The sequence below is a fragment of the Myodes glareolus genome, chromosome 7 (assembly GCF_982192425.1).
Source record: "Myodes glareolus chromosome 7, mMyoGla1.1, whole genome shotgun sequence".
Lineage (NCBI taxonomy): Eukaryota > Metazoa > Chordata > Mammalia > Rodentia > Cricetidae > Myodes > Myodes glareolus.
Window position 1 is genome coordinate 95,635,897 of NC_142032.1, and position 233,589 is coordinate 95,869,485.

The following is a 233,589-nucleotide window of genomic DNA, read 5'->3' on the forward strand; positions in this document are numbered from 1 at the left end:
CAAGGCCCTTTCCTCAAAAACCATCACGAAGAGAAGAGTCAGGAGCCAGCCCATGGAAATGTTGTAACTCATTGTGCTCAGAACAGAGGCTGCAGCAAGAAGGCTGCATGGAGGGGACCAGCATTCTAGGAGAAGAAAGTTTCTGAGGTCTCAAACATGGGTGGGTGAGCATGAGGCAGCAGGCAGAGACACAGAGATGGGAGAGAGTGGGGCCCATAGCTTGGCATGCTTGCAACCCAGAGGCCCTGAAAGTGACCTGCAAAGCTGATAGTAGGGCTCTCATTTCAGGCTAGAGAAACCCTTCACCCACAAGGCCACAGGGAAATGGCAAAGCTTTTTTAATGGAACAAGGAAATGATTGGCTCTGTACTCTTTGAGAGATCATTCATGGATGACATCAAGAGCCACTCAGAGGGAATCAAGGGTGGGGACAGAATAGACAGCAGCCTTGGAGACACCACTACTATCATCCAGGTAAGGAGTTTACATTGCATTATTTGCTCTTCATGAGCCCTTGATGAACATTTTTGTGTTTTGTTTTTCAAAAATAAAATTTTAGGTAAGGGTTCTTCTTATAATTTAGGCAAGTCCAGCCTATAATTTAGGCTAAGTATTCTAGCCAGGCCTTGAACTTGCAACCCCCTGCCTTGGTTTCTTTTTGGAAGGAAGGGGTAATTGAGACCAAGTCCCTTGTAGCCCAGACTGGCCTTAAACTAGTTATTTTGCCAAGCATGCCCTTGAACTCCTGGTTCTCTTGCTTCCACCTCTTAAGTACTTGGATTCTATTAATCTACCCCCATGGTCACCCTGGCTACTTTTTGTCTATATCCATCAAAACTCCTACTTCAACCCTCTTGGGGGTGTCAGAGGGCAGGCGTTCCCATTCAACCAGTGTTCCATAAGTCTATTTTTCTCTGTTTAGAAGTCCAGATTAACTACCAGGGATTTCAACCATTCTTCACTCCTCAGACACCTCCCACCCCAGAGAATAAAATTGGGAAAGTTGTTCATATTGGACAGATGACTTTTACCAAATTGTATGAGCCATGGCTCTCTTTTAAGTCCTCTAGCAGGGCATTTGGGGCTTGGTGGGAAATGAGTTGAGAGTAATGTCAGTTTTCCCAAATGTCAAAATAATGGGGCATCTTCTGTGAGAAAAAGGCCAGCAATTTTGAGAGTTTGCAAAGGGGATTTTGGGGGGCCTTCTTTTATAAATAGAAAATCTGAATACTGGGGGATGTAAATGTTTTAGAGGGGAATGGACCTCTTGCCAAGAACCATATTGCTGACCCAGGCTGCTTTCCCAGAATGTGGGTATAAACTGTCGGTGGCCATGGGTTCCTTCTGCTCTCCTGGATAGATCACCTCAGGCCTCTGGGAAGGTCCAGAGCAGCAAAGACGCCACCCAAGGTCCAACCTCGTCAAAGGTCCAGAGCAATAAAATTGCCACCTGAGGTTCATCTGCTGGAAAGGTCCAGGCCAGCAAAGACACTACACGGGGTCCCTCCACTGCATCGGAACTGCAGCTCCTTGTTAGAATGCAGCCATGGCCCAGGGTTTTCCACCAAGAAGCAGAGTAGCCTAAGGCAGGGGCTCCAGCACCCAGCAGGCTCTGGAGTGGCTGCTACGGCTTTCCATTGCTTACTTCAAGAGAGTGTCCCTACCTCACAGAGACAGTAAGAAGACTAAGGGAGGTGACAGATCAAAAGTGCCTAATGCAATGTGTGGCATATGATAGACCCAAAGTTAGCACTATCCTACGTAGTTATTGCTATTTTATTATTAGCAGAATGACATCACAAGGAGACCAGGGATTAGAGAAAGGACCATGCAAGCTTTGTATAAGGGTCTTCAAGATACTTGTTGGGGAGCATCTCATTCCTTAAGGTGTCTAAGTAGAGACTGGATGGCCCCGGCCTCTATCTCCAAGGGCCACCGCTCATTCCGAGCGACATATTTGAGCTACAACTTTAAAAATAATAGACTAACAGATAAAATGGTAGTTTTGTTCCATGCACAACACAGTTTTTGAAGTACTCACATATTGTGAAAGAGAGAAATATAGCTAATTAACAAAGGTATTATCCTTCCTGGTCCCTTCTATATCTTTTGCTCCTGGAGGGGGGTATCCATGACAGTTTGTTGGTCTATTTGTGGTATAGGAAAGGTGGAGTTGAGGGGGTCCCAGCTGATGTCTTTAATAGAGAACCCAACTCATGTCTCCATGCAGAAAAGCAACCCCCACCCCGAATTTCTTTTTCTGAGCACAGACAGCAGGAGAGGGACCAAAATGGGGCCAGGAAGAGGTGGCTTAATAAAAAATCCCAATAAAGCTTTGCAGCCCCTGGTGGCCAGGGGCAGAGCCTGGGCACACGCCTTCCATAGACCCTCCCACCAGGGGGCCCTAACTAATATTCCTGGAGCCTCTGCCTGCCCCTGGCTTCATTACCCATTCAGAAGGGAGCAAGAGGTCCAACAGGGCTCCCCAACGCTGCCTGACAATATTTCCAAGCTGCCCACCCGAGCCCCACCCCAGCATACTCCTCCCACTCCAGACCCTCTGATGAGGGATGGGATCCATGCAATCAACCATTTGCCTATGGGACCAACTGGGTCAACTTATTGTGGTCAAATGCCAGCTCCAGGGAGTCAGGCAACCCTGGTGTGGAATTTGGAGCAAAGACTTATTAAAGCACAACAGAGAGGCATGGGGTTCTTGGCCCCTCCCCAGAGCAGAGAGAACCAAGACTGGTTCCAGTAGTGAAGGTTTAGATAGATAGGGCCAGACTCCCAGACTGGGCCCTGCAAGAGTTGCTTGCTAACAGAGTGTCTCTTCTGGCAATTCAGAACTGGCCAGCCCCTTTGAGGGCTCTAGGTGGGGCCAGTTCCTGCCTTGTTCCCCCTCTCATAGAAAACACAATGCTTTTGAGGAGTTTAGGCTGAGCAAAGCTAAGTCCGGCCAGTTTCAAGACAGCTAGACAAAGGGCTGCTACAAGATTGCCCGGAGTGCCTCAGCCCTCAGCTGCCTACAAAAGGCAGGAAAAAGGAGGAGTAGCGACTCTGCAGTTGAGCTTAAAAAACAAACCTGTGAAACAGAGAGTGGTCCCCAGCTCCCCTCCTCCAGCAGGAGCAGGAGGGGCAGAAAACATTTGTTCTGAGAGGGTGTGGGGGGGGGGGGAGAAAACCCTAAGTGCTTCTTTTTTTTTTTTTTTGCCAAATCATGCAGAAGATGCTGGCAGCTGCAAAGATTCAATTATGCACAATGCGAAAAATCATTTACAAAAATAATGGCACTTGAAAAAAAATGGCCTCTCCAGAAATGGCGTGGAACAATAAATCCGTTAATTAGCTAATTAATATTCAATTGGGGTCAGTGGGCTTAATAGAACCTTTCTTGGAGACCCAAGAAATTCTAAACTGCCGTGAGGCGTCTGCCCACTGCCATTATCTCGGGCTAGCAGGCCCTTATCGGACTGCCAGCTGTCCCCAAACAATGCGGGCCCTTATCAGCTGGGGCAGCAGCCCTGGCCGCTCACTCCAACTGCCTCCACCCAGAGGAGCATGCAGCCTCTTGGTAATTGATATACGGCTCAGCTTTGTCTGAGTCTGTTTGCTCTGCTGGTATTTAAGGCAGCGCGGGACCCCCCTGATTGATTGCCATTGGCCAAGTTTCTGCTGTCAATGACAACCTGTCAATGGGGGACCAGCCAATGACAGTGGCTAACATTCTTTATGTCCCAACCATCTGGGCCAGGCCAGAGGCCCGACATGCAGCTTCATGGCCTGCTGGGTTTGGCCTGACTTTTATTTTCCTTCCAAAGTGACTTGGGTAGGTAGATGTTTGGGTAGAAGCCCACCTTGCTTTGCTTTGTAATCTTTTCTGTCTTTCTCTCGGGAAATGGAGGGGTTGGACCATACCCTTACTACTCCAAGTATGACCCATGAACTTTCAGCCACCATTGCCTGAAAGGTCCAGAGAAACTTCAGCAGCTGGAATTGAAGCCTGGGGAGTAAAAGCCTGAGAGTCTGTATTTATCTAGCTCGCTGGAAAATTCTCAGGCTGGAGTTTGGGAGGTAGTTGAAAGGATCACAGTTCAAATCTCTGACAATGTCTCAGGATCATTTGGGTGTGAGGGGATTAGATGCACTCCTTCCTGCTGCGTGAGGGTCTCTCCCTCCAATCCTGAGAGAATTAGGGTGGCTAGCAAAGAGGCATCAATCACTGTCATGGCCGTACCTGTGGGAATCCTGTTCACTGTGAGAGGAGGCTGCAAGTGACCGAGGGCGTTGACAAGCTATGGACATATAGGACTCCAGGAATCCACTGAGAGTTAGAATGCAATTCCATAGAATGTGTTTCCTATGGGAAGGGGTTCCAAGGTTAGCCCCAGATGCTTTGAGCAGGCTGGATCTCAGGACCTCTCCTTCATGGGATGGATCATGTGATGCGATCAGAAAGAGAGGAGAAGGAAGTAGAGGAAGGCAGTGACAAAGAGGGATCTTACGTCTTACCAGGACTCAAAGCACAGCGTCAGTGTGCCAGGTATTTTTCTTGTTGCTGTGAACAAACACTAGGCAAGAAGTAACTTAAGGAAGGGCACGCTCTGACTCACACTTGATGGCATAGTCCACCATCAAAGGGAAGGCAAGACCTCAGCAGTGTGGTGCATTTGGTCGCATGGGGTCTACACCAGAAAATAGAGATGAAAGAAGGTTTTCAGCTGACTTTCTCCAGTTGATTCAGCTGGGGATCCCGCCCATGGGATAATGCACCTCCATTTAGGGTGCGTCTCCTCACCTCTGTTAACCCAACTAAAGCTCTTATAGACACGTTCAGAGGTTGATCTCCTGGGTTGATTCCCGCTCTTGTCAAGTTGACGACCAAAGCTGCCCATCATAGTTAGGCTTCAGCTACTTTATTTTCTAAGTGGGCAAGGTTTCTGCAGTGCTCCACATTCCCACTGCACCCCATCTCTCCCTTCACCCTGCTTTTACCTTCAGGCCTGAGAGGGCTTGGGGTCCCACACCTCTCCCTTCTCCTTGTCCTCCTCTCCCTGAAATCCACATGTCTGGAGCCGCCTGTACTAGGGGACCAGCTTGTTCCTGTCTCCGCATATCAATAAGAAAGCCTAATAACTTGACGGTAGCCTAAGATGAGGTAGGTAGGAGAGCCCACTCTGACCGCACCCCACCTTCTTCCAGACGCTGTGTGGGAGCCACTCAAGCAACAGGGACAAGAAGATAATGAAGTGAAGAACAAACACCAGGCAAAACTAGCCCAGCTCACCCTCAAGGATCCTAATCTCTGTCCAAAAAGGATCCTGCAGACCTCGATGAAAGTATAGTCCTCCTAGAGCCATGGCCAAGTGCAAGGGAGTCTGGGCATCAACAGGTGGCAGGACCCAGCCTTCGGAGCTCTGGGAAGTTAGTGGGGCGAAGCCAGCGCAAGTAAAGCACAACTTTGTTTAAGAAAATGGTATGTTGAGCACGAGACCTGGCAGGGCCTTGAATTTCAAAACAATCAAAACTGTGGGTCCTGGGGTTCAGCAGCTATGACACTAGGTAAAACCAGAATGTGAGGGTCGGGCTACTGAAGCTCTTTTCCATCTACAAGCACATTCAACATGTGCCTGGCAATCTGACTAGCCCCTTGTCCAATGTGAAGCCATGGCATAGGCTCAATGGGCTCCTCTAAGAACAGATGTCACCACCTCCTGCTGTGTGGGAGTTCTAAAAGGAACTTCCAGAGCTTCCCAGAGCCTTGCTCAGATGGGTGTGGGGTCAGAATCACCAGCAAAGATCTTAGGGAGGAATAACTGGTGTTCTGGAGCCAGCAAATGCTCCTAAGACTGTGCTATCCCTGGACTCTGGGTTGATCCACAGGCTGATAAAGAATAACAAAAGCCATATCTGTCAGTCATTGCTCTTCTAGATTCAATGACTGCCATTTGACTATGATGAATTCTAGGGAGAAGCGTAGCTTTCTGCTAAGTAGTAAGTCATTTACGTAAGAAGCCATGGGTTAGCCAAGCCTGGATCCCAGCCAATGAGCACTTAGCACTCAAGCTGCTAAGGCTACCCAAGTATTTCCTCCTTCCTCTCCCACCTGCTCACACCTGAGACCAGCTCCTCCTTCCTCTCTTACCTACTCACATCTGAGACCAGCTCTGCTTCCTCTCCCACCTGCTCACACCTGAGACTAGCTCTGCTTCCTCCCCCACCTGCTCACACCTGAGGCTAGCTCTGCTTCCTCCCCTACCTGCTCACACCTGAGACTAGCTCTTCTCTCCTCTCCTACCTGCTCACACCTGAGACCAGCTTCTCCTTCCTCTCTTACCTACTCACATCTGAGACCAGCTCTGCTTCCTCTCCCACCTGCTCACACCTGAGACTAGCTCTGCTTTCTCTCCCACCTGCTCACACCTGAGACTAGCTCTGCTTCCTCCCCTACCTGCTCACACCTGAGACTAGCTCTTCTCTCCTCTCCTACCTGCTCACACCTGAGACCAGCTTCTCCTTCCTCTCCTACCTACTCACATCTGAGACCAGCTCTGCTTCCTCTCCCACCTGCTCACACCTGAGACTAGCTCTGCTTCCTCCCCCACCTGCTCACACCTGAGACTAGCTCTGTTTCCTCCCCTACCTGCTCACACCTGAGACTAGCTCCTCTCTCCTCTCCTACCTGCTCACACCTGAGACCAGCTTCTCCTTCCTCTCTTACCTACTCACATCTGAGACCAGCTCTGCTTCCTCTCCCACCTGCTCACACCTGAGACTAGCTCTGCTTCCTCTCCCACCTGCTCACACCTGAGACTAGCTCTGCTTCCTCTCCCACCTGCTCACACCTGAGACTAGCTCTGTTTCCTCCCCTACCTGCTCACACCTGAGACTTGCTCCTCTCTCCTCTCCTACCTGCTCACACCTGAGACCAGCTTCTCCTTCCTCTCCTACCTACTCACATCTGAGACCAGCTCTGCTTCCTCTCCCACCTGCTCACACCTGAGACTAGCTCTGCTTCCTCTCCCACCTGCTCACACCTGAGACTAGCTCTGCTTCTTTGAGCAAGTCCACTCCTTGAACAATTTGGATTTAGCTCATCTCACTGGGCATGGACCTGGGTATCAACATTGTTCCCACGTGGATTTGGGTTGTGATTATATTCTCTTTCCAGGGGGAATGGATGATCCTAGGCTGTGGTACTGTCCTGACAAGCTGGTACAGGCTTAAGATATCCCAAGACTCTTTTGCTCAGGTCCGATCTGTCTTGGTTCTATTTTAGGAGGCTCATGGGCCAAGTGTAGGTGGGAGAACTAGTGATAGAGCCCCATAGCAATGATACATTGAGACCCAAGAGAGGCAGAGGGCACACTCAAGCACTGGCTGACTTGAATGAGCGAGGGTGAGGGATTGTTGTTGGGATGGGGAGGGCACTCTTGACTAACACAGGCTTCCTAAGCTGATGGTAGCAGTTATCAGTGTGAAAATGGTGGTTGACAGTTGGTGTAGGAGGTCCTTCTGTATTTGTATTGCTTTCATTGGTTGTTAAAGAAACTGCCTTGGCCTATTGATAGGGTGGAACTCAGGTAGGTGGAGTAGACAGAACAGAATGCCGGAAAGAAGGGCAGTGTGGCAGATGCCATAAATCTCCGGCCTGAGATGGACGTAGGTTAGAATCTTGCCGGTAAGCCACAGTCACGTGGTGATACACAGATTTATTAGAAATGGGTTAAATCAAGATGTGAGAGTTGGCCAAGAAGAGGCTAGATATAATGGGCCAGGCAGTAATATAATGAATACCATTTCTGTGTAATTACTTTGGGGCTAAGCTAGCCAGGCAGCGAGACACAGCCTGCTGCTCTTCCTACAACAGACAATAGACTGTAGGCTTTCAAAATTCCTACCCTGACCTTGAGTCTCTGGTTTCCCATATGCCCCAAGTGGCTTCTTCCTTGAGCAGGGTGAGGGCTGAGATTGCTCTTTTGGGGTACTTCAGACCATTCCACTTTATTTTTATGGTGAAGAATACCAAGGCTTAGAGCACAACAGTGTGTGTGTGTGTGTGTGTGTGTGTGTGTGTGTGTGTGTGTGTGTAAGCCAAGAGACAGCTTTGGTGACATCATCAGGTACAATACACCTTTTTGTCTGTTTTAGACAGGGCCTGGAACTTGCAAAATAGGCTAAGCTGCCTGGCTGGTCAGCCAGCCCCAGGAGCCCACCAGTCTCCTCGGTCCCCAAACAGGCACTGTGGTGTGCTATTCCTCCATACCTGTCTGCTTTGTTGTTTGTGTTTAACTACAGGTTCTGGGTATCAGATTCAGATCCTCATGTTTGCAAGGCAAGCACTTTCCTGACTGAACAACCTCCCAAGCCTGCTTTCCTAGAATGTACTCTCCACATTGGGTCAGAGAGAGGATGAACCCAGGGACTGCCCTCTCTCTTCTACAGCCAGCTCTGTGTCTGACACTTCCTTCCACAGATACACCCCCTTCCTGGACGGACTCCATTGTGGGAGCGTCCAAGTCCTATCACCAGGGGAAAGAAAGTTTCTGTTAACCTGAAAACAAGGCTTAGGAGCAGGAGGCCCTGAGTGTGCCTGCGGAGTTTGGAGCTCCTTCAACTTCAGGACTAATTGCAGAGAGGCGGTGGGCGGGCTCTTGGCAAGCGATTAGCTGTCCCACTGCATGAATAATTTGCATAGAAAATGCTTTATTTTGGCAATCTATTAAAGGGCCCACAGTACTGTGGCTTATCTCGGTCTCACAGCAAGGCAAAGGCTTGGCTATCTCGTTAAGTTCTGTTGATGCATAACAATTTGAAATGGGCACAAGCTAGTATGACATTTAAAGATGCCTTCACTTAATTATATTACACAAACATGGGGTTGTTTATCCTTGGGAATAAAGTCTTTTTGAAGTCAAAGTTGGCATGTGCATAAAGGAGGGCATTTTAACTGATTTTTCAAGAGGGGGCCTCCTCACTTCAAACTTTGGGGAGGGTGGCGCTGGATTTCCTCGGGGCCTTGTAACACAGAGGGTTCTATGGCTGAGATTCAGGCTTTGAGATTGGTTCTTTAGTTTTCCTTCTTTCAGGGTGGCCTATAGTTTGGCACTGAGTACAGTATTGTGGAGAGAAAAGCTTATTAGAGCGAGGAAAAGAGACTGGCTATATGACCTTGGGTGAGCGCCTTCCCTTCTCTGAGCCTCCATTGCTTCCCATGTAACACGTGATGTGGCCTTTTCTGTTTGAGGGCAGTGGCTGGCAAACTACAGCTTATTTTTGCTTTCTCTTTGCTACTCTGCACACTGAGTACAAAAGCAGCCCTGGCCAACCACAGGGCCTAGCATGCACAGATGGGTTCAGTCCCCAGCACTGTATAAGCAGACATGGTGGTGCATGTCTGTAATTCTAGTCCTTGGGCAGGAGGGTCAGGGGTTCAAGGTTGATCTCAGCCACACAGAGAGTTCAAAGCCAGCCTGGCACACAGGAGCCATTGTCTTAAAAACAAAACAACAAAATACAGCTTTCCATTGAGAGGCATAGGGAATGCAGGGAGTCCATTGTGCTTCCTGAGGACTGGGCTTGTGCAGGATGAGGGAATACAGGAAGGGCACGCTGCTGTAGCGGGCACTGGCATGCTTTTGCTCTGCCAAGTCAGAAGGCCCAGGAGACTGCAGAAAACCCAACCTTGCCTCACTCCCTTTAGCACTAGAATTAAGTCCTGATTGGAGGACGCACAAGGAGAGCTCTGGGGCATTTAGAGAGCCGTGAAGCTCTGCGAAGCCTACCTGCCGTCTGAGAGCGAGCTAGGTCTTTACCACTGGGCACTGGAGCAGTTGCCAGTTCTGCCATGGAGGAGTTCTGGACCCAGGGTTCATTGGGCTGGCTTCCAGAAGAGCAGAGCCTTTGATGTTTCCAGTGACAGGGTTGCCTGTGGGTTCTTAAGAAAACACACAACAAGAAGGGCTTTACCTGGGTCCTGGATTCCTGACTCCATGGTCTGAATTCCAGTTTTCTAGAAAATGGATTTTCATCCTATTTCCCATTCCCTTCCTATCCCTCTAGAACCAAGGACTACACACTCTTCCACTTAGAAACACATGTTCATGCTTCTGCCTCTTTCGAACACTCGTATGTGGGTTCAAAAATGTGTTCATGAACATGTGTGTGCATATGTGTGTGAATGTGTATGTTTACATATAAATGTGTCATGTACACACATGTTCATATGTATAGGTTCACAAATTCACATATGTATGTGGGAATATAAATAGATGTGCAGATGTGTGTTTGAGTGTGCCTCTGTGTGCACATGTAGTCATGCATATGAAGAATTGTGGATGTGTGTTCATATGTGTGCAAATGTGAATGCTTGTGTTTGTACAAGTGTTTATATTAATTAGTGAATCTACCCAAGTATGTTTGTATGTGTTCATGTATACATATACTCACACATGTAAGTGCATGCATGCATGTGTGCTTATATGTGTATTAGTGTGTGTGTGTGTGTGTGTGTGTGTTTATGCCTCAAAAGTTAGGTGTGTATATGTGTTTGTGTGATCACATGTGCTGTTGTTCTGGTGATTGTGTCCACTGTGTGTATTGTATATTTGTGAATAAATGTGTGAGTGTGTGTTTTCATGTGGGTATGAATGTGTTTGCATATGTATGTACATTAATGTATGTATGTGTATGTTTGTAGTGCATGTAGGTGTGTGCTTGTCCATTTATATGTGCGTGTGTATGTGTTTTAAGGAGTGTAAACATGTGTTTAAATATTTATGTATGTGTTTACATATATTTGCCAGTGTATATCCATTTTCATGAATGTATGTATACGTGCTGTGCTTGTGTATATGTATGTATATGCATACATATTTGCTTGAATGTATTCATGTGTATACTTGTGTGTACATCTATTTGTGTGCACACATGGTCTTGTGTGCATACCTGTGCATGTTTGCATGTGCATCTATGTATATCTATCTGCGCTTTGTATTTCCACGTGTATGTATGTACACTTGTGTGTGGATTCATATGTGTATGTGCATGTATGTGTATGATTTATGTATTTGTTCATGTATGAGTGTGTTTATGTGCTCATGCTTATGTGTGCAATGATATATTTGTGCATGTTAGTGTTTGTGTGCTCAGGTATACGTTTGTGTATGTGTATGCTTCTTAATGTGTGTATGAACTTCAGAACTGTTCCCTGCACTCAAATCTGTCCCCTCAGCCACCTAAAAACCACAGTGTCTCCTCTTTGCCTTGATGTTGTCCCAGCAGTACTCTGAGTAGAGACATCATGTGTGGCCCACAGTGCAAGGGGGAAAAGATACATGGAATAATACTCCAGAAGGGCACCTGTTATGGTCAGTCTTCATTGTCAACGCGACTGGATTTAGAATCACCTAGGAGACATAGCTCTAGCCTTGAATATGAAGGTGTTTCCAGAGAGTTCAAAGTGAGGGGAGACTACACTCACCCTGAGTGCAGGTGGCACTACTTCACGGGCGGGGTCCTGAGTTAGGTAAAAAGGAAAAAAAAAGAAAAAAGGAGAAAGAGAATTGAAAGAAAGTTGGACAACCTCCTCACATTTCTGCTGCCATGCTTTCCCTGTTGCCATGCGGTGGATCCCTTCAAACCATGAGCCAAGCAAACTCTTCCTTCTTTAAGTTGTTTTATTTTTGTCGTATCATGAGAACATTGCCAATATAATAGTTTATGGTACAAATCAAGGAGATAGACAGTAATTATCTATCTTTGGTGAAATGTAACTAAAAAATTTAACTCTATAAAATGATGCACCATAAGCATAGCCACTCTGTTGAATAAAGTCCAATAACAAGAAGGTGATGTAGTTAGCGTAAGTGTTGCTTTCAGTCTTGGATCAAGTAGTGTTTCAAAAAGGGACCAGCAAAGGCTAGTGCTGGGCATTTGCCTCCCTTGGGCGGCTAAGCCCCTACCCATGGCAATTATAATAGTGGTCTACTTTGAGGGGAGTATACACAAAGCATTTAGTCAATTTGGAGACTTCCGGTCACAGGGTGACTCTGAAGTTTGAGGGGTGGATGAGTGTATACAAAAGGAAGAACAGCTGGTCCCTAGGGAACAGCAGGAGATGAAGCACTGACTATACAAAGGGAGTTACTATATTGGCTTACACAGTAGGGCTGAGTAGTTCAATGAATGCCTGCATGCTGGAGAAGCTGAGAACTCCCCCGTAGCTAGGTGCTTTGGAAGACCTGGGGGATTCTTGGAGAGCCACACAGGCTGAGTTCTGATGGCAGGAAGGGATGAGGATTGCAGTAGCAGCAACAGGACAGACACACCTGCCTGCAAGAAGTGAAGGTGAGCTGGAGGGCTCTTCCTCCAGAGAGCCCAAGTTCACTTCCCAGCACCACATCAGGTGGCTCAGAATTGCCTGTAACTCCAGTTCCAGGCTATAGACGCAGATATACGCCTACACATAATACAAGTATTAAAAAAATATATCTTTTTTAAAAAAGAGAAGTGAGCCAAGTAAGCATTTCTTCTTTTCATGGGGACCTCTTTATGTCTGAACCACTGCCAGCAGATACTGTCCATTGTGAAGGACACTCTTTTCTATTCAGTTAATCCTTCCTGGAAATGCTCACACAGACTCGTTCAAAGGTGTGTCTCTTAAATGATTTCAGATCTAATCACCTTAACAGCCAAGATGGCCTATCAAGGGGCTGAAGAGATGGCTAAGTGGTGCTCTTGCAGAGAACCCAATTTTAGTTCCCAGCACCCACATCGTGGATCACAGCTTCCTGTGGTTCAGGGGATCTGATACTCTTTTCTTGCCTCTTAGGCATGCGTGTGATATACAGATGTAAGCGCAAATGAAACACCTATATGCATAAAAACATCTTTTATTGATTACCTGTCATAACCACTGTGACTGGAGAGATGGTCCGGTGGGAAGAAAAAACATTTGCTGTGCAAGCACAAGGACCTGAGTTTGAGTCCCCATCACCCATTTAAAACATGGCTGTGACAGTTTGCACGGTATAGCCCTGGTACTGGGTGGGAGACATAGATAGGATTGGGGAGTCTTGCTGTATGCCAGCCTAGCTCCAGGTTTAGTGAGAGACCCTTTTACAAGAGAATAAAGCAGAAATTGTTAGAGAAGAAAGACCCCCAACATCTTCCTCTGACCTCTGTATACACACATGCACACGCACACACACACACAGGGGGGGTTACCCCTCCACCAAATAGCACCCCATACTCCTAGCCCAAATAAATTAAAATAAAAGATTAACCATCACTTCTAGAAAAGTCCTATCCTCATGCAACGTATAGGAACTGTATGACCTGCAAAGCTCTTTTGATTTATTAGCTCATTTAATCTTGCAATAACTTCATTAAAAAAGATAATTACAACTCTAGTTTGGATGCTGACTATCCCCTAAAGGTCTACATGTTAAAGGCTTGGTTCTAAGAGTGTTGTTATTAGGAGATGTTGTGTCTCTTTAGGAGAAGGGGCATTATGAGAGGTCCTTAGGTCACTTGGGGTACACCAGTGGTTTGGGGAAATTGTTAGTGATCTCTGCCTCTTCTTTTCTGCCTGCTTCCTGGCTTATGATGTATGTGATTTTGTATATCACATACTTTAGGCCATTGTCTTTTGGCACCGTAATAAAAGGCCTGAAGCTATGGGATCACTCAATCAAGAAAAGGAATCTCCAAAAGTGAGAAGTAAATAAACCTTGCCTTTTATAAGTTAATAATCTCAGGTCTTTCATTAAAGTAACAGAAGTATGGTTTATACAACTATCCAGTGAGGTAACCGGAGCCTCTTGGGTAGATGATCCTCCCAATTTTACTCAATGAGTCAATGATACTGAAGGGACCAGAACATCCTTGCTTAATTCTTAGTCCAGAATTCTTCCTATCAAAGCCTACCATCCAATAGCATGGGATGGGATGGGGTGGCAGGACAGGAGATCTATGATTCTGACGTGATGGATGTGGTGTGGTGAGATTTCTCATCTGGCTTTAGCATCTGCTCAAAGAGCCAGGTTCCAAGATGGTCTTCCCCTGAGCGGAAAAAAGGAGCAAGTGGATAAACTGCGATCCAGACAATCCTAAAGTGTTGACTGACATCCTACTGTGTGCTAAAACTTGCTCTGGGTGAAGCCCATCACAGCACCCGGTTCAGTCCTCTTCTCCCCCATTTCTCACAATCAGAACGGGACTGTGGAATCTTGGTGCCTCAGACAGCTCAGTGCAGGGCATCGAGGAGAACATTAACCTGCACAGAAGATGGAAACTGGGGGCCTTTCTACCACCCCTACAACACACACACACACTTTTTCTGTAGAACAACTTCATTCAGGAAAACCTGGACTCTCCCATAAAGGAGGTTTACGGCCTCCATCCTTCACACGTTGAAGGCAGTCTGTAGCTATATTCTTTGGGCATAAGTCATTCAAAAGTCAGGCGGGATTATCTGCATGTTCCAAGGCTACTTACAGAAATCATCTAGATTCATTTTTCCTTGTTCCTTTTTCCTCCTCACTTCCTTGACACCATTTCCTGTGACCCAGCTCTAGCCTGACAACCCCAACTCTGATCCCACCACTGACCGTTCTTTCAGACTCTGAAAACTTGTCCTGTGACTTTGATTTTTCCTAAGCTCTGATTTAACTTGCCCTTGTCTTGCCTTGATCGGAGCCCTGGATATGGCACCCAGACCTCCATGTACCCCAGGCAGCAGCTACATTTTCCTCTAGGCTGAACTTCGACAGATAGTTGGTGTGGGTAGAACTTTGAAGTGACTCACCTAGGAGAGAAAGAAAAAGCTGCAATTTGAGAACTATTTGGTGTCAGAATCACAGCCAGGGAGAGGCTGCGATGTGCTACCGATAGGGCATGAAACGACTTCCCGCAGAAAGGCTTCCATTTCTTAGGTTTCTTTTTAATAATGAGTAGAGTAGCGGCTGATGCTGCGGGAGACGAGAAGAAGGGGTGCATTCTGAAATAGTCTCTGTGAAAAGCAGGAGACAGAGATGCTGGGGATCAAGAGAGGGACGAGTGAACAGCGTCAAGGGCCTGACAGAAAAGGTGCCAAAAATTGTAGGATTCTGGTTCTTGTGCCTGGGCACTTGTTCTTAGTAGCGCTTAGCTCCCTGTATGCAGAGAGAAAAAAGGTGACTTCAGGAAGTTTGTTAATAGTAGAATGGAAAATGGAGGTCAGTGGGATTGAGTGCTTTGGCCAAATAGTAGTAAATATAGCAGATTAGTGGAGGGAAAAGGAAAACTAATGCTAGGAGAAAGCTGAAAAACTTCAGAGAAAGGGGGACACGAGAAACTGTCAGGTACAATTAGGGCAAAAAGAAAAAAACAATACATATTGTCAGGAGGACATAAGCATGGACATCCTCAGAGCAAGGGCCTTTGGCCATCTCAGGAAATAATAGAAAATAAGGATTCATGGGTAGCACAACTTGGATAAAGGTCATTGCCAAGGTTGTTTTTATGAGCAAGGGCTGCCAGGTAGCTGGAGGATTGTACTGGATAGCTTTGGTCAACTTGACACAGGCTAGCATCTTCTGGAAAGAGGGAATTTCAGCTGACGGATTGTCTCCATCAGATGGATTTTTCTGTCCCACCTGCCAGCTCCCAAATCATGACATGAAGACTTATTGTTAATTATGAAAGCTCGGCCCATAGCCTAGGCCTATTTCTTACGTTTGGAAACGATAAAATGAATTTTGTAGCGGGACTCGATGGTTATAAGATGCCTCTACAAAGGTCTTACAGGAAAGATCTGAGTTGGAGTCCTGAAGGGCCATGGCTGGGTGTGGCAAGCTGACACTGGGAAGCTGTGATCAATAATAACTAGCAGAGGAAGAGCGGACACAGGAGCTGTGGATCCACTGGGTTAAGGACAGGACAACAAGGACTGTGAGTAGCTGCTTCAGGTCCCTCAGCCACCAGGATCAGAAACCAGTTTTCACCCAGGCTAGTATCCTGTCCTCGGGTTTCTGAATACTCAGACCTCCTGTTTATTCACTTTCCATGCTTGGGTTGATTCAAAGAGTGCTGCTTCCTGCATGATAAAGCAGTAACACGGAACCATATCTCCTCCGAGATCCAAAGGCAGATAAACCCCAACACTGCCCATCCGGGAAGCTTCTTATGTCCCTAGCTCCTCCTAAGTCTTGGTGGAACCGACCAGCAGCAAAGACTTCCAGGGATTTCAGGAAGCAGCTAAAATCTTCAGACCTTACAGTCTCTCCCGAGCCTGCCCGCTACGCCTCTCTCCCTCCCACTGGGAAAGACTCTTGTGACCCCTGTTGTCAGTTCACACCAGGAGAAGCTGTCACCACTTACAGAGACCTCCATTCTGTGCCAGGAAGGATGCTGGATCTCATCCTTCTCCTAACGTCGCCTGTTAGGATCCAGCGGAGCCTATAAAGTTCACTCAGTCACATTTCTGAAGGAGAAAACAGTATCTCACAAAGGGGAGTACCCCAGGTCACCAGTGCTGGACAGAGGAAGGAAGACATGTCAAAACTGGAGCCCTTGTCTCTGCCTCCTTCCCATTTCAAAAGATTTTCAACCAGTGGACAGGCCTATGAGGCAGTTACAGCTACTAAAGCAAAGTGTGCATTCATACACCGTTGTTGACCATTCGTTATCTTTCAAGCCTTACCTCAATCACAATTCCTTTAAGTAGTATAATCTTCAACATTCCCGGTGGACCAACTCAACCCAGAGTGTATCTCGGGGCCAATGGCAGAACCAGAACCCAGACAACTAGAATGCCAGTTCTCAGAGGTCCATAGAGGGTGACAAAGGGATGACTGCCAAGATCGACCTTCTGTTTCCATGCTAGTAGTGCTGGTGGGATACGACCCCAGAGTCCTGGCCTCTGCTTTTCTGAAATAAGAAGCCTGAGACAGGCTGACCCTAGGAATTTGCCCTTCCTCCTTCATTTATCAGTCATTGTGAGTCAACATTCACCAAGAGTAGAGCAGCTTCCCTCTGCAGAGACCCATCCAATGCATTGCAGCTTTTGTGGTATATGCTTCTAAGAGTCCCATGCTGTAGACGAGGAAGCTGAGGCTCACAGATGGTATTATTTAGGCCACACCGAGGTCAGTGAGTATGGTGGAGAGGAGATGCTGTCCGACTCCACAGCTCTAGCTACCTCTATGATGTGCTACAATGGACCTCTGAAAATTGAGAAGGAGCAGTGCTTGGTGGCAATGGTGACAACAGGTCACAAGTTAGAGTATCCATCTCTTTTTAGTCCAGGCTAGCTGAAGATCTGGGCTCCAACTGTCTGCTTCCTCCCGGGTTAAGCAGAATTGTTGATACCGTCTGAGCACGGCATCCTGAATCTTACTTGGATGGGGCTGTATTAGTCACTTTTCTCTCACTGCTGTGCAAACACATGAAGAAACAACTTAAGGAAGTTCTCCCTTCCCCTCTCTTCCTCCCTGGATTATGATTTAGGGGGTACAGTCATCTGTGGAGGACAAAATATGGTGTTGCAAGTGTGAGTTGGTTGGTTGCATTGCGTCCCAACTCAGGAAGCAGGAGAGATGGATGCTGGTGTTCAGTTAGCTATCTCCTCTGTGCTCCCGTGGGATGGTGCAGTCTACAGTCAAGGTGGGTCTTCCCTCCCCAGTTAAACTTGTCCGGAAGTGTTCTCACAGACACAGCCAGAGGTGTGCCTCACAGGTGAGTCTAAATCAGCCCAGTTGACCATGAAAGCTAGCCATCCTGGGACATTCTGCCTTTGTGGGAGCTCATATTTCAGACTCTAGGGGTGAGAGGCTCTGGGACTCGGGATGTGGGTGGACAAGAGCAGCCTTTCTCGACACTGTTCTTCAGGGTACAGTTGTGGGCATGGGCAGTGTTCCAGCTTCATTTTGCTGTAATTAAAAACACCCTGACAAAAGCAACTTTAAGGGGAGAGGGGATTGTTCAGCTTCCAATTTCAGGTTGTAGTCTGTCACTTGAGGAAGTCATGGCAGGGTCTTGAAGCAAATAGTCACATCCAGTCGAGAGCAGAGAGAAATGAATGAGCACATGCTTCCTAGTCAGCCCATCATCTCTACTCTTACATAGCCAAGGGTCCAAGCTCAGGGTCCACTTTTAGGCTGGGTTTTCCCATGGTCATAATGTAATCAAGGCAGATCAACTTGATCTAGGAAAGCCATCATTGAGACTCTCTTTTCAGATGCTTTAAGAGCATGACAAGTTGACAATTGAACTAACCAGTGCAGGCAGTTTTACTGTTACTGCAGGGTAATGGCACGGAGTTGAATGTACTGAGGACAGCTACCACAAAACCACAGTGGAGCCACTGTTCCAGCAGCGGAGTTGGCTGGGTAGCAGCAGGTGGGCTTCCCTGGTTTGCAGGTGCCACAAGGACTTAGGGTCAAGACTGTTCCCCATCCAGGCCCTCATTAACCTGAGTACAGGGCAGGGCGTAGTGACTTGGACCATCTGGAGAGAGGGAAGGGGCTAGCCATGTTGGCCACAGAGCTCCTGGCCGCAGAGCGTGCACACAGTGGGTGATTCTATAGGAGGCCAAACAACCCCTGTATGACTACTGACTGGCAAGATGAGCAATGATTCCTTCTCTTCCTGTAGCCTGCAAAATTCTCATCCAAAGATCCCAAGCTGTTGCCATATACACACTGCCATCTGCTGGGGGCAAGGAGGAGTAATCCCAAAACTACAATGTTTGGGCCCATGGCAGAATTTATATCTCACTAGAGGCCTTGCCTGCCTGCCCTTTCTGGCCTCCCAAGAACTCTCTCACACCTCCTGGGAGGAACCAGTCCCTTCACCTCTTGGGTTCTGCTCCTGACTCCCCACTTTAGGTAGTTACTTTTAAGGACAGACCATCACAGAGGTACAGGCACAAAGGCAGGGGCTCACCACTGGATTGCTGAGGGCTACTGGAGGGAGACTTTGGAGTATACGTGTCTTATACTCTGTCATGCATGAAGCATGGGAGAGGGGCTGGAGGTCAGGAGTGGAAATTACATGTATGTACTGCCTCTAGTTTACTCAAAGGTTGCAGTCCCAGAGGACTAGGCCGCCCTGAAGCAAAAAAGGGGTGGGGTTGGGGTTCTGTGTATCTGCTTATAAACTTAGGGAACTAATTAGAGAAGTCAAAGCCACCTAGTGGAGAGGCTGGGGAGATGACTCAGTCAGTAAAGTGGTTCCTGCACAATCACAAGGACCTGAGTTCAAACTCCCAACACCCATGTAAAAAAGACAGGTGAAGTGGCATGTAGTTCCATGACTGTAATTCCAACACTGGAGGAGGGCAGATCCAGGAGGACCCCTGAAGCTCACTGGCTAGCCAACCCAGCTGAAAGAGAAAGAGACCTTGTCTCAAAATATAATAATAGAATAATAATATTATATATTGTCATATAATAATATAGTATATTATTATGTGGAGACTGGCTGAGGAAGCTACTGCTATTGATTTCTAACTTCAACACGTACAGGCATGCATGCTTGTGCACTTTCATGCACACGTGCTCACACATGAACATGTAAAGACAGATATATACCTCACATCAACACAACACACACACACATGCCAACACAGAAACGCCTAGTGGGATAGTGGAGGAGGACAGCAGTCTGAAACTCCCCATCAGAACTGCACATTTCATGCATGAGAAAACTAAGAAACCAGAAATGTACTTTGTGCTGACCTCTTGATAAGAGAGACCATGGAAGTTCTATGAAAGGACTTGAGAACATCTTGTCTAATCTCTTCACTTGTACGTGGGGAAACTGAACTTCAAGGTTGGCAGCAGAGAGAAAAGCTGGCACACTGGCAATATCTGTCCTGCTTTTCTTAGGCACTAGACTGTTCCAGCATGAAGGGATCCACACCCTAACATAGGGTCTGCTGAAGACAGTGGGCTCTGGGGAAAGGGACTGATGGGTGGGAGGCTATCCCGGCTTCTGAGGAACACTGCAGCAGCAGCCACGGTGTCCTGTCCTGTGGGTATGCGTCTACCACCTGCCTCATTGCTTAGAGCAGGGCCAAGATGGGAGGCTTATTTATTCTCATGCTTTTCTTTACTCACCTTTCATTCATTCACATCCTGACACTGTATATTATTTACCTTATAAATCATGTATTCCCACACTCACTCTTTAGGAAAAAGCCCAAGAATCCAGATCATTCTGGAGCTGTGAGAACAGTGGTGATGGTGCTGGCGGATCCAGATTGTTCTGGAGCTGTGGAGATGCTGGTGTTGGTACTGGCAGCCTTCTTCCCTCAGACCTCCCAGCAGGCTTCAGACATTCCTATGCCAAGATGAGGACTGAGACCAACTTGACACCTCATCCTCAAGCCTAATATGTGCATCTGACCTACATTTCTTCAGAGGGACACAGAAAAAAAAAGAGCAGAAAATAGCTCAGTTGGTAAAGTGCTCTCCATGCACACATGAAGTCCTGAGTTCAATTCCCAGAATCTGGCCTGGTTTTGTTTTTTTCTGGTGTGGTAACACTAGCTTGTCATCCCAGTACAGGAGAGACAGTTAAGGTCTACTTGGCAAGCTCCAGGCCAATGAAAGGATCTGTCTCAATTTAAAAAAAAAAGTGGCCAGTGCCTTAAGAACAACACCCGAGATTGTACTCTGGCCCCGACATGTACACATGTACATAAACACATGCACATAATGAACATGCACACACACATACACACACTCAAAAAGGAGAAGTGAGAGAGGGTGGAATCTGCTGGGAAACTGCAGGATGGTGTGCTCCCTATCCTTGTCCTGAGCTGACCATGGAGGCTTAGATTGTAGCAGCAGCTGCTTTGGACTATCTGAGCTGAATTCAAGCTAATTTGAAGGAAAGCCTCAAGAAAGCCACCAGAGAGATGGGCTACAGAGGCAGAGACTGCAGTTTACATGTAAAGGAGCAGTGGAAATAAGAGATAACCTGATGGAGGGAGCTTTGTTAACCAGTCATCTTTTAGAAGTGGAACTTATTAAGGCATGGCTTCCTGGAGACCAGGAGAAAAACTGGGATGGACCAGGTGCTCAGTTCCTCTGGGTGATTCCTACAAGATACAGCGGAACTTGGACTTTCCATTCTTGTGGCGTGAGTTTCCCCTTATAATAAGTAAAAATATAATTGTTTATCTTTAAGCTAGCCTGGTTATTTCCCTAATTGAGCTAACTTCTACAGTTGGCGCCCAGCGTGGGGCTCTGGCCAGCCACGTTCATTTGGACATAGAAGTTCCCACACAGTGGCCCTAATTAGCCCTACCAGCTGACTTCTGAATCCAGTTTTTTTCTGTGCTCATAGAAGCTCAAGCAGTGTGGGCAGAGAGACGCAGGAGACTGGGGCAGAAAATGGTGAGGCGCTCGCACCCAGCCCAGCTCCACCACCCCGGCCACGGGCAACATGCCCTCTATCCTGAGCAGGAGGTGCCCGCCTCCCTCTGCCGACTGTCTCATGCAGCTGTTGAACAACCAGGGACCTTCATGGAGCACACAGTCTGTAATTTATACTAAATAACTTTTTAATCTAAGCATATCTTTCAGCATTTAACTCTAAAATCAGATTTAAACCAAGCCCGTGGTTCCAAGTGCACCACGACACCTACTGGCAGGTCACAGTTATTGCACCTACTCCAGCTAATTAAACCACAGGTGAGATTTATTATCCTAAATATAATTCATAAGTTGCTGATTCAAAAGGGTGATCAGATGATTACTACATATACATTTAAATATGTATTTATGAATAGTAGAGATGGCTTTGGGGTTGGACAATGGCTCTGTACTTCTCTAAATCCAAGCATGTTGTTAAAAGGAACATTCAGAGTTTTGGTCTCATATAGGGAGCCATCTGGTATGGGAAAGGAAAAAAAGTAGAAAAAAATTCCTTTCTCTGTATCTATTTTGTCTATATCGTATTCTTTGTTGAATGTATATCTCTATTAATAATGTTTAAGCTTCCCATGATGATCAATGGACTTTCTTACATATTCTTTTCCTGCAGTAATCTTTGAAGTTTCCAGGAAGAAGATGGGGCTCCACAGCAACAATCCCACCTGGTTGAGATGACATCGTGATACTGATAGCACTACTATAAGGCCAGTTTTTGGCTACCAGCTGCTGACATGGTGCATCTTCTCATGACATTCTGGCCAATACTCAAAACAAGAACTTTGGGGAAAACCCTATTGACTGCTCGAAAATCGTTTGCAACTATGCTAGACAGTAATCTTGAAACTTAACCATCACTTTACTTTTGCAGGACCCCATAAAGAGAACATCGCCCCCATGTCAGCAGGAAGCAATTTTAGAGGACAACGTTCCTTCCCAAAAAAGTTGGTCTATAGGGTTGGGAACACTGCTTAGAGGTTGCTGATTATTCCTTATATTAGACAGAGGGTTGGGATGAAAACTATGTTTGTTTAAAGAGGGGATAGTAATAGTGGGTAATAGAGTGAATACTTGTGAGCTATTATTCATGGATAATTTACCCTGGTATAGTTTTTGTATATTGATACAAGTTCAAATTATATTTGTTATTTTTGTTTATATTATTTGTATACCTATGCAAAGTTATTCTGTCAGATTGTATATATGTATGTTATTATCTCTGTTTAGAGCATTTTGTATATTGATATAATTTTTAGGATATATGTTCATATTGCATTATATATTACTCCTACCTCTCATCAACATATTTATAGATTGCTTACATTTTGAGGTTATTGTCCTCATTTTGTTGCACATTTGTTTACAGATTATTTAATATTCTGACATGAAGTTTTAGTCTTTAAGTTTACAGATATTAATTATTATAGGTCAATAGTTATTCATGTTTGTTGTATATACAGTCAGATCAATTAGGTTCTTTAAATACATAGAGATTATATTCTGTCTAGATAGGTAATCTTCAACCACTTCAAGGATCTGTGGAACACGGCATTTAAATAACTTAGGGTTCTGTTGACATGAGACATGAATGCTCCTGACAGCACCAATCTATTCCCGAGAGAATGTTGAGCACCAAAAACACTCCACTTGGAGTGTGTTTTCTTCTTGGCAAAGCTGGCCATTGGGCGAGGAACTGCCCATACCTCAACCACTGACAAAGTACATGGTATCTGGAATGGATAAGCAGGACACAAGAAAAAAGACTGTCAAATCTTGCCAAGACAGGGTAAAACAGTTTAAAATTTTTCCTACCTCTAAAAATGGTCTGTCAGCTATGTTAGGCCTTAGCCAAAGTTGGTTGCTTCAACATTGCAAATGAGACTTTGGGTAATTGCTCAGGTAGCCAATTGTCTCTGTCATATATTGCTTTCTTTGGAAGCTGCCTGATTGCACTTCTTGCCTGCTCAAGTAATATTATTTCCCTTCTCAGGTCTTCGATGAGGTTGAAGATTAGATAGTCATAGTTACCTTCCTCATAATTTAACCAGGCTTATTTCCCCTGCAAGATTTAGACTCCTTGAAATAGAGTGTTTATTAAAACATTTGTCATATGTTCCTTGCTTAATATTGCTTATGTTCTTTGTAATCTTATACTTGATATCTGTTCCTATCGTATATAGTTGTATTGGGTTTGGATCAATCTTGTTTAGACAAAAGGGGGAGGTGATGGGGGAAGCTTTGTTAACCAATCATCTTTAAGAAGTGGAACCTAGTTAAGGCGTGGCTTCCTGGAGCCCAGGAGGAAAAGCCCAGTGATGGACCAGGTGCTCGCTCGCTCTGGGTGATTCCCACAGATACAGCAGAACTTGGACTTTCCATTCTTGTGGTGTAAGTTTCCCCTTATAATAAGTAAAAATATAATGGTTTTTCTTTAAGCTAGCCTGGTTATTTCCCGAATCGAGCTGACTTCTACAGTAACCCTGTGGGACGGGACGTGTGAACCAAAGCAAGTCGGGAATGAATGCCACAAGTCATAGTGGGGCCCAGCTTGTGGGCACTGCTTATAGCTATAGGTTTGCAACTGAGTGTACATGGAAGGCCTGGAGTTCTGACAAGATCCTAGTTTAAAAAACTCGGCTGAGCAGATGTGCCTAGCAGTTGTGAGAACAAGCAATGGGAAACTGATACCTACATGTTCAAGGAGAGCAAAGGCACAGAACATCATTTTATTTGGTGTGTATGTGTGTGTGCACAAATACTCAAGTATGCGTGACTGCACATCTGAATACAGTTGCACAGACTCGTGTGTGAACACACATGTGTGGAGATCAGAGAGCAACCTTGGCAACCTTAGGTTCCATGCCTCGGACTTTGTTTGTTTAGAGACAGATTCAGTCTGTACTTGAATTCACCAAGTAGGCTAGGGGAGCTAGCCAGCAAGGCCTAGGGATCTGCCTGTCTCTGCTTCCACAGTACCATACCCAGCCAGCCTGATCTATGTAGTGAGTTCTAGGCCAGGCAAAATACGAAGTGTGATCCTGTCTCAAAACAGAAAAGAAGAAGAACAGGAAGAAGAAGAGAGGAAGTAGAAAACCGGTTGGCTTTTATTTGTTTACATTTTTACCGCAAAGCTTCACTCTCCTGATCTAACTCTTGCATTCCTTACCACAAATAAATGCGACGGACAAGGAGTGCCACCTCACAACAGCCCTTTACGAGCATATTCTAAGAAACCCAAATATATTCATGGAAAGGCAAAATAATCTTTATTCCCAAGCTCTGCTTCTTTGAAAGTGAGTTAACCCGACAGTACTAGATACCAGGAGTTGCTAATATATTCAGATTTAATATATCCTATATCTAGATATATGTTTCATTCTCAAAACGTTTGAAAAAAATATATTTGAAGATAAAATTAAGGACAGATATTGAGGGAAGGCCTGTACTTCCCATGTTGCTAAGAAACACCATTTAAACAGCCAGCTACATATAGCTTCATAAATACTGTCTCCGACCAACATGGGAGCATGGGTGATCCATCACTCACTGCAAACCTGTTCCCACTTCATTTACCCAACTGTGGTTCTCAGTTGCTGTGTAATGTACATCTAAACTTGTTTCCAACAGATGTGTTTTCAAAGCACTTCATCTATAGAGTCTAGATTCTGTCATCTCCACTCATGCATGTGACAAATATTTATTGGAGCTATGTGCCAGGAAGTGTTGTAGCTGTCGGGGAAGCACAAGTAATCAAAAGAGACAAGATCTCTTGTTCTTGTGAAGCTTACACTTTGGAGAGGGTGAGGTAAACCATTAAACCACTTTGTATTGGAGGGTGAGAAGGGCAATGAAGGAAGACAAAGCAGGGCAGGAAGGTGAGTACTGCGTTTGCGGGAGTCGAGTGGGTGCATGTATACCTGTCTGGACACGTGTGTGGAGGTCAGAGAACAACCTCAAAGTGTCACTCCTTAGGTGCCTCCCACTTTTTGTTTGAGACAGGGTCTTTTACTGGCCTGTAACTTTGTCAAGTCGGCTAAGTGGCTCTCAGCAAGCTTCCAGGTATCCGCTTGTCCCTGCCTCCCTCCTCTCCATCACTCCCTGCCTCCTCCATTATAGAGGCCAAGATTTGTACACGGATTCTGGGGATGCAAACTCAGATCCTCATGTTTGCAAGGGAACACCTTGCCCTGGCTGATTTCTTGGTTAGTCAGTGAAGGCCTCACTAAGGAAAGCACTGTTAGAATAAATCCTTGGAGTGAAGAGATTGAGCAGTGTAGATATTTTGGGACAGAGCATTCCAGGAAGAAGGCACAGTGTAGGCTCAGGGTGAGTGCTTTCCAGGCATGTTTTGAGTGAGGTAGAGGGTGGAGCTGGAAGCAGAGACTGAAAACTCAGAGAGGCGAAGATGTCCACGGACAGTGCTTAACTCCAGCAGTGGGATCCAATTCCTCTCTTTCCATTCAAGACCTTGGCGGTCCAAGGGGCTAAGCGGCACGTGACAGCCCACGGAGGGTGAGGGACAGACACCCCATGTAGACAGACCTTTTGTGGGAGTTTTGAGGTAAAGGGGGTGGGGGAGGGAAGAGAGAAAGAGAAATACAGAGAGAAAGAGGAAGAAGAGGCAAGGAGCTCCCTGACTCGTATATATATAAAATTATATATATTATATATATATTATATATATATATATTTTATATATATATATATATATATATATATAAAACCATAGCTATACTATCTCCTTGTTGCAATTAAATACCACTCTAGTTTACTTATGGGAACTTAGTGCAATTAGGTCCCAAGGATCTGAGAGCCAAACCACCCAGCATGTGTGACCCAGTCAGGTTCAGTTTCTGGAAGATTCTGCCTGGCTCCAGGGATTTATTTGGGATGGCCTCTTAGACACCTTTATACTCACCCCATTAAAAAACATTTTAAATTTTCTTTCTTTTCCTTTTCCTTTGTCTTTCTTTTTTCTTTTTTTGAAACAGGGTCTTACTATGTAGTCCTGACTGTATTGGAACTCACTCTGTAGACCAGGCTGCCTGAAACTCACAGAGATCTGCCTGCCTCTTCCTCCCAAGCACTGGGATTAAAGGTGTTCACCACTGTGCCTGTTTTTAAACTACTTTTTATGCCTGCATTTATATATTTATGCCTTATATAAAGACAAACACATTAATATTTATGCAGCAACATAATCTTTGACCTAGAAATTCATTTTCCTTCTGATTTAAAAAGAAACGAATGCAGTTTAGGGTCCAGCATGCATCATAGTTTGAGATGCCCTGCCTGGTTGACTGTGCAGCCAATGCTTGGCTACAGCTTCTACCCCAGAGAATCCAGTGTGCACTGAAGTAATATGTCTCCCAGTTAGTGTTTTCCACAGCACACTATAGGTGTGTGTGTGTATATGTGTGTGTTATACACCTACATCGTATGGTGTTTGTGTCTGTGCATATGCATGTGTGAGTGGAGGCCAGATATCTGTCAGGTGTCTTCCTCTATCACTCTCTATCTCATTCTGTGAGGCAGCGTCTTTCTCTGTGCTTTCACTGATTTGGTTTAGGGGTAGACCTCACAGAAAGTTGGACTGGACTAGGTTTTAGCAAGTTGATATCCAGGCTTGTTTTCTGCATGTTTTCCTCAAGCCTACAGAAACACCTATGGTAGTGGCAACGGTCCTAGGAAGAAGGGACAGATTTGTTCCCTAACTCCTGCCCCTGTATAAGAAAGTGTGATGGGTAACCATTGCCAATTCATCTGGGTTTAGACTCACCTATAAAACATATCTCTGATCTTAATATATGTGAGGGAATTTCCAAAGAGATTTAACTGAGAAGGGAAAAGACACCCTGAATGTGGGTGGCACCCTTCCATGGACTGGGATCCTGGACCAAATAAAAAGGAGGAAGTGAGCTGAGCACCAGCATACACTTCTTCCTGCTTCCTGACTGTGGGAGCAATGTGACCAGACACCTCAAGTTTCTGGCGCCATGCCTCCCCTGCCATGGTTGTATCCCCTTTTAAGCAAAGTTAAAATAAACTATTTCTTTGTCAAGTTTCTTGTTCAGGCATTTTGTCACAGCGACCATACAGAAGGCAACTCCAGCAACGATGGCATCGAATGACTGACTGTCTTACCCTAATCTGGACTGACAAGGTGACTAGATTGCAAGCGAAGGGCTGAGGCAAGCAGAGGAGCAGTGTCCACACAGATGTACAATGCCCTTGAGACATAGGTTGTTTGTCCCTCGGGAAACTGGCAGGCCATGGTTGTTAGGATTGCCCTGTCACCTGGCAAGATACACCCAGGCGGTACCCTGGCCAGCCCGGGGTCCTATGGCTGCTAGTCACTAGTCAGCAGTCACTATGTATACATGCACGTGTAAAGAGTCCCTTTAAGAGACAAGTTCCACCCACTGCCACTCTCTCTTTTCTCTCTCTGTGTGTGTATATATGTATGTATATATATATGTATATATGTGTGTATATATAGTTATATAAATATCTTTAACTGAGAGGGTAATTAAGCTGACTTTTTATACTTTATTTTTATTTTATGTGCATTGGCGTTTTGCCTGCATATATGTCTGTGTAAGGGTGTCAGATCTTGGAGTTATAGACAGCTGTTAGCTACCATGTGGGTGCTGAGACTTGAACCTGGGTCCCCCCGCAAGAGCAGTTGGTGCTCTTTACTGCTGAGCCATCTCTCCAGCCCTTAAACTGACTTTTTGTGATTCTTTCCAGGCTTTATTTAAGTCCTTGATTCATAGACCGTTCTGAAAACAAGTCAGACATTAAACAAAGATGAGAACCGTGTGAGAACCCCAGCAGCATCTAATGGAGACAGGCTCTATTCATGTTCAACATCGCGTTGTGTGAAAACTCACTCATCTCTGCACAAACCTTTGAGCTGCTTGAGATGAAGATGAAACTGAACCAAGTTTAGCAATGACCCCAGAAGGGGAGGACTGTGTTGACTGAGCGGAGGAGGGAGGCAGCAGTCCTAAGAGAGGTGCTGGGAGCCTAGGTGGACTTCAGCACCTGGGTACTCGGTTCCTGCTCCTGCTCCTCTGTGCAAAAGCCTTCAGGCTCCCTCCTCCAGGCAGGGCTACTCCTCTTGGTCGGGACAAAAGTTGTCCGGTAAGCTCATTATGTGTCTCCTTGTGTGGGTTCCACAAAGCCTTCTCCAAGGCAAGAATTCAAGTGAGCTGCTCTTTTTGGAGGGTGGTCTCAAAAAGGGTAATGAGGTAGGAGGACGGTGAGTCAAGGTGGATGTGGATGGAGGGGCGTCACGAAGGGGTAGTGGGAGGGTGTGTTAGGGAGGTGGCTATAGCAGGAGCAGTTAGATCTCAGTCTTACCAGGATGCTCCAGAAAGACTGTGTGGAATAGCCCTCAAACTTCTCCTACGGACTATACTCTCTTCTTCATTGAGAGTTAGTCTAAAGGTAATGAACTAGCTTGCTTTCCAGGCCAGAGAAAGGGCTTATGTTGAAAAGCCCAAGAATCTCCTACCCCATAATCCGAAACTGTGTGTAGATGACTTCAAGGATAGACCACACCCACAATGACTACAATTCCTTCCAACCCTAGTTCCCAAAGGGGCGTGGCGCTGTTTCTCCAGCTCCTACCCCAGAGAGCAAGCCACTTGCAAAGAGCGGGCTAAGGTCATATGACCACCATGGACCAATCACAGGTCTGGAGGAGCTGGCGGCTGCTCCATAGGAAGGGGGACAGCTCATCTGTTGAAATAGAAAAGTCAGTTTCCTTTACTCTTCTCCCTCATCCTTTTCTGTAGCTACAGCCACATTCGCCCCTCAGGTGCTGAGTTGTGAGAAGGGCTGGCTTTGCTCTGTCCAGCAGCCAGGGCTCTGGCAGATGCCAACTTGCCTGCTTCTCCAGTTTTCAGCAACTTGATCCCTTTGCAGAAAGAAAACAGTCATTATCAAAAAGCCAGTTGTCGTTATGCCTCCTTAGAAAAATTTCCATTAAAGATAAAGCAAATTTTAATTAGATTAAGTATCCAATTACTGTAATTACATTTTTTAAAAATTCACATCAGGAAGACGACCCTTTTTAAAAGGGTTACAGGAATAATTAGCGTATTCATATTAACCAAAATGTATTGGGTAATATTTATACCCAGAAGACAAAGTACATTCTACACATTTCACCTTTGGGGAAGGCTTGCAAATGTTTTGGCAGTGGCATGAATATTTATAGGCAAGAGTGTGCTTCAGCGAGATTATGTGAGGAAGCATTTAAATACCCATTTTTACTCAGGGGTAAAGTATACAGAAAATGTACTTCGGAGATTATGGATATGCAAAGTGTGAGTTAAGCAGGGAATTCCTATTAGTTTGCTTAATTAATTGGCGCCAAAGACTATTTCTCTTTATTCAAGGTAGAAAGAAAGTATCTGGCTGTGACTTCTCTTTGGAAGCAGAGAGGTCATTGTCCCCTTGCCCACTGGCCACCAGAAAGCGTCTGTCTTCATATTCCTTACCTTTGCCTACCCTGCCCCATTGAGGAAGGAATCTGGGCCTTCTAGCTGCTTTCTTCTCAAAGCTTTTCTTCTCGTTCCGACCTTCTTCCTTTAGGCCTGCCTTTCAGCTGGGGCTACAGTTGCTGGTTCTGCTACGCATGCACAGATTCCTCACTCCTAGTGGGAGGGAAGCCCACAGTTTCCATTGTACAGCTGAGAAGCTCAGTGGTTCCCTAGCGCTTGGATGGCCTCCTGGTGCTCCACTACAGAACTGGTTTCCTGGGAAATTCCGCTGAACCCAGACTTGTGCGGGTCAGGAAGCGCTCCCTGAACCCTGGTGAGGCAGACCGGACTGGAGTCTGTGAACAGAGAGTCTATGTAAAGATACCTGCTCTCTTCTTTTTCGACTCTTCCCAGGTTTTCTTCTTGCTGAGTTCTCTCATATCTTATTTTTACATTGCAATCGAAACCCCTCCTCCTCGTCCAGACTTCCCACGAGAGTTCTCTGGCCTCTTCAGTCCTATGTGCACCTGCTTTCCAGGGAGGCCTCACATTTAGGAAACAAAGAAATAGCTGTCACTTTAATCCAATCACTTCACCGTTACTTATGAGTAAATACCCTGGAATTAGATTTCCCACTGCCTTTCTGTCTGTAAAAACTCCGCAAGCATCCTTACGTTTAACATAACATTTTAACTTCAGGATTGATTTCAGGGACCTACGCAGCTGCGGATCACCAAGGTCACCCCTTTTTGAGGCCCTCATGACCAGGGTCACCAACAGGAAATGCCCATCTCCCACTGAGGACTTCAGTTGTTCCTTTGGTGTAATAATGGAAGGTTTCTTAGCTCCCCCCCCCACCCGCCCACCTCTAGAATGGGTCTCTTGGAAGCTTCCAGGCTCAAGGGATGCTGTGGGGAAGCCAAAGCCAGCCTAGAATGTGCCAGTAGAAAGACGCTGTTTGTTTCCAGGGCGAGAACAAGCAATCCATAATTATCTGTGGTCCCGGGTTGTTGAGATGCCATTTTGCCAAGCTGGAACGATTCCCCCCACTCTAAAATCCTTTCCAGAAGCTTTTCCTCAGTTAATGGCCTGAATATATCCTTTTTGCCAGGAGTTCTGCCGCACTGGGAACACACTCCCTTGATCTGCTGTCCCTACACCATGCCTTTAATGTGTGCCGGAATTCACTCCTGCTTCTTTCTTGTACATTGTTCACTCCTGCTTCTTTCTTGTACATTGACTCCACCGCTGAGTACTCGGTGTGTGGTCCTCGTGTCTGCTCCAGGCCTGGCCTTTGCTCTAATATTGATCCCTCTTGCTTCTAGATTTTCCACCATCTTTTTCTGACATTTCCCGATAAACAAATGTTTATTTCTTCCCTTAAAAACAAACAAAAACAAACAAACAAAACAAAACAAAACAAAAAAGTCCTAGCCAGATTTGGCGGCACATACCTGTAATCCAGCACTTAGGAGATAGAAAGAGGAGGATTTAAAGTTCAAGGACAGCCTCAACAAGTTCTAGGCTAGCTTGGGCTATGTAAGACCCTGTCTTTGAAAAACAAAGAATGAATACAGGGCTTCCTCAGCCTTCAGACATCCCAAATCACCACTGTATGCGCTTCACCTCTTTCCATGCACATGGTGCACAGGACGGACTTGGCTCGCCAGCCCTATTTCCCTGTCATTTACTTTGTATTTCGCTCATAGCCTTCAGACTTGTGATCTTCGGTCTCTAATACTGTATTGAAAAACCTAAGCACTTGCTTTGAGATAAGACCTGCATTTTTTTTTCTAGAGGATTTTTAATATAGTATTCTTCTGAATCCAAGATGGCCCCTAGGCAGGCACCTGTTGCTTCTAGGACCTCACTTCTTCCGGCTGCAATACTGAATGTGGACCCAATTAGGTGTTGTGGACTATAACGTGGTGTCTTTACTTTTCACTAGGCGACTTCCCTCGTCTAATGTGGCATGGTCTCTGTCCATTCACAGTGACTGCTGGCTGAAATTCAAGCCACCAGTTCATTTGTCTTTACATGGTCCTCCATCCTCTCACTACTATAACATTTCATCTCTCATCCTCCCCTGGAACGAGTCTTTCTTCATCCCGCCAGCTCCCAAATAGTAACATGAAAACTTATTAATTATGAAAGCTCAGCCTATAAGCTTAGACTTATTCCTAACTAGCTCTTGTAAGGTAAATTGATCCATTTATTTTAATCTACATTCTGCTGCATGGCTCATTACCTCATCTCTCTGTACTGCTAATGCTGCTTCCTCTGAGTCTGTCAGCTCCATCCTCTTCCTAGAGTTCTCTCTCTACCCTGAAGCTCCACCTATACCTCCTGCCTAGCTATTAGCCATTCAGCTTTTAATTACACCAATCACAGCAATACATTTTCACACAGTGTACAAATATCCCATAACCCCCACCCCTGTGCCTCCTCTCCTTCTTTCTGTACTTCTCTTAACTTTCTTGTTCTAGGGGATACTTGATTATTTCCTCTGGGCTGTTTCCTTTGCACTTTTTTTCCTAAAGAAGATATATTTGTCTTCCCATGGCTCAAAGCCTAGGAATGGAATAGGTATACAACTCAGCCCTTCTCAATGCTTTCATATACCTGCTTCTTTATAAACAAACAAACAAACCATTGCCACTGATACTAACAATAACAAAAATATAGTGCCAGGGGCGGGAGAGCCTACTAAGAGAACAAAGGGCTTTGTCTCACAAATGTGAAAAAACTATGTTCATTTCCAGAACCAGATAAAACCAAAAACAAACAAATAAACAAACAGGTGCAGTGGCATATGCCTTTCGACCCAGTGCTGGTGGGTGGAAATAGGTGCATCTCTAGGGCTTGCTGTCTAGCTCGCCTACCTGGACTAATTTACTTAGTGACCTCCAGTGGGAGGCCACCGGGAGACTGTACCTTAAAATAAAATGGATGGGGTTCCTGTGACACTTGCAATATCCTGAGGTTGTCTTCTTGATCGCCACATAAATTTGATTATATACACATACATCTATGCACACCTGTACACACACACACACACACACACACACACACACACACACACATTCTTAAAAGAACTTAATCAAGTTCTTTGTTCTTCATACTTGTTTGCTTTATCTCTATACGTATTACTTTCCAATCTTCTAACTCTCACTCAAGACTTTAACAACTGGGTCACTATCTTCATCTGCCCATTTCAGTCCACACATGGGAACTTCAACATAGCATTGTTAATTAGAGTTCCGTTGTTACCCTTTACTTTCCATGAACACTCTTGCTAATGTCTTCTCCCAGACTTAATTTACTACTGATTATATTACCAATTGACTTCAACCTACACATTTCTTCAAAGGTGAGCATATGTTCTAGATATTTCTATGTGGGTATTTCATGGAACATCAACATCAAAACATGAATTCATGATCTTCTTACCAACTTCATTGTGTTCCTGTTATAATTTTTTTTTGTCATATAGAATCAAAGCCGACCCAGTCATACAAACCAAAGTTTGGGGGATTATTCCAGATTTTCTCTTGGTGGTCACATTCCCTCAGTACTAGCTTCCTAGCCTACACCTGTTGTCCATGAGTTCAGAGGTTCTGTGGTCTGTAGAGAGTCCAGTAGTACTAGGGAAAGTATTCCCGGGTTGAAATCACAGATTCCAATCCATAGCAGGTAGCTGTCTGTAAGTTTCTTAAGTTTGTTGTGCCTTGTCTTTCTCATCTCTCAAATGTCATATAATATAGCCACTAGGACAATCAACTGAGTTATGTTTGTTGGTTAGATTTTGTCAACTTGACCCCAAGTAGAGTCACCTGGGAGGAAGGAACCTCACTCAGTTAAGGAACTGCCTCCATCAAATTCTCTTGTGGATACGTCTGTGAGAGCATGTTCTTGATGGCTGGCTGATGTAAGAGGGCCCAGCCCACTGTGGGTGGTGCCATCTCTGGGCAATTATTTCAGAACAGTAGCTGAGTAAGTCGGAGGAACAAGCCAGCACTCCTATGGTCTCTGCTCCAGCTCCTGCCTTGGCTTCCCTTGATAATGGACTAAACTGTAACCCAAATAAGCTGAATCCTAGTCCAGACTGGTTCTAGTCATGGGGTTTACCACAGCAACAGAAAAGTAACTAGGCAATATGTGTGACCCCGAGAACATGGTAAGTACTCCACAGCTTGTAGTGGTTTGGATGACCTACATAAGGGTGCCAGCAGGGACAAACATCTGTAGGAAAGAAATCTGAAGAATAGCTACTTTTTGTTTATTTTGTTTTGAGACAGGGTCTCTCTATTATATAGCTCTGGCTATCCTAGAACTCACTGTATAGACCAGGTTGGCCGTGGCTCACAGAGATCCACTGAGCTCTACCTCCCAAGTGCTAGGATTAAAGGTGTGTGCTACCATGCCTGGTTTGGACATCTGCTTCTTAACTAAACCCTCAACCAATCCTTTTTTATTCAGCTGCACACCACACCCTGACCTTTGAAAATAACCCGTGCTTCTAATTACTAGAATTTATAGGTTCTTGGGAGCAAATTAGTTTGCTTCATATAGGCTTTGCTTTTGTAGCCACTTAACTTTTTGTGCTGTACACCTTTACTATCCAATTGGTAGGTGGCTAGTGGATTCCTAAAATGTGACTTGCTAGTGCTACTCAATTTGAAATAATATTTTGGGTATATTCATTTAAATAAGACTTACTTTAAATTAATTTCACATATTTATTTTAAGTCATTTAATATGGCTAATAGGAATTCTTAATTGTGTTTCAACTGGATGGTGTTGTTGTGTCCTTACACAGTTTGACCCTTCTCATCTTGTTTTCTAGCATTCTCTTTAGTCTTGAAGGCTTATACCCTTTTTCATTTTGGGACATATCTAGGGAAAAACAAAGATAAATGCATGTGTTACACCCTTCATGTTTAACTGGAAGTTCCCCCTGTACTTTCCAGGGCGTATTTCTGAGATCTACAGTCTCACCACTTTATGACTGGTCACCAACCGCACATCCAGCTAAAATAAGCTACTGGTAGTTCTCTGAACACGGCCGGAAGCTTGAGGCAGGCGCTTCCTGCCTAAATTTTCTTTGCTTGCTTTTCATGGAATGCACCCCTAATCCCTCTCAACTGTCTGCCTATTAAATAAAGAGTTCAAATTTGACCCCAGCAGAGCCTTTCCTGGCTCCTCTTTGCAGCTGAGCGGAGTATGGAGTTCATAATTTTGCTTAGATGCCTACCTGTTTCTCAGTGGAACCCATTTGATTGATTACGCCCTGTGATGCTAACTTCAGAGTTTAATATGTACTTTAAAACTAAAAGAACATTTGCTAAAGGAATAGAGAGAGACAAGTGACATAAAGCCAAGGTTTGTGACATGAAGAGGCTGGCTAAGTTTCATAAGGACAGTTGTTCTAAGCTGTTTTTTCTGATGAGTTTTTGACAGGTGAGGATGACATCAGGTATCTTCCAGGAATAGGAAACAGGATGAACAAAAGTCCCCTCGAAACAAGAAAATTGGTAGCAAATGTGTCATCTAATTTCCAAAGAGTGTTGGTAAGACTAGATCGTGCAGGCCCATACAGTCAGATAAAGAAGTATGACGTCGTTCTGAAGATCATAGTAGGTTCTGTAAGGTTTTGAGGTATGGTGAGAGCTCAATAGTCCGTTTTTGTTTTATCGTCTTTGGTTGTAGATGAGCTGTGGAAGCGATGTGCATGAATGGAAGCTGGGAAAGAGAGTTCCTCCTGCAAATGAGGCAAGGGTTTAGAGGTGAACAGGGATAGAAAGGAACGCAAAATCGTTAGAGGTCTAGACTCTAGGATGGCCGTGCCTGGGTGACAGGTGGATGCGGAGCGAACTGAAGGACGTTAGGGTAGCTTACGGTTGCCACACACCACACCGCCCTAGGGTACACGGCGTAGCGGAGGGTCTTGTCCCTCGCGCGCCGCCGTCTGCGCAGTCTGCGGGTCGATCGTGAACCGGCTTGCGCGCCGCGGTTCCGGTTCCGGTTTTAACTCCTGGGCTCCGCGATACACAGCCATGGCGTATTCCACGGTGCAGAGAGTGGCGCTGGCCTCGGGTCTCGTCCTAGCCGTTTCGCTGCTGCTGCCCAAGGCCTTCTTGTCCCGCGGGAAGCGCCCGGAGCCGCCGGCGGACCCCGAAGGTGAGCGCCGGGGATGCTCGCGGGCGGTCTCGGCAGCCCAGGCCCAAACCAGTCTCCTCACTGGCTGGCAGTCATCTCGTCACCCGTGCCTGAACAGAGTCAGTAGGAATCTTAGTCGGTAGTGGAGTTTCACCTTTGTTTTGGGTGCTCACTGGTTCAGCCGTTTGTTGCCTCTCATAGTACGACCTGATCTGGTGTTGGGGGTCCGCACCTGTGATACTGCCAATCCAGAGTCAGGAAAGTAAGTTCAAGGCCAGCCTGGCCTGCTTAATGAATTTCAGGCCAGCAGGGCTACATAGTAAGACCCCGTCTCAAAATAACAAAGACATCAAAAATTTTGTTCAATAATTTAAACCATGCTTTGTTCCTGAGGTAGAGATAAGCAAGTTACTGTACTCCTTATGTCTGTTAGTTCTTGTTTTTTGGGCATGAGTGTGACGCTTCAAAATCAGCCCCCTTGACTACTACATTCTGGAAGTTTTACAGACTCTGTAAATGCATGACCCTGAATGCTGGGAGAAGAGACTGGAGCAATTCGCTATTGTTGGCCAAGTTCTGCTGGTAACTTTGTCTTGTGAATAATCCTGTACCGCCATCCTTGAACCATGTGAACTGTCTGAACAGTCCCTCTGATTTCAGCTCGTTGAATGCTGGACAGCTCCCTTTGAACTGTAATCCTCTTTGACTTTGTGCATATTAGCTGTCCTTCCATCCTCGGAGCATTAGAGATTAAAAATACTATAAATGCAAAGCGCCATGCTCCAGGGGCTGAAGGCAGGTTGAGCACGTTATTCTGCCTGCAGAATGTGTTTGATGAGCTGTGCTTGTAAAGCTGCCGTTGCCCCTCCTTTTCTGTCATTACAAAATTCAAAACGTTTTTTTCCCTTATCAGTGTTTTTTGTCTTGAAGAGTGACAATCTTCAAGACCATCTTCAAACTCTGTGATAATCCTGAACCGTGGAGAGTTGTAAAACCCCCTTTCCCTGGCTGAACTAGCTTAAAGAAGTACTATGGAATGTGAGTGGAAGACACTTCTGCTTCTCAGTGTTGCTGGGTATAGAGTTTATTGTAGTTGTGACTGCCTTCCCTTAAAAACCCAGGTACTGAGATCAGTGTTCCCATCTTGACATTTTTGCCCTTTCTATTTTCTTCATTCCTGAAATGCTCTTCTCTTGCTTTCTTCTCATCATTTAAGTGTCTGCTGAGATGTATCCTCTGTAGACTTTGCCTGATGACCCCAGTTAAAGTAAAGCTTCCCTGAGGACCGCTTTAAAGGCAGTCTTGACTGACAGTTTTGATACATCCTATCATATGTCATACACACAATGTGCGGATGCTCACTGCATTCCAAGGAACACGAGTTAAGTCCCTGCTCAGGGTTTTATAGAGGTTTTCCTTTCTCCCCACCTCAAGATCTAATACATGTACCATGCAATTTGTCTTTTCAAGTGCATGAGTCAATTTTTTTGCATATTTACGGTTGTGTAGCCATCACCCCAATGAGTTTTAGAACATTTCATTGCCCCCACCAAGGCAATCTGTTTTAGCTGTCATTCTCTCCTCATTTTCTCATCTGTAGTCAAGTGCAGCAGTCATCTCTTTCTGCCTCTCTAGAATTACCTGTGCTCTTCCTAAATGTCTTTTCTGGTTTGGTTTTTTGGGACAGAGTTTCGCTGTGTAGCCTTGGCTGTCCTGGAACATGCTCTGTAGACCAGGCTGGCCTCACTCACAGAGATCCGCCTGCCTCTGCCTCTGAGTGCTGGAATTAAAGGTGTGCACCACCATCATTTGGCCTGACTGGCTTTTTAAAACTAGCATAATGTTTCAAGGTTCATTTATCTTCTAGTATGTGCTTCGTTTCTTTTAAAGGCTGAATGCTAGTCTATTGTGTTGATAGGTCACATTTTACTGATCTCTTTGTTAGTTAAGGGCATTTAAGGTTTTTGGCTTTTTGTTTGTTGCCTTTCAGCTCTTAGGAATAATGCTACCGTTTGTTTAAAGATTTCTGTGTGGATTGATGGTGATTGGAATTAAGAGTGTGACTTCCTAGTCTTACAGTTATATTTTACTTTTCGAGATTCTGCCACTTTACAGGCCTACTAGCAGCATACGATGGTTCTGATCCCACTGCATCTTGCAAACCATAGGGACAAGTTGAAATGACTGTAGCCATCTTGGGTTGTGACTACCATGGTTGCCCTTGAGGAATCCCAGTGAACTTCCTTTAGAGTGGCGTGTCGGACTGTATGAGCAGAGCCTAGTGCTGTGATGTGCCTGCCATCTTTGGCATTAGCTTAAGACAAACATGGAGTGTTCTTAGGTTTGGAGAAACCATTATATCCTGCTGGTGACAAAAGCATCCTTCTTCTGATCCAGACAATGGAAAATCACCGGTCTTTTTTGGGGATGTACTTTTGGGGTCATAGTTCTGTCAGTAAGTCCCAGATAAATGACACTGCAGTACTGGGTCTGTCTACCTTTTTTGGTCTCATGGCACCTTGCAGCTGGTGTCACATTGATTGCATGCCCTTCTGATTACAGCTGCCCTAGTGAGTCGGAAGTAGCATCTCCTTGTGGTTGTATTTGTATCTCTCTGTCTGTCTGGTGGTTGATGGCACTGAGGAACTTTGTGTGTGTGTTTGCTTTTTGCATATCTTCTGTAAAGAAATAGCTACCCAAGTCTTTTATCTTTTAAGAGCCAGGGAGCCTGTCATTCTGTTGTTGAGTTGTATGTATTTCTCTATACTCCATTTACTAGTCCATTATCTTCTCCTATCCAGTGTGTTGTGCTCACTTTATTCAAAAAAGGAAAGTTTTAAATTTTGATGAATCTCATGGTTGGTTTTTTTTTTTGGTTGCTTTTAGTGTCAGATATGTTTAAGACAAATAAATAATTTTCTTATCTGACAATTTATTCCTATGTTTGCAAGTTCTATTATTTATGCCCCTGCATTTACATCTTTGTGCCTTTGATTTTTTTTTTTTTTTTTTTGGTGTATGATAGGAGGCAAGAATTCAACTCCATATAGGGTGTATAGTTGTTCCAGCACTGTTTATTGAAAAGACTGTTCTTTCTCGTTGAATTGTTTTTGGCACCTGTAAAACTCAGTCAGCTATAAACACAAGTTCATACCTACATTTTAATTTGATAGGCTATACATTGCCCTTTTGAAACTATGAAGTTACAGTCCCCTAGGCTTTTCTTTTGCAAGATTAAAGTATAAGATTTTCTGGGTCCTGTGACCAGCATTTCAGTGTTAATTTTATGACCCTTTCATTAATTCCTGAAAGAAAACAACAACAAAGAGCCACAAAGTAGCTGGGACTGGAACTTGAGGGCCGGCTTGTCGGTGCTCCACAGCTGGCAAGACCCAAGGAAAATCACACAGAGGACTCCATAAGATTATAAACTGATTGGCCCATTAGCTCAGGCTACTTATTAGCTCTTATAACTTATGTTAGTCCATTATTTTTATCTATGTTAGCCACATGGCTCAGTACCTTTCTCAGCTGTGGCAGCTCACATGTTGCTTCTTCAGTCGTCTGGGCAGGACTAGGAGGAATCAGCTTCCTCCTTCCCAGAATTCTCCTGTTCTCATTGCATCACCCCTACTTCCTGTCTGGTTTTCCCACCTATACTTCCTGCCTGGCCAATCAGCATTTATTTAAAACATGATTGACAGAATACAGACAATTCTCCCGCGCCACGGGACTTTGCTAGATTGTATGGAATCAGTTTTCAGAATATTGCTATCTCCCCAATGCTAAACTTTACATCTGTGAACACAAGATTTCTATATATTTAAATCTTTTTCCTTCAAAGAACTTTTTTTTCAGTATTAAACCTTTATTTTGTTTAATGTACCCCTATTTTCTTTTAAGTGCTATATTGTGAATATTTTGAGATTGTTCCTTGTTAGATGATAGATACATGATGCTTATGTACCAAGCCTGCGTTTTGCCACTTGCTGAACTTGTTTCTTAACTTTTTGAACATAATCATGTTGCTTTCAAATGAAAGGGTTTTACTTTTTATTCCGATCTTATATCCCCTTTGTTTCCTTTTCTTGCTTAACTAGACTAGTTGGAGTCCCTAGTACTGTGTAGAATAGATGTGATAAAAGTCAATATTCTATCTTGTTTCTGGATCTCAAGAAGAAATTTCTTGTACCATTAAATATAGTGTGGGTAGGAGTGATATAGTTGTCCTTTATCAGACTGGGGAATTTCCTTCTGTTCATAGTTTGTTGAATGCTTTTGATCATGGGTTGGATATTAGATTTTACCAAGTGCTTTTTTTCTGTCAGGATGATTATGTGGTTTGCTTTTAATTTCATTAATATGGTATTTACATTAATTGGCTTTCAGATATTAAACCAGTCTGGCATTCTTTGCCTGAAATGAAGAGGCAACTCTAAAGTGTGTGTGTGTGTGTGTGTGTGTGTGTGTATGTGTGTGTGTGTGTGTGTGTGTGTGTGTGTGTTTCCTTTAAGAAAAACTGTTGTGGTCTAGGACCCAACTTGAGAGTCCCCTGAGGCCCTGATGTATAGAGAAAACTATAGCTCCTTTTCGAAACCAGGAATATGCTTGGTAGAACCAGTAAATACATGGGGCAGGGCCTTGGGTGAGCTGTGGTTTAGGATCCTGAGAACCCAACTTGTCTACCCTAAGGGGCTATGGTTATCTGTCCCAAGGCCCTTAGCTCCCTCACCCACTCTCCATATAATGTAGTTGGAAATGGCTGAACACAGGCTACATTAGAAGAGGCTTCTAGAATTGCAAATAGCAGCAGGTATAACGCAGTCTGCTCCTGAGACAATCATATGCTTTTATTCCTTTTTAAAAATTATGAACTGAGTTTGCTGTGAGTTTTTGGCAGTCTCTCTGCTGACCTTGCTGCAGTGTATGAAGCTCCAGGCTGTTTTACTTCCTTTAACAGTTATCTTGATTTGTCCATTTTGTACTGTTCACATGGCATTTTGGAACCAAATATGGGACTTTGTAGTTTTCTCTGTTGCATTTTTCCGGTCTGAATTTGTCCTGGCACTTCAGCTTCTTGGAATTCTTTTTTTTTAAAAAAATATTTTTATTTATTTATTATGTATACAATATTCTGTCTGTGTATATGTCTGTAGGCCAGAAGAGGGCACCAGACCTCATTACAGATGGTTGTGAGCCACCATGTGGTTGCTGGGAATTGAACTCAGGACCTTTGGAAGAGCAGGCAGTGCTCTTAACCACTGAGCCATCTCTCCAGCCCCTGGAATTCTTTACAGGGAATTAATTGTGGAATTCTTGTCTTTATCATTAATCTCATTATATTGATTTAAAAAAAAACTTTGTTAAAAGTGTTTAAAGCACAACAAGGGAAAGTAGAGTATGCAGTGTCTATTCCCTCCCACCACCACCCCTGCTTCAGTCCTGACTCTGGTCAGTGTGCCTTGTGCTGGAGCCTTTAGATTATTTTAAAAATGTATCACTTTTTAGCAATTACTTTTAAGATCAAGAAACATTTTTGTATAAAGGATTTCATGTATTTGTTAGTCTTTGGATTGCTTTGGTTCATCCTCCTCTGCCTGCTTGCTCCCTCTCCCTTCAGTCTGTTCTCTATGCAGAAACTATAATGATCTTGTTCAAGCCAGTCTTAGTGTTTCTAATGCTGAGAAGAGATACCATGACCACGGCAATTCTTATAAAGGAAAATATTTAATTGGGGTGGTTCACTTACAGTTTCAGAAGTTCAGTCTATTATCATGGCAGGGAGCATGTCCTTAACTCCAAAGCCTGAACCACATGGCTGAAGCTGCCAAGTTTTGCTGCTTGCTGGAGCATGGCTCCCTCATTCAGTTTCATCTCCAGCAGCTCTCTGTCTCTCACTGCTTAAGCTCGTCTGTCCTTGAACTTGCTCTATACACCAGGTTGCCCTCAAACTCCAAGATCCATCAGCTGCTGCCTTCTGAGTGCTTGGATTAAAGGTATGCCTGCCCCACCATTTCCGGCTCTAAGGTTTTTTTAGTTACTTTTCCCTGAGTTGGAAATTTAGCTGCGTCAAATCTTGCCCTGAGGTCACCACTCCTTTTATTTCATTTCTTAATCTGTTTATCTTCTTTAACGTATGACTTAGCTCCATTCCACTTAACTCTATTCCTTTTCTCCTTTTCATTATAAATCTTCATTAAGAGTTATCACTAATAACCACTAATACTACATGACAGAGTCTATACTAGGTTGTTTTGTGATTTCCTTTGCCAATAAAATTAATCTAAAACTTTTCACTTTAGCCTCAGGCAGACTTTTTGGACAAGAGCATCCACTTTCTGCAACAAAATATAACAAGAATGATCTCTAGCCAACATACTAAAATTCTCCTCTGAAACCTCTTGAGCAAGCCCCCACAGTTCATCAAATCAGACCCAGCACCACTGTCTTCCATTCTCCTACTAGTGTGGCCCATTAAGCAGCACTTAGCCTAAGTTGACACACAGCTCTCTTTTCCTCAGAACCCTCCAATAGCTTCCACACTCACTGGGATAAAGGGGCAACATCTTCTTATGGCCCAAAGCCCTTTATAAGTCTTGTCCCTAGTCCCCTCTGCTTCTCCTCTCCCGTATTGTTTTGGTCACATTGGCCATCTCCGGGCTGTTTCTTGAACATTCAGGACATGGTTTCACTCAAGGTTCTTTTATGTGTTTCCCTCTGCCTGAAGGGCTCTTCTTTGGTCCACCCATATTTTTTCCCCTCCTCTTCATGACTTCACTGAAATGACATCTGATATCTTCTCTGAAGGTATTCTGAGTAAAGTGTGGCTGTAGACCTCTGGCTATTTCAGTTCAAGTCTCGGCTTCCCAAATCACTATTTATATTCTTCCTGCTTTATTTTTCCTCTTAGTATTTACTATTATCTTTATTGTCTCTCTTCCCACTTAGAAAGGAAGCCCCATCAGGGCAGTGGCTTAACGTTTGTCTCCTCATGGCTGTATGTCCAGCTGTAGATCAAGGGTACATAATATAGATAGTATTTACTGTACACATGGAAGAATGAGTGAATTAGTACATGCTGCTTCCTAGGTATAAAGATTTTCCACAGTTAAAGTTTGTGAGCTATAATCATTGCCATTAATTCTGTCATTTTTTATGGTTACATAACTGGTCTTGCCTCCATGTGTTAAACTACTATGGATTTTGTAAATTATATTCTCAAAGAGCTTTAAGTGAAATGAGAATGTTGTATGATTCTCATTTGTACATGTAATGTTGTACAAACAATAAAAATATGTGTTCATTAGAGATATATCCACATTTTAACAGTTATGATCTCTGGACTGTAGGATTATGGGTGACTTTTATTCTTTACATGTTTCTGTGCTTTTCTTATATGGGTGTACAGTTCTTTTATGAATAGAAAAGAATATATAATGGCTCTTTCCTCCCATATCCCTAGCCCCCCAATTGGAAGAATTCTTTTCGGAACCTATTGGAGAACTACAGCATGCCTGCTTCTCTATAGTGGTAGAGTTCACCAGCTACTCTATGTTCTGCAAAATGGAGCACTAATTATCTTGACTTTTATCAGACTTTATCTTTACTTGTATGTTGTCTGAGGTTTCTGTCCTGCCCGGTTCCTGCAGTCGTTAAGTCCCAAAAAAAATCACACAGAGGTCTACATTAATCATAAACTGATTGGCCCATTATCTCAGGCTTCTTATTAACTCTTATAACTTACATTAGCCCATTATTCTTATCTGTGTTAGCCACATGGCTCAGTACCCTTTTCAGCAGCATAGTCACATCTTGCTTCTTTTGTGTCTGGACAGGACTGCAGAGGGAGCTTCCCTCTTCCCAGAATTCTCCTGTTCTCATTGACCTGCTTCTACTTCCTGTCTGGTTGTCCCGCCTATACTTCCTGCCTGGCTACTGGCCAATCAGCATTTATTTAAAACATAATTAACAGAATATAGACAATTGCCCTGCACTACTTGTATAATTCATAAAATTTTCTTTAATTCAATGACTTTATTTCTCAGTTCTATTGGTAGAAATTATTTGATGAATAGACTTGATCATACCTTTCTCGAAGCTTTTCCCCCTTAGTATTGTTAATTATCCATTTAATCTGAAGGTTGCCTCTGTTGATAGAATGCATAGAAACTAAAAGCCAAGAGGTTCTGCTTTCTCTGCATCACTCTTATCACCAGGCACGTTCCCTTTTTGCTCTAACCTCACTAAGAGCACCATTTATTTTGCTGGCATTTTTATAGATCTTAACTTGTTTTGGACCATAGCCTCCTTGCCTAGCTTTGGAAGTCTGAGTCATTCATGCTGATTGCTTCTGTGTTTGTTCATCTTCCTGACCTTTTACAAGGACTTATCTCTTGATTTCGTTTTATATTTGTATTTACTTTTCCATTTTTTCCCCTACTTGTTGAGATTTTTTGAAATGCCCAGCCACAAATGTACATAAAGAGCTTTCCTCTTAAGATCTCATGCCATGGAATTGAGTCTCTCTGTTTTAAAAACTTCTTAACCCTGTCATCCCAAGCTTGAACCGTATAGCTGCTGCTTCTGTTGCTGTAGCCACTTAGAGGGCATTCATTCTTCTTAGTGATGGTAGTGATCCCTCTGCTTACTGTACATACCTTTTGTGGAATATAAACATCAGCACAATGGGCCAAGCTAATACTCTGTCCAGAGTTAGCTGAATCAGACTTTGAATGACTTCAGGATAGTTGAGTGCTCCAAGATGCTAGAACTGGCATCAGCAGAGTTTTGTCCACTACCTGCACTGGCCAGGAGCCTTTGCTGCTCCTCCCAGTCACATATCTGAACATGCCTGCCATACTATCCTATAAGATCTTCACTTTCATACTTAAAAAGGGTGGTTCCTTACTAGCCACTTCCCAGGAAACTTATTCCCTAGAATAGTAGTTCAGTCTCTTTTGCCACTGTGTACTTCAGTGGTGTAGGGCTCATTGAATCTTGGTTTCTCTGAGCTATAGAAATGCATATATATGCATATATTCCACATATATCTGATTACTTTGTTACTTTAATCAGTAACTTTGTATGTACGTAAGTAACCAAGGACAGATGTCTTATCATGTCTGTTACCATTATGAAACATCAGACACATGCTCTGAAGGAGTATTCAAAGAATATGAGATGGGAGCCTTGCAGGAGACAGGTGAGGAAGAAGCCAGAGCTGTTCCAGCTCTGATGTTAAGGCATGTTGTGTTAAGTATTGCCGCTACAACGTCAATGTTCAGGGAGAAGCTTCTGCATCTTAAAGACCTGGCCATTAAGACTGTTCTTGAATTGTGGTTAGCAGAGATACAAACACATCCAGTTCTTTATTGATTTATTTGCCCCATTAAGACCTTTCATGAACTGCTCTAATGAGAAATATAAACACATCCAGTTCTTTATTGATTTATTCGCTCAGGAATGAAATGCTACAGATGGTTAATGCTACTTTCAGAAAGCTCTTTTGTTAATCGTGTGAGAGTGTTGGTGTTTGTCTCATGAGCAATAGGGTGTTTTTAACAAGCAACAGTAAACTCAGCTCTGGAATGCCATTAAGCTTTTAGCCAAATCTAAATGATATACTAAAGAAAAACTTAATGATCAAATAAACCTAAAAACGAGAAAGCTTTCAATATACTGTTTGGATTGAGTCAAGTTACATTTTATTGAATATTTAAGTACTTTTAGAGGTTGTTACACAGCTACTTTCAATGTTAGAAAAACTGTAAATTTTAACAGCTTTAGTATTTGTATTTTGATTTTTCCATCTGCTTCTTTAAAATGTTTTATGGCATCTATTTATTTATTTATGTATTTAGTGGGGTGGGTAAGAAGGAGCCACAAGACAGGAGTCAGTACTCTCCTTTCATTATGTAGATCTTGAGGATCAAACTCAAGTCATCAGGCCTGGCAGCAAGTCCCTTTGCCCACTGAGCCACTGCTGGCCGTCATCCATTTCTTTATTTGTGTATGATGCGTGTGTGTAGCATATGTGTATGCAAACACACAGACACACATATACACACTCATGCATGTGTGCCACGTGTGGAGGTCAGAGGACCTCAGATGTCAGTCCTTTTTTTCTACCTTGCTTGAGACATGGGCTCTTCGTTTGCAGCTGGGTACACCAGGCTAGCTGGTCTGCCAGCTTCTGAAGAGTTTTTGTCTCCACTTCCCATCTCATCAAGGGAGTGTTGGTATTATAATCTCAGGCTATTCGGTGTAGGTGGGTTCTAGGGATCCAAGCTTAGGTCCTCACTCTTTTATGGTAAGTGGTTTTACTGCTGAGCCATCCCCAAGCTCCATTAAAACAAATTTTTAAAACTTTTACAAATCCTATTCATGACATAAAACTTTTTAATACTAAAAGATTGGAAATAATCTAGATGTTCTTTATGTGGGAAATGGGTAAATAAACTGGAGGTTTATTTAAAATGCTGGTCAGTAATACTGGCGAACTGAGCTATACATAGCATGGCTACATTTCTGGGCCAAAATATTGTATTAATCATTCCCAAATAAAAAGGCAAAAAAAAAGGAGTTGGGGAGTTGGGTAGTATGAATATCATATATCATGATGTCAGGGTTTTTTTTTTTTTTTTTTAAAATTGTGATACAAAATGTCTGAGACAGTCAACTTATAAAGAGAAAGATTTATTTTTAGCTCTTGGTTTTGGAGATTCTGTATGGGTTTGGTCTGCTATTTGGGGCTATGGTGAGGCAGTGCATCATGGCACAAACATATAAAGGGCAAAACCTCTTACATAAGGATCAGTAAAGCCAAAGAATAAGGAGGGTTTCTGGATTCCCACAATCACCCGTAAGGGCACACCTCCAGTGACCTAAAGACCTGCTACCAGGCCCCCACCTCTTAAAGGTCCCATAATTTCCCAATAGCACAATCATGGACACCAAAGTTTTAACATACTGGCCTTTGGGAGACATTTAGGACCCAGAATACAGTAGTGATCTTCAGTGACCAAGCCTCCGAGCTTTGATCTCTAGCCCTCAGTAAGTGTACCAACTCTGTTGCTTTCCAAAAGCCTTGGTAGCTTAATACAGGGAAAGGCCAGAGGTCTCAATGCCAGACAATTTCCTCTCCAGCAGCAAGCACTTGATCAAGTACCAAATGTTAAAATATTTCAGGCAAGATGAAGACTGAAACCAAAGCAAGAACTGAGAAGAGAGGAAGAAGCCGTCTCAGAAACAGCCAGTTAGTGCCAGACTGAACCAGAGCATTTGCTGCTCTAGTCTGACAGTAATGTTTGTACTGTGAAACATGTAAGGTATTTAAGGCAAGAAGACATAAAATTTATGGCAACCAGTTAAGGTTATACATATATTTAGGGCAAAATAATAAAATATTAAAATGAAAGACATAAATCTTTCGGTTGAAAAATAATGTGATAGACTATATGTGTTCAACAAAACTTAAAATTTAAATTTAGGTAGCAGTTCAGTGTCCTTAAGTACATGTTGTACAACTCTCGCCTCCATTCATAATATAAAGTTTCAAAACATCCCAGTCATATTATGTATATATTATGACTTATTTTGTGTATATGAGTGTAGGCAGTGCTTGTGGAAACCAGAAGAGGGTGCTGGGTCCCCTAGAATTGGAGTTATAGATTTGTAAGCTGCCATGTGAGTGCTGGGAACCAATCTCGAGTCCTCTGCAAGAACAGCCAAGGCTTTTAACTGCTGAGCCATCTCTCTAGTCCCCGTATTACATGTTTTATGATTACTTAATCATTACAAGTCACTATTACTTCAGTGAAATGTAAAAGCCCACACTCTAATGCAGTTCTGTACGTTGGTATTGTACACTGAGTATATGAGACAGGCTCTGTGCTAAGCAACTTGGACACATAATAATTTGTTAGGTGAATTACTTATGCAGATGTTAATAAAAGATGGGGGGAAAGACATGGCTGAATAGCAGAAAACATTAAAATAATGGACAGCAAATGAGTTAGATGGAAGGAAACGTGAGAAATTGGGCCACTGGGCAATACATAAAGCCCATATAGACAGTATGTTTCCAGTATGTCAAATATGTAAGTGGCTCTCACCCTTCCTAATGCTGTGACTCGTTAATAATACTGTTTCTCATGTGCTGACCCCAACCATAGAATTATTGTCGTTGCTACTTCATAACTGTAATTTTCTACTGTTATGAATCATAATATAAATATTTATCCTTTCTGATGGTTGTTTGGGGGTCGTGGTCTGCAGTTTGAGAACCACTGCCTAATGAAGGCGTTGTCATCTTAGTTTTTGTGAGTATACGTTGGTGTGCACTCTGCAGAGCTGCTGACACTGCAGTGTCAGAGTGTGTTCCCATCGTTGAGTGAAATGATTGTAATGCATGCCTAACTTGGAGAGTGAGGGCAGGAGCCCTGGGAGCTAGGTGTGAAAGTGTGCGATGTGGTTTCCACATGCCTTATTGTCGACTTTGAAAACATTTGAGATTACTCTGTTGTAAGAAACTTGGCTCACCAAGCTCTGAGAGGCGAGGCTTCCCTATGGAGGCTGTTTTTCTGTATAAAGAGAAGAATCCCTTCATCTTTGATGTTCTGACTACAGCCTACTGGTTCAGGTATATCCTTGGTTATAGAGATTTTTAAGTCAAAGTCAAAGTTTGAGAGAATGAATCTGTAAAAGCAGAGTTTAGAGGTGAAAATGAGTTTCATTTTCAGGTTTGAGGTGATAAACATACAAAAAAAAGACGTAAGCTAACTGGTGTTGGAGATACAGGAACTTAGGGGGAAAGTCAGAATTATGGCTATACATTTTGGAAATTATAATGAATTCCTTAAGAATGAACATATTTGCCGAAGGGAAGGAGAGAGTCAGAATCTTGGAGGAATTAAAGAACCGCTCAAGAGACTGAGAAGGGCTAAGTTGAATAACTAGGCCGCTTGAGAGAGTGGTATCCCATACAGATCAAGGCAGGAAAGTCTGACAGCTGTTTCTTCAGGTTACTCTTTACTGTGACTAATGTGTCACAGTTGATAGCCACTGACTTGGTTGAGGCTGCGGGAACAGGTGCTGCAATACCCTCTCATCTGCAAACCCCCCGGGGCTGGGGCTCATGCCATTTTAGTGACTGACTGACTGACACAGCACCAGACATGTTGTAAAGTGGCCGGAGGTGAATATTTGAATTGTTAGAGTGAGGAATTCCTTCTAGGTTATAAAAGTTATTTTTACTGTCTAGCCTATATGTTCCATTTCTCTCCAAATTATTTTTCCACTTGTCAACAGCTCTGTGATACCATGAGTAACCTTTTTCATTATAAAGTAGGTTTTGTCGCTAACCTCTTGGGGTTCTAAAGGATGTGTATTCAGTTCCTGCCTCATCAGGATTTATTCAGTGTTGGTTTTGAAACTCTTATTCTTTTCTTATTCCCATGAGTCACTCACTCCTCAACTCCTTGTACAGAAGTTCTGGGGGACTGGGGCAATTTTTGTACATTTTTATAGAGACATCTCCATTCAGACCTTTTGCCCATTTTGAATTGGGTTGTCTTTTCCTATTGAATTGTTTTAATTTTATTTTTTAAAACAATCTTTTTTATTTTGCATACCAATCCCAGTTCCCTCTCCCTCCCTTCCTCATGCTCTCCCCTCCTTCCCCTCACCCACCGTCCATTCATTCTTCAGAGAGGGTAGGGCTTCTCATGGAGAATCAACAAAGTCTGTCATGTCTCTTGAGGCAGGACCAAGTCCCTCCCTCCTGTATCTAGGCTGAGCAAGATATCCTTTCATAGGTTCCAAAAAGCCAGTTCATGCACTAGGGATAAATACTGGTTCCCCTGCCAGTGGCCCCACAAACTGCCCAAGCCAAACAACTGTCACCCACATTCATAGGGCCTAGTTCAGTCCTGTGCAGATCCCCCCAGCTGTCAGTCCAGAGTCAGTGAGCTCCCACTAGCTCAGGCCAGCTGTCTCTGTGGATTTCTCCATCAGGGTCTTGACTCCTTTGCTCATATAATCCCTCCTCCTGCTCTATGACTGGACTCCAGGAGCTCGGCCCAGTGCTTAGCTATGGCTCTGCATCTGCTTCCATCAGTTGCTGGATGAAGGTTCTCTGATGACAATTAAGGTACTCATCAATCTGATTACAGGGGAAGGCCAGTTAAGGCCCTCTCCACTATTGCTTAGATTCTTAGCTGGGGTCGTCCTTGTGGATTCCTGGGAATTTTCCTAGAGCCAGGTTTCTTGCTAACTCTATAATGGCTCCCTCTATCAAGATATCTCTTTCCTTGCTCTCCCTCTCAGACCTTCCCTCAACTCAACCTTCCTGACCCCTCATGTTCTACTCCCTGCTTCCCTTCTCCCCTCCCCAATCTCCTTTCACCCTCCCCCCTCCCCTAATGCTTCCAATTTATTCAGGAGATCTTGTCTATTTCCCCTTCTCAGGGGGATCCATGTATGTCTCTCCTAGGGTCTTCCTTGTTTCCTGGTTTCTCTGTGGTCATGGACTATAGACTGGTTATTCTTGGCTTTATTTATATCCACTTATGGGTGAGTACATACCGTGTTTGTCTTTCTGGTTCTGGGTTACCTCATTCAGGATATTTTTTTTCTAGTTCCATCTATTTGCCTGCAAATTTCAAGATGTCATTGTTTGTTTGTTTTTTTTAACACATCAGAAAGTCTAATAATCCAATTAAAAAATGGGGTACATATCTAAACAAAATTCTCAACAGAGGAATCTCAAATGACTGAAAGGCACTTAAATAAAAATAATTGCTCATCATCCTTAGCCATCAGGGAAATGCAAATCAAAACAACTCTGAGATACCATTTTATACCTGTCAGAATGGCTAAGATCAAAAACACTAATGACAGTTAATGCTGGAGAAGATGTGGAGTAAGGGAAACACTCCTCCATCGCTGATAGGAGTGCAAACTTGTACAACAACTGGAAGTCAGTATAGCGGTTTCATAGAAAATTGGGAATCAGTCTACCTCAAGACCCAGCAATACCACTCTTGGGCGTATACCCAAAGGATGCACTACAAGGACATTTGCTCAACTATGTTCATAGCAGCATTATTTGTAATAGCCAGAACCTGAAAACAACCTAGATGTCCCTCAACTGAAGAATGGATAAAGAAAATGTCATACATTTATACAATGGAGAATTACTGTTGAATGTTAAAAAGTTAATAATAATTTGGATACCGCCCTCGTCAGAAAAATGATTTTTAAGTCTTTCTCCCATTCAGTGGGTTGTATTCATTTCCTTGATGCTGTCTTTTACAGGAAGGAAGTTTTAAATTTTAATTATATCAAATTTGTTTTTCTTTTCTTTTTTTTATTTATTTTGAGACAGGGTTTCTCTGTGTTGCTTTGGAGCCAGTCCTGGAACTAGCTCTTGTAGACAAGGTTGGCCTTGAACTCACAGAGATCTGCCTCCCTCTGCTTCCTGAGTGCTGGGATTAAAGGCGTGCGCCACCACCACCCGGCTTGTTTTCTTCTTGTTTGTTACTTTGTATTATATTTGAGAAACCACTACCTAATCTAGGATCATGAAGACTTACATCTATTGTTTTCTCTTTAAAATTTTTACCTGTTATACTTAAGGCTTCCATCTATGTCATGTTTATTTTTAGTATAGTGTGAATATAAATCCATTTTCTTATTTTTACACATTATGGGATATGGTGTGGCTGTCCTTATACATTTGTTGAAAGGCTAGATCCTGCTCTCTCGCCCATATGTTTATGTATGTATGTGTGTATATTGTCCCTGCACATATGTAGCTGTGAGGAAATTTAATTTATAAATTAGGGATAGTAATACATACCACTAATAATAAAATAGAACAGTTGAAACAATATGCTACAATGGTACCTTTGTTACTCTTCAGTTTTGTGGCCATTACTAAGTAAAATCAGGTCACCTGAGCAGTGCTGCCATCGTCAACCCTGAGAACTGAAGGAGAACTACATGATTAGCAAGCAGACAGCCTATGTCGCATAAATACTGTGGATTTAGGGATGGTTTATGTCCCAGGCAGGATGGAGTGAGGTGGTATGGCTTTATCATACTACTCAGAATGGTGTGCATTTTATAACTTTATTTCTGGAATTTTCTACTTAACATTTTTAGATCATAGCTGCCTGTGGGTAACTGGACTTACAGAAAGTGTGACCATGTGTAAAGGAAGTAGACTACTATACTTTGGTTTCTGTCACTGTCTAAAACAACCAGCAGTCAGACCATCATGTGATGTTCCATCTGTCACTAAGAATATCTTGTATCACCAAGCACTGGTGGCACACACCTTTAATCCCATCACTTAGGAGGCAGAGGCAGGTAAATCAGTGGATCTCTTAAGTTTGAGGCCAGCTTGGTCTACAGAGTGAGTTCCAAGACAGTAAGGCTACACAGAGAAACCCTGTCTCGAAAAACTTTAAAAAAAAAAAAGTTCTCTGTAAACAAACCTGCTATTAGTCTTTAATCAGGTGATTTTTTGAGACAGTCTCAAAAAATCTGCACAGCCCGAGGTAGCAGGACAGCCAGAGACGCTTGATCCTCCTGCCTCTATGTCATGGGTGCTGAGATTATAGGTATATCCACACCCAGCTTTCATTCAGTTCACCTTTCTAGTCTTTTCAGTGGGTTTTTCTTTCCTCTGACTTTTAAGATATTAGTTTGCTTTTGTCTTTGATCATTCATTCCCCTCCCCCTCTTGTGCATGAGTCGGTCTGTTTCTTCAGGCTTTTTGGTGTGGGGAAGAGTTGATCCAGCTTTCCAGCTTTGCCGCATAGGTTGAACAGGGTTGCTGCTCAAGCTGACTGCAGTCAAATAACATTTCTTGCAGTGTTCCACCGATGCCTTGGATTTAAGTGTGTTCAGCTTTACCCTAACCACAGGCCTCTCAATCCCTTCATTATCTTCTAGTAAACTAAATCTTGGAGTAATTTGACTGTCTCCTAGCCCTCTGCTAGTTTGACATTAAATGCTTCTGTTAACTACATGGTGATAGCCTTGGACCTATCCTTTCTTCCTTTTTTTTTATTATTTTTTTTCTTTTTTTATCGGCTCTAGCCTTCACCTCAGGCACTTGAACCTCACAGCTAACTTACTGTAATAGCTTTCTGCTATTTTTTTTCCAGACTCTACTCTCTTTCTTATTAGGCCCTGTACTCAACTGCTAGATTAATCCCCCTCAAGCACCTTTCTCATTAAGTTGGTTTCCTGATCCAAGATCCAGGTATCGGATTCATGCACTGCACAGTAGTGTGCGAACTCCTGTTACTTCCTTAATGGTGCCAGCCTCACCTGGCAATGTTTCCTTGTTCTCAGTCTCGCGTTTCCTTCAGCAGTTGACCCCATTTGATTGCCTTCTTTTCTTTTTAAAATGTTTGCATTCTCTTAGTGTGTAAAAGTGGAGTCTGTGTAGAAAAGAAAACCTTGGTGATAACCTCGCTTGTTGTCTGTCTTTGTTGTGGACATGCTCCCCTTTATCAACATTGCTCCATGAAAGAACTTCATTTCCATTTTATTTATAATTCTTTTCCTTTCTACCTTGGCAGAATCTTGAACAAAGTACATGTCTAATAAATTTTCATGGCCAAGAGATCGTAACAGCATCATCAGTCTGTCAGTGTAGTTTTCTGTATGGACCACCCACCATTCGGGTCTATCCTGCCAGCTGCTCCCCAAAGAACAACCCTGAGACTTAATATTAATTTTAAATGCTCAGCTGACAGCTTAGGCTTGTTTTAGCTAGTTCTTATGACTTAAACTAACCCATTTCTATTAATCTGTGAGCTGCCCCAGGCTCGTTTACCTCATATAAGTACCTCCCATCCTTCCCATCCTGCTCTGTCTGTGTCTCAGGGCGTCTCCTCTAACTCCACCCTTCTTCTCCCCAGCATTCTCTGTCCTGAAAATCCTGCTTAGCCATCGACCAATCAGCTTTTTATTAACAATGAGAGCAACACATCTTCAAAATATGCAGACGTATTAGCCCATAGCATCAGTATACAGTTTAAAATGATGTAAAACATCTTTTATCTCATTATCTGATTTTAATTTTTATGTCACTTTTAAAGGCCCATTAGAACAGTAAAAGAGTTTGGCAGCAGGGTTGCTGCAAACATTAAATTAGATTACTAAACTATAGCCATATGATATATCAAATTGTGTCGAGAGAAAGACTGCTCTTTTATATATTGACTAGGCTTTTTTTATTGTATAATTTTGAGAAGAGGGATTTTTTAACTAAATAAAAACCATTATAGACATTATAGGGAATTAAAATCATCATAGTAATTTTCTTAACTTTAAATAACTAGTAGACCATATATATCTATATACTATAATATAATAATAAACAGTATATATAACAATATTACCATTTGTAGTCAGCAGAAAAAATGTTTTAAGGTGCTTTTCCATGGCATAGTTTACTTCTATAAATCTGAGAGAAAACCTCAATCCATTTGAAAAGTAAATGTTTACAAATCCTATTTTGTATTGAATTAGCACAGGAAAAATTTGAAACAACAATAAAAAGATTAATAACCTCTAAGGTAAATGTGGTAGTTTGAATGTAATTGGCCCCATAAGATCATAGGGCGTGACACTATTAGGGGTGTGGTTTTGTTGGAGTGGGTGTGGCCTTGTGTGGGAGGTGCACTTTGAGGTTTCCTATGCTCAAGTTCCTGCCCAGTGTCACAGACCATTTTCTCTTACTTCTGAACAAGATGTAGCCAGCGCCTTATCCGCCTGCACACCACCATGCTCCCTGCCATGCTGAAAATGGACTGACCCTCTGAACTGTAAGCCACCACCTCAGTTAAATATTTTCCTTTATAAGAGTGGCTGTGATCATGGTGTCTCTTCACAGCAATAGAAACCCTAACTAAAACAGCAACAGAAAAAAAAAAGTTCTTTAGAAATGAAAGCTGATCTGCTTAAATATTACAGAGATTGAACTATAAGTTAAAATATTGATTATTTATCAAGGTCAACCAGGATGTAAGAAAATGTATATGGATACATACTGCTGTGTGTGAACCCATATAGTTTTTCATGGAGTGCAATTTGAAAATACATCTTAAATTTAAACATATGTGTACCCCTTAGCCCAGGAAAACCACTCCCTGGAATCTCTCGTAGATCCACATAAGCAACGATGTGAGCATAAAAAGGACGTTTGCAGCCTTCAAAAAATGTAATGTGTATTGATGGATGTAAAAATATTTGAAAGAATGGGCTGTTCTAATATTGTAGAATTGGCTAGAAATATGATTGATAAGAGATTACATATGCCTATATTGCTTGAAATTTTATAATGAATAAAAAACAATAAAATAATATATTCAAATTTAGAGTATCTAAGAAACAAAACTTCATTTTGGTAAATAGCCAAAGATCTATTAACACAACAGTTCAAATCCTTGACTGTTATGCTGTACTAGAATGAGTAAAAATAAGCAAATAAAATACTCATTGATAGAAATTATATACACACTAGTTCTAAGAAAGGCAAAAATACTGGAAATTAAAAATAAGAGTTAGTGATTTAGTAGATTTATACAAGAGCCCTGGGAAAGCTAGAAACAATATAAATATCCAAAATTAGTAATGAAATAATTTGATCGCTATACAGTGGTGGCACACACCTTTAATTCCAGTATTCGAGAGGATGAGACATGTGGATCTCAGTGAGTTTGAGATCAGCCTGGCCTACAGGGCAAGTGCCAGGAAAGGCTCCAAAGCTACACAGAGAAACCCTGTCTCGAAAAACCAAAAGAAAAAAAAAAGAATTTGAAAATATAAAGAAAAATTGCATATACCTTTGCGCTACTTTATATGTTTTGATGAGATGTATATAATGTTCTAAGGAAGAATACATTTATAAAACTGATGTATCTTTATATTATTAAATTATAAAAAAATTAAAATTAGCCAAAATCTATAATTTAATTAAAAGTGTTAGGACCTAAAGAAACAAAATATTTTTCGAACCTTTAAGGACCAGACACAGTTCACAAAATTATTGGAATAACAAACAAATGGAAACATTTAAGATCATTTTTTTATTTGGTATCATTTTAAATTTAAATTTAAATTTAGAGGTGTGTGTGTGTGTGTGTGAGAGAGAGAGAGAGAGGAGAGAGAGAGAGAGAGAGAGGTGTGTGTGTGTGTGTGTGTGAGAGAGAGAGAGAGAGAGAGAGGTGTGTGTGTGTGTGTATGTGAGAGAGAGAGAGAGAGAGAGAGAGAGAGAGAACAGAGAGAGAGAGAGAGAGAGAACACAAGTGAGTGAGCTGTGGGGGTGGTTCCCATGCCATAGCGTGTGTGAAAGGCCTGAGGAAAAGTGTATGGGGTCAGTAATCTCCATTACATCTTTATGTGGGTTCTAGGGATTAATCTCAGTGGTTACACTTTTTAAAAAATTGCATGGTTGGGCGGTGGTGGTGCACGCCTTTAATCCCAGCACTCTGGAGGCAGAGGCAGGCAGATCTCTGAGTTCAAGGCCACCCTGGTCTACAGTGAGTTCCAAAACATCCAGGATTACACCTTGTCTTGGAAAAAAAAGTTGCATAATAATCTTAAAGTCAGCATTCATCACTGAGTATGATTCTTGACAATTTAAAAGAGACATAGTCACTAGCACCCAGAACAAAGTGGTGACTTGGTGGTTTCTTTGCCCCAGCTTGTGTTTCTCTTGTTTACTGTCTTAGTCACTTGACACCGTGACCATGGCAATGCAAGGCTTATAAAATAAGGCATTTAACTGGGGCTCCTTACAATTTCAGATGTTTAGTTCATTATCATCTTGACAGAGAGAGAACATGGTGGCATGCTAGCAGACATGTGCTGGGAAATAGCTGAGGTTCTTCAGCCAGACCTGCAGATAGCAGAAAGTGAGACTGGGTCTGGCAGGGGCTTTTAAAGCCCATCCCTGGTGACCCACTTCCTTCAGCCAGGTCACACCTCCTAATCCCTCTAATCGTATCAGAGAGTTCCATTCCCTGGTGACTAAGTATTCATTTATATGAGCTCATGGGAGTGGCGGGCATTCTTACTCAAACTACTACTCGACCCACTCTTATTTTTATCTTTGTATTTTTTTTTCCAATTGTTTTGAGACAGCCTCACTTTATAGCTCAGGTTGGCCTGGAGCTCACTCTGGTATCCAGGCTACCCTCAAACATACGGCAATTTTTCTGCCTTGGCCTCCTCATTGTTAGGATTATAGGTGTGAGGCACCATTCTTGGGTTGGCCCATTCTGAAACAAAGGGTTTCCTCCATAGCTTCCATGGCATCCAAAGCCAGTACTGAGAGGGAAAGGAAAATTACTGGAGGGGAGCATGGGTAAGAAACGATATAAAGCAAAACACAGCTTCCATGCCCGGTAGCTAATGATTTAACCTCCTTGCCGCCCTTCTTCCTACCTAAGGGCAGAGTTCACTTAAAGGTAGATAGCTCTCTTCACAGAACTTCGAAATCTGTTTTACAAGTACAAAAGTTCTTTTCTCTTTAGGTCCATTTATGTGTTTGAGTGTGAATACACATGTATGTAGATATATTTGGAGGCCATTGGAAAACTCAGGTATTTTTTCTTGGGCTGTCTGTCTGTCTATCTCTGTCTATCTGATACAGGGTACTTTACTGGCCTAGAACATGCCAAGTAGGCTTAGCTGGCTGGCCATGAAGTCCCAGGGATCCTCCTGTCTCCACTTCCACATCACTAGGATTAAAAATGCACAGCACCATGCTTGGCTTTTAAATGTAGGTGCTGGGACTCAAACTCCAGTCCTCGTATTTGCAAAGCAGGCACTTTACCTGCCGGGTCCCAAGCCAGGTCATGTATCTTTTCTAATGTCTTTATTTTAAGCCTTTATACATTCGTGTTTGTGTTTGCTTAAAAAGGAATACAAAGAAATTACTTGTTCAACTTACACGGTGTCATTCACAGCAAGAAATGCAGCGCAGCATTGCTGTGTTGTTGTTTAGCCTGACACGCTCCTAAGAGAGACTGCCACATTGGGTGCATCCAGAGTTCTACTTATGCCTCAAGAAAGAATTCAGGAGTTGTTATAAAGCAAAATTGAGTTTACTAAGAAAAGGATACTATAAACCCAGTGTGTAGGTGTGGGCTTCTTAAGAGAGTCATATTTCAGTACCTTAGCACTCTCTCTCTCTCTCTCTCTCTCTCTCTCTCTCTCTCTCTCTCTCTCCCTCTCTCTCTCTGTCTCTGTCTCTCTTTCTCTGGTGATTTTGTGGCTTTTGAAGTTATATTGTTCAAATAATATCATTGATATCTAAGTTTAAAAGGTTAAGTGCAAATATTTTGGTATACTTTTGGGGGGAAAGTGCTGGGGATTTACCTTGGAGCCTTGCACATGCTAGGCAGCTGCTTTGCCAAATGAACCACATCCCTAGCCTTGACTTTTTGTTTAAAGGATTTTTATGCAAAGGTGTCTTCTGAGGTAAGTGGTACATATTTAAAGATAAGAACGGACTGCTGTTCAGATAAAGGCAGAAGTCAAAAGAAGTCAAAGTAGCTCTTACTGTGCAGTAAGAGGTAGGTCCAGGCGTGGGTTTGGATTGTAAGTGTGGCTCACAAACCACACTTGTAAGACTTTCTCAGAAAAATACAGTTCCAAGATGAGAAATGACTGGTGATTAAAATTAAACTTAATTTGGGGCCTAAGCATGGTCATTAGTTTATCTATCATCCATCTCTGTGTCCCTACCCCGACCCCAATATGTTTTTGAGACAGTTTACCCAAGGATGGTTTTGATTTTCTGATCCCTTGCCTCCACTTCCCCTGGAATTACAGGGATATGTGACCATGTCTGACTCATTAGCTGATTTAACACTCTTATTTAAAAAAAATCTCAGGAGAGGCCATCTTCATAGTGGTTTTGCTAGTGCAGTCAAAATTCTTGACTCTCAGTCAGCAAGAAAGGCAAAGCAGACTGGGAGGTGGTGAGGCATCCTTTGCCTTTCTGTCTTTTTACTTTGCTCTTTCTATCCTGCCTTTGTTTGCTTGTTTCAGTGCTGGGGATTCAGTTTAGAGCTTTGGGTATGGCAGGCCAGCTGTGTACCTATGAGCTATTGCACATCCTCAGTTCCCTTTCCTACTTTTGAGACAGGATTTTGCTATGTTGCCCAGGCCAGTTTTACCCACAGTTCTCCTGCCTCATATTCCAAGTTCATAGGTGTGTGTCACTATGTCTTCTATAGACACTTATAATTAGTTTCAAAAGACATAAAATTCTGTTATTTGTGTCAATTCCGTTTCAGTTTTTTATTTCCAGTTATGAAGGTTAGTTACTTGAAGCTCCTTGATACATGGTCATAGTGAGCTTTCCATCACAGATCTGTAGGGAGTAATTCAGCCCACCTATCCATAACTGTATTTGATCACTTCTCCCAGATTTACCCACCAGGGAGGGACCACTAGATTATCCAGCCTATATATAGTATCACAAAGCACAGGTACCAGTCAGCAGGGTGACTGTGTGTGTGCACTCTTACCTCAGTGCACAATTCTTGCCTTCCCATATCTTGGCCTCCTTTTGCTACTTTCCACCATCCTGCTTGGTAGAAAGCCCTTTCTCAGTAACTATGCCCTTTGGTCACATACCCTGTTAGTATTGATTACTCAGCACTGACCAACCACTGTCATACTTTAAGTTTCATTATTTGTGTGTTGGCAGCCACTTAGGTAAGTTTTTGTAAGTTTCTTATTCATATCTTTGGTTTCTTTTGCTGTGAATTTCTTGTGATGTCATTAAGTGACAGGCTCTTCTTCTATATTATAGATATCTAGTCCTTTTCCATTTTAAATGTTAGACTTTTTTATGATTTCATTCCTCCTAATTCTGTTCATGGTCTTCTGTATTGTACAGAGATCCTTAATTTTGTTGAAGCCAAATATAGTAAATTTGTTTAAGAGTTTCTTGGAGGTTCTTCTGTTCTCTAGTGTTCTGTACTTTAGAATGTTATCCCAACACTGGTTTTCAGACACTTGTACTTGTGGCTTTTTGAAGACTTACTGTTTCCTTTCTTTGTCCCCAATTGGGCTTGTGGTGTTATCTTTTGGCTGCTCTTAATGGAGTTTTAAAAAATGAAAGAAAAAGGATTATAAACCTTCCCTTCTCTAAGCTCTTCCAGGATTGGGCCTTTGACCCTGTTTTTCCTGTTTGAATCCTGTCTGCTCAGCTCTAGCCGATCCAAAGTGGTGCTTGCCTCCCTAAGCTGTGCACTCACTCAGCCTTCCTCCAAGGAATTTGGAATTAGGGCCCATCTTAACTAGTTTCTTGAAGGAGTTGCAAATTAAGAGGTTTGGAATGACTGTCTTCTACTGTGGGCACAAAGAACTAGAGGGATTATCTGAAGAAAGAGACTGAAGTTGTGAGCAAAGAAACAAAGGGAAAAGGCTGTGGTCCCATAGAGAGGAGCGAGTTGGAGCTGAAATGTGAAAGTAGCCGGCCTGGATCCTCCTGATGGCTTTCCAGTTTCTGGCTCTGTTCTCTCCTGAGAATACATTACATTTCCTTTTGCATTAGATAGAGGTGGCTAACCACTGTAACAGACAGACTCCAAAGTCTATAATGGCCCTCGCACAATAAATGCTCGCTTCTCACTTACACAAACAGGACCGGATGACTCTAAGTTAGCAGGGTGACAAGTAGAGGCCTGTGCCCCAATTATTTAGGAATCAAGGTTGGTGGAGGCGCTGCCATTTGCTACATATGACTGTCAAGGTCTCCCTGGTCTTTAGTGTCCTCCTACAGAAGGAAATGGTCATGTAATTGAACCTATGGGAAGCTTTATTGACCAAGTTCCTTCGCCTAGAACTCTGTCACATTTAACTCTACAGGAGGAGGAAATGTAATTTAGCTGTGAACCAAGAAGGAAGAGAAAATGTGTTTAGTGAATAAGTTGAGATTACTACAACATGTTTGTATCTGTATGATACTTGCTATCTTTCTAATCAAATTTCTATTTTTTCTTAAACATGTTTGAGATGCTTCTGTTATTTTAACTTCAATGCGTAAGATGTTTTTGCCATATCCATATTTAAAATAGAAGAGATAAAGCTGAGTAATTACTTTTCTCAGGAAAATTGGGCCGATTTCCACCTATGATGCATCACCACTCAGCGCCCTCAGATGGTCAGATGCCTGGAGCTCGTTTCCAGAGGCCCCACCTTGCAGAAGCCTTCGCAAAGGCCAAAGGAGCAGGTGGAGGTGCTGGAGGAGGGGGTAGTGGAAGAGGACTGATGGGCCAGATCATTCCAATCTATGGCTTTGGAATTTTTTTGTACATACTGTACATTCTGTTTAAGGTAAGTGGGATTATCTTAGACATATGTCAGTGAAAATTTAATGTCGTTATAATAAAAATCATCTCCAGTAAAACCCTATAAAGGTCACACAGCCCTTTCAAATCCATCATCTCCTTAAAAAAAATACCTCATCTCTTTGAACAGTTAGGCTAGCTATCATCTCAGTTTCACAGCTGAGAAATCTTAGCATAGATTTACAACTAAAATGTAAGGCCAGGGTTTAAACCTGGATCTTCTAGTTCATTATGATCTTCATAATCCAATCAGCACTATAATTCAAAGGAAAACAACAAAAAACTAGGCATTTTTGCAAGGTGATAGACCATAAAGATGCTCTAGTTAAAGGCTTGCTCATAGGATGAAAGCCAGGCTTCCCAGTAGCCACTGTAAGGTTCATTTAATGGTGCCAGTGTTTAAGATGCTGTGTCTCGTGTCATCCCTGTAATTCCCCAGCAAACTGTCGTATCTCCATACTCAGCCCAATATTTCCTGGTTCTGGGTGTCCTGCTGGGTCTTTTAAGGCAGACCCCCAATTTAGTTCTATTTTCAAGTAGGTTTTTATAGGCTACAGATTTGTTCCCTGTGAAGAGGTGTAGAACCTTCGCCTTACGCTCATGCTTAGAATGAGGAGATTTTAGTTTCTTCTCACCCAGGAATTCTGCAGGCAGCCTGAGCTGAGCATGAGAATGTCCCCAGGGTGGTACTTTACATCACCTATCCTTCGATAAGCATGGGTACGGCAGAAAACGATAAGATTTTGTTTCCTTTGTGCTTTGAGTTTTGCTTTGATCATTTTTGCCTTCTTGACTCTTTAAAAAAGACATTTCTCTAATGCTGATATTTGGTTTGATTTCTGACTTAATTTTTGTCTCCCAGCCTTTTTTTTTTTTTTTTTTTTTTTTTGTTCTTTCCATTTAACATGCGGTGTTCCGTACCTTTGAGGCTCTGAGCTGCTGTTGATGTGCTGTACCTCCTTCATCCTCAGCTTTCAAAGGGGAAAACTGCGGAAAATCGGAACTGCTCCACTGCCCCACCTGGGAACGCCCATAGAAAGATCAGTAAGTGCTCCTTCCCACGTATTAAGTTTTACTGCGCTGGAGTGGAATACAGCCAGGGGGACAGACATTTCTCAAGAGTGTATGGATATTGGGTCTTAAAGGGCTAATGCTGCAAAAGGCACAAGGCTGCCAGATCTTTGGTATACATTAGCAAATTAACAGTCAACATTTGACTTAGTTACTTTTCACCTATAGTCTTCAGGATATTTGTAGCAAATGTGTTTATTTCTCAGAGGAAACCCGAGGGAGAAATTGCATCACTGTTACAGGCCATAATTAGCTCTTGACACTTTGGAATCTTGAAATGTGCTATCAGATAGTTCCCAACTGATAAAATGTATATACTACAGTCCTTTTCTCTAAGAATCTGTAGGTTAGAATGATTCCAGGAAATAGGATCTGTGGGCTAAAGCCCTTGCTGCACAGGCGGGAACGGAGATGGAATCTCCAGCACCTGTGTAAAAAGCCAGGCGTGGCTGTGCATGCCTGTAACTCCAAACCTGGGGAGCCTTAGGTTTCCCTGGCCAGCCAGCCTAGCCAGCACAATGAGCTCCTGCTTTATTGTGAGACCCTACTGCAAAGGAATAAGGGAGAGAGTGACAGAGGAGGACACTGCGTGCCATCATCTCCTACACCTGCACACTGACTTGCATGGGTCTCACTCACACGGATGCTTCACACAGAGGGAAACATAACTTGTGAGGGGCATTACCTAGAAAAAAAAGGACTTGTCAAAGGCACTATGGAATTATGTCTGGATGTCTTGAGTAAAACTTATGCAAACATGAACTCTTGAGTTTGCTGAGGGCTGGATGGTGTTCATGGGCAGCAGCTGTGGGAAGGGTCTTAACTGTGGACCCAGACTCACAGAGGTCTTCCTACCTCTGCCGCCTGAGTGCTAGGATTAAAGATCTGTTCCATTTCAACCATTAAAAGTTTTCTTGTTTGCTTTTACATTTATTTTTAAGGTTTTCAAATTGAAAGACTTTTTTTTCATCAAAAGTTTTTGAAAGAGAAACATCAGCAGAATGAAGTGGGGATGAGCCACAGAAGCATCTGGCCTAGGCCGTAGCTCCTTTTGGAATTGTTTCTGGATTTTCTGTCATGTCAAATTATCAATCATGGTCTCCATCCTTTTTGAAAATCCTAAATAGTTAAGAATTTAATGAAAGGCGCTATGTCTCATCATGAGATAATAATAATAATAATAATAGCAGTAATTAAAAGAAATTGTAGTCAACTGGAAGTTTTGAAACTGATGAGGATTCAGTGGGTGAAAGAGCATACTGAGTTTGATCTCTAGAACCCATGTAAAAAGGCAAGATGTTGTGGTGTGCTTCTGTAATTCCAGCATTCCTTTGCTGACATGGGAGGCAGAGGCAGGAGTATCATCCAGAAGCTTGTAGGTCAGCTAGCCTAGAGTATGAAGTACATCAGAAACAAGAGATACCCTGCCTTTACAGTGTGGAAAGCCAGAACCACACACACACACACACACACACACACACACACACACACACACACACACTCACACACTCAGTGCATACACAAAGCACAAAAGTAGTAAAAACCAAAACAAAATACACACTCTACTAATGAATAAAATAAAAAACAGACTGTTGAGACCATCTTTTGTCAGAGACAGAAAGAAAACATTAAATGGTAAAATGAACTCCCAAGACTGCTTTTTGTAACAATGGCAATAGCGGTGAGTCAGCTTTATCTTTTAATTCAGAATCATGCAAAACTAACAATAACTTCAGTACCAAATAGTGCAGTTTGCACCCACTTCCCAGGAATTAACTGCCTTAAAAGACTTTTTAGAGTCGGGTGGTAGTGGGGCACGCACTCGGGAGGCAGAGGCAGGTGGATCACTGTAAGTTTGAGGCCAGCGTGGTCTACAAGAGCTAGTTCCAGGACAGCCAGGGCTACACAGAGACCCTGTCTCAAGAAAAAAAAAAAAAAGGAAAGAAAAAAAGAAAAGGCCTTAAGGTCTTTTAGAATCAGGCAGTGGTGGTGGACACCTTTAATCCTACTTTAATCCTAGCACTCAAGAGACAGAGGAAGCCGGTTCTGAGTTCGAAGCCAGGCTGCTCTATAGAATAAGTTTGAAGCCAGCAGGTCTACACAAGAGAAGTATGAAATAGAAGTCTAGGTGTTCATATGTGGAGGGGCATTAGTTTTCTTACTGCCTGAAAGTGCACTTCAGGGTTTTGAGGGGTTTTTTTTTTGTTTGTTTTTTGTTTTGCTGTTGTGCTGTTGCTCGCTCTCTCTCTCTCTCTCTCTCTCTCTCTCTCTCTCTCTCTCTCTCTCTCTCTCTCTCTCTCTCTCTGCTGTGTGTGTGTGTGTCTACAGTCTACTGACCCTGTCTGAGAAAACTGTAACTATGGATACCCTAGCATGGTCTATTTTTATTCTAGACAACTAGGGTCAGAAAACTTTGGGCAAAGAGGTCTCAACCGTAATTCAGGATTTCCTACTGAAGAAATATAACAGTGAAACTATTAATTCCAAACCATAAATACAGGCAAACAGGGCTCACCTCAGAGTCCTGACCCTTTGTTCTAGTACTCCCTGGGCTTGGTACCTTACCCAGGGGCTCTGTCATCTATCTACCTTCTGCATTTACGCTGGGGCAACTTCGCAGTGTGTGTTTTCAGTGTTAGATGTTTCTTTAGTTGGTTCTGTTGGATTACTGTGTGGAAGAAGGAGTGATTTATTTATCATTTCCTAAGTGAGTATGTATCCTGTTGATCCTCGTGGCCAGACCTCCACGCCTTTTCTGTGCTGGTTGTATTAGATAGAGAAGCTCATGTCTGTTCTCCCGAGTCTCTGAAGAAGCCTGGGTTATCGCAGATCATGTCAGTCAGCCGTTTCTTGAAAGGGTTTAGGGAATAGCATATGATGGTTCTTAGATTGATGCTTGTTTTTCAGCCAATTATGAGCTTGTTCAACTGCAAGAAAAACTAAAAGAGACGGAAGAAGCCATGGAAAAATTAATCAATAGAGTGGGACCTAATGGTGAGAGGTAAGTTTTCTTTTTTGTTTGTTTGCTTGCTCACTTTTGAGACAGGATTTCTTTGTGTAGCCTTGGCTGTCCTAGGACTAGACTAGGCTGGCCTCAAATTCAATGCCTTTACCTCCTGAGCAAAAGAAATGGGGCAGTGTGATGGCTCATCAGGTAAAGGTTCTCTTTTTCTTTGTTTGTTTTTGGTTTTTAAGACCGTGTTTCTCTGTGTAGCCCTGGCTGTACTGGAACTCGCTCTGCAGACCAGGCTGGCCTCGAACTCAGAGATCCTCCTGCTTCTGCCTCCCAGGTGCTGTAATTAAAGGCATGTGATTTCACATCCAAAACTTTTTGTGTTTTGTGTTTTTTTTTTTTTTTTTTTGAGACAGGGTCTCACTGTGTACTTTTGACTGTCCTGGAACTCGCTCTGTAGACCAGGCTGGCCTCAAACTTGCAGAAATCTGTCTACTTCTGCTTTCCAAGTGCTGGGATTAAAGGCATACGCCACCATCCCTGGCTCAAGAGGTAATTTTTCATCAAATAGGACTCAGACGATTTCATGTTTAGAGTATCTTTTTGCTTTTGAGACATGTAAGTCTTACATGTTTTTTCTTATGTAATTGTCAGGTTAGGTGTAATATATGTATTCTTTCTCAGTTGACATCCAGTTTCATATTATTGAGAAATCTATTTTCAAGCATTAAATGTGGTATGAATTATTGTGAAAATTTGAAATTTGTAAATCATGTAGGATCAAATAACCTAGTTTTAAGAAGTATCTTTCCCTGGTTGTCTAATATAAAATATTAAGTAAAATCTGGTTATATTTTATATTTATATTATATGTTATATTTTCTGAGACCAAATTGAAAAACGAGAAACAAACCAACAAGGGGCTGGAGAGATGGCTCAGTGGTTAAGAGCACTGACTGTTCTTCCAGAGACCCTGGGTTCAATTCCCAGCACCCACATGGCAGCTCACACTGTCTGTAGCTCCAGGTCCAGAGGAGGGGATCCATTGCTCTCCTCTTGCCTCCCTGGACACTGCACACATGTAGTGCACAGACATATATTCAGGCAAACACTTAGGAAGGAACATTTATGCTCTGCCACACTGGCCAAGGATCTGAAAAAGAAGGTGCAGGAGGTTTATGAAAATGGGAACAACTTTAAAAAACAAAACCCAGGAAGGAAAAGCCAGAATGTGATACTGTGGATACTGTGTACCAAGACAGAGAGTCTCAGCTGAACTTTCTAACAGGAAAGGAGGGAGAACTTCACGGTGGGCCATAACAATCTCATGCAGGATAGTGAACAGTCTCTCCCACACCTTCATGGACAGTTGTCCACAGTTGTGGAGTCTTTGATGCAAGGAACAGGCATTGACCTCTTATATTTGCCATCTTTCAAGTACTTGTGCTCTGTGTCTTCTCCTCTGCTCCCTGACATCTAATTTGCCCATCCCTGGTTGCATATTAGAAGAGTAGACAACTGAGCGGTGGCAGGCAGGGGCAGGTGGGTCTCTGAGTTCAAGGCCAGCCTGGTCTACAAGTTCCAGGGCTAACAAGTGAAATTCTGTCGAAAGAAAGAAAGGAAGGGAAGGAGAGAAGAGAAGGGGAGGGGAGGGGAGGGGAGGGGAGGGGAGAAGGGAGGGGAGAGGGGAGGGGAGGGGAGGGGAGAGGAGAGGAGGGGAGGGGAGGGGAGGGGAGAGGAGAGGAGAGGAGAGGAGAGGAGAGGAGAGGAGAGGAAAGAAAGAAAAGCAAGAAGAGTAGGCACCCTCACACTTGCAGTTTCATGGCCTGACATTTCCTTATATTATCTCATGTGCTATTGAAATGCTATTCATGAGGATGAACACTGAAACATTGCCTGTCTATGTCAGGAACTTTGACCTCTTCGCAGTTCAGAAAGTAGGCTTATAACCTAAAATGTGTTCTGAAGTCACATATATACATGACTGTACCTGTGTGTGTATATAAAGGTTCACTAAACTTGCTAAAGACTGTTCTGAGCTAACTACTTTTGTAGACATTATCTAATGTACAAACGTATGTGACTTTCCTGTCTGGGTTGAGAACTACCCCTACTTTTATAGGCCCTTATGCCTCAGATTAATATCTGTACCTTAGTCTGGGCTGTTGACTGTCCCAAGCAAGTCTAAGAGTCATGAACTCCATAGATGAATATCTATAGTTAGAGTCCCTTACTTGGGAGATCTAACCCCAGGGTTAAAAGAACCATGTGAAGATATTCATTATTACCCACCATTACTCAGACTCAAATTAGATGATCCGTCACCTGTCCAACATGTACCATCTCTCTATTGGCCTCGCAGGAATTCAGTACTGTAGCTCCTAACTACCTTCTGTCTTCTTTGTGCTATATGTGCAGAGCCAGAGGAAGTTGTCCCTGCACTGCAGCTAGAGTTGCGTCATCTCCTTGTTCCTGGGGAACCTCTATAATGTCTTATTCTTTACAAGAGGCTGAGGTATAGACTGCTTGAGGACATATCAATTCCAGCCTGCAAAGCAGCAAATATGTAAAGTGTTACCTGTAGTACTGGAAGGCAACTCTGCTTCCATGAAAGCACATTCCCTGGTGGCTAAGGATGCTAAGCACTTTTAAAAGCACTTATTGGCATCTGTGTTTCTTCTTTTGAGAACTGTATGTTCAGTTCAGTAGGCTTTTTATTGATTGTATGATTAGATTTTGTTGTTTAAATTTCTGTTCTTTATCTATTCTATGATCTTAGTCCCCTGTCTGATGTGTAGCCAGTAGGATCCTGTACCATTTCTGCAGGCATCCTTCACTCTGGTGATTGTTCCCTTTGCAGTACAGTAGCTTTTTAATTTCACATAGTCCTATTTCAGTTCTTAGGGAGTTTCCTATGCTATTTGGATCCCTGAAATAAAAATCCTGTGCCTAGATCTTGAAGTGTTTCACTTGCTTTCCTCTAGCAAGCTAAGAGCTGCAGAACTTAGCATGACCTAGTCCTGGGTGGGTGGACTCTATTTCCATCCTCTCCTTTGATCCATTTGAATAGGTTCCTGTGTCGGGTGAGATGTGCACCAGGTTTCCTTCTGTGCCTGCCTCTGTAGTTCTAGCATTCATGATTATCAGAACTGTGGATGCTCCAGTGTAGTCTGTTAGATGATTTTGATGACATCTTGACTTCTGGGGCAAGGAAAGGATTTAAGACAAGGAACACATGCTTGCTTACAGCTCTAACCTTTTGTGTGGTATCCATATACTTCATACTTTCCATAGTGTTCCTGACTGCAAGATACTGGCCTGAAACTGAGAAATAGTCAGTCCTGAAACTGTACCTTCATATGTCTGTGTGTGACTAGAAGCATGGAAACATTCCTGATGTGGCTTGTAAATTTTTGAGGCACCTTTCACCTCAAGGGTATAGGTCTGTACATGTGCAGTGACCTCTATGTTATGTCTGATTTTAAACACAGTATCCAACTCAGAGACACAGTTAAGGAAGCAAGGTGAGATGTTCTTATTTCTGCCTTTAGAATTAGCAAGGTTTCCTTCCAAGAGTAGAGTGTCTGGTCAGAAATGACTTCTATTCTAGAAACATGGTGTAGTCTGAGGAAGCGCTGGTTAGAAAGAGCCTACTCCTGAGTGCCCTGGCCTTGCCAACCTCCCTCACATGCTGTCTTGTACATGTCCCACCCTCTCCCAAGTGTAACTCCTCCCCCCCCCCCCAAAAAAAAACATCTTTGAATCTAGGACCTTGCAAATCTATTTTCCTTTGCTGAGGCATTGACCTACCACTCAGTTGGTTCAATCTAGATCAAACAACTATTAATGAGCCAATCACAACAGACAGGAAGGTGGAATAGGAAGACTGCCACTTGACCACTGTCAAAGAAAGGTAAAGGGATGAATGGCTGTACCCTAACCTATAGTGTGAGCAAAAGAGAGACTGTTCCCAAAGGAAACCAACTAGGTAATAACATAGAAGGAATGGAACGATACAAAGATGCCTGAAGATTTATAGTACTTCTTGGGAGATTCTGGCATTAACTAAGATTAAACACAAAAGAAGAGAAAGAAGATAAGAATTTTGAGATAATGAACATGGTCTGAACTTTGAATATGGTTGAGATGCAGTCAGAATAGCTACATATAATATATAATAGCTACAGGACTATGTGCTGTTGGGGATATGATCAAGGTCATGGCGAAAGATGAGATCACCAAATCTTTGAGACCATCATATTCTGGTGTTAGCCTTGGTCTTTCCTTTCTGCTTTGTTCTTTCTGTATTTAACTCTTGGATTTGGACTTGGTGATTCCTTTGGTTAAAAGTCAGGTGACATTATTTAACCACCTGTGACCTTATATTTTTCTAACATTTTGGAATCTGCCATAGATAACCTGTTATCCTGTTCTGCTTGTTCATGTAGCTTCTTGTGAGCCTTGATTTTGAGGGACTGAATTTAGGGTTAATTTGAAATATAGTGTGATGACAAGTCCCCAAGTAGAGATGCTGAGGAAATAACTGGACAACAGGGACATCTGGGTAAAAAGTAAAGACTAAAGATAGGGTTAGGACATCTCCTCTTTAGGAAATGACTTCATCTGTGATGCTGGGTCAGCCTCCCTGGAGCGTGACTGTAACATTGAGCCTTCGTGGTGACCAGGCTTTAGTAAATGGAGAGAGGAGGCCAAGGTCAGAACTAACAGAAACGTCTAGAAAAGTGGGAGGAATGCAGGTGTGTTCCTGGCTAAAGCAGGGAGTTTCGGAAGGATGTTCTACTGTAAGAAGAATCAAAAAGAACAAGCTGAAAAGACCCCTGGACTCAGGAGTAAACCAGTCACTGATGATTTTTGTAAGATTTGGTAAATGACAGAGTGAAGACCACATTTCAGAGGTAGAGGAAAACAAATGGTGAGTAAGTGAGACCAGCCAGACGGATATGTAGGCCTGCTGTGTGTGCTGCCATGAGCAGTCGGACTGCCCTTTGGGGGGTTCAGGGCAGGCTGAGATAGCAAGAATTCCATAAAAACGTTCATTGCAGTAAATCCTGAAGAGGTGATGTGTGTATCCTGGACTCTGTTTAATGGGCAGGCAGACATGTTTTCAAAGTTATAAGGATGTTTTAGTTTGGGATTTTATCTGTTCTATTTTAGTTAAAGGTTTCCATTTTCCATAAGTTAGGAAGCAGAGGCTCAATTTTGTTTCATTTAGTGTCAGAATATTCCATGTACAGAGAAACGGTCTGTAAAAACTGCTAGCCAGAGTATGTGAAAGCAGGCAGGTCATCCTATTCTACCCCTGAACTCACCCACAAAATGGGTCATTTTCATTAGAGGAAGTTGGAGAACTGAACTGAATTTGTTTTCTTCCCAGTGAGGGGGTGGAAGTGACACACCCTTTTCCTCAGTTACACGCTTAATGTTTGAAGGAGAAACCTATTTTTCCTGTCAGGTGAAGTTTGTTAGGCTGAGCAAGGAGAGGAGCCCAGTGCAGATCACACTGAGCAGAGAGAGGAATGGGCGCTTCCATAACTGGTGCATGGTTTCCTCCTGCGACTCTGACTTGGGTGCTTGGGTCTTTAAGGAGAGAATGAGAGTTCTCTTAATTCCTCCACTAGATGAACTGGCCTCAAAACAGGTTTTTAGGACCGTGCCTTTCTGTGTGATGCAGCCTTTTCCTCTCCGGGGCCTTGTTTCCCTCAAGTCTGGTGCTGTTCTTGCAGGTATTTGCCCAGAACCACAGCTAAGTTGGCAGTCAGGTGCAGTTTTCTAAACTGTAGATATTGAGTCCTGTGGTGGGGTATAGGCTCATTGGTAAAGTGTTTGCTTACCAGAGTTCTAAAAGAAAGGAGAGGAGAGGGCGTGGGAAAGGAGAGATGGAAAAAGAAAAGGCACGAACTGTAATCACCTTGTGTTTGTCAGTTTCTCTATCTACATGATGAGTGTTCTGAGTTACGTACCTCTGAGAATAAGCCTTTGGATTCCAGTCCATTGTTTTTCTGTGGTTGAGACTAATGGCCTAGAATATTTTTCTTTGACATCCTTACTTCAGAGAAGTGTCTCATAGTAAAGGGACTAAGGTACGAGTTTGAGGGAAATTGAGAGTCTGGGGGCTCAGCCTGGTGAGATGCACGGCTGAGACCTCTGGGATCTTGTTTCCATGTCAGTAGTCATGGACTCAAGCAGTCACTTGAAGTACTCTGGAGAGTAGATTCCCCGTTTGTAAGATCACAACATGGAACTAACATCTCTGGCATCACCCATGACATTCTAGAGTCAATTCTAGAAAATCACCTGCTGTTAGACCTCTTCTTTGAGGATCCAAACAGATCATGGCAAAATTACCCCCATTGCTTAGAAGTGCTGACCACCAGATGGCTGGATTGTCTGATGTTTCTCAGCAGAGCACAGACTGTGACATCTGACCAAGAGAAACGATTACTGCATCAGCTCCGAGAAATCACAAGGGTCATGAAAGAAGGCAAGTTCATTGACACATCTACTCCAGAGAAGGAAGCTGAGGAAGCCCCTTACATGGAGGACTGGGAAGGTAAAATGCCCCCTTACTTCTTTATTAGCTGTCACCCAGAAAAGACATCTTACCAGTTTCCTTAAAAATCAGCTTGTACTGAGGCATGACAAATCTCTGTTCTCACTTGTATAATGTTTACCTTTTATAAATGTGCAGTTGGAAAGTTTGGCAAACATCTATAGTTGTAATCACACTCAGGATAGAACAGTTTCATCATGCTAGAAAGTCCTGCCCTCCTGCCTCTGGCAGCAGCTGAGCTGCTTTCCACCCAATAATTGGGCTTTTCCTGTATAAACGGATTGTACTGCAGATGCGCTGTGGTGGGTGTCTTCTGTTTAGAGTAATGCTTTTGAGAGTCATGTGTGTTGTTGAGTGTGTCACACGTTCTTTCTGAAATTGCTGGAGTATTGTATAAATATACCACAGCTTGTTCATCCACTTAGTAGCTGATTAACACTGGGCTTTTTCTGGCTTTGAACTGTGGGGTCCGAGCTGCTGTGAGGTTTGCATGCAAGGCTTCTCATGGCTTCTTTTGGACACACTGTGCTTCTCTTTCAATATAGGACTAGGATTTCAGGGTTTATAGTCCGTATATGTTTAAATTTATAGATACTGTAAGCTAGCTTTAAAGTGGCTGTACATTTTCACCAGTAGCTTGTGAGTCAGTTATCCCATATCCTTGCTAATACAATGTCTCTGTAAATGTTAGCCATTCTGTGAGATTTCAGCGGTATTGCAGTCATAACTCAAATTTACATTTCCCCAGTGACTTATGATGCTGAACATTTTTTCATGTGCTTATTTCCAAACTGCATATCTTTGTTGAAGAGCTTGTTCTAATTATTATTTTTGATTATTGGTTTGAATGTGTTTTTATTAAGTTGCAGCATAATTTATTTTCTGTATGGAGGTATTTTTTGAGACAAGGTTTTGTGATACAGTAGCCCTGGCTGGGCTATAGTCACTGTATAGCACCCAGGCTAGTTAGTCATGAATGCATTATCCTTGTGCCTCAGCATCCCTAGTACTGGGATTATATATGTGCATCACCGTTCCCAGCTCTAAGAGCTTTTATGTATCTTGGATGCAAGTACTTTACCAGTTAGGTATTTTACATGTATTTTCTCATAACCTGTGACTCGCCTTTTTATTTCCTTAATAGCATCTTTCAAAGAGAAGCCTTAAATTTTTATGAAGTTATATTTTTCATTTAACTCATATTTTTATATGTTCTGTTTAAGACATCTTTACCTTATTCAAAATGTTTTCCTCTAGAAATTATGTGACTTTAATGCTTGCATTTAGGTTTATTTGAGAATCAATTTTTAATTAATATTTTTGAAATTAAAGTATAATTACATCATTTTCTCCCTTTCCTTTCCTCCCTCCAATCCCTCCCTTGAGTTAATCTTTATAGATGGTAGGCATCAGAACTTAAATTTGCTTTTTCATATCTCATTATATCACTCTCCTTTAATTTGATTTAGCACACTGGTTGAAAATCAGTTGACTCTCTCTTTCTCTCGGTGTGTGTGTGTGTGTGTGTGTGTGTGTGTGTGTGTGTGTGTGTATTTTCCTAGGTGTGAAACCTAGAGCTTTGCACATGTGGGCACATGCTCTGCTACTGCGCTCCATTCCTAGTCTAATACCAAATGTCAGCCCTGAAAACATACATACATACATACAGGTAACATACAGATTGAGAAGGTTGTATTTATATGTTTAGGGAATGCACATCACATACATACATACATACACATGTCACAACAATTACAGAAAAAGAGCCCTGCATTGGTTTTTTAGTTCTAGAATAACTACAACATGTGTTAAGACCTTTTTTGTCATGCTAATATATGGCTAGACTCAGTTTTCAAAGGCTTCCCCCCTTTTATTAAAAATAGATTCTTTTCTCATACAGTATATCCTGATCACAGTTTCCCCTCCCCTACTCCTTCCAGTTCCTCCCCCACCTCCTTGCTCCTCCTGATCCACTGCCTTTTTGTCTCCCATTAAAAACAACAGGCTTCTAAGAGATAACAATAAAACATAAAATAAAATATAGTAAGATAAAACAAAAACCATCCCATCAAAGTTGCACAAGGCAAAGCAGCAGAAGGAAAAGAGCCCTAAGGAAGGCATAAGATCCACTAGTTCACAAACTCAGGCGTCCTATAAAAGTTCTGGCTGAAAGCCATAATCTACATGCAGAGGACCTGGTACAGACCAGGTCTACCCTGTGCTTACTGCTTAGCTTTGCTCAGTTGGTTTAGAGGGTCTTGTTCTCCAGTCTCCTCCATCCACCCCATCTGGCTCTTGCACTCTTTCTGCTTCTCTTCCTTGGGGTTCCCTGAGCTCTGAGGGGAGGAACTGGATGGAGACATCCCATTTAGAACCGTGTATTCCAAGGACTCCCTCTCTGTATAATGTCTGGCTGTGTGTCTCTGTATTTGTTTGCAAAGATTATTTTTTAATGCTGGTGTTTATAAAGGCTACTTACTAGTGATTTTCTTTTATCCTATACTGTCTTTGGACTTGATTTCAGAGTAATGCCTTGCACTGGGGTTGCAGTCTTTTCTGGAAGTTTGTGTTGAAGTGCTGCTAATCCATAGTCATTAGTGGAGTTTATCTGGGCCTGCCTGGGGGATTTTTGTGTTTTGGAATGTGTGTGCAGGTGCATATGTAGACTTGCAAGAATAAATTGAATTTCTTTAATACTTTAAGTAAGCTTTGAAAGTAGTTTTATAAGTTTTGCATACTTCATACAAATGTCTTGTTAGAAAATATTGTTCATAATCTTCTCTACCTACTTACTGTCTGTGACACCAGTGGAATATATATTATATATAATAGTTATATATAATATATGTAAATTTATATATATTTGAGACAGGGTTTCTCTGTAGCTTTGGAGCCTGTCCTTAGACCAGGCTGGCCTTGAACTCACAGAGATCTGCCTATCTTTGCCTTCCAAGTGCTGGGATTAAAGGCGTGAACCACCACCACCTTTAATGTGTACTTCTCTGTACTGATACTAATAATCTTTTCTTCCTCTCACTTCGTTTCCTGATCAACTGGACAGACTTATAACTTTTGATCTTTTCAAAGACCTGTGTTTTGTTCTCATTGTGAGGTTGGCTCTGGAATATACTTGAGGGCTGGTTTAGCCTTAGTAAGCCTTGTTTAAACCCGGTTTCTGACAAGTCTTCTCTGGATAGAACACAAGCTCTTCTTACCTATGTGTAAGTTTAGGATGTCCTTACTGCTGACACCTAGTGGCATCCTGTTCCTTCCCATGTCAGTGCTCAGCTACAAACGTGAGGCTCCCTCTGCATGTCTCTGAAGTATTTAATTAAGAAGCTCTGTAGTTCTCAGCAAATTCTGACTTCCCTTCCTTCTCTGAACTCTCATGTCTGTTTTTCTGAACTCAGGGAATTCCATGGGCCCCCTTTTCCCTTCTAGGGATTATTGTGGCCCACTTGTTTGTCGTATTTGAAAATGTGCACAAGGTATAAACAGACGTTTCAGCAGCGAGGATACAGATCACAAATGCACACATTAAAGCATATTCAACATAATTTTCCTCTTAGAAAATGCAAATTAAAATTAGAATAAGATAGCAGGGTATAGTAGTGCACACCTTTAACCCCAGCAGAAGTAGAAGCAGAGGCAGGTGGATCTCTGTGAGTTTGGGGCCAGCCTGGTCTATATAGTAAATTTGGGCAAAGGGGCTATATAGTGAGGCACTGTTTTAACGTTTTTGTTTTTGTTTTTGTTTTTTTTAAAAAAGGATGCTTCTCCATACCTTTCAGAATGACTGAAATAAGAAATTGCACCAGATTGGACTACAAAGAAAGTATTATGTTTACATTGGTAGTGAGATATGGAAGGGAATGCATGTGTTATTAGTTACTTTTCTGTCTCAGTGACCAAATGATTTCTCTTGCCCGTGGCAGGAAGACTTAGTGGAACATCCCATTTTACAACAGGGAGGGTTCAGAAAGCAGAGAAGTGGCCAGGCATCTATCCTCAGCAGTCTATATCTTCCAGCTAGGCTTTGCCTCCTCCACAGCCTCCTAAAAAAGAACTACCAGCTGGGAACCAAGCATTAAAAATAGGAGTTTGTGAGGGACATTTTGTATTCAATCCACAACAGGATGTTTTGGAAAACAAAGTAGTAGATTGTTAAAAAAAAAAAAAATCTAAGCATGTAAATACTATGTAACACAGCAGTTGCAGCCTTGATATTTATACCCAAGAAATGAGGGCAGGGACATGCAGGACTTGTACATGAATATTCATAGCAGTTTTATCTAATAGGTAAAAGCTAGAATCAATTTAAATATCCTTTAGCAGGTGACTAGTTAAATGGTGGTACATGCATTACATAGTATACCACAAAGCAATAAGAAGGAATGAATTATTGATACATGTAGAGAATTATGCAGGGTGAAGGGTAGAAGCTTATTCAAAAAACTATGATTCTATATGTATAATACTCTTCAAATGGCAAAGTTTGGGAATAGATAACATACTAGTAATTGTTAGGAATTGAGGAGCAACATGCTGGTAGGAAAGAGAGGTTGTGGTCATGAAGGGCAACAACATAAGGCAGCCTTGTGGATGAATATATTCTCTACTATATGTTTTTCTTTTTGTGTATGTTGAATGCATGCATGTGTATGGAGTGTGTATGCATGTATGCATATTCACGTGTGTGTTCAGGCAAAAGGTTGAGGTCAGGTGTCTTTTTTATTTTTATTTTCAAGCGTTTTTCTTAATTTCTTTCCACCTTATATATTTAGGCAGGAACTCTTGTTTAAATCCAGAGCTTTCCAATTTCACTAATCCAGCTAGCCAGCTTGTCTTGAGAGTCCTGTCTCAGCCTCCCAAGCACTAAGATTACAAGCAAGTTGTTCATGCACACCTGCTGTGTATGTGGTGTTGGGGATTAAATGCCAGGCCTTGTGCTTGCAGGACAAGGGCTTTTCTGTTGAACTATCTCCTTACTCCTGCTCTGCTAATGTAGATATCTTGTATGGTGGTTTGAAAGAAAATAGCTCCCAAAGGGGTGGCACTATTGTTGGAGTGCATATGGTCTTCTTGGAGGAAGCATGTTACTGTGGGGGCGGGCTTTGAGGTGTCTGTCCTATGCTCATGGTAACCCAGTCTGTCAGTCAGCTTCTGGTTGCCTGCAAGATGTAGGACTCTCAGCTATTCCTCCAGCATCATTTCTACCTGCATGCCACCATGCTCCCCACCATGATGATAATGGACTGAACCTCTGAAACAGTAAGCCAACCACTCCAGTTGAATGTTTTCCTTATAATAGTTGCTGTGGTCATAGTGTCTCTTCACAGAAATAAAAACCCTAACTAAAATATCTTGGTTATGATATTATGCTGTATTTTTCTTTGTGCCATCAATGGAATAACAAGGGATTTCTGTGCTTATGTCAATTTATATTTATCTCAAGATTAAAAAAAAGTTAATTACTGAAAGTGACACATGAAGTTGTAACACAAAGGTTAATAATAAAGCTTTCTATACATAAAACTTCCTCCTTATGTAGTTAAAATAGTATAAGAGTTTAAAAGCTCATGCTGGACTGAAAAAATATCTACAGCAAATATGTGTAAAACAAGTTCATGGGCTTATATATAAAAAGTTCTATGGTTAATACAGAAGTCATTGAAATTCAAATAAACAGTTCACAGAAGAAAAAGATGCCACCAATTGTAAAACCTGTGAAAATGTCAACCTCACCAGTCAGCAATAAAAGATTGTTTTCCTTCCAGCTTGTAAATCTGTATTATATAATTTTATTCCCTAGTATTACTCCTCTCCCTATCATTTTCTTGTAGGGGAACACAACCTTGTAGGTTGTATTGAGATCACATAGAATTTTAGCTGTGGTACTAACTTTTAAAGACACGTGCCTTTTCAGCTTTAAGTATCATTTAACCATGTTATTATATTCCCTGCTACATTACCAATGATTGATTGTTTTACATAGATAGTTACCCTTTCCATTTTTCTATTACTCTCTTACCCCCTCCTTCCCTACTCTTCTCCCTCCATCCTTTCTTTTTCTCTAATCAATGCGTCTATTTCCTCTATAGTATCTTCAGCACCTAAGATTCTTTCTTCTATCTCTTGTATTCTGTTGGTAACACTTGTCTCTTTATTTCCTGTTCATTTACCCAGATTTTCCATATCCAGCCATCCCTCGGTTTGTGTTTTCTTTTTTACCTCCATTTCGGTCTTCAAGTCTTGAACTGTTTCCTTTACCTGTTTGATTGCTTTTTCTTGGTTTTCTTGGGTATCTTTGAGGGATTTATTAATTTCCTCTAACTTTTTGTTTGTCTTCTCTTCCATTTCTTTAAGGGAGTTTTTCATTTCCTGTTTTAGGGTCTCCATCATTTTCATAATGTTACGTTTAAAGTCAATTTCTTCTACTTCTTCTGGAATAGGATGTTCAAGTCTTCCTGTTGCGTGTTCGCTGGATGCTGGTGTTATCATGCTGCTTTTCAGGATGTTGGAGGAATTCTTGCATTGGCGCCTGCCCATCTCTTCCTTCAAATGCAACCAGGAGAGTCTTGGCGTCTTGGTCCAGTCTTTGCTGTGGCTGACTGTGTACTTGGGGGTTTTTCTTGATCTGCCCTCTCTTAGGTCCCCTCAGCACTGGAGCTAGCTCTCAGATCCACCTCCGCCCTGAAGCAGGCTGTGCTGGGGGATCTAAGGACCCTGCAGATGAAAAGGAGTGCTTGTGGGCAATATGGGATGGGGTAAAGAAAGCCAGTAGCCAGGGAGATGCCCCGCTGAATTTCCAGAAAAGTTTAGGGAATTGGAGGGGGCCTGGACTCTGTTTCCTGGGACCAGCAGGCCCGGCAGCCACTCACTCCCCACTCGGGATAGATCTCAGTACAGGAGCAGGGCCTCTTGCTGGGCTCCAAAGACCATGTTGTTGTTTCCCAGCTCGCCAAAGTTCTCAATTCATCATCTCCAGCAAAGCCAAGTCTGACCGCAAGTCCATCCGTCATTTTTCTGAGATAGGTTGTCACCACATAGCCCAGACTGGCCTTGAACTCCTAGCCCTCTTGCCTCTGCCTCCTGAGTGCTGGGATCTTAGGCACACACAGCTGTATATGACTCAGCTACTTCCCCCCTCTCTATTAGGAATTGAACTTACAGCCTTTGAACATAACTTGCTTGTTAGGCAAGAGCTTCACCACTGAGCTCCATCTGCAAACCTTAAAAGTTGTAATGGGTCTTCTTGCTGAGTTGCCCAGTCTGGCCTTGAAGTTGCCTTGTGTCTTGTGTCATAGATAGCTATGATCTCAGACTTGAGCAGCAAGCCTGCCTTATATCTACTTTCTTATATCCAGCTTCCCAGTTACTGAATTTAACTTTTGATGAATTTTTATATTACCCAAGACAATGTCCTGCCTTATTTTTGATGTTTACATGTTAAAGGATTGGTCCCTAAACTGACATTATTGGGATGTGGACCTTTTAGAAGTGTGGGCCTCAGGGAAAGTCCTTAGTTCATTGTATGGATGCCCTCAAGGGGGACTGTGGTACCCCAGTCACTTCTTTTCTGGCTGGAAGCGGTTTGCCTCTTGATTCTGTTGTAATGTGCTGCCCTTGCCAGAGGCCTAAAGCAATGGGCTTCCCAATCTTGGGTTGGAATCTCCAGAACCTTTGTCCACAATAAACCTTTCTCTTTATGAACTAATTATCTGAGGTATTTTGTTGCAGTGGTGTAGACCTGACATATGAACCACACCTTCTCTCTCTGTAAAGCGCTATGGGTTAGAATGCTTAGATAGCTCTATGGAATTTTATCTTGCTGCTAGAAGATTCATGGCCTGCCATTGCCCTTAGAAGTTGGAATCCTTGTTCATTCTGTGCTTTCACTTGACTGAAACCAAGAAATCGTGTTCTGGTCTGATCCCTTCTCAGTAGGTAGTCTGTTTTTAGTTAGCTGTTTGTTTTCTGTCTGGGAATTCATTTTCATTTTATATTTGAAAATCTAAATTTGGTCACAGTCATTGGTTTTGTCTGTGTATACATGAATGTGTTTTTATACTACTTTTGCCCAGCAGTTAGTGAGTCTTCCATCAGTGAACAGATGTTTTCTCTCATCGTTTTTTATTAATGTTTTGATCTATTTTACTTTGCTTTCATAGTCTAGTAATTCAAAATGGGGTACAACGATGAACCTCTACAATTTCTCTGAATTGCCATTTCTTTGTCATTTGTATTTGTTATAGAATTCTTTAGTGTGAACTTTTAATACATGGATTTGTTCTCAGCCATGTCCATCTTAATCTTGTGACCTTTATTCCTGGGTATAAATTTTTCATCTTGTGATCATGCCTTTCTGTTTACAGGAATTCTATTTCTGTTTGCTCTGTATCCTCTTGAATGTCACTAGGGATAAGTTGATGTGTTAAATCCATTCCCTGTGTTGACTATTTTATTGGTGGCTGCTGTATAATTTGCTTAGTTTGGATTTCATGTTTTGAACTGCTGTGTTTTTCATAGAAGCAGTGAATCTTTGTTGTTTGCTTATGTATTTTTAATGAAGTTCTAAAGTGTTAAGACATTTGACATGAACTACATCAGCATTTGGATGGGTCATTAATGATAGTTTGGGGTTTAACATTAGTTTTCCTTAAGTAGAAGTACTTGTTTTTCAGTTTTCCATTATCTGGGATATCTTCTTTCTACTCTTTCTCCGTCACTCTAGTGTGTTCATTTGTGTGTATTCATGTGTCTGTGGATGTGCATCACTTTGCGTATGGAGGTGAGAGGACAGCCGGTTGAAGTTGGTTCTGTCTTTCCACTATGTTGGTCTTGGGGATGGAGCCCAGGTTGTTGGACCTGGTGGTAAAGTAAGTGCCTTTACCCACTGAGCCATCTTACTAGCCCCTGACTATTATTTTGATAGTTGTTTTCTGGTTTTTTTTGTAGATTCTTTGTACTTTTCCTCCCTGTCAGTCTTCCTTTGTGATTAGATTTTTGTTGTCTTGTTTGTATCTTGAGGTGGCTTGCTTAAAACCTGGAATGGATGACCTGGAGTCTGGAGAGGCTAACGAAGTCTTGGGATGGGCCTGGTACCTTGAGTCTATAAGGTCTGGTGCTGAGGCAGCCTAAGGGCCTATTTTGCATGAGAAAACCTTATGGGCCTAACTTTAGGTCCAGGGACTATGGGATCCAGAGGTGATCTGGAAGCTTGATCTATGTATTGGTCTAGTACTCACATGTACTGGAATGAGCATGGGACCTGAATGCACTAGACTGTGGAGATTCGCTTCAGGACTACACCATCAGTAGATACGCCTAGAGCCATGTCTGCATTTAACATCTTGATTTCTGACTTCAGAGGTATCTTGGTTCTGGATAGACCTAGAAGCGGTGGCAGGGCTAGTCTGGAACCCAAAGCTTGGTTGTTGCTGGGTGGACCTGGACCCTGTTTCTGTGGGAGTCAGTGTAGAGATTGCGGTGGGTAAGCCTGATAACTAGGGTCACGGGACTGCCCTGGACTTTGTGCCAGAGTAGGACTGGTCCCTGTGGCCATGGAGGCCAGCATGACCTGAATCCTGAGGCTGCTGGACTGGGCCTAGAGTTCAGTCTAATTGTCTTCCCTCCTACACCAAAGTAGGTAGTCATTAAAATGCAAAGGTAAGCTTGCTCTTGGTGAAGAGTGAGGTACACAAATGGACTGCTCCTGAGAGTCAGTGGTTGAGATGGAAGTAGCAAACTCCTGCCCTGAGGTTGTGAAAGCCGGGGGGTAGCTGTTGCAGTTCATTTTCTATTGCTATGACTGAATATCAGATGAGGTAACTTAAAAAGGATCGGAGGCTTACTTAGTCGTTGTTCTAGGAGTCATGGTGTCGACATCCACTTGGCATCTGGTTAAATCCTTCTTGCTGCGCCATTGTGTGTCAGAGGGCATCACAAGGTGAGACAGAGCAAGCTTGATGTCTTCAGTTTTTCTTCTTACAGGTCCATGAATGCCATCGCGTGGAACTTCCCTTCAGACCTGATTTAATCCCCTCCTAAAGATCTCCCCTCAAAATACCATTGCATGGGCAAGATTCTGGTACTCATGTCAGTGCTAGTGGGGGATTGGTAAGAGGCAGTGTTTACATCTCTGGGATAACTGAAACATTCTATGGCTCTTCTGGAAAGTAATTTGGCAGAAATAGTCTTCTATATGACTTTGGCCGACTCTCCATATTTCTAGATGTCTACCTTGAAGAATTGGGGTAGGAGGTCTGTGTTTATATTCAGAGCTCTTCACTGTCACACAGCTTACAATGGGGGACAAGTTGGAAGGAATTTGTTTGAATGTCTTATAAGAATAGTAAATCATGTCAGTTGTATGACATGGAAAAATTCCCATGACACACTTTAAATGAAAAAGTACAGAACAACAGTACACATCCAACATGATCTTTATTAAAAAAGCAGAAAAATACTATCTATATTTGACTTTAAAAGCCAGTGATAAATGGTAAGATTCTAGGTGAATTGTGTTTTCTTTTTAAACTTGTCTGTAACTAAAATTAGTAGGAAAAATATAGCTAAATAAAGGCTATGCTACTTTCCTCAAAAATGCTGCAAGTCTGAATAACTTTTATAATCAGAAAGGTCAAAATGTCTCTAGATACCACATATCATACCAAAAGATTGTCATTTTTCATAATTGATGGGCAAAAAGTGGTGTCTCTCAGAGCTGAATATAGGGTTATCGTCACCATGCAAATGGATTTTGAATTCTCCAGCTTTCTACATTGTGTAGTGAACACTGCCATTGCCAGAACTAGCGTATGAACTCCAGCGTGGCCCATCTGCTGCTCAGGCTGGGCTTGGCTGACACAGATTTATTTTGTTTCATTCCTTATTTGGCAGCATAGCCTCTTTCTCATTATCATAGCTGAGGTTCAGTGCCAGTGCTACTCACTTCATTACCTGTTTGTTGTTTTTTCCTTTTGTTCCATTTTGTGAAATGAAGATGCCAACAATGGGAATTCTGTCTCTGAAAATGCAGCTCTTGTCCTGTGGGGTCTTGGTCATGTCTTGCTAACTTGCTCCTGCTTCTGGCACAGAGTATTTTGGTTATTTTGATAAGTAGAAAGCACCATGGTTTATTTTCCAAAGGATTTAGCATTCCTTTTCCCAGCCCCACCCCCACCAGAAGATTTGGAAACAGTTCCAAATAGAAAGTGTAAACACTAGCCTTAAGCTAAGCCCTCTCCATCTGGTATTGGTGCATTTTTTTTTTATGCTGAAGGCTCATGCTGTTTGCTTAATCTTCATCAGTGTTGCAGAAACATGAGGGGTGAGACTTACCTCTACCCCCAAGCACCTTACTTAAGAAGGATTTTCCTCTGCCTTGGTTTGTATTTCAAAGAGCATAGGGATAGTCAGCCAGACTGCTAGGAATTTGTTCAAGTGAAACTTTAGGACTATTAGAACCATCTTAGAGATTTATTGGATGGATTTGTTAGGATAGGATAGCTGCTGCCAGAGAATCCTCTCTGATCCTGACACTATTTATTTTCAAAGATGCTCTTTGTAAGACTTTGTTCTACTTTCCCCTCTAGGTTACCCTGAAGAGACTTATCCAGTGTATGACCTTTCCGATAGTATCAAGCGTAGGCAAGAAACAATCCTGGTGGATTACCCTGATCCAAAAGAGCCCTCTGCTGAAGAAATAGCTGAACGAATAGGGGTGATGGAAGAGGAAGGGTCAGAGCATTTGAGCTGGGATCATTTGCCCACTGACCCTGGAGCCCAGGAAGATAATTCTGTTACCCTGTGTGATCCTAAACCAGAATCATGCTCCTGCTGTTTTCATGAAGAAGAGGATCCTGCTGTCTTGGCAGAGAATGCTGGTTTCAGTGCAGATGGCTACAGTGAGCAAGAGGAAGCCACCAAGGAAGACTGGTCCCAAGACTTTACAACTGAGGGGTTGGGAATCAGCACTGATAACACACACATGGGTGGCATCTTGAGGAAGCGCAACCCCCAGAGTTTAGAGTGAAAGCAGCCTGTTTGATGATGTATCCATTGCTCTACTCCCAAGGTATCTTTTCTTAATTTCATCCATGGCCCGGTGCCATCTGTATTCAATCCCTCTGGATTCAATAGCATAGTTCTGGGTCACTACCATGGATATTATTTATCCTTCCTGGTGCTTGCTCACCTGTCACCTTGTAAAGTAGACATTAGTGTGAACACAGGACAGCATCATCTTTCTCTTCCTGCCTTTCTGCATCAGAGACACTAACTCATTAGGTAATTATACTTGTTTGATTGTGCCTGGAGGTGGTACCACCTGTGCAAAGATCTGACCCCTCCACACAGGAGTAACAGGTTTACCTATGAATGAGCATTGATTAGCAGATGTTGGGAACTTAAGATTTTGAAAATGAAGATTTTAGACTCCCAAATGCCTTATTCTTTTGAAATTGTTAGTAGTCCCCCAAGAAGAGCATGCTCAGTTGTAAGGATGAGGGGCCCAGAGCACACAGCAAGACAGCTGACTGAGCTGTAGCCTCCCCTCAGAACCTTCTAGGTTAAGATATCCTGGCTCCTCCGGAGTACACAGGCCTATTTGGAGACCATTTTGCTTGTATATCGCCTTGATCTTTAGCTTCCCGTGTCCTTACTCTGTTGAACAGAATTGCCAATCCAGAAGCACCTTTATATGTCCGGTCATCTGCGGCTAGGGGACATTTTGTACTCATGCCGAGTAAAAAAAGGCTGAGTTTGTATCTTAAAGAGTTCTAGTTTACTATGGGAGTTTGACAGATACTCGAGGAAGGCTTGAGATTGTGGATTCTTTGGGCACAGAAAACTGGGTCCTGATGCTTCCCTGAGACTCTGCCTGTAGAGTTCTGGATTGGCTCCTTAGGCAATCCGAGCCTAGTGTGGGCATCTGTAAAGTGAGGGTTGTAAAATACAGGTCTCTCGGGTCATAAGCTGTAAATGAGCTAGTCGGTGTGCACAGGGCAGCCTGCGGTGTGCACAGGGCAGCCTGCGGTGTGCACAGGGCAGCCTGCGGTGTGCACAGGGCAGCCTGCGGTGTGCACAGGGCAGCCTGACAAGCTCAGGCATGACTGCATATCACGTGACAGCTGTTTTATTACAGTGTGGACCCAAAACTACAGGACCATGCAAGAACAGGAATGCTTTTCCCAAAGTAGCAATAAATTTCAAAAGAGACTTTGTGTCACACTAAGAACATGGGCAAGGAAGAGAAAGGACATTTTGGCAGAAAAAGTGGGTTAGCAAGAACAGCGGGGTGTGTAAATGAATATTCGGCTGAAAAATGTTACAGAGTCAACTCTGTTTTTACTGGGGTGAGCTATGGAAACAGTTCCTGCCAAAAGGACCAACTAAGGTTCTTGCCACTGTAGATATTAGTTTGCATATAGGAATATATTTGTCTGTATACACCAGAAACTTGAATGTACCTTTCAGTAATTTAGAATGTAGGTTTGTTTCTTTCTTAATTTTCCAGAATTGTATCCTTTGGATATGATGATTTTACATGTATATCCAACCCAGGGGGACCAGCATCAAGGGATTGATTTTCATTGTGATACTCATGTCTCAGTATTAAAGGCTGCAGACTTCATCAAGGCCTTGCTATTAGGTTTGCAGTGACCCCTGGGGCACTGTAGCAGCAGCTGGCCTAAGAAGCCACTGCATCACCTAGGACCATGCTTGGTAAATAAAGTAGGTGATCAGCCAGAAGATCCCTTCACAGTGTCATAGTAGGAAACAGGACAATGCCTCATATAGTGCTCAGGGACTAGGTCCAGAGGTGTGCTAAGAGTAGAGATGGATGTAACCGCTAATGTTCTTTGTACCTTAGACTTAGGTGATAAAATCATTTATGATCTACACTCAGACACTTTGAAAAAGGAGCATATACACATGGCATAATATTTTTTTATCTCTGTGACAAAATACTCAGTGAAGGCAACTTAATGCAGGAAGGGCGTAGTTTGTGGACAGTCCTTCCTGGCAGAGGGGCCGTGAAGACTGGTGCAGTCAGGGAGCAGAAAGAGATGAACACCAGCACTCGGTTTATTTCCCCTTTTATTCAGTCTGGGACCCCAGCCAATGGGATGCTGCTGCCCACCATGAAGATGGGTCTCCTCCCGACTAGACCATCTTGTAAACTGTCCTAGACAGGTGTGTTTCTGTGGTATTCTAAATCCCTTCAAATTTGGAATTGAGATTAACCATCGTGGCAACAGGTTTAAGGCAAGATCTTCCTGGACATGTGTTCTACAACTTTAGGATTTTTCATCAACCTGATGAGTAAACAAGACCCTTTCCCCTTTTAGAACATCCTGTATTTGGTCTTCCTCACAAAGGCAGAAGCTAAAGGGCTAAAGGTGCCAGACCATGGTTCAGGCAGAGACTGCTTTTAATTCACGTCAAAAACACCCGAGTAAATAAGTGAACCCTAATTATCGTTCTGCTCTTCCCTTTCCCTTTATTTAGAGTTTGTATCCACAAAGAATATTTGTGTGCTACCTGTTGAGCAGTGATCAGGAAGACCATGACCCAACTATTCTGCAGCCTTAACCGTCAGCATGTCTAAAACGTACCTTCTAGTAGCAAGACAACAGGCCATTCCTTCACTTGATAGGGCACCAGTTCCCTGTGGATGAACTGGGCAGCATGTCCGCCTCCTAGGACTGTTTGTGGAGTGTCTGTTCCACAGTGAGATGTGCGGTGGGTGCTTAGCACCATCACTGCCTTGAATCTCTTGCTGCTGTGCTGCCCCACTTGACACCCTCTCTGAGGCCACTCTGGATGCCAGGAATGGTGCAGGTCACTCTGGGGGGGAGGGGAGGCTTTAGGATGACTTCCTTCAAGAGTAGATATTAGCTTTGATGCCTGACGCTTGTTTTCCTGTTTAAATGGTTCCAGCTCTGACCATGGCCTAGACTGACATGGCTGGGCCTTTCTCACCCTTGACTCCTATATCCCAGTTCTGTCCACAAGGACCATGACCACCAGGTACACTTAGGAACTGTTGGCCAGTTCCTTTAGGGTGACCGAGATGACCTTGAAGTATCTTCTAGCCTCATTTTTTGCACACTAAGGATGTGATACCACAGGAGAAGACAGTGTTGATCTGGATGTCGCTGGTTTTAAACACACACTGCATCTTTTTGTTGCTATCACCCACCTGACCCTTTGAAGCTCCTAGGAATGAAAGGAATGGAGAACATTTTTAGGAGAGACACATTTTCTCCTTCTGTGAAAAACAAGGACACAGCAATCAAACAGTTCAAGTTTAATGTGTTGATACATGTCTGTACTTAGACAAACACTACATTCTACAACATACATAATGCCATTATGGGAAAATACCAAGTTTGTCATTGCACATACAATAAATAAATACATTTGCTTCCGAATACCAAAAAGTTTATTCAAAAAGTCACTTAATAAAAGCACAGTTTTGCAAGTTTGTCTAAAACTCCAGATAATTTTAAACAAAAATAAAATGTCTGACCACTCCAAAATAGGAAAAGACAATCATGTGCAAATCGACAAATCGACATACATGTTCTAGGCGTTGTGAAAACTGGCTAAGTGTGCTCCCAGCAAGAGAAATGCCTGTCCTCACCAAGCTGGAGCTGGGCTCCCCGTCTATGCTACTCTGAGGTGCTCTATAGAAGACCCTAAATTTCAGCCTCGTCTCCAGCTCTACCTGGACCTTAGTGGGGGAGGAGGGGCAGGAGAACAGAGAAGAGGGGTGCAGTATCTTTCTTAGGGAAGAAAGAAGGCACAGTGATGAGCTAGGAAAGGTCGTGATGAGAGCAAGGGGTAACCTTCACTAACCAAGCTTTGACAGGCCTGCATCTTTAGCTTGCAGTTAAGGAGACAGACACAGGAATATGTAGTTTGTTCAAATGCGCTAGCTGCTATAAATGCAGTTGTATACTCCTGGACCAAGTTACCTCTGTGCTGAAAACCCAAATGCATCCCAGTACTTAAGATCTTGAAATGACAAAAAATTGCAGGCTGGACGTGAATAAGGGCAAGTGGCCATAAACTAAAGTAAGGATCCATCCCATAACCTGTTCTGGAGACTAGAGCGGGTCTACTAGCCAGAGCCTAGGGCAGTGTAAGGTCCCAACTCTGCAGGGCAGTTGGGCCCCAGTCACAGTGCTAGGCACCACAGAAAGCATGCTTTGATGGCACCTGGCATCCTGAAGTCCCATGAGGGTATCACAGCTGGGGCAAGGAGTACAGAGAAGGGAAGGCCAGGGCTGTTACTGAGGGGAAGGCAGGCTGTCCACCAAGGAGATGGGTGTTGTGCTTGCAGAGCAGAGCTGTGGACGTAGCTCCTCCCTGCAGACCCCATCAGAGCAGTCATCCCTATGCTCAAACTTAGAAACTGCTTCTAGATAAAGTTCAGAGGCAAATACCTTGCCATATCCAAAAAGAAGGAAAAAAATAAACCACTTCTACAATGTTGTTGCTCATCAGTGAAGAAGGGAGGTTTACCAGTTCTCTTCCAGCCTGTCATCACACATCTTGGCTCCCAACACCTGTCTTCCCATAGGCATGAACCTGACCTGCTTCCTCTTAGTGTCAAGGTTGTTAAGGCACCATCACTACACCATCTCAGCTCCTCCTCCAGTGAGACCGACACTACATTTCCTCGATAGTCTCCTGCTTGGGACCATGGAAGAAAGTATGGAAAGAAGGAACATAATCCACAGTGGTCACAACTGCCTCCTTATTTTCCTACTCAAGCATGATCTTAAACTTCTGTTGGTTGATTGCAGATTGCCCTTTCCTCTAGACACATGTGCACACACGCACACACATACACACACACACATACAGACACAGAGCACCTTGGAGCCAGGACAGAAAAAGCGAGACTCGGACTTGGGGAAGCTAACATCACCACTCTGTAGAGGAAGTGTTTTGGAGCAGAGGGTGGAGAGTTTTAGGGTAGAGAGCCAGTAGCATACAGAGGAGCTGCCTAAGGTTCTAGCTGCCCCGCACTCTTACGGACTGTTCACTCATCCCACATCAATCAGCTGCCTAGCCAAGGACCAGCTAGGAGGAGAGGGTGTGAAAGGTAAGAAAACGTTACTATGGGAGAGGCTGAACCCAGGTGACCCCAGGGCCCCGGTAGTTGAGGTCCATGGGCCTGTGCTCAAGAAAAGGCAATGTCACCAGGAGCCGAGTCCCAAGGCTGGTCTGAAGCAGGTGACTCAACTGCTCTTGTCACTCAGTGCCCAACAACGGGTCTTGTGCTGAGGCTACCTTTCTCCATAGTGGGCCTATTTCCTGGTGCAACCAAATTTATATTCAGGTAGCCAACACCCCCTTTTGTGTGCTAAAGCAGAGAGCGGAGGCAAAGAGTTCTCCATTGTGCTTCCAGTTCCACCGCTACCACCAGGGTCTCTTCCACCCACCAGACTCCAGAGTCAGCCTGTTCAACCTTAAAACTGTCATCCCAGAGAAAGAGCTTGATTAGATTGATGGTCTGGTTCCCACCGCTCAACGTCAGATTTCTCCTTATCAAGGGAGGGAGGGAGGGAGGGAGGGAGGGCAATCACAGCAATGTAAGGAGATAGATGGCACTGTAATCTTTCATCGGGAGATAGGCCAGCCCCAGCACGGAAGTCCGGGTGCTCTCTAGAAACTAGACTGTAAACAAAGGCTAACTTACTGGAAGGTCCTCTCACGGAGATGTATGGCTCAGCTGTGTCAGGTCCTGCTGTAGCAGTTGTACCTTGCTTAGAAGGAAATAGGAAAATCCAGGGTTTTTTTTTTCATAAATAATATTTCCATTGACTTCAATCCAGCTTCCTTACCTGTTTTACATATTCAAAGCATGACTTTACTTTTTAAGTTTCTACTTAGCCATTCTGAGCATATCTGTTTTAAAGCAATGTCTAAACGTTCGTTGCTTCCCACTGGCTTCTTACCCATCTAGGTAAGGAGCTTGCAAATGACAGGCAAGGCTTGGCGTTCCCAAGCCCACCAGATGAATGGTGCCATCCGAGGAAAAGTGGCAGTGGAGGGAATGTCCAGACCCAGCCCCTGAACCGAGGCTGCCAGCCACAAAGTGTGCAATGGCCCTGCTGAGGTCTGTGCACAGCCTGAAGTCCTCAGAGAGGGCCAGGCACAGATCAGATCCAAACAGACAGCTTTCTACAGGGAACTGCCTGATGCCCTACTGAAAGGTTTTCAATCTTAGATATGGACTCCGAGGTCCTAAGTCTCTGGAAATGGGAAAGGAAAGGGTATGCAGAATGGACCCCAGAAGGCCAGAGTCTAATTTCTGGGTAACAGTAGGAACAAAGGAATTTGAGGTTCTGAACTACGCCATTAACCAGTTAGGTAACCAAGAGAGTCCCATATTCTCAGGGATCAGCATTGCTTTTGGTGAGCCATACTATCTCTTACTGAGCTCCAGTGGCCCTAAAGTACCACGTTCCATTCCCCCTAAGAATGCCCTCAGTGATCTGGGCATGCTGGCAACAATGGGAGTTGTGTCTTCCGGAGAGGACGTTCTTCTGAAGCATGGTAACCTCCCTACACGTGTGTCCTAGGAGTTGTGCTGGGGCTGTTCAACATCGGAGAGCCCTAATGTAGGGGAGCCTACTGGAGGACTCCTGTAACCCCCATCCACTCAGATATTTGGCCTTGAGAGCTGGGTTCTTGCTTCTGGAAGCAACCAATGAGCTACCACTGTAAGCCACCGGCTAATTCGCACAGCCAGGCCCCTGAAAGCCTAGCAGGGTCCTGCCACTCACCTAGCCCCACTCCCAACTTCCCGTAGGCTTGATAACCCCTTCTGAGGTGGGAGCACTTTCTGCTGACCACCAGGCCCTTTGCTACGTAAAACTTACGTGCCCTATACATACACATGCACTCACTGTACCCCTACCTCCTGGGATACCCGCTGTCCTCTGACTTGTAGGCTGAGTGGATGGCTGGGCCACAGCAGCCCTGCTGTGCTTCCCCTTCCACTGTACCGCCAGCTGAAGAGGCTGCCCTGTGTGGTAAACACAACTGTGGTGGGGACTGACCCAAGGTTGGTTATGTGTGTGACCTTGGGGCGCAGAAATACTCTTTTCCCTTCATACCCATTTGCTATCCCCCTGCTTCAGCAGCAGAGGCAGAGCGCCAGTTTCTGGTTGGTAAGGCCAGAAAGCCCGCTGAGGGCCTATTAACAGAGGGGAGGCAGAGCTGTCTCGGCGGGCAGGCAAGCTCCACTCCAGACCGGGCCACCCTAAAGGCAGAGGAGGCCTCTACTCGCAGGCCAGCTTGCTGTCAAAGCTGGACAATGCAATGGCAAAGGCCTGCAGTGCACACAGTGGGTAGTTGTAATCCATGGTGAATACATCTTCTGCTACCCGGCCAAACTGCATGACGATGTAGTCCGCTGTGGCCATGCACAAGCACGGATGGTGAAGACAGGAAGAACAGATAAGACACAGGCCACAAGAGGGTAAAGGGGGGTGATGCACACAGACAACAAGGGGTAGGGGGGAAAAGACATCCATTTAAAAGGTGTTTCCAAGCCCCAGAATCTGGGGCTGGGACTCTAATCACTACAGCTGGTAAGTTCTTTCTAATAAAAGCCATATGCCCACATCCTGTTACTCTGGCTGGTGTGGACCGAGGAGTGAGGGCAGCGATACTCACGGTCATTGCCATGGATGATCTGGAAGTTCTTCACAGAAGCCTGTGTGACGCGCCCATGGAAGTTGAGTACATAGGATTGTGTGTCATCATTCCAGACCGGCGTCTTGTTTTGCAGCTCAATGATGGTCTCCGTGTTCTTGTTCTGCCAGCGTGCTAGCAGTGTCTCATGCTCCTGGCGGTAGGGAAGTGGGGACAGCCTTACTTGAGCCAGACCCAAGCCCTGGCATCGCATCCGCCCAAAGAGAGATCTTACCCAGTTCCCTAAACACCCAGGGTTCCCCTACACAAACACCTTGGGGGAATTCTGCCCTTAGAAGCTCATTCAGAGGCTGGGGTCTGGGGAAGTGTGAGAGACTCACATTGCGGGGACGGATACAGACTCTCTCATGCACCATGTTCATGCCCGGGACAATCACACTCATCTTCCGAGGTCCCTTGAAGCCTAGGACATTTGTCTCCTGGGAAAACAAGAGAATTTAGCATTGGCTACCTCAAATTGCTTATCCAATGGGGAAACTGAGTCAAGGAGGTAAAGAGGAATAAAATGTCTGCAACATCTATACTTGATAGTCTAGTAGTTACCTCTAAATTTAGCACAGCCCGAACTACTCCCATTTACAGCCCAGCTTGCTTCAGTCAGTGGCGACTCAGCATTTAGATCCGCTCACGGGAACTAGAGTCTTACTACTTCACTCTCTCACACCCATTCCTAACCTATCCACAGTTTCTAGATAGCACCAGAATCGAAGGTCACCAGACAGCCACTAATGTGACTCCTTGTTCCTGCCCTGGGCCCCCAAGGCTCTCCTCCCCACCGTCTGTTCTCAGCACAGCACCCTGGTTGACAGTCCTAGTAAAGGGTATGTTTTCTTCCCCGCTGAAACTCTTACTCTCTCTCCAGGACCTTACTGATTCGACCCCCGACCTTAGTTTCCTTGCTATCTTAAGTCTCTTCTGCAATCACTCTGCCCTTCTCACACATACACACAGCTGGTTTAATGTCTGATCTTTACTCAAGAGTTACCTTGCCCTCCCTGCTGTCCCTCCTAATGGTCCACACACGCCTTGGCATTTCATATATCCATATCTCTACCTTGATTTTTAGTTCTAAGCATTGATCAAGAACGAACTTATTTCACTTACAGCTGTTTTATGGTTTGTCTCTCAATAAGGATTAAATACCATAAGGGTTTGTTTCTATTTCCAACGTCCTAAGTCTTTCCAACGGTACCTGGGCTATAGATGGGCTCAGGCTGCTTCTCTAAATTTGGCCAGCAGGTGGCACCATGGGATCATCTGAAATGGCTATAGAGGCCTACTAGTCTCTAAGTATCCCTGCCCAGATTCACAGGACACTCATCCTTCACTTTGGTAAATGAAGAAACCAAGTTTGTAACAGAGCATGCACTTATATTTATGTTCCAGTTCTGTCCTGGTTGATATAATGTTAGCAAATGCCCAACCTCTAAGCTTCAGTTTCCAGACCCCAGAGGGAACAGCATCTCTGTTCTGAACTGATTCCGAAAGGGCCCCATCCATGCAGTGCCTGGCACTGCAACTGTAGCACGGAGCTGTGAGTGAAGTCCAGAAAGGAACCCAGGCATCTACTTCCTCCTGCCAAAGAGCATCCTGGGTCAGACTGCAGAGCCAGGGATGGTTCCCCGAGATTCCTAGCCTGCTGTGGTCAGCGCTCTGAAGACAGGTAGGGGCTAGGTCCCCGTCCCGTACAGGCTCACTCTACAGAGGACAGCCCTTTGAGACGTAGCCTTGACTATCCGTCAAGATAAATGGGGTGGTCTCCACCCCAGTCGGGCACCATGGCCTGAGTTTCATGTCTGCCTAGAAACCAAGGACTCACATAGCACACAGCTGCGAGCTCCTGCCGCAACGTTCCACTTTCCAGCGTAGAAGACGATGCCTTCTGAGGGTTGACGCCGTTGTCATAAACAGTGAACTTGGTGCCCATCAGGTTGGACCTGAAGAAAGGCACGATCAACAGGCTCGTATACCTCTCCCCATGCCGTGGCACAGCCTGTTCTCTTACAAGAAGCCTACAGCGCATTATGGGATGGACCAGGGGCAGACCTGGGACACCGTGGAGGTACCCCACAAACACTCAACTCTAAGTCAACTAAACTCAAGGGGCACCTCATTTCAGTGAAGGAAACCCAAGGAGTCAGTGTTCATAGGAAGGGAGAAGGGCACTGATTTTTCTGGAAAGGAAGCAGAGTAGCATCTAGGAGGCCAGGGAGGGTTCTGTACCTCACAGAGAAAGGCTGTCTCTGTCCTTTCCAGGGCTATGTCCAACTTTGGTTACTCACGTCTTCACTTACTCTTCCTCAATGGGACCTCACCTGAGGCCTCCCCACCTCACTTCTTAAGGGCTTCTTTGCAGTCCTGTCTCTTGGCTCTGACCAGAGGGCCAAAGCAACTTTTCCACGGTGCCTACATCATCAGCAGCACCCTGGTTTGACCTGTCACTCATGCTGGGCCTGTGCTCGATACCTTGGGGACAGCTTAGTACTGTCTGACCCAAGGCTGGGCATAGACTGGCCTGTGGCTGGGCTTGAAGGGCAATATATTCAGAGATTTCAGAAGACTTTCTGGCCCCTCCCTCCCTTCCTGGAAGTGCACTGGTACCGCAATTTCCCAATATAGCTGTCGCCTCCCCGAGACAAGTCTGTCGGGTCCACAGAGATGAGGTAATTGGAAGTTTTGCTCTTCTTTCTCTTCCTTCCCGCCAGGAGGAATACCTTAAAGAGTAAAGCAATTCACATTCCATATCTAGCCTCTAGCCCATAAATATGGTGGTCACTCACACATCTGGGCTCACACACAGATAGTCACCTTGCTTCATCTCCCCCAACACAGCTATGTGTGCACACACGTACAAGGACTGACAAACCCCTGAGTCCACATGAAATACTATTTCCCTGGAGAACTGAGAGGCCAGAGTCAGAACTGAGTTTCCCTCATATTTTAGCCTCCTGGCCTTCAAACTGAAAATATATGCCCAGAGGAACTCACCTTCTTGCCGTCCTCACGGTCTAAATGCAGAAAGTAGGTGGGGTACATGCCCCGGTCCATCCCCTTCTTGTCCCGAGTGATACGGCATTTGACAGTGATCCCCTGTGGGGCTGGCCTCAGAGCAAACTCCTCTAGATCCTGGACCTCAATCTCCACTGGTGGCTCTGGGGCTGCTGGGCTGGGGGCTGAGGCTGCCTCCTACAGAGAGGGAGAGTCAAAAATGAAATCAAAAAGCTCTCCACTTCAGACTGGTGGTCTCGGAGAAGAGTGTGCCTCCTGATTCAGTGAGGGGAAGGAGAGGGAGGTCAGGATCTCGAAATGTAGATGTGGCCGCCGTGACCCAGAGTGAGGAGCTATCTTCTAGCCTCTTCCTTTCCTCAGCCGTTGCTGGAGGTGGAGGCAAGGATGAGGGCTGGCTCTCAGGAGGGCATCCTGTCCAAGTCCAACTCTCCCTGCATCCTAGCCCTTTGACCTTGCTGGAGAGACAGGGAGCGCAGTGGAGAAGCAGCAGAGCCCAGCTTTAGAGCCTTCATATAGACGCCTCACCCCAGGGAAGCCAGCACCTCATAGTGTTCACACACACACACACGACCACCTCATGTTCTAGTCTATCAACTTGACGTAGCATAGTCAAGGGGTGGAGAGGCTTGTGCCTGCCCAGACCACACTCATCTGTGGCCATGTCTAGGATGTGAGAGGGCCCGGCCCCCTATGGGTGGCACCATCCTTGGGCAGGTGGGCTCGGGCTGTATAAAGCTAACTGAGCAGGAACCTGAAGTGTGCGCGCCAGCAAGCAGTGCTCCTCCAAAGGCTTGAGTACCTTCGAGGACAGACGTGACAGCATACGCCAAATAAACCCTTTCCTCACCAAGATGCTTCCCGTCAGTGTTTCCTACCACAACAGGGAACAAACTAGACCGCCACCCGCAGGCAGACCTCTTCACTCACCCTGACGGACTTTCTGCTGGTGGCAGAGCTAGGGCGGGTGTTGCTGTTTAGCTGGGAGGAGCTAGAGCTGTTTTCATCCTCCTCCTCTTCCTCATCGAAGCTCATGCTGCTGGAGATGCCTACGGTGAGCAGAGACCATGGACGGATGAGCAAGCGGACAGGTTTTCTAGTGAGAATTTAGGTGGTCACGTGTCGATGTGTGTTCAGACGCATGACTCACCTACACCCAGGCGCTCATACAGCCATCTGCACACACCCTCACATTGCTGTATGTCTGCCCACTCATCCAGACACATACAGGGACACGCACATGAACTGGGGCTTGTCACAATTCTCCCTGGGGTGCATTCCCACCACCCGATTGTAGCTCAGTCCCTACATCACACCCCTGTTTGCTCTCAGGTACACCGTCCCTATGGCTTGTGTAGCAAGGCCTGAGCCGAGCTGACCCTGCACAGGGAACCGCCTCTTCTAAGGGCCACGGGTGGCATAGGCCACAGCCCCCGACATGGACTCTGGCTTAGGTCCTCGCTCGGTCTGTGGGTGGCACTGACTCTGCTTTCCCCAGCTTGCCCTGAGCCGGTCTCAGTTCTCCTTCCTGAACCAGAATGCTACTCTGGGTGGCCTTAAAAGTTCTCTCCTCGTGAAGTAATCTTTCAGTAGGTTCCTCACAGTGGGAGGCTGTACCCAGAACTCCCTGGAGGTAGGGCTCATGTTAGAGAAATTGGGTAGTGAGTTTCCAAGGAGGACCTGCCCGGACTCTCAGCAGCTCAGCAGACAAACAGACAATTTCTTGTCCAAACAAAAGGGGAAAAATTCTGCACACGAACTGGGGCTTCATGGGAGCTACAGATAGGGTTAGGCTGCTGGCTGGCTACCCCAGTTCATACTTCTTTTTCTTAACTTGGCCTTATCGGGAGCCCTGGCCTGAAACTTCTCATCTGACTCCAATAATGCCCCTCTGTGACATCCAGGGACGGACTGGACCAAACATAAGGATATTTATTTTCTTGGAGTAGAGTGTAGCTAAGAACCTGGGACTGAGCTTTGGTCCCAGCTGGGCCCCCGTGGGGCTCACCCTTCCTCTGCATCGTGGCACGGAGGTCCTGCCCGGTGGGCCGTGAGCCCCCACCGGCTGCTGTCTCCCCTGCATCCTTGGCGTGGTCTGACTGTCCCACAGTCAGGATCTGCACTGGGCCTTGGGCCTCAGACTTGTCTTCTGCCAGAGTTGTCGGCCCGCTGGTGCCTGCAGGCCAGATACTCCTGAGTTCCATCCAGAGGGAGCGGAAAGCCTGGACTCCCAGGCGTCCAGGAGGGAGGGGGACAGATGACAGGACCCTCTGCAAAACCTTATTTGCAAAATTGGCTTAACAAAAACCAAACTAGCAACTACTGCCAGCCTGTTAATACTTGGGAAATTGGAAAGGGGCATGGGCTTCGTTTCTTCTCTCCTTTCCCCCAAGATACCTGCCAAGGGTTGGTTCGAAATACTCCACATCCTTAAGACAGACAATAACCATCTACAAAACCAACTGCACAGTGGAAAGAACAAGACAGGAAACAAAGATCAATCCAAAGCACAGCTGCGGGCAGTAGGGCTTCCCGGACACAGACGTCTACAAGCTACACATGCTGGTGTCCTCTCTTCGCACACTCCACGCGTACAATACACTCGCGTATGTCACCAAAAATAGGGCCCTCCTGAAACACCATGGCTGGCCTAGTCGCTTTCCCAAGCACAGGGCCTCCCGTCCCACGTGCCCTGTCCTCTGCTTGCAGAACCCGCCTTCTTTACATTCCCTGCCCGAGGAGCTGCAGCTTGAGTGACAGAAAAGGACCTGGCCCACTGGGAGCAGCTTCTCTGCCTGGCTGAGCTTTGCTCTGAAAACCCAAGGATCCTGACACGCCACTGTGCAACTATGACGCCGTGGCTGGATATCAACGGCCTTGAACAAGGACCGAAGAAGCAGTAGCCAGGAAACAGGACTGGGGAAGTGGCCACCGTCCTGTCATTGATCTCTAGGAATCTGTTAGACTGAGGGGCAGAGGGAACGCACTGGTATGTGGGTCAGAGAGTTCTAAGGATAGGGCAGGAGGTTGGGAGAAATCCACATGGGCAGGCAGAGCTGGCAACTGCTGTGGGAGCAGAGCACTCCGCGGAAGGGAGCATCCTGGCTTGGGATTGGATGAGGGCGCTCAGGCTGAGGTAAGCTGGGAGGAAAGGGGTGGTCCTGAGCCGCAGCTAAGCAGCTAAGCGGTACTTCACTTCCTGGGCAGTCTGACAAAGCCCTCCACACCGCAAACTAGCCAAGGTACTGAGGAGCTAGGCAAAGGCTACTGATGGGCACCCTGGGCACGCCTGAGCTCCCGTTCACTGAGCATGCTCATCCTGCACCACCTGAAGCTCTGCCCCCACAGAAGCCAGGCCTCTAGGAGGTCTGAGGAGAAGTCAGGCTAACCTTTATGCTTTCCCTTCTTCTCCTTCCTAGGGGCCCCACCCTGGCCCCCCGATGCAGCTGCTGCCTTAGTTTTCTTGGCTGAGGCTGGTGCTGGTGGACGGGTGGCTCCCAGTTGCACACTGGCAAGTGAGTCGGCCTCTTGAACTGCTCAGGAGAGAACCCAAGACAAAAATGGGCATCGGGTGAGATTAGCGTTCCCACTTGACCACAGGTCCCACCCAGCCCTGGTGCAGCTTTTCCCCTGCAACATCAACCCACTCATCTCAACCAGCCATGGGTCAAGGGCAGGACCTCAGCCTACTACAGTGTCGTCGACAGCTAGGAACCAAAGTTCTGCGCCTGGGCAGGTGCAGGAGGAGACGGGGAGTGTCATGAGAATGTGCCATGGAGGACGGGAAGGACACAAAGGCTGTGTCTTCTGAAAGAGACCGCAGACAGGACAGATACTCCTCCAGAAAGTCTGCAGAGCCCGTGGGATCCAGTGTAAGGGAGGAGGGGCTGTATGAAATGAAGAGCTAGGCACAGGAACGGGGAACTACCGGGGAAGGCACAGCCAATGTCCTCCACGATCTCCATACAGGAGGACCCCAATCTGCTCAAAACCTACAGTTTCTGAATGCTCAGGTGACCACCCACAGCCTCCAGCCTGACAGGCTCCCCCGCTCCTTCCTCAGCCTCACCACACACTCTGCCACCCAGCATGCGTCAAGCTATGCCAGGCAGCTTTAGTGCCGTGCACGAACCACGCTCCTTTTATGTTAGCGTGTCATTGCCTGACTGTCCTTTCTATCTGAGTAATTCCTACTTCTGACTTCCTGGGAGCTCCAGAGAAGCTGTCCCCCACTACCCAGGGAGAGCCAGTGCCTTGCCACCTCCTCGCATAGCCTGGCCTCTTCCCACAAGGCACACTGCAACCACCTGCTGAACTCTCCCACCTAGACCATGTAACAGAAGCTCCACGGCCAGCGACCACACCTGTCTGCTCACTACGCACCCACAGCCACTAGTTCGCAGCCCTTCACTGAATACTTAGGAGATTCATGGGTGTGTGCCATGAATGAGCTCAGCCACAGGTCAAACACTGGGAGGGTCAGTTCTGGTCACTCCCTTAGCCACCTCTGGCCGTGAGCGCCTGCATTAACACCAACAGCCAGCAGGTGGCAGGGCACGAGGTAGTTAAAGCTAGGGAATGTAGTGAGCAGAGAAAGCATGGGTCTTGCTCAAACAGCAGGTGTGCAGCAGCCTCTCTCGGCTTTGTCCATCACTCAAAGCTGGGCAATGGCTGCGGGCCCCAGAGAAACAACAGGAACTTCACACATGTCCAGTGTATCCTATGGGGAAGGCCCCTAAAGGCCTCACCGATTCTGATCTCAGTGGGGAACAGCAATGACCTGAATTTGGGCCCATTAATCACCGTGGTTTCTTCCATTTTCTAAGTGCTAAGGCTGACTCCTCCTTTTCATAAGTGAAGCAAAAAGTATGAGAGAGCACAAGCAACTTGCCACATCCATGAGCAAGTCTTGCCATGGTAAAAGGCAGTGGCAAAGCAAGCCAGGCTGCACAGGACCAAGAAAGCCAGTGGCTGTCTTCCCTGAAGGAAATTATAACATAGCAAACCAGCTACTTAATGTGATCCTCAGCTCTGTCAAATGCCCAGATACAGCCTTCATTAGCAGGAATAAATAAAGTGTGTTTCTTCAGAGGATGTGTGTGCGCATGTGCCAGCCGCGACCTATACAATCGGTGAATGACTCCCAATTCCTTCCCTTTAAAGCATCACGATGCTGTGGGGTGAACTATCAGCTGAGCTAGCAGAACGGGAAGAACCTGAGACACTGTAGGGCAGCGGGACAAGGTCTTTGGTCAGAGGAAGAAAGTCCTCCCTGAACTGCAAACAATACCTGCAGTTGAATGGGACTGGAGGCTCCAAGCAGAAAGGAATCCCAGAAGAAAGCACTTTCTAACCTACCCACAAAAGGCAGGAAGGCGCCTATGGCCTAACTTCCAATTACATCTGTGCAGGAAACAGCCACCTGCATGGCTGGCACCTCCCAGCAGAGGGCAGTAAAGACTGAGTCTATCTAGTTCCTGTCCCCTGCCTTCTCTCTCACAAACCCTGTGGCACTGAACCCTAGAGAAAGCTGGAGAAAGTCCTGGACACCCAGATGGGCAGGACAGGCTCTGAGATAATTTCCAGACTGGGCTCTGCTGAATGCCAGGTGTAAGGAAGGGAGCCCTGAAGGATTCAGGCCTCAGCCAGGAGCAGCGACCTATAGGTCAGAAGCCAGGCACACTGAGAAGGCAAGACCTCAGAGAGGAAGAGGCAGATGACAGGGAGCGCATAGCCTGAGTAAGACAGGAAGCTAGGAGAGGGATTCCTCACAGGAGAGAATGCTGGTGGGCATAGGAGCTCAGGGACAGATCAGAAACCTGGACCTTGGAACTCCCCGATCCATCCAGCTAGAGCCTTCAGGCCTCAGAACCTGACATAGGAGGTGACCATCTGAACATAAACAGGAGCCCAAGGCTAAGGGCTCTCTCTGCCTTTTTCACTCATCTGTCCAGCTGAGCCAGACACAACATTCAGCGTAGGCAAACCCTACAGGGTGAGTCCTGCGGTTCCCCCAAGTCCCCTATACCACTGATCTCCAGGGTGTGGTACTGCGGTATAGGGGATTCCCCAGACTAGCTATCCCCGGGACAGAGGCACGGTGTACCTTGGTAGCTGGTGCTGCCACTGCTGCTGAGGTAGGACTCCACCAGGGGGGCTTGCTCCTCTGACTGTCGGGCCCGCCGGCTCCGGGGTCGCCCATCTGCATTGGCTTGCACCATCAGAGGCTCCTGGCGCTTCTTCTTCTGCTTCTGCTCCAACAGGGCCCGCTACAGAGGCACAGGGCAGGCACAGAGGTGGACTGGCCCTCCACCTCCTCCAGGAGGGAGCCGAAAGGAGCACCCTGATCTCTGGGCTAGGTTCTAGAAGTTGTACTGGGGCCTCTAGCCTTCTCGGGGTAAGGACTCATGCTGTTGGCATCCGGTGACTGCCAGCTCGGCAGAAGAGGTGAGGACTAGGGTAGGGTTAACATAATATTACAGAGCTGATACAAGAGAGAGTTTGCTTCTCTAACCATCTGACAGGGTCATCCAAAGAAAAGGGACTCATTGCTCCTGGCCCCCTGCTGAGATTCCGCCTGCCCACCAGCCCCAGCCTTACTCACCTGCCGGTCAAGCTTCTGCTGCCTCAGGTTGCTGCCCTCATCATCTAGGACACTGCAGAGGGAGAGAAAGGTATTCAGGGCCGCCCAGGGAGGTGCCAGGAGGTGGTCCAGACCCCACCCCCATCCTTTAACCTCCTCTCATGGTTCCTACTGAGTCCGTGTGGTGGAGGGAGAAAGAAGGGAGGCTGCTGTCTAGGAGCTAATTCAAGATCAGAAGGGAGGGGAAGTCATGTGGTAGTAGAGCACTTTCCTAAGGCCGGTGCATCTGACCCCCAGCACAAACAAAAGAATGCCTTCAAGGCTGGGTGTGGTGGATCATGCCTGTAATCCCAGCTCCAGGAGCTGGAGACTCAGGGTCAGCCTGGAGACCCAATCTTAAAAATTAGAAAACAGAGCACCCAAGCCACATTGCTGCCATGTTGGTAGCATCTCCTCCTTCACTGCCTTGAGGACTTCCGAGCTAGCCTGGCCCTGGTAAGAACAGGATGAAGACCCTTCGGATACCTAAGCAGAGCCAAGCCTGACAGAAAACCAGAGGTATTCAAACAAAGGCATCAGTCCATTAGCCAATCCCAAGAATGCCGGCCTCATGCCAGGACTGCTTCTGCATTTCCTTACCATCTTCCCATCTGCTTTTTTCCATCCTTTCTGGAAAAGCTGGGTCCCCTGAGACAGACCATCGCCCTATCCAAAGTTCCTGGCTCCCAGGCAGGAACAGGGGATGTACTGACACAGCCCTGCTCCCCTAAAGAGGGCAGTGTCCTCATTGGGGAGAGGCTAAAATCCCGTCCAGTTTCAACAGGACAAGGCCAGGGCTAGGTAAGAATAACTGCAGGGTAGATAGAACTAGCTAAGGCATTGCCCAGAAAATGGCTTTTAGCCCTTCCCTGGTCATGGACACAGGACCAAGTAATGCCAAAGGGCATCAGATCCATGAGTCCCACTGGTGAGTCTTAGGTCAGACTTCTTACACAGACTGCTCCTGCTCCCTAAGAAGGCAGAGTAGGAAGAGAGAACTGTTGTGGAATGGTGTTTGTGTACACTTGAAGATATGTTGTTCTCACTGGTTTAATAAAGAGCTAAATGAAAAATAGCTATGCAGGAAGAGGTTAGGCAGGACTTGCAGACAGTGAGAGAGCCCTGGGATAAAGAAGGGTGGAGTCACCAGGAGACTCAGGGAAACGTAAGATGAACATGCTGACCCATGTGGTAGAATGTAGATAAGAAATATCGGTTAATTTAAGTTGTAAGAGCTAGTTGGTAACAAGCCTAAGCTATCAGCAGAGCATTTATAATTAAATAATAAGTCTCTGTGGTTATTTGGGAGCTGGCTGGCAGAACAGAAAATTCCACCTACAGAGAATTAGTAATTTAAACCACTTAGCTTTCTTGCTAGATCAAGACACTTCAGGTTCAAATTCTACGAAAGGCCAACTCAGGATGCTGCCAGGGGATGAGGTGGAGCCCAAGGCCGGGAATTCTGGAAGCTCCAGGCTGCTTCTCCTAGTTACGCTAGAGACTAGCTGAACCAGACCTATGGGTAGGGACATGTTCAAGTAGGCCCGAGTACATCGGTTTGTGGGGACTGTAAGGAAGTGTATGAGTGGATCTCATGTGTATGCAGGCATCTGTACTATGAGGTAGGTTTGCTTGTGTGAAAGTGAGCATAGTGTGTATGGACAGGAAAAGACAAGGTCAAAAATTACTCCAAAAATGAGGTGTAAAAATGAGGTGCAGTCACGTTTCTCTTCTGACAGCTCAACTCCAGGTCCCTTAAAGTACTTGTAGAGCTAGCCGCCCATCGCCGCTCCACTCCCTGGCCACCTATGGCTACCACGCACCATTTAACTGATAGTAGGCCTTCTCCTGGTACCCCTGGATTGATCTGCACATTGGAGGAGCCCCAACTATATGTAGGGCTGTGTTCAAAATGACCTCATTTACCAAACCCCTGGCTGCTGGAACACAGGAGAAAACACAGCTCAAAGACAAGTCTCTAAGTGTAAGTCTTCCCATGACAGCCCACCTGTCCAAGAACACCTGCATCTGGGGCTCCCAGACACAAAACCAGGTCCCAAGGCGTCAACAAGTGGCCTAAAACCCGAATCTGATTGAACTGGTGAACAACTTGCCTTGAAAAGCACACTGACCCTGTGGGGCACCTCCAGAGACCGAGATCTCTTGGCTCTCTCTCTCGAGAGATGTCGGGCCATCAAGACACGAAGGGTCCTGAAAGGCTTTACTACGCACAGCAGTGGCACACACAAGGGCAGAGTGCTCCCTGCAGCTCGCGTCCTCTGGCCCACCGAGATCTACAGCAGTGCAACTCACTGCTTCTAGAATACCGGTGAATGCAGTAAGGACTCTCTCCAGTGACACCCGCTGGCAGGAGCAGAAAGGTCTGCCATCCAGACAGGCTCTGGTTGGGCCCAGTGGCCTCTGATCCTGGCATTTCTGTGCTAGTGACCTGGTCTCAGAAGTCCCTGTGTGATCTCCATAGGTCAGAATTGGCTTCCTCTGTGCCAGTGGGCGAGGCTATTTACCTCTTACTGGGATGTCACACTCTTTCAGAGGGCATTGCTGGGGACAGTGGTTACCTGGGTCATCCCAGGGACTGGTCTTGGCTAAGCAGAACAAAGACCATGTCCTCAGTGCCAGTGAAATTTCTAGAGACATCTAGAAAGGTAAGGTAAGCATCAGCAGAGTCATCTGCAGAGAGGCTTCAAGGCAGCGTGGCAACAAAGATGTTTCAGGAAGTGGTGACCTCACCACCGTGTGCCACAGGCAGGTGCTTTCCTACCACAGGGGCTGTCACACTGCCCTGGACCTTCCGTGCAGCTGTGTCTGGGGTTGAATGCTATTTTCCATGAACGCAGTACTTCCTCTCCCACCATCCCCACATTTCCTCTTTGGGAAGACGGACAAAGAGCCACAGGTTGCAGCACCGTTCATTACCAGATAAAATACAGGTAGTGATAAACCAGCCGGCCTCCATCTTGGGCTTGTAGGCTGTCTTATAATAAAGACAAACTAGGGTCATCCCTATTTATAATTAAATCTGTTTCTCAAGGATTGGGCTATGCCCCACCTGTAACCTTAACTACAAATGGTTCTGCGCTGCCTGTTCCAGGAAATGGCAACCATGCCTTTGTTTCGGGAGGTTGTTAAGACCAACTTGTTATGCTGGTGTTCTGCTTCGGGGACCCTCCCCCCACCTAGTTGCCTGTCAAATACTCCCATTTGGAAACCCCCTACTCCTAAGCTAGAAAAACCTTATCTTCTCCACATCCAGTGCTGATCTTTTAAGCCCTACTGTAGGGAAGAGACAGCCCATCTATATGAATAAAGCCTGCTTTAATTAATTTGGCCATGATTTGGGCCGGTGGTCTTTCTCCTCAAATCTGTGGAATTAACAGCAGAAGGAGCTTAACTGTGGCTTTCAGAGAAGAATGAACCAAGGGCACAGTCTGAGAGATTTTAGAAGTCAAAGCCCTATCAGCAGAGTCCAGAGAGCCACCCACCCACCCACTCAGCATCAGGTATGTTCAAAGGGAAGGGTGCATGCAGCATAGCAGGTGCAGTTAGAAATGACTCCCTCTAGGCCCAGCAAGCTGACCGCAGGAGACCCTGTAATACCCGCCCACCCACGTAACACAGAGAAAGCCGGGTTTCTAGGAGCATTGCAAGGATACTGGGAGATGGCAATGGGGCAGTGACAAGCTTGGACTGGGAAGTAAGGACAATGCATCTGGGCAAAGACAAGCTCCCCGGTGGATAACAAAAGAATCCCCAGCACAACAGCTTGTGCTGAGGAACAGTGACAATTATCATGGCTGTCTCGAGGGGGAGCAGAACCAAAGCTCCCTCCCTGCCCCCACCCGGCTAGCCCTGCCTCTTGAGATCCTCTTGCAGCATCATTCCTGGGGTGTCTGTCCTTCTTACAACACCTCCCAGGCCTGCCTCTCTGACGGGCACCGTTCTAGGCTGCACTGAATGATAACCATGCAAGGAGACATTAATGGCTTTTTAATGACTTTGGTTCCAAATACGGAATCACTGCCAAGCCCAGGCTGCCAGCTGCAGCCCCGCCAGGAGGCTCAGACAGAGACAGGGCACTGATGGATGGGTCTTCCAGCTGACCCTGGCAGCTCCTTCATTATGGTCACCTCCTACTGGAAGCCAGACCTAGAAGGCCAGGGAATGTTCTAGTCACTGGCTCCAGTCTGCAGTATCCCCCAATTTGGCTGCTCTAGCCAGGGTTAAAAGGGTGGCAACTTCAACTCCCACGGAGACAGGCTATCGACAGCCACACACTCCCCTGGAGGGACCAGACAGGTTTCTAGGGACTTGTGCTGTGGGCTGGAAAAGTACAATATGGCCAGTATTATTAGGAAGCCTGTTTCCATCCTTCTTTTCCTCCATTCCACTTTGTAAACTCTAATTCATCATCAATACCAGAGGCCCAGGCCAGGACAACACAGAGACAGACTCGGCCATCTGGATGCTCCATCCAAGCCCAGTTTGCAGCCTGCCCCTTTTTTCTTACCTCATTCCTTCCCTCAGCCATAGCAGAAGCTGTTCTGAACCTAAAAATCAGAGCAACAGGCTATAAGGACAGGCCAGCCAGAATGCCTGGTTGCACCCCCTGTGCCAAGCACCAAAATGAGGGAAGTCTATGGCCATGGCTCCCACTGCCTAGCAGCTGCTTGGCACACAGTTGGAAATGGGGGCAGGAGCTCTCTGAGGATGTGCCATTGCCTTCTGGCCAAGGGTTCTCAAAAACACTAGGTGAATTAAAACCAGCGGCATTAGCTTTGGCTTAGTAACTGAGAACTACTGAGGAACACGCTCCAGAATCAATTTTGTTGTTTTAAGCAAGTACCACGGAGTTCTCTAATAATTGGCCATGCAAATGATTCTTGTGACCACAGCCAGTGACCTTCAAAGAGGAAAAAACTGGAGTTTCCAGAAGGAATTGCCTGCGGTTGTCAAAACCAGGCACCTGAGGCTAAACATGGCAGTAGAACTGAAGGGGTGTGTGAGGGGGGAGGGGAGAAGGTGTCTAACAAGAGCCAAAAGGACAGGAAAACCAGAATCTCGCTTAGACTCAACCCAAAGAAGTTATCACAACTGGCTGATGGAAGATGTCTGACAGAAACACAATATAATGGGACAAGAAAACAATGAGAGGGGTCTATGTGGACCCTTGCAGCCTGACATTCTCTGGGGCCTGGAGGTGCACCTTGCAGGGGTTTTGGAAGAGTCTATGTGGACCCTTGCAGCCTGGTATTCTCTGGAGCCTGGAGCTGCACCCTGCCGGGGTTCTGGAAGGGTCTATGTGGACCCTTGCAGTCTGATATCCTCTGGAACCTGGAGCTGCACCTTGCAGGGGTTCTGGAAGCTTTGCTGTGATGAGAGAGCACTTAGGTGTGCTGAGAATCCAGGAATGGGACCAGGAAGTTATGGAAGCCCTAAATGTTGCTGAAGTGTGACATCCCTTTGGCTTAGAGAGGTAGCATTTTCTCTATGCCAGGCAGTGCTGAAGGCGCTGCCAGATATCACATGAGGCCCTTGCTCTCAAAGAGTTCATGCTTTGGTGAAGGAAGCCCTGAGCACGGCAGGCAAGAACACTGAAGATGCGTCTGAAGACCTGAGTTCAGTTCCCAGCACCCACGTGGCAGCTTACAACTCCCTGTAACTCCAGTTCCTTGGGATGTGATGCCTCTCCCAGCCTCCACCAGCGCCTGAATGCCCTTGGTGCACATAAACTCTACAGGCACACACTCACATAAAAATAAACAAATACAAAAGCACAGAAGACAATATGCCTGAAGCCGCAGTCCTTCCTTGGAGTTCTAGCCACCTACAACTTACAAAAGGCTGCAGAGCCACGCACTACAGGCATCGAATACTCATCAGAAATACTGCTAAGGAGAAATGGGCAGAACTGGAAATGACTGGTAATGGGAAACAAAGGGCAAACCATGATTCTAGCTGTTGATCTTTATAAATGAAATGGCTCCTTTCTAAGTCAGAATGGGAACTTAATCCATGATCATTATTAGACACTGAACCAAAATTACCCCTAAGAAGATTAGCACCAACTATTACTGCTTTGAAGAAAATGAGCCGAGCCCAGGGAATGCAGGATGCAATCAGCAGAGGAAAAGAGAACCCTATCGGAAGAGCTAACTAGTCAGTCTCTCTCGGTCTCTCTCCCTCATATGCCACATTCCAGTCCGACGTGCTGCGGCATTAGGGAAACCTCATGCTAGTCAGAGCACGTGTGCACACGCTGCCCCCTGCCCAGCTGCCAAGAAATGCCTTGTCTTCTGTCCCAGTTTTCTGCCACCAGACAGACCTGTGGCTTTGCCTGCCATCAGCAGCCTAGTGATGCAAAGGGCTATTTGGATCTCCTCTCAATATGGGTCTCCCCTACTGGGAAGTCCACTCAAGTCCAATGCTTTTCCAGACTGTACATGCCCAGAAAGACTGGACAGGGCAGGGGACGAGCCTTCTGATGACAGCCCACCCCCCAGCTGAATACCTACCCTCCCGACGCTACAGAACAAGAAGGCAAGTGACAGGAAGGGAGAAAACAAGCAGGGTGGACCGCCAGGGTGCCAAGCTGCTTTCAGGGCTAGGATTCCAAGGTGGCAAGCTGTGCTTTCAGCTGAGTGTGGGAGGGGAGAATGGTGGGGTGGTTAGACTTGGGCTGGGTTGAATGTCAACCACCCATTTCCGGATACCAATGACCTGGGCACTTGCAACAGATTTCTCAGAGACAATCTACCTCTCAGAGGTCTCTTTTCTCGGGAGCAGGCTGAATCCTCTCTAACTTGAGGTAGATTTTTTTTCTCTACAAGCTTTGCAAGTTGCTTTAGTCCTTGGTTCCCTGGCAGAATCGACCCTGAACCAAGGCCAGCCTAGCCTTTCAATCGTCAATACCTAAGCATGGCATTATCCCACAGCGTAGCCTGTGGTTGGCCACCATCCTACGGCTGGACCCCCTTGAAGGTGCTTCCACAGCACTGTGTCTATTCTGCCCACGGGCACCACCGCTGCTGGTAGACAAATGGTCACTGATACTCTATAGGGCTGCACCAACTTCAAGGAGGTCCTTAGTGCACGTGAGCCAAGAAAAGAGCAGAATGGTCCCAACATTATCTGCATCCCCAGCCTGGATAGATGTCAAAGGCAGATAGTCTTTTGAGTTAGTATAACCCAGTCCCCAGTTCCCAATTAGTATTCTGCCTTATCCATGTGACACTGGGGTATGGGCTCACATGTCTGCAGGAGATCTTGAGAATGACTCTCTGTGCACATGTATCTGTGTGTGTGTTCCTGTGAAGACAGAAAATAACTCAGGAAGCTCCCACAGAAGCTGAGCTCGGAGGCAGCCACTATTTTCAAAAAAAAAAAAAAATCCCTGAATTCCCAGGCCTATGACAGGTGCCTTGTTGGAAGAAAGTCCTGCTTTTAGCAAGCTCCAGGCAGTTCTAGCTGGTTTCTATTTGGGATTCTATCTGGACAGACTCCTGGAAGGGATCCGTCAGAACCACTTTCTCTCAGTGACTGGGCTCAGCATCCTTGCCTAGGGCACGTGGGTCCTGAGTGTCTGATTCTGCAACTCACTGAATGAGCACCTGGGTCAGAAAAAGAAAAAAAAAGTGGGTCTTGGCAGTCCGGAAGCCTCTCTATACACATGCCTCTCCAGGAGGCTTAGAGAGGCCGGTAGCCCATGGCAACTAGAGAGCCAATGAGTGGCCACGGATGTGGTGCTGCTATGGCAATGAGCTCTTTTCCCTGGTAATAGAATTGAGTAGAGTGGATGGAGAAAGGCCTGCACCTGTGTGAGCTGGAGACCACCCCTCCCCCACAAAACCTTGGGCCTGACTTAGGTCTGACCAACCAAGTATTCAGGAACAGAAGGTGGGCCAGGGCTCTTGAGTGCACGTGAGCGTATGAGGGCAATTTTCTGTATTATGTCCCTTTAACAAGCAGGTTACTACTACTGAATCTCTGAAAGGTACTAAACAGTACTTGTGAATAGGTAGTATGCCATAGTCCTATACAGATGTGAATATGCACAGATTTGTAAGTGTGCACCCGTGTGACCCAAGAATTAAGGTCTACAGGGAAATACAGGTACATGTATATGTAAGCTGCCTTGTGGTCTGGATTCTAACTGTCTCACAAAGCTGCATGAGCATCTTTGGCTCAGCCGCGCAGATGCCTTGTGTGTGCAAGCGTGAAGATGCAGGGGTGTGTGCGCACAAGCTATCCAGGCGCATGTCCTGGGTGCTGGGCCTAGGAGGCTCACAGCAGTTCCTTTCTCCATATGCCACCAGACTCAACAAGGCCAGACATCCTTTCAGCACCCCGAGGAAGGTGGAGCAGGGCAGGAGGCTTCAAGAACCTCAAAGTTGGGATGAAAAAACCTCGGCATCTCCAACCTGTGCCCTCGGTGTTGGAAAGGATGCGGAGGGCATTGAGTGCCCTGCCTCTAGGCCAGATGGCCCGACCGACGCTGCACCCCGATTCGGGGGGTGGGGGGAGGAAGGTGTGTGCCCTAGCAGCGAGCTACCGCCCTCCCCCAACCCTCAGCGTTGTAGTGGGGGTTCCACACGCGCCCCGGGGCCGGAGAAGCCCGGCCCTCGTACCTGTAGGGAATCCAGTCGGAATGCGGCTTGGAAGTCATGTCTCCCGGGGGCGGGGCGGCGGCTGCGGCTTCCAAGGCCGGGACCGCTCGGGGCTGGCGCGGGGACCCTGCTCAGCTCTCGGGCCGCCCCGGACCGCATCCTCCCGGGCCCCGCCGCTGGGCCCCGCCGAGGCCCTCTCTGCACGCCAGGGCCCCGGCCGCGAGCTCCCAGAGCGGGTGCCTGTGCAGCGCGGCGCAGAGCAAGAAGCAGCGGGAGTGCGCGGGGCCGCGGGAGCGCGCGGGCTGGAGCGTGCCCGAGGCGGGAGAGGTAGTCCGCACCGCAGGCACCGGGTCTCGCGCCCAGGGCTGAGCTGAGTGGCAGCCGCCGCCCCGCCCCTGGTCCCGCCCCAGCGGAGACCCCACCCCGGCCCGTGGACGTAGATCGCGCCGCGCCCACCCTCCTCCGGGGAAGGGCGCTGTCATCCAGCCCAGTTTCTCCCTTTAGGACCTCAGCTATCTCAGATTTACCGGGAATAGGACAGAGTAGGGGGACTCCAGTTAGAGATGTCTGAGAGCCTCTGGTATGAGTAGTGAGGCCTGCTTCCTTCTCAACTTTCCATTTCACATTTCAAGTGCCTGCCTCCAGAACCTTCTGATCTTTAGTTTTAGTAAAGGTGTTTTCTCAGCCAGGATCCTTCTTTTGGACCTGACACTTACCGTCATCGCTTCCACAGCCAAGAGGAAGGTTATGTTAACTGTTACACTCGAGTTCCTTAGAAAGTTAGAGCATTAATGGGCACGATAGTTTTGAGAAGCAAATGTTATCCCATTTGCCAAAGAATGAAGTCTGAGAAATGCTAACGGACCTAAGGGCAAAGAGCAAGAAAGTTTGGGCGCTGAAAGTGAACCAGGATCTCCTTCAAAGTTCTTTTAGAGGACAGCAAGACCTCAAGAAAGATCCTTTTAACCTTGAATGCTGCTGCGGTCCCAGCTGTGACCAGGACCCATGGTTAATAACAGGCAGGGGGAAGGCAGGGTGGAAGATCCATAGCAGGGCTAGCTGGAAGCAAGGAGAGGCCAGGCGCTCAGCGACGCAGCAGGCTGAAAGGCCAGCCTGAACCCTGCAGTACGGATCAGGGAAGGGATTACTGATGAGCACAGTCCCTACACAGTTCCTGGGTGTCCTCAAGTGTACATTGGGCTCAGCAGCACCAGAGAGCCAGAAAAGCATCCATGGGGAGAAGCTCTGGCAGGGCTGGAAAGAGTGTGGGAATGACGCTCCTGTTTAGGGTGGGGCCCCATCTTACTGCCCTGGGGCGGAGCCAGGATCCTCACCCAGGGCTTCTTCCAGCTTCTCAGCATTGTCTCCCCCCAAAACTACAAACACAATAGTGATGATCAGCGGACTGCTTGCTGGGGCTTTGCTGGGTGAGATCTGTATAACCTCATTAATCCTTACCACCACTCTAGGATCTGTATTAATATTAGACGTATCTTTCAGCAGAGGAAAGCGAGGCACAGAGAAGACAAGTGTCACGCTTAAGGTCACAAAGGTGGTCATTCACAACTGTCAGCCCACATTCCTCACCCTCTGCTTCTTAGTAGGACACACAGTGCACGCGTGTACACTCCCAAGTCCCTCTCTGTCTAGGTAGGAATCTTGGCTCCCTAACACTGTTATCTTTGAATATTTGCAACCTCTGAAGGGCTACTACTGTCACCATGAACCTCTAGAAAAACGAAAATAACCCGAGAGTAGGGTGCAGTGCAAAGCTGCCTTGTCTTCAGGTCTCCTACCTGGTCTCCACATAGTCTCCCAGGAAGGGCAGTAGAGAGGGGCTGGTTGGTGCCCCCTTTCCCTAGCAGGTCATAGCACAGAGGCATCTGCCCTTCGTGTGCAAGAAGCTTTAACCCCTGAACTCCCTGTTGCCCATGCCACCTCTGCCAGAGTTATAGTTATTTGCTGTCTACCTCTTCAGGATGACAAGCATCTGGAAGACTCTCCCGTCACGACTTTCAGACTGCGTTTTCCCCTTTCTTCCCAAATTATCTGACACCTTAATGCAATCAGAATTAAGTTAGAAGGTCTCAGGAGCCTGGAGTAATTGAATCTATTAAACAGACTTCAGGCTCTGTCCTAAGGGAAAAAAATCTGGAGGTAGAGTGAGGTGCAGAAATGAGAGTTCCTGTGCTTTCTCTTTCGGCAGGAACCGTGCGCACACATGGGATTCAGAAGAGCCAGGAAGACTGTGTCAGTGCACATATGAATGTGTGTGTACCTAAGGATATGTATGTATATGAGAGGTGGAATGATCAAAAGCTTGTGTGCATGTATAAGGATGTGTGTGCACATGTGTGTGAACAGTGCGTGAACATGTGTCTAAGTATGGGGCACACCATATATGGGGAAGCCAAAGATCTGTGTGCCAGTGTCTGTGTGCATGTGTGTGTGCGTGCGTGTGTTTGTGTGTGTGTGATGTTCAAGAGAAAGGGAACCATGTGCTGCTACATAAGTAAGTTTGTGAGAAGCCACTGGAGACTGTGTCAGTGTGTGTGTGTGTGTGTGTGTGTGTGTGTGTGTGTGTGTGGAAAGAGAGAGAGAGAGAGAGAGAGAGAGAGAGAGAGAGAGAGAGAGAGAGAGTCCTAAGTCCTGTGAGCCCCTCTACAGACAGAGCAAGTCTGTTTTTATAAGTGGTGGGAGAGGAGGATGTGGGGGTTTCTGCAGGGTTTGTAGTGTTCACACTCAACTCATAATTTATGGCAGATTTCCCCAATTGAGTGGCATCCCTGGCTCACTGGTACTTCCACCAAAAAGCCACTCTAGAAAGCCATATGCAGAATTTTATACTAGGCCACGACTAAACATTGTACCCTTTTACAGTTGTGCTACATAAGTGACTTTGGAGAAGGGCATCTCTACTGAAACACTCTACACAGCAAATCAGCACCCTTCCTCACCACTGGCCTAAACACTGTAGGCGTGGGATATCTGCTGGATTTAAACTCTCCTCATCACACCTTAGGCATGTTTTCAAGTAGAGACAGTGTGTGAGGGGCAAGCCATCTACGCTTGAGCACCCCGTGCCAGCTCTTCTCCACAGAGAAGTTCACCTAGAGAAGAAGGTTTGCATGCTGGCCCTTTGTTACTGCCGTGGAGAGTCTTACATCTTCAATGCTGAGCACAAGTTTACTGAATGAGGCCACTGCTTTCCATTTTGGAAGCAAAGGGACGTGAATAATAAATGAATATGTATGCAGAATGGGCCCTGCCCTGGTGGCTTGGCATTGAGACCCTGCAGTCTGACAAAAGCAATCCAATCAATCAGACGTCTACTAGACCTTACTGGGTCTAAGGCTGATGCAGGGTTTGGTGGCTTTGGCAGGGATAAGGAGCAAGGCTGCTTTCAGGGAATTGTCACTCTTGCAGTGGAAATAGGGAGAGATGATGACTATATCAGTAACCAAGTGCTGAGGGAGGGGAGACCAGGGAAGGAACAGCCAATGATACCGAAAGGAGGAAGAGCACAGAAAGACTTGCGATGAACAGAAAAGGGGAATGATTGATTTGGGCCTTGAAGAATGAGGAAAAATTTATAGAATAGCAAAGAAGAAAGGGGGGAAATGAATAGTTTATGGTAACCAATTTCTAGTTACCGAGAGTCTATGGATACCAGATACTATGCTCACTCCAGACTAGGTGTCATGAGCAACGTCACCGACACAGAGGACAATGCTCACCAGTGTGCTGGTCTGTGCTGAATGCTTCCTGGGGGCAGCAGATGGGCCTAGAAAGTTGAATGAAGCTAGATCATCTGCTGGGGTGTTTGGGTTTTTCCCTGTAACCAATGGGGAGTCACTAAAGGGCTCTAAGCTGAGGCTATAACCTCTAAATAATTGGGGACAAGATAATCAAAAGGAGATAAGGCTAATAAATGGTATAGAAAACTGCTTGATGGCTGGTAGGGATTAAAGACTGAAATTAGTAGGGTGAAGACAAAATGTGTATCAAAAATAACACAATTCTTCCTACAAGATTAAGTATCTTTGATGAGTTTAGAAAGTGAAGAACTGGCTAATGAGACAGGGTGTCCTTTCGCGCACCCCAGCATGCTCAAACATTCCAGTGCTTTTCAAAGCTGTGGAGTAGACGGTAGCATGCCAGAGGCCATACAGTTCCCTGTGTAAGACTTATTTAAAGAGCTCCATCGCGGATGACAAAAGAGAAGGAATCAGGTGCACGGCTGTCTTGGAAAACACGTGGGGACAGCTACTAGAGAGAAAACCTATCTATTTTCCAAAGTGCTGCCGAACACAACAGCAGATAATCCCATGGACGCAAGCATAGTGTTTGGGGCTCTGAGCTCTGGAGGCACAAAGCAAAGACCAAATGTAACAGTTATGAAATCAATGCACGATAAATAGAAAACCACTGGGCTTGAACATGCAGGGCTGTCATCTGCTGAGTGTGTGTTCTATGCCAGGCAGTCCTCTGTGTAGTTCATAACAACAAATCTGGGTGATGGGTGATGAAATGGAATTCTGTTCTAGGTTAATAAATTTCTCATTCAAGAGAGGAGGGCAACACACTAAGTGGGACTAGGAAGAGCCTGGAGCTGTGCTAACACCCATCTTGGCACATCCGAGAGAGGCTACAAAGACGGTCTGGGGAGGTTTAGAAGGAATTTTAGCCTTAGGGCCTAGTGACTCCTAATAAATTAGAAAGTATGGAGGAAGTTACCGCCTTCATCTCAAGTCAAATAGATGAGGCTTTTCCGAGACCCATAGCGGAATTCAATGTCTTGGGGCACAGTGGTCTTGGGGCACAGCGGACAGACAATGGATCTATGCCTGACAAATACACAGTAATGTTGCTGAGAACTCAGTATAGGCTTGTGCCCCAGATTTGCAAGACAAAGGGCACAAAGTGGTTCTTGTAGGCTGACCCTGACCTCAGCAGGATAGTCTTGGCTTAGATGCAGGCCAAATGCCCCCCCCCACACACACACATAGTGTGGGAGGTGATGATACCAGGGAAGGAGCAAGCGTAAGTCTTCTAGGACCTGAGAATGGAACTTGAGAAGGAGCTTTAGGGAGGGACTCAAGGACATCAAGGACTCTGATAGAAGGACCCTCAGTGATAGCATGGTCTCCAGGATCCCACAACGACACTCCAAAGAGAGAGATGGCCAGAAAAATAGCAGCAGCTCCTCAGTACAGTCGTGGAAGAACCCTGACCCCCTCTCCTCCCATCTCTTTCCTGCCATCAAGAAGTCAGGAAAGGGCTCAGATAATTCTTCGCAAGTTCACCTGCTCCCTGTAGGAAGCTGTTCTATGTTAGACTACTGGGAAACAGTTGTTAAAGCAACCCAAGTTCCAAGGATCTTCTGGGGGCTAGGGAACCAGTTCAATGGTAGAAACTTCTACTACCAGGCCCAAGGTCCTGAGTTTGATCACCAGCATTGCAACACACACACACACACACACACACACACACACACACACACACACACACACAGAGAGAGAGAGAGAGGGGGGGGAGGAGAGAGAGAGTTATTTTTAATGTAATGGACAGATAGATGACAGATAAGACAACTTTGGGTTGCCTGAAAATGGCCATAAAAGTCCAAAGATTTTGTTTTGGGAATAAATTTCATCTAATTCTAGGGAGAAAGAGGCTGCATAGAATAAATGTAAAGAGATCATAGGAGACAAAAATAAATTTGCTTTATGATGTCTCATGAGTCATGCCCATTCAACTTAGTTATGCATGGCTCATCTGACCATCGCTTGAGATAGCTACTACCATGAGCCCCATTTCACAGAAAAAGAAATAAAAGGGTACAGGATTTGCTCAAGGTCATGTACACAATAAAGAATAGAGCTCAAGTTCAAATTTAGGTAGCAGAGAGTGCCAGAGCCCAGAGGTCTAACTGTCATGCGCTAGACAAGCCAATAAGAGGCCGAGCTCTTGACTCATTCTTGTACCAGAATTCTAGCTAAAGGAAACAGGCCTATTGATGCACAGATGCAGTCATTAACATTTTATTTAGATTAGAGGAAATCAGCAGGGGTGGGGAGGAATGTCTATCGATTGGGACTCAAATAAATAATTCTGAGTTCACTGGATAGATCATAAAGCATCTTTTATAGGAAAATTTTAAAGACAGAGGAACAGATTATTAATATGCTAGGATACTGGCAATATATGAATGGTCTCATTAAAAATAAGACTGCCCAGGGTGAGAAAGGCACAGTCTAGTGCCACATGCGGGGCCACATCCTCCATTACCTTCCGTTCCTCCTTCCAGATGCTCCTAGTGCCTCTTAAGCCGAGACAACATCCCATCTCCCAGAGTTAGGGAGACAGACAAGCACCGCCTGTGCACAATGCATTCGATAAGCGAAACAATCTGAAATCATGTGGCCGGTATGCCCTGAGTCACCTTGGGAGATGTGATACAGCACCTGGATGGCATTGCACGTGACTATTTACTAATGTAAGCAGAGCAAGAAGGGGCCGCAGCCCTTAGTCTGATTTTTATTTATTGTGTGTGCATGGGTGTGTGCACATGTTCACATGTGGAGGCCAGAGGCCAACCTTCAGTTGTTCTCAGAAGCCATGTATTTTATTTTTTTGAGTCAGACTATTGATGGGATCTGGGGTTCTCTGTTTTTAGGCTAGACTGGCTGGAGCAAGCCCCAAGGATCCTTCTAGCTCTACCTCTCCAGCATAGGGATTACAAGTACAGGCTACTATATCCCACTTTTGACATGGGTACTGGGGATGGAGTTCAGGGCTTCTTACCTGTGCAGCCCGTGACTATTTTACTGGAAGCCAGGAGGTGCAGGAAGGATGCTAAATCATTGTACCTGTCCTTCATCTAGCACAACTTTGCTCCATCTTGAGGCACTGCTTGAGCATCTCCTAGGCAAACAGACCCAGAAACATTATGTCCCTGACCTGGGGCAGCTTGTGTACCTAGTCAAGTTTTCCTGATTGCTTTCCCCACAAGCAGACGGCCCCAGCTCTCCCAGGAACTGAGACTAGGGTTCAAAATAGAAGATAAGAGGCCAGGTCCCTGTGCCCAGACTCCAGGAGCGCTTGTTTTACTGGCATTATTGGATTTACAGATAAGCAACAGGGAATTAAGCTGGTCAGGAAGGGAGGGAGGGAGCCCTCATTGGTTCATGAAGCAGGATTTATCTGGAGGAGCACTCTCCTTTGTCAACAGAGGGCCCTTTCCATTGTATCCTGCAGCAAAGGACGTTTTATTCCGTAACCTTTCTGCTGCAAAGCCCATGAGTGTGTATTTTTGACCTGTTTTTTCCCTTATCTAAGAAAACCAAGGTTATTTAAAGGTTGAAATGCATTTTTAAACAGTCCTCTCCTGAATTCACAAGCTAACTAGAGAAATCAGTCTCCGAAATATAATGTCAACTATTTGCAAAATTTATTATCCCAAAAGCCCTGATATGCTTTTGTTTTTTGAGGTGGGGGGAGTCCATAGCCCTTCTTCATGGCTACTGTTGATTCATAAATATCAGATTCCGAAGCCCCAGGTCACTGAGTCTCACAGGGTAGCACCATGAGAGTGGAGTTAAGCTGTGTTCCCTTCCTGGCCCTGTCTTCCCATCTATGGAATGGGATTGAAAAATCTATAAAGGGTCTATAGATACCGAGGGGCGTGCAGGGGAGAGAGCACAGTCCTGGGTTCTGTCATGACTGTCATTCATGTGATATGGCCTTGAGGAGCCTCCTCTGCCTCATGAAAAGGAGGATGATTCCAAAGGTTCTATCTAGAACTAGCTTTCTCAGACATTTTGACATTTTACAGTAGAACCATTGGGAGATGAAAGATGGCTGTAGTTTACTCAACTCTGCAGTAAGGATAGAATCCTCCTGTTCTGCAGAAGAGACCCTGGTAGTAAATACAGAGATTTAGTGAGGGAGTTTAATTCTAGTCCTCTTGGTACGGCTACTTCACAGGTGCCAAGGACCACTCTCTTGAGATCACCTCAGTCTATTAAGTGGAGATAGTGTGGCCTTGTTTCCTGTACAGTATGTGAGGCTGAACTGAGAGGGGATGGAGGGGAACCTGTGAATACTAAAGGCCAAGCTGCAGAGTGAGGTGACATCATTTGCTGAGCCCTCCGGGAAGGGAGCAAAGTACCAGCGTAGTAGACATCACTGATGGCTCACAGCAACCCGAGGAGCTTAACAGGAAGAAGCAGATCCACTGTGGGTGGGCAGAATGCAGGGATTTACTCAGCCTTAGCCAAGGTCTGGGCCATGGGGCCACTGCCCACAAAGGAGGTAGGGATGACCAGAGGTGATCCTGATGCCCTGCCTGGCACTAGGAGGGAGTGGGGCAACCTCCTTTCCCTTCCGTTTGCCTGAGCTCTGGCACTAAGATGAGGCAATGTGCAACTGGTTTCCAGACTTCCCTTGGGTGAGATCACGCCCAGGGTGGTGGGGCCAGATGGGGAAGCACCTTCTGAGACTTGCCTGCCTGCCTCGATCTCTTCCGAGTCCTGGTCCTCATTATGGTCTCTCTCCTCTCCATGTCTGTGTTTATTCTACAATCCCTTCCAGCACAGAGCCTTCCCCTTCCTGGTCTTGCTGCCCGGAGTCCAGCAGTGTGTGGGGGCATAAGGACGAGGGCTATACACTCAGCAGGACCAAGCCCCTGATTCTGAGCTGGATATGTCAGGCTAGCTGGCTGTAGCCCAATCCTCGCAGGTTGTCAGACCTTCTGGGGATCTCCTGTGGAGACAGATGAGCTGGAACATACTCAGGAAGAACTACAGAGGTTTCAAACGCCTCCCTGTGGACAGAGCCCCGAGAGGCATGAGATTCCGCTAGCTCAGGCCACACTTGCTCTAGTGCCCTGACGATGCCCTAGGCTCTGTACTGTGTCCTAGCTCCCATGCCTGTGTTTCAGTCCAGCTGCTTCTGTGAACTCTTGCCCCTCATTTACCTTGGCAAAGCCAATGTTTCACCCTATCACTCTAGTGGGCTTGAGGATCCTCCTTTGGTCTCTGTAGGTGACTAGACATTTGGCGAATGTCATTGTCTGATATATTCACATGCTCTAAAGATGAGACCAGTGTCTCACTTATCAGGAAACGTAAGTTCTAGGCCTGATTTCCTGGCTTCCTCTGTGCCCACAGGGGAGAGCCTTTCCCTGATTCCTCGGCCTCAGTGTATAGATCTGTGAGAGGAGGGGATCAGATCTCTAAGCCTCCAGAGTTGCATGAGTTCCCATCTGGAAGTTTAGGACAAATGTTTCTCCCTTCAGCCTTCACCCGCTCTGGGAGGGCAGGGCAGGAAGCTCAGACCCAGCAAGATGCTCCCATACCACACCCAGAAAACAGGTAGGCTGAAAGGACAGAAGCCATCCTGACAACCGGCCTCCGTTTTCTGCCTCCCCATGGGAAGAACAGAGGGGATAAACACCATGTACAACACAGTATGGAAAGTTCAGTGGTCGGTGGATATGTGGAAAACCCCTAGATCCTCCTCTCCGCCATCTTCGGTTGATAACTGATCTGTCACCAGGTCCTGTTATATTTGCTCTGGCTCACCATGCCCAACACCACTTCCTTTGCCCATGATAATCTGTGCTGGTTTTAAAGCAGACTCTGCCATGAGCTCCCATGTGTCCTCGGAGCTGAGTAGTTAATATACAGAGTTGTTATGTAAGGAGCTGCACCCCCTTTCCCTCTGGCCCCCCTGCAGTCTGTTCTCACATGGCAGAGAGTGATCTTTGCAGAATGCAAATCTATCCTTGCACCTGCTGCTTAAAATCCTTTGCCGACTTCCTTGCTCCAAGGCCAAATTTTTTTTTTTTTTAATGCCTGCAAAGCTGATGGTTTCTGCTCCCCAGCCACACTGGTCTTCACATGTGCTACGTTCTAGGTCTGTCTACATTTGTTACTGTTCTCTGATGAGTCTGGAGTCTAACTGCCAACCCCACCCTTCCAGGCCCAGGCTTTTGCTCCAAATTGAGGTTGAGTGGAAATGGCCCACTACCCATATAGGCTACAAGTCCAGACTACCCGCATTTCTCTAAAGTTCCTGAGGGGGCACTAATGAGCACCCACAAGCCTACTGCTTTAGAAAGGCAGATTCTTTACAGGACACAAATGTAAATTGGGGTCCCAGGAAGACCTGAAGAAATCAACAAGAACACCACAAAAATTGAAGTTCATCAAAGATATCAGATTACAAAAAACAGTCGATATTATTTTGATATAGAGAAATATTACAAAAGAAAAAAGAAAAAAAGATTTCGTTTATAATGGCAGGACTATGAAGGAAACATTTATAAATGAGGCTCTTTGTGACGCATAAGAAGAAAACAGTAAGCTGTAATTGAGATTTATGTGAACAACTCAGAGAGATTCCTAAAGAAGACTGTTTTAAAGACAATAATTCTTCCTAATGAGACTGTTTACTCAAAGAACAGTTCCAAGGGGATTCTGAAGCTCAGTAATGTTCACAATTTCTTGAGCCTGCTTTGGTAATGATTGTGTATGTGTGTGTGTGTATGTGTGTTGTATACATGAATACATGTTCAAATGTGTATACATGTTTGTGCTGGTTCATTTGGATGCCAGAGGTCAGTGCTGGATGCCTTTCCAGAGAGATTTAACTGAAGAGGGAAGAATCACCCTGAATGGGGACAGCAGCATTCCATGGGCTTGGCTCCTAACTAACTAACACACTGTCGTCTCTCTCTGTTTGCTGACTAGAGACTGGCCACCCTATGCTCTGGCCACCATGCTATCCCTGTTTGCCTTTTTAAATTGTGACCCAAGTTAAATTCTTCCTTAGGTTGCTTTTGTCAGACAATAAGAAAATGAACTAATCCCCTGTCCGTCCGTGCGTTCACCCCACCCCCACCCTACCCCAGCCCCATTTCACCCAATCAGTGAGACGTTTTGTCATGTTGAGAGTCAGGTTTAACTGATCTGGATTATAGGATTATAACAGTCTGGGATAGATTCTTCCCCATGGATAACCCAAAATAAGAGTATCTAAAAGGAAAAAAAAAGTGAGCCCAAACAAAACGACACAGGTGAAGAAGGAAGATTCTGATAATGACTAACATCAGTCCTAACAGTTATCAAAGCACAGGGCTTTGATCACAGACATAAGTGTCATATGGATTGTCAAACCGATAAAAAACAAGAAAACTGGGGCCTGGAGCAATGGCACACTGGTTAAGAGCCCTGGCTGCTCTTCTGGAAGACCCAGGTTTAATTCCTTATATTCTCATGGCAACTTGAATAATCTGTGACTGTAGTCCCAGAGGATCTGATGCCCTCTTCTGGCCTCCATGTACTAAGTATACATGTACATGGTATACAGATACACATACAGGCAAAACACCCAAACACATAAAAACAAAGAATAAATAAATAACAAAACCCCTAGAAAGCTATGTGATGTGGGATTCCCCTCTGTATGCTGTGAATACCATTGGTGAATAAAGAAACTGCCTTGGCCTGTTGAAAGGGCAGAACTTGGATAGGCGGGGAAAACTAAACTGAATGCTGGGAGAAATGAGGAGAAATGAGGCAGAGTCAGGGAGAAGCCATAGAGCCACTGCCAGACACAGACATGCACATGCTGGTAAGCCACGACCTCATGGTGATGCACGGGTTAATGGAGATGGGTTAAATTAAGATGTAAGAGTTAGCCAATAAGAAGCTAGAGCTAATGGGTCAAGCAGTGATTTAAATAATACAGTTTCTGTGTGATTGTTTCGGGGGTCTGGGCGGCCAGGAAATGAACAAGTGGCTCTCCTACAACAGCTATGCTCTTAATATTCATTCTCTGTAAGAATTAAATCAGCACCCCCCACATACACACACACGACACTAAAAATGCTAAAGAAAGCAGTGCAATGTCAAAAGCTTAATTAATTTATGGTTGTTATCTGCAGGGGGACAAAAAGAGATTTAGAGTTATGAGGCCAGGGGCTAATTTTTCAGCGCAAATAACTGTTGCTGTTGTGGGAAGAGGTTTACGCAGAGAAAGAAGACAAGATAGAATGGTTAGAGCAGGAAGAACCCTGGGCTTCGAGCCAGGGGTCTGAATCCCAGCCACAACTTCTCCCTGCTGAGCAATCTTGGGCTAGGCCTTCCCCCTTTCTGGGCCTCCGTCCAACATCTCAAAGATGCAGGAATAAAGCAGGTGACCTCCGGTGGCCCTTCTAGCTCAGCCGTCTGGGATGCACAGTTTCCACAGCAGATTTAGAAAGCAGCTCAGGGAGACGTTTGGATCTTTCCTCCCCTGAATCATCAAGGGGCCTCACAGGCCAGATCTGTTTGGCGGCGAGGCTCACTGTGTACTCAGCCCTGTTATCGTGGGGATTTAGAGATGAATGGGACACGGCACAGGCCTGGGCTGTGAAGACTAAGGGTCAGAGAAGGACACCGACGGCAGACACAACAAATGGCAGGCTCAGCCTAGCACAACCTGAAGGTATGGTGGGAGGAAGAGGGGCACTAGGAAGGGGAGGACACTGGGATGGGTGGTGGGGCTGGCCTTTGTGAGTAGTGGACGCATAGAAGGAAGAGGACTTAGAGAAGCATTTAGGGCCAGGGAAATCCGTCTAGTGTGTGCGTGCATGTGTGTGTGTGTACACATGTATGCGTGCATGATGTGTGTATATGTGAGTGTGGGCGCAAATGTATGAACGTGGATGACTCACGTCATGACACCTGTGTGGAAGTCAGAGAACAACTTCGCCCTCTGCCTTGTTTGCCGCAGTGTTTGTTGCGCTGTGCATCAAGGAAACTGCCCCATGAGCTTCTGGGAATTTTATCTCTGCCTCACATCTTGCTATGAATGTGCCTGGATTATAAGATGTGCCAAATGGATCTGGCTTTTCATGGGTTCTGGGGATTTGAACTCAGGTCTTTACACTTTCATGGCAAGTGCTGTACCCATTGAGCCACCTCTCCAACCTTTGAATCTCTTAATAATGGGAAATGGCGGGAGTTTACTAGTGATTGGGAAATGGTATGGTCTGAAGCTAGACACGGTGGTGCATGTCTGAAATCCCAGCACTCAAGAGCCTGAGGAAGAAGGATTGTTGTGAGTCTGAGGTCATCCTGGCCTGCAAAACAGGACATGTCCCAAATAAACAGAAGAAGAAAGGAAATGAACAGAGCTCTGTTGCTAAAGACACATACACTTTGGTTATAGAACACGGAAAAACAATGTCATAGCTGAGCTGAGAGCTTCCTCCCTGCGGGCTAGCCTTTGGTGCCAGCAGCTGCTATAGAGGTGCTTGAGGACAAAAGTCAGTAATGGCCTTCCCCAGCTTTAGAACATGTATGCCACAACACCACCTTGTCACATGTGAAGTGCTTTATGGACACAACACTTGAGTGGCAGGACTGAAGGAGAGGTAACCAGCGTGCTGATTAAAGCTGAGGCGTGTTCTGTAGGTGGGAGCTCATGCCAAAGGCCCATTGCTGAGGAAAACACTACTACTTTTGTGTTGTTAACTGAACACGTCAACCTGACTCCTAAATATTCATGTTTATACCTAGACTAGTGTTATCCTCAGCCTCGAACAAAGAGACTTCTGTTTGCAGCAAATGGCGGTTAAGGCAGAGCGTCAAGGCTGGTCTAAGTGTTGAAAACAAAGAACTGTTGAACGCTCAGCATGAAACAGGACCCCACCCACACCACTCTCTTCCAAGGCTCAAGGAAGATTGTGGAAAGAGGGAGCAGGAAGAGTTGAGTGACAGAAAAGGAGGTCTGTGAAATGCGGTCTGATGGGCACAGCAGAGCTGAGACACTAGTGAACGCTCATCGGCTATGCATAGAGCCCACCAGAAACGGAACTGGTAAATAGTCAGTCACAGATCGGGGAGGGGCTCAGGTGGCCCTGCTCCCCACCCCAGGGGAGCTAATGCAATTGAGGGCTGCTGGTGGTGGAGAAGTCACTGTCTGCAGATGCATCCACTGGTAGTGGCTAGCACAACACCCATGCTCTTGTAGGTTGCCCTGGTTAGACCAGTGGGTCACACAACGTAACAACAAAAGCAAAAAGACATGGAAGTGGGGTGGAGACTCGGTGGAGGGGGAGGCTGGTGGATGAGAGAGGAGGTATTAGAATGACCAGAATTTATTATATTCATGCATGGAGCTGTCAAAGAATAAATTAAACTGCCATAACACAAAACGAATGGTTATTAATGTGACATGATAAAAAACAAAAAGAGGAGAAAAACGCCATGATCTGAAGGGAGATCACAGGAAGCCATTTGAGCTGTGGGCTGTGAGGGATGGGAGGAGAAACATTGGAGGTGCCCAGGACTCCAGGCAGGAGGGCACAGGGGCAGGAAAAGCACAACCTTTGGAGGAGGCAGCGGCAGCCAGGCTTCCTGATCTCCTAACCGTGACTCTAGCACTGACTCGGTCTGTCACCTTAGATCATGTCTCATCTGTAGACAACTGGAATTATTTCTAAGGGCATATCAAGGGGTCATGGGATTTAATTAATGAAAGTCACTAGATCAGACTTCCTCATCTGTCAGACTCCAGCAGTCAAACACTCCGCAGTCCATGGTTTGTAGGGCAGCCACAGAAACCGCCCACTGGGTGCCTGCACAGTGTTAGGTGCTTTCCGTCACTATCGCCAGGTCACACACAGTTCTGGGGGTGAGGTGTTAATACACCTACTTTTCAGAGAAAGAAACCAAGACTCAACATTTTGTCAGGCATTTGCTCTTGCCTATGCTGTGTATCTGCCCAGCTAAACTCACCAGTACCCCAGGCTAGACCAACCCAGAAGTTTGTCTGTTCTGGTCTTAATTCTGGTCCGAGCACAGACCGTGCTGCCCCTTGGCGCACTTGGTCTCCACTTCCCCACTTTGTCTCACAGGGTTGTGTTTGTGTTATTTTCTTTTCCCTGAGATGGAGACTGACCTGGGCTTTCATACCTGCTTTAGGTATTGGAAGAGGTAAAAGGAAGAACACTGGTATTACCTGATCAAGAAAACCAGACATGGTGGTGCATGCCTACAATCCCAGCATCAATAAAGCTGAGGCAGAAGGACAGCAAATTTGAAGCCATGCTGAGCCTCAAGACCCTGCTTCAAAAAAAATCAAAAGATCCACAAAGAGCATTTTCATGCATTCATCTCGTTTATTTTTCTCAGCTCCCCCATAAGACAGCCATGAATGTCCCTGCTTTCCAAAGAAAGAGGCCAGGCTCAGAAACACTAACCAGACGCCAAACAGCAAAGCGCAGCGTCAGGGTCAGAACCCATGAGCTGCACTCCTGCATCAAACTACTTCTCAGCTGTCGGGTGCCATCCTCGGCTCCCTGCCACAACTCTTCTGCCCACAGCTGTTTAGCCCAGCGCCACCCAAGCCCAGGTTCCATGAACAACAGGCCAGGAGAGACAGAGAGAAAAAAATGAAGATCTCCCGTTGCTCAAGGCCTGACATACGGGAAACCTGAGACACCTGCCACCAAAGCAGTGTGCACAATTAGTCCCCTTAGCCTGACGGCCATCATCCTGCTCTGCCCTCTGCAGACAACTCTGCCCATTTAGGCAGTGGGTGGGAATGTTGCAGGTGGCCAACTTCTACTGCTTCTACTGAGCGGCTGGGCTCCATTGTATACACATGCTGACTCTTGCCCAGGATATCTGCTTCAGCATAGGCCCCTGGCACTGGGCCTATACGATCCCTTGGTTACGTACATCATCCTGCTGCTCGTCTCTGCCTCAAATACCCTGGAGGATCCTCATCTGTCTGTTCTCAAGCCTGCGGAGTCCTATGGAGCCTGGATTGAAGCTCGTCTCTCATGCTCTGCTACTCCTTCTGCTGCCCTGGCTTTGTCTGTCCTGACCACCTTCCTCCATCACCTGATCTGTCTGTCCTGAGATTCCCAGAGGCCCCACTCACCGCCTGCAGCATCACGCTGCTCATCCATCCCCACTCACTCTGCCTGTCCTTCAGCCTCATTGTTCTGAGCCAAAGTGTTCTGACTGACGAGCCTTCCCTGTCATCGCCTGAGGGTAGTCTTGGTTTCTTAATTAAATCAGCATGTCCTACTCCTCTTGTCTCCAGTCTTAGACCTCAGCCACGGCACCAGGGTTCAGCCACCAACCCACGCTATAACCTGACACAGGCTGGTTTCTCTGCCCACCATCAGAGCCCTGGCTTGGCAAGCACTGGGTAAAGTCTTGGCATTGACACATGGTGGTCACCAGATGGATAGACAGGCAGACTCCAAATCTCCACAGACACAGCTGTAAACACAGCTTCCACCCAGAAGGCCACAGTTGTGTGAGTGATCCTACAGGTCTCAGCAGAACTCAGGCACAGCCCACCAAGCTGAGGACAGGCAGAAGAACAGGACTCTCCACCCTCTCCTCCATATTAGTCTTCTACCAGGAGCAAGTGATTGGTCTCCATGCATTTGAAGCGGTAATCTTGGAGCTCATCTCGGCCTATCATGAGAAGACTGAAGCCAGAGTATGTCTAGCCAAGGACAACAGGCTTTGTTTTATTGAACTGGGGTCTCTCCATGTATTGTCCAAGTGAGTTTGATTCCCCAGCCTTAGCATCTTCAGGAGCAGAGACTACAGAGATACACCACCATGCCCACTGTATCTGACTCAGCTCGTTGACTCAGAACAGATTTCTGACAAGTCACTGTCATCATTGCCACGAGATGAATAATCCCCATCAGCTCTCAAGAGTCCCAATAATGTCCAACTGTGTGCATCCTTACGTCATTATCACATAAGAATTTTACAGCACCGCTCATAACGAGTGTGGCAAAACAGGGGGAACCCATAAACAGAATAGCTGCCAATACATAAAACTATGAAGCTCAATCTACTGGAGTGCTGTAGGGACACTCGTGTGTAACTGGTACTATGGCAAATGGCTTCAATATATCTGAGTAACTATCTAGTAATGTGTGGCAGGAACTATAAAACTGTTCGTGCCCTTTGACCTAGCAAAGCCACTTAGGGGAATGCTTCCCAGTAAAACACCAAGAAAGTAATTTGTACAGAGATATTCATAGCTGTGATATTTATAATAGCGAGAAGTTGGAAGGAACCCAAAGGCTCAACCCTCGGGGACTGACTAAGCAAAGTGGGTCAGGCGAACATTTCAGATGCTCTCCAGTCAGGAGGTATGGGCATGTGCGGTCTCAGGAGGAACCAATACTTGACCCTGGGCTGAGATGGGACATAAGCCAACCCAGGCTGCCTCTGCCCTTGGCTTCCACCACGGGAAATGTACAGCAAATCCGTGTTGCCTTCAGGCTAATTCACTCAGGCAGTAGCCTGCATGTTAACTGTGAGGGTTTTAAAGGTCATTTATTTTATCTTTTGCAAAGGTCATTTAAAATTAATTAGGCACTTTTTTAAAAAAAAGTTACTTAAAATGCTGGAAAGGAATCCCCCAAGATTTCCCAGTAACCCCCAGTAGACTCTACTCCAGGAGTTTGCACTCCAATCTCCTTCTTCATGTTTCTGCAAGAGGTTCCAGGCTCACCCACGACAAGGGCAGCATGGGAATTTGTGTGGACCTCAGGGCCTTGGGAAAGCCATGAGTGCCATGTCTGTGGAGCTGGCCCCCGTGCCTACTTCAGCAACCCCTTGTCTGTGGTGTCCAGACTCCCCTCAGCCTTCCTCCTTCAACCATCACGCCTTCTTTTTCTCCTGGGCCGCAGGAAGAGGTTATTCGGATGCCTCTGGATCTCTCTCCTATGCAAAAGTCCAAGTGACCAGAATGTCTTTCAGAAGCAGGATAGGAATACCCCAAACATGCCTCAGGGCAGGTGGCCTTCTCGAGGGGTTTAGGGAATCATGGGCTCCACCCTGGACTCCCCAGGAGTAAGGCTGGACGTGTGCATTGTTTAAACTCTCCCAGTGGGTTTTCCATGGTGCAAACCATCATTGGAGAGTCTGGTTGCTGAACAAGGGTATGAGTCTTTTCTAAGGCTCTTAGCTTTGGAGAGAGCCAACTTGTGGCTGGCAATTTTAACAGAGAGACCCCACCCACATAGGTAACACAGGCAGTATTCAAGGGATGTCTCAGCTAGTAACCTGAAACATGCCCCTAGAGAGCCCCTCCACAGGCCCAAAGAAAAGAAAGGGTCCAGCTTGTGCCTCAGCCAGAGCCTGAGCCTTGGAGTCCCCCACTGCCTAGTGCAGGGTCTCTTAGTCCATACCCTTGTCCCAGGTTGAGAGTGGGGGCCTGTGACCCCACTCACCCCGGCCATACTTACGGAGTCATTTTATAAAGTTGCGTCCGCCTCTCAAACAGCGACCCTCCCCAGGCCCAGGGCCACAACCCGCCCACTGGTGTGGCCTGGGCAGACTCGGTCTCACCGACCCCTGTCTCCAGGACTCTCTTCAGCTTCACATTGGTGCTTGCGTCCCCCGGCCTGTTGTCAGGAAACACCATGAGTCGTCACCCTGTCCCCATCCAACCTCCCTGCCAAGTGAGAGCCAGGGGCAGCCTCCTTGTGGTCCTGGGATACAAAGAACAGAAGAGGACAGAAGAGGACTGAGGGGGCAGGGTCTTCCCAGGGTTCCTAGAGAGACTTTCTGAGCCCTATCTGAGGAGCTGTTGAGGGAACAGGAAGAAGGCCACTTGGTTCTGTGATCTCCCTCTAGGCTGTTCCTGAGGGAACACCCTAAGTACTGTCTTGGAGCCTGGGATTTCGGAGCCTGGAGTGATCAGGCCCAGACATTTGGACCCCCTAGATAGCAGGAATTGCCTTCCAGGAAACAGGACATGACCTGGACTGGAAGGACACAAGGCAAGCAACATGATCCCTTGTCCCTCAAGCTGACCTCTGTCCTCCTCCTCCTCCCTCACAGGACCCCAGGGCAAGGGTCGGGTCTTCAGTCCATTCTCAATTCTGAGGCCCTACCTGAGGACTGAGAGTCAGGTATTGGCTTCTCTGATTCATCTCAGGGGCTCCTCCATCAACCTCCCTCCCCACAACACAGTTGTCACACACTGGTGTGTCAGGCCCCAGCTGGTACCTAGTGATCAGCAAGGCTCAAGGAAAACTTCCAAAGGGGAAGAGGACACCCTCTGTGGAGTCCTCCCACACACGGGCCAGGCCTAAGAGCTAAGTTCTGGCTTCCTGTTCCAGGAATTTCAGCTCTGTGTCTGTAGGGCCAGCGTGGAAGTGTCAAAGCAAGGGAGTCAGATGGGCATTATGCTGCAGTTTGCCATGAGCATGGGAGTGGGGCCTCACTGGGGCGGGGGTCACTTCACTGATATATATACACTGTGACCTACCAGCCAAGGGAGGAGACAAACTCCTTTATCCTAGACAGAGGGATATTGCTGTGACTAGCATGATGGCAATGGGCCTGGAGACTCGCATATGGTATCTGAAGCCCAGCAAGGCTAGCTGGCTTTCTTTTCGGCTCTTTGGGTCTCCTTTTCCATCTCCATCAAGGACTCACAGATCCTCACTATGAGCCACGATGTCTGGAGTTCTCTGGCCCCGTGGTTTTCAGCTGGTGTACTCCCTTTCATAGGCAGGACAACAGGAAACAGTAATCAAACAGCTCTGCATGCAGCTGGGGGTGGGGCAGCAGTGGGTGTCCCTTATCTTCCCTTCCCCCACACAGCACTTCTTTAGAGATGCTTCCCCAAGGACACTGGGGGCTCCAAATGTCATTTGAAAATCACTGGTTCAATCCAACCTTATTTTCAGATAAAGAAGCAGAGGCTTAGAGTAGATAGTGATTGGCCGAAGGTCACACAGCAAGTTGGCAGCAGAGCTAGGACTGGCCTAACCATGTGGTCTCCAGGTCCTACTCTAAGGCAGCCAGTAGCCTCCCTGATGGCTCTGAACTCCCCATAACCTTCTCTTCTTACCCACTCTCTAGTTCTACTGCATGGAGGGACCTACTATCTATGGCACCTACCCCCAGAAATGAGGTCCATGGGGCTCCTGACCTCAACAATAGGTCTTGAAGCTTCTTCTGCAGCTCTTCCCGTTCTGTGATCTCCTTGGTGATCTTGGAACTCCATGGCTCTCCCATCTATCCACAGAGGCCCTGGTCTACTCCATGGCTCTCCCACCTACCCACAGAGGTCCTGGTCTACTCCATGGCTCTCCCACCTGCCAACAGAGACCCTGGTCTACTCCATGGGTGTCCCACTTACCCACAGAGTTTCTTGTCTACTCCATGGCTCTCCCATCTACCCACAGAGGCTCTGGTCTACTTTCCAGCTGCCCTCTTAACTCCAAGATACCTCTCAACCCCCTCCCCCCTGAAACACTCTGAAATCTCAAGGCCCCAAACTAAACTTAGGTTACCCCAGGCCCGCTCTTTCTCTTGCTCTCTGTCATCCAATCCCTCATCACTCCAGTAATATTGATAGTCATCCCAACCCCCTCTTCTGCTAGCTCCATGCTTGCCTGAGATTCTACCTGTGTGTCCCCACTCCTCTATCTGAGAGTTGCTGGTTGGGCATAGCGCTCACACGCCTAGCCTCTTTCCAGCTTCCCTGCCTCAGGAATATCAGCTTTGAAAAATCAGTCTAAATACATTACTTGTTGGCTAGGCTCCTCCCTCGGCCATGGATCCGAAGTCCTGCCCCTCTCCTCACTCCTCCACAAGGCCTTGGATCCATCCCTTCTCTGCCTCTGCTGCTCTTTCTCCTCCACAATGTCCCACCTCAGCTGTGGTCCAGCTTTCCAAACGCCGCACACAGATCTCTGCTTTCCCCTCTCCCTGCCTTGCACACACCCTCCCATTTCTCTCCAGCAGTGTTTCTCCAAGAGTGCCCCCTCTTTCCCCATCCCTTAGTCTATATTCATGTTCCTGAGTACTGCGCTGCCTGCACCCCAGAGAGAGGATTGATGCATTTTCAATTCAGATCCCAGGGGTACTTTGCTCTTAATGTGAAATGCACACACTGGTTCCATCAGGCCAGAGACTCTCGTCCCGCCACCCCCACTGCATCAGCTGGGCCTTCTGCCTGCACACTCTGAAGAGAGAAACTTGGTATCTCCCTCTGGGCTGGGAGCTCCCTTCACACAGTGAGCCTGTCTCCTCCTGCATGTACCTCCCACCTGGCACAGAGGAGGGAACTTAGTGATGAGTGTTAAATGACTGGGATCTCCAAGTGGGCCCCTCCACTCGTGACTGGGGGGTGGTCACAGCTGACAGACCACAGCTCGTGGGAATCTGAATCCGTTCCCACCACTGGCTGCTTGCCACTGGTACCCGTCCCTAATCCCCATCACTCTATCCCCTCTACCATAAAGGAGGCATATTGAAGGTGAGGGTAATGCCAGGTCTACAGAGTGCCACGGGACAGCTTCAGTAGTGACACTTAACATCCAGCTCTCCAGAACGTGTCCACGTGAATAATACATAAGTTATTATAAATTTTACTGACATAAATGGACAGTGGACAGCTGTTCTCTGACCTCCAGATTCATCACGCACACATACACACACACACACACACACACTAAATAAAGAAGCAAGTAAATAAATAAATGGATATAAGAGTATAAGAGGGAAAATTCCAATATTCTTTACTGGTATGCCATATGGCCAGACAATGAACTATTCCATAAATCAATGCATTTGTTGATTGTGCCTCATTTATTACCTGTGCTAATCTGTGGCTGCAACGATAAATGGGTTTAGTTCCAATGCAAATGCTGCTTGATATTTTCACTTAATTTAGCTCATAAGAGGAAAGCAAACCCACAAAGAACACCCATTCCCCAGAAACCTGAGTGACTTATCTGCTGAGCTGGCTGACAGTTCCCCGTCCTGGAGAGGCATTTCTCCGTGATCTATGTTGTTCACAACATGGCAACTACAAACACGGCGGCATTTTAGGATTTAACCTGTACTGTGATACATGTCCCCATCACTTGCATGAGTCTAGATCTACAACAAAAGAATAAGTGCATTCTAGGTGCAGAGCCTGCTGAGTCCCTGCTCTGAAGGCCCTCTCTCCTGGGCTGATTTTGCAGCATGCTGAGATGCAGCATTAGGGAGCCATACTGAGCACGGCATCCCAGTAGCACCACCATCACACAAACACAGTGGCCATAGCTTTGAGAGCGCAGATATAGTAAAAGCTAAAACGAGGAAGCTGAGTATTTGTGTATGTTATTTGCTTTAATTTTTAATTGTAATTTCATTTTAAAGATTATCCAGTTTCAAAATCTTAGCAACATCCAGGCTTAATGGACTACTTTACATTTTCCTCATTGTGTACAAAACCTTTTCAAAATAAAATTAAAAAAAACAAACAAACAAGGCTAGGTGAGGTGGCACACACCTTTAATAAATCCCAGCACCTGAGAGGCAGAGGCAGGTGCTTGCTGCATAGTGAGCTTCAGGCCAGCCAGGCCTGCGTAGCGAGACCCTGTCACAAAACAAGCAACAAGAACATTTCCTCTGCTGTGCAGATGGACAGTACTAGTCAATATGCATCGACTGCAGCACGGTAACCCTGCAGAAGTGAATATGATTTATTACCCATCCAGAAGGGCAGAGCCCTCCCTGCTCACCCTCTACACCCTCTACTGTGTGCACTGTTTTCATGCAAGGGACTATCACATGGAACTCTGCTAATATGTACTGTGAATTTGTGTGGTTTTTTTTTTTTGTTTTTTTTTTTTTGTTTTTTTTTTTTTTTTTTTAGAAAAGAAAAAGTCTTTGGATGACCCTTCTATGTCATCCAAGCAAGGCTCAGGCTCCTCAGCCTTGAGAGAAAAATCTATGCACCTTGTGAGGTGGAAGGACGCCATCTCTTAAAACTCCCCCTCATACATATACCTCTCTCTCTCTCTCTCTCTCTCTCTCTCTCTTTCTTTCTCTCTCTTTTGTTTTACTGCCTGTGCCTCAGCCCTCTTCCCCCAAACCTACCACATTACTTGAGATATGCCATGCATGTATTTTGGGTACATGTACATTCCTGACGCTCTCAAACTACACCACACACAGTAGCATGCCGTGCTTCATTTACCCAACAGAGAACTGAGTGGTCTCCCCATGTCACTGCCATCGCTCTCCCTAATAACCATACATAACATTATATACTGCAAGGACACATGCAAAGTACCTGGAATTTACATGCTTAACATACATATACCCCCATCAAATAATAATTTCACCTTCCCAAGTATACATGCCCACAGTCTTTCAATTCCCAGCATATACACACACCACACATACATGCTCACCACCTACCTGCGTTTCTCCACCTACACACATGTCCCAGGCATCCATGTAGGCCACCCTTACTCTGAGTTCATTCTTCAGGTCGTCCTATATGACACCCATGTTCCAGGATGGGATTTCCCTCTGCCAGCCCTCTGAGACTACATGCTGTATCAAGGAACAGTGCAAAGGGGGGAGATGAGGGGACCTTGTAACAGATGGTAGGCAAGGTGGGGACCACTTCCCCAGAGGTCAGGCCTTGGCCTAAGACATGATATGACTCAGAGGACTTGGAAAAGGATGGAATAAGGAGTACTGGCTAATCAAGCACCTTCATTTGCTTCAGATCCAAACCCAGACACCACAGGTGGCCCCAGCAGCCCTCTTCTTCCCTTCCCCAGCACCCTCTCCTTGAGGAAAGAAGCTCTCTGGACCCTGAAGCTTTTCCCACAAGAAAGTCTTGGAGGGTTGTGAGGGCCCAGGCTGCAGTGAATACTGAGCTTAGCCCTCCTACTTACTGGAGGCTGGAAATCCAAGGTCACCGATGTTCTCACAAACCTTGTGGATGTCCTTGTCCTTCAGCTCACCAAACTAAGGCACATCCTGTCCTCCTGGGTCCCAATCCTCTGCTCTCCTTAAGGTCAGGCCCTATTAGGGACCTAGGACCATCATTCTGAACTCTTGTCCTGTCCTTGTCTGCCCCAGTGCCCTGACCCACCCAGGGAAATGAGTTCTTTAGGGGGAAGTGTCCCTCTGTTCCCATAGTCTAGTATTTGGTCTGAGTAGGCGTGTCCCTGCTGGGCCACCCATCAGCTAACAAAGAAGGAGACAGTTCACAGTAGATACTGGCTGGATTCTGGAGCCACAATGGGGAGATGCCAGCATATCTACTGAGCTGGTCCCAGGCTACCCTAACAGTAGCCTTCTACTAGGTCATGGTGGACACAGGGACACCCTCCCCATAGCACATCATCCCTTCCTTCAGTGCCGACAGCAATAACCCAGAGTCATGGCTGAGGTCTTAGATGGAAACACTGAGACACGGACTTCCCTTTGCAAAGTCTGTTTTCTTTCTTTTATTCTATTCTTTGACCATCCCACATGCATGCACACAAGCACACACACACACACACACACACACACACAATGTATGCACACACAAGAGAGAGACAGAGACACAGAGAGAGGGGCAGAGAGACAACACCTGCCTGTTACCTGTGTACTCTACATCCTGCTGCTTCCAAAAGAAACTTCTTTCAGATTGCCATAGCAACAATAGTCAGCTTCCCTGAATCTAGCCTAGGGTCTTTTCAGTAGATGTAAGCTTAGCATCTGGGCCTGCTCTCCAGGCTCGGAGTGGTCACGCCTCACCTTGGGGCACAGAGAACAGCTCCAACTCCTTGGCCTCCGTGAACGCCCAGTGAGGATGAAGCTACTCCTTGAGCCTGAAGCTCAGAGGCGAGGATTCTAGGTCAGGGTCACCCCTCTTCAGAGGGTTTCGAAAATGGAACCACAATTAGCAAGAGGATTTTCCTTCCCTCTCCACACTCCACCTTGCCTATGGGGCTTCCACTTCACACTCCGAGCCTTTGGCAGCTTGTTTGTAATGACAAAAAGCAAGTCACATGAGCACCAAGGCCATTCCCTCCGTCGGTAAATGTGCTTTCCAGCGGCGTTTACACACGCGTGTGCCCAAGCATGGGCACAGTCACTGAGGAACATGTATGCAGTGTACACACAAAGCAGAAATAGCTCTAGATATTATCCGTGTACTTGTGCTGGCACAGCTACTGAGGGATGTACATGCATGCATACACATAGAATGCTAGATGAACATGCTGGAACACAAGCATACGACAGGAAAGCACATGGCTACAGGACAATAGACACATCCCAGTTTGTGGATTAAAGACGGGGTCATCTTCATAGCTACTCCTTGCTTCACATGCAGAAACACACACACACACACACACACACACACACACACACACACACCCTGGCCCTGTCTCTGTTCAGACTCAAGAGGGGGCATGTAGACTGCTATTAAAGAAGTTGAAGCCCCTGGGAAGGATTTTGCAAGCTCAGAAGTGGCACAGAAGAGACTGAGCATATCTGAACATCTCCTTGGCGTTGAGACTGGCATCTCAATGAAATGAACTTTCCATAAAAAATCTAAGTCTTTACGATGGCTATGGTCATTGCCATAGTGATCAATATAGAATGTGTGTGTCTTACAGCATAAGATCTGTTTTGTTTTTCTTTTCACAGAGAAAAATAGGTAAACCTCTAAACTTAGCATGCTATATAGTGAGGTAGGCCAGCCTGGGCCATACTGTGAGGCCTGAGGGGGGAGGGGAGAAGGACGGGGAAGAGGAGGAAGAAGATGAGAAGAGAGGAGAAGGGAGGGAGAAAATATATATATATATATATATATATATATAGAGAGAGAGAGAGAGAGAGAGAGAGAGAGAGAGAGAGAGAGAAAGAGAAGAGAAGAGAAGAGAAGAGAAGAGAAGAGAAGAGAAGAGAAGAGAAGAGAAGAGAAGAGGGAAGAGGAGACAAAAGGGAAGGGACAGAGAGGGAGAGAGAAATAGAGAAAGAGAAGCCCTTGTAAACAAGGAACAGCATTCTATTCACCTGACAGCACAAAGTGTATTGGATACAACTAAACATCGTCATGTTAGTTCTGGCCAATTCAACAATTTTGGGGGTATTTTCATGTAATCACTAGAAACAATATAAGCTGATTATTATTGTTATATCTAGTAAGTCTCTGAAAGCTATAGGAACTGACAAATAGTTCAGCAAAGCTGATAACCATAGAAGAGTTGTTCATAAATTATTTCTTCTCCCACATAGCTGAAGCATCTAGTTAAAATAAAACAAAAAGCACTGTATTCAAATAATCTTTAAGTGAAGACTATATATGAAACCTCACTAGAAATGTCATTGTGTGTGAAAACAATAAAAAAAAATCTAATGTCCTCCTCATGTCACCGGTAGTCTAGCGGCTGCGATCGCCCCCTTTCTTCCTGCCTGACGTTAGAGCCACATGTTCTGATCACAACTGCAGTGGGGCTTCTCTCACAACCAGATGAATTTACTTCAAACTTCCTCAGGAAGAATAAGAAGTTTTCCAAGACAACCAAGGGAGTTCTGTGAAGATACAGCACCAAGGCACTTGCCAGGCCAGCTACCAAAACACTCTATGTAATTTTCAGCATCTTTTGGCACAACACAAACCCGTACCCTAAATGGGAACACAAACATGAGAATGACCAACTGCAGCAATGCAGCAGAGAGGCAGGCTATATACAAAGGCTCATGGCATAGATGGTCTTTCAAACACACCCAAGGAATGGCAGGTATTTAGCAAATGGTTTAGAGATCAACTTGCCACCTTTCAGAAGAACAAAAATCTATCCCTGGTTCCTATTACACACAGATACGAGTAACAGGTGGGTTAAAGTTTCATTTCCAAAAGGAAACAAGCAGGAAGACAAAAGCATCAGCAGACATCTTTCTGTCACCTGCAGGGAACTGGACATCTCATCTCACTGAGCCCTGTCCCTAAATCCAGAGGCCATGATTTATCATGTTAAAAAAAAAACCCACAAATTTTTATTAAATTAAAATTTTTAAAATCCAGTCTTTTAGGCCACAGCCACTCCAACTGAAGGCATGCAAATTTGGTAGCTATGCTATAAGGGAGCCATTTCCTGTTCTTCAGTTTCACTTTCTGGAAGCCAATACGAGAATATAAACATTATCAAAGACTTTCAAAAGCATTCATTCCCTGTGAACCATTAATTTTTCTCTGAAGCCATTCTAAGAAAGTAACTGTAAGAGCATGGACATTTATGCACTATGTTCACCACGAATTTAGAAATTATGAAAATAACCGAAATAAGGAGATGCTCATATTTCAGTAAATCCACAAGACCGTCACACAGCCATAAAAAATACTTGTTATACTTAGCTCCTGAAAAATACATTACATGACAACTTTACATGACGAAACCTTTTATGTGACTTCACCAGAATGCATGCACACACAAGCAGAAAATTTCTAGTTACAAACAACGCAGACTGCACATTTTTATCATATCCAAAATAGTTTTTCAAACAGTGCTTAATAGAAATTTAGACCCATTAAAAAATTGAGTTTTCAGCAGTGATGAAGAAGAACACGGAACAAATGACATTGCTGTAGGATTCGATCTGCAGCGCTCACTCCTCACTCGCTTCCCCGAGACAGTTTCCAGCGGGACCACACAAGGAAAGAATCTGCCAGGGAAGACTTCCGTCCTCTCTAAATTCAAGCCTGCATTTGTCACAATGGCCTCTTCGGAAGTAGACCTGCATGGTCTCACAAAACCACACTCCAACAAGACATAAGCACTGCTGTTGAAACAGGCGGGAAGCATGAAGCGCAACAGCAAAATACCTTCTCCTTAAGCTCTCCAATTCTGCACAACCTATTTTTAAGAGGTCAAACTTCACCAAAGGGGGAAAAAAATAGAATAATTGTTTTTAAACGAAAATGTTATGACTTCACGGTAACAGCCTTTGAACTTACTTCCTTGTCTTTGCAGTGAATTAAGGTGACCAGAACTGGCCACATAAGTAACATTGTTTGTTAGGAATGCATCGACGGAATAATACTTGATTTCATCACTCACCAGAGGAAGGCATCCCGAGACCACAACTCTATGCTTTGCACACTTACTAAAATAGCTGAAGTGGAAACACGAAGACAAAGCACTGGTAGGGCTTGCAGCCACCCGGACTCACACCTGGGAGCACTGCAGGAACCTTCTGGAGAACTGTGGCAGAAGCCACCAGTGGTGAACGAAAAGCTCTGCAGTTCCCGTGGACATATGTGAGCACGTGTGAGAACCAAGAGATACATACAAGGATGCCCATGGTGGCACTGCTAATAATCGTCAAACATGACAAACGCCCATCAGCAGAACGGAGGAATACGCTGTGCCAGTCGCCTGCCGGAATACTGGACAGAACTACATGCCTAGCAGGTGAGTCTCGCTATTGAGCAAAATGAGCCGGTTTTAAAGTGAAGACAGTAAATCATTACATTTGCATGAATATCAAACAGAGGGTGAAATTAATGTCATGGTAGAAGTCAGGATAATTACTGGATGCAGTTTCCAGAAAGGATCTCCTCGGGGGCTTCTAGGTGTCAGGACTCTTCCTATCGGCACAGGCGGAGTGTACCTGACTGTGCCCCTCGGCAGACACTCAGTAGAAGCTGTGAAGCTTGGAATTTGTGTATGCTGATGTACAGCATGAACATGCCAGTGAACAGTTTAAAACAGAAATTAATCACCCATAGTAGGCTTTACCTCTGAGGGCTGGGAGTACAGGTAGTTTTTAGTTTTTTTATTTTATTTTTAATTACATGTATTGTGTGTGTGTGTACACATGTGTGCAGGAGAACACAGAGCTCAGGGGTGTCAGACCCCCTGGTGCTGGAGTTCCAGGCGGCTGTGAGCAACCCAAAGTGGATGCTGAGAGCTGAACTTGGGTCTTCTGTAAAAGCAGTATATACTCTTAACCATTGAAATCTATAGGCTTTTCTTCATATTGTTTATAATTATTTATATTGTTTAAGGTAATCTATATTTACAAACATGTGGTTTTTAAAATACTGTTTTTTATATGTACATATGCATATATACAATGTACATAAACACACATTCATATATACTATCTGAGGCCACCATGGCTCTAAAAGGAATTGTGAGAGTGGTGTAAGCAGCACTAGGTCACCATTTCTTTTCCTAACAGGTATTTATTGTCTCTTCCCAGACTTGTGGCAGTGGTCCCAGAGTCTATCTAGTTGTTTCAAGTGCAGGTTCTTGCCCACCCACAAATGACTGATTTAGTTGGTCTAGGATGGGTTCCAATATGACACTCTTGAGGCTGAGAACCCCAGCACAGGGTCTGAACTATGAAAGCTCCAGCTTTCCCTTCTGGACAAGGGATGGGAAACATTCTGGGGTTTGTGTAGGAGAGCACTGCTGGAGCACTGGAGATGGCTAGCTGCAAGGAACTTAAGAGAAGTCAGCGGACCGGCTCCGTCCTGCTCTGTGCTCAGCTCTGTGACTTCAAGGTTGAAATCTCGAGCCTCAGCTGCACCACAGAATCCACAGGGAGCCTAACAACTGTTTCACCACGTTGTGAATATTAAGTAGGGTAAGCTACCTACTTACACCTGGCTTGAGCTCACAGCCAAGGGTCACCCGGGCCACTGAGAGCAACTGGCCTTGGTTCTCCTTTTACAAAAGACACCCCCTTTTGCTGAGTGCCTCCTCAGTGCATGGCCCTCCACTAAAGGTACAGAGTGAAGCAAGATGGTATCCTGGTCTCAGAGAGCTCACAGCTTAGTAGAACACAGGTACAATCCACGGTTACGGTTGTTTACCACTGTGACTGAGAGTATCCAAGGAGTTTTCCTGGGGGAGGTGACAGCAAATCCTGATGAACAAAAAACAGAGGCAGGTTTTACATAGAAGGAAGGAGCCATTGGAGTGGAAATGAGAACAGGAGCTGGGGAGACCAGTGCTGGCAAGACAGGAGAGGGTGAGACACGCCTGGGGCAAGATCCAAAGAGCCTCTGGTCTCCACAGTGCTGAACTCTGGGCCACTGAGGTGGTAGAGGTGCTATCAGAAACGTTAAATGGGAGACGGGATATCTGTCCTACAGAAAAGAAATGTGGACTTCAGTGTGGCTAATGGACGGGGAATAAGACAAGATTGGAGGCAACAGGCGGCCCAGGCTGTAATCTACTTAGACTGAAGATGGGGACACTCTGCACTGATCCGGTGGCTGGGGATGGGAGGGGGAGAGAAGGCAAGGAAAAACCAGGTGGAGTAAATTTAACAGCAGTTTCCAGACCTTAGGAAAAACACCAGGGGAGGACAGTGGTGATGGAAAAAGACAACACACAAAGTGGGCACATGTGGCCCAAAGCAATGGCTGAAGTTGCCAGGCCGCAGCTTTGGGGCAGAAAATTTGAACAGAGGCTGGTGGCCTTCCTGAGTAGAGAAGATGCAGGCCAGTGTTCAAGGAGACCAAGACAACTAGGATTTGGTAATGAGAATATCAGAAAGAAGGGAGCTATGTAGGCGAGAGAAGACAAAGGACAAAGACACACCAAGCACTTCAGGTAGACAGCTCTGTCGGGCCTGGCTGAGCGTGAATCTGTGCGCACGTGAGAAAACTACTGAGAAAAATGAATGACTCGCCAGAGTAGACAAAGACATTTCAGAAACACAGAGAGCTGGGAGCAGTTTGTTCCTCTAGGTGTAGAAAGGCCTCCACCCACCCAGGACACAGACCCGCTCCTCAGAGGAGGACTGCTTTCAGAGTGGAGCCAAGTCAGTCCCAGTAGGCTGCCTTGGTTCTGCCTGCACAATGCAGAGAGGGAAGCCTCGGGTTTGACTAAGCCCGGAGGATTACATTGTGTGTCACAACACTAAATATAACACAACATCACTGAAAGGAATATCATGAAGTCCATCGCCTCAACATTAAGTTCACAGAAAGTTCTAGACATAAAAAAAAAAGGAAGAAAACAGGATCCAGAACCAGAAGAAGTCAATCACTTGTGTAGTGTGGGAAGAAATGTATATTTGGACTTCCCCTACCCCCAGTTCCTGTTGCAGAACTTTAAAAATCCTTGGAATTTCCCCAGTGATAGGAGTATTCTTTTCAGAAGCTTGTTCTAACCAACCTGGGCTATGCCAGCGTGGCTCGGTGGGCTTCAAGGTCACTTCAGGTTCCATTATAGGCTTGTTGCCAAACGGACCAACCATGTGACTGGAGGGTTACAGCTTTTGGTCACACTCAGATCAGGGGAGAGAAAGGGAGCAGAGATCAGCTACCAGTCTCTAAAGGCCCAATTGTTGTTCTGTGTAACAGAACCTCACAGAGCCTTAAACAACAGGGTTTGGAGAGCTTCCATGCTGGTGAGCATCAGAGAGTGTGGTGCAGTCGAGAAGCCACAGAGGCTCCCTCCACACCTGTCCTATGCATCTCTTCTATTTCTGTCCCTGAGTTTTCACCTTTATAATAAACTGGTAATAGTCAATAAAGCAGCTTTCCTGGGTTCCACCCTCCATTCTGGCAGATTACCAGAGGATCACGGAGCTGCCCAAATTCTAGCTGGTTGACTAGAAGTACAGGAGGCAACTGGGGTGGTGTAGGACTGAGTTCTTAACGTGGGAAACCCACTAACTCAAGTTGGCAACAGAACTGAATTTTAAGACATCTGGCTGACATCCAGAAAGTTGTCGAAGTGGTTGTTGGTATTGGAAAACAAACACCCAATAAAAAAAATCTAACCAATAAACAAGCAAACACAAAACAAAACAAAAACCCTAGACATTTAAGAGTGTTGAGGGTGAATGCAGTATAAGGCTAGAAAAGATGCTAAAAGCATTTCTGCAAATTCACTTCAGGTAAAGAAAGTAAGAGAAGCAATAAATATGACAGGAGGAATGACAGTTCTAGTCATCGTTTACAATGTAGCACTAGTATTAGCTACTTGGTAGAAAAGATTACTAAATTCGAAGCCACAGGCAGACATATTCCAAAGCAAAGTTAGTCATACCTCTTGCACCTTCAACCCCAGCTCGAGGGAGGTGGGGACAGGAAGACTTCAAGTTTGAGACCAACCTGAGCTACATGGACACCTTGTCTCAAAAATATGTGTATGTAACAATAAAACAGAAAAAAATTTGGAAAAAAATCCACAGTATCCGTGAACTAAGAAACAGTGTCAAACAACCTACACAGCTGCAATGAACACAGGTGCAGTGTACACAGGTACAATCCTCACAGCTGCAACCTACACAGGTGCAATGTACACAGGTGGAATGCACACAGCTGCAAATGTACACAGGTACAATACACACAGGTGCAATGCGCACAGGTACAACCTACACAGGTGCAATCTACAGAGGAACAATATACACAGGTGTAATCTACACAGGTGCCATTAAAGTTAGGAGAGGTGCAGAAAAAATCTGAAGAAATAATAGCTTCAGTCTTGCCAGTCTACAGATCTGACAATCTCTAAAGACTTCAACCAAAGAAACAAGCAGAAAACACACCAAGACCCTCATAACCAAACTGGTGAAAACAAGAATAAAGACAAAACCTTAAAAGAATCCAGAAAAACAGGGACAGGGCTTACATTGCAAAGAGAATGAATGATAGAAACTTCCCATTCAAAGCACTACAATTAGAGCAAACACTGAGAGAAAAATGCAAATGTCTGTCAATTTCAACTCTACTGATGGCCCAAGTATCTTTCAAAGATGAAGGCAAAATAAAGTTCACTTCATAGAAACAAAGAGATTAAATCAGTACTAGAGGAAATCTTAACCTAAGACCTCCAGGGACAGAACAAATGATAATAGAGTGGTAATTTGAGTGTGTAAAATATATAATTTGAATATATGTCTAAGTATAAGAATACTGGGAATGGGAAATAGAAAGGCACATGCAAATTTTTCCTCATTTAAAAAATTAACTAACAAATTGAAACTAGCAACATCAAGATTATACCTCCCAGAAATGCAAAAACCAATTAACAAAAAGCACAATATAAATATAATGAAGAGTACAGCCTATATTATCACTTCCGTAGATGCAAAATAAAAGCACTCCAAGCTTAATACTGTCTCATGATAAAAGGCCACTCACCAGAGCAGGAATAGAAGGGGACTCCTAATTTATAAGGCAAATATATGAAAAACCCACATCTAACAAGACACCAAAGGTGAAAAAACAAATGAATCTGCCCAGAGATTAAGACAAATCTATTTACCCATTTGAGGTTCTACCCAAGACAGTTTGGGAAAAAGTGAAAGAAAAGTGCCCAGACTAGAAAGGAAGAAGGAAAACTGTCTTCTATGTGTAGATGTCATGATTCTGTTTTAAGAAAGTTGACTATGTTCACTAAAATACTCTAGAATTAATACACAAATGCAAACGCTGTCCAGAACACAAAACCAACACAGAAAATCAGTTACGTTCTTACACACATTCAACAAGCAGCCAAAAATTAAGCAAATTCAATTTATCAGCATCGAAAAGTAAAATGCTGTGGAATGATTTTTAAAAAGAATTTCAAAACTATACATTGGAAGCTTCAAGCTTGGGCTAGGGAGACGGCTTAGTCAGCAACAGAGTTTGCTGTGCAAGCATGACGCCCTGAGTTCAAATCCCAGAACCACATAAACAGCTGGATGTGGCCATGCACATGCCTGTAGCTTCGGGGCTGTGAAAGGTGAAGACTGGAGGGCGTGGTTTGTTGGCTGCAGCTTCAGTGAGAGGCTCTGTCTCAAAGAGATGAAGTAGAGAACGGTATAGCAGGGCATCCAACGGTCTCCTCTGGGTGCGTTCAGCTGTTCACACATGAGCATTCACAACACACACACACACACACACACACACACACACACACACATCGGGAAAAAGAAAACCCCAAACTTCTGGAGATAATTAAGTCCTAGATACACAGAAGGTCATCCTGTACTTATGGATCAGGTGACTAAATGATATTAGAACGCTCCCTAAATTGATCTTCAGACTCAGTGCAGTTACCCTCAGCAGATACCACCTGCTTCCTTTGCTCTGTGTCACAAATGCAACCCCCAAACATATACAATAATAATAACTGAAGTAATTTTGTGGAAGAAATTAAAAATTGAAAGCCAGCTAGGTGTGGCAGCAGTCACCTTTAATCCTGGCACTAGACAATCAGAGACAGGTGACTCTGGGAGTTCCAAGCCAGTGTGGTCTTCATAGCAAGTTTCACCAAGGCTATATAGTGAGACTCTGTCTCAAAACAAAAAAACAAAACAAAAGAAAAACTAATGCCAGAGAGAGCAAAGGAACTGAAAACAGGTTAGATCTAGCAAGATGATTCAACAGGTAAAGGTGCTTGTTGTACAAACTTGGAAACCTGGGTTTGAATCCTAGAGCCCACATAAGGTGGAAGGAATGACCAATTCCACAACAAGAAAAAAGCACTTCAGGTTTAAAATTGGTGAGGTTAAAAGTAAAAAGCGTGGGGAAAGATGCCTAGGCCAATACCAGTGAAGTCAAAGCTGGAGTGAAGATTATATTAATAACAGGCTAAGTAGGCTTCAAAGCAATCCACTCTGGAATCAAGAAGGGTGTCCATATTGATACAAGGTGAACTCCTTGATTCTCACAACAACTCCAGATGTTTATATACCTAAGAAGGGAATTTCAATACACAGGAAGCAATAATTGATCCACCTGGAAATGCCAGCGAAGGAAAAGGTTCTCGGGCATGGTGCAGTGTGCAGCCCAAAACCAGAGCAGAAGTTGTTTTTCCCTAACAGGATCACCAGAAACAAGTGGGAAGGAGAAAGGAAGCCAAGACAGAAGTTCTCACACCAGGCTGAAGAGGGAATCACCAGAGAGGAGGGCAGCAAACAAGGGCAGTGCAGGGTCACAGACAGCAGAGGAAGAGGGTCCCGAGAGGTGGGGTGAGCTGCCTTATGTCCAGGACTGCCAGCAGGCAAAGCAGGAAGCAGCGAATGCCCACAACAGAATCACGGGTGGAGGAGTGGGAGCAGAAGCCAGGCTGGAGCTGACTGAGGGCTCAGCAGACAGGAAGTGAGCTGACAGGCCCTGACTTTGACGTCAATAGAGAGAGGAGAGATGGGACTTCATAAAACTGAGGTACTGGGGGCTGTTTTTAACTGTGTTGTTGAGGAACGTGCCAGGAAAATGGAGCATGAGCGCACTCTGCAAGTGTGGATAGGAAATGGAACAGGCTGTTCGGGGTATCAGAGGACGTGGAGAGGGCTATCAGGTCGCTGGTGGCCAGGCTAAAAGGAAGCATGACATCTATCCCTCAGTGTGTCAGCAGCTTAGGCATAGGTAGCCATGGGTGTGGGGAAGTTGGGGTCCAGGGGAGAGTGGAGAGAAGTTCCCTCCTGATGAGCATCCTTCCTTCCCTCTGCTCATCAGGGCTGGCAGCTGAGGACGAGTAGGGAATGTAGTCAGTGAAAGCAGTGTTCTGTGAGAGCTTCGGAAGAGCTGTGGAGGACTGGAGAGCTAAGGGGCGCGGCTGGCGACTCCTGGGAACTCGGACTACAAAGGCAGGCAGCTGCCCTCTAAGGATGGGGAGTGGCTGTAACATTATGCTGGAGCATCCACATAAAAGAAGAACAAGAGTTGACTCAGAGTAAGGATTAAAACTGGGAATCTGGGAGCTAGGGAGATGGCTAGGTGGTTAGAACTGGCAGCTCTTCTCGAGGACCTGAGTTTAATTCCCAACACACACATGGCAGCTCACATCTATTTGTAACTCTCGTTATGGAGGACCCTACCTGAACCCCAGTTCCTAAGGATCTGATGCCTTCTTTGGGCCTCCATGGGCACTAGGCATTGTAAGTGGTCCACAGACATGCATGTATGCCAAACACCCCCACACGTAAAAACACAGCAACAGCAGCAACCACAACACAGGAGTTGGAAGGCTGAAGGTCTCAATGAACCGGCACAAGTTCAGTGAAGAAAGCATGCATGTGGTGCAAAGAAATTAAGGGTTCATAAGTATACCAAGTAAGAAGAGGGTATGAAGCTGGGAAGGGGGCACATGAGAAGTTGGAAGTAAGGAGGGATGTGATCAAAATGCCTTGCATACACATATGAAACTCTCAGGTAATAGATGAATAAAAATGAAACTAAAGATGTATTTATTTCATGTATGAGTGCTTTGCCTGAATGTGTGTGTATGCACCACATGTGTGCCTGCAAAGGACAGAAGAGGGGCCCTCGGGAACTAGAGTCACATTTGGCTGTAAGTCACCATGTGCCAGTCCTCGGAAAGAGTGGTAAATGTTCTTAACCACTGAGTCAGCTCTCTAGACCCCAAAATATTCAGAGGTGGCATCTTTTCCCATGCCTTTACTTTTAACTCCAGTGATTATATATCTGAAATGGTTTTCTTTTAGGAAGCACATAATTACACTATTTTTAGTCAGTCTGGTAAATCTGGCCATTAATTGAGAGTGTTTAGACCACTACATTTACTGTTGTTATTAATATCATTGAATTCCATCTACCCTCTTATTATTAATACTCTGTTCATTCTATTCTTTTAAAATTACTGTTGCTGTTGCTATTATTATTAATTGGTATTATTGTGTGTAGATCTTAGGCACTTTTCATCAAATGATGATGAGATGCCAGTGGACATGATAGTCAAGGAGTTGAAGACAAAAACTTAAAGAGCATGATATGAATGTGCTATGATCATGGCCTCAGAAACTTCGTGTACAGTGGTAAGACCTAGAATGAAACACGATAGGCCAAGATCCAGACTTCTATTGTTTTCCTACATCCCTAATTGGCTCTAGAGATGTCTGACCTATAACCTGCAGGCTGCATGAGGCCCAGGATAGCTATTGCTGTCACAATGTCATGCAAGATACACATTCTGCATCTTGTAGTCAGTCCATGGGTTAAACACCCCTGTGTGGCCTAAGATGAGTCTTCCTTGTCCAGTGTTTCCAAAAGAAGTCTAAAGGTTGAACACCCCTTGCTGACTGTTCCTAGCCTGTATGTGCTCCTATAGCTCAGTCCCTGCCTGGTCATCACTGGTGAAATGTGGAAACCATTTTGAATGATGAAATTTGGCTTGACCTTAAGAGATATTAAAAGAGCCAGGGTGGTATTATGGGACATGAACAAAATAGAGATGTAGAAAATTCCAGAACCAAGTCAGTCTAGAAACATATTATGTCCAAGAATCCTTGAGAGCCCAGCCATCAGCTGTAGATGTCCACATATCACTTAGGGTCTTTCTTTAGCTAAGGCAAGAACACAGTCACAAGGCCAACGTCACTCCCGGGAAGCCCCACATCTCCCACACAGTAAGCTTTGCTCCCTCATCTTCAGTGCACAGAAAGAGCCCCGAAGAGATACCCTGGGCTCCAGTTCCGACTCTCCCACGAACTTGCAGTGTGACCTCGCCCCAAAGCCCCGGTTTTGCTTGTTAAACAAGGGGTTGGATGTAGGATCTCAAAGACACTGGCAGACCTGATGATCTGTACGGTGTTGGATGTAGGCAGAAGACTGAGCATGAGCTTGCATCACTCCAGACACAGGAACTGTAGCCAACAAATGGGTGGAGGAATCCTACAGGCTACATTGGTCACGACAGCAGAAGCAGCCCTTTGGTCCTCCTCTCCTTCCCAGGAACCTGTAAGCAGGCTCAGGGGATACCTCTCTTCATGAGATTCTCTAGGCCACCGAGTTAACCTGTTCTGAAGCTGTGTGCAGAAGAGGAGAGCATGGGAAGCCTCTGCCACAGGGCCATGCCTGAGGCCCCTGATTCTGTACAAAAGTCTCTTTAGGGTATCATCACCACACAGTTCATCAATGGTTTATGACCAACATCCATGGGAGTTGGGGGTGGTGGGAAAGAGGGCCCCAGATGTCCCAATTTCTCTAGTCCTTTTCATTGGAAGAGCAGGTAGATTTCCCAGGTGCTTAGCATTCTCAGAAGGCTCTCCTGGGCTAGGGAGGGGTTCCCACCCTTTTGCTTCATTTGTACAGACAGAGCTCAGCAGGTAGTAATTTCTGACCACCAGTCTGGCTAAGAAATGAATCTTGGGGATCTCAATACCAGTAAGCTACAATGGTGTCCTGATTGGGAGTCCTGGGTAAGACTCATCTGTTGTTTTCAAAAGTTAGGTGTAGAGAGGCCAGCCTGGGGCCAGAGACTGCATACAATGATAAAGAGGATGGGGATCTTTAGCATCAAGATCCAGTCAGTGGTGCCCCTGCGCCACAGACTAACTACAGCTGAGGGTAAGGCATCCCTGGGGAGGTCTAGCTGAGAGCCCCGGGGAAGGCCGGTAAACAGAGCTGGGCCTCTGGGACTTTCAACAGTGCCATCTGGAAGGAGAGGGGACAAAAGGACCACAGAGGATCTGCCAGGAGCAAATCAAGCCCACAGCAGCCAAAGTAATATAGACTTACACCCCTCCCTAAACCCCACCTCTCACACACACCACGGCATGACCACAGAGCCACCTACACCGTCCCGCCTCCCCACACAACCTCTCCCTCGGAAGGCCTTCTCCAGGGCCAGCTCTCCCTCCTCCCCGGCCAGCTCACCCAGCGATTTCCCTTCCTTCTTTCCAGTACTTCCTCCGGGATGTTCTCCTGAGGAGGAAAAGAACACGTGACTGTCCACGCTCTCGCTGGCTCATCGCATTATCCCCCCCCCCTTGTTGCCAGCCACGCCGTGGTCACTTAGCCTCCTTTAGTATCCTGGTCTTAGTAGTAGAAAATAAATTAAGTGATGGATCAGTGTGGAGGATTTCTGCAGGGTTGTTCACTCTCTGGGTCTACTTGGAAGGTAGGCAGACCAGAACAAGGACAGTAGGGACTGGCGGTGGCAGTGAAGCTGGGCTGGGGTGATGGAGAACAAGCAGAAGCTGGGTGGGGGAACCCACCTGAAGAGGCAGAAGGTAGAACATGGGGTGAGCAGAAGAGTTGAGGCGTGGGGGGAGGTCCTCATTCGAGTGGTAGAGGATCCCTGAGGTGCTATTCAGATCCTAGGGTGCAGACCTCCTTGACCACAGGGGACTTTGTGGCGTGAGTCTGGGGACCCCAAGTGAGTGACAAGGGAGAGGAGGAGAACTCAGAACCGTAGATGGTGAGACCAGTGAGTGGTGGGTGGAGCAGATACAAGGGCGGGTCCATGGGCCAAAGGCAGAGAGTTCAAGGGCTTACCTTCGGTGGCCCCGTTTCAGGGGCCCAGGCTTCCTGTTCTGCTTTGAATGCCGAGATCCCATGGGTCGGGGGAGTGCCTCCTGGGAACAAAATTCTTGTCTGGGTGAAGGAGGGCAACCCCAGAGAGAAAGAAAAGAGGTCCTGGTCCCATGATGGCCAGAGACTGGAGTGAGGCTGGGGGCTGGTCCTGCATCAGACTGTACACAAAACCCTGGAGACTGTTGACAGTGGTGTCTTCCTTCACCACCACGGCAACAGTTAGACTAACAGCCACCAACACTGGTTAACTGGGACACAGGAACCCTTCTGATCTGGTGTCCCTTCTAAGCTCTTTAAGATCAGACTAAATTCTCAAGGTCTCAGTGGCCCTGTCACACAGGGACAGCCAACTGTTGATTTCCATGGCAACAGAGAGACCATGTACCACTGTATCTATAGGTTACTATGGTAAACTGGGCAGCACACAGTGCGCTGAAGTAAAAGATCTCATTTGGAAGGTCCACAGAGAGAGGGCACCGTCACTGCTGCCCTCTCCGTGTCAGAGGGCAGGATCTGGGGTGGAGAACACACAACGAGCCCTTCAGAAGCCAACGGGAACCAGATTCATTGAGTCCTCGGGCTGCTGTCTCTTGACTCCACAGGAGATAGGCCCGGCCGACATCATGTTCTCACAGCTCCACTCTCACCAACCCCAACCCTGAGAATGCATGAGCCTGGAGGCTGCACAGCCTCTCCCTGTCTCTAAACCCTTTCACTACCTGCTCTGCAGACCCAGCACCCTGCATGCCACCCTACTTCCCGCTGTAGGGCGCCTTTGTCGACTACCTAGGGGCCTAACTATCCATCCTACAACTTATACCTCTGCGAATGACCTCAGTCAGGCCACTGTGGCACCGTCTTAGCTCCCGCTTTGCCCTACCCACCTTCGTCTACCATGGAACATTCTGATGTTCTCCACTTAGTTAGCATCTCTGAACTCCGTCTACTCCTCCCCCAGACTAAATCTGGATTAGGATCTCCCCTCAACTCTATCCTCCAGGGGTACCAGGGGAAGTTGTCTGACGCCAATCTGTTCATGTCCCCTCCTTGTCCTACCGGACCCCTCAGAAGCACCCACTGCCTCAGGACAGACTTGGTGCTAACTCCTCAGATGTCCCTGTCAATCTCCAGCCTCCTCGCAGGGACACTGTCCCCTGCCTTCTTCCAACCCACTTCCTCTCTCATTATTCATCCCCACCCTTCCTCCTGTAAATATTATATCCTGAATTCCAGCAAGGGTTAGGTTAGCAACAGTAACATTTCTAATGAACCATAGATTTTATTAGAATTTCTAATAAAAATTCTAATTCTAATAGAAATAGAATTTCCAATAAAAGTATCTAAAACATATCTTTGGGGTGTAACTTCAAATTTTGAAGTAGAAAAGTGATTCCCAGATTGGTGCTGACCCCACCCAATGGGACTCCTGAGACCTGGGTCTCTAGTCTCACAGCAGACGGATTAAAGTCTTTTAGGGAAACAAATGGCCAGGGGAGGAGCACAAACAGCAAGCCCAATCTACAGCTCTCCTCCACTCCAGAATACAAGAGCATCATAGAGTCCTCACCCGCACCAAGCATTACAGATGGGAAAGTGAGGCCCAAAAGGAGGGAAGGTCAGAGCAAACCTCCGGATACTGCCCTGAGTACAGGCCCTTCCAGGTGGGAGTGGGAATGACAGGAGCCAGCCTGCCAAGGCTCCCTCCTAGCATCTCGCTTTTCCCACCTTCCTCTCCTCCACGGAACAATCTGGTGGGTGTGCCTGAACTGGGAAGGAGAGATTTCATCTTTCATAAGCTTCCCACAATCCCAGATGTTTTCTGTCCTATTTCAGCAGAACAGAAACTTCCAGTTAGAACTGATACTCAGACCGGCATTTTCTCAAATCCTTCCTGGTCCCTTCCTGCCCAGTCCAAAGGGCTAAGCCAGGAGAAGTGGACCACATAAAAGAGCCAGTTTCTGGGGCGGTGGTGGGGAGCCCATCCTTTTCACCTTGAGGCTGCTCATGGTGACACCCTGGGGAGGATTAGGGAAGGACATCAGAAGGAAGCTGGGACTGGCTAAGCCCATACCTCCAGGTTCAGGCCTCCAGCAGCTAGGTAAACTGCACACTCCCAAGATCACACCTCCCAGGAGCAGGCAGTCCCCCTGACCCTGAGGAAATGGACAGTGGTTCTGAAATCTCATCTTGGACATGTCAGCATCTAGGTCTATACCCAGCAAGATCTTCTTCAAGCCCAGGAAGGCCTCCCTTTTGTTCTAGATCTGTCCTCCAGGGCCGCACAGAGCGTGAGTCTGAGCTACCGCTGTATTCTGCATTCCCTTCCTGAGTGGGGAGCGCAACCCTCTAAGGTGGGCACTAGCAATATTTCACAGTCGAGTCAAGGCTCAGGAACTCATTCTATAGTGGCAGAGTGGGCAGGGAGAACACAATGCTCATTCCTACATGTGAGGGACACAATGACCGAGAGCCAGCTCTAAAGGGAGATCCTGGGATTAGCAGGAAGACCGAGAGGTTCTCTGCACGTCGCCTGAGACTGTCGCTCCTCTGCCTCACCATGACAGGCATCCTGCCATTGAGCGGTCAAATGACCCAGGCCCAGGTCTCCCCATAACAAGGCCTCAAGTCTTGGCATCTTCGCAACGCACTGACATTGATCTTTCTGAAATGCTGCTCAGTCCTCAGGTGAGGTGAGTACAGCCTGGGGATGCCAGAGTGAGGGTGTTCTCCAGCTGCGACCGGGGTTCTTCCCTGACAGAGTCTTTAGCACAGCAGGAGCCCTTTAACAAACAAGACCTACCCTCTGTGGAAGGCTGCTTAGCACACATCCATGTCTCCTTCAGTGGTTCACCTCCTAGTCACAATGAGCTCCTCACTGTCTTCCTTCAGCCACATGCTGTCCTCTCCCTGGAAGAATTCAGGCGAGTGTAATTTTCTCCACTTCTGCACACACCCAGCGACACTCTCGTCACCCTTTCTGTACCTGTGCCAGGGGTGCTATACGCTTGCCTGTGATGCCCCGGCTGGACATGCTTACAGGAGGGGCGAACCACCAGCGTGGGCTGTCCTCCAGTTACCATGGCAACCTGCAGACCCAGAGGGATGGATGGGGGGTGGGGCAGGAGTGCTGAAGGGACAGGGGTGAGTTCCCAGAGAGAAGTGAGAGTGGCAAGGCCCAGGTCGGCTGGGCTGAAAGAGACATGCAGAATTTGAACACATGCTAAAGATGTGTATATGCTTAAATAAAAAGAAACACTAACGTCCACAACTAAAGATTAAAATTTTAAACCACTGGCTAAAAATAGTGGAGCTGGGTAAGCAAGGCCAAATCCAGGCTTCCCTCGCTTGGGATGTTCATGCGTTCGTTTTGTTTGGATACTTTAAAACAATTACGTAATATGCGGGTACACTTGTGTTGCAGCATGCCGTGAAACCAGAAGAGAGCTGGGGGGAGTCAGCTCTCTAGTCCCAGCATGCGCGTCCTGGACATTTATCAAGCTAGGCAGCCAGCCTCACTGGCTCTTGATTAGTTTTCATAGATTACATAAAAATATTATTTACTTTGATTTATGAGCTTTTTTCTTTTTAGACATGGTCTTCCTATCTAGTCTGGCCTAGCCTGTAACTCACTGTAAGTAGTACCAAGTTAGCCTTGAACTTGTGGCAGTGCTTCTGCCTCAGCCCCCCGGGGTTTTGCAACTACAGACATTCGAGCTACCATATCTGGCTTGGTTAATGGGCTTTCTAGAGATCCCTTTAATTATGCACGAGCGATAAATGCCTCTCTTACGTCACCTCTGTCTGGCCCTGAAGGAGTGGGATGGTCTGACTCTGCTGAAAACATACCATGTGACAACATGAGCCACCATCTGCCAAGTGCACAGATTCGTCTCAGCTCTGAGTGTACTGGATGAGGGATCACATGACTCTTTGGGAGAAGAGGGCTTCTGGGAAGCACAGGTGTCCGGCTCCCCCTTCCTGCCCTCTCTCAGGTTGGCTGCTAAGAGGAGGGAGGGGAACAAGAGAGGGAGTAAGGAGTGTGCAGGGAAGAGGCTGCATGCAGTCTTGCATGACTTCCCCGAAACAGCAGGTTGGCTGTAATTGCTCGGAGCTGAGAAGCTGTTGATAACTGTTCCTAATAATCACTCTTCAGATCTGACACCAGCTCAGGCTGGGATGACTGTTTTGAATGGAAATCGAACCCAAACCAGTAATTACCTGGGTGAGCGATGCCAGTCTTCTTCTGGAGCCCGGGTCTAGACAGAGAAATGGCACCTGCATGCCAACTACAGGTTCTTTCCTAGGGCCGTGCTCAAGAGAGCAAGCTGGCCTGGACTTTGCCAGTGTGATAGGACACAGTGGACAGGATACTTCCTTCCTGAGGGACTCACCGTTGTTCCCAGTCTCTGAACGGAGTCCTACCTCTGGCCTCACTCCCAGTGTCCTTTCTCTCGCTGCTTGATCTAGGATCTCTGCTGGCATGATCCCTCCATGTCAAAAGTGGTGCCTCCCCCACCTCATACACAGCAAAAGTACAATCTTCCGAAGTGATGCCTAGGACCTCCGGACACCTAGTTAGATGAGGAGCCTCTTGCACTGGCTGGAGCTGTGACCGAGTGAGACGAGTGGAACCAGGACAGGCCCCCAGCTTATGCCTCTGGTCCCCAAAAGCAGCTGTAGTGCCCCTGAGCTTCCCATCCCTTATCTGGACCTCCAGAAGCTGGCACCACCCCCACCCAAGCAAGAGGGGGAAAGACTGCTCCTATGTCTTCTGTTCTCTGCCTCGCTTCTCACAGGGCTGCTGGACACTAAGGAAGCACAGGCTAGAGAGCTAAGACGAAGTGATTGGTGGTTCACACATGGACACACCGAACACCTCCACTGTCTACATTCGAGGCTGTCTCAGAATGTCTTTGGAAGTTCCTAAGGGAAGACCGATAAGCAGGCAGAAAATTAAACTACAGGTGGGCCTTGATGGTTTTTACTCAAGGAAACACTCTGAGACACAAGTCTGGAGGTGTTTCGGAGAAGCCCCAGGAGAGACAGAGCTGGTCAGGCCAGTGGGTTCACAGTGTGACCACACAGCCTTCCAGGCTGTAACTGGATCTGTGTGAATGGTGGCAAGCGACAGAAACCGTGAGGAGCTGGTACCTTGAGTGCCACCTAGTGGTGTCACGCAGAAATGCAGCTTCAGGCAAATGGTGTTTTCCTCTCTACCTGTCCCCATCCCGGAACTCACACGAGAAGAGAAAGCCTAGGAAATGGGTTTTTGTTTTGTTCACAAAGACTTGGGGCTTTGAGGGCAGGGTCCAGCATGGGGTCCAGGGTATGGGAACAGCAGGGCAGCAGGTAGGGAGGGGCTGGGCCCCAGGTCCCCTTTCAGGACATTCTGCAGCTTTCTCAACATTTCTCTATTCCAAAGTGTCTTCTACTTCTCCAGCAAGACCCCAACTGTCACTAGCTCCCGACCGGGCCTGCAGGGAGTGACCAGAGCCCATGCTCAGCTGGCTTCCCCAGCCTTACAAGTACCAACATTGACTTGGCGGGGAGAGTCCAGGGAAGCTATACTTGGCATTGTCAAATTATCTGATTTCTGAGGCCTCAGTCCCGAACCTGCTGGGTTCTGGGGTGTCACCGCCCTATTTCACTTCATCACCAGAGCTGACTGGTCCCTGAGGTCATGTTCCCAGGGGTGGTGAACACTCAGCAGAGGGTATCTCCATTGTGTGGATGGGGCGAGGGTTGCACAGGGAGGATGGGAGAGAATGGCCACTGTGGGGCAGAGCAGGGCAGCCTCGGGAAATAGCTAACGGGGTTGCAAGCTTTTTCTTAAAGGGCCAGGGAATAAATATTTTAGACTTGTGAGCCAGATTAGCTCCAGATTGCAGAAAGTGTTATATAATATTTAAACATATAATATTTAAACAAATGGGTTTAGCAGTGCCCCCAGTAAACTCTTTACAAAAGCAGGCACTTGTCCGCTGGCCATAGCCCTTATTCAGCACATCCTGAAGGCATAACCTCTTCTTACATACTGCCAACGCACAGAGGGTGCTCACAGACTACCAGCCACTCACGGAGATCTGCTAGGGCATGATATGGTCAGGCTTAGAACAGGAGCGTCCGGAGTCAGGACTTGTGCTCCGCCTCTTGGCCCACAACACTCAAGACAGGGGACACTCACCTGCAGAGAAGGCTCGGATGCTGTTGTTATTCCCCTTTCTTCCTCTAGGGGGGGGGTCTCTCTTGGTCTAACTGCAGCTCCTCCAACCCCTTCTCCAGCAGGAAATCCCCGGAGCAAGGGGTGGGGATAGGGGTGAATCGGGCTGAACCACCCCAGGGACAAATCAGCAGACAGATGACACCCGGGGAAGGTGAGGTGGCCTGAGGCTGGAGGAGGAAGTGTAACCCAGCACCAAGAGCCAGGGGCCAAGAAGAGGCCAGGCTGGTGCTACCAGCCTGGTGAGGCTGGGTCCCACTGGACTCCCACCACAACCAGGGACACACATAGCTACCCGGGAGGCCTGTCCAGCCTCCCCACCCCAGCCCCTGCTCCCTCGTAGGTGACACTGGGCAATAAGATCACAAGTCCCTGGATGGGGCGGGTACACTTGCTCTCAAGTTACACTAAAAGTGAGACTGAGGAAGATGGTATCGAGGCCCTGCAGACACAGCACGGGCTCATCCAACATTGATGCGGGCCCTGGATTGCCCCAGAGCCCCTCTGAGAAGACGGAGTACCCCAGGTTTCAGTGTTTGGTGATGGACTGCCAGACAGGGAAGGGGCCTCTGCCCTGATGAGCATCACTGCCCAGGGTCGCATGGGGATTGTTTCTGATTCTCTTATTGAATCAGACCCCTCTGGTGAATGCCCCTGGCCGTGCAGGCCCTGGCTTACTAGGCCACTGTTTTTCAGACATTACTGGTTGACGGAAACTTCCAGGAAAAGTCAGCTGTTCAGCAGGCCCTCATCACACCCAGTAATGGGCTCAGGGGAAGGGACCTGTATTCACACTGCCCCACTCCCCAGTGTTATCTCTTGCTCCTACCCAATGAAGAGGGAAAAAAGGACTGGTCACTCTCCCTCCCCGTTCTATTTTCCTATACATGTACTTCCACTCAGACACACAACACTTGGATACTGACCACCCTGGTGGCATGTGTGCACACGTGCGCGCGTGCACACACGTATCCATCTGTATCATGTGCCCAAACCTCAGATGTGTTATTGGTGTTCGCTCAGGGCATGCACACATGCACACACACTCACAAAACCTTTATTCCGGAGGAGCTCAACCCTAACAGCTTCTGTTCTGTGATGGCTGGTGATGGCTATGCGGATCCTACTCAGGATGTCAGCCTGTGGAGATAGGGACAGAACCCCACTGGTCTTCCTGGTATGGTGCTGCACTGATGTGTCAGAGGAGTGTGGAGGCAGAGCCATGTGGAATTCAGTCCTTGCTACAGAATAGAAGCTTGTAAAGAATCAATCCTGGGGCACCATGACCCTGACTTTCCTAACTACAAAGATGCCCCAGGTGCTGTGACTGCATCATTTGACCCGAGCTCTGTGCCCATTATTCGTACACTGGTTTCAGTCTGCCAGCATAATTTTTTTTTAAGCAGGATTCACCTTCTGACAAATGCCTCTGTGACAAAAACCCTGACAGCTTCAAGACAGACAGATGGACGCATGGATGGACGGATGGATGGACACACACACACACCCCTTGAATTTTCTTTGTTCATCACCATTTCAGGCACCAGATTCCTGCCTGATGGTGCAGAGGAGGAGGACTGGGAGCAAGTTCCTGAACCCCAACTTGGGTACTGTGACTTGAAGAGAATCCTTACCAGCAAGGGCAGAGGGAAAGAAACTCTCCCCCCACCCCACCGACTCACTGCCTTTTAAGATAGATCCTCACAGACTCCCTATGCAATGAATCCCGTTTGCCCCATCAGATCCAGCAGACCTGGCCCTGGCCCGCTAGACATCCATGAGAAGAGAAGCTCTGGAACACAGCAGAGCCTCCTGTCACCTGTCACAGGTGGGGTCTCAGTCCTGCCTTCCCTGACACCGTCCCTCTACCTGGCCTTTTCAATCACAGAACACACAAAACAGGAGAGCAGGGTGCAGGGGAAGGTTCCGGAAGGGGATCTGAGTACACTTTGTGCTGAACTGCTGACCGATGAGACAGTTGGTCTCAACCCCTACAATAATGCAGGAGGATTCTGATGTCCCACACTGTCACCCTGGTAACACTGTTCTCGTATCCTGATGTCACTAATCACGTACAGAAAGTAAACCTCTTAAGGCTGTTGTTCTAGGTTAGCATGCTGTTAGAGTCATTTTAATTTTTTGCTCACTCCCCAGGGCCTTCCATGTAAGACCTGGGTCCCTTCCCTAACTCCCGAGAGAATCAAAATTACCGAACTTGTGCTTTTGGAAAAAATAATAAAATGTGAAAATTATAAGAAAGAAAGAAAGAAAGAAAGAAAGGAGAGAGGGAGGGAGGGAGGGAGGAAAGAAGGAAGGGAGGAAGGATGAGAAAATAGAATAGGAAAAAGACCGATGACAGAGAAAAGACTGGACCCCTTCCCACCAAGGGCTGCCTGTAACAAAGTATCTCTGTGCAGAAGGATGTGGTATATAAAGGACACACAGAAAGGCTACAAGACTGGGGCCAGGGTCCACTGTGGCTTTTGTCTTTCTCAAGATCTGGCTCACTTCCACCCCCAGAAGCGCCTTTCTTCCTCCGCAAACTCTTTCTTCTGTTACTGTCTCTGTTGGCCCCTGCTCAGAACACACAGACCCGCAATGGCGGCGAGCGCCCTCTGGGCTCCTTCATCAACAAGAAGCATGGCGCCTGCCTAACCAGCCCAGTTTCTTCAGCTGCAGGGGAAATAGGTCCACGGAGCTAGTGACTTGCCCATTGCTAGAAGGGGGGAGCTCTAAGGGTGGGGCACAAATAAACCAAGGACTGCTGACTCTTCCTCCATCTTTCAACACGCCTGCCTACTTTATAAACCCAAGTACAGACAGTGCAAGCCACAGGGCTCGGTCTGGCTGCCCCTAGGCTGCTGCTTCAGTTCCTTCCTGCTTCTCTGAGGAGTCTGACCCACGAGTAATGATGAATGGCGTCGGTTAGCTGGGCTCACCCTATGGTCCCCCTGTAGTGACCTCTCAGAGCCGTGACTATGTCTCAGTCCTAGGGGTGGGACCCTGCTTCACTGTTTGATGGACTTGTGATTTTTCCCCCATCCTTCAAGGAGCTGAACCTTGTTATTCACACCTCAGGCACTGGAAGGTCCTGAGACCCTGAGTCTCCATGTGATTTTGCTCCTCTCTTCCCCCAAGGACCTACAGCTGTGCCCTCCTTTCCCAGCTGGTCCCAGCTGGTGAAGCTTCAAGTCCTGGACTGCCTCCTTCTACAGTTCTCAGCCTTCTCAGGCCCTTCCCTTCCTGCCTGCCCTTCCCACAGCTACTGGGCACCCAGGGTGGGGGTCTTCTTGAGTTAACATAACTATCTGTGTATCTGGGAACTTCCTGCCTTTCAGATTCAACTGGACAGAGACGTGGATGTGGTCTTTCCGTGTACCAGGCAACAACCACAATAGCAAACAGTCAAACTGCAGTCAGGGCTAGGTGTTGGCTTAGGCACTATGGATTTAGTTATCAAGCCGTATGCACAATAACTCATCAAATACACACAACCACCTTTGACGGCAGGCAGTGATCGCCATTGTACAGGGGAGGCAGCGGAAGCTCCAGGCAGTTTAATAGTCCCCCAAGGTCACCTGCTCTGGGCCAGAGCTCTGAATACCGGGAAGGTACATTTTCTGAGACCTCAGAAAGCAGAAGCCAGACTGTTGTTGAAGCATCTCTAAACCCTGGCTTCCCTTCCCTCCCTACACCCACCCCATTCTAGGGGAGAGCCAGGTTCAAGAATTCAATTAAAAAACTAAATATTACTTTCAAATATGGATATGTGGGGGTTACGTATACATGAGTGTAGGTTACAGTGGAGGCCATAAAAAAGATGACAGATTTTCTGGGTGTCACAGAAGGTTGTGAGCCACCATACGGGTGCTGGGAAGTGAACTGGGGTCTTCGGAAAAGTAGCAAGTGCCCTTAACTACAGAGCCATCTCACTAGCCCCAGACACCCCATTTTTGAAAACAGAAGCACACATCTTGTTAGTGTCCAGTTCTTCTGGAATGATAAAGCGAGCCTTAGTAGAGAAGAGCAACTCCCACAAGAAGAGTTTAACCACTTCCCTGGGCTTGTAGCTTGGTTGGTAGAGAACTTGTCAAGAATACACAAGGTAGAGGAGGTCAATCTGGTTCTCTTGTCCTCATGAGCTTCAGGTCAGCTAAGCCACGAGCTTTATTTGGCCTAATCCTACAGAGAGGACAGACATGATCTGTCTGTTAATCCACCTCCTACCCTGCCTGGATAAACAGCATCTCACTAGAGTTCCACCGCGGCCCATCCATGTTAGTAAAGTCACCACTCCCAGCTTATAGATGGGGAAACTGAGGCTGAAGAGGATAATCTATCCACTGAATACATTTCTAAATTGCTTTACCTTTGTTTCTTCGTTTCTTAAATGTTTATTTTAAAGTGTGTGTGTGTGTGTGTGTGTGTGTGTGTGTATTGCACATGAGTCTAAGTGCCAGGGGAGGCCAGAAAAGAAAGTTGGGTCCGCTGGCATTGGCTCGCTGTGGTTGTAAGCCCCCTGGCATGGGTGCAGGGAACTGAACTCATCCTGGAAGAGCACCAAGCACTCCTCAGCACTGAGCCGTCTTTGTAGCTTCTTTGTTTCTTTTTTACACATACATGTGATTGCTAAATCGGCAAAGTGGAAAGGAAGTCCCTTCACTGGGTTGCATTTACATCGTGAGAGAAGGCTGAGACACGAACCAGACATAATGTCTAGATTGAAGCCTCGTGCCCATCTGTGGCATCTCAGGGATCGAGTCTTTCGGGAGCCCCCACTGTCCCTTGAAATGCTGCCTGCCATGTTCCTGGTCTCTGATCTTTTATTCAAAATTGGCCACAAATTTATAATAACCAAAGCAGTGAGGTATCTGCATAAAGACAGGTGGAACCAAACTGAGAGTTCAGAAATTAATCTAGTCACTAAAGGTATAAGGAACAACAACAAACAAACAAAACCCAGATAAATTGAACTTTATTAATTTGAACACTTTTGTGATTTGAGTGGCCCTCTAAAGGAAGTGGGCAGACAAGCTCCAGAATGGAAAATATCTGTAAAATATGCATCTGAAAGAGTTCAATGTCCAGAACAAATAAATAACCTCTACGACTGAACAATTTAAAGAAGAATTTATTTTTAAAAATGGGCAAAAGAGCTGTTTGGAGGTAGTGCATGCCTTTAGTCCCAGCACTCGGGAGGCAGGCAGGTGGATCTCCGTGAGTTCAGGGCCAGCCTGGTCTACAAAGCAAGTTCAAGGACAACCAGAGCTGTTATAAATAGAAACCCTGTCTTGAAAAAAAATGGGCAAAAGATAGACTCTTTTCCAATAAATGGAATATAAGAATGGCCATAGGGTGCATGAATGATATCGATGCCCACTCTCATTTGTCTTTTGGAAACATAAACTGAAGCCATAATAGGGTACCATTTTGTGCAACTGAGATGGTTCTAATAATGCAGAAGTGAACAGGTGTTTGTGAAAATGTGAAGTAGGAACACTTAGTTATACATTGCTGATGGAAATAGAAAAAGCTACAGCGTCAGTAGGAGACAGTTCTGGTTCAAAAAAATAAAAAGAGAAAAGAAAGAACAAGCTAAGAACGAACAAATAGCAAGTCTATTCCAAATAACAGAGACTTGGTCATTGGCAGAGCAATTTTCAGAGCTGTGATCCACAGCAATCAAAAGGCCAGAACAACCCAAGATCCAGAAACTGAGGAATGGATAAGCAAGATGTGGCATATTGTTCTGCCAAAAATAGGAATGAGGTTCTTGTACTTTCCACAATATGGATTAATCTCACAAACTAAGGGAAAGAAGTCAGACATGAGGAAAAATATCATGCTATCCAGTTTTATGAACTGTTTAGTAGAGGTTAATTCATAGAAATACAAAGTAGATCAGAGGTGCCGAGAACTGACGGGAAGGCGACTTATTCCTCAGTGGACAGAGTCTCTGTTCAGGATGGTGTGTTTTAGGAAGAAGGATAATGGTTACTGATGGATGTACCTGATGGGTGGTTATGAACTGAACTTAGAAACCACTCACCTTATGATCTATGCATCTCACCATTGCTAAAATCCGCCAGCTGTGTTGTTAGACAAAGCAGCGAACAACTGGAAACTGGGATTTTAACGTATATTTACTGTGTGTGCATGTGCCATGTGTACTTGTGGAGGGGAAAGGACAATTTTGCAGTCTGCTCTCTCTTCTGCCTTTTGTAGGCTCCAGCAATGGAACTCAGGTCAGCAGACTCGCACCACAAGACTGCAGGCCATCTCAGAAGCTGGGGAGTTGGGAGTTTTTAAAAAGATGATTTATAAAATTGACTGGAAATATACAACACTTAAGGAAAATCTAACAAGAGTTAAGGCCTCTCCATTGAAAACTATAGAACGTGCCTGAGAAAAGACGATGCTCTGAATGAACAGAGATCCATTCTCCTGGATCACAAAGTCTATGAGCACTAGGTTGTCACCTCTCTAACTTGATCTATAAATTCAACAATCCCAACTCAAATCTAAACTAGCTGTATTGTTGTCGTTTGTGTTGAATTTTAAAACTCATCAAATTAACATGAAATTAAAAAGTAACTATTACACTCAAAATGACTTTGATAAAAAACCAAGTTCAAGTTCCATGAACTACCTGATTTAAAGACTAATAAGGTTATAGAAATCAAGAGAGTGTGCTTTTAGCAGCAAAAAGACAATCGGATCAATGGACCAGATTAGACGTAACTTCAAATAAGGACATCTGACTTTGTGACTGGCTGACCCTGATCTCCCAGTTCCCTCTCTCCCTTTGGAGTGTCCTTGAATGTCTGGGCTGAAATGACCTCCTTTCCAGGTCTCTGAGTTGCTGGCACACAGCACCATGCTCACCTTGATTGTTCAATACAGGCTCAAAGTAGAAACAGAGAAAGCATTTTCCAGAATTGATAAGAGGGCTAGAGAGATGGCTCAGTAGTTAAGAGCACTGTCTGCTTTTTCAGAGGACCCAAGTTCAATTCCCACCACCTATATGATGGCTCATAACCATCTGTAATTCCAGTCACAGAGGATTTGATATGCTCTTCTGGTCTTGGTGGTACTAGGCACCTGTGTGGTACATATACATGTGTGCTGGGAAAACACTCATGTACATAAAATTTAAAACATGGAACTGGAACAACTGAGTATCTTTTTAAAATTTTTAACTTTGTTACTTATTTATATATGTATGTGTGCATCTGTATGTGTACAGTATGTGCACAGGTTCATATGTGTGTATACAGTATGTGTACAGGTACGTATGTGTACATTTGTGTGTATACAGTATGTGCACGGGAACGTATGTGTGCATCTATGTGTATACAGTATGTGTACAGGTACGTATGTGTACATCTGTATTATACAATATGCACATGGGTACGTATGTGTGCATCTGCATGTATACAGGATGTGCACTGGTACATATGTGTGCATCTGTATGTATGCAGGATGTGCACTGGTACATATGTATGCATCTGTATGTATACAGTACATGCAAGGGTATGTATGTGTGCATCTGCATGTATACAGTACATGCACAGGTATGTGTGTGTGCATCTGTATATATACAGGATGTGCTCAGGTACTGAGGGGCCTACTGAAGGTGTCTGATCCACTGTAGCTGTAGTTATAGGTGGTTGACCTGTCTGAAGTGGGTGCTGTGAACCACACTAAGGTTTTCTGGAGGAGTAGCAAGTGCTCCCAACCACTGTAATCTCTCCAGCTGCATCTTTGTCTTAAACCTACATAGCCACACAGCCAAGCTGGTGGCACGCACCCATCATCCCAGCACACGGGAGGTGAGGGCAGGAAGACTGCCAAAATTCAAGGCCACCCCGGTCTATGCCAGAAGTTCTAGACCAGTCAGACACAAAGATGGCCTATCTCAAACAAAATGAAACAAAACCAACAGAAAACAGCAGTGCACACATAAAAGTAACACAGAGCTAAATTTAACACAAAAGGGAGGCATTTCTAGGAAAGCTTCTGTCTCATGCATTTAAGTCATGGAAACTCTTTACTGTAGTTTTGGAAGCCTTAGCTCCTTGGCGGCCTGCTGGTCTCTGCACTGCAGTCCAAACAGGCAAAGGACGACACAGCCAAGGACTGGGGAATGGGTCCGGCTTTTCTCACTTTTCGTTAGGCAATGAGTCCTTAATATTTAGGGATAACCCATAACAGCAAAAAGACTGATAAACTGGACCCCATCGCAAGCAAAGATTTCTGCTTTAGAAAACACAGAAGGGGAGAGAAAGACAGAGAGAGGACTGAGGGACAGCACAGCCGGCTATACAACCAATGAAGAACAACAGTCCAGCAGGCATGGGGTTAACATGTTTGCAGGAGGTGGAGGCAGGAGGATCAGGAGGTGGAGGCCAGCTCAGCCATGCAGGGTTTGAGGTTACATGAGCTCCCATCTGAACATACATACACACACACACACACACACACACACACACACACACACACACACACGTGTGAGGGGGGGAGACACATAGCCAAATTACCAAAAGGTCTCATAAATTCTAAGAATAAGGTAACACCTGGTTTGAGAATAGGGAAAACACTTAAACATATACTTCCTCCCAAAGACATGTAGATGGCAGTTGAAAAGCTGCACATGAAAAGTTGCTTAACATCATTAGTTACCAGGGAAATGCAAACTAAAACCACAAGGACATACCACTACATACATATTGGAATGCTTCAAGTTAAAAGTTTGCCAGTACAGGCTTGTCCCAAGCATGTGAAGGAGCTGAAACTCCCAACCAGTGCTCATGAGAATGTCCAATGGTTCACCAACTTTGGGAAAAGTTTCTGAAAATGTTAAATATACAATGACCATATAACCCAGACATTCCTCTGCTAAATGTTTGCCTACCAACTACAAAAACACACTTAACATATAGACTTGTACTTGATAGTAACATATCTGTATTTGCATATAGCCCACTCTATTTATTTGTAATAGCCCCAGACTAATGGCAGCCCACTCGTCTGCCAGAGGATGACTAGATACTGCAGACTATGCTTATAATGGGAACTTTCTCAGCAGTAAAGAGACGTGATCTACTGACTTGGGCAACAGGAAGAATGTCAGATGGCCCCATGGGAAAACGGCAGCCGTGAGGGCATATACTGAGTGATGCCATTTGTTTAAAGTTCTAAGACATACAAACGGAAATGGTTCTCTGAGGTACAGAAGTTGGAGGAGGAACAGGAAAGAACTGTTACAACGTTGCTCTGCAGCGCTCTAGCCTATTCGGACCGTTCAGTGCTGCTCCCGTTAGGGGGCGCTCTTCCGCACTCCCCCAATTCTCTTGCTCTTTGCCACACTGCTGAAGTATCACCTTGTCCACACTGCAGGATGGAGCCTTTCCCTCCCCGACTTGCCCTGGCAGTTGGCCTCTGTCCTCTTTACTTTCCTTCTCTGCACTTCCATAAGTTGCTTGGCCTTATCCATTTCGAGTGTTTTGTCCACGTCTATCCCACACCCACTAGTCAGCAAGAACTGAGACTGGGCTGATTGGTTCCCTGCACCATCTCCAGTCTCTAGACACTGCCGCCATTAGTGCTAAAATAATTTAATGAATGGACTGTTTGAAGAGACTGATACGACTATCTTTTTATTTTTTTTTTTGTCAATGGGGGTTACACAACTTGTCACATGACTAGTAACTGGTAGAACTGGGCTTTTAAGTCAGATCACGTTGACTACAGAAAACCACAAAATTCTACGTAGTTAATGTCACTTTTACCCAGTCTAAGGGGCCGAACTGGTGAATAGATTACTGTCAAAGAAATCATCCAAAGCTATTTGTAAAACCAGAAAACAATTCTTTTCTCTGTGGACAACTTGGCAATAGGCAGAGTCGAAGACTAGCAGTCTTTCCTCAAGGTGTTTGTGCTAATCACACGATAAGACACGAGACACGAGGGAAAGTTCTACACAAACACGGATGTTTATAATAGAATTGTTTATAAGAGCAAAAATAAAAACAACAAGAAAACAAGAACAAAAGTCCCCAAAATGGAGTGCCTGGAGTGGGTTGGAAATGGCGTGACATCAGAGAGTGACAGGAGGTCAGGCCTCATATGATCAGCTTTTTAAGGAGCAGGAAAAGACAAGGCCCTTTGCTTAGTGTCTTGGGGTACAGGTCTGGTGACAAGGGACAGCAATCAGAGCTATTCGGGAGGTCGAGACAGGAGAACTGAAGAACGTGAGGCCAGCGTAGTGGAGTACACAGTGAGTTCAAGCGAGACTCCGGCTCAGGGGTCTCATAGCTTAGGCTCAGCACTTGCCTGGCACATGTGGGGCCCTGGGTTTTTTCCACATCACAAATATGTGAGATGGTCTTGTGCGTGATGAAGTGCGGAGAGCTGTTACGGCCAAGGGAAGGGAAGCTAACCACGGAGAAGAGATGGACAGAGACATAAGGGGTCTCACCTGACAACCTTTCTGTCACGATATGAACAATCCCCAAAAAGCATGTGGAGAGAGACACACACACAGCTGTTCTGGCTGTCTCAGCCCTGGTACCAGCGGAGAAACAAGCCTGCCCCAGGAAAGCTGAGCCTGAAGCAGACCGTAAGAACTGTCCAGGAAGTACAGCTTACTTGTGAGGTCAGGGTAAGGCAGATGAAGGACAAAATTCCCACCCCGCCTTTTATCCCCCCCGAGGGTACCACAGGCTAGCCTAAAACCTTTTCTGTATGACCATCAACTCTTAATTATCCTGCCTCCACCTCCTGAGCGCTGGGATTGGAGGCGTGTGCTGCCATGGCTTATGCAACGCTGGGGATCAAACCCAAGACCTTCTGCATTCTTGGTAAACACGTAACAACCAAGCAACATCCTGAGCCCAGAGTTTAATTTTTAATATCCTTGTACCTTGTACATGTGTCATGTAGTATTTTTAGCCGTCTTTGGAAGTTGTGTGATTCTTTTGCAATTAATATTTATGTTTTGAAAGCCAAAACAGAGATGGTTGCTATCGACCTGTGGCTCCAGAGAACAGGCCAACCAGTGTTTTCACACCTGGGAGCTTCTGCACTAACGGAGTCTAGTGTCCTAATATCCTTATTTAGTTAATTTGGACGTGATCCAAGGATTCTGTTTTCTCTTTCTTTCCTTTTTTTTTTTTTTCGGGGGAGGTTCGAGACAGGGTTTCTCTGTGTAACAGCCCTGGTTGTTCTGGAACTAGCTTGTGTAGACCAGGTTGGTCTAGAACTCGCAGAGATCCCCCTGCCTCTGCCTCCCGAGTGCTGGGATTAAAGGCGTGTGCCACCGCTGACAGGCAGATTCCATTTTCTTTATAAAAGTCCCAAGACATTGAGGATGTCAGGATGACAAGAAAAGACTCCTGGAGACAGGACCCCAGAAATATTTTCATGTCATGGCCTAAAAAGGAGACCGGTACCCAGGTCCTGAAAACCAGGGTTCCCAAAGATTATTACAGCACTGCCTAACGAAAGAGCGACAGCAATGACCACTGTGTCCCAACGGTTTGCTCTGCCCTTGATATCCATCACCTCATTTAATATTGCCAACACGACGCCATTTTACAAATGGAGAAACTAAGGTCCAGAAAAGGGGAAGTTCTTTGAGGTCAGCTAGCTGGAGTCACGATTTGAATCTAGGTTGTCTAGGTCCAGCGCCCCTGGTTTGTTTGTACAGAGGCAAAAAAAAACAAAAACAAAAACAAAACACAAAACAAGCAAAAACCAAACACAAGTTACTACTAAAAATTACTGTGACTTTAAACTTTCCTCCTATAGTTTCATTAGGCATTTGGCATATGCTACCACATGTCTCTACCCGACTGTAGACAGTGGAGCCCGTTTGAAGTATCCATATCTCCAGGGCTCAGCCTATAGTTTGTACTCCATGTATGTTTGTTCGTTAAATATATAAATGTGTGATTTGGGATCGCAACACAAGCTGGTAGGTTTTCTTCTTCTGAGTTGCATATACCAGCCATTTTTGAGTTTTCTCTAGGCAGAACACTGCTGTTCAGAAGGGCAGTTTCACTAGAATTGAGAGGTGGCGGCAGGGGTGGGGGGATGGGGGTGGTGTCAGCAGATTGCTAGGGCTGTGCTGAAGGGGGGGGGATCGCTGCTTCAAAGAGTATGGCCCCAGAAGCGGCCTTAAATGCAAAGAAAGGGATGCATCAGACGCAACCATAAGAGGCAGTCGAGTGGACAAACCTGCACGTTTGCTGGCTAGGAGGAGACAGATGGGGTTGTTGCAGAGGGGAGACCCTGGGCGAGAGAGGTGGGTCCTCGCGGGAATTAGTCTTGGGAAGGAGGGACACCTGTTCCTCTGAATCGTAGAAAAACAAGCACTGTCGGAGATGCAGCCAGGGTTTCTCAGAGGAAAGCAGGCCAAGGGAAGAGCAAAGGGGCGGGGAGATCAGTTAATGAAGTTTCTTCCAGCCTTTACTGTTGAAAGCCAGGGATCGGAAATTCACTCCAGGACTCTGGAGATCCACACACGGTTGGGAACTTAAAAAACGAAGATAACATCAACAAAATTATTATTCGCATGTCTTCCTTTTTAAATTGGGGATGGAGGTCATTTAACACGTAAAAAGGAAAAAAATGGTAGAACGGATATAGCCTCTGAATAATCTACTCTGCTTTATCACTAACTCATTTTGCTGTCCTTATTTTTCTCATTTTGTCCGGAAGGATGATTCCTTCCTTCAGGACCGGTGCGTGGGGAGCGCAGCTCCAAGCCGCCCACGCTGGCAGCCGCTTGCCATCACCGCGGGGTGAACGCGGAGCCCGACACCCCTTTGGAGCCCAGTGCGGCTCCTATGCCCCAACACCCTGCCCAGGGCAGAGACCCGCCAGCCAGGTGGATCAAGCAACAACTCCCAGAGGCAAGTCTGCCAGTCTGCTCAGGGACAAATCAGGTCCCTCACTGAGGGTCGACTGGGCGCACCGCGGCAGCGCGGGGCAGGCGCGGCCTTTCTGGGGTTCCAGCGCCCACCCGCACCGCAAGATGACAGCCCGAGGACCTCGGTGCCCGCGCATGCTCCTCCTATTGCTCTGACCCGCAGGTGTCAGGATGTCCGCGCCTGAGCTCCGACTCTGCATATCCCAGGCCATGGGTAACCCGGGTCCCGGATGCCTGCGGATGCGGTGCCGGAATCTATGCGTAGCCCCGGGCGCTCACGCCCGCAATAGCCTTGAGCACGCGCATCAGCGGCGGCGCCCACGCGTGGCCACCCGGAGGACCGGGAGGAGCTCATTTTCCCCGCGCGCGCCCTACCTATCGTAGCTCCAGCGGCTGTAGGACAGGGTGCGGTGGCTGCTCACTCCCTCCATCGCCGTCCTGGACTGGGCTTGGGGCTCCACGGTCAGCGGCGGCTGCGCGGGGGCTCGCTCACTCGCGTTGGGCCGGGCTAGAGCGCGGGCGGAGGACTGTACCATTCGCCCCCCGGGGGTGACCCCCCCTCTGTCTCCACCAATGACGAGGGCGTGCGGGCTGCGGGGACCCGGACCCGAGGGGTCCCCTCCCCTGCGTGCCTGTCCCGCGGGGGCGCGGCTGCGGCAACTCGACTGCTTATTTATTTCCAATGTGCGCTCCACGTTGCCGTGGCAACCGCCCCATCTTTTCCGGCGTCAGTAGAGCACCGCTGCTTTCAAACCTAGCTGGGACCGAGCCGGCTAAGAGGTTGCGCTTTCTGTTTGCGTAAGGATGCTCTCTTCTTAATCAGGACCCTTCTGCTGAGATGTCTTCCACACTCCGCAGGGAAAGGGGATACCCACCCCTCCGATTTCTCTATATCCTGAGTTCTCTCGGTCCTGCCCTTCCCAGCAGGGAACTCATTCTTACAGCAACATTACTCTCCAATTCACAATGTTTTTTTCTTTGCTTACAGGGCACAGAAATCCACTCCTACTACTCTCTTCCTTCACCGTATTCCCGGGCCCACAATCTAGCATATTGTGACTCTTGTGGTTCTCAGAGTCAGAGAACCAAGCTCTGTAAACGCTCCCATTCCTAGGCCAATTTGTCCTGTTTATGTCCCTCTGTGCTTTCTTCATTACTACCACAAATCCTTGGGAAAACATCCAGCTGTCTGGGTTCAGTGGGACAGGCTCAAGCAGAGTTCGTACAGATCTTCCCTTCTCAACAAGAGGAATACCTGAAATTTTGCAACTGTGCTTCAAAACTGCCAGATTCCTCCTCCTGCAGGATGCTGACACTAGTAAGAGGCAAGGACCCTTTCTCTGGGGCCTTGCTAGGTAGTTCCACCGGCCTAGCTAAACACCATCCGTGGTGATGTTTAGGGTATAGCCTCCCTACAATTTTCAGTTCTGGGTCAGAACTCTTGGCTTTAAACTTGTTTCCAAGATGTACCTGATACAATCTAGAAAAGGCTAAGTGGACGAACCACCAAGATAGTGCAGGTGGAACAGAGGTGACTAGGGCCTGCCTGTCTTCCAGACTACTCTTCCCCTTCCCCCACCTTGGGTTTCTGGGGTTTACAGGTATAATCTTCTTGAAGAGATCATAGAGGCCTAAGAAGGACTTTTCAGTGCAACTGTTGTGGGAAGTCTGAGCTAACTTCCCATCCAGGTCAGGGTCATGGAGTGGCCCACATTTATTCTCTGCAGGCAGAGTGCTGGGAGGCAAGGTTTGAGCTCTGCTAATGCTTAGAGATTTAATGAACCCCTTGCCTTACAGGAGTGGCAGCTGACAGTGTACCTGTTGCATTCAGCCTGCAAAAGTGCTTTTTCTGAACAGGAAAATTTACATTGAATAAATTTAAAACACTGGCCAGGAGTGGGGAGAGAATGCTGTCAGCAAGAGCAGAGACTTGAGTTCCATCGTGAATGAAATGAGGGTATGGCCGCTCCAAGGTACCTTTGAGGAGGTTTGTATTGTAGATATGAGGGACAGTGTGGCTAGAGGCATCTAGAAGAGTCCAGACTGAACCAGAGAGAGGAGGGGAGTAGGGCGGGGGGGGGGGGGGACGACACGACACACCAATAGCCACATGCAGAGGACCCAAAGAGCAAAGAGGGCAAAAGAGGGAGGGAAGAGCAAGAGTGCAGGATTATGTAGGAACAAGAAGCAGGGCCAAGGGAAGGGAAGCCCTAGGCTGGAGAGGTTTAGGGTGGGAGTGGGGAAAGAAGAGCAAAGAGGAGCCCCAGGTAGGGAGTACACCGAGAGGCCAGTGTGGGCTTTGGTATGCTAATAAGCACCACAGTCATCTCCTTTGTCCGAAGTTTCTTTGGCAGATCCCACTTTAAAACAAAAACAAAACAAAACACCAAGCCTCTTGGCACTCACTTGTACTTCCAGTTCTGAGGAGGAAGAGACAGGTAGATCCCTGGAACTAGTCTACTAGGCCAGTTCTAGGCCAGTGACAGGTCCTGTCTCAAAAACCAAGGGGGGTGGTTCACAAGGACACACACTTGAGGTTGCATGCACATATATACAAGCACGAACACAAACACATTCTCACAACTGGGAGATACAACAATGATTTATCTTCCCATCTTCTCTTGAGTCCTCAGGGAATGTGAGCAATCTGGGGCTATTTCAGGATCCCAGGAAGAGCTGAGAAGTGGTTGCTCCTCACACATTCTCCTCCAGGCCTCAGACCACATTCAACCAGCTTACCTGGTCCTTGTTGCTTTTGAGTTTGCCACCCCTGCCCAAATTAGTCAGGTCTCTAACCACTAAGTTTCCCAGCTGGCTATCAGAGTTGATAGAACCAGGGTTTTCCAAGGGACTAAGCAATGTGCTGCAACTGTGACAGACACCGTGACTGTTCCCTGTGTTCACAGACTAAGTCCTATATAGGATCCCTCTCCTGAACCACATCTTGATGGTGAGACACTTGACAAGCCCATGACCTCACAACAGTGGATTAAGAGTCTAAACGAATTCATTACCCCACAGTGAGGTCTGGCTTCATTGTTTGGGCAGAAGTGGGGTCATTTATCTGTAAGACAAGCCCAAAGAAGGCCTTTATCCATATAGTATGATGGGATGGTAACAGGACTGCAAAGGGATCCCCTCACGGGAGAGGTCCTGTGGCATATGGCAGCATTACCCCACTGGAAACCAGACTGGTCAGAACCAGCAGACACAGAGACTTCCTGAAACTGACCCTGGTCATTTTCTGCCAGGCCCCTTCAGCCTGCCTTGGTAAGACCACTGTGGTTACTTTCTCAGGAAACCAGTGAGTTGGCACTGTTTGAGTTCTGTAGCTATAGGGGCTACAACAGATGTATCGAGCCCCTGCTCCTAACACTCCAAGAAAAAGAACCAAGCTCTAGGCCAGGTGTTCTGACCCAGAGCTGAAAGCTGTGGGGAAGCTCTATCTGAGACACCACTAAGGGCCATCTAGACTAGGCTGGTGGACGTGCCTAGCCAGGCCCCGGAGAATCTTTATCAGTGCCAACAATCTGCAGGAAGGGAAGGGGGGCAGTTCTGAAGCATAGCTGCAAACCCTTGGCTATTTCTGTGGTTAAGAAGGAAGATCTATGTGAACTCCCCTTGAACTTGCAGACTACATGACTTTTAAAGTCAAGGAATAAAAGGCTCTTGGGTATTCCTAGTTTTCGCTTGTTCACTGGAGCCCTAAGCCACCATGTTACAAGCCTAACCACTGAGACCTCTCTGCTGAGAGGAAGCCTAAACCTGCAAGGACAAGGAGAGGGAAAAGACGCTTCACTTGCCAGTTCCAGCTGAGTCCGGCCACACAGCGAAGCACTAGGCAGAGTGAAGAGGTTTTCATATGCTTACAGGCCCTAGCCTTTAAATCATCCCAGTTGTCATTCTTCCCAGGTGAGCACTACATATAAAAAAGATATCAAAGTCATTCTTGCTTCATGACATTTTGCCTTGCCTTGACCAAACAATCTGTATTATGAAATGGTGGTGGTTTTATGTAATAGACAGCTTAGTTAACAATCCATCTCAGGGGAACTGATGGGCATACTGGCTATGGCATTGTCTAAATAGAAGAGCGGCCACGGAAAATAGACTGCTTTGTCTTAGTAAGGCATTAGGAAGTCAGAAGTTGCTCTCTGGTAGCTGAATAAAGAGTGGCAAGGCTAAATAAAGCTGGAGCAGAGTGAATGCAGAAGAGATGAAACAGTAGGTTTCATTCAAAGATGGAAAGCAGCTGGTGCGGCCTTGGGTAGGGGTGCCCAAGGACCCTGAAGAATGAAATTGTACATCACTGTAGTGTAAGTTGGTCCTGCTCCTTGTCTTGGATAATAGATCCTCTCCTATTATCTTGAAACCTTCATCAACAGTCTGCTATGTAGAATGGTCCATGAATGGTGCTGCGGGCAGTCTGGAAGGTAGGAAGGACTCTGGCTTTATGAGACAAGATGGAGGGGGAGGACGGTGGCAACCCTAGCAAGCTGGCGGAGCCTGAGAATTAAGCTAGGAGCAAGACCACAATGGCAAAGAAGTTCAGGAGAGAGTATCACTTCCTGGAGTCCTTGGATGTACCGAAGGACTAGACTTTCTTATATAGGAGGCCAACTAAAGAATCTATGAGGATTTTAGGGGAAAACTCTGAGGACAGAGGTTGGAATAAATTTGGCATATGATCTGTGAGAAACTACAACCTATTTAACATCTAACTTTTGGAAGCCGGGTTACTGGAGACTGAACGCATGGCTTTGTACATGTTAGGAACATGACCTACACCCCAGCCTTCTATTTGACTTATAAATGTAGACTTAAGCAAGAAAATTACCTTTAGTAAGTTCCAGCTAAGGTGCCAGCTTCCCCAACTCTAAGTTAACAGTCCAATAGTGCCTGAAGGATCAATATTCCAAAACAGCATGGAGTCTCTGGAAAGTCGTGTGGACCTTAGCTTTGGAGGGTAGGCCTTACCTTCTGTAGTAGAGACATATTCATATTTGGAAACGGAATTCATGTGTGAGTCCCTGGGCGCAGGAGAGCATGACACTGAGCCATCAAGACCCAAGTATCTCTCAAATACTCACGGCAGTCATAAACTTGGCTTCGTCAGCCACAGACCACTAATTCACTGCATGACAATGGTCACAGGTAAACTACATGAACAGGTAATTGAGGCTCCATGGCATGTATCCTGCTTCCTTACCTCAGATTGTCAACTTTATATATGTGCGGGTGTTTCCCACCACAGTTGCTATAGGAAGAAAAAAAATCTGACTCAGGTACACTGGTGTTTTGTCTGGATATAGTGGAATGAACCAAAATCAAACTCTCAATTGCAATTGGTTCTATAATAAGTTCTTAGGTGAATAGATAGGGACACCCCCCAGCCCCAGGGGGAGGGTAGTACACTTGGCTATCAACTTTACAAGTAGGGAGATGATCTGAGCTAAGCCCCATGTTCCACTGGGCAATGGAGAATGATTTGGCTGGGTGAGGAGAGGCCTGCAGGCAGCAAGACTAGGATACAGAAGTCTGGGGAAAATGAATGGGGGTGGACTAATCGGAGTGGTGCCATCTATGTGAAAAACATACTCAGTGACCTGTTTGTAGACGCAAGTTTGTGTGGCAACCCTGCAGATCTTTTTGGACACACACAACTTTGCTCGACTGTTGCCATGTGCTTTCAGTTGTCCCAAAGTATGTTCCCCACCAGATGAATTTTCATATCCAAGTGATGGCTTATGTTTTCTCCTAACTCTAACCTCAATCTATCCCTTAAGACTCTCAATAAAGCAATTTTACCAAGAACTCCATACCTCCAAACTCCAGAATGTGGCAAAAGCCTCATATTTACTGCCCTAAACTCTAGTGCCATATAGAAGGGCCCCAAAGCTCTGCACTTTTAGCCCAGACATTTCTCACTGGAGTAGTCAAGGCTGGGCTGGAGCTGCTCCGGGGCGTATCAGCTTCAGGATTTCTATATAGTGGGGCCTAGGTTGTAATATGCATTGTGGTCTGGTTGGAGGGGGAGTGGGTCCTAGATTTACTTTGTTTCCTCTTCAAGTTTTGAAGTAGATTACTGAATATTTTGGGGGTGAAAATAGAAGAACATACTTTGGTGTTATCATTCTGGGGCTCTCAGTTAGCTAGAGTTTCTCCTGAAGCCCTGGCCACTCATTTTGCACTGTTTAAGCATCTCCACATAAAGCACTTTTCCTGGGCAACCTTAGTGAACTGCTTAGGCATGGAGAACTTGTAGCCATAGGCTTCTGAATTATGTAGTGCCCTCTACTGGTCACGACCATGAAAGTCCACTGAATACTTTATGACAATGGTCATAGGCAGAACTAGGGACGTGGGATTGAGAGACCAGGATAGAGCTGACAACAACCACCAGGGGACAGAACGTAAGTGCAGAGCTAGCAGAAGCCAACAAGACAGAAGAGGGACCAAGATGAACCATACTGATCAATGGACAAGTAGATAAAATAATTCATAGCCTGGACACTACCACAGCCAACTGCTTTCCCTCCTGGGAGATAACACTAAGGGCCAGAGCTTGCATTACTGAGCGTGCCCTGTCCAATACAAGACAGCCACTAAGAGCAGCACCTGCATAGACTTTCACTGATAGTCCAGGCATTACCATCATTTTAATGCATGCCATGACAATCATTACAGACACCACTTTACCTTTTTTCATTCTTTTAGACCTTCAATGATCAACACATAAGGCACTGTCCCATTCTTAACTGCACAATATTGAATTTTGTCATAAAATTACTCATCTGCTGAGTAAAGACTCATAAAATCACTCACTTGGGTTGATGAAAATCTTTATGCTAACAGAGTCAGATATAATTATTTATGTACTGTATTATCAGAATCAAACCAATTTATCTACAGGATGTATTTAAGTACATGCATATACATATACATGAATTTCAAGATTAATTTGATAAATACAAATTTAAAATGCTGCAACACAGGCTATCCCTGCCAGAGATGCATCTCTGTCATGCTTCCCTTTCTCTGGCCAGCACTGCTAGCCATTCATAGAGCAGAAAACATGATAAAATGGCATTGTATATTATTTATGAGTGACATCAAGCATCTTTGCTTTTTTTGTGTGTTGTGTGTATGTATGTAGGAGTGTGAACTGTTTGTATCTTGACAACCAGTAGATAACTGGCTTTGAAAGATCGGTTGTGGGACCAGGTGTGATGTGCACACCTTTGGTCCCAGCACTTGGGAGATGAAGGCAGGCGGATCTCTGTGAGTTTGAGGCTAGCCTGGTCTACACAATGAGTTCCAGAATAGCTAGAGCAGATAGTGAGTCCCCCTCTCAAAAACTGAAAACAAGGCTGGGCAATGGTGGTGCATGCTTTAATCCTAGCACTCAGGAGGCAGAGGCAAGTAGATCTCTGTGTGTTTGAGGACAGCCTGGTCTGCAAGATCTATTTCCAGAACAGGATCAAAAGCTACAGAAAAACCTTGTCTCAGAAAACCAGAAACAAAACAACAAAAAAACTGAAACCAAAACAAAAAGTGGTTGAGCATTCTGTGGCAAGAATATTATGTCTTTGACAGGAATTTCAAATATTTCTCCAGCTTTATAGTTGCATTATTTGTATATGTATTTTACTAGTCAAAAATTTGAAGGGGTTATCGGCTATCAATCTTTAAAGACTAGCTTGTGGACTCTCGGTGCTTAGGAAGTTCTTCACGGATCATTGAGAACCTTCTACTGGAACGTCTGATTGGTGTTGAGTCACACAGTTTGTGGGCACACAGCTCTGAGACAGGGTTTTGGAAGACATCTTTTTCACATAAACATTTAGAAACAGCTTGTCCAGATCTAATTATCTTTGCATTTCACTGTAACTGTGACAGATACACAACTTACATTTTCATCGGAGAATACGCTGTCTTTGTGTAACTGCCTCCTGTGCTTCTCCTGTGCTCTATTTGCTGTCTTGGGGTTTTGCACAGGATCTGATGGAGTTCAGGCAGGTGTCACACTCATTCACAGCTGAGCGTAAGCTTCAATGTTTGATTCTCCTGCCCCCTTCTTCCCTGGTTGGAATTACAAGTGTGCCATCACACCCAATTTTATGGGGATCACCCCCCCCCACGTTCCAGAGTTTCATGCACCCTAGGCATTCTATTGAGCCACAGTCCTGAGCTTCTCATTAGCATTTTCGTTTTCTTCCACTCTATCAACTAGATAACATTAAAAAACAAAAACCCGCATCCAGAGGGCCTTCCCGAGTGATCCTGCATCTGACGAAGGACGGCGATACAGTCGATGACCCATATTGCAGCACCGGACTGAGCCCCCCGAGGTCCAAATGAGGAGCAGAAGGAGGAAGAACATGAAAAACGAAATCAGTACTGCGAGGGATGCTATCACCCACTGATACAAGGGAACGGATCTGATGAGAGTTTACCAAGGCCAGTTGGACTGGGACTGAAAGAGGACGTGATCTAACCAGATTCTCGGAATTTGGCCGGATTCTCTGACTGTGGCTGACCCGAAGTCTTTCTGAAAAGCCATTGACTATGACACTGGGACCTGTTTCCTCTACATATAATGGATTTTGGGGATCCAGTCTGTTTGGACACTCACCTTCCTGGACCTGGAGGGAGGGGGAAGGAACTGGAACTTCCCACAGGGCAGGAAACCCTGACTGCCCTGGGGGACGAAGAGGGAGGAGGAGGGGGAAAAAAAAGAAAAAAAAAAAAGAAAAAACAAAAACCCTCTTTTCTACATTATTTTTAATTTATTTTCTTTCATTTAAACACAATGTCTGACGCCTAGAACCGAACTGGGAGATAATGAAAAGCGCACCACCATCAATTCATACTTGGCTGTATCTAGACACATTACCCTGCCGCTGTCACACTAGACCAGTCACTACCCCGTGCTTGCTTCTACTTGCCCGCCTCCCTCTACCTCTAAGGTGACCAACCACTACTGACTTTTAAGTTCAGCATTCTTTCGCTTTTGGTTTGGTTAGTCACATGCATACCATATACATGTGTCTGTATGAGGACACCTTTCCAGATCAAATAGTCTGCTAAAGCAGATATTCCTCACCATGAAGATGGGCTCATGGGTCCCAGGGCTGAGGCGTGCGCCCATCCTTTTTTCCTTCTGTTCAGGCTCGTTAGCACATCTCCAAGTTCTTCCAGATTGTACACAAGGCAATCCCTGGACTGCCATCCGGTAAGATGCTATGGAGTGCAAAAAAAAATGAAGAAACACACACACACCAATTTTGGAGATTCCATTTGCTATGATCCTGAGAGTAAAAACAGTAGACTATAAAGCCATTGTGCTAAGAAGGCCGTCTGGTGTGGCGCGGGTGACGCTAACACAGCCTGGCTGTGGGTGCACCTACTGCTGATGAGTCATGCCAACACATAACCAGTGTCTCCCTACAATGCCCACTCCCTGGCTTCTGTATGAGCTCAAGAACACTTTTCTTTCTCCCAGCCAACAATAAAGTCACATCAGATAAAGTTCATTTACAAAAGGTAGGCTATGTTTATTAGGAGTCCCAAGCAGTCGACTGAGTCACTGTGACTCAAGACACAAAGACACCTTTGCCTCCACTTCAGTCCTGTGGTGGGAACCAAGACCAGCACAAGTGCCTCTTGGGGCTCCTTCACAGGTTTACAAGTTTCTCGTTGAGGGCAATCTGTGACTGGGTGAGGTTGGCCAGGTAGGTCACCATCAGCAGGTCCTGAAAGACAAATGAAAACAGTAAATGGAATGGGGACAGAAGTCTGCTGCTGGCCGCTCCACTGTGGACACTGGCTGTGCAGAGTCCTGAACAGATGCCAGCTGGGGCAGACTGGGAAGCCAGGAGGGGAATGTGCACGAACACCATCCTCTCTACTGATGCTAGAATCGGGGACTGGAGTGGAGGCTTGTGACATATGGGTGGGAGTGTCCTGTGAACACAGGTGGGGAAACTAGAATTGTCTCTGTTACCTCGGACTTTAGCAAGTCTTCTACCTGAGTCTAGTTAACAGGTCATGGCAATACCAGTACTTCAGACAACCACTCGGGAGGAGACCCTCTGGACATGCTGGACGGCCTCCACCCTGGACTGCACCGCAGCCTTCCGTCTACCCAACTTCCATGGTCCAGCCGTGACTCACATTGATGTTGCTGTTGAGCATGGTCTCAAAGTCATCGGGAACGATCTTGGGTACTTGATTAACCAGGCTCATCAAGAAGCGGCCCACAGTGTTGTCAGCAGACACTTTTCCAGACTGAGCACAAAACAGAGACTCGGTGAGGCACTGTCAGGGACTGCCATGGCGCCGGCAGGCCCATAGGCTGTCAGCCTCCCTGCTTCTCCTCCCCATGTCTCACCAGCACATCCTCAGCATACTGCAGTACAGTGCTCAGAGCATCCTGGATGCGAGCTGACGCCCCTCCTACTTGCTGTAGGTCACTTGAGAGTCCAATAACCCGGTTGGGGCTAAAACACGTCTTCATGATGAGGTCGACTGTGGGAGTGCAGAGAAAACTTAGTCATGCAAGAGGAAAGAGGTCATTAACCACCTACTAACTCTCTCCACCCACTCTGGCCAGTCAGCTCCTCCAAATCCCTGGTTTCTACGCACTGACTTTTCTTTCTTTGGAAAGCTTAGCTCTTCCTCCTGGCTTGTTTAATTACTGATTCTGGCTTCTTATGGGGACTATGTGGCCTGTGGTACTGACAATATCCTACCCTGAACAATCCTCAACTTCCATCAGCATGAACCTTGAACAGTGTTCTGTAAGCTACCCAAGCCCTCCCTCCTTTGAACCAGCCTGGGGTCTCTAGGTGTGCAGAGTGGGGGAAGGAAACTCACCGCCAATGCGTTCAGTGTCATAGTATGCGTACTTTACTGTGAGAGGTGTGAACATCACTCCCATGGTCCTCCCAGGGACACCCATTAACGTGCTGGGGAAGGAGAAGAAAGGGTAACCAGATGCCCTTGGAAGTGGTTTCCATGTGCAGACTAGGCTAGAAAGCATTACAGCTACAAGGGCAACACCGTCCAGTTGAGAAGGCCAGGACTGTCTCAGAAACATCTTCAGAATAAACTTTTCTTATCCTCTTCAGCCTTGCCCCTTAGAGGATGACTTCATATTCCATAATGCAAGTAACGAGGACAGGACTCTGGATGTTCCTGGCTGCCCGGACACCCATCTTCAGGGAAAACAGACACACGGGAGCAATCTTCTTCAGGGCCTGAACCTCTCATTACCACTAAAAGACCAAACTGACTTACGTCCCAAACCACTGGACTGCACGCTAGAAGTAACTTCACTAAAGTTGTGTTTACTATTTCAACTCTGTATTTTCATATGGATTTTGAGAGGCTGAATTTGTAGAGACTAAAAAAGGGGTGAAGGGGAGGGCTATCAACAGGCTCAAGCTGTAGTGATAACTCTTCCTTCCTCAGCTGCTAAAGCCTTCCCAGCAAGCCCGGACAAATGGCATTGTAGCTGCCAGCAAGTTCTGTGTCAACACTGCAATGTTACCGCCTAAAAGTATACCGAATCCCAGCTTAAAAGATGTGTTTAAACAAGGCCAGCATTTTCTAGCTTATAAATATGGTGCTAAATTCTAGGAATAATGAATGTGCTGGTTAGGGTTTTTTAATATAAAATTTAAAATTTATTACTATTATTTTATCTATTTGACATAAACTAGGGTCATCTGGAAAGAACCTTGGTCCCCCCCCCCCCCAACTAGAGCAGCCTTAGGCAAGTCTGTGGGGCATTTTCTGGATGGAAGATTGATGTAGGTGGTGGTCCTGGGTGGGAGGAGAAAGCAGCCTGAACAAGCCAGGGGAACAAGGGAGCAGGCAGCATTACTCTGTGGTTCTGCTTCAGGTTCTTGCCCTGTCTTCCCTCAATGACAGATGTCACCTGTAGTCTGAAATAAGCCCCTTCCTTCCCAAGTTGGCTTTGGTCAGTGTTTATTACAGCCACAGAAAGCAAACTAAGATAATGAAAAACTAAATGTAATTCAGAGAAGCAGTGAACAAGGTCACATGATAAACATACACGTGGCGACTGTCCCAGAAAGATGACACAAATGAAACACGGTAGTTTGTCACGCACAAAGGCACTACATTTGGAGTGGTCACAGGCAACAGGTGCTTCAGCTTACGTAGGACCAGCAAGTATAAATTATGGGGTCAGACTTTGCTTCAGAACCTTCTCTAATGACAGCTGTCAGAGGACTGAAGTTCTTGAAGAGATTATGAGCTACAGAATTAGACCTGAGTGGGGCAGGAGTGGGATGCCAGCCAGGCATAACGGGTCACCTGAAATGCCCCTATTGCCCAGGACTCACCTGACATAAGCCTTGATGCTCATGCGCCCATTCTGGAGACCTGTGTCCACAGTGAGGTGAATGGGGTTTGGGGCCTCCCGGCTGTAGTACTCATGGATCAGCACAGAATGTTCTGTGATGTCATGGCCTGTCGCATACCTGGAAAACACAGTTATGGATGCATGGCACCTGATGCCAATACAAAATACAATAGTGGTGTGGGTGTCTCTGGGGTCCTGACACTATGTAATTAACAGTGTCAACAAACTTTGCAATAACAAAAGCTGTAACTGAAAATAAATATTCTTGACTTTATAGGATCAGACTTATCATCAAAATTCTGAATTTATAGGCTCAAGGTTATTATGTTTTGAATATTGTATCTCTGAAAGGTGAGACAAGATCTAGTCTGATGACAAACAGACTGTCCCTCAATAGACTATTCCATCCACTTACCCCCCTCAACTTACCAGCCTAGGATGAGCTCATTTGGAGAGACTTTTTTGTGCAATTCATACATATTCTTAGCAAACTCCATGTCAACAGCCACCTAAGACAGAAGGCAGGAGAGGAAGTTAAAAAGCTAGAAGTACATACCAAAACTGAATAGGAAGAATGATCACCCCAGCAGACAAAGAAGCCCAGGGTGTGGACAGAGGAAGCTGTGCTTTGCCTGCAGCTCTGGTTACAGACACAGCACAGAGGGGCCTTGAGGGCAGCCAGCAGATGAACGGCTAGAAACTGCACAGGGACTGCTGAAATCCACTCAACTCACTTCATCTTCTGACTCATTGTGCGGCACTGAAAAGCAGTTGGTGACTTCCACTGAGTGCTTGTCAACAGTTCCTGGGAAAGAGAGAATGGCCAGGTGTTACAAAATCCTGGGGTCCCACAGCGCACGACTACCTTTTTTTTAATTTTTGTTTTGTTTTCTTTTTGGAGCCAGGATCCTTTGTAACCACAAATGAACGAGAACTCCTGACTCCTGAGTCTCATGTCTCCAGCATCCAAGAGCTAGGATTCCTGGTGCGCCCCCCCCCCCCATGCCTAGTTTATGTGGTGGTGAGGACTGAAATCAGGGCTTCATGCATAATTGGCAGATGCTCTATCGCTCTATCAACTCTAAGGGCTATCTCCAGCTCCTAATTCTGAAATGCTTTTAGAGGTCTCCTCAAAGTCAACAAACATCAAGTTAAACAGAATCAGTATCTTCTAGAGAAACATCAGCATAAATAGAATCAGCATCTTCTAGAGAACTCAAACTCTTCCTCCTATCATCAAGGAAGGTCTCCCTTGCCTGCTACTGTCCACTCCCAGTCCTTCCCCAGAATACTCACCCTTCACTCTCTAGAGCAGTGCTTCTCAAACTTCCTAGAGCTGTGACTGTCATGCTGTGGTGACCCATACAATTATTTCATTGCTATTTCACAACTGTAATTTTGCTACTGTTATGAAAAGTAATATAAATATCTGTTTTCTGATGGCCTTTGGTGACCCCTGTGAAAGCGATGTTCAACCCCCAAAGGGGTCCCACTGCTCTAGGGTCTCTCCCTGTATGTTGGCCTGCACAGCTCTCTGAGACCGACTGCCAATAGATCAGTCTAGTGTCACTGTAAACACAGCTTCAGGGTGTTACCTGGACCTCCCTTTAGAGCAGCCAGCCCATCTATCACCTCTCTACCTGTGAGTCGACCACAGACACCAGTTCCTGCGTCTCACTGAGCCATGGGCCCCAACTTCACTCTCTTCTAACGTGCTGACGCCTTTTCCCAAGCTCCCCACCCCTACTGTAACAGGTCCCTGCTAGTGGTTTGGTCTGGCATGGTTTTGCTTTCTGAACTATGTCTGTTCTTAAACCCATGGGCACACACCCTCTCACAGGGCCACTCCTCAGCATTTGACCGTCATGACTGCTTCCTCCTCTCAGAGCCTCAAGTTCCTTAGTTCTCCACGGCACCAGACTCTTCTAGTTCTCTCTCTTCCTAACCTGTTGGCTCCGCATTCTTAGTGCTCCTAGTTTTTGCTCTATGTTCCTTTTCTAGGTCAAGTCCTGACCCAGAAACATTTCAGCTGATAAATGTTTGCTTGCCCAATCTCTTATGCATTATTTCTGACCTTTTCCCCTACAAAGGCAGAGTTGAGTAGCTATGACAGACTGCACACAAAGCTGAAAGTATTTCCCAACTTATTTTTTTTAAACACCGCTGCCAATCCCTGTGAGGTGATTTCGTCCACCTTTATGACTTCAGTTACTTCTGGGCTCCTGGTGGCCGACACATGCTTGCCCACATCTCTTTACATTCTCTCCGTTTACTGTTAAATCCTGTCTTTCCTTTACGTGAATTGACTGTGGGTATACACGGGCAACTGCTCGCCTGTGGAGCTCAGAGGACAATCTGCAGAAGTTCGTTTCCTCCTGCTACCATGTGGGTTCCATGGATTAAAAGAAGGTCAGGCTTGTGAACCATCTTGGCGGCCTTTCTCACTCATTTTCAACTTAACAAATCCACCGCCACACTCAATGCTATCTCAGAAGGAATACATAGCAAGCCTAAGCCAAACTCTATTTCCTTTCTTCTGTGCACAACTGAAGGTCTAGAAATCACCCTCTGAAGCTGCACTTCAGGTCATGCTATGTCCTGCCATCTCTATTTCCTAGCTCTCGACTCTCTGTCCCTCTGTGGCCCCACTGCTCAAGTGCTGTCTCTTTATTGGACCGCCCTCAATCTGTCGTGAGGCCCAGCTCAGGTCTACTCCTCTCCACAAAGCAACCACACTCTAATTTCTCCTGTCTCCCAGTTTTGCAGTGAGTGCTGCTCAGGAGTCCCCTGCCGCAGAGGCAGGTGTCCAGAACCAGAACCACCGAGGGCGTCCCCTCCTGTCACCCTCTCATGAGTGGGGCATGCTGACCTCTTCAAACAGTGGACTTGCCAAGAGCTATCTTTTTAAAATTTTGTTTCATTTTTAAATTAAAAAAATGTTTGTTTCTCAACTGTGATACATTTTTGAACTATTACATAAGGTGAAAACAAGTTTCTCAGTTTTCAAATTCCTGGCATGTTATTTATTTTTTGAGATTCAGGGATTAAAAAGTTAGTATTCCCAAAAATTTCAAAATTATGGTATTTAAAACATAATCTTTATGCTCTATAATTTGAATAAAGTTTTTGTTTAAAGGATAAAGAACACTGAACTTAGTAGTGCTTACAAAGAACTATGCCCTATGGGTATATACCCTCTGGGTATAGTCACTGAAAATGATTTAAATTGTAAAGTCAGGTCTTGCTTCCTTGGGAAACACATGTGGGCACTGTCCACTGAAGGACTGACCTTACACTGAAAATGTGTCACGCCTTACCAGGAACTTTCACATCTTCTCTGTGAGTCCTTCACAACTTTTTGAAACAGTTCCAATTCGGTGTTTCCACAGGACAACACACTAACAGACAGTCATCACATCTACAGTACAGAGACTGTTTCCGCCTTGAGTTTAAGGTTACAACAGCGTTCCTTTGATTGACTTTGAATTCTAAGTACCTAGCAGTTTTATGGTACATGAGAGTCACCAATGATTTCACTTAGCCAAAGTCTTTTACAAATTAATGTCAACCCAAAGTCTCAGTTCCTACCAAGCACATATTGTTTCATTTGTTTTTCCATCAACAACTCAACTGTTTTGTAGCGGTGGGAACACCAAGCAGGATTCAATCTGAAGGAGAATTCAGAGACTACAGCTGCCTTGCTAAGATAAATGGGGTGCAACAAAAACCTCGGTAGACTTTGGTTCCTCCATGTTCACAGCTCCACAGACTGGAAATTAGATCGCATACTCTGTCAAGAGGCAAGTCACCAATGCAAACATTTTGGTTATAGACACTCACAGTATGGCAGTTCCAGAATACTAACACATCGCGAAAGGTTAAAAATAGAGGGAAGTTAGGATTATAGTTGTGGAACTGAAATGACGGAGAGCACATTTTCTTGTGGCGAAGAAAATGCAAGTGTGTTTTGATGTCAATGTATCAACTCTTAAGTTTCTGTAAAGGGCTACACTGTCAAAGAAATGTATAGTGTGCTAGTCTGGCCTCCTGTGTAGTAGAGGGCGACCAACAGCTGCTGTACCTGAGGTGTGCCAATCATTACTTGCTTTCTGTAACAATTTCATTCTCATGAAAACAGTCTGCTAAAAAAGTCCCCAACAGGCCAGGCGGTGGTAGCACAGGTCTTTAATCCCTTCACTTGGAAGGCAGAGGCAGACGGATCTCTGTGAGTTTGAAGCCAGCCTGGTCTACAGAGCAAGTTCCAGGACAGGTCCCAAAGCCACAGAGAAACCCTGTTCTGGCCAGCCCCCCCCCCCCCAAGAAATCCCTGAAAGAATCAGATCTTTGGTGATTTGTCCCAAGACAGAAAACTAATAATTACTGGAGTCTGACTACATATTTTGTCCGCTTTGAATGGTCTTCCACAGTACAGGAACTGCTACAAGATCACTAAGAAATAAATGATGGACATAACTAGAGTGGAAGACCAGTGTTTAAAAGCGGTTACTAAGGCAGAGTACAAGCAAGTCCCCAGAAAGAGAGAGGAATGTATTCAGCAGTCTTCAGTGCTTTTCAGTTTACAAACCACTTTAACATAAACTATCTACTTCCCCAAATCTGTAACACAGGCAAAGACAGGATCACTCTTCATTTTCAGGTCACACTACTGTTTGCGTCCACATGGAAAATCAGGTGCGTAAGGTGGGAGCAGGACCTTGGGCCTGAGCAGATACAGCTTTTAGTTCCCGAGAAACTAGTGTGAGGGAGGTCCTTGGGACTGAGTGGCTGCCTTAAAAGTTTAGGAAAGCTATATTATATATCCGGAACCAGTTCTGAACAAACCTGGTTTACTTGTTGAATTGGGGGAAACTTTTGACACGTCCTCTTCTCATACATGGGCGGAGGGTACGTGTGTGTGTGTATGTGTGTGTGTTGGTTGGTCAGTGGATAAGAGGGAAATGTGTGTATTGCGCTTAAAGAGTCAAGAGCTTTTAACTTCGTGTTGGCATTTGAGCTCATTTTTGGCAACAAGCACTCTCAGTACTTCGCTGACAGGAATATAAAATTACACACTACTCAACTGCAATACCTACTCCTTGCACATTTCTGTCACTCAACATTCGGCAGGATTCAAGTCCCTTGGGAAGGCAAGCCACATCAAGAAGGTGCAAAAGAGAAACAGGTTAAAAGTTCAATAGCGATGAAACGAGAGAGATGAACGGGAAGAAAATATTCCTTTCTCCAACACTCACCCAGCAGGGTGCCGATAACCCGGGCAGCTCCCTCGTTGCGTCGCTCGTAGCTGTCCACGATGGAGGCCAAAATGACCGGGTGCAGTCTGACCACGCGGCCGCCGGGGAAAGGCCCCGGGAGGGCGGGCCCGGGCTGTGAGGGCGCCGGCGTCTGCGCAGGGGCTGGCGCGGAGGCCGGAGTTTGGCCCGGAGCGGCAGGCGTAGCGGCCGCAGGGTCGGAGGACGAGGCGGGAGCCGGGGCCGCAGCGGGAGTCGCAGTCGGAGCCGGCGTGGGCGCCGTCGGGGCGGCAGCCGGGGCTGCGGAGGCAGCCGGCGCCGGGGTTGCGGCCACAGTGGCAGCAGGGACACTCGCCGGTACAGCCGGGGATGCCATCTTGCGGAGAAAGATGGAGCCAAGAACGGAAAGGCGTGAGCCGAACAATATTGGGAACCTGGTTGGCTGAATTTGTACCACGTGAATCCGCTCTGGATGACTATTGGGCACTGAAATTTCCGGCTGGTTGTAAATTTTAGTGATCTCTGTGCGCATTTAATTTCCGTCCGATGCACACTCAGTGAGGAGCAGGCCAAAGTAGTTCCTAGCAACTTTGGGAGCGACTGAGGCGTGTGGGTTGTGGGGTGGGTGGAGAAACAACTAGCAATCTACACAGTTGCCACCAGATGGCGGTAAAGATTAGCGTAAAGGTCGCAATTCTTGTTTTAGACTTAAATTGGATATTAAAAGTCAAAGTGACCTTTAAAGGGGCCTCTATCTGTATCTCCCTCCCTCCCTCCCTCTCTCCCTCCCTCCCTCCCTCTTCTTTCCTTCCCTCTCTCTCTCTCTCTCTCTCTCTCTCTCTCTCTCTCTCTCTCTCTTTCTCTCTCTCTCTCTCTCTCTCTCTTCATTTGATGGGATGAGTGACACCCACAATGGGGAGCACAGTTGGCTTTAGTCAGTTATCGATTCAAATGTCAGTCACATCCTAAATACAGGATCATAGAAACTCTCTGTGATGTGTTGACCAAAGGTTGGGGCACACAAAATTAACCACCGCATGTCACTTTCTAGTTCCCGGGGGAACACATCTGAGAAGTCATACCTAAAAAAAAAACAAAACAAAACAAAGTGAAACAAACAGGAATATCTCTACCAGGGAATCATATGAAGGTGGGCCTATAGGCTGTTTACCTAGCCTATTTCAGGGATTGAAAGGAGCGTTACAACACACACACACACACACACACACACACACACACACACACACACACACGTGCGCATGCTCGCTCTAGCCAGCTCCCTGCTCTTGTCTCTCTCCTCTCTGTTTTATTCTTCTCTGTTTGTGTGTTGTATGTCTTTGCTTTATCTCCTCTTTTCCACTTTTTCTATCTGTTTCTACCCTTGGTCCTGCCTTCCCCATTTTAATCTTCTCTCTTTTTGTGGACTCGGTTTCTCTAGCTGTCATCTCTGCCTCTAGCCAGGACAGGGTTAACACCATTTCATCTCTTGCCTCCGCCCCTCCAATTAAACTCAGTTCCTGTTTCTATAAATACTTAGGTGTTGCTGAGAGTCTGGCCCAGTGACTTAGACCTTGAGAGCTGGCGTTGGTGCAGTAAGTGGCCTCTGCTCTCTGGCATCCTACTTATGCAGTCATGTCTCATTCTTTTATTTTCTCATCTTGGCTTCTTGCTTAATCTCTGGTGCTCTGGTTTCTGTTTCTAGCCTGATCTTGGCTAAGGCTTTGGGCAAGTCAGTTCCCATTCCTGCCTTTTCCTCTGAACTCCAGGGAGTGCTCACAGAGCACTACAGTTGGGGTTTGGAGAAGGGATCAAGGCGCACAGGTGAGAGGGCTGGCTTCCTTCACCCCCTGGCTTTCCCATCCCCTACCACCGCTGCCTTCAAGCTCTTTGGAGATCCTGTAAGCCGTACATCATATAGAATATAGTTTCTGTTAGACATGCTCACACTCATCTTCTGACCATGAGACCCACACAGTGTCTCTCCTTCCAAGAGCCTTTCTCACCGAAGCCACCCTCGGCTTTCCCTCTGTTTAGGGTCCTAAGTCAGTCCCAATCTCAATTCCCCCTCCCACCTATTTGAGATGTCTAGCCTGATCTCTCTTTTGGATGCTTTTCGTTGGCATTTAAAAATATCCCTTTTCTGCCTGAGAACAAAGACCTTTCCTTGGCCTAGCATTTCCCCATCACTTCGCAGAGTCCTTTCATGGAGAAGCTTCTTGAAAGACTACACATGTTACCTCCACTTCTTTGCCACCTATCTTTTTCCCAAGATGATCTATGACCTATTGTTTCATCTCAGTGATACATGTGTGTGTGTATCAGAAATTCAATTCATTACAAAGTCTGTGCCTTCAGTTTTCATTTTTCTCACCATGACCATCCTTTTTCCCCAAGGCAACTATTTTAAATTTTTAACTGTCTTATGCCTTTGTACACACGCGCGCGCGCACACACACACACACAGACACACATACACACACATACGAGAGAGAGAGAGAGAGAGAGAGAGAGAGGCAGACAGACATATTATGTGTTTGTCGCATATGCATATGTGTGTGACTGTAGGTACTCTGTGTGTGCACAGGTCAGAGGATGCCAGGTATTCTGGACTATAACTCTCTACCTTGTTTGTTTGAGACAGGAACTTTCATTGAGCTTGGATCTAGGTTAGGGGGCAGCATACCTCAGTCATTCTCATGCACCCACCCTCAGTGGTTTTACATGGGTGCTGGGATATGAATTCAAATCCTCAGGCTTGCTTCGCAGGTGCCATGCTTACATAGACAGTGTCATTATACACAGAACCGTCTCTCTAACCCCACTGCTTCTTTGTCCTTCTAAACAGTACACACACACACAGCTGCTTTTTGACTCAAGGTTTTAGGTGTCACCCATTGGCCTTTTACCCTAATCATTCCATTACCATCCTTTCTAATGTTAAAAAATGACTTTATGCGTATGTATAGGTGTTTTGCCTGCATGCATATCTATGCATCAGGTGCATGCCCAATGCCCTCAGAGCTCAGAAAAGGATATTGGACCCCCTGTGACTGGAGTTGTAGATGGTTGTGAGTTGCCGTGTAGTGCCACCAATCAAACCCAGGTCCTCTGGAGGAGCAGCCAGAGCTCCTGGCCATGGAGTCATCTTTCCAGCCTCTTGTCTATGGTCCTCTCATTATAGTTACAATAGAGATCATAGTCACCCAGTGGCTATTCTATTATTTGGATGCAAACATTGTTCACCTGAGTGCTTTAGCTTGCTATGTTTTATGTCTTTTTCTTTTGTTGCTCCTAAAATATTTATTTTACTTTCTTTCCTAGCTTTTTGGTAACTTATTGTTGTCTGTACTTTTGGTTGTCTCTCCATAGCTTTTTCAGGAAGACAAAGGCATCAGTTAAACTATCAATCTGTTGCTCTTTTCATCTTGAAAGCAATCTTTTCAGAGAAACTGTTCCACATTTAGGGAGAGGATGGTGTCCCTACTCTCTTGACCAGCTGGCCAGCTGCCTTTTAGGCGCATTTAGGAATGGGTTTAAGAACGGGTTTAGGAATGGGTTTAAGAATGGGTTTAGGAATGGGTTTAGGAATGTGTCTGTACCTCTGTCTCACAGCTCCTGTTTTCTTCCTTTTTCATTCTTCCACTACCCTGCAGTGGCTTCCCCAGTCTGGAGAAATGGTACAGTGGCAGAGGGTGTGGGGACAGTGCTCCACTTCCTTTGTCAACCTCATTCTGGCCTGGGGTCATGTTGTCGAGAGGACAAATGTTTCCAGGGAGGGCTGTGGACCATCTTCGGTTCTGTCTTCCTTTTGGTCATGCTTTGCTCCCTTCCTTGTTTCCCAAGTTTAATGTTTGCAAATGAGGTCAAGTATCTTTTCCTTTTTCTTTCTTTCTTTTTTTTACAGTAGGGTTTTTTTCTGTGTAGTCCTGGCTGTCCTGGAACTCACTCTGCATACCAGGTTGGCCTCGAACTCAGAGATCTGCCTGCCTCTGCCTCTTAAGGGGTCAAATTCTCTTCTGGCGAACAATTGCTCATGCCAGCTGACAGACCTGATGTGGAGGCATCAGATCTTTGCTTCCCTGCTCACTGAGGTCCTTCATGGGTTCCAGTCCCATCCCCCCCCCACATTGTGCCCATAGACAGACAGTACATGTCAGAGAATTCACAACTCTGCTTAGAATTCTGACCTTACCAGATAATCATTAACTGGTGGATTTTGGGTAAGAGGTCCCGGGCTTGGCCTGCAGAGCTGAACATGAACCTGTTGCAGCTCTCCTGGACAGCTAGCTTTTTGTCCTCTTGCCCCAAGGAGCTGAGTCATTCTCCCACCTCCAGCTCCTCAAGCCTGAGCTTGATTGGTCCAGGGCTCTGTTTTTGTCTTCTTGTTCTGGAATGTGTTTCTCCAGAACGGGAGCTTTGTAGGGAATCCCCGGTGTTCCTGTGTCCTAATATGTTGCTGAGAGGTTTATTCCTTTCCCTGGTATTCAGTCAAAATACTGATATTCGAGTTGCAGCAAGACCATCACAGAAAGGTTTTTTTGAGCACTGCATCACACTTCCACAATGGCCTCCTCATGACGCTGGACAACAGGTGTCTCCTGGATTCGGAAGTCCCCTCTTAGTCACTGTTGCTCTCCTTCCCTTAGCAGATGCTGAGTTCAAGTTTAGCACTAATAGTGTCCGTTCCCTTAGCCTTATTTGAACTTGACTCCTTACCGGGAGACCAATTTTGGACCCCGTGCGTGGCTGTGCTTATGATGCTGGTGTGCGAAGCCGTGGACTGAGGATGGAGATTTCCTGTTTACTGTCTCTGTGGTCTCAGCAGATAACACACATGTTTTGGAAACACTCACAAAGACGTTCATTTTTGAAATTAAAAAACTCAAACTTTTTTTTAATGATAATTTAAGGAGGCACTGAGTGCCGATGGGCGCCTGGGGATATTGCTTAGTTGGGAGAGTGCTTCCCTAACACACATGAACCCCTAGGCTCAATCCCCTGCATCCCACAAAGCCAGGCATAGTACCGCATGACAGTAATCACAGTACTTAGGAGGCAGAGCTAGGAGGATCAGAAGTTCAAGGTCATTTTCAGCTACAAAAAGAGTTTGAGGCTGACCTGGAAAACATGAGACCCTGTCACACACAAACATGTCTACAAGTAGGAAGAAAGGGAGGAAGAAAGGAAAGGAGGAAGAAGAGGAAGGAAGGGCAGAAGGAAGGGGGACCTTCTTGATAGTTACCCACACAGTCATACTTACTATCTGATAGAACAGGGATGATTAGACAATTCTTCTTGTGAAGTCAGACAATCACCCACTTGCCTTTCTCAGAGCTTTGTGCATTCCTGGTCTCCACTAAGCCTCTGGTCCACAGACTGCCAAGCACCGAGCAGGCAAGGTGGAGGAGGAGGAGTCTCCAGGCTGCTTCCCACTCAGCCTTGTCTCACTACTTCTCACTTCCAGGTGGCTGGCTGAACTCTGACCACCATGGCCTTGGCACGAGCCAGCAGCCCCCGGGAGGCGTTGCTCTGGGCCTTGAATGATCTCGAGGAGAGCAGTTTCAAGACGCTGAAGTTCCACTTACGGGATATGACCCAGTTTCATCTGGCCCGAGGGGAACTGGAGGGTCTGAGTCGGGTGGACCTAGCATCAAAACTGGTTTCAATGTATGGAGCCCAGGAAGCCGTGAGAGTTGTGAGCAGGAGCTTGAGGGCCATGAACTTGATGGAACTGGTGGACTACCTCAGCCAGGTTTGTCTGAATGGTGAGTGCAGCCCGAGGGAGGGAGAGGAGGTGGCACCAGAGACACCCCCAGGCCCCACAGACGCTAATAGCCTGTAATCTATACCTTTCATTATACTGCCCTCTCCTTATTGGGAATCTGCAGAGTCTCAGGGTCTCCAGACAAGGGGTCTGGAGAATGTTGGGTGCAGTCCCTGAGCTGAAAGCAGGGCTTTACGATGTCTTATGGCTAAAGTACCTCATCTCCTAATTGTAGTTGCTATTGCTGGAGAAGGGGAGGGGATGGAGAACAGTGTTGGTGGAGTGACTTCCATTAACCAGAAACAACAGCCTCAGAGTGTGTGGGGTCACACACACCTCCCCAACTTCATAGACAGCTAGACTGTTGTTCATGGAGAAGTCAGTGGGCTCATGTGAACCTAGACAGTGGTGGGGCCTAAATGGCTACCTGGTCTATTTTTTTGGGGGGGGGTGGCGGCAGGGGTGCAGGGGCTCTGTTGGCACCTGTGATCTTTTCCAGGTTCCTTTCATTCCTAAGACCTTCTGCCCTGCAGACCTGGGAGTGGGCAAGCCGGGATGATAGATCAGCCAGTAAGGGGCTTGTAACACAGACATAACAGTTCAGTAGCAGAGTCCGTGCCTTTGTTTGTTTGCTTGCTTTTGTTCAGCTGTCGGATTAAGCTCTGACCCACCCTTTACCAGGAACAGACTTGGCTCCTGCACCAGCTTTCAGCTTCCCTTCTCTGCCCTCTCTGTCCTCACCTGGCCCCAGGAGGAAATTTCACAGGATTTCTCAGGAACTTGCACATTGCACACACACTGATGTTGAGGTGTACACACCCCTTCCCCTACAACGCACACACTCTGTCAGCAGTCTCATGAGCATGTGTACATACAAATATACTCACTTTCAAAACATGCCTACACACATCACAACACACACACATCACACACATACACCACACACACACATCACACACCACACACACCACACACACATCACACATACACACCACACACACCACACACGCACCACACATACCACACACACGCCACACACACCACACATGCACCACACACACCACACACACACACCACACACATCACACACATACCACGTACCCCCCCCCCCCCCACAGAGTAGTTTCACTTCATGAAATCACAGCTATAAACTTCAAAGCAACACAAGTTAGAGAGGGCAGGAGATGAGACTAAAGAGCAAATTCAGGAGGAGGAGTGGATGCAGGGAGGTATGGAAGGGAGGTGAGGGGAGGGGAAGGGAGAAGAGGAGGGAGAGAAAACTATGGTTGGTATGTAAAATAAATAAATTTTAAAAAATGAAAAATCAATCAAAAACAAACAAACAAAAAAAGCAAACTCAGGGTTTGAAGGGTCGGTTTGCCTTTTGTTGTTCCCATTCTGACACCCGAAACCCCATTTGTGTTACTCAGATTACAGGAAAATCTACAGAGAGCACGTGCGCTGCTTGGAGGAGAGGCCGGATTGGGGTGTTAACTGCAGCCGCAACGAGCTGCTCCTGGTGGCCATGTCCAGTCCAGGGAGTCCTGGATCACCTTCCTGTTCGGACTTGCAACAGGAGTTGGATCCAATCAGGATGGAGGCTTTATTTGCTCCGGAGGCGGAGTCCTACTCAGCCCCGCCCACAGTCGTGATGCAAGGATCTGCAGGCACCGGGAAGACAACACTGGCCAAAAAACTGGTGCAGGACTGGGCCAAAGGGACCCTGTATCCAGGCCGTTTCGATTACGTTTTCTATGTGAGCTGCAGAGAAGTGGTCCTGTTGCCCAAGTGTGACCTGCCCAGCCTCATCTGCTGGTGTTGCGGAGATGATCAGGCCCCAGTCTCGGAGATTCTGAGGCAACCTGAGCGGCTCCTGTTCGTCCTGGATGGCTATGACGAGTTACAGAAGTCCAGTCGTGCGGAGTGTGTACTGCACATTCTCATTAGGAGAAGGGAGGTACCATGCTCCCTCCTCGTCACCACTCGGCCGCCGGCTTTGCAGAGTCTGGAACCCGTGCTGGGTGAAAGGCGACATGTCCATGTCTTAGGCTTCTCTGAGGAGGAGAGGAAGAATTATTTCAACTCCTATTTTACGGATCAGGAGCAAGCGAGAAATGCCCTTGAGTTTGTGCGAAACAATGATGTTCTCTACAAAGCATGCCAGGTTCCGGGCATTTGCTGGGTGGTCTGCTCCTGGCTGGAGAGGAAGATGGCAGGAGGCCAGGAAGTCTCAGAGACACCTAACAATAGCACAGATATCTTCACTGCTTATGTGTCCACCTTCCTGCCCACTGATGGCAATGGGGACAGCTCTGAGCTCATCCGGCACCGGGTCCTGAGGAGTCTGTGCAGCTTGGCAGCTGAGGGCATCCAGCACCAGAGGCTGCTGTTTGAAGAAGATGTCCTCAGAAAACACAGCTTAGATGGCCCCAGCCTTACCGCCTTCCTGAACAGCACTGACTACCGCGAGGGACTTGGCGTCAAGAAGCTCTACAGCTTTCACCACGTCAGCTTCCAGGAATTTTTCTATGCCATGTCCTTCCTTGTGAAGGAGGACCAGAGTCAGCTGGGGGAGGCAACCCGCAGAGAGGTGGCAAAGCTGGTGGAGAAGGAAAGCTCTGAGGAGATGACCCTCAGCCTACAGTTCTTGTTTGACATGTTGAAAACAGACAGCACTTTGAGCCTGGGGCTGAAGTTCTACTTCAGAATTGCTCCCTCTGTAAGGCAGGAATTGAAGTATTTTAAAGAACAAATAGAAGCCATAAAGTGCAACAGGTCGTGGGATTTGGAATTCTCTCTCTATGAGTCTAAAATAAAGAGGCTCACACAAGGTATCCAGATGAAAGATGTCACCGTCAATATACAACATTCAGATGAAAAGAGACCTGACAAGAGTAGGCTGTTTTCAGTAAAAAGCAGCTTTGGAAAGGGGCGGGTACAAAGTCCTCTCTTGAAAACCAATACTAGCATGAAGAAACAAAAGGGGGCTTCTAATTGGAAAAGCAGAGGGGCAGAGGAGTCTGCCCAGATGGTTAAAAACAGTAGGCTGTCACGTACAGAAAAGGGGCATATGGAGATAAAGGGTCAGGAGGGTGGTGGGGTGGAGGGGCAGGAGGATGGGGAAGGACAGAGAGTTAAAAAGGATGGAGAGCTGAGAGATCAGGTGAATGGGTACCAGAGAGAGTGAAGGACACAGCGACAAACAGAAGAGGGAATCACATAATCAAAGATCAGGGGACTCACATAGCATGTGCAATGGCTCATTGGAAGCAGCCAGCCTTTACCATGGGTATCTAAAGTTTAGTTAGGTAGCATCTCTCCTGCTAGGAGCTGGCCAGTACCTCTTGTGGTGTGAAGTCACTTTAAGTAGCCTCTTCTATGCTTAATCAATGACTAAGACTTTTAAATCTGTTATTAGGGTCTTTTTTTAAATAAAATAAACTGTTTAAATTAATAGAGCGAGAATCATATGCGTTCCGTAAAATGTGGGCACATATGGAACACACCTGTGCTGGGCACAGTGGAAAGTCCTGTTGACTCTGTATTTGTGTTTCACTGTGGCTTAAATAAAGACTAGCTTCTGATTCTTTCTAGAAACGTCTATACTTTCTCTTGTTAAAAGTGGGTTATGGGTTGTTATAGCCCTAAACACTGGTCTTGGAAGTTCTACGGTGACTTGACTTAATTCTGTGCTGATATGATCGCTGTTAGCACCTGCTATGCCATCAGCTGACTTTCCTCCATGAAAAGATGATGCAGTTCCAAGAACAGGTACATCATCTTTCTCCTGCTCTGGGTCTCTAGATAGAGAAGGGAAGAAGAAAAGGATTCTTGTTGCAGATCTAATGAGTTGACTGAATGCATTTCATAGTTGAGGAGCTTGAGGTAGGGTCAGGAGCCCCACCTATTTTTCCATTTCTCAGAGAGTTCTTTGCCCTCATACCGCTGCTAGCCATGCAGAGGCCTGCAGACTGCCAGCATGGGACTTAATCCTTCTCGGTGGCTCTTGCTGGCTCTGGCGTGACTGAGTATGGGTCCTTTAGCATCTCACAGAAAATCTATAGGACTCTTGATTTTCTCATTTTTTCCCCATGAGTTGATTCCACAGATCATCTGCCAGACATGCCCAAATGTATGAGTTCAAGGATCCTAGTCCTTGAATGGTGAGCTTAGGACACTGTATCCCTGACTATTAACTGGTTTTTCACATGGAAAACATGGTGGCCTGACATTTGACAATCATGCCCATGAAAGGTGAACCCATAGATTGTGTGTATATACAGAATATATCTAAGAAGCAATCTGTGTGCTCATGAGCTTTTATAGAGAGCAATTGATAACTGGATTACTGACAACCGGTTGCAGCTTATTGGTACCCAGTGAGATAGTCTGTGTTGTCTCTCCAAAGAAGTGATGCACTCAGAAGACCAACTCTTGAATGTCATGGATAAATTGGAAATAATGAAACAGGTGCACAGCCATATCCCTGCATGTTCTTGGTGCCAAGGAGGCCTGTTTAAGCAATGTGAATCTAATACACAATTATGACTTTAGACAATGTTCAAAGATTTCACTTAGGAGTCATAGTCAATTCAAATTGGCTTGAGTAAAAAAATTAAATGATCCAATACTTTTACAAAAAGCCAGAAAAAAATAAAAAAGAAACTTCCAGAATTTTAGACTTGCTCTATGCTTTTGTTCTGAAACATGGTCTGTTGGTGGAGGCTGTTCACTGCCTCTGAGAGCTATGCACATTGCTTCATTTTCAGGCACACAGCGGGTCTATGTTGCCATTAAGCAAGTTGTAGCACTCTGTTCTTTTGTGTCTAGAATTTCTTTCCAAGCTCTCTCAGATTTTAAGTGGATTTAGTTGGTCCCATGTTGGGTGCCAATTTATAGTCGGAGGCTGCTCATTTGTTCCTGCTTGTTCAGACCCGAAATAATTATACAGAAACTGTATTAGTTAAAACACTGCTTGACCAATAGCTTAAGTGTATTGCTAAATAGCTCTTATATTTTAAATTAGCCCATTCCTATTAATCTGTGTATCAACACATGGTTGTGGCCTACCAGTAAGATTTCATCCAACATTAAGTATCTGTCTCCTGCTGCAGTTACAAGGCTTCTCTCTGACTCTGCCTTCTTTCTCCGAGCATTCAGCTTAGTTTCCCCACCTAGCTCTGTTCTACCCTGTCATGGGCCTAAGCAGCTTCTTTATTCATTAACCGATAAAAGCAACATGTATAAGAAGAATATCATTAAAAAAAAATAAAAAATAATAAAAAAAGAAGAGCATCATTGATCTTAGCCAAAGGTGGCTTCAAATATACTATGTAGTAGAGGATGACCTTGAACTTCTGACCCTTGTGCCTGGACTTCTCAGAGGCGGATATTATAGTATGTTTTTTTTTAATCAATGTCATAATGGATATTTCCCCCTCTGTTGATATTTATTTATTTTTTTTTCAGACACAGGGGTCTCTCTCCATAGCCCTGGCTATCCTGAACTCACTACATAGACCAGGCTGGCCTCAAACTCTGAAATCGGTCTGCTTCTACCTCCTGAGTGCTGGTATTATACTGAAGAGCCGCCACAACTGGCGTTCTTTGTTGCTACTTTTATCGTTGCCTTTAGCTTTCATTTCAGAGAGTCACTTTTATGTGTTAGAAAAGATGTCATTAAAAAGCTCAATTTTAAATGATAATTATACCCAGCTCACAATCTTTTAGCAAAGAAGTTGGGGAGGATTGTGGCATGTTCTTAGAAGTGTTCCAAGCTTCCAGCACTGTGGCCTTAGAAGACAGACATTTCTGCCAGGCCAGTCCTGGATTGCATGGCCCAGGTCAGATGACCACACCCTGCAGGTCAAATGCCTGCACCACAATGGCTGCATGAATAAGGATAGTTTCCCCAAGGAGGGATTCAGACAGGAAAAATAGTGTGTCATACAAATCCAAGCACATCTAATGGATTAGGGTTCCTTGAAATGTAGGGGAGACAAGAAGTAATGGGTCCCTATAGTGACTTGTCTGGAAAATGGTCCTAATTACTAGAAGAAGCAGTGGCTTCAGGCAGAGAGAGGCTGTGTCCACCCATTCCTTCCTTACCCCACTTCCCCCTTCATGTTCCCATAATTTTCCTGCCTCTCTATTGGTGTGGGAGAATTGTCTGTATTCTGTCAATCATGTTTTAAATAAATGCTGATTGGCTAAGCAGGAAGTATAGGCGGGTCAACCAGACAGGAAGTAGAGGTGGGACGATGAGAACAGGAGAATTCTAGGAAGGAGAAAGCCCATTCCTTCATTTCTGCCCAGATCACCGAAGAGGCAATATGTGAGCTGGCCCGCTGAGAAAGGTACTGAGCCATGTGGCTAACATAGATAATAATAATGGGTTAATATAAGCTATAAGAGCTAATAAATAGCCTGAGCTAATGGGCCAATCAGTTTTATAACTTATGGAGATCTCTGTGTGATTTTCTTTAGGCCTAAACGGCTAGGGGACGGGCGGGACAGAAACCCCAATGAGCCTGGCCCTCATGTTACACTCTATCATGCTATGTGGGTAACACTGAATTAAAACTCACAAGACCCCGAGTATAGGATTGATAACAGGGTCTATGTATGTATACTGTTGCAGGGACATACCGGTCACAGCACATCTTCTTGTTCTACACTTAGAACAGAGGGCACTTGTTTTCTCACTTCCCATTGCTCCAGACCAGAGGCTGGACTCTTGCTGGCCTCTCTGGAATGGGTTTGCATTGCCTCATTGTTTCCTCCTCCTCCTCTTCTTCCTGCTTCTTTTTAAAGTGTATGGGTGTTTTGCCTGCATATCTGTCTGTCTATGCACCATATGCAGATAGAGGCTAGAAAAGGGAGTTGCATCCCCTGAAACTGGAGTTAAAATTGTTGTGAGCCACCATGTGGGTGCTGGGACTTGAACCTGGGTCCTCTGGAAGATTAGCTAGTGCCTGTAATTGCAGAGTCATCTCTCCAGCCCATCTCTCTGTTTCTCAAGGAAACATTTTAGGGCCATTTATGAGTGTTGTAAAAACATTTTAGTACTACTTCAAGCTCCTGTTGCTCAAGGTCTTGCTGATATTCCATGAATCCCTGGGACCAAATGTCTCGAACATCTCTGTGGAAAGCACTGGGGTCTCCCTTTCACTGCTGAGTTTCTTCTGTAATCACAACAGGTCTAGGGGAAATTTCTTTCTTTAAAACCTTATGTTTCACTGTTGAAAGCAGTCTATAAACTGCAATTCTGACCTACCTCATTTCTCAGGAGCCTCCTATATACATGAACTATACACATTAATAAGATGTTTGTCGATCACCCACCTTTTGTGATATGGGGTTCATTCTAACTGAGAACCTCCTGAGTTGATATAAAAAACTCATTTTTTTTCCTTTGTACTATACTAGCAGTTTATAACTATGGATAATATTTTCTGAAAAATAACAATGGAAGACTAAGATACTTGGTAAGTGACAAAAACTTTAATTTTATTTATTTGTTTAGAGATAGGTTGGCCTCCTGACTCACTCTGTAGTCGAGGCCAGCTTTGAACTTTTGATTTTCCTGCCTTCAACTCCCAGAACCGGGACTACTTGCCTGTCCCACCATACCTGCTTAAAACAAGACTCTCTTCTTAACCAGATTTTATTTTAGATCCTCTGAGTCCTACTTTCGACTTTCTGGTTTTTTTTTTTTTTTTTTTTTTTTGCCAGACCAGACCTGCCCAGTCCAGTTTCAGCAAGAATCCTATTAAGTTGTGCTACAGATGTCCCGCCCTTTGAGTCTGACTGCCCTGGGTATCTAATCTGGCTCTTCTCCCGCTATGGACTTTCAGGTAATGTCTCATCACCCAGGTCTGCCTTCCGAAAGAATCTGGTCAGGTTGGCTGAGCTAGACTCCTCACGATCCTGGATATTTTTTTTTTTTTTTAGTGGTTTTTCTGTGTACAGAAGCCACTTGCTGTGTGTATAAACTGCCTGTGATCCGTGATGAATTTGCTTCTATGTTGTGGTGCTTTTCCTGGTATGGTAGTGGTTCCTGAATAAAATCCCTCTTTACCACACGTTGTGTGGTTTGGTGGCCTCTCCACCACAATGCCGGAGTCAGTCTTCGTCACCCACATGAGAAGGGTAGGAGGCAGAGACTGGTGCCTGTTGAGATCACTGTAAGTAAATACTCTAAAATAGGGCTTTTGGGCCTTGCCTTGCCACAGGTGGCTTCATTCTATGGAGGGGTATTTGGCTCCACTTTAGTATGCGAGCAGAGGCGGGATGATCGCAGGGTGCTGTGTGTAAACACCACCTGTCTGGCCCCATCTTGTGAGGCACAGACTGACAAACATGTTCTTAAGAGCAAAATAAGCATTGAGACAGGATAGAAATACAGGGAGATTTGGGGGCATGAAAAAGGGAGCCCTCCCCCTGGAATCTAGTTGAAACCTCTTGCCCCTGAGAAGCAAGAATCCCAGCTCAGCCCAATCCTTACTGTGTATACTAATAGCTCTAATTGGTGTCTACCCATCCGCTCACCCTTCTGGATCTGGTCTTACACATCGCATCCACGGTTTTTTGGTTCCTCGCCCCACCTTTCGGCCTCTGGAGTCCTGTATAGCTCACCTCTGCAGTTCCACTCAACGCTAAGGCCTGGGTCAACCCCATGGCCCTGTGGCTTAGCTCTGCCTTGCCTCTAGAATTCTCCAACTGAGTTTCTGAGGATCTAGCTATCCAGTGCAGAGATTCTCTTTGCACTTTTATATCATCTTTCTGTATTTACTAAGACTTCTTTGAACTTCTCGAATTCTGTGGCCTCTTTAATTTATTATTCTGTAGCTATTCTGTAACACATACACACACACACACACACACACACATCACACACACAGAGGGAGTATGTGATCTGAGAGTTACTGTTAGTATGCTGATGCAAAAATACAGATGTCATCTCAATGGGAAAAACCATATGGTTTATTCTGAAGCCAAATGTGAGAGACGGTAGCCCAGGAACACAGGTTCAGATTTTCTCAAATATCATTCCAACATGGTGCCAGTTACAAAGAATTTCGTAAATCAAGACACTTTCCAATTACAGTGGTGGAAACATAAGAGAGGCAGTTTCTAGCAGGATGGGGGAGATCTGTGCATTCTGAGGGCGTTCTCAGTTTTTGGATGGATGGAAACTAGTGCTCTGTTAAATTCATGTATCTCGGAAGGTTTCCTGTGATTGTGACAAGAACATGTAAGGAGCCAAGATAGTCCCAGATTATTTTTTAATTAGGCTCTGGATCTGTAACATTCCAACCATTTCATAGTCTCATAATCACTGAAGGTCTGCTCAGTCATCAGCCTATGTCATCACAGCTTTCTGGGAGCTTTCCTCTACGGCAGCAAAGACCAGAATATATATATATATATATATACATATATATATATATATATATATATGTATATATATATATATAAACAGGCAGTTGTGAAGGGGAACCTGGGTGAATTGGCAAATTGTAACCAACTAAACTTAAGTGACATATACATACATTGTTATTTAATAAATTTTGATGTTGTAAAAAGGCGCAAACATGTCTTTTTTTTTGGCATAATACACTCATGACAGTGGCTTTATCTAAGAAACTCTTCATTTCTTCAAAGGGATGACATCTATGAAGCAGTAAGCGGGCCTATAATGTACACATTGTGTTGGTAAGCACTAAGTGGCTTATAATGTATACATTGTGTTGGCAAGCACTAAGTGGCTTATAATGTATACATTGTGTTGGTAAGCACTAAGCGGCCTATAATGTATACAATGTGTTGATAAGCACTAAGCGGCCTATAATGTATACATTGTGTTGGTAAGTTGTCCTATCCTCTTTGAACTCACTGAGAAGCAGACTGAGGGTGGGAATGTGCCTACCCCTTCTCAGACCCAAGCATGTTTGTTTTAAAGAATACTCCAAAGCCACTTGTTTAGGGACAGGTTGGTCTCCTAACTGAAGTCAAAACAACCCACGTGTACAAACAGTATGCTTAGGAATAGCTAGAAGCAAACTATTTCTAACTGTTACTGCTTATCTCGCGATATGAAAGTCTCTGCCTGGGAAAGAGAGAAGTTCAGCCCTAGGTGCCCAACTGGGAATTCCAGTTAGCTGCAGATTGCCCCACCTTCAAGTTGTTTTCTGCCGTAGTTGAAAACACTCTATCTAATCTCTCTTTCTCTCCCCACACCCTGCCCCGCAAACTATGAGAAATAAGTTTCTTGTTTACAAGCCTCTTGGCTCCTGCTGTTTCATAATAGCACTCAAGAGGACTTAGATACAACACGATAGTCAGTTTCCGTTTTTTAAAAAAGTAATTAACCTTGAATACGTATGTTTAGGTGGAAGCCCCGCCCCCGCCCCCTGCCCCCCCCCCCCGCCCCCCCCACCCCGGAGAAAGCCTGACTCCTCCTCTGGAGGGTACTTAAGGCCTATGTGTATTTACATATTTATGAGCCAGTTTAATTAATTTGTTTAATCTTGCCTTTTTGAGACACCGAGGCTGGCCTTGAACCCTAGCCCACCTGCTTCTCTCCCAGCCTGAGATTTCAGGGCGGTGTCACAGTGCCCAGTATTACCTGGTGATGGGGATTGAACCCAGGACTTTGTGCATGGTAGGCAAGTAGGCAAGTACCCTACCAAACAAGCTAGGACCCACACCCAAGTTTAATTGTTAAATTAGATGTAGTGAATAACTACCACTACTGAAGAACCATTGAAATGCTGCGATGAGAGTTAAATGAATCTGATTTTTTTTTTTTCAGAAAATATACCACTGCCGTGCGCTCATTCCTCTTCCTGTGGTGGGTATGGCATAACATGACGTCTATAAGATGAGGTACAGGGGATGCGTGGCACAGGCATTGGGGTGTAGTGTCAGGTTACTGAGTATGTGTGACTTGAGCGTAGTGCTGGGCAACACTGGATCCTGGAGCTGGTGACTGAGCTGGCAGCTAAGCCTTGGCGGTTAGGTAAGGCATGTAGTATGGTTATGCTGGACAATGGATGCCTCCTAACTCTGGTAGGTCAGACGGGGATTACATGAGATTTCCTCACAATACTTAGAGTGGCATGCAATTTAAAACTTAGAAATTTTTCCTTGGAGAAAGGACGGAAAGCCAATATACAAGAGGAGAATTTGGTTGTTAGCTTACTTATCCAATACTGAGACGCTTTTTGTCTGAAATGCTGCATTGTAAATGTTGAGAGTTAACAGAAATGCTTGGGTATTTTGATGTGTAAGCATTTTGTAAATGCAGAACAAATCATCATGATTCATTGTGCTATCTATAAAACATTTTGATTTTCCAATCTCATAGGGAGCAAAAGGATTTACAAAGGCCAATAAAATGCTTTGCGTGTTGTACCGCACAAAGTATTACTGCTCAGCTTCACTGAAAATTGCATGTGTTGGACACCGAACTGAATGTGAAAGTTTGAAAGGATCATAAGGCCCACCTGCTTCTTTTGTTTGGGGTAGGTGATTTAACATTTTTGAGCTTACTTTTACTGATCAATAAAGTAAGAACAGAATAGTGTTAAAAAAAAAGAAATTTTTCCTTGGAATTTTCTGGGTTTTATTGATTGTTGGTGCAGAAACGGTATAAAGCAAAATCGTAGTCAATGGGGTATTACTCTGAGTTTATTTTACAAGGCCTATTTATTTCTTTATTTACTCTTTGAGACAGAGTCCTATTAGGAAGCCAGCGCTGGCCTAGAACTTGTAATCTTTCTGCCTCAGTTTCAAATTGCTGAAATTACAGGCGTGTGTGGTCACACTGGACCTATAAGTAAGGGAAGGCATAAATTTACAGTTACACAGCTGAACACAAATACATCCTGGGCATGGGTTTCACCTTCATTTGAGGCAAGTGTGACAAAGGGACCTACCTATGTTAATGTTAAGTATGTCCAAATCATGCCATGGATGATACAATGTTTTTGGTTTGTTAGAAATGATAAATAATGCTACTTATGCTATTATTGCTAATTGACTGTTCATAAAATATAATTGGTAAGAGGACCAGTGGGATTTACTAAAAATATTAGGGACACTCGATGGGGGTAGGATAATCCTTGTTCTACATGTCTTTTTAAAATTTAGTTATTTGTTTACTAGTGTGCGTGTGCGTACACGTGTATGTGTTGAGACAATATTTCATTGTATTGCCCAGGCCTGGGTAAAGTCATCATTCTACTTAAACCTTCCAAAAAAGTTCAATGCTGCTGTACCCAGTATTCTAACTGTGGTTTTAATTTGAATTTTTCCCACGAATAATAATACTGAATCTTTTAAAACATTTTAATAGGTAATTTTTATATAATTTATTCTCAATTAACTATTAAAATAAAGAAGTCTATTTAAAGATGTCATTGACAATACCCCTCAAGGTCAAATATTCAAAAACTTCAATAAAAATATTTCTTTGAAGCAAATTGAAAACAACAAAGTGGCTGGGTTGGTGGTGGCACACACCTTTTAATCCCAGCACTCAGGAGGCCAAGGCAGGTGAATCCTGTGAGTTTGAGGCCAACCTGGCCTACAAAAGCAAGTTCCAGGACAGCTAGGAAACCCAGGGAAACCCTGTTTCGAAAAACAAAACAAAACAAAACAAAACAACCAAAAAAAAGAGAAAAGAAAAGAAAAAAAGAAGAAAAAAAAGAAAACAACAATGTGAAATTTGCAGGCAAATGGATGGATCTAGAAAACATCATATTGAGTGAGGTAATCAAGACCCAGAAAGACAAATATCATGTATACTTACTCATAAGTGTCTTTTAGACACAAAACAAAGAAAACCAACCTACAATTCACCATCCCAGAGAACCAAGACAGCAATGAGGACTCTAAGAGCGACACACATGGATCTAATCTACATGGGAAGCAGACAAGATCTCCTGAGTAAATTGGGAGCATGGGGAGAGGGTTGAAAGGTAGGGGAGAGGAAGGGAGGGAAGCACAGAAAATGTATAGCTCAATAAAATCAATAAAATAAATAATTAGTTAATTAAGAAAGAAAACAACAATGTATAAAATCAGAACTGAGTGGGATTTTTTCAAGGTATGGCATTTTAAAGGCCGGCTCAATATTCAGAAATTGATGAATATGATCTATTATATCCATAGAATGAAGAAGAAAAATTATGTGATCATATTGACAAAATGCAGAAAGGGTACTATACAAAACCTAACATTCATTCACAATAAAAACTCATAGCAACTGAGGCTATTGTTCAGAGGAACAGCACTTGCATAGCAGGTGTGAAGCCCTGGGTTTGATTGAAAGGACCATGGTGGGAAACAGAAAACAAAAACTCCCAAGACATTAGGGGAAGAGGAAAATGCCCTCACTTTGGTAAGACCATCTAGGAAAGCTTGCGGGTTTGGATGAGAATGGCCTCAGTAAGTCTGTATATTTGAATGTTTGGTTCCTACTTGGTTTAACTGTTTGGGAAGGATTAGGAGGTGTGGCATTATGAGAGGAAGTGTCTCACTGGGGAAGGGCTTTGAGGTTTCAAAGAGCACATACCAGACCCAGTCTTTCTCTCTCTGCCTCCATCTTGGGAATAAGATGTAAGCTCTTAACTACTGCTCCAGCACCATGTCTGTCTGTCTGCTGCCATGCTTCCTGCCTTGATGTCCATAGACTAACCCTCTGAAACTGTAAGCAAGCCTCTAATTAAAAGCTTTCTTTTACAAGTTGTTTTGGTTGTGGTGTCTTTCCACAGCAATAGAACAGTGACTAAGACAAAGCCCTGTGGATTAAAGTATTCATATGAACAGTATTCATAGCTCTGAAACATGAAATGCCTTAAGACCAGAAACAAGGTAAGAATACCCTCTCTAATTCTCCTATTCATTGGCATCCTAGTGGTGTAATAGGACAAGAAAAAGAAAAATTATTCCAATTGAGAAAGAAGATGTGAAGTGAGAAATACTTGTTCACAGATGATATGATTGTCTTTGTAGAAAATTCTGAAGAATTTGTTTTGAAATACTTTTCTAAAGTGACTAAGTGACTTGTCTATGTTAATTATATGTGATATATGATAAATGACTAATAAATAAAGCCAAGGGATGACAGCTTAATACGCAAGAGTCTATTGGAATTCGAAATTAAAAACATGGCGAGAAGTCAGGCAAGATGTTGCGTACCTGTAGTGTCAGCTGTGTGGGAGGCTGGCTTGGGAGAATCATCAGTGCCCAGAGTGTAAGGCTATCATGGTTGACACAGCAACCCCTTGTCTCAAAAAACAAGAGATCTCCCACAGCAACACTTACCTGAACACTAAGAATAGAATTACCTAAAAATAAATCTAGTGAAATATATATATATATATATATATATATATATATATATGTATACATATACATATGTAATAGGAGGATGCGGGCCTGCTTTTCATCCCGATCTCTAAGAAAAAATTTACAAGATGCTGTTGAAATGAAAAGTCTAAAGAAATGCAGCACCATTTCATACTCACAATGGGAAGAGTAAATATTATTATGATGTCAGCTTTCTCTGATTTGATCTATCAGTTTAGCGCAATCTCAATTAAAATACAGCTACGCGATGTTGTAGGCATTGAAAGACTGATTCTAAAGTTTATATAGAAAATCAGAAAGTCCAGAATAGGCAAGAAATACTTCAGAACACAGCTGGAGGACTGCCCTCAAGACTGGCTATAAAACCTTGGTAACCAAGACAGTGTGGTAGCAGTGAAATAATAAATTAATGGGGAAGAATGGAGATCCAGAAATAAGCCTCGGAAATAAGTCATTTGATCTTAGACAATGAATCAAAGGCTATTTACTTGAGGAAGAATAATATTTTAAATAGTTGATACTTAAATAACTAGGCATCTACATGTCAAAGACATAAACCTATATAATTATATTATAATCTCAAAAATGAAAGAAATCATTAAAATGAACCTAGTTGTAAAAGGCAAATGTGTAAAGCTGCTAGAAGACAATGGAACAGAAAAATCAAGGTGACCTTGTGTTTGGCAATAACTTTTTAAATATAGCACCAAAACTGTGATCCATGAAAGCCTAATTAGTCTTGGGACCGCCAGCTTTAAATTCCAGCTGTTCCAGATCAGTGTGTAGTAGGGTGCCTATCGGTGAGCAGACGATAAGGGAGGAGACGACTGCCTTTGGATGTCTCCTACTGGGGTTCTGAATTGGGCTCCATGACATCCCAGCAACCAGCCATGGGGTTGTGGGTGAGGATCTCTCTAGCTGGTGGACTGATTCTGGGAGTTCCTCCCTAAGTTTCTGGTTTGGATTCTGAGTTAAGATTCCAAGTTGAAGCTCTGGTTTGAATTTGGGTTTCAGACTCTAAGTAGTTCCAAATTTATGTGGTGGGTGATGTGGCTGAGAGGTGAGCACATAGGGAAGGGAATTGATTTTGGAAATTTCTAAGTGGGGTTCAGGGTTTGGTACCATGTGACCCAGTCCCTAGGGCCTGGTAGTTGATGGGGTACCTGCGTTTGGGGAGAAAGAGTGGGTAGGTGACTCAATACTAAGGAAAAAGAATCCTAATTAAAAAGCACATAAAATCGGGCTGGAAAGATGGTTCAAAGGTTAAGAGCACTGACTGCTTTCCAGAGGTCCTGAGTTCAATTCCTGGCAACCACATGGTGGCTCACAACCATCAATAATGAGATCTGGTGCCCCCTTCTGGCCTGAAGGCATACATGGAGGAAGAACCCTGTACACGTAATTAATAAATAAGTCTAGAATTTTTTTAAAAAAACACATAAAATTCATGGGTCCCCAGCATTGAAAGAAAGAAATTTAAAAAATGGGCAGAATATCTGAATAGACATTTTATTACGGATGAGAGATGGCAAATGGACATTTGAAGATGCTCAATTGCATGTGTCATTGGAGAATTGTGAATTGAAACCATAATAAGATATCTTGATGGACCTATAAGCGTGGCTGAAATATAGAAGATGGACAACACGGAGTAAGGATGAGGGTCAACAGGAACACAGATTAATTTCTGGTAGACATGCAGGATAGTACAGTGCTCTGGAAGACAGCTTGACAGTTTCTTACAAAGCAGGGTGTAGTCTTACCTTACTTGTGACCCAGAAACCACACCCTAGATATTTAGCCAAGTGATTTGAAAACTTACATACACACAGAAGTCTGCACACATGTATTTGTAGTGGCCTTATTCACAATTTCTAGAAATTTACCAAAGAAGCAAAACCATGCAGCAGTGAGAAGATAGATGTTGTTCGGTAGAGATTCACAGCTACTGTGGTGGCTAGGAGGTGGCTAGGAGCCTATTCCATGTGCCATTGGGATGATGGTTCATGACACTGTGAATTCTTCCAATGAAGGGAATCTAACAAAAGTTAGAGAACTGATCTAATTATTTTAATTAAATTGAATAGTTAATTTAAGAATGTTAACTTTTTTTACTGGTGTATAAAATATTAGAAAAGGTTGAGTTATATAAAACCCATATTAAAATTAAAAAAGAACAGGCGAAAAATGTTCGCGATAACAAATCCCTGAGAGTCACATTTGCACATCTGTCTTCTGTCTCCCAATATTCTCTTCTCCTCCCCTCTCTTCCTCCTCCTTCTCTTTTTCCTTCCCTTTTTCCTTCTTCCTCATTCCTTTTATTTTTCTTTTCTTGCCTTCTTCTTCTCTCTCCCTCCTCCTTTTCTCTGCCTCATCATGTATGCTACTCATATATTGTAGGTATTAACCCCTTATTAGATATATGGTTTATTAATAATTTCAAACCATAACCTGATTTTTCACATTGTTCCCCTTTTATGTGTACAGTGCTCTTCGTGTGATGTCATTCCCCTCGTCATTCATTCCTGCAATGTGAGCTCTTGATATCATATAAAAAGCAGCACACATGCACACACTGGATACACACTTGTCGGTTTTCCTTCTACGTTTGATTCTAGAAATTTTATGTTTTCAGGCCTTACATTTAAGTCTCCAACCCATTTTTCTTCTGGGCTTTTGGAGATAGAGTCTTACTCTGTAGCTTAGGAAGTCTTGGGACTCACCATGTAGATACGGATATATTTTCATCCCTTCACATGGGCATTCTTTTTCTTTACCTCCATCTATTGAAAAGACTGTCTCTCCTTGGAATTTTTTCTTGGTGCCTTTAGTTGCTTTTATAAAATCCAGTAAGACCTGGATTATCTGGGTTATAATATCAGGAGAAATCACCACATCTAATACAGGAAAGTGGTACCCAGTCAGTTTTAATTGCATAACTTTCCTTCTTAGTACTTTTCATCTTGGCCATGGAAGCTTGGGCTATTTAAATACCAGTCAGAGCTTGTTGAAATGAAGGTTTCAGCAAACAATTTTAACATCCTTCTCTTTACTCTCACCTCTTAACCCTAACCTTGGGTGTCAAACATGAACACATGCCAGATTATAGTACTATCATGGTTTATATACATCTACACTCCTCTGTAATTTCATCTTTCCTTTTATTAATTTTTTCACACATTATATTTTGATCATGTTTTCACCACAGTTCCTCCATGATCTTTCCTACCTCCATATCCATCCACCCAACTTTATGACTGATATTCCTCTAGACATGGCATTGAATCAGGAATTGTCTGTACTTTTAGATATAACCGTTTTTAATTACTAACAATATTCTCTTTTATCCAAATTAAGATACTTTCCCCCTTTTTATCTCTCTGGCAGTAATGCAATGACACAATTTCTTGTGCTTTTTTTTGAACTCATTCTGTTGTTTCTCTTGTTCATTAGTAGAGACTCAACGGGACTTGATGACTTCTGTATGTCATTTTCCCCTTTACTGACTGCAAGGGCCACACAGACTTTTTTACTGTGACAGAAGCAGATTTGGCATCCATACAGAGGTCATAGCAATGCTGTTGACAGTTGTGGTTTCAGCCTGTTTGTCAAAACGGAGGTCAATTCAACAGAGACTCCCGAGTTAGTAGAGTGTATCTATCAATACTCAACTCCTTTTAAGCACCTGACATGAAGGTGTGCACTGCTGAGGACATGACACACAGCGAGGTCATTTGTCTCTGCCTCTAGCGGTTTCCCACCTTCCATTTCTCTTCATTGCTGCCCTCCAGGCCTGTCCATCCACTGTCTGTATCATTGTATGGCCTCATTCATTCTGCTCCATTTCCACTCCTCACCAGCCTGTCTAACAAAAACAACTAATGCAGGTTTATTGACTCTCACTGTTTATCTTTCCTTCTGTCGTCACACAATGATTGCAGGTATACAAAGCATTTTCTCACGAGGACGTCAGCATATGGAACCATAGTCATTGCCGAGCCTCCTTTCTTTAGGCACAATATTTCATTTTTTTGGCTGGGAAAGTTTTTTTAAATTAAATATTTTCAAGTGTGTATTTTTGGGATTGACACCAAGCCAAGTTATAGAGAAATTCTATGAAAATTATGCACCTAGATGCATATTTCATCCCAGTGATGGCCATGCAGTGTGACTCAGATAACCACTCCACAAAGGTCAGGAGTCCTTGGGTTAATTTTTAGAAGCAAAATCGCCTTTTCCTCAGGACGAGTGGTACATTTACACTGGACACAGAATAGAGAGATATTGGCAGCCCTGATCTTTTTAAAGGATTGTTCCTTGACAATGGCACCCACTCTAGAAAAGCAGAGGTATGATATAGAGAAAAGAATCCATGTCTCTTGACAATGCAAAACTCCTCTAAGAAAGCAGTGATGAGAGACTGAGAAAAGAATTTATGCCCTGGCCACATCATCTGAGCTCTGGAGAAAGCTAAGTCTTGACTGATTCATCCCTTTATTGGCTGAGGCTGAGACATGTCAAGTCAGTTTGGACTAGCTCATAAGTCCCCTGACTGACTCTTCTACAGGGCCCATGAGAATAAATAAGGTTATCTTTATTTCACTAAAAAATTAATAGAAATGGAGAACTTACACCATTTGCTCAAATTACTCCACCTGGCATAGGTGTCTTAAATTTAAGTTGGTAAGATCTAACTATGAAAATAAATTATAAACACCTTTTATCTACAAAATTATCACTCTGAACTATTTTTAAGTATTCTTAGTTTTTGAGAATTTCACACACATATAATGAAATATAATCATATCTTCCTCCATTTACCCCTTCAATGCTCTTCATATCCCCCTATCATGCCCCATTCAGCTTCATGTCTATTCCTTTGATCACTCACTAAGTTCAGTTAGTGATACCCACATATGCATGGACTTGGGGCCACCCACTGGATCATGGAAGACCTAAGAGTTGCCAGATCCTCAATAAAGAAAGATTCTCTCCCCTCTAGCAATTATCCTGGTATAAAGTCCATGACTGGGAAGGTCATAGAGCCTACAGCAAAACCTGCTATTGTTATTTTGCTAAATGGTCATGCTGTGAATTTGCCTTTAAAAGTTTTATGCTTGCACTTATGGGCTGGGTAGCTCTCAGCTTGGCCAGTGAAGCTTCTTACTCTGTAGTGGGTGGTGGCTGATGGAGAGATTCATAACTGATCAGAGTTCTGAGAATGAGGCTCAGTGCACACCACCAAAGTCTTTCTAGAAAATTTGATGATGATAACCAGGTTTTCCGTAAAATAACTTCGCACATTTTGTACCACCACACAGGATGTCCACCCCATCCCAATTTCCCCTGGATCAGCTTGCTCTCATTCAGGCCTGCATCCTTTCATCCCTTCTCAGCCCTATTTCTTGGCATTCATTCAATCCCCACTTTCATTTTCTTAATTGGGGACACAATGGTGAAATTACATCTCTAGTGTGAAGACATGTTTATTAACCCCTGTAGACACCTGGAGGGGTGCGCCTAGTAGGTACCATGGTGTTTTCTGATCTCCACAGAGGGAAGATTCTGTTAATGGAGTGTAAGGTCTCCAGAGAGAAGGGGTCTCCCAGAGCACACAATGTTAAAAAAACAATGTGCTCATTCACAAAGTTGTATGGATGGGAATGTTTTTTAAGTATGAGGTAAATTTGACCCAGTAGGGTGAACATTGGTTGATAGGTTAGGAGCTAAAGACTGTGTTTGAGTTCCTGTCTGTGACATCCACCTTCCCGTTCCTGTCAGTGGGATCCCACGTCAATGCTACTAGCATTTGGAGGTACTTTTTAAGTGTGAAAACCAGTTGCTCCGGCTTTCTACTTCACACAAGGGTCTAGATTAACAGCTGGAGCTCTAAGGTCAGGCATGCACAAGTCATCAGTTCACAGAGGTGTGGGGCTGAGGGGTCAGAGTGAGGGTGGTCAAGGTCAATTTTCAGAAAGATGAAACCCTAAGGAGAGAGATACTTGCTTGAGGTGATGAGGAAAGTTAATGCTAAGGCAGTGAAACCTGCTGTGAGCTGGCCGAACCAGCATCAGTCATTTCATGCTAAAGGAAAGAGATGGGACATTCATGCCCAGTTCTCATAAAACACTCTTGAAGGTATTAGATTTACTTTCATAAATTGTTTTTATCAGCCCACTTAAGTTTGTCAATTTAAGTAAAATCTTTTATGTATTACCTTATATTATAACTTACTTGTTTCATTCATTAGAATTGCAATATATCTGTCTTTCAGTTAAAGATTTTACTTTTCTTATTTTGTAAACATTTTAACATCAATAACATTGTTGTAGTTAGTATAGACAGTTGATGTTGGTGTGCATTTGTGCTTGCTTGCATGCGTGTATGTTGTATTTGGAGGTTGACATTGCGTAGCTTCTTTTATGGGTCTCTACCTTATTCACTTTCTTCTTTGAGACAGGACTAGCTGTGTAGCCTTGATGGCCTAGAGCTCACTAGGCAGATCAGGTCAGGCTTGAATTCAGAGACTACCTGCCTCTGCTTCCTGAGTGGTGGGATTAAAGTCGTGCACCACTGTCTCAAGACATCTACCTTATTCTTAAGACAGAGTCACAGAATCTTGAGTTTGCCATTTCAGCTGTACTGTCTGAGCAGTGAGCCTTGGGATCTGCCTGCCTCCCCACTGCTCCAGTGCTGGGGTTACAGATGGTACCACTACGTAGACCCGGCTATTTCAAGTGGTTGCTGGGGGATCCAAACTCAGGTCCTCATGCTTGAACAGCAGGCAACTTAGCCACTGAGCCATCTCTCTACCCCTAGGTATTTGGTTTTAGTACACCATCATGGTCATACTTAGTAAATCAACTAGTTTTTACTCTCTGTTAATGTTCCAGAGATTTGAACCCAAGCTATCACGTGTCATCAGTTTGTTGTGCAATTCTGCCCTCTGGCTCTTCCTTTTCATGTCCCATACTACAGTTCTGTTTTTTCTTAAAGCCTTATAGAAAGGCAGCGTCCTCTATTCTAGTACTCAGATGTCACCAGAGTGGCATCACTGTGCTTTCTTTCTCTACCCACTGGCCCTTCCACCCTTTACATCCTGTGATGATGTAATCACTCTTACCTCCACGTGGAAGGAGCATACCCTCATTTATGCCTCTAAAACAGTTTTATTTTATTTTTTTTAAAAAACCACTCTGGTTTCCTTACATGACTGCCAGAGAAATGACCATTTTTTTCTGTGAACCAGGGGAGGCCTGGAGGCTTTGGGAGGAAGCATGGGGCTGTTTTGGTGCAGGTATAAAATACACATGGTAGGAGAAGGTATAAGACAAGGGAAGTCATCAGGGCTTCATAAACAGACGAGAAGGAGCAGAATAACTTGAATGGAGCAGGGATCTGGGAAGGGTTTGTGGGCTTCTGGTTCTAAGGATGTGAGAGTACTGAACCTGGGGAGAAGGCTGGGAACAGGGGAAGCTTGTCTAGGTAACAAACAGGGAACGCACTAAGATTATCTAGAGAGCCTTGTCAAGGGGAGTTGGGCGAGGAGGAAAACCTCTGTACAGAAGACTGGGTGGCTATGGAGAATCAGTAATTTCATCCTTGTTTGCTGCCTAACTGCTGTGGTTCCACTCCTCTTAGAGTAGGCCCCGTCTGACTGGAATGATGGCCCAAGTCAGAGCCAGAAGGGCTGTCTGGGGCATTTAGGACCATACAGATAGGTATTCTCATGCAGGTAGGAGCATAGGCTCATGTTGGGGGGTTTGTGGGGCAGAGTCAGGACCCATTCCTAAGCCAGTGTGGCTCGCACCACACAGCAGCCTCAAGCTTCTAGGAAAGTCAGACTGTAAGTGCATCCTCTGCTTTGTTCTCTTGTTTTTGATTATTTTCCCTTTAGACACAGTAGTCTTTGAGGGTAGAGCCTGGATTTTCTTAAATACTTGTTTCTCCATGGATCCATTAAATGTCAGCTTAGTCACTTTTATCTATTTTGTATGTGGTTACCTCTTCTGTTCTGAGAACAACACAAAGTCTAGAACAAAACCCTTGTCATTCTTCAGTTTATATTCTAGGGGGATGGATAAAAACCCAAATAGATGTGAATTATTTCCATTGGTAGTAAGTGTCTGGCAAAATGATAAACCAGGTTATTGGAGTTAGAGATCTGGGTGGTAAGGAATGCAATGTGGCTCTGGATGTCTTCTGTGTGGACTGTCTGGCTCAGGTTTGTCTGGAAAGGTGCAGACATAACTCTGAGGTGGATGCTCAACCATTGTGTGATTGACTCAAGCCCCCAAGCACAGTTGTGCTTTCTTTCAAAGGGAGCTAGTGAGTCGTAGAATTAGAACGACCCTATATGGTATTTTCTACAATCCTAAAAGTCACTTTCTGATTGCGAGAATCAACGGTAGAAAATTGGTTTCTAAAGTTTCTCATTGGGGAAAATTTCAATAATTAGGAACACCTGGAACAAAATCCAAACTAATATTTTAGAAGCCATTTGACTTATGTTCATCTGAGGTCAATGTATCTACAAACCAACTTCTTGGGAATATGTTATATTTGTTCAGGAATATATGGTTTTATTTTTCATGTTTAACAAAGTTCAAAAGTATGTTTTGTATTTTGGTATTTATAATAAATATTTGCCAATATATTGACATTTTACTTTATTATAGTTTTTATTTGTATTTTTTTACTATTTGTCTAATTTGAAACTCTTTTTTTAAAATAAATATGCAAGTATACAATTAAACACAACACAGATATGATGCACCAGAATAATAGAGAGTAGATTCTAAATAACACAAATCTGATGCTCTAAGAATGGATTTCATTAATTTTTTTGCTACATAGCAAAATATTCCCCCAAACTATTTACTGTTCTATTAATTTTTAGCTTTAAACTTATTGTTATTTTTATGTGTGTGTGTGCAAATATGAATGTACACATGCCACAGTGAGCTTACGGAGGTTAGAGGACTTTTAGGAACTGGTTTCCTCTTTCCACTATATTAAGGAGAGTTAATTTGGTTTCTGTTGCACTGTGCACTCCAGGCTAACTGACCTGCAGGCTTCCAGGTATTTCACTTGGCTTTGCCTCCCATCTTGCCATAGGAGCACTGGGATTGCAGATGAGTGATACTATACCAACTTTTTAAATGAAGTCATGCTGTGTGGCAAGGGCTCTTGCCAGCTGAGTCATTTCACCAACTGTTTTATATTTGCTAAACGATTTCTGAGTCAAAGTTTTGTTCAGTTGCTCTTTAAAGATTCATGTTACAACTTATTGACCATTCTTTAAAACTGCCAACCTGAACCTCTGTCAAAGTGAGCATGTCTTTACAGCTTCTGCCAAGATGTCCAGATCTGAACTCAGTTCCGGCACTGTGACTTCATCATTTATGTCCTGTGTCCCTAAAATCAACACAGGGCTCTACTGTTGTGATGAGGAAGCAAAATCACAGCTATGAAGTTGAGTTCATCCTCCTGGGATTTTCTAACTATCCTGAGCTCCAGCGGCAGATGTTTGGGGCTTTCTTGGTTATTTATCTGGTGACTCTGATAGGAAATGCCCTCATCATCACCATCATCTTCCTGGACCAGAGCCTGCACATCCCCATGTACCTGTTCCTGCAGAACTTGTCTTTAGTGGACCTCTGTTTTAGCACAGTCATCACACCCAAAATGCTGGTGGTCCTGACCACCGAGAAAGCGACCATTTCCTTTGGGGGCTGTTTTGCACAGATGTATTTCATTGTTCTCTTTGGTGGGACTGAGTGTTTTCTCCTGGGGGTAATGGCTTATGATCGATTTGCTGCAATCTGCCATCCTCTGTCCTACCCGGTCCTTATGAACAAAAGGGTCTTTGTGAAACTGGCTGTGTTCTCATGGGTCTCAGGTACCATGATGACTACTCTGCAGACCACATGGGTGTTTAGCTTCCCCTACTGTGGCCACAGGGAAATTAACCATCTCTTCTGTGAGACTCCTCCAGTGCTGGATCTTGCATGTGCAGACACGTTCCTGTTTGAAGTCTATGCCTTCACGGGCACCATTTTGATTGTCATGGTCCCTTTCCTGTTGATACTCTTGTCTTATACTCGGATTCTCTTTGCCATCCTGAGGATGCCATCCACCACAGGGAGGCAGAAGGCCTTTTCCACGTGTGCCTCTCATCTCACGTCTGTGACCCTCTTCTATGGCACGGCCAGTATAACTTACCTACAGCCCAAATCCAGGTACTCACCGGACACCAAGAAACTGATGTCATTGGCTTACACCCTGCTCACCCCTCTGCTGAATCCACTCATCTACAGCCTGAGGAACAAGGAGATGAAAAGGGCTGTGGTGAAATTATGGCAAAGAAAAGTGGGTTTACACACAGCTTGACTTGTTGAGGACCTCGGTGCTTTTCTATCCTGCTATTGAACTCTATATGGATTTTTGCAGGTGTTGAAAACAGAGTACTTTTTTTTTGGGTAGATAATGTTTCCTTTCTTGATATTTCCATGCTTGGAGGCATATCACATTAACCTTCTCTTTTAATACTGTAGTCAATTGTTTTTAGGAGTTATATGATTCATAACACATGACTTACAATTTATTGATCCACCTTCTGTTGTTGAATACAGGTCATTGCTAGACTGTTGCCATTAAGACAAAGCTGCAATAAACATCTAATTCCTCATGTTCATGTTCTTGTTGATTTTATTTTTATATGATAGATCCTTCATGAAGACTGAGGAGATGAATTATTTTGTATTGACGTGCTTTACTAGGTGTTACAGATGCCAACTGTAATGGTGCATGCTTTCTTAAAATTATTTTTTAAATGTATTTTACCCCGACCACAGTTTCCCCTCACTTTTCTCCTCATGTTCCACCCTCTCACCTCCCTTTTACCTCACATCACTTCTCCTCTGTCTCAGTTAAGAAGGGTAAGGCCTCCCATGGGAGTTAGCCAAGCATGGCTTATCTAGATGAGGCAGGATCAAGTTCCTTCCCCCTTGCATCAAGGCTGAGCTAGACATCCGGCCAGAGGAAATAGGTTCCAAAAAGTCAGTTCATGCACCAGGGACAGTTTCTGGTCCCACTGCTAGGGTTTCCACAAACTGATCAAACTACAAATTGTCACCCACATGCAAATGAACTAGATTGGCCCCATACAGGCTCCTTAGCTGTTGGTCTACATTCTATGAGCTCCCAGGCATTCAGGTCAGCTGTCTCTGTGGGTTTCCCTGTCATGAACTTGACCCCACTTGCTCATACAATCCCTCTCCCCTCCCTTCAACTGAACTCCGAGAGCTTGGCCCAGTGCTTGGCTGTGCATCTGTGCATCCATCAGAGTCTGGATGAGGGTTCTATGATGACAGTTAGGGTAGACTCCAATATGCTTACAGGCGAGGGCCTGTTCAGGCACTCTCTCCACTATTACCAGGAGTCTTAGCTGGTGTCATTTTGTGGATTCCTTGAAGTCTCCATGGCACCAGGTTTCTCCCTAATAGTGTAATGGCCCCTCTATCAAGATATCTCTTTCATTACTCTCCCTCTCCATCCCTCCTCCAATTCAACCATCCTGATCCCTCATAGTCCCATCCCCTGCCCCCCTACACCAGTTTACCCAGAAGATCTAATCTATTTTCCCTACCCAGAGAGATCCAGTGGTGTATGCTTTTAATTCCAGCATTTGGAAGGTCAATTTAGGAAACTCCAGAGTTTCAGATCTGGGGCATGTGTTCCAGAGCACAGTGAGACTCATCTTGAGAGCATAAAGGCTGAGGATGTCACTCAACAATAGAATGCTTGCCTAACATGAACAAGGCCCTGGGTTTAATTCTCAGTACCACAAACCAAGCATGAAAGCAGAATTGCTGTTCACATGTGTCTGCTTACTTCCGGCTGATGTTGAGCCCCACTGAGCACCACTTCTATCCAGAGCAGCAGGAGACCAACTACATGAAACAATTTTTCTAGAGAGAAAATCCATTCTAAGAAAGAGTAAAGAATTCATTTATTTTTGGGTGCTCAAACTTGTTTGAATTCATACATCTTCATTTTATAATCAGAAACTGGGTTACTTTGGGATCTATGTATGTATGTATGTATGTATGTATGTATCTATCTATCTATCTATCTATCTATCTATCTATCTACATCTATATATCCGCTGCCCCGCGGAAGCCTGCCAGACTGCCTGCCTTTCCAGTTTGGCATTAGCATCTCTCACTTTATGAACAACTATGTGATGCAGGGCTGGAAAAGATGGAAAAATGGAATGGGAGGAGCATGCACTGTGGATAGAGGTGGAACTGGACATGGGACGGTAGCGACAGTTGGGAGACAAGGCTGAGGTTGACAGTGAAACATGTTATTGGCCAGTCGGGCCAGCAGGGTAGTGTACAGCAACCTGGAATGTACTCAGATGCGGACTATGCCCCTCAACACACAGACTAGCGATGGTATTGCCCTAGCTCTGGGCAGTGATGGAGGCCCAAGATGAGGAAAGTTTCTCTTTCTGGATTGGACCTCATTGGAGGACTACCATGGTCTGAGACGCGGTTGGGGGTCATGTTAGTTTTGGTGGTTCATACTGATGCCCCAGGCTGCAAGAGTCTGAGATCCGTGTGGACGTTCAAATTCTTTGTTATTGTCCGCGTGCCATGCTGCTGCTGGAGATTACACTGGTTTGAGCGGCCCTCGCCTCCACCTGAGACAGTGGTATTGGTCCTTTCTGTCACTGAGAGCCATGTCTGGGTCCATGGTTCTATTGCAGCCAGGGTCTATGTTGATGCCCGATTCCCATGTTATCACCTAAGGCCATGTTGATGTCTGTTGTCTAGACTTGGAGGGCATTGTCTGGATCCAGGGCCTACTGCGGCTGGGGCCGTGTTGGTGGTCTGTGCTGTTACCGGAAACCATGTGGAAGCACTCGATCTGTGCTCCAGCTGACAGTAAACAGCAAGCGACCTGTTTTTGCAGTGATACCGATTACTGAAGATGCACAGTTGATAGAGACGGACATGGAAGGCTTAATACGCAAGAGTCTATTGGAATTGGAATTTAAAAACACGTCCAGAAATCAGGCAAGATGTCGCATACCTGTAGTGTCAGCTGTGTGGGAGGCTGACTTGGGAGAATCATCAGTGCCCAGAGTGTAAGGCCATCATGGTTGACACAGCAACCCCTTGTCTCAAAAAACAAGAGATCTCCCACAGCAACACTTACCTAAACACTAAGAATAGAATTACCTAAAAATAAATCTAGTGAAATATATATATGTATACATATACATTTGTAATAGGAGGATGCGGGCCTGCTTTTCATCCCGATCTCTAAGAAAAAAATTACAAGATACTGTTGAAATGAAAAGTCTAAAGAAATACAGCACCATTTCATACTCACAATGGGAAGAGTAAATATTATTATGATGTCAGCTTTCTCTGATTTGATCTATCAGTTTAGTGCAATCTCAATTAAAATACAGCTACGCGATGTTGTAGGCATTGAAAGACTGATTCTAAAGTTTATATAGAAAATCAGAAAGTCCAGAATAGGCAAGAAATACTTCAGAACACAGCTGGAGGACTGCCCTCAAGACTGGCTATAAAACCTTGGTAACCAAGACAGTGTGGTAGCAGTGAAATAATAAATTAATGGGGAAGAATGGAGATCCAGAAATAAGCCTCGGAAATAAGTCATTTGATCTTAGACAATGAATCAAAGGCTATTTACTTGAGGAAGAATAATATTTTAAATAGTTGATACTTAAATAACTAGGCATCTACATGTCAAAGACATAAACCTATATAATTATATTATAATCTCAAAAATGAAAGAGATCATTAAAATGAACCTAGTTGTAAAAGGCAAATGTGTAAAGCTGCTAGAAGACAATGGAACAGAAAAATCTAGATGACCTTGTGTTTGGCAATAACTTTTTAAATATAGCACCAAAACTGTGATCCATGAAAGCCTAATTAGTCTTGGGACCGCCAGCTTTAAATTCCAACTGTTCCAGATCAGTGTGTAGTAGGGTGCCTATCGGTAGGCAGACGATAAGGGAGGAGACGACTGCCTTTGGATGTCTCCTACTGGGGTTCTGAATTGGGCTCCATGACATCCCAGCAACCAGCAATGGGGTTGTGGGTGAGGATCTCTCTAGCTGGTGGACTGATTCTGGGAGTTCCTCCCTAAGTTTCTGGTTTGGATTCTGAGTTAAGCTTTCAAGTTGAAGCTCTGGTTTGAATTTGGGTTTCAGACTCTAAGTAGTTCCAAATTTATGTGGTGGGTGATGTGGCTGAGAGGTGAGCACATAGGGAAGGGAATTGATTTTGGAAATTTCTAAGTGGGGTTCAGGGTTTGGTACCATGTGACCCAGTCCCTAGGACCTGGTAGTTGATGGGGTACCTGAGTTTGGGGAGAATGAGTGGGTAGGTGACTCAATACTAAGGAAAAAAATCCTAATTAAAAAGCACATAAAATCGGGCTGGAGAGATGGCCCAAAGGTTAAGAGCACTGACTGCTTTCCAGAGGTCCTGAGTTCAATTCCTGGTGAATTGGTGGCTCACAACCATCAATAATGAGATCTGGTGCCCCCTTCTGGCCTGAAGGCATACGTGGAGGAAGAACCCTGTACACATAATTAATAAACAAGTCTAGAATTTTTAAAAAAGCACATACAATCCATGGGTCCCCAGCATTGAAAGAAAGAAATTTAAAAAATGGGCAAAATATCTGAATAGACATTTTATTACGGATGAGAGATGGCAAATGGACATTTGAAGATGCTCAATTGCATGTGTCATTTGAGAATTGCGAATTGAAACCATAATATGATATCTTGATGGGCCTATGAGCATGGCTGAAATATAGAAGATGGACAACACGGAGTAAGGATGAGGGTCAACAGGAACACAGATTAATTTCTGGTAGACATGCAGGATAGTACAGTGCTCTGGAAGACAGCTTGACAGTTTCTTACAAAGCAGGGTGTAGTCTTACCTTACTTGTGACCCAGAAACCACATCCTACATATTTAGCCAAATGATTTGGAAACTTACATACACACAGAAGTCTGCACATATGTATTTGTAGTGGCCTTATTCACAATTTCTAGAAATTTACCAAAGAGGCAAAGCCATGCGGCAGTGAGAAGATTTTGGTTGGTAAAGATTCACAGACGGCAGGGAGCGGGTGGCTAGGAGCCTATTCCATGTGCCATTGGGATGATGGTTCATGACACTGTGAATTCTTCCAATGAAGGGAATCTAACAAAAGTTAGAGAACTGATCTAATTATTTTAATTAAATGGAATAGTTAATTTAAGAATGTTAATTTTTTTTACTGGTGTATAAAATATTAGACAAGGTTGAGTTATATAAAACCCATATCAAAATTAAAATAGAACAGGAGAAAAATGTTCGAGATAACAAATCCCTGAGAGTCACATTTGCACATCTGTCTTCTGTCTCCCAATATTCTCTTCTCCTCCCTTCTGTTCCTTCTCCTTCTCTTTTTCCTTCCCTTTTTCCTTCTTCCTCATTCCTTTTATTTTCCCTTCCTCGCCTTCTTCCTCTCTCTCCCTCCTCCTTTCCTCTGCCTCATCATGTATGCTACTCATATATTGTAGGTATTAACCCCTTATTAGATATATGGTTTATTAATAATTTCAAACCACAAACTTATTTTTCGCATTGTTCCCCTTTTATGTGTACAGTGCTCTTCGTGTGATGTCATTCCCCTCGTCATTCATTCCTGCAATGTGAGCTCTTGATATCATATAAAAAGCAGCACACATGCACACACTGGAAACACACTTGTCGGCTTTCCTTCTACGTTTTTATTCTAGAAATTTTATGTTTTCAGGCCTTACATTTAAGTCTCCAACCCATTTTTCTTCTGGGCTTTTGGAGATAGTCTTACTCTGTAGCTTAGGAAGTCTTGGGACTCACCATGTAGATACGGATGTATTTTCATCCCTTCACATGGGCATTCTTTTTCTTTTCCTCCATCTATTGAAAAGACTGTATCTCCTTGGGATTTATTCTTGGTGCCTTTAGTTGCTTTTATAAAATCCAGTAAGACTAGGATTATCTGGGTTATAATGTCAGGAGAAATCACCACATCTAATACAGGAAAGTGGTACCCAGACAGTTTTAATTGCACACATTTCCTTCCTAGTACTTTTCATCTTGGCCATGGAAGCTTGGGCTCTTTAAATACCAGTCAGAGCTTGTTGAAATGAAGGTTTCAGCAAACAATTATAGCATCCTTCTCTTTACTCTCACCTCTTAACCCTTGGGTGTCAAACATGAACACATGCCAGATTATAATACTATCATGGCTTTTATACATCTAGACTCCCCTGTAATTTCATCAGGAGTCTTTCCTTTTATTAATTTTTTTTCACACATTATATTTTGATCATGTTCCCCCCTGTTCCTCCCTGATCTTTCCTACCTCCATATCCATCCAACTTCATGACTTATATTCCTCTAGACATGACATTGAATCAGGAATTGTTTATACTTTTAGATATAACCTTTTTTAATTACTAACAATATTCTCTTTTATCCAAATTAAGATACTTTCCCCCTTTTTATCTCTCTGGCAGTAATGCAATGACACAATTTCTTGTGCTTCTTTTTGAACTCATTCTGTTGTTTCTCTTGTTCAATAGTAGAGACTCAACGGGACTTGATGACTTCTGTATGTCATTTTCCCCTTTACTGACTGCAAGGGCCACACAGACTTTTTTTACTGTGACAGGAGCAGATTTGGCATCCGTACAGAGGTCATAACAGGGCTGTTGACAGTTGGGCTTTCAGCTTGTTTGTCAAAAAGGAGGTCAATTCAATAGATACTCCTGAGTTAGTAGAGCATATCTATTAATCCTCGACTCCTTTTAAGCACCTGACATGAAGGTGTGCACTGCTGAGGACATGACACACAGGGAGGTCATTTGTCTCTGCCTCTAGCGGTTTCCCACCTTCCATTTCTCTTCATTGCTGCCCTCCAGGCCTGTCCATCCACTGTCTGTATCATTGTATGGCCTCATTCATTCTGCTCCATTTCCACTCCTCACCAGCCTGTCTAACAAAAACAACGAATGCAAGTTTATTGACTCTCACTGTTTATCTTTCCTTCTGTCGTCACACAATGATTGCAGGTATACAAAGCATTTTCTCACGAGGAAGTCAGCATATGGAACCATAGTCATTGCTGAGCCTCCTTTCTTTTGGCACAATATTTCATTTTTTTTTGGCTAGGGAAGTTTTTTAAATTAAATATTTTCAGGTGTGTATTGTTGGGATTGACACCAAGCCAAGTTATAGAGAAATTCTATGAAAATTATGCACCTAGATGCATATTTCATCCCAGTGATGGCCATGCAGTGTGACTCAGATAACCACTCCACAAAGGTCAGGAGTCCTTGGGTTAATTTTTAGAAGCAAAATCGCCTTTTCCTCAGGACGAGTTGTACATTTACACTGGACACAGAATAGAGAGATATTGGCAGCCCTGATCTTTTTAAAGGTTTGTTCCTTGACAGTGGAACCCACTCTAGAAAAGCAGAGGTATGATATAGAGAAAAGAATCCATGTCTCTTGACAATGCAAAACTCCTCTAAGAAAGCAGTGATGAGAGACTGAGAAAAGAATTTATGCCCTGGCCACATCATCTGAGCTCTGGAGAAAGCTAAGTCTTGACTGATTCATCCCTCTATTGGCTGAGGCTGAGACATGTCAAGTCAGTTTGGGCTAGCTCATAAGTCCCCTGACTCTTCTACAGGGCCCATGAGAATAAATAAGGTTATCTTTATTTCACTAAAAAAATTAATAGAAATGGAGAACTTACACCGTTTGCTCAAATTACTCCACCTGGCATAGTTGTCTTAAATTTAACTTGGTAAGATCTAACTATGAAAATAAATTATAAACACCTTTTATCCACAAAATTATCACTCTGAACTATTTTTAAGTATTCTTAGTTTTTGAGAATTTCACACACATATAATGAAATATAATCATATCTTCCTCCATTTACCCCTTCAATGCTCTTCATATCCCCCTATCATGCCCCATTCAGCTTCATGTCTATTCCTTTCATCACTCACTAAGTTCAGTTAGTGATGCCCACATATGCATGGACTTGGGGCCACCCACTGGATCATGGAAGACCTAAGAGTTGCCAGATCCTCAATAAAGAAAGATTCTCTCCCCTCTAGCAATTATCCTGGTATAAAGTCCATGACTGGGAAGGTCGTAGACCCTACAGCAAAACCTGCTATTGTTATTTTGCTAAATGGTCATGCTGAATTTGCCTTTAAAAGTTTTATGCTTGCACTTATGGGCCTGGGTAGCTCTCAGCTTGGCCAGTGAAGCTTCTTACTCTGTAGTGAGCGGTGGCTGATGGAGAGATTCATAACTGATCAGAGTTCTGAGAATGAGGCTCAGTGCACACCACCAAAGTCTTTCTAGAAAATTTGATGATGATAACCAGGTTTTCCATAAAATAACTTCACACATTTTGTACCACCACACAGGATGTCCACCCCATCCCAATTTCCCCTGGATCAGCTTGCTCTCATTCAGGCCTGCATCCTTTCATCCCTTCTCAGCCCTATTTCTTGGCATTCATTCAATCCCCACTTTCATTTTCTTAATTGGGGACACAATGGTGAAATTACATCTCTAGTGTGAAGACATGTTTATTAACCCCTGTAGACACCTGGAGGGGAGCACCTAGTTGGTACCATGGTGTTTTCTGATCTCCACAGAGGGAAGCCTCTGTTAACGGAGTGTAAGGTCTCCAGAGAGAAGGGGTCTCCCAGAGCACACAATGTTAAAAAAACAATGTGCTCATTCACAAAGTTGTATGGATGGGAATATTTTTTAAGCATGAGGTCAAATATCTGACCCAGTAGGGTGAACATTGGTTGATAGGTTAGGAGCTAAAGACTGTGTTTCAGTTCCTGTCTGTGTCTTCCACCTTCCTACTCCTGTCCGTTGGATCCCACGTCAATGCTACTAGCATTTGGAGGTACTTTTTAAGTGTGAAAACCAGTTGCTCCGGCTTTCTACTTCACACAAGGGTCTAGATTAACAGCTGGAGCTCTAAGGTCAGGCATGCACAAGTCATCAGTTCACAGAGGTGTGGGGCTGAGGGGTCAGAGTGAGGGTGGTCAAGGTTAATTTTCAGAAAGATTAAACCCTAAGGAGAGAGATACTTGCTTGAGGTAATGAGGAAAGTTAATGCTAAGGCAGTGAAACCTGCTGTGAGCTGGCCGAACCAGCATCAGTCATTTCATGCTAAAGAGATGGGACATTCATGCCCAGTTCTCATAAAATACTCTTGAAGGTATTAGATTTACTTTCATAAATTGTCTTTATCAGCCCACTTAAGTTTGTCAATTTATGTAAAATCTTTTATGTATTATCTTATATTATAACTTACTTGTTTCATTCATTAGAGATGCAATATATGTCTTTCAGTTAAAGATTTTACTTTTCTTATTTTGTAAACATTTTAACATCAATAACATTGTTGTAGTTAGTATAGACAGTTGATGTTGGTGTGCATTTGTGCTTGCTTGCATGCGTGTATGTTGTATTTGGAGGTTGACATTGTGTAGCTTCTTTTATGGGTCTCTACCTTATTCACTTTCTTCTTTGAGACAGGACTAGCTGTGTAGCCTTGATGGCCTAGAGCTCACTAGGCAGATCAGGTCAGGCTTGAATTCAGAGACTACCTGCCTCTGCTTCCTGAGTGGTGGGATTAAAGTCGTGCACCACTGTCTCAAGACATCTACCTTATTCTTAAGACAGAGTCACAGAATCTTGATTTTGCCATTTCAGCTTTACTGTCTGAGCAGTGAGCCTTGGGATCTGCCTGCCTCCCCACTTCTCCAGTGCTGGGGTTACAGATGGTACCACTACGTAGACCCGGCTATTTCAAGTGGTTGCTGGGGGATCCAAACTCAGGTCCTCATGCTTAAATAGCAAGCAACTTAGCCACTGAGCCATCTCTCTACCCCTAGGTATTTGGTTTTAGTACACCATCATGGTCATACTTAGTAAATCAACTAGTTTTTACTCTGTGTTAATGTCCCAAAGATTTGAACCCAAGCTATCAAGTGTCTTCAGTTTGTTGTGCAATTCTGTCCTCTGGCTCTCCTTTTTCATGTCCCATACTACAGTTCTGTTTTTTTCTAAAGCCTTATAGAAAGGCAGCGTCCTCTATTCTAGTACTCAGATGTCACCAGAGTGGCATCACCGTGCTTTCTTTCTCTACCCACTGGCCCTTCCACCTTTTAGATCCCGTGATGATGTAATCACTCTTATCTCCACGTGGAAGGAGCATTCCCTCATTTATGCCTCTAAAACAGTTTTATTTTATTTTATTTTTTTAAAAAACCACTCTGGTTTCCTTACATGACTGCCGGAGAAATGACCATTTTTTTCTGTGAACCAGGGGAGGCCTGGAGGCTTTGGGAGGAAGCATGGGGCTGTTTTGGTGCAGGTATAAAATACACATGGTAGGAAAAGGTATAAGACAAGGGACGTCATCAGGGCTTCATAAACAGATGAGAAGGAGCAGAGGAACTTGAATGGAGCAGGAATCAGGGAAGGATTTGTGGGTTTTTTGTTCTAAGGATGTGAGAGTACTGACATTGGGGAGAAGGCTGGGAACAGGGGGAGTTTGTCTAGGTAGCGCAGGTAGCGTGCTAAGCCTTATCTAGAGAGCCTTGTCAAGGGGAGTTGGGCGAGGAAGAAAACCTCTGTACAGAAGACTGGGTGGCTGTGGAGAATCAGGAATTTCATGCTTGTTTGCTGCCTAACTGCTGTGGTTCCACTCCTCTCAGTGTAGGCCCCGTCTGACTGTAATGATGGCCCAAGTCAGAGCCAGAAGGGCTGTCTGGGGTCATTTTGGACCATACAGATAGGGATTCTCATGCAGGGAGGAGCACAGGCTCATGTTGGGGGGTTCGTGGCTGAGTCAGGACCCATTCCTAAGCCAGTGTGGCTCGCACCCCACAGCAACCTCAAGCTTCTAGGGAAGTCAGACCGTAAGTGCATCCTCTACTTTGTTCTCTTGTTTTTGATTATTTTCACTTTAGACACAGTAGTCATTGAGGGTAGAGCCTGGATTTTCTTAAATACCTGTTTCTCCATGGATCCATTAAATGTCAGCTTAGTCACTTTTATCTATTATGTATGCGGTTACCTCTTCTGTTCTGAGAACAACACAAAGTCTAGAACAAAACCCTTGTCATCCTTCAGTTTATATTCTAGAGGGATGGATAAAAACCCAAATAGATGTGGATTCTTTCCTTTGGAAGTGTCTGGCAAAATGATAAACCAGGTTATTGGAGTTAGAGATCGGGGTGGTAAGGAATGCAATGTGGCTCTGGATGTCTTCTGTGTGGACTGTCTGGCTCAGGTTTATCTGGAAGGGTGCAGACATAACTCTGAGGTGGGTGCTCAACCATTGTGTGATTGACTCAAACCCCCAAGCACAGCTGTGCATTCTTTCAAAGGGAGCTACTGAGTCATAGAATTAGAATGACTGTATATGGTATTTTCTACAGTCCTAAAAGTCACTTTCTGATTACGAGAATCAACGGTAGAAAATTGGTTTCTAAAGTTTCTCATTGGGGAAAATTTCAATAATTACGAACACCTGGACCAAAATCCAAACTAATATTTTAGAAGCCATTTGACTTATGTTCTTCTGAGGTCAATGTATCTACAAACCAACTTCTTGGGAATATGTTATATTTGTTCAGGAATATATGGTTTTATTTTTCATGTTTAACAAAGTAACAAAAGTATGTTTTGTATTTTGGTATTTATAATAAATATTTGCCAATATGTTGACATTTTAATTTATTAAGTTTTAATTTGTATTTTTTTACTATTTGGCTAATTTGAAACTCTTTATTTAAAATAAATATGCAAGTACACAATTAAACACAACACAGATATGATGCACCACAGTAATAGAGAGTAGATTCTAAATAACACAAATCTGATGCTCTAAGAATGGATTTCATTAATTTTTTTGCTACATAGCAAAATATTCCCCCAAACTATTTACTGTTCTATTAATTTTTAGCTTTAAACTTATTGTTATTTTTATGTGTGTGTGTGCAAATATGAATGTACACATGCCACAGTGAGCTCGTGGATGTCAGAGGACCTTTGGGAACTGGTTTCCTCTTTCCACTATATTAAGGAGAGTTAATTTGGTTTCTGTTGCACTGTGCACTCCAGGCTAACTGACCCGCAAGCTTTCAGGTATTTCACTTGGCTTTGCCTCCCATCTTGCCATAGGAGCACTGGGATTGCAGATGAGTGATACTATACCAACGTTTTAAATGAGGGATCCAGGGATGGAGCTGAAGTCAGGCTGTGTGGCCAGGGCTCTTACCAGCAGAGTCATTTCACCAACTGTTTTATATTTGCTAGACGATTTCTGAGTCAAAGTTTTGTTCATTTGCTCTTTAAAGATTCATTGTTACAACTTACTGGCCATTCTTTAAAACTGCCAGCCTGAACCTCTGTCAAAATGAGCATGCCATTACAGTTTCCGCCAAGATGTCCAGATCTCAACTCAGCTCCTGCACTGTGACTTCATCATTTATGTCCTGTGTCCCTAAAATCAACACAGGGCTCTGCTGTTGTGATGAGGAAGCAAAATCACAGCTCTGAAGTTGAGTTCATCCTCCTGGGATTTTCTACCTTTCCTGAACTCCAAGGGCAAATGTTTGGGACTTTCTTGGTTATTTATCTGGTGACTCTGATAGGAAATGCCCTCATCATCACCATCATCTTCCTGGACCAGAGCCTGCATATCCCCATGTACCTGTTCCTGCAGAACTTGTCTTTAGTAGACCTCTGTTTTAGCACAGTCATCACACCCAAAATGTTGGTGGTCCTGACCACCGAGAAAGCGACCATTTCCTTTGGGGGCTGTTTTGCACAGATGTATTTCATTCTTCTCTTTGGTGGGACTGAGTGTTTTCTCCTGGGGGCAATGGCTTATGACCGATTTGCTGCAATCTGCCATCCTCTGTCCTACCCGGTCCTTATGAACAAAAGGGTCTTTGTGAAACTGGCTGTGTTCTCATGGGTCTCAGGTACCATGATGACTACTCTGCAGACCACATGGGTGTTTAGTTTCCCCTACTGTGGCCACAGGGAAATTAACCATCTCTTCTGTGAGACTCCCCCAGTGCTGGAGCTTGCATGTGCAGACACGTTCCTGTTTGAAGTCTATGCCTTCACGGGCACCATTTTGGTTGTCACGGCCCCCTTCCTGTTGATACTCTTGTCTTATACTCGGATTCTCTTTGCCATCCTGAGGATGCCATCCACCACAGGGAGGCAGAAGGCCTTTTCCACGTGTGCCTCTCATCTCACGTCTGTCACCTTCTTCTATGGCACGGCCAGTATAACTTACCTACAGCCCAAATCCAGGTACTCACCGGACACCAAGAAACTGATGTCTTTGGCTTACACCCTGCTCACCCCTCTGCTGAATCCACTCATCTACAGCCTGAGGAACAAGGAGATGAAAAGGGCTGTGGTGAAATTATGGCAAAGAAAAGTGGGTTTACACACGGCTTGACTTGTTGAGGACCTCGGTGCTTTTCTATCCTGCTATTGAACTCTATATGGATTTTTGCAGGTGTTGAAAACAGAGTACTTTTTTTTTGATAGATAATGTTTCCTTTCTTGATATCTCCATGCTTGGAGGCATATCACATTAACCTTCTCTTTTAATACTGTAGTCAATTGTTTTTAGGAGGTATATGATCCATAACACATGACTCACAATCTATTGATCCACCTTCTGTTGTTGAATACAGGTCATTGCTAGACTGTTGCCATTAAGACAAAGCTGCAGTAAACATCTAATTCCTCATGTTCATGTTCTTGTTGATTTTATTTTTATGTGAGAGATCCCTCACGAAGACTGAGTAGATGAATTATTTTGTATTGACGTGCTTTACTAGGTGTTACAGATGCCAACTGAAGTGGTGCTTGCTTTCTTAAAATTATTTTTTAAATTTATTTTACCCCGACCACAGTTTCCCCTCACTCTTCTCCTCTTGTTCCATCCTCTCACCTCCCTTTTAACAAACATCACTTCTCCTCTGTCTCAGTTAAGAAGGGTAAGGCCTCCCATGAGAGTTAGCCAAGCATGGCTTATCTAGATGAGTCAGGATCAAGCTCCTTCGCTCTTGCATCAAGGCTGAGCTAGACATCTGGCCAGAGGAAATAGGTTCCAAGAAGCCAGTTCATGCACCAGGGACAGGTTCTGGTCCCACTGCTAAGGTTTCCACAAACAGATTTGCACCCACATGCAAATGAACTAGGTTGGTCCCATGCAGGCTCCCTAGCTGTTGGTCCAGATTCTATGAGCTCCCAGGCATTCAGGTCAGCTGTCTCTGTGGGTTTCCCTGTCATGAACTTGACCCCACTGCTCATACAATCCCTCTTCCCTCCCTTCAACTGAACTCCGAGGGCTTGACCCAGTGCGTGGCTGTGCATCTCTGCATCCATCAGAGTCTGGATGAAGGTTCTATGATGACAGTTAGGGTAGACTCCAATATGCTTACAGGCGAGGGCCTGTTCAGGCACCCTCTCCACTATTACCAGGAGTCTTAGTTGGGGTCATTTTGTGGATTCCTGGGAGTCTCCATGGTACCAGGTTTCTCCCTAATAGTGTAATGGCCCCTCTATCCAGATATCTCTTTTGTTACTCTCCCTCTCCATCCCTCCTCCAATTCAACCATCTCGATCCCTCATATTCCCATCCCCTGCCTCCCTACACCAGTTTACCCAGAAGATCTAATCTATTTTCCTTCCCAGGGTGATCCAGTGGTGTATGCTTTTAATTCCAGTATTTGAAAGGTCATTTTAGGAAACTCCAGAGTTTAAGATCTGGGGTACATGTGTTCCAGAGCACAGTGAGACACATCTTGAGAACATAAAGGCTGAGGATATCACTCAACAATAGAATGCTTGCCTAACATGAACAAGGCCCTGGGTTTAATTCTCAGTACCACAAACCAAGCATGAAAGCAGAAATGCTGTTCACATGTGTCTGCTTACTTCCGGCTGATGTTGAGCCCCACTGAGCACCACTTCTATCTGGAGCAGCAGGAGACCAACTACATGAAATGATTTTTCTAGAGAGAAAATCCATTCTAAAAAAGAGTAAAGAATTCATTTATTTTTGGGTGCTCAAACTTGTTTGAATTCATACATCCTCACTTTACAATCACAAACTGGGTTACTTTGGGATCTATGTATGTATGTATGTATGTATGTATGTATGTATCTATCTATCTATCTATCTATCTATCTACATCTATATATCCGCTGCCCCGAGGAAGCCTGCCAGGCTGCCTGCCTTTCCAGGTTGGCATTAGCATCTGTCACTTTGATGAACAACTATGTGATGCAGGGCTGGAAAAGATGGAAAAATGGAATGGGAGGAGCATGCACTGTGGATAGAGGTGGAACTGGACACGGGACGGTAGTGACAGTTGGGAGACAAGGCTGGGGTTGACAGTGAAACATGTTATGGGCCAGTCGAGCCAGCAGGGTAGTTAGTGTACAGTAGCCTGGAATGTACTCAGACGCGGACTCAGTCCCTCAGCACACAGACTAGCCATGGGATTGCCCTATCTCTGGGCAGCGATGGAGGCCAAAGATGAGGAAAGTTTCTCTTTCTGGATTGGACCTCATTGGAGGACTACCATGGTCTGAGACGCGGTTGGGGGTCATGTTAGTTTTGGTGGTTCATACTGATGCCCCAGGCTGCAAGATCTGAGATCCGTGTGAACGTTCAAATTCTTTGTTATTGTCCGCGTGCCATGCTGCTGCTGGAGATTACACTGGTTTGAGCGGCCCTCGCCTCCACCTGAGACAGTGGTATTGGTCCTTTCTGTCACTGAGAGCCATGTCTGGGTCCATGGTTCTATTGCAGCCAGGGTCTATGTTGATGCCCGAGGCCCATGTTATCACCTAAGGCCATGTTGATGTCTGTGGTCTAGACTTGTAGGGCACTGTCTGGATCCAGGGACTACTGCGACTGGGGCCGTGTTGGTGGTCTGTGCTGTTACCGGAAACCATGTGGAAGCACTCGATCTCTTCTCCAGCTGACAGTAAACAGCAAGCGACCTGTTTTTGCAGTGATACCGATTACCGAAGATGCCCAGTTGATAGAGACGGACATGGAAGGCTTAATACGCAAGAGTCTATTGGAATTGGAATTTAAAAACACGTCAAGAAATCAGGCAAGATGTTGCATACCTGTAGTGTCAGCTGTGTGGGAGGCTGACTTGGGAGAATCATCAGTGCCCAGAGTGTAAGGCCATCATGGTTGACACAGCAACCCCTTGTCTCAAAAAACAAGAGATCTCCCACAGCAACACTTACCTGAACACTAAGAATAGAATTACCTAAAAATAAATCTAGTGAAATATATATATGTATACATATACATTTGTAATAGGAGGATGCGGGCCTGCTTTTCATCCCGATCTCTAAGAAAAAATTTACAAGATACTGTTGAAATTAAAAGTCTAAAGAAATACAGCACCATTCCATACTCACAATGGGAAGAGTAAATATTATTATGATGTCAGCTTTCTCTGATTTGATCTATCAGTTTAGTGCAATCTCAATTAAAATACAGCTACGTGATGTTGTAGGCGTTGAAAGACTGATTCTAAAGTTTATATAGAAAATCAGAAAGTCCAGAATAGGTAAGAAATACTTCAGAACACAGCTGGAGGACTGCCCTCAAAACTTGCTATAAAACCTTGGTAACCAAGACAGTGTGGTATCAGTGAAATAATAAATTAATGGGGAAGAATGGAGATCCAGAAATAAGGCTAGGAAATAAGTCATTTGATCTTAGACAATGAATCAAAGGCTATTTACTTGAGGAAGAATAATATTTTAAATAGTTGTTGCTTAAATAAGTAGGCATCTACATGTCAAAGACATAAACCTATATAATTATATTATAATCTCAAAAATGAAAGAGATCATTAAAATGAACCTAGTTGTAAAAAGCAAATGTGTAAAGCTGCTATAAGACAATGAAACAAAAAAATCTAGGTGACCTTGTGTTTGGCAATAACTTTTTAAATATAGCACAAAAATTGTGATCCATGAAAGCCTAATTAGTCTTGGGACTGCCAGCTTTAAATTCCAACTGTTCCAGATCAGTGTGTAGTAGGGTGCCTATCGGTAGGCAGACGATAAGGGAGGAGACGACTGCCTTTGGATGTCTCCTACTGGGGTTCTGAATTGGGCTCCATGACATCCCAGGAACCAGCCATGGGGTTGTGGGTGAGGATCTCTCTAGCTGGTGGACTGATTCTGGGAGTTCCTCCCTAAGTTTCTGGTTTGGATTCTGAGTTAAGATTCCAAGTTGAAGCTCTGGTTTGAATTTGGGTTTCAGACTCTAAGTAGTTCCAAATTTATGTGGTGGG

General features: G+C 45.2%; 6 protein-coding genes across 11 annotated transcripts; 4 read left to right on the plus strand and 2 right to left on the minus strand.

Annotated features, from left to right (window-relative positions):
• The first annotated feature begins 35,926 nt into the window (after positions 1-35,926).
• Ric3 (RIC3 acetylcholine receptor chaperone) lies at positions 35,927-85,695 on the plus strand. 2 transcript variants are annotated; one of them, XM_048460308.3, is made up of 6 exons: positions 35,927-36,094; positions 61,224-61,450; positions 62,436-62,508; positions 65,443-65,536; positions 71,911-72,059; positions 83,657-85,695. In XM_048460308.3, the coding sequence occupies exons 1-6, from the start codon at positions 35,971-35,973 to the stop codon at positions 84,094-84,096; spliced, it is 1,107 nt and encodes a 368-aa protein (XP_048316265.1). In that variant the 5' UTR covers positions 35,927-35,970; the 3' UTR covers positions 84,097-85,695. The 2 variants fall into 2 exon arrangements, with proteins under 2 accessions (XP_048316265.1, XP_048316266.1); XM_048460309.3 differs by having other exon boundaries at positions 71,914-72,059.
• Positions 85,696-87,360: 1,665 nt separating this feature from the next.
• Positions 87,361-168,834, minus strand: Tub (TUB bipartite transcription factor). Of its 4 annotated transcripts, none has more exons than XM_048460305.3 (12): positions 168,659-168,834; positions 101,413-101,464; positions 100,915-101,077; positions 98,198-98,341; positions 96,817-96,984; positions 95,739-95,857; positions 94,791-94,988; positions 94,404-94,516; positions 93,622-93,739; positions 92,123-92,221; positions 91,764-91,935; positions 87,361-91,500 (listed from the first exon to the last, which is right to left on the minus strand). In XM_048460305.3, exons 1-12 carry the CDS (start codon positions 168,817-168,819, stop codon positions 91,367-91,369), a joined length of 1,641 nt encoding a protein of 546 aa, XP_048316262.3. In that variant the 5' UTR covers positions 168,820-168,834; the 3' UTR covers positions 87,361-91,366. The 4 variants fall into 4 exon arrangements, with proteins under 4 accessions (XP_048316262.3, XP_048316263.3, XP_048316264.3 ...); XM_048460306.3 differs by lacking the exon at positions 168,659-168,834 and adding an exon at positions 110,076-110,370; XM_048460307.3 differs by lacking the exon at positions 96,817-96,984.
• Positions 168,835-177,815: 8,981 nt separating this feature from the next.
• On the minus strand, positions 177,816-186,317 carry Eif3f (eukaryotic translation initiation factor 3 subunit F). Its single transcript, XM_048460196.3, has 8 exons — positions 185,930-186,317; positions 181,412-181,482; positions 181,107-181,186; positions 180,658-180,795; positions 179,162-179,253; positions 178,677-178,813; positions 178,460-178,573; positions 177,816-178,038 (listed from the first exon to the last, which is right to left on the minus strand). The coding sequence occupies exons 1-8, from the start codon at positions 186,300-186,302 to the stop codon at positions 177,961-177,963; spliced, it is 1,083 nt and encodes a 360-aa protein (XP_048316153.3). The 5' UTR covers positions 186,303-186,317; the 3' UTR covers positions 177,816-177,960.
• A 1,054-nt stretch (positions 186,318-187,371) lies between these two features.
• Nlrp10 (NLR family pyrin domain containing 10) lies at positions 187,372-195,287 on the plus strand. 2 transcript variants are annotated; one of them, XM_048460462.3, is made up of 3 exons: positions 187,372-187,518; positions 191,391-191,691; positions 193,121-195,287. In XM_048460462.3, exons 2-3 carry the CDS (start codon positions 191,415-191,417, stop codon positions 194,875-194,877), a joined length of 2,034 nt encoding a protein of 677 aa, XP_048316419.3. In that variant the 5' UTR covers positions 187,372-187,518; positions 191,391-191,414; the 3' UTR covers positions 194,878-195,287. The 2 variants fall into 2 exon arrangements, with proteins under 2 accessions (XP_048316419.3, XP_087764707.1); XM_087908581.1 differs by lacking the exon at positions 187,372-187,518 and adding an exon at positions 187,600-187,747.
• Positions 195,288-215,516: 20,229 nt separating this feature from the next.
• On the plus strand, positions 215,517-216,461 carry LOC148121505 (olfactory receptor 10A3-like). The gene has a single exon (XM_087907659.1). The coding sequence runs from the start codon at positions 215,517-215,519 to the stop codon at positions 216,459-216,461; it is 945 nt and encodes a 314-aa protein (XP_087763785.1).
• A 12,175-nt stretch (positions 216,462-228,636) lies between these two features.
• Positions 228,637-229,703, plus strand: LOC148121506 (olfactory receptor 10A3-like). The gene has a single exon (XM_087907660.1). The coding sequence runs from the start codon at positions 228,759-228,761 to the stop codon at positions 229,701-229,703; it is 945 nt and encodes a 314-aa protein (XP_087763786.1). The 5' UTR covers positions 228,637-228,758.
• Positions 229,704-233,589: the final 3,886 nt, after the last annotated feature.

What these genes read in the sequence shown, in the direction of transcription:
- Ric3 (XM_048460308.3), top strand. Translation starts at nt 35,971, where the DNA reads ATGGCGTATTCCACGGTGCAGAGAGTGGCGCTGGCCTCGGGTCTCGTC. An exon ending in GAACGCCCATAGAAAGATCA is followed by an intron (nt 62,509 to 65,442) that starts GTAAGTGCTCCT and finishes CTTGTTTTTCAG; the next exon opens with CCAATTATGAGCTTGTTCAA. An exon ending in GTGGGACCTAATGGTGAGAG is followed by an intron (nt 65,537 to 71,910) that starts GTAAGTTTTCTT and finishes GATGTTTCTCAG; the next exon opens with CAGAGCACAGACTGTGACAT.
- Tub (XM_048460305.3), bottom strand. Translation starts at nt 168,819, where the DNA reads ATGGTACAGTCCTCCGCCCGCGCTCTAGCCCGGCCCAACGCGAGTGAG. An exon ending in CCAGCAGAAAGTCCGTCAGG is followed by an intron (nt 94,989 to 95,738) that starts GTGAGTGAAGAG and finishes CCCTCTCTGTAG; the next exon opens with GAGGCAGCCTCAGCCCCCAG. An exon ending in ACCGTGAGGACGGCAAGAAG is followed by an intron (nt 94,517 to 94,790) that starts GTGAGTTCCTCT and finishes TTACTCTTTAAG; the next exon opens with GTATTCCTCCTGGCGGGAAG.
- Nlrp10 (XM_048460462.3), top strand. Translation starts at nt 191,415, where the DNA reads ATGGCCTTGGCACGAGCCAGCAGCCCCCGGGAGGCGTTGCTCTGGGCC. An exon ending in CAGCCAGGTTTGTCTGAATG is followed by an intron (nt 191,692 to 193,120) that starts GTGAGTGCAGCC and finishes TGTGTTACTCAG; the next exon opens with ATTACAGGAAAATCTACAGA.
- LOC148121505 (XM_087907659.1), top strand. Translation starts at nt 215,517, where the DNA reads ATGAGGAAGCAAAATCACAGCTATGAAGTTGAGTTCATCCTCCTGGGA.
- LOC148121506 (XM_087907660.1), top strand. Translation starts at nt 228,759, where the DNA reads ATGAGGAAGCAAAATCACAGCTCTGAAGTTGAGTTCATCCTCCTGGGA.
- Eif3f (XM_048460196.3), bottom strand. Translation starts at nt 186,302, where the DNA reads ATGGCATCCCCGGCTGTACCGGCGAGTGTCCCTGCTGCCACTGTGGCC. An exon ending in GGTTATCGGCACCCTGCTGG is followed by an intron (nt 181,483 to 185,929) that starts GTGAGTGTTGGA and finishes TCTCTTTCCCAG; the next exon opens with GAACTGTTGACAAGCACTCA. An exon ending in AGTATGCTGAGGATGTGCTG is followed by an intron (nt 178,574 to 178,676) that starts GTGAGACATGGG and finishes TTTTGTGCTCAG; the next exon opens with TCTGGAAAAGTGTCTGCTGA.